This window comes from Podarcis melisellensis (assembly GCF_964234715.1).
Source record: "Podarcis melisellensis genome assembly, chromosome: 4".
Classification (NCBI taxonomy): domain Eukaryota; kingdom Metazoa; phylum Chordata; class Lepidosauria; order Squamata; family Lacertidae; genus Podarcis; species Podarcis melisellensis.
In genome coordinates, this window is record NC_138531.1 from 64366433 (window position 1) to 64642106 (window position 275674).

At 42.5% G+C, this 275674-nt stretch overlaps 8 protein-coding genes and 1 long non-coding RNA gene across 17 annotated transcripts in view; 3 read left to right on the forward strand and 6 right to left on the reverse strand.

The window, feature by feature from the left end:
* Window positions 1-75759: 75759 nt before the first annotated feature.
* LOC309368089 (uncharacterized protein) lies at window positions 75760-89116 on the reverse strand. The gene is made up of 6 exons (XM_081907905.1): window positions 88995-89116; window positions 87570-87845; window positions 83457-83711; window positions 80741-80878; window positions 79031-79150; window positions 75760-78283 (listed from the first exon to the last, which is right to left on the reverse strand). The coding sequence occupies exons 1-6, from the start codon at window positions 89053-89055 to the stop codon at window positions 78099-78101; spliced, it is 1035 nt and encodes a 344-aa protein (XP_081764031.1). The 5' UTR covers window positions 89056-89116; the 3' UTR covers window positions 75760-78098.
* A 4132-nt stretch (window positions 89117-93248) lies between these two features.
* On the reverse strand, window positions 93249-104262 carry LOC309368101 (uncharacterized protein). Of its 2 annotated transcripts, none has more exons than XM_081907926.1 (4): window positions 103202-104262; window positions 101111-101200; window positions 96245-96394; window positions 93249-94264 (listed from the first exon to the last, which is right to left on the reverse strand). In XM_081907926.1, the coding sequence occupies exons 1-4, from the start codon at window positions 103233-103235 to the stop codon at window positions 94218-94220; spliced, it is 321 nt and encodes a 106-aa protein (XP_081764052.1). In that variant the 5' UTR covers window positions 103236-104262; the 3' UTR covers window positions 93249-94217. The 2 variants fall into 2 exon arrangements, with proteins under 2 accessions (XP_081764052.1, XP_081764051.1); XM_081907925.1 differs by having other exon boundaries at window positions 93249-94449; window positions 103202-104261.
* Window positions 103377-109052, reverse strand: LOC309368770 (uncharacterized protein; the record flags this gene model as incomplete). The annotated part of the gene is made up of 4 exons (XM_081909079.1): window positions 107894-109052; window positions 106926-107000; window positions 105418-105726; window positions 103377-103435 (listed from the first exon to the last, which is right to left on the reverse strand). The coding sequence occupies exons 1-4, from the start codon at window positions 107976-107978 to the stop codon at window positions 103377-103379; spliced, it is 528 nt and encodes a 175-aa protein (XP_081765205.1). The 5' UTR covers window positions 107979-109052.
* A 6354-nt stretch (window positions 109053-115406) lies between these two features.
* Window positions 115407-152119, reverse strand: ILDR2 (immunoglobulin like domain containing receptor 2). Of its 5 annotated transcripts, XM_081907877.1 has the most exons (11): window positions 151597-152119; window positions 146394-146449; window positions 144096-144428; window positions 143100-143219; window positions 129902-129958; window positions 127757-127903; window positions 125779-125958; window positions 122497-122610; window positions 119776-119986; window positions 118120-118860; window positions 115407-116498 (listed from the first exon to the last, which is right to left on the reverse strand). In XM_081907877.1, exons 2-10 carry the CDS (start codon window positions 146425-146427, stop codon window positions 118134-118136), a joined length of 1923 nt encoding a protein of 640 aa, XP_081764003.1. In that variant the 5' UTR covers window positions 146428-146449; window positions 151597-152119; the 3' UTR covers window positions 115407-116498; window positions 118120-118133. The 5 variants fall into 5 exon arrangements, with proteins under 5 accessions (XP_081764003.1, XP_081764001.1, XP_081764002.1 ...); XM_081907875.1 differs by lacking the exon at window positions 146394-146449 and having other exon boundaries at window positions 151597-152116; XM_081907876.1 differs by lacking the exon at window positions 146394-146449 and having other exon boundaries at window positions 118173-118860; window positions 151597-152113.
* Window positions 152120-159642: 7523 nt separating this feature from the next.
* On the forward strand, window positions 159643-172809 carry MAEL (maelstrom spermatogenic transposon silencer). The gene is made up of 12 exons (XM_081907892.1): window positions 159643-159902; window positions 161072-161155; window positions 162508-162613; window positions 165136-165291; window positions 166007-166048; window positions 166990-167117; window positions 167696-167750; window positions 167837-167978; window positions 168843-168905; window positions 169849-169981; window positions 170310-170391; window positions 171939-172809. Exons 1-12 carry the CDS (start codon window positions 159771-159773, stop codon window positions 172040-172042), a joined length of 1227 nt encoding a protein of 408 aa, XP_081764018.1. The 5' UTR covers window positions 159643-159770; the 3' UTR covers window positions 172043-172809.
* Window positions 172810-178645: 5836 nt separating this feature from the next.
* GPA33 (glycoprotein A33) lies at window positions 178646-199858 on the reverse strand. Its single transcript, XM_081907938.1, has 7 exons — window positions 199574-199858; window positions 188793-188947; window positions 187520-187733; window positions 186094-186258; window positions 181990-182100; window positions 180656-180779; window positions 178646-179179 (listed from the first exon to the last, which is right to left on the reverse strand). Exons 1-7 carry the CDS (start codon window positions 199614-199616, stop codon window positions 179038-179040), a joined length of 954 nt encoding a protein of 317 aa, XP_081764064.1. The 5' UTR covers window positions 199617-199858; the 3' UTR covers window positions 178646-179037.
* Window positions 199859-202120: 2262 nt separating this feature from the next.
* On the forward strand, window positions 202121-218047 carry STYXL2 (serine/threonine/tyrosine interacting like 2). The gene is made up of 6 exons (XM_081907862.1): window positions 202121-202299; window positions 203796-203920; window positions 207965-208059; window positions 210230-210461; window positions 213303-213520; window positions 214321-218047. Exons 2-6 carry the CDS (start codon window positions 203814-203816, stop codon window positions 217197-217199), a joined length of 3531 nt encoding a protein of 1176 aa, XP_081763988.1. The 5' UTR covers window positions 202121-202299; window positions 203796-203813; the 3' UTR covers window positions 217200-218047.
* Window positions 218048-220880: 2833 nt separating this feature from the next.
* Window positions 220881-225942, reverse strand: LOC309368117. Its single transcript, XR_014167554.1, has 2 exons — window positions 222533-225942; window positions 220881-221028 (listed from the first exon to the last, which is right to left on the reverse strand). It is a non-coding gene; the product is annotated as an uncharacterized lncRNA (long non-coding RNA).
* A 26019-nt stretch (window positions 225943-251961) lies between these two features.
* Window positions 251962-275674, forward strand: part of POU2F1 (POU class 2 homeobox 1) — an 87311-nt gene continuing 63598 nt past the window's right edge. For 3 of the 4 annotated variants that reach the window (XM_081907865.1, XM_081907866.1, XM_081907871.1), the window contains exon 1: window positions 251962-252114. In XM_081907865.1, coding sequence (XP_081763991.1) covers window positions 252057-252114 — 58 coding nt within the window. In that variant the 5' untranslated portion in view covers window positions 251962-252056. The remainder of the gene's footprint in view (window positions 252115-275674) is intronic. The other variant, XM_081907870.1, reaches the window with a different exon arrangement.

The window sequence follows — 275674 nt, forward strand, 5'->3', positions numbered from 1 at the left end:
CCGGCCCGGCCCCCACCCCCTTAAAGGGGAGGAGGAGGAGGAGGTGAAGCGGCTGCGCTCCCCGCCCGCCGGCAGCGGCTGCTAGTCCTCCGACGGCGCTGCCGAGGGATTCCCCGCGCCGCCTCAGCCCGGCCGAGGGAAGCCATCCACTAGTTCCATTGCATTGAACAACCAAGCAAGCTCCGCACCTCGCTCGGCACGCCCCGCACCCGGCGCGCGCTCTCCGTCGGTGCGCGGCGCTCGCCGCCAAATCCCGCCCCTTCCACTCTCCGTCTCGGCGCTGGGATCCCGAAAGGGGGAACAAAGTGCCGGCAACTAGAAAGCGAAGCCCTTCAAACCAGGCGGGAAGAAGAAAGAAGGCGGGGAGGGAGGGAGGAAGTTGGCCGCTCAGGCGGGTAAAGCGAGCAAAGAGGCTCAAAGGGGAAAATCGAGTAGCCCGAAATAGTCCCACACGTTGGAAGTGAGAAAGGCGAAGGGGCCTGTCAGCGTCGTGCGGAGGGTTTTATGGCTCGCAGCGCAATCCTAAAGTATATTTACTCCGGAGTCGGACTGGCCGGGTTTTGCTCCCAAGGAAGCGTGGGTTAGGTTTGCAGCCTTTGGCTTCGTACGCACGCTCGTTTGCAAAGTAAATTCAGTTGAAATGTAGGGGGAAAGGAAGTCCGATGGGAGATCGGGGACGTCTTTGGGCGCACGAGTCCCGTCCCCCTGCTTCTCCGCTTCAGGGGCCGTGTTTGGGCAATATGGGATTATGGGACACGCTGGGGATTACTGGTCAGAAAGGCAGACTCCACGGGAAGCGCTTCCCACTTGAGAAAGGGAGGTTTCTCGGCGCCACCTGCTTCCCAGTCGCAGCAAGAACGGCGAAAGGCCCTCCGCACCTTTTGCTCTAACGGCTTTAAATCCCTTCCCCTGGCGATGGGGGACGGAAAACAATAAAACTGATTTCTTCACAGCAAGACACACACCTATCAGAGAAAGGGGGGGGGTGGGCTTGATCACATAGGTGTTGGCATCCGACAGTCTCGAGAGACAATGGAGTGCGCCTCCAGGGGTGAAGTCAAACCGCTGCGTTAGTAGCACCAAAGTGGCCTCCCGGGATGCAAGGAACCTCTTCGATTTTTAAAGGCAATCCTTTCCTCAGATCACAAACATGCCTCGCAATATTTCAGTGGTGTTTTATGTTATCTCTTATAGTATCCTTCTGGGCTGGCTTCCTGGGTTATGATCTGGAAAGATGGGACTGGTCGTCTTATTAGGTGGTGCTGGGTTACTGCTATTCTGTCCCATGGTCACCAGCCACCAGGAATGCTGAGAAGTTCTGTCTTGTCCCCATTTCTGTTTAATTCCTACATTGGAATTCAATGTCAGCCATTCTTTGCTGGTTAAGTGTGGATAGTGTAATTATACAATGAAGTCAGTAGGTGGCACTAGATTTTGATACAGTGGTACCTCGGGTTACATATGCTTCAGGTTACATACTCCGCTAACCCAGAAATATTACCTCAGGTTAAGAACTTTGCTTCAGGATGAGAACAGAAATCGTGCTCCGGCGGCGCGGCAGCAGCAGGAGGCCCCATTAGCTAAAGTGGTGCTTCAGGTTAAGAACAGTTTCAGGTTAAGAACGGACCTCCAGAACGAATTAAGTACTTAACCCAAGGTACCACTGTACAGCGTATGGGTGGAATCAGGAGGATCCCAATGCTGTTCTTTGTTTGGACAGAGACAATAAAGTTATTGTCTAGTTTCTTTACTAGTGTGGCCTCTAAGCCTTCCATGACATTCTCTATGTCTTTTTTAAAAATGAAACCGAAGTGTTAATCTACAAGTGTTATCAATGTAATGGACAAAATGTCACTCCATTTAAGGAAAGTCAATTCTATTACCACCACATCTTCAGAGGCCTTCCAAAACACCTCCAGTATCATGAACATTAACAACCACTGGGAATGATAATCCACAATAAGGTACTTTTTACATCTAAAAGCTAGAGTCATTGCTCTTTCTATTTGAATGAGAAGGTAGGCTATGAACCCTCAAGAGGAATTTATGAAAACAGACCCAGAGCCAATATATGTTAAGAGTATGTCCTCTATTGTGTGATACTGTGCTTTCCTTTGTTGTAAAATATATTGGTATAATAACTGCCTTTTGCAATGCTCTTCAGCTGTTTAGATATTGATCTCCTCTTACCACACAATAAATGAGAGTTGTAGGTTTTGGCCTACAGCCTCAAACATTCTTGAATTCTAGGCGAGGCTATTTGCTTTTCAGATCAGGCAACTGATGCTGTTGATTTAATTACTGTGGGTGGTTGTTTGCTGTTTGAGTTTCATTTTTAATCCACAGGTTTGATGAAGGAAAGGTATGCTGGTTTAACACCACCTGGGGTCATCTGGAAAATAATTGTTACTGCTTCCTTGTTTCCCTGAACTGCTGTAAAAATACAAACCACAGCCCAAAAAGAATTCAATTTCAATATATTTCTGTTTTCCGGGGCATTTGTATGGCAAAACCTGCATGCTACTGCCTACATGTGAGCTGAGCTAGCCTTTGGAAGATAAAAATGGAGGCACATACATTCAAAAGATCGGTCTCAATGCATATAATTAAGGAGGTTAGATCTCTCTATGTGTGTAGCAAGCATTGGTGGTCCACTTCTAACTTAATTTCATTTTTGCCATCCTGGTGCCCTCCAGATGTTTTGAACTACAGCTCCAGCCAGCATGGCCATTGAAGGCTTCTCTACCTGGTTATTTCGAGGCTAAGAATTTATTGTGGGGGCAGGGTGTTCTAAACTTTTAAAATTACAGTTCCCTGAACCTGACACAACTATCACAGGAAGGGAGTCTGAGGAACTGAGACAAATAGTGGTGAAAAGAGGTGCAGTTCTAGACCGCAATGACAAAATAGGGTAAAGATAAAGGTAAAGGGACCCCTGACCATTAGGTCCAGTTGTGACCAACTCTGGGGTTGCTCATCTCGCTTTATTGGCCAAGGGAGCCGGCGTACAGCTTCCGGGTCATGTGGCCAGCATGACTAAGCCGCTTCTGGCCAACCAGAGCAGGACACGGAAACGCCATTTACCTTCCCACCAGAGCGGTACATGCTTTTGAACTGCTAGGTTGGCAGGAGCAGGGACCGAGCAATGGGAGCTCACCCCGTCGCAGGGATTCAAACCACCAACCTTCTGATCTGCAAGTCCTAGGTTTAACCCACAGCGCCATCCGCATCCCAAAATAGAAACAGACAAATCACCAGGTCCAGATAGCATCCACCTCAGAGTTCTTAAAGAATTCAAATGTCAAACTGCTGGTTTTCTAACAATAAAAAAAACTTGTCCCTAAAACTAGCCTCCATACCTGTGGATAGAAAAGTGGCCAATGTAAGTCTGATTTTTAAAAAGGTATCCGGCGATGGGATCCTGAAAATTGCAGGCAGCTTAGGAAAACAAATGGGCTGGCTGAGACTGATGGGAGCTATTTTCCAAAACTTAAGGACAGTACCAGGTTGGTGAGGACTGCTGCTTTATGTGGTTACTTCATGGGTGAGAGTTTGGGTGTGTAATTCTAATACAGTGAAACCTTGGTTCTTGAACGCCTTGGTACTAGAACATTTCAGCTCCCAAATGCCAAAAACCCAGAAGTAAGTGTTCCGGTTTTTTAATCTTTTCCAGAAGCCGAATGTCCAATGTGGCTGTCGGCTATTGTTTCCAGGGCACCTGCACCAAACAGAAGCCGTGCCTTGGTTTTTGAACATTTCGGAAGTCAAACAGACTTCTGGAACGGATTACATTCGAGAACCAAGGTATGTCTTAAATGTACTGGTATCTTGATATATGGTGGGAAAGCATATGGAATTTACATCCAGATAGGAATGTGCCAATCCCCTTTGAGAAATTGTGTTGCTCCTATTTAAATTGTTTTCCTGGTTTCACTTGGATGTTCTGCCTGCGGTGGAATCTCTGAATTCACTTCCAATGTGACTTCATGGAAATACAATTACAACCTAGGACATTGGAAATCACTATCTCTCACACACAGCAATCCCAGAAGTGTCATTTGAGGGGGGGGGGCGTCAAGTCAAGACAGTCCAATATTTAATTTTAATTCAAAAGGAATCCCAGCTGTCCTGAAAATACAAAGTTTGTGAACATATCAAGAACTTGCTCTTTATTCTCAGTCTCAACTTTCTATGCTAGGGTGGCCAACAAGGAGCCCTACAGATATTGCTGGACAACAACTCCCATCAGCCATGACCATTGGCCTTGCCAATTGGGGTTGATGGGAATTGGAGTCCAAAAGCATCTGGAGAGCATATTAGCTATTCCTGCTCTCTACACATTAGTGCTCAGCTCAGCAGCTCCCTCCAACACAAAGGTTGGCTCTCATTGCACAGCAAGCAACGTTGTGTCACTGGCTGCTGAATCCTAAGCAAGAGGGATGTACCTCCCTTTGTTAATTAGCCATAACTTCAACAGCAGTCTATATTTTGCCTGATCATCCCTGAGTAATGTTAGAGTTTTGTCACACCACTCTTCTGGATGGTAGTAGTTCTTGCTCAGCCCTCCCACTCCTGCCCAAGCAAATGCTGTTTCTTTCATCAAAACTCTGTGCCCTTCTCTGCAAACTGGCTAACACATACTCCTTCCGCAGAACAGCTATTCTTCTCTACCTGCAGCAGAACACCAAGAAACATCCTAGAACAGATAATTCGGTATGTCTATGAACACTTGGAAAAGGATACTATGATTACTAAGACCCAACATGTATTTATCAAAAACAAGTCACGCCAGACAAACCTCTCTCTTTTATATATATATATAGAGAGAGAGAGTTACAAGCTTGGTGGATCAGGGGAATGCTATGGGCATAGTGTATCTTGATTTCATAAGGCTTTTGAGAAAGTCCCCCATGATATTCTTGTGAGGAAGCTGGTAAAATGTAGGTTGGACAAGGTAACTGTTAGGTGGATTTGTAGCCACCCAATATGATCAAAAAGTCAGAAAATCAAGCCTTATGAGGAATACTTGAAGGAGCTAGGTATGTTTCACCTGGAAAAGAGGAGTTCAAATATTTGAATGGTTGTCACATGGAAGATGGAGCAAACTTTTTTTTCTGCTCTGGAGGGTAGGATAGCTTCAATAGCTTCAAGTTACAAGAAATAGCTTCAAGTTACAAGAAAGGAGATTCCGACTAAACCTCAGGAAGAACTTTCTGACAGTAAGAGCTGTTCAACAGTCATTGGAGGTTTTTAAGTTGGATGGCCATCTGTCATGCATGCTTTAGTTGAGATTCCTGCATTGCAGAGGGTTGGACTAGATGACCCTTGGGGTCCCTTCCAACTCTACAATTCTATGATTCTATAGTAGTAGCAGAAATTATTTGCCGCTTTCCACAAATAAGCCTCAAATCCATAAAACACACAAATCTTTTCATCATCAGAAAAAGGTGCCCCAAAAGGTAATCTGAACTACTATTAGATATATTCAGAGTTCATAGATATGTAGCTGTAAAACAGAGGTACCTTATAGCTACAACACAATGGCACTGCACTCAGTTTACACAAAAGTCAATTACTTTTCCAGATACTAAACAGTGAAAAATCAAGCCTATTGTGTTTTTCCCCTCTCTCTTTATTTGAAAGATGCTGAAATCAGAGGCTGTTTCACAGATCATGCAGATATAGCTAGTGAAGAGACGGGATTTCTTTTGCAGTTTTGCTCCTTTTTGCATGCTTCAAGTCCTCCATTTGCATGTTGCTTATTCTTGCCTTATTTTTGATGGACTGATACACCGATTGATTTAGGCCATTTTCCCCACAATTTCCATTTTGTAGCAATTTAAGCTTTCATCTGAGGTGTCAGATTTAAGTCAAAGACTTCCTAAAAAAACCATAAAGCAGTCAAGTACCTTTTCCCATTAAAAAAAAACCACCATATTTATTTATGAGGTTCACAGTAAATGTGTGATCAATGGTTTGTTTCAATGGGGAGTATCCAATTTGACTTTCATGTATGATCGTTAGATACTGTTTTATTGTTTTGTTGCTGCTGCAGCAGATTTATTTAGTTACATTTCCACGAGCACCTCTGTTAATTGCTGGCCCAAAGAAATCTCCCGTTTTCTGCAGCAGGATAATGAGTTACTTCAGGCATAACTCAGGAGAGTGTCCAGAATAAAGAATTAGCTGAAAGGATATGTGTGTGCACTCGCAGTTTATGACCCTGAAATTTAGATATAAACGGGGTCCCCAAAGCACTTCCCAGAGAAACCATGAGACCCACACGCCTAAGTTTTCTTTGGATGCAGGCCTGGCCACAGCTGTCAGCCAGGTTGGGCACTGACTGAGGGCTCCAGGGGCTTGGAGTGGCTCAATTCTGGTCCAGCCTGGTGGCTTCATCATTCACCTTCCTCTGGATGCTTTTCAGTAGTGGGCAGCAGTGCCACTTTGGAACAGCAGCCAAGCTCAACTCCTATCTGCGGTGGCCTCCCAACATTCTAAGGTGACCCAAATGTGATGCCCTGTCCCTTTAGATCTATGACATGTATCCAGGTAGTGAAGGAGCACTGATGAATCAGACCAAAGACCTATCTAGTCCAGCATTCTTCTTTTACAGAGCAGATGCCTACCAGAACCCTGGAAGCAGGAAATGAGCACAATAGCCCTCACCCCGCACACGTTCCCCACAGCTGCCCTTGAGCCTGGTTCAGAAGCTCCATCTGGTGCAAAATGCAGTGGGCCAGACTGCTGATGGGGGCATCTGGCAATATGTGACACAATTGTTTAAGCAGATGCCACTGGCTGCCCATCCACTACTGAGCAAAGTTCAAGGTCTTTGTATTTATTTGCGAAACCCTGAACTACTTAGGTCCAGGGTACCTTAAGGACAGCTTGAACCTTATATCCCAAGTCAGTCCCTGAGATCTTCTGCAGGAGCATCACTGGTCATTCTCCAAGCTTGCAAGGCTCGCCTGGTAGCAACAAGAAACAGATCCTTTCATGTCATCAGCCCAATATTGTGGGACACCCTTGCCAACAAAGATTCACCGGGCGCCTTCTGTTTCAATTTTTAAGCTCCTGCTGGAAACTTTTCTATTCCATCAGGACTATGCAGGCAATTTAGAATGTACGTTTCCACAATAGCTGATGCCTGTTTTTAACGTTTTATATGGATTTAATTGTAGGGCTTTATGTACTGTCCTTGTAAACCACTTTGATATTCTTTATGAATAGCTGTATATATTCTTTATGAATAGCTGTATATAATAATCACATTCAATACTCGACCACTGTGCATACTTTTAAAAACCTCTGTCATGTCCTTGTTTTTCATATTGTCCTAAATTAAAAAGCTCCAGATATTATAAGAGAGTTCATTGCTCCAGCTCCACCATTGTTTTGGTTGCCTTCTTCTGGATGTTATTCAGCTCTACGGTGTTTATTTTGGCCACAATCAGAACTTCACACAATCTTCCAATTGTGTGCGCATCATATATTTGTATAAGAGCATTGTGAAATTGAGAGTTTTAATTTCAGTCCTGCTCCTAATGAACCCTGTCATAGCATTCACCTTGATCCTAAGATCTCTTTCCTTGTCATTCACTGTCAATTCAGACCCTATTAGCATTTATGTGCAATTATTATAGCAAGGTTCCTGAACGTGTCCAACTGGCTGAACTACCTAAGGAGGAATGAGCCATATTTAAATCACAGCCAGACAATTTCTTGTGTTACTATTACCTCCATGGAAATTAATCGAGTACTTGCAGCATCTTCCCAGCTTGTGTGCTTGCAAAAGGAAGAACACTTTTATCACACTTCATATATTTTTATATATTTACTTCCTTACTATATTTATTTATATAAGGCCACCCAATATCACTGCTCTTCAGGCACATTACAAACAGAAAATGCTAAAATGCAGTTAAAATAAGTATGGCATAAAATTGCAACCTAAAAATGTGCAGCAGAAAGAAAAATAAAACCAGATAACTGAAAAACTAGGCAGCACATAAATACTGGCTGAAAATGGTAAATCATGGCTTAAACAAAAGCTGAGAGAATAAAAAAGGCTTTCTTGGTGTGGGAATGGTGATAAGGAACACAGCAGATAAGCTGCTCTGGGGAGGACATTTCATAAACAGTGTCACTGGTTAAAAGGCCATTTCGCAAAAAATCAGCCATCTCCCTTCACTTGGTGGGGCACCCAAATCAAGGCATCTGAACATGGTACTTCAAGAATCCTGGTACCAAGCTGTTTAGAACTTTAACAGTTAAAATCTTGACTTGAAATTATAAATGGATTGGAGACCGGTGCAGTAGGTAAAGCAAAGGAATGAAATTATTAAGTCATCCAGTCAGCAGTCTTAATGCTCAGTTTTGTATTACCTATGTTTCTAGCCTATTCTCAAAGGCAGCCCTGCATACTTGCCTGGACTACTGGCTTGTGGCACTGCCCTTGAAGACTGCCTAGAAACTGCACTTAGTGCATAATGTGGCTGCTAGGTTGGTGAATGGGGCAGCCCAAAGCAAGCATCTGTTGCCATTCCTGAAAATGCTACACTGGCTGCCAGCCAAGTACTGGGCCCAATTCAAGGTGCAGGTAAAGGTAAAGGGACCCCTGACCATTAGGTCCAGTTGTGACCAACTTTGGGGTTGTGGTGCTCATCTCGCTTTGTTGGCTGAGGGAGCTGGCGTACACCTTCTGGGTCTTGTGGCCAGCATGACTAAGCCGCTTCTGGCAAACCAGAGCAGCACATGGAAACGCTGTTTACCTTCCCGCCGGAGCGGTACCTATTTATCTACTTGCACTTTGACATGCTTTCGAACTGCTAAATTGGCAGGAGCAGGGACTGAGCAACGGGAGCTCACCCTGTCGCGGGGATTTGAACCGCTGACCTTCAGATCAGCAAGTTCTAGGCTCTGTGGTTTAACCCACAGCACCACCCGCGTCCCAAGGTGCTAGTACTAGTATACGAAGTTCTAAATGACTTGGGGCCCAGCTACATAAAAAGCTTCCCCAATACTGACCATCTCATGCACTAAATCAACAGAGGAAGCCCTCCATGGTGAAGTGTGTCTGCCTCCCTCATTATTAACATTCAAGAGGAATTTAAAAACATTCCTGTTCACACAGATATCTGATGGTTGAATGATACTGACCCTGGCAACCTTGAAGTTATTGGCTATAGGTGTGCGTGATTGGTTTTTTTTGTTTTTTTTTAAATGTTCTTCAATTTATTTTATTTTATTTTATTTTTTGCTATTTTGTTGTTTGCAATCCCTCCCAGAGGAGGAGCAGAAAAGAATTTTTTAATAATAATAATAATAACAATAACCACATTGCCATAATTTCTTACGTGCAGATTGATTTCCATGTAGGGAATTGTTATTATTAAGAAGCTGCTGCCATGCATCACAAGAACTGCGCTCCTAAGTTGCAAAGTGCCCAGAGCAGCACAGAGGGTAAGTCTGGATGATTATTATGCTGCCATCACAAAACTTCTCCTTTATACTCCGGCAGCCCTGGGGACCTGGGGGAAAGGAGTGGGCAAAGTTTATTAGAATCTGTGAACAGCCCACTGACTTTGCAAAGCCAGCCTAAAGCTCCTTTGAAGCATAAATCAAGAGAAAAGACGGCCTCTTAAGAGGATGGATGTTGAACTTGGAATAACGAAATATTTATTTAAAGATTCAGCCTCACTGCAGAAAATAAAAGAGGACATAAACACTGAACACTCTATACGCACTGTCTCTAGCAAAGCAGATACTTTCAGCTAGGTTGTCACTCCTTTAATTTATGTCCAAGTAGTTACATTCTCACACTAAAAAGTCATGGGTATTTTTTTTGTGTCCCTGAAAGCAAGACAGATGCTAACGCCAATATGGATCTGCCACACTGACTGGGCCAACTTTTCCGCTTTTCCGCTTGAAATGGCTTTAAAGTATAGATCAGATTTACTTCTAGACTCCTGCTGCTGTTTTGCATTTTATAACTGATGTTTGCTCAGACATTTTCCCAGGTTAATGACCCCAGCTTTGCAAAATGTAAGCCCTCCTGTAGACAGCCACCCTAGCATGAGTTGGAAAGCTGCAAGGAATTGATTTTTCATGCCTGTGGCCTTCATTCCCCAAAACTGGATAAGCTCCTATAAGGAGAAAAAAGAAATGAGGTTCACTTTTATATTGCAGATATCATCAGAGTATCTGGGAGAAGCAGGGCCAGCCCTACCATTAAGCAGAGTGAGAAAGCTGCCTCAGGCAACAGACGCTGCAGGGTGGGAAGTAATGCCAAGGTGTCAGAAGACAGAGCTGTGGGTGCCATGTGACTTGCTCTGTGCCCCTAACCTAGCCTACTGCCTTCAGCTGTGGTCAATAACTCTGCCCCATTTCCATTGCTGAAGGACAATTCCACAACCCATCCTGCCAGCTTCTGCACATGAAATTGGTGGTGGGATAGAGAAAAATCTTGCCCTTCACCTCAGTCAACAAAATGCCTTGGACATCCCCAAGGAGAGGATTTCCACAAACATGCCAGAGACGAAAGATTTGCATTTGAAAGACCAATGCCAGGCATTGGTCCACAGCCTGTGAGATCTCAAACAAGTTTATAAAAGTGTATGCACCGTAGTTTCATATATCTTACAAAAACAAGATATTTTAAACTGAGGTGACTTACAGATTTGTCATATTAATGTGTGAAGCTCCCCTCAGAGACAAAGGCCAGGTAAGCTGCCAAGTAAAACAATTTGCAAGCTCCCTCTCTCCAGGGGCGGCCCATCCTGTTTAGCTGTCTGTATGGAAAGATTTTTCTGGGGCTCAATCCTGCTCAAATGTCCTCATTCCTTCTGAGAGTCATGATATGCAGTGAGATGATCTTGGGCCGTGAGTTTCACATTATTCTTCCAGAATGCCACCTCCAGTGGGTTTATCATTCTTATCAACTCTGGTTGTTTTGCCCAATGTTTGGGGTGGGGTCATATCACTAGGCTCCCTAATGGCCTCTTGCTCTGGGAAGTCTCTGTGGCAAACACAGGCCCTTTGTTGTCATCAAACAAAGAAGAGTCCACTCAACAGGGTCTTGCTTGGTTCCGATAGCTACCCACTTTCTTCATGCTGGAGCTGTCCATACAATCATTCCTGATAAGGAAGCTACAAAAGTGTAGAGAGAGCTCTTGATCTAGGGAGCTGGACAACTGCAGTGTGCCTTGTCAACACTTATCTAGCACCCACGTTCATGTATGCAAGCCCAGATCTTGCACCTGTATATTCTGCACCCAAGTCTGATTTTCTCTCTCTCTCAGACTGCTTCAGTTCTGAGGCTGATCCTAAATATGCCTACCTGGAACAACCAATGTTGAGTTCATTGTGAATTACTTCCTAGAAAGCTAGTGTTATGAGGTGGGTCTTTTGGGGGGGTGGAAGTAGGCTGTATGAAAGATCCTTCTAACACCTGGATCCCGCAAACGTTCAAATATTAAGCCAAGCTACTTCCCGATTTTGAGACGATCGCCTGGGTGACAGGTCATTATGGAGAACAAAGGAAGATGGTCTGTGTGAGAGCATACCTCTGTGTCAGGTGGGGCTCCTCCCTCAACAGATATAGCGGAGTTTATAGAGTAGAGTTTGCAGTGATGTGAGTTAGAAGCAATGCAGCAATCTGGAGAGAGAGAGCAACACTTGAGGGCAGCGTTTGATTTCCCTGGTTAGGTGGCTAGGACCTCTGGAATTTCATACCGCTTGGAGACTGAGGTGGCATGCAACCATACATATGGCAGCTCTAATTCCATGTGTGTGTTTTTTTTTCTCTTTGCATTCCCCAGTTGTGATTTAGCAAGCATTACCTGATACAGAAACGCACTGCTATGCCTTTTTAAATGGGAAACGTAGGAAGCTGCCTTGGTTCCCCTAGCTCAGTATTGTGTCTCCATTTACCAACAATATTTCTCCAGGGGTCTTTCCCAACCATGCTGGAGATTAGACCTAGGACTTTTGCATGTAAATCAGAACCTCTACTGCTGAGCTATAACCCATCTTCGAGTATGTCATTGTTTTTATACTGCCAGTTCTGTGAAGAATTTAGTGATTCGTTTAGGTAAGAGGCCAGTAGGACAGAAAGAGGCACAGTAAAGACCATGCAAGGAACTAACAGCTTGCCGTCATCATAGCTAAGCTTGTCATCATTATAGACATGGAGCATTCAAACATATCTCTACTGAACTGTCCAAGATAAGGCTATCTTGGCATTTGATGAAAAGAGTGAAGGAATCCTGTGGTTTTTCTTGCCGAGAATTTGCTTGGCCTGTTAATGTGAATGAAAAATGCATTCCGATGGACTCCAGTAAATGATGTGTGGTATATTACTGAGACACTTTCCCAGAGGTATCCAGGTCATGGAATAAAAATACATTTATAGGAAACTACCCATTGAAAATGGCCAGTTACATTGTTTACTTTAGCCGGAGACTGAAGCTCCTATCATTCACAGCTGTAATTTACTAAACCAGATTTATGCCCACAGTGAGGATGTATATGTATGTGTGTATATACACATAACTGCATTTGGTAATGTAGGGTGCATTTTGTTGTGTATGTCATAAGCCACACTGTAAAGACTTTATCTTTAAAAGTAGGTTATAAATCTATTATATAAGTGCACAAGGAGGGAAGAAAAACCCTCACAAATTCAGGACAATGAATAAGGAACTAAAGAGTTATTAAGGATTAGAATATCATGGTGCCAAGTTTCTGAAATGCAGTCTAGAACTGGAATATGTGCACTAGCCACTAACTGGATTTTTTCTGTGCTCTCCCACAAAATTTCTGTGTGTGTACACACACACACACACACACACACACACACACGAGTGCTAATAGCAGTTGTTTAATAAAAAGAGCTATCCTATCAGATAGGATATCATTTCACAACAAGCAGCTTTGCCTTTGGAGCAAGAATATTGGGCTAACTTGAATTAAACAAGAATTCATAGATACCACCACAGTCTGAGCTGACCAAAGAAGCACCTTTATCAGGCTCAGGGAACAAATGGAATGCCTTTTAACCAAGCTACTCTGGTTTGCCAGAAGCAGCTTAGTCATGCTGGCCATATGATCCGGAAGCTGTACGCCGGCTCCCTCGGCCAATAAAGCGAGATGAGCGCTGCAAGCCCAGAGTCGTCCATGACTAGACCTAATGGTCAGGGGTCCCTTTACTTTAATCCAAACGAAGCATAATTTTTAAATTTCAGGACATGTAAGAAGAGCTAGTAATTCACAATGAAGGTGAAGGAACTAGGTGCTTAAATTATATTATATTATATTATATTATATTATATTATATTATATTATATTTATATTATATATGTAATTGAATTTAAGTCCAGTGGTTAATGAACATAACAACCAGCCATTGTGCACGTTCCCCAGGCCTCCTGGATAATGTGCACATAATCTGTCCATGAAGGGGAAGTTTGCACATTTTCCCAACCAGCCATCAAGAACGTGCATATATTGAGAGAATTATGTACATTCTCAGGTCATTGTGCATAATCTCCAACAGACCTTGGGATATTTGCATATCTCATTTGAATTTTATATGTCCTCCAGCCGTCGTACAGAATCTCTTATCACGTCTTGGGAAATGCCCTTTTCTTACCTGTATTTTGTACATCCTTCTGGTAATAGTCACATTCTCAGGCCATTATTCCATCTCCAATAAACATGCCTTCCTCCCTCAGCATCTCTAGTTCAGATTTGTGCAATCTTTACACATACAGAGAGAGCTGGGCTGCTTCTGTCCCACAGTGTGATATTCCAGGGGCCACAACATACCTCACCACTTATCAGCAGGAGAAAGGGGGGAAACTTCTTTCTGCAGTCCTGCTTCCTTTTCAGAACTCTTAGCTGTTCCCCAGTCAGCTGAGCAGCACAAGGGGAAATGCACCTTCTCCATGGCCTGTTTGGTATTGACAGGAAATGTGCACACTTCTCTCTTCATGGATAAATGATGTGCACATTCTCCATGAGGCCTGGGGAATGTGCACAATGATTGATTGTTCTACACACTGACTGCTCAATTTCTCCTTAACGTATAAACACACACGCTTAATAATTTATTTTTAAAAATTTATGTATCTACCACCCACTCACAGAAAACATCAAGACGGTGTAGAACTCTATATGCCAAAACCATAAAACATAAGCTACGTAAGAACAATACAAAGTGATCATAAAAATGAGTGCCTCATCTTGAAAAAGATGGGAACAACTTGAATAGGCCTGTCAGGATAACATATAATCAAAAGACAACTGAAAGTTAGCAGCAAGGGTGCCTGCCAACCTCTGCTGAAATATATTTATATTTATAAATATGAAACAACTCAAGGACCTGCTTGCACTGTGGGGAGAAGGAGGAGAAGTTACCACGTAATATGAAAAGTGTGTCAGCAGGAGTTCCCCATAGAACCACCGTATGATCCAATCAGGGAGAGTGTCAAGCTGTCACTTGTTTCCCGCACTGAGGGACCAGCTCCAAGCTGTCTCACCATGCAATTTTATGGGGTGATTGTGACATTGATACGCAATTATCCGAAAAGAGGGGCACTGTTTGAAAGCACCCTAATAGAGCTTATTGCACCCCCCTCCCCGACGGTTCCCCTAAGTACAGTGACAGAATCTCAACCAAGAAGTTTATCCTGTACATTGTCATTCTCCTTCTCTCTTTTTGGGATGACAAGTTAGATAGTTATCCGCCTGGCAGGAAAATGGGTCACATTGTCTCCATGTATACATTGCCAATGGGTGTGTAATAACAAGCCACCGCAGGGTGCCTTGCTGATCAACTGATTGGCCTGTAACCTTTGCATATCTCTGTGCTTGGTGCATCTTTCCAGGACCTTTTTCTGATTGTCCTGATGAATTTTCAGGAAGACCATTCATGTGACAATTTTTCACCTAAAGCACCACTGATACATAGGCCCAGATTTGCTTCAGCTGGGGGATTCTGCTAGCCTATCTGATTCTACCAGGTGCCTTTGTAAATCATTAATTCTTGGCAATTATCACATTAACAACAGGTAATGACCTTCAAGTAAGCCAGCTGGCAGATCTTAAAGTGCGCTTGATGACCAGTCTCAGTTTCAAAGAGTTCAGAAGATCAGTTTTCTCCCCCAGCTGTAGGGGTGAAATGGTGACTGCAACAAAAGGGCTCTCTCTCTCTCTCTCTCTCTCTCTCTCTCTCTCTCTCTCTCTGTGTGTGTGTGTGTGTTTTGCTCTACCCTGTACACATACATTCACATATACAAGCACATCTGGGGACCACATATATATAGAAGTGCTAGCTAAAAAAGAAAAACAGCAGAAGCAATACAGGAAGAGGCAGCATCTAAGTGTGCCTTCATGTTGTTTTAATGGTTTTCAGAAAGGCATGTGTTGTATATAGGTTATCTTTAAAGTCCTTGATTTCAAGAAGGGTAAGAATTAATTGCATGTTAATAAACAAGCCCATATTTTGACAGACTTAGAAATTAGTAAATGCAGAGGTGTAGGAACCGTTCTTTGGATTATTAAAATGGTTTAAGTTGGTTTAGATACTAGCTATAGACAGGTTGTCATCCCTTTGTTTCAAGAAACAATGAAGTGTGCCTCCAGGGCAGGGAGTAAAACCATTATGTTAGTAGAACCAAAGTGACCTCCCCTGGGCAGTGTGTATAGAAGTGCTGGGCTGCGTGCGCAGATGACAAGATCCCCATCTTCGCCTCTATGATGTGGTCCAAAGGAAGCTTGGCTGCAGGAGTTGCGAGGAGGAGGAGGAGGAGGAGAAGAAGAAGAAGAAGAAGAGGAAGAGTTTGGATTTGATATCCCGCTTTATCACTACCCGAAGGAGTCTCAAAGCGGCTAACAATCTCCTTTCCCTTCCTCTCCCACAACAAACACTCTGTGAGGTGAGTGGGGCTGAGAGACTTCAGAGAAGTGTGACTGGCCCAAGGTCACCCAGCAGCTGCATGTGGAGGAGTGGGGATGTGAACCCGGTTCCCCAGATTACGAGTCTATCGCTCTTAACCACTACACCACACTGGCTCTCTGGCATACAAGGTGCCATCCAACCATCTTAGGGACTCCACTTCATATTTGTGGAGGCTTTACTCCACTCAGGTGGTGCTGTGATCTAAACCACAGAGCCTAGGGCTTGCCAGTCAGAAAGTCGTGGTTCGAATCCCCGTGACTGGGTGAGCTCCCGTTGCTCGGTCCCAGCTCTTGCCAACCTAGCAGTTCAAAAACATGTCAAAGTGCAAGTAGATAAATAGGTACCGCTCCAGCGGGAAGGTAAACGCGTTTCCGTGCACTGCTCTGGTTCGCCAGAAGCAGCTTAGTCATGCTGGCCACATGACCCGGAAGCTGTATGCCGGCTCCCTCGGCCAGTAAAGCGAGATGAGTGCCGCAACCCCAGAGTCGTCCACGACTGAACCTAATGGTCAGGGGTCCCTTTACCTTTACCTTTACAGTGGTGCCTCGCAAGACGAAATTAATTCGTTCCGCAAGTCTCTTCGTCTTGCGAGTTTTTCGTCTTGCGATGCACGGTTTTCCATAGGAATGCATTGAAAATCAATTAATGCGTTCCTATGGAAACCGCCTTCCCCCGAACTCTTCTGGCAGGCGGCATTTTAAAATCGCCCGGGACAGCGGAGGACTTCTCCGCTGTCCGGGGCGATTTAAAAGCCCCTGGGAAGGCAGGCAGGGGGGACAAAGACTTTTGCCCCCCGCCTGCCTTCAGAAGAGGTCCAGGACAGGCTTCGCAGACCTCTCCGCAAGCAGCGGGAGCGCTCCTTGCGGAGAGTTGCCAGCGCGCCCAGGCTTCGCGGCCCCGCCGCCCGGCTTCGGGACATCGTTCCGAAGCCGGGCGGCGGGGGGGAGGCTTTCCCGCCCCGAAGCTGGGCGGCGGGGGGAGGCTTTCCCGCCCCGCCGCCCAGCTTCGGGACATCGTTCCGATGCCGGGCGGCGGGGGGAGGCTTTCCCGCCCGCCGCCCGGCATCGGGACGATGCCCCGAAGCCGGGCGGCGGGGGGAGGCGTTCCCGCCCCGCCGCCCGGCTTCGGGACATCGTTCCGATGCCGGGCGGCGGGGGGAGGCTTTCCCGCCCCGCCGCCCGGCATCGGGGCATCCTTCCGAAGCCCGGCGGCGGGAGGAGGTGTCCCCGCCCCGCCGCCAGGCTTCGGAGGAGGTCCGAGGACAGCGGGGAAGACGCACTGCGCTTCCCCACTGTCCCGGAGATTTCCCTATGGGCTGTCGTCTTGCGAAGCAAGCCCATAGGGAAATTCATCTTGCGACGCGCCTCCAAAACGGAAAACCCTTTCGTCTAGCGGGTTTTCCGTCTTGCGAGGCATTCGTCTTGCGAGGTACCACTGTACTCCTTAGCCTTTTCTTCTGAAGATATCCTGCAAGGCAGTAGAGGTTCAGGATCTGAGCTTTCCTTCTCCTAGATGGACCACATGACCTTAGAGTGGTGCTGTGCAATGCCGGCTCAATGACCAATAAGACCAGTATCATCAATGACATAATCATGGGTGGAGGAATTGACCTGGCATGTGTAACAGAGACGTAGTTGGACACAATAGCTGGGCCTGTTCTTGCCACTGCTTGTTCACTGCTTCTCTTACACACCACAGCCTAGTTTTGCAGTGATTTTTAAAGAAGTCCTAGTTTTCACTAGGTGTCCTATTAGGGAGACCCAACCTTCTGAATGTATGTTCTGGAAGCTGGGCAATAGGGGCAGTGCAGGATTCCTATTGAGGTACCGACCTCCCTGCCCTCCCTACCGACCAAGCATTCCCTGCCCAAGCTGCTTCAGGTCATGTCAGATGAACCACTTGAAAATTGCTGAAAATTGCACTGAGTGGTTTTTCTGCTTATAGCAACTGCAATGCTCTGTGCTAGATGTTGTGTACTTTTTAATTGTGTTCTTATTGCTTTTTTATTTCTTATATATTGTATTTTATTCCAATTTGAATTCCATGGAATTCAAATTGTAACACAATAAAATACAATGTAAGGAATAAATGAAGCAATAAAAACACAGTTAAAAATCAGTATGAATGTTTAATGCGATGGATGTTCTGCTTCCTCTCTCCAGCCACATATCTACAGAAATGCCACAGAGTTCCTGAATGAAGTGCACACACCACAGCTTGGGTACCCCTGATTTAAATTATGTCATAATGGGGCATATGGGCTGTCTCATTAACAAAAGGGCCCTCTAGGAAAGGAAGTATCTAGCTTACCTAGGGAGAGGAATCTGTAAAGTAAGATTGGACTCGTGGTGAAGACATGAATGGGAATTTTCATGACATGAAAGTGAAATGGGAAGGTAACAATAGCTGTGGAAAAGCTGTGGTAAGTGACATGCAGTGTGATCATTTTCCTAACTTAAATTTAGAAGGGGAAAAAGGTCTAATGGTACACTATGGGGCATGTGCTATTCCACATATTTGATAATGCATTAAATTTTATTGAAACAAATGCATGTAAACACAGTATATCTGCAAAGCAAAACTACTGAAAAAGGAGATTCAACAGACGTGAAGAAAAATTACTCTCATTAATGTGCACGTCACAGATGTGAAACTTTTCTAACTACGTTCTAGTGCCTGCATGTAACACTAAAGCATAGATTAGTACTACATATGAACCAATGTAATGAAGTGAGGAATCCTAGCAGAGTTTCCTCAGATGTGGGGGGGGGGCAAGGAAATAACAATGATTAATTGCCCATCATTTCTTCTGAGACCATGGGATATTTTGCACTGGTCTACCTTAGAGCTGTCCACAACTAGGATTGGGTTTGGTTTTTTTTACTTCTGTCAGATGGGTTTGGAAAGGTCATTCTGCCGTAAACAGAATACGGCTATTCTGTGGACAAGGAATGGTGCTCTCATTCAATAAAATGTTTGAAGGGGTTAAATGTGTCATCATCCTAGAGAGAATTTTTGGCATAATGGTCTTTTACAGAGCCAGAAAGGAAGATCAGGAATTCATACAGAGGCATTTGCATCTGAGATGGAGTAATATAAACCCTCAGGATATTGGCCGGTCTTTCTCTGCTCTAGAGGATACTGTCCCTTCCTTTATTGGAAAGCTCTTGCTACAAGGTTATCGCAGCTCCCTCTCTGGAAGTAGAGGGGTCTCCGCTTTCATTTCATAGGGAGAAGGCTGGAACGCGTTCTGCTTCATGAGGCAGCTTTCCATTGGAAGATTTGCTCTAAGGCATGTTCATGAAATGATCCACTGGATGCTGCAAAGCTGAAAACAAAGAGGAGGACGCATCTGCAATTACACATATAAATGTGTAAGTAACGAAATAGAGATTATCTCCGTTTCCATGGCAATCATTCTCTCAAAACAGCTGGATTGGCAGTTAAGAGGAATAGCTCCGAAAACTTAGGAAATAAAGGTCTTGTAATTGCATGAACTGATAAATAAGAAAAAGACATAGAGTTGCAGAGTTGAAAGAGATCTCAGGAGGTCATCCAGTCCAGCCCTCTGCTCAGTGCAAAAATCTGCAAATCAAGATGCAACCATCCCTGGCAGGCAGCCATCCAGCCTCTGATTCAACACCTCCAGCAAAGAAAAGCCCAACCCCTCCCAAGGCAAATCTGTTCCAGTGTCAAATAACCCTTATTGTCAGGAAGCTTCTCCTAATGTTCCAGCAAAATCTGCTTCCCTGTCGTTTCCACCCATTGGTTCTAGTCCTGCTCTCTGTGGCAAGAGAGGACAGGTCTGCTCCATCATCTACAGATATTTGAAGGCAGCTGTGAGGTCTCTGCATTGTCTTCTCTTCTTTTCCTGCCCACGCCTCAGGCCCATATGCAGATTGCTCCATGTCATATTCAGATTCTGTGCCCCTGTCCTGTCACAAGCTAGGCCATGTGGCTTGACATTGACATTCATACACCCAGAAAGACAAGCCTAAAGTCCTCTACAAGCTCCTGGGCAGGTTGAATGTATTCCTCTGATTTCCTTCAAGATATTACAACAGGCTTCCTCAACCTTGACCCTCCAGATGTTTTGAGACTACAGTTCCCATCATCCCTGACCACTGGTCCTGCTAGCTAGGGATCATGGGAGTTGTAGGCCAAAAACATCTGGAGGGCCGAGGCTGAGGAAGCCTGTGTTACAGTGTGCTCAAATAACTTTTTTTTTAAAAAAGCAAAACATCCAGAAACACATGGTCTAGTCTATATAAGCTGATTTTACCTAGTGTGCCCCTGAAAAGAAACCAGCAGCGTGTTTCTGTGACTCTGCTAACATTATTTCCTAACAAGTAGAGAACGATTCTACAGTAACAGAAAATAATCCCCCCAAAAGGAAGTCTGCCTGTTGTGAAAGCAGCCCATGCTGCCTTATGTGATATTGAACTCCGCCATTCCTTACCCTGTTTGTTTGTTTGTTTGTTTGGTGATTGTGGTTCCCGTGATCAAGAAGAGAAGAGTTTGGATTTGATATCCTGCTTTATCACTACCCAAAAGAGTCCCAAAGCAGCTAACATTCTCTTTTCCCTTCCTTCCCCACAACAAATACTCTGTGGGGTGAGTAGGGCTGAGAGATACAACAAATGCAATATGTTTATATGGCAAACAATAAAACTGAGAAACTGCAGTATAATACAATGCAATGCAATGCAATATAAAACAAACTATAGTACAATTGAATATAAAACAATAAAAAACCCGAAACAGAAATATAGCAGCACATTTTGGAAGCTTCTTAAGAGGCAGGGATCCCTGATGTGTGCCCCTTTCACAGTGCAGTGCAGAGCAAAACAGGGAGAGAGGAGTCTGTGAGATGAGACACGTACTCTAAAAGCAGCACCATCTACATCATCCATCCTTATATTTGTACTTCTAGATTAGATATTGCCCCACAAAAGTTTGAATTCCGCTTACACTTTTGAAAACATTACCCATCTGTTTCATGATTCAGAGAAGTGGTTTGGTGAAATGTCTTTGGCACAGAAACATCTCTAAGATGAATTTTTTACCAGTTCTGATGCTTGCAAAGTGATGTCGTTTTGTCTTCCATCTCCCTTAGCTTTTCTCCCTCTATGTCATATCCTACAGATGCCTCATTAGTGTGTCTGGACAGGTTAAGATTTTAAAAAGAAAAAAGGAGTGCCTGTCAGATGGAAAACACAGTGCATGGCCAAGGAGAAAAATGGATTCTGCCTCCCACTCGGCTCTCAATAAGCGCAACTAAAGGGCACAGCAACCATAAACTTATTGCATAGAGATGCAATGCTTGGATGTCCCTCATTGTGTATAGGGATGAGCCAATTTGCCTGTTTTGGTTCCCTCTGTTTCTTATTTCACTTAAATTCAATTCTTCCCATTTCCACATTAGTTTCTCATCATTGCATTTTAGTGCAAATTTCTCCTAATATACACAATTTTGTTGGATTCCAATTCTTGACCACTGACCATGCTGGCTGGGACTAATGGGATCTGGGAGTCCCATAATATCTGGAGGGCCACAAGTTCCACATCTGGGCTCTCCTGCCGCCGGACTTATAATCAAGCCTAAGCACATGTTGACTACTGAAACTTGTGTTGACCCCTGCTTCCTTTCGCCATCCTTTTTAACTGTGTGGAATTTTAGATTGCAAGCTTCTCAGGGCAGGGACTTGCTCTCTTCTACTCTGAAAAGCACAATGCAATTGATGACACATTGATGAAAGAAACACCCTCGGATCCACATATAGTCAAGTCTGAGAAATAGTAAATTCAACTCAGAGGGAAAGGACACTGACATAAAATGCAGTGAGTAAGAAGGGAGGGACTCAAACATTCACTCACACCTACCTGACCTCTCAGAGTCTTAAAAATGAGTTCCCTTCAGTGGAAAACATATCATGTGCTCAGACTACAACAAGGCACAGTTTTAAGTTTATTGGGGACAGATAACTGATGCAGGAAACTCCCAGAAAATGGCTTGCCCTCCTTCCCAGATTAAAAGGAAAGTGATCATGGAGAGAAACATGTCCATGAAGGACAAGACACTTGTTAGGGTTCCTTCTAAACATGACCAACTCTCACTAGAGGTAAAATGATTCCAAATTATGGCATTGCAGGCAGCAGGTTAAAACTGTCCTCTTTTACTCAGAAGAATGAAAACAGGTCCCATTAAATTTTTATATATACTCTCTTTTTTATTTTTAAAAAGAGGCGAGGCATTTCATCCCACACTGTCATCAGACATCCAAATTCTGTGCTAGATGAACATCCTTTAAAATAGGGGTAGCCAACTCCCAAGAGACTGCGATCTACTCACAGAGTTAAAGACTGGCAGTGATCTGGGGGTTCAGTTGTTGAGCTTTTTTGGGAAGGAAAGCCCTCTTTTGGGGGTTCAGGTGGAGCTTTTTTTTAGGGGAGCCAAAGTAGTTGGGCTTGTTTGGGGGGAGCCACTGATCTGCTGGTGATCTACCACAGACGTCCAGTGATCTACCAGTAGATCATGATCTACCTGTTGGACATGCCTGCTTTAAAACATGTCTGGGGCACTTCAGGGTGAAAACATATGCTTTTGGTGGGTGCTGAGTTTAACAGAGCTAGGAATCATCATGGAGAATTTGTAAGAGGACATTAATTAAGTGTTGTTCAAATACTAAGATAAGCATCTAAGCATTCTTGTTACACATTGTTTGTTTAGGTCTATAGAGATTTCAGCACACACATATATCCATATCCATACCCTCACTTACAACACATACTTTACTATTCAACTCCATGACTAATAACCATGCACATCAATTGGTTTATACTGTATGTGAAGCCATCAGGATTTATCGAATGCTTGCAGCGTGCTTAAACGAACTGTGTCCAGGACAGTCAAATTTTCCATTGAGTCATACACTCAAGAGATTCCCAACAAAGAAGAAAACATTGGTCTGGTCTGGATCATTAAGGAGAGCAGCACAGAGATGGCCGTACATTTTGCCTTGTCAAACAGTTATATAATAAAATTCCATTCCTAAGCATAGGACTCATATTACAGCTTTATGTGCCCCTGCCATCCCAATTCATACTCAAACTGCTTGAGGAGCCATTTGCAAGTGGCCTATACATGTACCTCTTCAGGGAAGGCTGTGGTTTGGAACTTGCTTTGTTGTTTTGGATAGTGGGTCTTCTCATTTTGGTGTTTTGGACTGATTTTACACTTTGGTGAACATTTGAATCAAAACTTTGCTTTGGTTCATTTTCCAAAAGTTTAGATGACTTCTCCATTGATTAGAATGAAGAACAACAACAATTGCCTTTAACTTCTTCACTTTTTGGCAAGATTGAAGGGAAAATCCACAGCCTTAGTAGACTGACTAATATTCAAAAACTTGATGCAGGGAAGAGTTTTTTGTTTGTAAGATACCTTGAAAGTTTGAGCTATAACTTCTTCTTCTTCTTCTTCTTCTTCTTCTTCTTCTTCTTCTTCTTCTTCTTCTTCATTTGAGAGGCAGAATGTGTATAGGCTCTGATAGTACCATTTCCTGCAAAAGTGGAAGGCACTGATCATACTTGCAAAGTCTACACACACAGGCTCATGCACTGAGGAGACATCAAATATGTGGACATGGGGGAAGGAGACAGTTGCCAGCATAAACAACCAACTTCCTCTCCACACATCCATTCATACAAGTTTGAATGCCACTCTGTTCAGGCTTCTATGCACAAGCAAATTCAGAAACGCCAATGGATGCCACAACATGTACACAAGAAGAGCCTGCTGGATCACATCAGTGCCTCATCTGGTCCAGAATTCTGTCCTGCCCAACCAGATGCCCACAATCAAGATCCAATGACAACACCACGCTCCCTTCCTGCAGTTCCCAGCAACTAGTGTTCAACTAGCCTCTGGTTGTGGAGGCAAAGCCTTTGATAGCCTTTACCTCCATGGATTGGTTGAATCAGTTGGTTAGAGCATGGACAGGGCCTGGCTGGATGGGAGGCACCAGCCGGGGAACCCCCAAAGGAAACCCCAGAGGAGGACGGCTCAGAGCTAGGGGATTGGTGGAGGGACACAGAGGAGAGGTCAGGGGGAGAAGAGTGGGAGGTGGTGTTGGATGCTGGGGGGGGGCAACAGGATTTGGTGAAAAGGGGGAGCCTGTGACTGGAAGCAGTTCCGACTCAGTGGCTGAAGCGGAGCAGGAGGGGCAAGAGGCTGTAGAAGAATGCAGGGAGCCTGCCTCTCCTCTTGTGGCAAGCTCCTCTTCCCCCACCCCTTGTCTCCAGGGACATGCAGAGTAATGAGTAGAGCAGAGATTAGAGATTTCCCATCACAGTTTGAGACTGCTTGGGAAACTTCTGGCAGAGGAGGATCCTTAGAGGGGGTAGAAGGTGAAGTCCTGACACCTGCTCTGTAGGGGCAAGACTTACTAGGAAGTGTTGCTAAGTCATATGCCATTTATTTGAATAAAAAGGTATCTTCTCAGTCAAACACCGCTACTCGCTCATTGACCTGCATCTGACTCCAGCCCTGACACCTTGCAAATCTAGGTTTCATTTGACACACTTTCACTAGCGAATAGTGCATTACTTCTAGGTGCTGGCTCTCACAGCTGCCTGAAAGCCTTTGCCATCTTTACACCTTAATCCAGATATGTGGAAGCTCATTCTTCTTTTTACTGATTACTGAGAGGAAAGCCCTCTGCATGTGCTCAAGGGAAAACTTTCAGGATTGCCTCACATGACCCAGGGCTGAGCCCTGACACTAAAAACAGATTCTGGCTCAGGGTAAGAAAAAGAAAAAATCACACCTAGGTACATGAAACTCAGTTAAATACATCCCTCCCTCTTGGTGGCTGATGGTGCAATCTTACTGGCTGGGACTCAGCAATAATATAAAATGAACGTATCAGCTTTGAGTTGTTGTTGTTTACTTCCTCTCTGTGTCTTTGTGTAAAGGCTACAGCACTCTTTGCTTTCATTCTGCAAGTCAAATTTGTCTCCAAAATGCTGCTGTTTTCCCAACCAGACACTGTGCTTTTGCAATCTCTCTCTCCAGTTATCCTAAGGGGCTTCTCTCAAAAACCTCAGTCAAGACAGCTCATCTCAGTGCCCAGGAGCTTTACATAAGCAATGCCCATTAGCGTTAATGGAAGATGCTTGCATAAATCTCTCAGGCGAAGAAGGGAGAATAGACCCTTGGGTAAATACACATGCATCAGCGCCGGAGTTCTTATCAGCTAAATGGAGGAAGATGCATTTGCACCTGCTAGTGTTCTGCTCCTTGGGCCTCCCCAAAGAAGCTTCTTGCACATGGCAATTCAAGAAGCAGCAAAATCCATTGTAGTGCATCTAGTTAAGTCAATTCTACAACTGTAGAATCCAGGGCAGCATTTCAGCACTGGAGACATGAGGCAGTTGTTGCTGGCACATCTCAAGCAGGAGCTGGAAGTCTCCCTATTCCCTATTCCCCACTGTGATCTTTGCATTCCAGAACAGTAAATTAGTAGAATTACTTTTGCTATGCAAGGTGGATTTGGGTGACTGGCGTCTCATTCCCACTCAGCCACCCCTCACCCCACAAGTTCTCTTGGGTGTGTACCAGATATTTGCCTGACTAGAACTAGTCAGAGGAGGCAATAGTCAGTTTTGCTGTGCAGTTGTTTCCTTTACATGCAGTATCACAACACAATTCACCTGTCAATTAAACTTTGCTAGTGAGGATCATATGTTAGGACCACAGTCTCCATCGTCTTCCTTTCCATATTGATCAATGATGGAAATGAGTTGCCAATTTGTCTATTGTTCTTCTTGTTTATTTGCTATTGTTGTTATGTCTCTCACAATGTTATATTAGCATTAAACACAATGATAAATTTTGGTGCATTTGTTTTCTGGAACACCATTTTTAATGGAACTCTTGATACATGTTTTTGTTGGTCTTTTGCCAAAATTCAAAAGGCATTAAAATGAACTTTAAAAGAAAATTTTAAAGAATTCCTGCACAGTATAATGTTAGGTTAAAGAAATAAAGAGCCAACTACATCTATGGGGTCCTCTTTTTTTGCTGAACATATAAAACATCCCAGCACAGTCTATTACAATGGATGAATCATGGCTTAATAACCAGAGGAGTTCCCCCCACCTTTTGCAGACCACCTATTTAAATATTTAACTAGCAGATCAAGCAATTTCTTACAAGGCTTAATTTAGCAGACATGTCAACACATAACACACCAGGTCTATTTCATCCAATTCACATGGACATCTAACTTAAAAAGAAATCCTGTTCCAAAATTGCAGCAATGTTAATCTTATTAAAGTACAAGCAAGTAATGTTTCCCACGTTTTAAAATTTAGCACAGTTGTTAGCTAATATACCAGTGCAATGGGGTTCTTGAATCATCACAGAAAGACAGTAGCAGGGGGCAAATTTACAGCTAACAGAACCGACCCTTTTCCTGCCTGTTCCTGTCCACATTTGTCATCACGAATGGACAATGACAAGAGCAACTAGAGCTGTCTGTGCCAGAAGCTCAGTGCTTCTGGATGCACAACAGGCACAAATTCATCAGGTGATGCTTCTTCCTAGCAGGGATATGTGGTAAGAGCAAAGGCTGCACCCGTTGAACAGCTGCCTGTGAAGCTGCCACCTCTGGCAGGAAACAAGCAGTATAGTGATGCAATCATTGCTCTTTATCCTTGTTTGTGATCCGGACTTAAATTGCCCTTTCCTCCATCTGTATAAAAGAAAACAACAGACAATGAGGCTGATCTTTACATAAGGAAGTGATAGGGCACTATGGCACTGAATACCATTTGCTGGGGAAAGCAGGAGCTTGTCAGCTTTCCAGGAACATCTGGTTGGCCACTGTGGGAAACAGGTGCTGGACTACGTGGACTTGAGATTAGACACAACAAGGCCCCTCTTATATTCTTGCAACTCCTTGACTGCATTTTCCCCTCCTATGCCCCTGTGAGATAAGGCAGATGGTGCAGAGACATTTCAAAAGTGAGGGCCAGAGGCACACCCTTCTCTTCCACTCAGAAAGGAAGAGATGGCAGCTGTTGCAAAGAAAGCTGAGCCACTTGACATAGATTTTGCTCCCGCGTCTACAAAGAGAATGCGTCAAGCGGTGGAATGAACCGAATCCACCGGGGCCTGGTGACGTTTGCACAGATTCTGAAGGAAACAGTCTATGCAAATCTCAGAGCTGCTAACAAAGGAGCTTCATTAGTGCAAGGTATTCTGCTTTTGTGCAATGGGAAGTCCCTCCTTCCCCTCCACACACTCCCCAAATCTGATCTGGAGGGGGGACCCCCCAGAACAGGTTTAGGGGCACACACAGGGTATGTGGGGAGTAGAACTGTAGAGTTTGAAGGAACTCCAAGGATCATCTAGTTGAACCCCCTGCAATGCAGGAATCTCAACACGTGGTTCCCCCATCCAGTTTGAAACCATACTCTGGGAGAAGGAGGGGAAGTTCAGTTGCAAAGCTGGAAGTTCTTGAGCAATGGAACTACTTCACCAGGTACTGCCCCTAATGTTGATAGTGCAGGAATAGTGTGGAAAAGGACGATAAAATGACAGAAGGGCCAGACTCCAATACAGGCCTGACTCCAGATTTTGAGGGTCTCATAGGTGGTGACCCCTCACCTTTGTAATTCATGAGTGAAGGTCCCTGGCACTTGCCGAAGCATAGTGTCTGATGGCCCTAAAGAGTGCAATTTCTAAGAATGAGCAAAAAGTTGGAGAATCATGAAATGGATCCGACTATGTAATATACTGTAAGAGGGTGTACTTGGCATCATATACCTAAGCTTTTCTCATCTCTATAAAGGCTCGGGAAATGTGGGCTAGAATGAAGGTGGAGGCACATTTAACTGAGACACAAACTGACATCAGATTCAAAACGAGTATCTAAAGGAATCAGTCCAAAGTCCCACATTGTTCAGCACCTTCCTTAATGGCTTTGAAATAGGTTTCGTAAACTTGTTGAAACTGTTGGCTGTTTTGTAAACTTATTGAAGAGACTGGCAAAGATAGAAGAGGGTAGGCTACAGTTCAAAATGAGCTCCATAAACTAGAGAACGAATAATTATGACAAAATAGAACTTGACAAAGACAAATGTAAAGGATTATAAATGCTCCTTTATACGATGCAAAATACCCAGCTAGGCAATAGTACTGCCAAAAATGATTTAAGTGTTACAACGGATCACTAAACATGAAACAAAGCTATGACACTCTGCTTTTTCAGTACCTGTGTTTGGGTAGAATTCTCAGTCAAACGTTAATCACTGCAACATGGAGATGTTCCCTATGAAGTGTGTGAAGAACTAGGTCTAAAAAGAATTCTCCGTTGTAAATTTTTGTGTTGAATATTCTCTAGATATATATGTGGATCGTTAACATCTGGCAAAGAACCTCTCTGTTTGCTGCAAAAAATGGCATGTTGCAAACACCTGCAACTAGGGGGTGTGCACAACCTCTAGGGCTTGCACAAACCAAAGTAGGATCCTTTTGACATGTCCTGAACCAAAATGCAACCCTGAAAGGGCAACTCAGATGTTTAAAAAAACTGTGCAGAGAAGTGGGGAAAACAATACTCCCCCCTTATTTCCCCATAATGGTGAATGGGGAATACATGGAGCTTTGTTTTGCTGAATCGGTCTTCAGATTTAGACCTGAACTTAATCAGGCGGCATCCAAAGTACTGTTTTTCAAAGTGCCAGGCTGTTTTTCAAAGTGCCAAGTTGGTGTCTGAACTGAACCAAATCTGGTGGTCTGTGCAGCCCCCTAGGGTGAATCCTGGCCAGTAACGTCATCTTTCTTTATTCTTTCAGCTCCTGCCACCACAATAAAAGCCTTGCATGTTAATTGGGGAGGTGGGGTTGAGAGACAAGGAACAGAGCAGTCTGCTTAGGAACGAACTTTTCAGGATTATTGTGAATGAAGCAACACTAAGTGTTATGTACTGAGTTGAATAGGACCAATCAGACTGCTGCAGTTTGGATCCTATTCAACTCAGTACATAACACTAAGATAAGTGAGAATCAAGCCCTCCCAACCTTTACAGTTTGAAGCCAGGAGCTAACATCGCTGCATGCTGAATTCACAGCTCAACAAAGTATGACGTGAAGAACTGCTTCGCTTCAACCAGGACCAAGTTAGTTTGCTACCGTCAGCGATGGGTAAAGAAACCTTTTCCCAAGCATGGACATTTCCCAGGCTCTGGCAGCAGCTCCAAAATTCATTTCACCCTTTAATTCGATTTCATGGAGCCGAGTAAAGAGAGGTGGGGCGGAGGGAGAGGACCAAGGGGATAAGGGAAAGGGCATCTTACAATTCTTCCTTTGAATGCAGTGATGCTCTTGATCAGTGAGGGGTGGGATAAGTGGTTTCCATGGCAATATATTCCCAAATACACACACACACACATATTTGGCAGGGAAGGAATTCAGTGCCCTGTATTGAGTGTCAAATTTCAGCAAGAGCACAAGTCACTTCCATTTCATCATCTTCCTAAAAAATAAAAACCTCTGGCTTTAACTAGGTCACATTTTCTTACCAGAGCAGAAGCTGCTGCAGCCTTGCTCGGAATGGCTTAACCACCCGAGAAGAATTTCACTAAGAGGCGCCTTATATGTCAGAATTGGTGATAAAACCCCCTTCCCTCTGCTCCAGAGGGGGGGGGGAGCCCTGTGTGCAGGGTGGGGGCAAAGCCTTTGGAATGGTGCCGTTCAATAGCGGCATTAGAACAGCAGTTTAAAACAATGACGCAGTCCCCCAAGGCAGGCCACAGCTGTACACACACTGAGCACATTTGGGGAGAAATGGGGAATGGGGACAGAGAGAGAGAGAGAGAGAGAGAGAGAGAGAGAGAGAGAGAGAGAGAGAGAGAGAGATTTGCAGAAAGCCTTTATTCCTCTTCTCATTTCCCAGGAAAGGCTTTGTAACATATGCTATTAATTCAGTGTGAGTGGGTATGCAGAATGTATACGAAGTAAAATTTTAGTTTCATCCCATTGATTTTAATGCCAAAGCGTCCTGGGCAATGTTTCTGAAATGTATTTCACTTAGGATTGATATCTTTGCCCATTTTTGTAACTATGTTGATTTAAGTATCTGACTGTTTCATTAAAAAAAATAAATTGCAGTGCAATCCCATCTTTGATTTACAATGGCTAGGATGAAGGTGGACTGTTACTAAATCCCTTATAGAGGCTCAAACCCTAAGCTTCCAGTACCATTTGCCTCCAGACACATGTGGAAAAGGAAATGGGGTTGACCCACTGGTCTCACCTTCAACCTTCACACATGCAATGGAGAACCTGCAAGTCACCCTGTATGAACACAATAACTGCATGTGGCTGGAACTGTCAAAAGTGCCTGGAAAGCAGGCACAATCAGGATTTCGTATTATGTAGCCACAGATCCATAGTATCAAGTCAAAGTTGGTTGGCCATTACCAGTCACTGCCTTTTATGTGCGGGTTGGGCGGTTGCTTTATCTATGACAGAGGTGGCCCTCCAAAAGGCTGCTCCCATCAGTCCCCAGCTAGTGTTCAAACAACATCTGGAGGATGGTAGGTTAGCCACCCCTGGTCTATGGCATCTGCTTGTATCTATGAATATGGCCAGGGGAATACCTGGTCTATGTTCCTATTGAGAAGCTTGAAGAAAGTGGCACTGCTGGTTCCAAAGCTGTATGTGCATAGGGCAGCTCAAGCCAGTTGGCTGCCTCGGGAGCAACGGACAAAACGTAACCTCTCCTCTCATTTCTTGCACAGAGTAAACCAAATCTTACTTCAGCACTGGCAATGGGTCAGTGTCTTGCACTGCAGGCTAACTTGGGGGGTGGGGGTTCAGGGCAAACCACATAGCTCAGTCATCTCACTGCTGTTCCCCACCATCTGCCACCAGAGGCAGCCATCTCACGCTGCCAAATGATTAAGTTGGTCTTGTCCAGGAGCGCAGGAAGGATTCTAGAAACAGGCAAATGCTTTTCCATTTGCACAGCCTGGTCAGTCTGCATCCGTTCAGTCTATGCTGGTTGATCCTTCTCAGATTAGTAGCCCCCATCATTTCCAGGAAGGGCTGGGAATGTCCCTTGCTTGAAATCCTGGACAGCCCCTGCCAGTCAGTGAAAACAATACTGAGCTAGAGAGATAGTTGTGGATACCCAACAATCAGAGTCAATAAGAGATGCTATGGGGAGCCTCGCATGGTCCAAATCTGAGCATTCATTGCAGAGTGAAGTGGGAATGGCTTTGCTGTGCATCCAAATGTTCAGTCGTCTCTTGAATTTAGCAGAGCTCTTTTGGCCTCCACTATCTTATGGCAATGAGCTTCACACATTAATAATGCATAGGGGCCAGTTTTAAATATATTGCCTTTTAAAGACATTAAGGTCCTCTTGTGCCTCTATTATTAGAATGGGAAACAGGGTGTAGATAATTTACTTTCATTCATTATTTTTAATGCGTCTGCCATGGCCCTTATTCTTTGGCTCTGTAAATTAGGCATCCAGTATTTTCATTCCATCTTCATCTTGGGGGCTTTCCATGCTGATAGCACATGGCTTTTTCTCTGTCTCTGGGCACCTTCAAATTCAGCTGTTTCTGTGAGATAGGCTGAACCTGGCGCCCTTCAAATGTACCGCAGCTCCCAACCTTCAGACATGCTGACTGGCGCTCTTGGGAGTTGTCATCCAAACATCTGGAGGCTGCTCATTTAGGGGAAGGCTAGATGAACAATCATAGTTCTACTATTCCTGGTGAAGAATCCTCAAGGATGTATACAAAGCAATTATAATACCAGATTGTTACTTTATAGTAGGACTGAACATTTCAGTTTGTAGATTCAATGTACAGCACCCCAGTGGGGCTTTGCAGAGAGGTGAGGTTGCTGTCTTGACCACAGGCCTGTTGCTCACACTGGCCACAGTGGAAAGAGGAGCAGGAGTATCTGGACTGATCCATGCTGATGACCCTGCCACCTCTAGCAGCGAGGCTGGCTTGAGATCCTGCAGATTCCTGGCCAGTTCAGCCCTGCCACCTCCTCAAAATGCCCAGTTGAGGCCTCTCTGATGGCTGCCACCAGCCTCCAGGCCTAACATTTCCCTTCCTGGTCTTAGATAAAGCATGATGAAAGCAGAGGCCAATGGTCGAACCAATGGTGCAATCAAGCCTGTACATGTCTACTCGGATGCATGTCCCATTGGATTCAAGGAATTGTCCACACTTCCATTTGCCCCATACCTAGATAGCACAAATCTGAGTGGTTTTCAACTTCATCTGCAGTGTCTAGGTGTGGGTCCAAGTGATTTTTCACTTGCCCTATTCCTTTCCCAGGAAAAACTTGTTCTTTGGGGCTAAACTGGAGCAAGAGTTAATCCATAATAAACCTGAATTGCTGTTTGCTCTGATTGAGCACTAAAGAGCAGTTTTCCCCAGGGAAAAGCAGTGAGACAAGATAAAGTTACTCCCAGGTAAATGAGTTAAGGATTTGCAACCTAAAGCACATGTGTGGCTAAACCTTTTTAGCTGTTTTAGATGGTGAAAGAAGGAAAAGCTCAGTGTACATTTGCAAAGAGAACCAGATGCAGACAGATCAAAATAGACTTTCCTAGAGCAGAAAAAAGGCATTCATTTCAGTGAAGTCTATTTATCTGCCAAATTGTAATGTATTTCCAGCTGGTTTGGCTATGGCTAGGCTAAAAAGAAAATTCAGGATTATTATATGTTTTTTAAAAAAAAGGCAAAACATATTTATTTCAGTTTCCCTTGGCTCTTTTGGGAAAATGGCTGATTTATATTTGCTCAAGCTTCCAAGCAAATTTCACATCTAAAAAGAAACTGGGCCAGGGAAGCTGCTTCAAGTTCCAAACAGCTGGAAATGAGATGGTGGTGACAGTGAGGGAAGAGGCTAAAGTGGAAATCTTAATCCACTTCAAAAGTGAGCTTTCTCTAATATAATACAGAAGCCCCTCACATTTACATGTACCTCATATTTACCGGATGGTGGCAGAGCCATTCATGGGATTACTGCAAGCTCAGAGTTGTTACTTCTAGTTGCCCACACCATTATTTCACTTCTCCGATCATATGGCAATCTGCATCTTCCCATGTAGTCCAGCATTCTGTCCTCACATTGGCCAGCCTATGAGAAGCCTGTGATTCCTAGCAGATGGCATTCATGGGCATACTGCCTCTGACATCAGGTGTAGAACATTGTGTGTCCCAGTGGCCTCAGAGTGCAGCAGCCATCTCAAATCAAAAACTATTGGAATCTCCAGCTAAGGTGTTGGACCAGGTTCAGGGCCCCGAGCCTCCTGCTGGAGACTGAGAAACCACTGAATCTGAACTGACAGACAGGAGCCCGCAGGGTGCGAAGCAGAACTGGTGAAGGTGTGCTACCTGGGTAGAGCCCCGAGGGCCAGGTAAAGAAACAGGGGCTGCACATTGGTCCCCTGGCCCTGAGATTTCCTATTTCTGATCTAGCAGAAGTAGAGCTACCAGTGAACTGTCCAAGACAATATTCCCCTCCCCTTCCACTTGCAGAAGATGACTAGACTGGCAGTTGAATTGGATGGGACAGTAGTCTGCACAGCTGAAGGTGGCAAACTAAATTAGGGGTCACTGAGCACGATACATGGTTCACTCAGCTCCATCTTCTAACACCTTTGTGCCATTTCCCTCCCTGCAGCATCTGCTGCCTGAGGCAACTGCCTCACCCTTCCTAATGGTAGGGCCAGCTCAGAGCGATATATTACAGGAGATCGGTGCCACGTGGCTGCTGCCAAAAGCCACAGCCATGCATCTCTTCCTCCTTTCTTCTTTGGTAATTCAAAACATTTTTCAGTATATTTGCATTTTCTAGTGCCTTTATCTTACTTCTTTACAGATATTAACCCCTTCCTTCCCAGTCCTTCCAATAACTGTTTTCCCCCCCATTTGTTTTCTCTGTACTGTCTTCCACAAAACCAATTAAAGGCAGGTATTCTGACCAGTTTGCAAATCTCCCTCCCTCTTCTTTGAAAATGGGGGCTTATTGCCCCAGTTCTGCACATCTGAAATGATTTGGGGTGGGGGTGGAGGGGCGTAAATCCCCTTTACTACCACATAAAACTTGCCAAGCTAACAAATGAAACTTTGTGAAAGAAGCTGCAGAGCTGTCCAGATGTCCAGAATACCAGTGACCTGATAGGAGATAATGATGTAAAGGAAACATCTCATGGTGCATTCATACCTCAAAAGGAAAAGTGGGCAGTGGAGATATATCAGTAGAGATAGAAGGAAACAAAACAACATTGCTAATTAGGGAAGAAACACTGGCCATTTCTGAACTTGACTGTAATGGCAAATGATAGATCTGTCACTTGACAGAAGGGATTCATTCAAATTGATTGAACAGAACTTTATAGTCTAAATTGTTGTTGCATATCATTAGAAGCAATTAAGGTGTTCACACTGTGCATCACTTACAGGGCATATTCCTGAATTATCTGTGAGCAGATTGTGTGTCTATGGATGTGGTTCGCAGTTGCTTAACACAGCAACAAAAGAAATTTTAACATGTGGCTTATTTGCAAAACTTATTTGCATTTGATGGAGTATGCGATGCTAGCCTGTGATAGCTTACACCAGAATAAATTAACCTTCAAGACGCTAGAATTCTGCTTTTCTTTTTGTTGCTCGAGAGCTCTCCTGTAAATAGCTATCAGCACCACATGAACTGTCACCTCAGGTAGATAATATTGTTTGGCTTCTCTGATTGGAACACATTAATTCTATATTTCCTTCCTTCTTTCCTTCCTTCCTTCCTTCCTCTCTCTCTCTCTCTCTCTCTCTCTCTCTCTCTCTCTCTCTCTCACACACACACACACACACACACCACACACACACACAGAGAGAGAGAGAGAGAGAGAGAGAGAGAGAGAGAGAGAGAGAGAGAGAGAGAAGGAATCTATTATTTTATTGCCAGCAAATACTCAATTGCTATGGAAATCCAATTTATGTGTTGGTGTATTTTAGAAAGGCTGGGAGTGTGTTTTTATATTGAATACCCCAATGGGTCTTAGATATTCCAGAGAGGATTTAGATAACCCTAAGTGGCTTAAAGTCTGCAACATCCAGTTTTAATTCCTAGGAAATATCTGGTGGAACTGCCCAATTATAAAGTCCTTTGTGAGAAAACTGATAGATATAACAATTTATCTATCAGAACTCATGATGTGACCCCCATGACTGTTCTGTTGGGTTATCTGGATATTAGACTTGAGGAGGGGAAAGAGTCTGTATGAAATCTAATAAATACAGCACAGATATCTGTAGCACAAAAATGGAGAAACAGTTCCCCATCTACGATAAAGGAATATTTGGCAAAGCAAATAGGCTCCTGAAATTACTAAAAAGTGGTGTGGAAGACAAAAGTCATAAGATTTTATAATAATTGGTTTCTGTTTATTGAATATATGAAGAATAGATTTGGCATAGTTATTGACAAACATGGAAACTTCTCTATGTGGTGAATAATAAATATGCAAAAATATATATTTGTGTGGTATATTTCCAACTATGACAGAGCTTATCTTGTAAGTATTATCAATATATTATTTATAAAGTTGTATGTAAATATTAAAGTGAATGTACATAGTTTTAACTTATTTGTGTTTAAATCTTAATACTTAAAAAAAGACTATCTGCTGAGGATCCAGTTCATGGGACACTGTGAGGTCTTTGCTCCCTGAGGTTAGATGGCTCCCATTCCACATACAGAAGCCAACTGGGCTCACAGCTAAATTTCACTTTGACACCAGTCATGGGCCAGTCTTCCACTGTACCCCAGCCAGTTTTGGATGGTCATATTGTGCAGAATACAAAGTTCTGTCCTTCAACAGACGAGAATGGCCGGAGGGCTTAGAAGAAAAATCACAGGGCTACTTTTGTTGCTTGGGTGGTCATCTCACTTTGCCCAATAGCATTTATTTTATTTACAGTGGTGCCCCGCAAGACGAATGCCTCGCAAAACGAAAAACGCGCAAGACGAAAGGGTTTTTCGGTTTTTGCGTCGCTTCGCAAGACGAATTTCCCTATGGGCTTGCTTCGCAAGACGAAAACGTCTTGCGAGTTTGTTCACTTTTTTCCTAAAGCCACTTGAAGAGGCGCAGTTGCGACGGACTGTGCTTCGCAAGACGAAAAACACTGCAAGACGAAAAGACTCGCGGAACGAATTATTTTCGTCTTGCGAGGCACCACTGTATTTATTTACTTATTTATTTATAATATTTCCTACCTGCCCATTGCCATAAGGTCCCAGAGCATGTTTCAACAATGTAATAATGCAATATTTAAATCAGTTAAAACTGCTCTATCACTGAGTTGCACACTTAAGAATGACTTTATTCTGTCACTGGGGGTAGATGGTAGTACAGAGAAGGCACTTCTAGATGAGAACTATCTTGAAACACCCCAAGTTTCAAACTCTGATGATGGACAATACAAATATAATTGTTTTTCCTCTGGTTGCCTTTATATCAAAGCTCTTGCCAGCTGTAGATGCATTTAAATTGGGCAGGAAAAATAAGGTTTGTGGTGGATATTGTGCTACCAGAAATACTTATTTACAATATGTATACACCATCCAATAACAAAAAGTTTTCTGGACAGTTTACAGTAAAAGTGAAAACTACAAATTATACCAGGACCTTCTCCAGCCTGGTGTTCCCTCCAGATGCTGTTGCACTAAAACTCTCATTATCCCTGTTAATTTGAAAGGCATCAGATTGGGGGAAGCTGAACTATACAAATTATCTCAACAAAAAAACAGCAAGAATAAATTCAACATACAATGCGAGACAGAGAATTACAACAGTGCAAAATATCTAAAAATCACTAAATGATTTTTTATAAAACTGAGAGACCTAGGAAAACAATAATAAAAACAGAAAGTTTCCACCTGGCATTCTGCTCTAACAATAACAAGAAAAAGCAATGTTGCATCATATTTTGACATTTAAATGAAGATTATACTTCAAGGTTAGAAAGAAAAGCACCCAGCATCCAAATACTCAGAAAATTTTATTGCCTTTTCTACATTTGAACATTTATCTTACAATTGTCACTCTTATTTGGATATCTATTTGGACATATGGCCTGCTTATACTAAGATATGTGTTTACATCAGGATTAATGTACTGTGGTCTAAACCACTGAGCCTAGGGCTTGCTGATTGGAAGGTCGGCAGTTTGAATCCCCACGATGGGGTGAGCTCCCATTGCTCGGCCCCAGCTCCTGCCCACCTAGCAGTTCGAAAGCACGTCAAAGTGCAAGTAGATAAATAGGTACCGCTCCAACGGGAAGGTAAACAGCATATCCGTGCACTGCTCAGGTTTCTTCAGAAGCAACTTAGTCATGCTGGCCACATGAGCCGGAAAAACTGACTGCGGACAAACACTGGCTCCCTCGGCCAGTAAAGCGAGATGAGCGCCGCAACCCCAGAGTCGTTCGTGACTGGACTTAACTGTCAAGGGTCCTTTACCTATTGATAAGGTGAGCCGACGTAGTTTATTTCTCTTATATCTTATTTTTAATATAAATATAAATATTGTGTGCTTTTAAAAAACTTAAATTCAGAAATTGACTTTTTATTTAAAAAAAAGGTTGCCACACTTAACAAAATACAACCCAGAGCTCTGTTATTATTCCTCCTCCTTACTTTTCTGCACCCACTGCAAGTGCATGAATGTTTGCTCAAAAAAGGAAGTTGAAATGAATTACAGGATTGTGGTCCCAGGATAATTGACTGTAAAAAAAAAAATGGGAGGGGAGAAAATTAAAGAAGCTCATTGACTTACACATCAACAGATGGAGAAACAAGAGGCTTTGAGAAACAGCTTCAGGAAAGCAAAATTAAACATAACAGATATGGCTTTCATTAACAAGAGCAGCAGTAAAAACTAATTTTCCATGGATGCAAATGGTTCCTCTGCTTGCTCTGTAGCACGCCATTTGGGGAACTTGGGTATTAGGTTGGGAGGGGGTTCACCCCGGTTCAGTCTTTTATTGCCACAGCTCTCCGAGTCTGTCAATATTTGTAAAAGAGCATGTGCATATCTCAGGAGACAGATAGGTGTGTATTGGATTTCCATGGTGAGAATGAGAAGAACAGACAGAAGCTGTAATGTAAGGAGCCTGAGGAGACTAGCAGGGCCAAGTAAACAGCCTTGTTTCATTAGACGAGAACACGTAAGCACGCGTCAGGATGTTGCCTTGCTTCACTGACAGACAATCCCCTTGACGTGAGCCAGCCACTTTCAGCCAAGAATAGTAACCATTACACAACTCTCCTGTGGGACAGCCTGCAGAGGCCGGGATGTGGCTGTTACTACGGTACAGAATGTAGCACATTGAAAATGCTCTCGGGGGGAGATAGAGAGATAGAGAGAAAGAAAGAAAGAAAGAAAGAAAGAAAGAAAGAAAGAAAGAAAGAAAGAAAGAAAGAAAGAAAGAAAGAAAGAAAGAAAGAAAGAAAGAAAGAAAGGAAAGAGAATTATACCCACTTCCTTGAGGAAATAAGAAGCTCCAGTAACTGTCAGATTTCCAGTATCTTATTCTTTATTTACATTAAGACCCCTGAATATAGGATGGTATATACATCCAATTATTATTAATAATAATAATAATAATAATAATAATAATAATAATAACAACACACAGGGCTTCACCTTTCCTACCTTCTGCCACCAGTTTCAGAGTGAGTTTAATACTTGTCTAGTTATGTCTTGCTCTCTGTTCGTACACTGCCACAATATTTTTGAATGATGGGCAGGCTGCAAAATGATCATTGCATATTCACAATTTTTTTTGGCATCTTCTCAAGAGGCACAACCCTGCTTAAAAAGTCAGTTGTTAATGCAATATTAGATTCATCTTTTGAACGTATCGATGAATTTAGATGATCCATAGCTCTAGTGCTAATAGCTATTCACAATAGCACCATTATGCAGAACACAGAAAATCCCCGGCAAAGGTTTTAAGGACATGTAAACACCATACATATCTATTTTAAGGAAAGGGAATGAAGCATAATAAAAGCATTATTTCACAGATGATTCATTTTTATTCATTTCTCCAGTCACTTCACTTGCACTTCAACCACAGTAGAATATTCAAATTGTAGCTTCTTTCTTGTTTTATTGTTTTCTAACCAAACCTCCAGAAAGGGTAGAACACTCTCTTTGCATACAGAAATTCCCTGATTCCATCTCCAGCTAAGACTTGGAAAGGTTCATCTGAACCCCGGAGAGCCACTACCAACCAGTATAGACAATGTTGACTTAGATGATCTAAGGTTCTTAGATGGATGACGGGTTCTGCAATTGCTGGGCAGGCTGGGTTCAGGACCCTGGAGGGCCGCACCTGGCCCACGGGCCTTGGTTGGAGGACCCCTGGTCTAATGGATCGACTCAGTAGGACAAAGCTTCCTAAACAATAAAATAGAGCTCCTGCTAGTTTTCAGATTTATTATTCAGTTTACTTTTGTCACTGTTCTGATAGGGCTATGTATTATACGCATCACACGAATGCACAGTAAAGTGTAAAGGCACAGGTCAATTCTGTGACCAGGGTAGCTGTCTACCAGCTCCATCTGGTACGCAGGCTGAGACCCTACCTGCCTGCAGACTGTCTTGCCAGAGTGGTGCATGCTCTAGTTATCTCTTGCTTGGACTACTGCAATGCGCTCTACGTGGGGCTACCTTTGAAGGTGACCTGGAAACTACAACTAATCCAGAATGCGACAGCTAGGCAGGTGACTGAAAGTGGCCGCCAAGATCGTATAACACCGGTCCTGAAAGACCTACATTGGCTCCCAGCATGTTTCCAAGCACAATTCCAAGTGTTGGTGATGACCTTTAAAGCCCTAAACAACCTTGGCCCAGAATATCTGAAGGAGTGTCTACACCTCTATTGTTCACCCCAGACACTGAGGTCCAGCTCCGAGGGCCTGTGGAACACCCTCCCATCAAATGTCAAGAAACAAACAACTAACTGACATTTAGAAGACATCTGAAGGCAACCCTGTTTTGGGAAGTTTTTAATGTTTGATGTTTTATCGTGTTTTAATATTCTGTTGGGAGCACTATGGTTTCATAAACTAGTGGTATTTCATGTATTTTACACACAGCATAGCCTGCACTGAGGAGGAGGTCAGGAGAAAGCTGGCTGGAAATAGCTCAGTAATACAGAATGCAAGAACCCCAGCTTGCTTTCCTAAGAACATATCAACAAAAGGAGAATCTGATCAAAGGTCCATTTAGTCCAGCATTCTGTTCTCACAGTGGCCACAAGCTTCCAACTTCTGATACCCAGTAACTTTTCTTCATAGGCATACTGCCTTCAGCAGTGGAAGCAGATTACTAGTCAGGCATAACCTTTTCCTCCATGAATCTGTCTAATTTGTCTCTTCCCTCTCACCCCCACCTAAACAAACAAACACAACATATATTTATTCAAATCTAGCCAGGATCTTTAACTTAAACCTGTGGTTTAAGATCCCAGTTTGCTCCAAAGCTGATAACTATGGCTTTCCAGTTTAGACGTAATGAGAATTTATGGTTAAAGATGAGCATCTGGACACATTTTAGAGCATACAGTTAGGCATGGCAGGTCAGACCATCTTCATTCTAGACCACAAAAGAAGAGTGTTGACGTGTGGAGAATGTGGTAGGATGGAAGCTTTGAAGATGTGCTTTAAAAAGCCCAACTTGAGTGGAAAGTCAAGTTCCAAGCTCCTGTCTTACTCTTGCTTGGCTGCAAAGAGGTGGGGGATACAGAAGCAAGCTGTTGGAAAAAGAAACCATAAAATGAGAAGAAGAGAACAAGGTTATGGGAATATGCCTTGTAGGTTTTCCCAGGCTGCCTTGCCTCTTCCTTATCTCTCTTTCCATGCAAACATGTGTGTGCATATCATCTTCACTCTCACATTAATAATATCCTGGAACTGATTAACTGCATTCTTTAATGCTTCTTTCCACAGAAGGATCATCAGGAAAAGTGTATTTAGATACAGGGCGTGCATTTGCCCAAAATAGAATTAATCCCGAGCATTTGGATTAATACATCCCTAATACTGTGAAAGGTATCAAGGGGGAATTCTTTTATTTATTTATGCAAATATAGTTTTGTTTGGCTTGGCCTACCCCAGGTCTCAAAGAGATCTCTCCCTCCATATAACAGACCTTCTTCTCTATGTCAGCCCAGACGACCCTAAACTCCTGAACTCCTTGCATATTTACTGACATTTTGATTTTTAATCCACTCAATCCCAGCATTATGTCCACTCCCTTTTCTTTTGCAGTAAACAATCTCGGTTCTAAGCCCACTGATGCCAGTAGTGGCTGCCATAGGAGGGCCGAGCCGCAGAGCTGCTTAGGTTTTTGTTGCAATTCTGGCTTGCTTCAGTAAGGAATGGATAATGTGCATTACAGACTCACCACCACCCCTGCCACACCCAGCCCCATCCAGTTAAGCTGCCATGATGGATAAGCTACTCTGCCCCACTACACCAGCCACTACTGTCCTATGCCCCACCCAGCTCTAGAATTTCCTCTCAACTCAGTGTTTATCCCTAAGGGCCAAGTCTAATGATTAGGCTGTAGATCTTTACAGGTGTGCCTGGGAGTCAGTGGTGCCATCAAGGGAACGGACATTCAAGGTCACACTTAGCAGGACAACCTCCAAATGCAGCAGGGTTGACTTGCCACATTTCAAAGGAAGGGAAGCAGTCGCCTTGACAGTCTGAAGAGTAGGACCCCTGCAAGGCCAGCAAGTCAAAAATAGCTGCTCCGCTGATGGAAATCAGTCCTACGGAACTCAAGGCGGCTTACCTCTGCATAGGCATGTACAGGATTGCCCTGCAGATTAGTTATCCATTACTTAAGCAACCCAGAATTACAGCAAAGCCCTAATCAGACTTGAACAGAGCAAGAAATTAAGCAGCTTTGGCCCAGGGAGCCAAGAGAATGACAGAATTGCAACCTCGTAAACATTCTCTGCAGCATGCCCAACACTGCTATTATTACAGGTCTTGAGCAGATCCAGTTATTTTTGGGGGGGAGGGGGGCAGACAAAAAAGCTACTTTATTCCATATGTTCCTTCCCACGTGCTCTGGTCACCATCTGAGGCACTGATCCAGATTCCTTTCACCCTATGAAACATGGGGAAAGGGGGGTGGACAGTAACTACCAGCTATAAATTCCTCCCTCTATATTTAAAGAAATATAGGCCTTCTGCCGAAGAGGGCATCCCACATTAATTCAGTCTCCCAAGGACCAGAAGGGTAAATTAGGGATCAGATCAGGTCCATGATCTGACTCGGTGGGCCTTACTAACATCTATTACCCCAAGCTGTGCTGCACAATTCTAAGCATCATAAGTTTCTCTCCTTTTCATAGGAGTTCTTCCCAGTTAGTATGTACAGGACTGAAACTTTGATGCGGCTAATAGTCGCGCACATATTTTTCAAGGGAAAGAAATGTCTGCTTCACTCCAATAAGCACCCTATGTGATGCTATTATCACACTTGGCACAAACCCTAGAATCAGTGCCAAAATCATGCAAACAGAAGGCAAGATGTTTCACTGAACATTTCAATTGCCTCCCAAGGATTCTGACCCTCTTTATGGAGCAGTGCAAGAAGTGAGCTTTCATAGTGTTATGAGTTTTGGGTGTTAAGCTGTGTGCCAGACTCCCCTATCCCTGGATCCAGTGAGTGTTAGAATTTAATCAAGGCATCTAATTCTTGGAATAGCCAGGCTAGCCTCCTGGTGAGGCGATAGCCTGGGTGATGAGCCATTAAGGGGGATTAAGGGGATCAGTGTGAGATGGCAAATGGGTGTCTCCACCTCAACAGACAAAGCCAGAGTTTGGAGTTTTGCAGTGATGTGACCTACAATCAAAGCAGCAACAAGGAGAGAGAGCCACAAATCCAAAGCTGTGGCTAAGGGAGAAGCAAGACCCTCTTTTAACATCTTTGTCTTCCAGGAGCACTTCTGATCCAAGTCTATCAGTGGCATTGACATCTTTTCACATCAGACAATGGAAAGCAAATGATGGACTCTGGCCCACATTCACCCACACTGCATTAACCTCTCCTCTTCCATTGCTAAACATCTGGCTTTGTTCTGGCTCACACAAAATGAAGCCACAGACTCCCAAGGAGAGAACCCTGGAAGGCAAAGGCCTTTACAGAGGAGAAGGTAAGGGCTACATCTGTTTTCCACGAATGCAATATTTTATTTATGCACTCAGCTCTTTGGTTAAGTGAGCCTGAGGGGCTGAGAATCTGCATCCATGGAAGCTTTTAGCTATTGTCTTCTCGGATGTGGCTGGAAGTCTTGGAATGGAATGAATTGGAGCAGGACCCCTTGACAAGGCAACAGCAAATTGCCAAATGCAAGAAGATAAGAAAGCCTGTTAAAAGGTCAATCTGTAGTGATTGCTAATAGCTCGGGGTGACTCACAAGCCACAGGAGTGGTCTATTTCTGATATTCCATTATGCCCAGTGTGGCTTGCTGGAAGCTCTGTGGTGTGAAAAGGCAAAATAGAGCAAGTAAATCATTTCTTATTGATTGGCAACCCAGAGGCAATCCACTGGCCATCTTGAGAATTCTTCCAAGGAAACCACCCAGAGAATAGAAAGAGAACTCGCTTGTTTTGGAAAGGCTTGCTGGTCTTCTGGGTGTAATTTAAGAACAAAAATTGAGAATCTGTGACCTTTGGGCTCTTCTAGAAATCTAACTTGTATGTTTTATTATTTACCAAAATGGAAACAAATCTCTGCAAGTTAGAGTAGATATGCCAGTTTGTCTCTAGGCCCAATTCAAGATGTTTACATTAGTGTTTAAAGCCCTAAATGACTTACTCTTTGACCACTCCTGTTGCTTTTACAAACATTATGATCTTGATGCCTTTACCTTGCTAGGGATGTTGCCCTCTGTCTCTCTTTAGCCACTGATAGATCCTCACTCAAGATCCATTCCTGCTACTATGCAGGTGGTCCTGTTACTACCCAAAACCTGGCCTCTTCACACAGCTGCTATTATGCAGACCAGTGGCTTGCCACACATATCTATGCTACTGTGTGGAAAACCTCCACAGAGGAAACTGGTGGCAACATAGGAACCTTCCATACTAAGGATGCATACACACTATAACTTTAAAGCAAATTTGAAGCAGATTATTTCCCTCAAAGTATTCTGGGAGCCGTAGCTTTGCCCCCTCACAACTGCAATTCCCGGCAATCCCTAAACGAACAGTGCCCAGAATTCTTTGAAGGTAAGGATGTGCTTCAAATGTGCTGTAGGGTTGCCATAGCTTTTTTTATTTTATTTTTTATAATAATTTTTATTAGTTTTCTTAACATACAAAAGACAATACAGAACAAAACACATATATCAAAAACATACAACAGAATTTGACTTCCCCATACCTCCCTTTCACCGCATCCTTATTTTACCATTTTCTTTTTTAACAACCCTTCAGTCAATTTTTTAATCAAGTCTCTTTTAGATTTACTTAAGATTAACATTTACAGCTGTAATTCTTTGTTTCTTTCCCCTTAGCATCTTATCAGTCCACGATTTTACAATAATTTTTAAGATATATTTTAAATTTTCTCCAATCCTCCTCCACTGTCTCTTTCCTCTGGTCACGGATTCTGCCGGTCATCTCTGCCAGTCCCATATATTCAGTCACCTTCGTCTGCCATTCTTCCAGAGTAGGTTGCCATAGCTTTTTTTAAAAGCTATTTTTTTTACTAAATTCACACACACACACATTCAACACTTCTAACATGGGTTGCCATACGACCGGCTTTTTCCGGTCATTTTTACCGATTTTCGGAAATTCCATCCGAACACTATTTCTGACGCTTCCTGGATATGTCTGGCAAATTTAACATATGGAAGCCCTATAGTGCTGTGAAGGTATGATGTGATCTGCTACATGTCCCCCATCAACTGCTTTTGCCCAATATGTGCTTCAGATGGGATAAGGCATGTGACCAAGGGAATCCTTGGGCTGAAAAAGATTCAGAGACACCTTGGCCTAGAGACAGTCTTGCAGCGATATCACAAGATAGGTAGGTGCTGTTGGGCTATAACTGCCATCATAGCTAATAACTGGCCATGCCAACTGAGACTGATGGAAACTGGAATCCAACCGCATGTGTTGGGTCCTATTCTGGCCTTGAGCAGGAGTTCATGGAGCAAAGCAGGCTGGTTGTTGCAACACCAAGGAGAGCTCCCAGAGAGCAAGGTTACACCCACTCCATACATTTAATGCACATGGCTTCCCCAAAAGAATCCTAGGAACAGTAGTTGAGGGTGCTGATAATCATAGCTCTGTGTGGGGTAAACAAAAGTACCCAGGATTCTTTGTGGAAGGCCATGTACTTTAAATGTATGGTGCGGTTACGACCCAAGTTGCTACAACAAAGAGTGGATGTAAATTGAGGGCTTTTGTCCCCAGTTCACCTGTTCTATGCTCCATCTCCCTTTGTCAGGGCACAAAGTACTCTAAAAGGCCCAGTCCTCTGGCCTGAAGATGGGAGATCTTACTGATGTGCTCCCTGCATCATTGAAAAGGCAAGGTAGTGTAAGAGTCCATCAGTTCCTTGGGTCTAGGGGAGGACCCTTGAATACTGCTGGACTCTGGGTGTCACAACACAGAAGGCCCCAGGTTCCTTACCCCTAGCATACAGCAACCCAAGAAGGAGAGGATCAAATACACATAAGTTGTTGCTTATCTTTATCCCATACTGGACAAAAGTGAACATTAAAAAAAAAATCTTACAAAATTAGAAGTGTCATTTGGACTGCAAAATGCATTTGATCAGCTTAAATTCAGTCTCGCTAAATTTTGATGGGTATTTTTCTAAAACACATCACTTCACTGATGTCCTCTCCAGAGATGTCTTTATCCTCGGCTAGCTCTTGTTAAGACGCATCATTCTAGACATCATGGAGAAGCCCCAGGAGAGCCATTGAGTAAAAGCAAAATCACAAGAAACAACCCACAGCTGAAGCATTGAGATTTAACAGCATCGCTCAACAGCTTAGTACTTGGTTGCAGCGCTCTTGGCTGACAGCAAAATTAGGTTGGTGCCAACAGCCTAAGAGCTTTATATTCCATATTCACAACAAAAACTATGATCATTTTTCCTTTAGTGATGGCCTTTCTTTCCCTTGCCAGTCCGGGCTCTTCCCCTTGCAGGAAAATCCTCTCTTAGTTTGGCCATGTAGAAAATCCTCTATATGAGAATTCCAAAATTGGTGGGGATGAATGCTTTCCTCTTAAGTTACTCTCCTGGCAAGACTAGTGTCAAGGATCAGCAAGGTCAGGCACTCACCAAGGTGAGACTGGCAGAGAACCCACCACTGTCATGAGACCCTGAGCGAGTATCCCATTTCCTAGTGGAGGAAGTACCTGCTGGCAGAAGGTAAATCAGACAGGGCCATGTGCTGCACATGCTTCAGGTGCAACTCCCACTGCAGAGGCAAGCTATCATTTCCCAGGGGGAGGGGCACCTGGAGGCTGCAGAACGCAATCCTCTTGGGATCTGCTCTCTCTAAGGTAAAGGTAAAGGTAAAGGGACCCCTGACCGTTAGGTCCAGTTGTGGCAGACTTTGGGGTTGCGGCACTCATCTCGCTTTATTGGCCGAGGGAGCTGGCGTACAGCTTCCGGGTCATGTGGCCAGCATGACTAAGCCGCTTCTGGCAAACCAGAGCAGCGCACGGAAACACCGTTTACCTTCCCGCTGGAGCGGTACCTATTTATCTACTTGTACTTTGACATGCTTTCAAACTGCTAGGTTGGCAGGGGCTGCTCCCTCCACCAGAGTGCAAAAAGGAGAAGAGAGGGCTGGTGTTGGGGTAAAGTTAGCCATTCTGTCCCCACCCTTAGCCCCAACTGTGAAGCTGAGCATTAAATTTAAACTTGCAATAACTTGTCCAGAACTGGAGACCTAGTAACCAATGGTGGAAATGAAAATCAGTGACAAGACCCAAATACATTACTTTGGATTTTCAGTGTTGGCTGGGCTGACTCATCGAATTGGAAGAGGCCCCCGAGGATAATCTAGTCCAACCGCCTGCAATGCAGGAATATGCAGCTGTCCCATATGGGAATTGAACCTCCAACCTTGGTGTTATCAGTACCACGCTCTAACCAATTGAGCTATGCTACATTCTTATTTATAGTAATTCACATAAATAGGAAGCTATGTGGAAACAAGAGTGGCTTTGGGCATTTGGGGTGGTGCTACGGATTAGCCACCTTTTAAAATCTGCAAGATAATTGCTTTGAGAAAGTCCCACCCAGAGTCTCAGATTCAAGTCTGACATCAGCCCTTTTTAATATGTTGTGGTACCAAATGAATGAGGGGGCAGCAGGAATATGCAGCCCAGTTCCCTAGATGACACCATGCACCCTGGCCACAGACCCCAGGCAATGCATGATGCAGCTTAGTCTGAATCGGGCTGCCTCCTATGCTCTAGGGTTTGCAATTTGGGGGTGGGAAGTTTGATTAGCCAAGGTTTCTATTCCCAAGGCCTTGAAGTAGCTACTTTCACACCCAGCCAATCACACATCAGCTGGGAGATACTGCTGGTGTGTGCAGTGAGGTCAAGTGAGTGGGCCTAACCCTGTGACTTCCCACTGGCCCCTTCATGCATTTCGTAATGAACACCCTAGTAGGGTTTTAATGGCAAACCATGCTTTTAATGTTACACAATTGGGTCTTGGGCTTGCATGCTCCTTCTTCCCTCTCCTCCCTCCCTGACATCCTGTTTGTGGCAAAAGTAGAATTTGTGATTATTTCCAAACTGTGTTTTGCACCACGAGTTGCTGGCCCTTGGGCCACATGTACCCCACCCACCCCAGTGGTTGCTCCAGCCTCTCTGACCTTTTCCTCAAGCTGAAAAAGGTTAGCCACCTGTTTTACACACATCACAGCCTGCCTACAAATCAATACAGTCATACCTCATGTTACATTTGCTTCATGTTACATCTTTTCAGGTTGCGTCCCACGGTGACCCAGAAGTACAGGAAAGGGTTACTTCCGGGTTTTGCCACTCGCGCATGTGCAAAAGCGCTAAATCGTGCTTCTGCGCATGTGCACAAGTGCCAAATCACATCACACACCTGTGCAGATACGGTGCTTCAGGTTGCAGGCTTTTCATGTTGCGAATGGGCCTCCGGAATGGATCCCGTTCGCAACCAGAGGTACCACTGTACTGGAAGCCTTCATCAAACTAGGGTTTTCAATTTGGGACTGTGGTCACCTATGGTTTGTGCCAAGCATAATTTGCCTGGTTCAGATGTAACAGCAAGCAAAGGTTTGCTTCTGAAAGGAAGAGTGGGAGAAATCAGGCCTTGGTCGGGAAAGAGGGAAGACTAGGAGTGAGCGTGTGAGCTCAAGGTCATTCATGAGCTCATATAAGAAAGCAAGAACTAATATCAGCAGCCATCACCAGGGCATAGCTACCACCTTCCAAGCCAGGGGTCAGCAACCTTTTTCAGCCATGGGCCTGTCCACTGTCTCTTAGACCATGTGGTGGGCCAGACTATATTTTGGAAAAAAAATATATGGACGAATTCCTATGCCCCACAAATAACCCAGAGAGATGCATTTTAAATGTACATTTAAGGACACATTCTACTCCTGTAAAAACATGCTGATTCCCGACCTATCTGCGGGCCAGATTGAGAAAGTGATTGGTCCGCATCCGGCCCCCAGGCCTTAGGTTGCCTACCCCTGCTACAAGCTATGGGAAAAACAATGGTTAGGGCTGTCTATCTGCCTGGGTTCTGGATTCCAATGAACAGAAGGATCTTTTAAAAAACAGGAAACCAAGTAATTAAAGCAGTCCTTTTCCAAAGGCAGTTGCCTCTTTAATGCCCGAGGGCAAAACATGTGCAACTTATCAAAACAGGTTTATTTACCAACATACATCAAGATAATCATAGCATAAAATAAATAACCACTTCTAGCTATCTCGACTCATTGTTTGACAATGGTGTAGAAGGTCAAACAAGCCTTGAAAGCTTGCAGTTACATTACAATGATCCTTTGTGCAAGATATCTTAAAAGCTCTAAGATGAATCTCAGCTGCCCAGACTTAACCCATTGGGTGGGTAACCTACAACTTGCATAAGGTAAAGTGAAGACAAAGGATGGTATACAACTAGGTTTTCCTCAGAGTAGATACATTGAAATTAGAGGATACAAGTTAGTTAAGGTCATTAATTTCAGTGGGTCTACTCTGAGTAAAAGGCCCAAGGGGCCTTGTTTAAGGAGAAAAAGCCCAAAGTGTTGTGCAAACAAATATGCCCTACTTCAGTGGCATGGAGAAATCAGGATCCTGAATCTCGTTAATGGCACCAGGCCTACAAAGTGTACACATCTTTTAATTGAAAATCCAGCAGGGCATAGAAAAAGGTTTGCGCTACAACTTTTCTCCACAGGACTCCCTGGTGCAATTTAATAGGCCAGCCACTAACTGTGGAGGAATTGGATGAAACAGAAGAAATAAAGACAATAGGTATTGCATGAACATTGATTACAAGCGACAGAGTGAAGATCCAAGGACTCCCTGCTTTCAAAACAGTTTTGTAGTCAGGTCAAGCAAGCCAGAAATGTGATTAACATCATACAGGCCAAAGTTCAACATTTGCATCTCCCCCTGTATGGAGAACTGGAGCAAACAATAATCGGGGTTTCTGTGGACTGCCATTTCTTCCAATTCGGTAGTAAAATACAGGTTTCCATGGGGAAAGTGGTGGGGCAAAACAACACCACCCCTCAGATACAGAGCTGTTCCTAGAAAGCACAGCACAAAAGGAAGTGTGACTGAGCCCCAAGTTCAATGAGACTAACAGAGACCACATCTGCACTATTTAAAGCAGTACCATGCCATTTTAAACAATTAAGGCATCTCCCAAAGAATTATGGGAACTGCAACTTGTTGAGGGTGCTGAGAGTTGTTAGGGACTCCTAATCTGCCCCCCGTCCCCCAGAGGTACAATTCTGAGAGCTGCTTAACTGTCATAGTCTCATTGCTGAGCCACAACGTACAGAGCTCAGTGGAGTGGGGACCAGCCAACCAGACAGGTCTTTGAGGTGTACTTGCCTGGAGGCAGGGTCAGCATCCAAAGTTGGGTCCAGTCCTGGGGTGAGGCAAACAGCAATCCTCAAGGTCAGATGGTCCAGGGATTTAGGAATCCAATGATCTTGGGGTCAAGATGAGCAGGAAGCAGCAAGGTCATGCCAGGAACTACAAGCATCGCTACAAGCATCTGGCTGCTGCTGGAAGCTCTGCCTAAGAAGGCTGAAGCCAGCTGGTTCTCATCAGTGCCTTCTCCTTTGTCTCCTTGAAGGCTGATCAGCTGCTGGTGGAGTCACTCTGCCTTCTCCCCCTTCAGGCAAAGCTGACTCCTGGCCCATGACATTAACAATCAATCCCTCTTCTTAGGGAACTCAGGAATTTGTTGTTCTGTGAGGGGAAACAAACTATGGTTCCCATGTTTCTTTGTGGGAAGCCACCATAATTGCTTAAAGTGGTATACTACTGCTTTAAATGTTTTGGGTGGTATTCAACTAAGTTTTACCTAGACTGGACCTATTGAAATTAGCGGGCCTAACTTAGTCATGTTCATTCATTTCAGTGTGTTTGCTCTGATTAAAAACCTAGTTGAATGGCAGATGGGGTCATAATTTGGATCCAACCATATATGCTTACTGCAGGAAACTCTGCTGTGACACTTCTCCACACACATTTACAGCCTGTATTTTGGTGGTGTGCAAAAATATTTAATCTTTTAAGGATTGCACTTCTGCTAGAAGGGGGACCCCAGTATTTCAGAAGGACTCCAACCTCCTGAGTGCTGAGTGGAACAGGCAGTTTCAGTGTCCTCCTTTTATATTTATCTTTTGAACAGCCAAGTTCTGCATTTTGTGATACTATGGTGATGACATATAAGGTTTTGGTATGAAGGGCTGGATCTAGACAGAAGCGTTTCAGGTAAATGTTGTAAACTTTGTATGAGAAATCTGGTTGGCAAAAATGGAACTTAACAGCACCATCTGGTGTCACAGTGTTATAATGCATCTAGGAAAAGGTACCCCTGACCATTAGGTCCAGTTGCAGACAACTTTGGGGTTGTGCGCTCATCTCGCTCTATAGGCCGAGGGAGCCAGCATTTGTCCGCAGTTTTCCCGGATCATGTGGCCAGCTTGACTAAGCTGCTTCTGGCGAACCAGAGCAACACACAGAAATGCCGCTTACCTTCCCGCCGGAGTGGTCCCTATTTATCTACTTGCACTTTGACGTGCTTTCGAACTGCTAGGTTGGCAGGAGCAGGGACTGAGCAACGGGAGCTCACCCCATTGCGGCGATTCGAACCGCCTACCTTCCAATCGGCAAGCCCTAGGCTCTGTGGCTTAGACCACAGCACCACCCGTGTCCCATAATGCATATACAATGCATCTAAAGCGCTTTTTCTTTGCCAGTGTAGCTGAGTCCAAGGCCTGCAGAATTTTACTGGGGGGGGGGGGAGAAAACTAAGGCTAGCAAAGTAGACTGGGGTGTATGGGAGGAAATTAATTCATTCAGCTTGGTAAAACAAAGATGCTCTTCTGCTATGAACATTCTACAAGTACAGAATCTGGTGCAGAATGGATTTTTTTAAAAAAAAAACTATCTGCTATACTGTATTTCTTTTTTTTTTAATAAATATTTATTAAGGTTTTTACAGAAAAGAAAAGAAAACATCCAATAACAATAAACAATATTACTTTGTTTAACAAAATTTCATATCCTCTTTGAACTTCCTCACGCCTCCCACTCCCATTTGCATCATTAATAAATTTCGTCCAGCAAATTATCATCTTATTTCCAAATTTTAAAACCGCTTATTTAATTACAATAAAATTGTTCTCCTGCAAATTTGTTTTTCTTAATCTCTCTTGTCATCAGTTCCTAATCTATTTTAGTGATGGCCAATTGTTTATAACTAAGCATCTTTTTTAACATTCCAATAATTCATAATATTTTTGTAAATAAATCTTAAATTTCTTCCAATCTTCTTCCATCCTTTCTTCTCCCAGGTCTCGGATTCTGCCAGTCATCTCCGCCAGTTGCATATAGTCCATCAGTTGCATCTGCCATTCTTCCAGTGTGGGTAGATCTTGAGTTTTCCAATTCTTAGCGAGTAGTATCCTTGCTGCTGTTGTCGCATACATAAAGAATGTTCTATCTTTCTTTAGCACCTTCTGGTCGACAATGCCCAGAAGAAAGGCCTCTGGTTTCTTGGTGAAGGTATACTTAAATACCTTTTTCAACTCATTATATATCATTTCCCAGAAGGCCTTCACCTTAGGGCAAGTCCACCAGAGGTGGTAGAATGTTCCTTCATTTTCCTTACATTTCCAGCATTTGTTATCTGACGAATGGTATATTTTAGCAATCTTAACTGGGGTCATGTACCATCTGTATATCATTTTCATTACATTTTCTTTCAAAGCATTACATGCAGTAAAGTTCAGCCCAGTGGTCCACAATCTTTCCCAATCCTCAAACATAATATTATGCCCAATATCCTGTGCCCATTTTATCATAGCCGACTTAACCATTTCGTCTTGTGTATTCCATTTCAACAGCAAGTTATACATTCTTGAAAGTACCTTAGTCTTAGGTTCTAACAGTTCTGTTTCCAACTTCGATTTCTCCACCTGGAATCCTAACTTTTTGTCACTTTTAAAAGTTTCCTTAATCTGAGCGTAGTGTAACCAGTCTCGCACTTTGTCCTTCATTTTCTCCATACTCTGCAGCTTCCAATTATCTCCGTCTTTTTCTAACAGTTCCCAATATTTTGGCCAGTAGGCTTCCATATTGGTTCCTTTTCGGGCCTTAGCTTCCAAAGGTGAAAGCCACCTTGGTGTTTTATTTTCCAGTAAGTCTTTATATTTAGTCCAGACATTAAACACTGCTTTTCTGACAATATGGTTCTTAAAGGCCTTATTGATCTTAACTTTATCATACCACAAATATGCATGCCAACCAAAAGCATTGTTGTAACCTTCGAGATCTAGCACATCAGTGTCCTCAAGAAGTAGCCAATCCTTTAGCCAGCAGAAAGCTGCGGCTTCATAATACAACCTTAAGTCTGGCAGGGCAAAGCCCCCTCTTTCCTTTGCGTCTGTTAATATCTTAAACTTGATTCTGGGCTTTTTGCCCTGCCAGACAAATTTGGAAATATCTCTCTGCCACCTCCGGAAACACTCTGTTTTGTCCACAATTTGCAATGTTTGAAACAAAAACAACATCTTTGGCAGCACATTCATCTTAATTGCAGCAATTCGGCCTAACAAAGAAAGCTTCAGCTTTGCCCAACTTTCCAAGTCTCTCTTAATTTCCGACCAACATTTTTCATAATTATCTTTAAATAGACTCAGATTTTTGGCTGTTATGTTAACCCCTAGGTATTTTACCCTTTTCACTAGCGATAATTCTGTTTCTCTCTGAAACCGTTCTGACTCTGTATCTGTCATGTTTTTCCCTAGCACCTTCGTTTTTTGTTTATTTAACTTAAATCCTGCCACCTGACCAAAATCATGTATCAGTTGTAATACTCTTTTCGTACTAGATTCTGGCTCCTGCAATGTCAATACTAGGTCATCTGCAAAAGCTTTTAGTTTATATTGTTTCGCTCCGACCTGGATCCCCTGCACCAGCCGGTCCCCTCTAATCAAATTCAAGAGCACCTCCAGAACTGAGATAAATAACAGAGGGGAAATCGGGCAGCCTTGTCGTGTTCCTTTTTCAATTTTAAATTCTTCTGTTACCACATTGTTAACTATCAATTTAGCTTTTTGTTCTGAATATATTGCATCAATCCCATTTTCAAAACCCCGCCCCACTCCCATTTCTTTTAGATTTCCCTTCATAAATTTCCAAGAGATGTTGTCAAAGGCCTTCTCCGCGTCTATAAATATCAGTACTGCTTTGGTGTTTATATCTGTTTGCAAAAGTTCCAAAATGTCAATAATGTTCCTTGTGTTTGCAAACATGTGTCTACCTGGGAGAAAGCCGGCCTGGTCTTTAAGGATTACTTCATTTAAAACTCTTTTAAGTCTGCCTGCTAAAACATCAGCAAATATTTTATAATCCACATTTAGAAGGGAGATGGGGCGGTAGTTCTTAAGTTGTGTTTTTTCAGTTTCTGATTTTGGTATCAACGTGATAAAAGCTTCCTTCCACGATTCCGGCGCCTTCTTTCCCTCCAGAATTTCATTGCTGACCCCCATCAAAGGTTGAATCAAATAGTCACTCATTGTCTTATAATACTTGGAGGTCAGACCATCTGGTCCTGGAGATTTGCCCAGCTTCATGTTCTGAATGGCAAGTTCAATTTCCTGTCGTGTTATTTGACTGTTCAGGAGTGATCTATTTTCTTGTGTGAATTTTTTAAGACTGTTTTTCTTCAAAAATTGTTCAATCTCAACCTCATTTTGCGGCCCTTGAGTATATAATTTCTTAAAATATTTCTGGAAAGATTTCCTGATTTCCACAGGGTTCTGAATATTTCTTCCTTCAATTTCTAAATTTGTTACTGTATTCAACTTTTGTCTCTTCTTCAACTGCCAGGCCAGCAGTTTCCCACATTTATTTGCCGATTCAAACGTTTTTTGTTTCATTGACTTAATCTTCCATTCTATTTCCTGATTTATCAGTTTAGAATATTGCGCCTGATGGAGTTTAATTTCTCTCAGAATCGGCTGCGACTTCGGATTTCCTCTTAGCTTCTTTTCTAATTCTTTTATTTTTTCCAAAATCTTGTCTTTCTTTTCATTTTGTTTCCTTTTCTTGATAGCATTCTGTTGTATTAAGAACCCTCTCATCACAGCTTTGCTTGCGTCCCAAATTGTTCTTTTTTCCACCGTTGTGTTCAGATTTATTTCAAAATAGTCTTTCAAAACTTTTTGGGCCTTTTTAACAATCTCCTGATCTCTGAATAAATTGTCATTCATCTTCCATCGAAAGGAGCCGGTTGGTAATAATGTCAAATCCATTTTCAAAGCGTTATGGTCGGAGCAGGTCTTTGGGCAGATTTCCACTTTTCTGACCTTAGGTGCCAGACATCTAGTAATCCATATTTGGTCGATTCTTGTCCAAGTCAGATGGGCTTCAGAGAAGAATGTTCCTTCCTTTTCCAAGGGGTTTCTCGTTCTCCAAATGTCAATCCAGTCCATGTTGTCTGTCATTTCAAAAAAGGTCTTTGGTAGTCTGCCATCTTTGGTAACTTTTTGGCTTTGCGACTTATCCATGTTAGTTGATACAATCCCGTTCATATCTCCCATCATGATGATGTTGTCAAAGTCCAGATAATCCAGCATGCTCTCATGCAACTTCTTATAAAATTCCGATTTCCCTTCATTTGGTGCATAAACTCCTAATAGTAAAATTTTTTCTCCTTGATGCTGTATTTCAACTGCCAAAATTCTGCCTTGTTCATCTTTAAATAATAATTTAGGTGAAAGGCTCTCCTTTGCATATATCACCACCCCTCTCTTCTTCACTCTGTCTGAAGATATAAATTCCTGGCCAAGTCTTTTATTTACCAAAATTTTTCTGTGGAGCCTGGTCACATGTGTTTCTTGCAAGCAAATAATGTCCAATTGTTCCTTTTTTAATATGTGGAAAATTTTCTTCCTTTTCTCGGGAATGTTGCAGCCATTTATGTTCCAGCTCAGAAGTTGCAGAGACATCCTGTAAGAATCTGGTTATTTTTCCGGGGGTGGAACTTTGTCAACCAAGGGTGCCGGTTCCTTTGGTGCTCCAGGCTCTGGCAATGATCCAAGTCCTTTGTGAAGGTCTTCTCCGTACTGGTTCAGAAATTTATCTCTGTCTTCCAATGTTCTGATTTTGATCTTCCTTCCTCTAAAAGTAAATGATAGTCCTTGAGGGAAGTCCCACCTAAAGATGATTGAGTTGCTCCTCAGTAGTTTTGCTAGTTCCGAGTATTCAGATCTCAAGTCCAACAGCTGTCTAGGAATATCCTTATAAATTTCAATTCTTTTACCTAGAATGTCCAGTGGGTTTTTGTAATGTAAACCCAGAATCTTATCCCTTTCCTCCTTTGATCTCAGTGTTATCAAGCAGTCTCTGGGTTTGTCTTTTCTTATCAATCTTCCCAGCCTGAAAGCTGATATAATTTTAAAGTCTTTTTCCTCAAGTTTCCACTGCACAGAGATTATTTTGGTCAGGAACTCAGCCAGTTTGTCTTCTTCTACTTCAGATACAAATCTTATCCTTAAATTGGTCTCCCTATTCTTCAATTCAATCATCGAAAGATAGGTCTGGTGTTCACCCACTTGTTTGTTGAGTGGTCTTACTTCTTTTTCCAACTGTCCAAGTCTTTGGTTCGTGTCTTCGACCAATTTCCTGTTTTCCCCTGAAGCCTCCTCCAATTTTGCAATCGATTGAGTGTTCTGTGCCACCTGCCCAGTTATTCTATTTAGGCATTCTGTGTTCTGGTCTATTTTCGCAGTTTGCTCATCGGCCTTTTTGTCCAAAGATTCCACTCTCTTGTCCAAAGATTCCAATTTTTCATAGATTTTTTCTAAAATAGAAGAAGCTGATCCTGAGGCCATATCCTCCAGTTGTAAATCCTCTGTCTCTCCTCCCCCTGCCTGTGGCAAGGAGGCAGCTTCTTCTTCAGAGTGTAAAATAGGCACAGACGATCTACGTTGCTGTAAAGTTGAGGCTAAAGTTGTTTGTCTCGTTCTTGGTCTTTGTTCTTTTTCCTTAGTCTCCTTAATCTCCTTTTTCTTTGCGCCACTCATTCCAAACTTATCTAATAGTCAAGGTCAAACTGACTGTTCCCATGAGAAAGAGACAGCCCAGGTGCAGCACTCAGCCAGCAGGCCAAGAAATAGAAAGTAAAATAAAGTCACTGCCGTTCAGTCCAAAAACCTCTAGGGGGAGCCTAAAATGTCTTCTCAGGAAGGATTACTCAAGAATGAAAGTTAAAGTCCAAAAACCTTCCAATATTAAGTTTTTAGCAGAGTTGGTAATATATAATCACAATGTCTCAAAACAGTGCTTGCTGGTACTTCAATTGATGTTATAAAGTAACAAAGTTCATACCTCTCAGATTTTCCCAGTTATTGTATCAAACTGCTTGGGTCTGCAAACTGATTGTTACTGTTGTCAGGCAGTTCCAGCCCTGGTTTCTCTCTTTAAAATTGTAACTTTTAGCAGAAAGAGATTTCAAAGTCCATGCTAACATGTAAGTCCAGTGCTTAAGCTCCTTTTCTGTCTTTAAATACAGCTCAGTAAATGCCCAGATCCAATAATAGAAAACAAGGTTACTCACAGCCTCCACTCCTCCAGCTCTTTGCGTTCAAGTTCAATGGCGGCGGAAGACGGACTTCCTTTTTCTTTTTCGTCCTCCGCTTTCAGCCAAATTCAACTATTTTAGTCTCGAATTGGTCTCCAATCGATTAAAAGTCTCTTTTACTCACGGGTTGCTTAGTTTGAAAGCCAAATCCAGGAAGAAAGGTCGGCGCTCACCGGCAACGGCTTCGCGGCTTCTCTCCGCCGATCGCGGAACGACCCTCAGCGCCGCTGCCTCCTTCACGGTCCGGAGCCCCTTACGGGGTTCCTTCCACGTTTCGGGGGCAGCTTCTGGCGCCCGCCGGGTCCCGAGGCTGCAGGCTTCTGCCGCCTGCAGTTTTCCGGTGTGGGTCTCCGCTTCGCCGTAGCGGACGACCCGATCTCGAGCGGAGTTCCCTTCCCGGTTAGGAAAGGGCAGCCATTACCCTTCGCGCCGCCTCCGGAAGTCTGCTATACTGTATTTCTTAATTAAAAATGCAAGTTGTAGAGTTTCTCCCTTTTCAAGCAGCAACTATAAAAGGCTCCAGCGACTGGACTCTCCGCCCCTTCAAGGCCTTCATTTATGTTCATCCTTTAGAAATACATTCCCCCACAGCCCCCTGCCAACCTTTATCTGTCTTCTGACAACATGCTTTTGACTTGCAGTCTCTTGGAGACTTTTTTTATGCTGACAGGTCTACACAATTGTTTAAAATTTTCTTGAGTTGTCAGTCTTTTTAATGATTGCTCTTTACTGCTTTTAATGTCCGTGCTCTTTGTTTTATATTGCTGTGCATCACCCTGATATTTTGTGAGAGCGTGATATGGAAATACTGATACAAATAAAGAAAATCAATAAATAAACATGTCAGTCCTTGGAAAAATCTGTTTTCAAGTCTACAGATGCTCAAATGACAGATCCCCCCACCCGCTGTGCAAGGAGTGGAAATGTAGATATTGTCTCTAAAGACCAGGCTCGATTTATGTTCCTAGCTACGTGACTCACTATCACTCAACAACTTCCACAAACCACTATCTGAGGTACCAATTATTGCACCTAAGTCCAATAGCACTTTTTAATGTTATGTGATAATGAGATGTGAAGCTACCAGTGTAAATTGAACCAGGTCTTTAGAGGCAATGGCCTTGTCCACATTTCACTCTGATTTAGCTGTTAATCCACTTTTCTGCCATTCGGATTAGACTGGAGTAGCCCACACCTGCACGTATTTCAGTTTGTATATGAGAAGGTGCAGCTTCGGTCTTTCCTGGTCGTACCAGCAGCCATTTTGTGTTTGCCTCTGTCTTCTGATTTGTTGATTCTGTACCAACAGAGCATGCATGCAGATACCTGCACACTCACCTTATTTTTTATTTTTTTTAAAAAAATCCGTCCCCATGAAGTATGCAACAGCACACACTCAGGCAATTGTTAAATTTGCTTGTGCATTTTCTGGTTTTGTGCAAATCTGAGGGATCAATTGTCGGGGGAAGCTGAACCCTCTGTTCAGGAGCACACCAGAATGACTGCCCCCCCACATTAAATGGGGGGCGCCCTTTGCGTGGCCGCACGCAGCCCCCTGGACCCTATGCGGCACTATTAACACAGTCTCCGCCTATCTCAGCCAGTTGCCCAATCCCGCCTGGGGAGGCGTTGCCAAGGTGATCAGGCCAGGTAGGGGGAGGGACCACCCTGCCACACAATAGGGGGGGGTTCTTACCTGGTAATCGTCAGTTGGCTCCAGAGCTTCTCCCACCCTACTCACCCTCAGTTAAGACTTATTTTGCAGGTTAACCTTTTCTCCACAGGTACGCAGGCGCTGCTATGTCAAGGTCACTGTTGAAGGGCTGGAAAGGAATTCTCCTGCATTGGCAGGTTTGCCTTTCCCGTAGCAAAACGTCACAACTTTGGCGGTATCAGGCCTTGGGCGGAATCCTTTAGTCTGTCTTCCCTAAATTGGGGGTGGGCATGTAGCGGTGACTCACGCCCCCCCTTCTCTTTGTGGTGGCGATACCAGGGTTCCCCAATAAAGGGGTTGTTTTGAGGGGAAGCTTTGGCCGTACGCAGAGAGGTTGTCATTGCTCTCCACTGCGACGCCGGTGTAACGGGGGTGGGCTCTCTCTGCTTGAACATATGTTCTCCAGAGCCAGCCCATCCCCCCCACACACTCTGGATAACCCTGATGTTCCCCAGATCCCTGGGGGGGGGACTGGGAGGGATAAACACCCAATGCCTGAGCCAAGGTCTACCCACATCTGAAACATAATAAAGTTGTGGCCAATTTTAATCCCATAGCACATTGTCTTGAGTCGTTATTCCACACGGGGGCCACCCAGGGTTTGGGGGGACTCCGCCTGTCCACACAAAGAGTTAACAAGCACACCTGGAAAAGAAATGAAAGCATTGAGGATGTAGCAGGCATGGAAAGGGGAGTAGCAGAAAATGACAATTGAGCCACCTACCCCGAAGCACTGAAACAAATAATTCATGAGTCTGAATGAGGTGGTTTGGAACATAATTTCCCCCAACTTATCAGGTTCCCCCCATTTCAGGTCAGCCCGTATACAGGCATCACAACATGGATGCATGTGCTACTCAAGTGCAACCATATATATATGTCATGCCGGGAAATAATTAAATAATTCAATTCAAACATTTAGGCTGCTTGGCTTCCCTGTGGAACTGCTGACGTGGAGAGTAGTGCAGCAGCAGCCACTCTCCTGTGCACCCTCCAGCCAGCCTCAGAGCTTCAACTCTGGTTGAAGAGAGAGTTGTGTGGAGAGTCTGACAGAGATAGATAGATAGAGAGAGAGAGAGAGAGAGAGAGAGAGAGATGGAGAGCAGGGGGAAATAGGCATATAGAGGCTTTTGGAGGGTGCTCCCTGCTTTATGTGATTTCCCTTATGCAAGAGGGAGCCCAGAATGCAACCCCTATGTAAGTGAGGGGATGCCTGTATACAGGGGAAAGGCATTGAGACTGGCATTGTTGGAGAGTAGCATACATGGACTACCCAAATAAATGGGAATGCAAACTGCTGCAAACACACACTGAACTCTGGTGTGGACAAGCCCAATATCTACAGATGGTCCCTTGAAAATACAAAATAAATTCAGTGTCAGATCCTTCACCATGACGGTAGGCTCATTAATTCAAGACTACCTCCCAAAATGATTCTACTGGGGGCAGCTCCACCACATATGTAGGAATACCTTTCCAGACACAATCTCCCCAACAAAGATTTCGACCCCATGCTGTCACTCAGGCCAATCTAGCTTGTCTGTAAAAGCACTTTTATGCTGAAGTTTCATAGAGCTCTCCCTAATATTGGCTGAGATGGAGTGGAAGACTATATAATTTTATACACACACACACACACACACACACACACACACACATCACTCCCATGTTTCAGATTAGTTCTCCTAATTCCTGCACCCATTGGGATATATGTCCCAAGAAACTGGCAGTACTGAACTCTAATAATGTATATCTTAAATACTCACAACATTTTCCAGCTTTGAATACCAATGACTCAGAAAGTCACCAGGTGTTGGTTGCTGCTTATGCGTAAGAAAGCAGGCCTGATGAAGTTGCAACCAGCCCAAGATTATCTCTCCAAACACCTGACACAGATTCACTTAAAATAAAGGTTTCTTAGTCTTAATATCAAAGTCTCATTACAATAAAGGCTTTTCGGTTTCCAGATCAAATGTATTTGCCCTTGTCCTGACTAGGAAAAGTACAGAAATGGGAACAACAGGGACAAACCAGGCAATAGTTTCCATTGTCATTGTTTTCACATTTTTAATGTACATGCCAAAAATAAAAATAAGGGTTTCCTTCTGGCTTCTCCTTTCGAGAGCCTGAAACAAGAGTGCCATGACTTCTAAGTGTGTGAGACAAGGTTCTTGTGCTCACCCATGCCTTACCACAGTCCTTCAGCAAAAGTGGGAGATGTTGCCTTACTTTAAAAGCATCCAAATACCGCTGGAGGTTAGATATTCCCCAACTACCTTGTCTCAATTTATTGTATAAAATGTACACACTCAGTGAGTTTCCAAACAGGGGCAACCCATACTGTAAATGGGTTGTTTGCATATCACAAGTGAGTCGTTCACAACAGTGAGTTTCTGGGTGTTTTTTAATGTATTCAATTTCCCCCAGAAAGGGTAAATCTGGATTAAGGTGGCTGGGGGATATGGGCTGGCATTTTGGTGCCAACAACATCATGTGGGCACCATGACAAAAATTATGCATGGGGAATATCCATTCCACAATAAACACCCTTCAGGAAGCGCCTTGGATCTAGGCATTCATTGTGGAAACTAAAACTGTTGAAGATGGTTTGCCAGGATTTGATGGTCCTTTTCTCTCTCAGGAATACATTTTTTAAATGAATATTGCAGTAGGTTTGTAACAACACATTGAGTCAGCGCGAGGGAGGAAGACGGTCTAATGAATTCAGCACATCACAGCCGCCAGTTTTCACGGCGCCTCATGAAGTAGCTGAGCTCTGGTCTGGTCAGGAGCTAGAAAATTCTTAAGAGTCCTGCACAAACCAGGAAGCAGAAAGCCCTGAAAAATAGCTCATGATGTCATTGGATGCCAATCCCTGCCTAGTTCTGAAATTACACAGGAGGTGAGAAAAGGATATTAGAGTTACAACACCAATAATATATTTTGTCACAAATGTCTGCTTCCTCCTTCTTACGGAGAAGTTGCAACTGGCTTTTCTCCCCAGTTTCCTTCTAAGCCACTCCTTGTGAACTGGAGGGTGGGTGGGTGTGGAGATCCACACAGTTCCCTGGTTTTCTTTTTTGACTTTCTGTGTTGTGTGCATAGCGTTTCCCTTAATATCTATTTGCAATATTCAACCAGAGCAAGCCTAGATAGGCTTCACCAAACCACCCTTGCTTGAAACCCTGCCATCTTGCAACCTGTCTGCACCCAAACCATTGAAAGCAAAGGTTTGTGTGCAGAGTTGCCAACTCTGTCAGGCAACATCAACTTAGTGGCAGTTAGTGGAAACAGGCACCATGAAACCCGGGGAAAGAACTAATAAGAATCAGCAGCTCCGGCCCTGTTAATCCATCTTCCATCACTCACCCAACTTTATTACTCCTGTGAAGATCAATGATGCATCATTATTACACTTGCATCCTTCCCTTCCTCTAGATCAGGATGGCATATATAGTGTCCCTACAAACACCTGCTGCCACCACCTACATTTTATCCCCACAACCACCCTGTGAGGAAGATTAGGTTGAAAGATGTCTGAAGTGAGCTTCTTGGCAAAGTGGGTGTTTTAACTCTAGTCTTCCAGATCCTAGTGTAACACTCTAACCACCAAACCACACTTACTCTCACATAATGATTAAATTAATAGATATATTGCTAGACTTTGACCAGGAGACCTGAATTTGACTCCTCACTCATCCATGAAGCTCAGTAACTAATCCTAGACCAGTCACTCCCTTTCCCTCCCTCCCTCCCTCCCTTTCTCTCTCTCTCTCTCTCTCTCTCTCTCTCTCTCTCTCTCTCTCTCTCTCTCTCTCTCAGAATTGTAAAGTTGGAAGGGACACCAACAGTCATTTAGTTAAATCCCCTGCAATGTAGGAAATGCAACTAAAGTATCCCCAACAGATAGCTATCCAACCTCTGCTTTAAAAACTCCAGTGAAAGAGAGCCCACCACCTCTCTTTCTTGTCTATGCCACTTTACAGAATTGTTGTGAAGATTTTTTTTTAAAAAAATCAGCCCCCGTGTTTGACTCCAAACCTTGAAACTTTAGTGGATGGGCAGGACAGCTCCAAGATCCCCCAGCAAGCTTTATGGCTAAGTCAGGGTTCAAATTGGACTGACCCAAGTCCTCCCCGACACTGGTGGTGGTGGTTTATTAACTTAGGATAGTATTCAGTTAAGTTTTACTTTGAGTAGCCCCACTGAAATCAGTGGCCATAACTAGGCAAGGCCTATTAATTTCAATGGGTCTACTCTGGTTAAAATCTATAAACTTTGTTCTCTGGGCAGCTCCTAAGAAAGTAAAGAATAAAATTGCAAGGTTCCTCATAAGCAAGGATGTAAGTGCAAGTGTTCTTTTAAAGATAAGGAAGAAGCAGTGGAGCAGGTGATGTGTGGATTTCACAAGATGCAGGCTTTGAGCTGGCAATATCCCACACATTCCAGGTTTTGCCCTACCCTTTTCCTACCTTGCCCTGCCCTGCCCTGCCCTGCCTTTTTACCGGAACTTCCTCCCGTTCCCATCGGTGACTCCCAGCCCGTGAAAATGCTGTCCACCTTCTATTTGCATCCTACCTTGCTGTGTACATCAGGGTCAAAGAGACTGCGATTACATCATGTTTAATCCTTCAGGCTACATGAATCAAAAGAGCTATTGATACTTAATGCAGATCCAACATAATCAGGCAAGCCTCGACAAGTCTGCTGACATACACAGCATTAGCAAAGAAGACAACTCATGCACCTTCAGCAAAAACCAAGGATCTTGGAAAGAAGCCTGGCCGGCACGCGGGGGGGTGGGGCGTGGAGGGAGGTAGAGCAGGAACAAAGAAGGGGGAAAAAATACTTAGGGCATGCATGCCTGTTCAGGCACACAGCTCCCCACCCCAAGACATGCTTACAGGTGTATTGCAGGAAGCAGCCTCTCCAGTTTAATGGTACCACGCTACTGACAAATCTATGGCATGGAGGAGATTAGATCTGCCACCTCTTTTATCCAGCATAGAGACCGTAGTTCTAACAGCTGTGTGTCAGGCACAAAATCAACAGGCAAAGCTTTTGGTGCTGTGGAAAAAGCTGCACATGTCCATTTTCCATCTGGGAGGAAAGAGGCTTGGTCAGAAAGATGGAGGCACACCTAGCTGGATGCACCACACATGCCTCAAAAACAAATGGTGCACAAGCTTCCAAATCTGAGGGGACCAGATACAGTCATACCTCTTGTTACGTTTGCTTCAGGTTGTGTGTTTTCAGGTTGCATCCCGCGGCGACCCGGAAGTACTAGAGAGGGTTACTTCCGGGTTTCACCGCTCGCGCATGTGCAGACGGGCAAAATGACATCACGCGCATGCGCAGAAACGGCGAATCACAACCCACGCATGTGCAGACACGGGTTGTGTTCTGCTCATGTTGTGAACGGGGCTCAGGAACGGATCCCGTTCGCAACCAGAGGTACCACTGTACTATAGATGATAAGTTGCTCTGTACCAGGTTAGACCTTTGTGCATCTGAGCCAGTGCTGTCTAATACTAGGGGCTCTCCAGGGTCACAGGAAGAGGCTTTGCATCCCTCAACTACCTTATTCTTTTACAGCTAGGCACACAAGGATCGCACCTGCAAAGGATTTGTTCTGCCATGGAGCTACAGTTCCTCTCCAAATGAAGGAGGAGAGTCTGTGCGCTGTTTTTCCACCCCCACTTTCTACAGCAGTTTCTGTGTCTGAAGGATCGCCTCTTCCCATGCATGCCTACCTGGACCTGCCATCATCCCTCAAGGCCCTGCTCTCTGTGGCCCCATGAGTTGAGTTCAGGTAGGTGGCCACAAGCGAAAAGGCCTTCTCAGCAGTGGCCCCTTGCTTGTCAAATGAGCTCCCCAGAGAGGCCCACCTGGCACCTACTTTAATGTCACTTCAGCACCAGCAAGAGTGCGGTGCTTTTAAAATCTCATCTCTCTTCCTCTGTTTTTATCCCTGGAATGTTTTTAGGAAGAGTTGTATGCTTCTTGCATGATTCTCATTCTCTCTCTCTCATTTTACTGATTGTTTCGTTTTGCTTTTCAAGATCTGTGTTTCATTTTTGTTTGTGCTTTTCTAAGTATAAATTCATTGATATTGTATTATTACACTTTGTAGCCAAGATCGTTATACATCAAAGAAGCTTGCTTGTCAAGAAAAAAAGAAAATAAGTGAAGCAGAAAGGGAGGAAAAGAAAAATGACACGTGAAAGAGAAAGGGGGCAACGTAGTAAAAAACCTCTAAAGTACGGTAAAGGAAAACTATCATTTACATTGTCATTCAATAAATGTAAACAAAGCCCACATCTCAAAAAATCTGTTTTCTTGGTTTTTATGTATTGTGTTTCTCTCCTGCATATGTTTTATCATTAAGACAGTTTGTCAGGTTTTCCTTAAACAATCAGTTATAGTAGGAAGTCTTTATATTTTCCATTTTCATGAAATACACTGATTTGCTGTCGCTAGCAGTGTAGTAATGAGCTGCAAATCAGTATTAATGACTTCAGAATGAACTTTGGTGACACACATGCACATGAATACACACAACAAAGATACTTTAAAATCTTATACTGTATTAGCAGAGAACTTTATAGCACTTCATTTGTAACTCGGCAAGCAACTACAAATTATAATTGTGTCAATTTGCTCATAACCAACCATACCCTCCAACATTCCTCAGATAAAAATAGGGACATTTCTCCCTCCCTCCTCAACTGACCCTCCCCGACCCCCATTTTTTGTCCCCATCCCCCTCACTGAACATTTCCTATCAGAAGAAGGGTGAGTACCACTGGAACACAGTAAACACACCCTCCTGAGTAAACCCCTTAATCCTCATTTTATTTTATTTTATTCTTTGGTAGAATTACGAAAAGAAAAACACACACCAATCAATAAATGGATTTGATTTTATTTTAAAATTTTATTTATGCTTTATACATTTCATTAATTTTACAGTCATTTTAACATTTCAAAACTTGACTTCCTTCCTCCTCTTTCTGTGGTTCCTTAAATTTATTTTTAATATCTTCTGCATATCCAAATTAACTTAATTTGCTCATTTATTCCTCAACTTTAAATATAGACTCTTATGAAACAGCAGGTTATTACAATAATCCTGCCAATGTTCTTATCTGTTTACAATTGATCTGTAAATATTCAATAAACCATTTCCATTCTTTTATTAAAAATTTTGTTATCTTGATTGGCGAAACTTACCGGAAGAACAAGAAATCAAGATACCAATAAATAAATTTTAGAAAGGGGCAAGATCAGGCGCACAAAGTGTTTGGATTTTTTTCCTTTAAAAAGGAGATTCTCTGCTTTGCTTCCCCTTTCTTCCTGCCCGGGGTGGCCCTGCCCTCTGCCTGCCCCTCAGAGTCGGTTTAATGTTCATTTTAATGAACATAGAACTATCCAAATGGAGTTCCATCAGTAAAATAACCAAACCAACTATCCAGGGTTCTCATTTTCTACAATCTAGATGTTGTAATAAGCAGTGCTTTTTTTCTTGGGGGCGTGACGCAGGGGTACGCATACCCCTAAACATTTTGTGAATCTCAGTTTGGCCTCATTGAGGGGCAGTATTTCAATACGTGTAGGAAAATGATAGTACCCCTACACTTTTTAAAAAAGAAAAAAAAGCACTGGTAATAAGAATGAAAGTTCTATACAGTGGTACCTCGGGTTAAGTACTTAATTCGTTCTGGAGGTCCGTTCTTAACCTGAAACTGTTCTTAACCTGAAGCACCACTTTAGCTAATGGGGCCTTCTGCTGCTGCCGGAGCATGATTTCTGTTCTTGTCCTGAAGCAAAGTTCTGAACCTGAGGTACTATTTCTGGGTTAGCGGAGTCTGTAACCTGAAGCGTATGTAACCTGAAGCGTCTGTAACCCGAGGTACCACTGTACAGTGGATGGGAAAGACATCTAAAGCCCTGTTGGTTGAAACAACTGTTGTTCCTGTGCTCCCCCTACTGTTCACTTCTAGGTGTACACCCACATTTTTTGAATATTCCATTGCAGGGAGAGAGAGAAATGTTATTGGGTGGCTTATTTGTCAGCAAACAAAGCTCCTTTACACTGGGTGCTCTGCTGGCTTTATTTTCCTTCCTGCTCTCATAACATGAGAACAGCATAAGCCAGTAGTTGACAAGGGAGTTTCCTGCTGCAGAAGAACAGCCTCACAAGGGAGGCGAGACTGTTTGCCCTCTTTTTTTGAAAGAATAAAAGGGAGATATGAATTACAATCCTCAAAATGGGGAGCATGCATTCTTCAAAGAAGAAGAAGAGAATCAGCCTCAAGATATTGCTACAGAAGAAGGGGAGGTCTGGCTTGTATTCAATTTCCTTCCTTTTTTGCCCCATGAATGGAACAGAACAGAAGCCACCCTCGCCGTAAAGGAATCCATGCTAACTGGCCAAGATACAGCGAATATGCTTTAAGAAAGCTACTCCATGCATGCTCAGAGGCATGTTTTCTTTTCTTCATTATTACTTCACAGATTTCAGGACTCAACCCCAATAGTAAAAACAGAGTCAGGTGGCTACAAATGTACACAGAGGAGACCTTCCATTTTTATTTTGAAGATGTGTGTTATTGTCTTTTGATATTGTAATTTGCTATCTGTTTCATGTGCCCCAGGACTGATTGTAAATTTCTGACTCCTCAGGATTTCCCCACAGCTTTATTATATTCTTAGTTTCCATAAAAACATGCCAGGTAGCCACAGACAATGTTGATGGTGTGAAAATGCATTTACTATTATGGGTTGGATCCAGACCTAGCCATACTTGGAACACATCCATGGAAATCAATGGGGAATGGATTACTCATGATCCAACCCTGTATATATCTTCCGTCTAAATGCGGCCTTTCTATTAAGGTAGCCAAGGAAGTTTACAATTTTAAAATACCAAAATGAGAAAGAAGAAGAAAGCATAAAAGCAGCAAATCTCAAACAAAGTTTTCACAGGCTGTTTGATAGTCCCTTTAGGAGCTGATTATATGGATCCCTTGATCTGGATTTTTCTCTTTGGCCTTCCTTCTAGCCGCATGTTTTAAATAGGCTCTTGGGAAGGTGTGAGGAGAAACTCCCTTTAAAGTTATTTCAAGCAATTGTTGATCTCCTCAGAAGCTCCTTGATGTAGACTTCTTCCTTTCTTTACTAGTGCAAATTGTAGAAGGGCATACCTTAAAAATCTGCATTATCACAATGACAGATGAGCCATCATTTTTGTGAAGAGCTAGCTGTGTGCCATAGAGTGTGTACATCTTTGGGTACCATTTTGATTTTCTGCCTCTGTCTTGGGCTGACCCTGTTGATGGCTGCCACCTGCTGTTTAGCATCGCTTACACATGCTCAAGCACTCCCAAATCCACCACCGGGCAATATCTTTATTAGGACAAATCAAAACACCACAGTTCTCCAAAACTAGATGTTATACACAAAGGGGGTGGACAGTGGCTGTTAAGCAAATTGGGCTGGGTGTTATATTCATGGGGATCTGCAGCTAGACTTCATGCCATGATGGGAGACTGCAGACTGACTGGATTAGTCTTGGCTAGGTGGTGCTTGCGGGTATCAGGTTACATCCAGGATTCTGGGACGAAGCAGCGCGGCTGGTTCCTGCCTGGCTACATTCCAGATCTGTTTCACGCCGTAAGCAAAACACACAGCTTCCTGGTTAGGCAGAAAGCAGGATTAAGACAAAACGCGCCAGTCTTTATGTTAACAAAGGTGGAGATTAATTTTGGGTGGTGTGCGATAGAAGGGAACGTAAGCCTCAAAAATGCAGACTTCCGCTTCATATTCGAAGAAATCGAATGACAATTTGATTCTACAACACAGCCCTTAATTTCTTTCTTTTTTTTCATTTGAAAGTATGTCCCACGCTGCTCAGTTGGGCTTAAACACTCTTGTCTGTGTGTTTTATATCGCCTCACTCCAAAGCATTTTCTCACATTATGTACCCTAGTTGTAAGAAAACGGCATATTTCCACACTTAAGACCATGAATGGACTGTTATAGGTTGGGGAAACCCTGCTCCCAAACCCTAGAAATTAATAAAGGTAGGATTTTGATTATTTGGGATATGAAGGGGGAAATACCAGCTGCAGAGGAACTCCTAGGCCAGCTTACATGAAGCAAGCTGGCATTAAGAAAATACAGGGCCATTGAGGGCCATTCAAAATGCAAGAGAACTGTCCTTCCCCACTGCCCTGAGGTGTGAAGAGAGAAGTTTGGAAGGTTGCCAGGATAACTTGGTGTGATGTGACAGAAGGAGTTTGGGGCCTTTAACATGAGGCCTGGAGTAGCTGATAAAAGGGGCAGAATGCAGCATCGCTGAAGGCAGGCTGGAACTCCAGTGCTTCACTGCTGGGGAAGAAGAGCCAGAGGTTTCTATGCACACACATTTCTCCATCAAGGCAAGCAAGATGCAATATCAGGACACATTCCAGCCAGGCAAAAAGCACTTGAGGACAGTGTCCTGAGCAGGGCTGGTGAGAAGCGTGGCCTAGAGAGGTGCATGATGAGAAAACATATTATCCACTAGCTGGCGCCATTACCATTTCCTTGTAACCACAGATAAAACATTGTTGTGTATAGTGGTTTCAAGGTCAGTTAATCTAAGGTCTTGTCCGCACCATTTCAAGGTTCACCAGGGACTCAGCTGTACAGCTGCAAATAAAACGTTTTAAGTTAGTTTGTAAAGTGCAATATACAAATGTGACACTAGATGGTGATGGTGAGCTATTGCAAATTCCATTTCTTTTTCAAAACGTTTTCAGTATGTGTGTAGATACCACCCAGGTAGTAAAAGGCAAAAGGCAAAATATTTATATGAACTGAAGAGAAAACAGAGCTTTCTTTTTCTTTTTGAAAAGCAAGGATGTTTGATGCCTAATGGTTTTGGTTACAAATAATAAAGGGGGTGGGAAGAAAAATAAAACCAAACAAACATTTCACTTTGTAAATTGCTTGCTCCTTCCTCTTTTTGCAGGAAACACGTGATGTTTGTACTGACCAAGCGACATACTGGTTTATCTGGAGCTGAAATCTGCTTTTCTACTAACCAATAATAACAAAAATAGTTTTTTTTTCTAAATAAATTACATCCCCCTTTGCTGTGTAATGTGCATTTGCCATATCAAGGATTTGGGGTTCTCCCATTTCCCCCTGCATCTTATCTCCTCCTCTGTGCTACTTCTCTACATTGCAGAGCACCAACAAGCCCAAAGCCTCATCTTTTCTTCCTGCTTCTTCAATTTGAAAAAGCTTTCCTTATTTCTTTTCCTCCTGTTCCTCAGCTCCTGTTGTTACTTGTTGCAAGGCATTTGAAGCAGCAGTGTGTGATGCAGTCTAGTAGTAATGAAAAAGCAATATGACAAGTCCCATGAAATACAAACAAACCCCCCCACACACACACACTCCTTCTCAGCTCATGAATTTCCCTTCTTTCTGCTGCAAGCAGTACATGTTGGAAGATTTGGTGTGGTAGTTGTAGTGTGGTTGCTTATACCAAGTCACTGGCAAGATATTAAAAATAGACAATGTTACACAACATGCGGAACAAAAGTAAACACGTGTGTGGTCCTTGGACAACAATATGTGGGAATATTGACCAAACTGGATAGCTATGGCTGTGGTGCACAAAACAGATTTGGAAAATGTGAATTTTCAGCTGTGGTGCAGATGAGTCCTAAATTTGCAATCCTGCATGGAACCGACACCAGGCTGATAGATGCAAACCAATAGCATTCCTTCTGACCCCTGTGGGCCAAACCACATGGTGTGAATATTTCATCAAAAACCTCCACAAAAAGACCCCTCTTTAATATTGACGTGCACAAGATTCAGCTGAAGCCTGAGCCATGAATAGAATTCGGTCAGTTGGGAGGGGGGATCCTGGTGTGCCCTAAGCTAGGTTGAGGCAGCCACTGATTGCCTTGGGTCAGGTGGCCCAGAAAAATTTGGTGTTGTCAGGGTGAGGGGCATCAGACAGGAGAGGCAGACCCTGAGCAGGAAGAAGGAGAGGTCAGGCAGGGGAAAGGCAAAACTATGAGAAGACCTAGGAGAGTAGGGACATACCTGACTGGTTGTGACTTTCACTTAGAACAGTTGTGGTTGAAGGCGAAGGGCAGTGCCCCAAGGAGAAGTCATAGATTTATGAGCAGGAGGGATGCAATATCTGAAAAGCAACAGAAAATAAAGAGCCTGGAATGTCACTCCATGTTGAAGATTGTCACACCAAGAAGACAGACCAGGGTACCAGCTGAGTGGGTGTGTGGCCTCTGATCACATACGCACATAAGTATGTACATAATTCAATTGTATGCCAGCTTTCCACAGTTCAAACTATGCTCCAGGCAGCTTACAACATGAAAAAATACATGACTGCAATGCAACAAAAATAGTCATAAACAATAAATTAAACAAGTCCTACATAAATCAAATCTAAATAAAGATACAAAAAACAAGAGTAGCAATAACCTCCCACCCCACAATAATAATGAAAAATCCAGACAACACCCCAGCCCAAGAGTCTGTTCAACAGTCTCAGCTTGTGTAGCTGGAGTCATTCAGGGCTCCCACCCTCCCAGGCTAGGTGGAAAAAGGCCTGCAAGGCAGGCAGGGAGCAGGTCTGCCAGGACTCAAAGCCTAGATGATACGGGCCAAGGCTTACTCTAGTGTCTGCATAGGATTAGTCCATCAGTTGAAAGCAGCAATCTCCAAGAGGCAGAAGGGAGCTCTTCAAGTGATTGACTAGAAATCAATGTCCCTAGGAAATTCAGATCACTTCTGCTGCTGATTCAAGGAGAGTGGTATGATTAGCACACCGTCAACGTAGATATGAACCACAATCATCATCAGACGGGTCACCAAAATCACCAGGACCTTATGTGAAGTTCCTGGGTGTGGCCAAGACTGGTATTGGTGTGGTCTACAACTGAACCTCAGGGAGGGGTGATGACATTGTTAGAAAACGTCTTACTTGGTACCATTTTCACCAACAATTAAGCAACAGGGCCACGTACTCTTCTTTAAAGAGTGCAGCTTTCATTCCTTTATTACATGAATGCCAGTCAGTGCAAGAATGAGTTAAAGGGTTTGCTAAACTGAAATTAACAGTGAATATAATACATCCTGTTTAGTCTAAGCCAATCTCTAAGCAGATTTGTTGTTTGCTTTCATGTTGCCCTCCTGCCCGTGTTTTACTTATTTTGTTTGTGAGATTGGCCATGTCTGTTAGAAAATGCTCAAAGGCATACATCAACCGGAAGCAGGAAAGCAATAAAATAGGAACATTCTGGCTTATGAATGCCCACACACCGGTTTGCATATTGTTTGGGGAAATGTGAAATGTCTTTGCCTTAAAATGCAAACTGAATAGAATTTCTCCCCCCACTGAGTGTTTGCTTGCCCTGCAATCGACAACCACATGATGCCAACCACACTGGACCCTAAACAAAAACTCAGCTCAGACATGATTCAAGTTTCCAGAGAAGACTGAGTACAGAGTGCTTCAGGGGAAGCAGCAGCCACCACTTCATAGTTCCCTTCCATCCTTTCAAAAACAGTGGGCTGGTGGCATTGGTGGTGCCCCTGGGAGCAGCAAGGAGGAGCTTGGCAGAAGGGGAAGCAACTTCCCTCTGAAATGCAGGACAAGCCAGAATCCCTTGGCTCTGGTGATGGGAAGGCAGACAGGTCAACACAGACAAGCACCCCACAATACTCTGTAGAGCTGAGATAGTGAAGAGCCTGCAGCCTGCATCTTTATATTCAAGGCAGTGAGTTACAACAAGGGAACCCTCCTCCTACTCCCCCAGTGTTTTCATTCGTAATCTGGAGTAAGCATGGTAGACGCTCTCTTTTGAAATGAGTCATTTCCTTTGATGCAGCCCTTTAGTTAGCCACCTGCAGGAAACCTCATCTGCAATAACTGGTTTTGAAAAGGTAGCTGTGGATTGTGCCTGTCGCTCATTCATCTCCATGCAGCAGATGGATCTTAAACTGCTGGTACGGATGAGACTTCGAGAAGGAACATCAACAGACTTGCCCACAGACAGACATATCTGGTGGTGGAAGGTTTTGCAAGTGGCTGCCATTCAAAGAATGTCTGTTTGTCAAACAACACACTCCACACATATGCGGCAATCACTCAGGAGACCTTCATCCCAGGGAAAAAGAGAGAGACCTCACTAAAATGAAAAGTGGCGGAGGGCCTCTGCAGCTTTGGAAAAGAGGCTGGGAGTTGGGGGAGAGTAGTAAGAGAGATGTGCTTGGGAATTGTGAATTGTGTGTGTGTGTGTGTGTGTGTGTGTGTGTGTGTAAAACTGTAGACCAGGGCTGGCTCTGCCATTGGGCAGTGAGGAAGCTGTCTCAGGCAGCTAATTCTGGGTGTCCTGAAAGGGCAGCAAATTGTTACCTTTGCTGTTATGTACTGAAGTTCTCACCCTGGGCCAGCAGGGGGATACTGTAGATAGTTTTCACTCAGGTCCACATATGCAAATAAGGGATTGAAAGTGACATTCAGTGATTGGATAGTTACATAAAATGGTTACTGTTGCGTTCTAGTGGAGCTCTATATAAGCAGGCTGGCTGAACCCTTCAGTTCAGTTCTGTTCTGGGTTGTGAATAAACAAGAGCTGTTTGACGAATCACTGTGTCGTCTGATATGTCCACCCACAACTTAACATTTTCATTTTTAAAAAAACAATCTTTTTATCCCCAGGGGGAAATGCTTGTTGGAGCTTCTTCCTCAGAAACCAGAATACCTTGGTGTGCCTTGGGTATTATTGTATCTGAACTGCCGGTCTACTCTGGGGCACCAGCGATCATCATGTATTACCCAGATGAACATACAAAACTGGGCCTAACCTAATAATGTTTGGAACTAGTTCGGAGCAGACAGTTGTTTTATGGATCCAGAGTTGCTGTAAACTCTGTGGACAGAAGCCAAAGAAGAAAGCCAGTATGAGGACTAGAATGAGATCAGTGCCTAAAAAGGACAGGGCTTAAAATGAGAACCAATAAATAAATTTTGTGGAAACTTCTCTTTCTCTCAGTTTGCCACAGTGTTTTGCTGCCACCTAGTAGCAGATTTGTAAAAATGCAGTTCATAAAATAACTTGTTATTTTGATTGCTGTCGGCTGAGCGGAATTATTAACGGTTGACTCTTTTATGTGCACTTATGAAATGCACATACAGGCTGAAGTAATACAGTGCTTAGAACTTCTGACAGCCTGTCCATCAGTAACAGTTGTTGTTTGCCCCCAAACCTTTTATTTTATCCTTAAGGAATGAGCAGGGCTTCGTGGCAAGCTGGAAATCCAATTTCCTGGGCCAGGGCAGCAAAACAGAACAGGAAGTTGGGAGGTGCTGGTTTAGTGCAATGCTTAGAGTGGTGGACTAAGAATTCACACTCACAGGGTTCACTTAGGCCAGCCACATCTCATAGCTTCACCTCCAGGGAGAGTTGCCACAAGGATAAAATGGAGGACCAAGTACCTTCTACATTGTATTGAGCTCCTTTGAATAAATCTATTTAATAACCATATAATAAGAAACAGGAGCTTTGGGTAAGTAGAGCTGAGGAAAGTGAGATGGGAATGACTTGGCATGGTTGGTGCCACATCTACACGGATAAGCTTTCCAGATGGTAGTTTTGCTATGGTAAGGAACAAAACAATGGTACAGTACAAATAACTTTACTTTTCCACATTATGTTTATAAAACAATATTTTTATTAGTTAGGGTACAGCATTATTTTAAAAAACACCATAGCATGAATGCAGATAAAAACATTACAGAAGAATGAATCTCCCAGCTTTATATTGCTGTAATAGAGAGAGAAAGAATAAAGCAAAATGGCGAGCTGTAGCTGTCAGCTGAATTTCTGAAGCTATTTTATGGCTGTCTACACGTCTTCTCTAATGCTGTAAACATGCAGCTTCCTACACATGAAGCAAAGTGGGATTCTAGAAGATCCTGTACGTTAGACTAGTACGAAGCTCAAGAGGCCTGTCAAGTAACGTGTGCCTAGTCCTAGGACAGTCACCACCACAGTCACATCATGGATGGCAGATAAAGACATTAGGGGGATGGACAAGCAGGGTGCAAGTGGTACAAAACATCAGCAGATAAGGGGGCTACTCTGATGTGCTGCAACCGAGCAATCTTCTCAGAAGGGGTAGAGGAGGGGGCCTGTACATCTGGGCCCCTGGCTTGGGAATCAATGGTAAAGACACAGTAAACCATTTGGCTGGCACACGAGAAATACTAGCCTAGTCCCAGCCTTTTACTTTAAGTCTTAGAATCTCCCAGAGCATCTTTCTTTCAACCTTGGCCTCTAATGCAATATCACCTTCACAAGTGGGTTGGGTTTTTTTTTTTAAGCCCAATAGTTAACTTAAAGCAATTTCACTTTATTCTAGATACTGTTGAACTCTGTACCCTAGCATGCTCTGCAGGAAGAAAGCCCATACGCCTTTCTCCTAGGAATCACAAGGCCAAACATCATATCAATGACATCCATGCTCATATGACATTCAGACACCATGGTGAGTTTTTTAAAAGCTTTTAATTTTATTTTAAGGAAAGCGTTGTCCCCAGAATCTAACTGCAAATTCTAAAGACTTTTTATGCACAAGGCTTAAAGCAGGGCATGCGTCAGTCAGGCTTGTGAATGTAAAGTCTATGATGCCTATTTGTGTCATATGTGCATCTTTTCTGCATTATCAAACATAGCTATAAATGGCAGGAGAGGCTGGAACACAAGCAAAGTTTCAACTTTGATAACAGCCTAAAACAATGTGACTTATTGCTTAGTAAACATACCTGGGACACGTGCTGCACATCTAATTTACAAGGCCTATATAAGCCACAAAGATAGGATAAGAAGCCTGGAAATCATGTGTTAGATCTGAGTTCTAAAATAGAATAATTCAAAACATTTGTGTAAAAATGGTCTCATCAGATAGCAGTAGCTGGATGTTCATGGCTCCTGGCAGTGGCAGTATTGGTAAGAGGGTTTTTTCCAGTAAATGAGACATGACTCTGAAATTAATTCTAACGCAACTCAGTTCTGTAGCCATAGAGTGGGTTTAGTCATCAGCATTTAATATTTATAAAAGGGTCCACACTGAACAAGGAGCTGTACGTCAAAACAAATGCATAACAAGTCCCAGCCAGGAGTTCACGATCTAATAATAGCTAGTGATGCTTAGAAGCAGAGACTGGCTCGTTTAGTTAAGGACTGACTTCTTTTCAAAGGCAATGGAATGTCACCCAAAGCCAGTACTACTGACACACACATGCTGCAATATTATACAAACTTACCTAGTCATAAACCTTGCTTCTGAGTACACATGAATGGAACTGTAGTGCCATTTTCTTTAGTCTTCACCAATCTCTGAAACATTCTCAGGGCCATCCTATACATGTCTACTCAGAAGTAAGTCCCCAAGGCCATTTACTTCAAGGAGTGCTGCTACCTCAGGGTATGTTCATATAGGGAGCAAATAATGTCCCCCTTAGAAGTTTCTAGAACTTAATCCTAAAGCCTACCTGCAGAGTATATGCCCAATTAAAGACAGCAGAGTGGCTTGCAGTGTTTCAGGCAGCGGCAGCAAAGCCTTTCTATCTAACTAAGGGCCCAAAATAGCAACACCACAAGAAAAGAGCACCTGGAGAATCCCTCAAATTCTCCAGCCTTTCATCTGAAATAAGATGCAAGCACATCCACACAAAGGCAAGATGCAGGCAAGGAAAGAAATGGAACACCTGCTGCAAATTACAAAGAAGATATATGTGAACTGCTTGGAACACTCAAGAAAGCACAATGCGTATACAGAGAATTATCAAATTGCTTAGGCCAGTAGTCAATTTATGTTTAAAACTCCATCACAAATATAAAAACAAAATGCTGTTTCTGTGCTTCCTATTAGTCACAAACTGTGCACTGGAGCAGCTTCTTCAACCTTGTGCTCCTAGCTGTTGTTGGGACTGCAGCTCCTACCATTCATGACCATGGCTGGAGGTTATGGAAGCTGTAGTCCAACAACATCTGGATATCCAAGGTTGGAGCTGGAACATGTGCTGGGAAGCATTTTTGCATCATTCCTTTCAAAGGGGCATACAGCAGTGGGCACAGAGATCCCTACTTTCTGCTAAAAGGTAGCTGGATGGAACAAAAAATATTTAGAAATGGAAGCTCGGAGTGTCAGAACTTGCTCCAGAAGGGGATGAGGTTGGGCATCTCTTTGGGCCTGTAAAGTGACAAAGGGTCCACTGTCCAAACAGTGCCACTGACCTCACTTTCCACGTTCTCTGTTTTCGTGCCTCACCTCTTCCAGGTAAAGGAATTCTGTAGATACCCTCCTTGAGGGTCCCTGAAATCCATGAGCCAACATCAGTTCATATAAACACCCAGCGCAATGAATAGGACTGTTTTTGACCACAAGAATCTGCGAAAGCTACTGTGATATAATTCCAAACATCCCAGTACAGAACTCAACACTTTTTCTGGAACTTTTAGGGAATTTCTGGCCCCATTCCAGTATAAAATGTGTACTTTGGGACTCCTGTATGGTATTTTGCCTGTGCCTTGATAGAACCAAAAATATTGGGGTTTTGAGAAGCCTGAAAATTGTCATAGAAACAGGAAAAATTAATCAGATTGTTAGAAGGTTAAAGGTCTTGCACGTAGATCTGTCATATTTAATTTGAAATCTAATTGCTACATGGAGCAAGGATTCCACATTGGCCCATGAGGACTATTTTTAGGTGGGTTTGTAGATTTGGCTAACTGTAGGCAGGTGTTTTTTTAAAGGACACTATTATTATGGATATAACATCATGGAATGAAGAAACACCAATTCCCAAGACTGTAGGAAGGGTTAAAGGGAACACATCTGATCAAGCATCAATAGGATCAGGGAAGCAATCATCCACCGTTTCCAGGGCTTCAGTGTCAACCATGACTTCTCGAAATGCTGTTTCAACATCTTCCTCTGTTTTAGTCTCCAGTGCCAGCTTAGGTTGAAGTGTAGGATTTGGATCTGTCTTGTGCTCTGGTTTAAAACTCTCACAGGTCTCAGGACCTTTAAAGGAAGTACAAGTTAGAATGTGCTATAAAAATGAATTAACATAGTCTCGGACCTCAATCTTTACTATAATCTTCAACAAAGTCTTCATCTCAGCTTTCCTTTTGCTGTTATCTTTTTAAATTTTTGATTTATAGATTTATATCCCATCATCTAAACAGAAACCTCACAAGGCAGTACATGACGTGTATCAGTCAAACAACTAAATCATCATCATCAAATAAGAATGTAAGAAGAGTTCACTGGATCAGACCAAAGGCCCATCTTGTCTAGCATCCTGTTCTCACAGTGGCCAACCAGATGCCTGAGGAAAACCCACAAGCAAGATCCAAGCACCAAAGTACTTGTCCCACATCATTTAAAACGTAAACAATAACACTAAAGCAATACAACCAAGTGAATGGTTGACAAATATATTGAAACAGCCATCAGTCTCAGTAAAACCTTATAACTACAACACAATCACAATAAAACATCTCACAAAACTTCGTCCAATTGAAATCATTATGGAAGAGCCCCAGTGTACAAGCGATTATTGTGGAGGAACTCTGTATGATTCCATTTGGCCATGTGGGGGCTACTCTACATGTTACTCTACTGTTTTGTGGAATGGCCACCACACAAAAATTGTTGCATGTGGCTTTTAGAGGGTCACCATTTCTGCATCCCTGAACTACACAAATACATTTATTCCCACACAGCTTTGCTCTTTAATAACAACAACAATGATATAACTGTACCTACCAGGATTGGGGGTGCTGGCAACAAGGGCATCTGTGGTTTCACAGGGGTCTCCATTAGGAGGACTCTTTGGTTCTTCACTGGAAATGGCAGACAGGGTTATCCCCTCATCCTTTTCATCTTCTGTTGGAAAGCATAATGAGAGACTGAAAGGGGGCAAATCAATTAATCAATTAATATGGGTGAGGTGGAGTTTCGGCTTTGTGGGTATTCCTTCACCAGTGCTAATTGCTGTCTACTAAACTGTACCTGGTCTCTCCATAAAAAACCCAAAGCACCCCTAAAAAAATTTCCCTGTACAATTGCCATGCTTCATAGAGCAAAATAGCAGGTGCCCTATTTTACATCAGAGGTGGCTAACCTGTGGCCCTCTACTGGATGACATCTCATCCAAGAGAACATTGGCCAGCCAGGCCGAGGCTTTGGGGAGCTGAAGTTCAGCAACATCTGGAGGGTCACAGGATCCCTGCTTTCACCTGTGCATTTGTTTAGGATTGAGGAATTGTTCACATGTAACTAAACTGTTGATTATTTTTATGAGGATGAGCCAGTAAAGGGCACTAAGAGAATAAGAATTATAGGCAAAGAGGAGGAGAAAACTGCAAAAATGCATACAGTGAATAGTGGGTATAAGCAGTTTAATTCCAACTTGTATTAACTCTAGGTAAAGAAGGGCAAGGTCTCCAGATGGTCTCCTGATGCCCCTTTGGAATAAGATCAGTAGGTCTGGATTTTTTCCCATGGGGATTCTCCTAAACTTCAAGGACAAATTGTGGAACAGGGGCCTCTTGTTCTGGTGATGCCAGAACCGAGTTCTTGCCAGAGGCCTAATCATGCAAGGAGACCTACAAAATGTGACACCTTGATGTCAACATCACCAGCATCATGATTTGTGGTGCCTGTAGGCAAAACCTATCATGTCGAAGCCTCTGTATCCCTTCTGTTCCCATGGCATATTATGAGACCTTTCTAGTTGCATCAACCTACATTAAGAGGAGTGTAAGGAGTTAGGGTGAAGGATTTTGAAGAAATATCAGGTAGGCTTGCTAAGAAATTTGGAAAATAGATCCCATGGTGCAGGGTCCCTTCTAACAGTTCTATGATGTTATGTGCCGAAGGAGCTGCATACCTAAAAGATAGGTTAGGATCATATGAATAAAATCAGCTAAATGATCCTTGGTCCCTAAAACAAGAATGATGTAACCTTATGAGAAATATACCTTTGCAGAAATGCAGTCAAGTGTAAAACCTAAGAGGCAGGCTGGGATATGGGCAAAGGAGCAATGGAAAGTAAATATGAGCTTTATTCTGGCTGGTTGCAAAATCCGCCTAACTTCAGAATTGTCACTTTTGTTACAGAGTGTAAGCAACTGCAGTTATAGGAGGAGCTTAGATTCATCTACAACAGGCATCCCCAAACTCGGCTATCCAGCTGTTTTGGGACTACAATACCCATCATCCATGACCACTGATCCTGTTAGCTTGGGATGATGGGAGTTGTAGTCCCAAAACAGCTGGAGGGCTGAGTCTGGGGATGCCTAATCTACAATAACCTATTTTTTTAAAGACTGTAACTGTGGTTACAGGCCCATGCATTGCTTACTTGGGGAGTAAATGCCACTGGACTTAGTAGATTTCACTTCTACGTAAACATGCAATAGGATTGTACTGCAAAATACAATGCAAAAAAGAAGAGGGGAAACTGCTACTCACCCGCAGGCACTGGAGTGAAATGATGCTTGCTTTTCATGCAGCAGCATGTGATCAGTGAGGCAATAATGGCCAGAAGGAGAGCACCCCCTCCACACGCTACCATAATATACAGGAAGTGTGGGTGCTGCAGCAGATCTCCTGATTGAAAGAAACAACGTTGTTCTTAAGCAGTAAAGAAACAGGAGCAATCTAAAGACAGGACTCAGGGTCACCACAATGTTAAAGGTGTCTTTGCCTATAATATGCAAGGTGTGTGATTTTTTTAATGCAAATAATGTTGGTGGGGAGAAGACCACTGTTAGTTAGTAGAATCCTACCAGGCATGGAGAAGTTATGTAAGGATGCTTCTAGACTGCTACTATTTGGGGGTGGCAAATTTAGGTTGCAGTCACACCCATATCATACATTTAAAGCACATCTAAAGTGTATGACTTCCCCACAAAGAAGCCTGTAAATAGTATTTTGTTAAGGGTGCTTTAAATCACTGGTCTTCGGCTGATGGGGAATGAGCTACCCTTTGATCCTTCACCCCTCATTTTACTTGAAATAAAATTTACTTACAAAAGAACATGATTCACTCTGCCTCCTACTTCACTTAGATCAAACTTTAAAAACCCCACTTAAGGCTAGAAACATTCCATTGATACATAATACAGTAATCCACTTTATAGCCTTGTATGCTTTGCTTCCATTTTATATTTTAGCTCCTAGGAATTGAAGTGGCTTTTAGTCACTAATATTTACATTTTTATTATTAAAAAATATTTTTATCCCCACTACCACTGCTTTTGGAAGCCAAAAGGTTCCTGGGCTCATTCTGAATTACAGAGTGCCAATGGGATTTTCCAGACCTGGTCCACTCAGTGTGGATTGCCTGCTGTACCCCACCTATCTAGTTGTAACAGGGCCAGCCCTTCCATGAGGCAACACAATTTAAGTATCAACAAAGGGCAACAACTTATTAGTTATTTAATTTGTTGTCATTGTAGTTTTTACAGAGGGATTCTGGGGTTTTCTGTCTCAGGTGACAGGATAACTTGGATGGATGGCCTTGGGGATTATGTACCTTGACTTGGCAGGAATTCCTGGCACCATTTCCTGGTCAGCTGCAGACAGGAAAATGTGTTGTGCTGACCCAAATAGGTAGGAATGATCCTCCTTTGTTATGTAAATTCAAGAAAATTCAAGAAATTCTTCATAAATTCTTCATAAATTTTCTCCATAAATTCAAGAAAAAGGAGGGTCCAGAACAAAAGACCCAGCGCTCAAACCTCCTCAGCCATGGAGCATAGGGGATATCATCATGAGATGCATAGAAACTTATTCAGACAGACATGCAGTGCCCATTTTAAACCTTCATCGCATGAGGAGGCCACTGTTTGCTGATTCTTGCGGCTGCTGCTACATCTCTCTAGGTCCGTAAAGGTTGGAGAGTGCAGAAATAGTTCCCTGTGACTGAGGGGATTGAACTGCACAGTTACTGCACCATAAATATCACAGCCACGCATGACTGCTTGCAGTTAGCAGTATGTGAGCAACCCATTGACTGCAATCCATTCAAAACATTCAGGGGGCAATAGATATCCAATAAATTGCATTCTTTGTTTGCTTGTTTTTAACTGCCTGGTCCAGGACATAGACATTAAAAAGCAAAATACATTGCCAAAATGATGAATGATTTACCCTAACCATGAATGTCAGGAAAAGGAGATTTTATTGTGAGCTACTAATATTTCTGGTTATTTTGCAATGAATGTCAGGTAAAGGAGATTTTATTGTGAGCTACTAATATTTCTGGTTATTTTGCAATGAATATCTAGGCAAGAATCACAAGGTGGGGCCAAAATGGAAGCTGAGCCTTGGAGCATTCAGCTAATTATGCTGAGGACTGCTGTGTCAGTTGTGGTGCTGGTAACAGAAAGATTATTACATCAGTTTCAGATGTGTCTCAGTGACTTTTTAATGCTGACAGGCCTATGCTGTCTAAAATGTTCCTTCAGCAGCCAGTCATTTTAATGATTGCTTTGCATTGCTTTTATTTTACTTTTATTTTGTCATACACTGCCCTGATGTTTGTGAGATGGAAACGTCTGTGTGTGTGTGTGTATTTTTGACATACATATTCAAATATGTTGTAAGATGTATTCAGACATGTTTTTCCCACTTTAACATTTTCATTGAGTTTTCCAATATACAGAGGAACAAGAAAAAAATAAAAAGTCCCCCCCCCCAAAAAAAAATCATCACAGAAGAAAAAATGAGAATGCTGTATGGAACAAAGTAAATAACAAACCATCATTTTTCAAAGGGCCTTTCACCAAAAGTCTTTAAAATAAGCATGAAAAGGGGAAGAAATACCCTCCCTTGTGTGTCTGTTAATTATATATTAAGGTCCAGAAATTAAATTTACAAAATCCCAATATCTGCATATGTCCATGTTCTTTCAATTTTGTGTATAATATAAAGTCATTCCACATGGCAAAGTAATGGTCACTAGTGATTTGGCCTCCCATTAGCCCCTGTCAGCATGGCCAAAGGTCAGGGATTATGGAAGGAGTTGTCCAACAATGTCTAGAGAGCACCCAGTAGGCAGGGGGCTGCTCCATGAATGAAGGAAAATGATTTTGTGTTGGTGAGTCAGAGAGACAGATTTGCTGATATATAAATTCAAATAACACTTTGAACACCCATAAAAAGAAGGTAAAATATAACTTACGATCGTTACCACCATTACATGACAGCTCAATGGAGGAGCTGCTGCAAGAGTTTCTTCTATGGCAAGCGAGCTTTCCCTGTACCCCTTTCCCCAAAATAATGCTCTTGCCACCATCTTTCTCACAAGCATCAACATCATTTATTCTTCTCCCATTCCGAGTCCAGTAAACTCCATCATTGAATTGACCATCTGCTTCACAGGACAAATTTGCTCTTCCATCAGGTAGACAATTGATATAAACAGCTGGAGGCTTCTCTAGGTAGTGGATAGAGAACAACAAAACAGAGAGAAAAATGTTACCATGACAGGACAGTTGGAACCATCATCTGAAACTTTCGTTTTTTTCATTTAATCCCCTATTACCTCCTTCAACTATATATAACATTCAATGGATCCTAATGGATTTTTCCTGCTGTTTGCTTCCGGAGAAATTGAAAGCTCCTCATGGTCCTTGTAAACAGACCTGCTCCTCTACTAAAATTTACCATCTTCTAAATTGGGATTCCAGGAATCTTCAAAAGCAAATCACATGGACTGCAGGTTCCTATTCACTTTGTTTTTAGGGGTACCAGCCCAAGGGCAGGTAATTAAGGTGCGATCCTGTATTGAAAATATAGCACAGAGGACGAGCACACTTATGTTACTTCAATCTGTTGCCATGCCCATGTCAATCAAACTGCCTTGCCAAACCCTCAACTTCAATATGTGTTCACCATCAACTTCATCATGTCAGAAGCCACTAATGGTTGTGTGAAGTTGGTTCATATTAGCTCCAGTCCAAAGAATGTGAGTCCTCTTGTGACTTGTTGAATTCAAGCATACTGGAAAAAGATGGGGTGGTTTTGTTGTTGTTGTTGTTGTTTTCCAGATCAAAACAAATATATGGAAAATCTGGGTCACAATATAGAAGCTTGGCAAAGGAATATTTCTGGCAAAAACATTCCCATACAAAATGTGATTCTTGCAATTCAAGCATGCATTTGAAGTAATGAAGGAATTGATGTTTCCTTCTCCCTCTTTGGCAAGTTGTATCTTTGCTATTTAAATCCCACTTACGTGTGTATCCAAAGCACCGTTGCCTTTGCTACAGCATTTGCAGTTCTGCCTGTTTGCCTTTGGGTGGCACTTAAGAGTAATGTACTTAAACACTTGAATCATAAATGCATACCTTTCTTATGGCACTTTCTTCTGTTTTAACAAACTGATCTGAGCGCGTGCAGAGCCGTCGTGTGCTTTTATTACACTAACCCGAATAAATTAGCTCCCTCCTTTAACCTGTTGTATACCAACCCACATCTTTGAACGAAAACCTACACTCCCATTGATCAAACCCTGTTTAAAAGGGATATGGTAATTGTGATATTTTCCCAGTGCAGTGCTTTAAGGTTACGAAATTAGAAGGCATCCTTCTATGATAACAGCTTTAATATTTTTATTCTTGAAATATATGGTACTACCTTGACTATAGCCTCAAATTTGAATTATGGATGGAAACGTTTTCACAGATCATTTTAGGTATCCCAACTGACAAATCAATTGCCCAACAGCCCAGCCCTACTGAGTTCAGGGAAGGGGGTGGTCTTAGTCCCAGGTAAGGATATCTAAGATTGCAGCATTAATGTTGGAAAGAGCCTTTGCATCACTGTAGCTCTTTGTCCGTAAAGGGTTTACTTGTTTTCTGCTCGTTGTGCAGCTGTTAAAAGCCAAGGATCCTCTGTCCATACAGTATGGAGAACATACCCTCCAACATTCCTCAGATGAAAATAGGGACATTTCTCATTTGCCCTCCTCGACCTCCCATTTTTGGACCCCCCCCCCAGCAGAGATTTCCTATCAGAAGAAGGGCAAAAGGGAGCCCATGGAGGGGACAAGCACCAGCTCCTCCTCCTCACGCTTGATGAATGCAACACTGACAGGGGAAATATGGACATTCTGGGAACAAATCAGAAGTTGGGATGTCTTTCTGAACTCCAGGGCTATCCCTGGAAAATCTAGACACTTGGAGGGTATGCGAGAACCTCAGAGTACAGTGGTACCTCTAGTTATGAACTTAATTCATTCTGGAAGTCCGTTCTTAACCTGAAACTGTTCTTAACCAGAGGCGTGCTTTCGCTAATGTGGCCTCTTGCTGCCGCTGCGCTGCCAGCATACAATTTCCGTTCTCATCCTGGGGCAAAGTTCTCAACTTGAGGTAACTCTTCCAGGTTAGCAGCGTCTGTCAGGTGGTGGTAGTTATGTATGACAGCTGAGTGTGAGAGGTCTATTGGCCTCTAGAATAGTCTCCAACTGCCCCCAAAATGCCAGGACTGTCATGAAAACCCTTAAGCCATCACAGCTTCTCACTTTGTCACGTCGAGTCCCGAATTCCCCTCTTTATTGAGCTACACTAACTGGAAATGGCTTCACGTTGGCGGAAGCAAGAGGAAGAGAGAGTTGCCAACTGAGTCACTTTCTCCTCCTCCTCCTCCTCCTCTGCTGCCATGTCCTTTGCCACTGGGAGTTGGAGAAAATGGAGTAGAGTAAGAGGGAAGAGTCTTGTGCCAGGTCCAGGTGAGGGAGCCAGGTAGGTCGGCTGGCTAGCTGGTTGAGGAGCAGTAGCAGGAAGAGGAGGAAGGAGGGAGGCAATGGAGATGACAACGGCAATGTCACTGCCATCCCTGCCCTGGGAGGTTGTGACTCTCAGCCTGGCAGGCCCCCAGTCACCCATCCAGCCAGCCAGCCAGAATAAAAACAAGGAGAAAGTGTCAAGCCTGAAGAGAAGGTGGAGGCTGAAGGAGACCCTGGGCAGGAGTGGGCCCTGGGGGGCGGGTGTGCAGCTGGCGGTGTACAGGCAGCCCTGTGCAAGGCTGGAGCTTCAGGAGTGGGGGCAAGGAGATTATTGGGGTGAGGTGGGTCCTGGAGCTAGGTGGGTTTCAAGTGAGGTTGTCTGTCTCATGGAAAACTTTACTAAGAAATCTTAACCTGCACAAAACAAAAACATCCTCCCCCTCCCCAGCAGTGATATTGAAGTATAGTGGTACCTCAGGTTACATACGCTTCAGGTTACATACGCTTCAGGTTACAGACTCTGCTAACCCAGAAATAGTCCCTCGGGTTAAGAACTTTGCTTCAGGATGAGAACAGAAATCATGCTCCAGCGACGTGGCGGCAGCAGGAGGCCACATTAACTAAAGTGGTGCTTCAGGTTAAGAACAGTTTCAGGTTAAGAACAGACCTCCAGAATGAATTAAGTACTTAACCCGAGGTACCACTGTAAAATAGAATGCCTCATTTTATCTGAGGCATGCTGGAGGGTACGCTTTAGTCATTAGGCTGTGACTCTCCAAGTATTGCTGGACAACAGCTGCCATCATATATGTTTTTGGCCCTCTAACATAAGCTGGAGGGTCACAGATTCCCCATCTGTGTTTTAGGGTAAAGGGTTTAGAGAGTTTAAGCTTTAATTAAAGTGCACTTATTTGTGGATCACAAACTAAGGCTGCATGCTTCCTTGGAAATAACTCCCATTGAACACCGTCACCTATTTTCTGAGTGAGTATGCTTAGGATCACATAGTGCGTTTGAAGCTGAACCAGCAATTAATCAACCTCTTAGATTTTGCCATTGTCGATTCCAAAATGAGGATGCTGACCACAAGGAATGGATAGAATGATGTCAATTTCAGTTTCTCTCAGCTACTCGTTTTTCCCATCTTAAATTTAGTGCTCTATATTTCCACATCAGTTTGCCAAAGCTTTCCGAAAAGTCCTCATGAAAATCGATTGGCATGTTGATACAAATTTCTCTTTGGGGTAAGGAATTTCTGCAAGCAATTTCCCCTGATATGCCCAGTTTTGCAAAGCAATTTCTCTGAACACAGAATAGTTTTGTATGTTGATTTCACTAAGATATGAATATATTCTAGTATATGCACTTTTGTGCATATACTACCTGGCTGGAGAACGGCTAAGCTGCAAAATAAAAATAAGTGCAGGTTTTGAAGGATGTCTGTGTTTCGATTCATGCATTGTTTCAGAAAGTGCGGATTCGGTATAAAACGCAAACAGGTATTGGATGCAAATGAAATCAGTTCCCATGAGAACTGATTCCAATTTATCCCCCATCCCTACTTACCACACACTTTGAGCAAGAAAACTTCGCTGTCGTTTCCAAAAGCAAATGTATATTTCCCCTCATCGTTTTCTGATAAATCCGTCATCTCTACAATCCCGTTCCTCAGGCACAGCCTTTTGTCACAGTCATTGCAACAGTCCATCGTAAAATTCTCCGGCTTAGAACAGTTCGTTTCTTTCATTACTAGGATGCCACTTCGATTTTTAATTTCCAAAGGAAAGGAAACATTGCCACCAGCGTCGCCAAAAAGCTGTTTGAGGTCCATACAAGTCACACCTGCAACAGTAATAAAAGATTTAAGTAGATTTTTTTTTTAAAGCAGTTTATAAAAACTATTAAATAAATAAATACATATTGGAAACCACAGTAAGTCTAATCAAAGAGGTAAGACTGTGGTCACAGAAAAAGATGAGCAACCTCTCAGTCGAAGAAAACATATGAGAACTGTATTTTTCGGGTTTTTCCCCTTTTGAGCTCATAGCTTCATGTTATCTGAGTGAAAAGTGGGATGGAATCAACTCAATATTGGTTACTAAGACTGAAAGCCTTAATTCATGAAATAGTGCAATTCATAATTTTATATGAGTGCTGATCCTTTTGAAGGATACTTGATGAGCCACTGCTGTAAATAAATGACCTAAATGTAGCTTTTAATTCAGGTATCATTTAATATATTTTTACAAGAAAGTATGTGGTTTGTCGGTTAAATAAGTGTTGTTTTTCATGTAGCTTAAACTGTCGCCCATAGTGTGTATGTATTTGAATTCATTACTCATTGGCCTCAAAAAACGTTAAATGACTTCATATGGTCCACAGATTTATACTGAGTACACCATAGAATGTTTAGAAATGGAAATAATCACCATCTACTTAGTAGTTTAAGGGGGAAAAGAATCTAAGCAGTGTTTGCAAAACTGGATGAATTCAGGCTAGTTACTTTCCCTCACTGCAATTCACTGTCTCCAAAATTATGCACAGATATTGAAAAGGACTTGGAGTATTGTTTTCAAAAGGATTTTAAACTGGAAACCTATGTACATCAGACTTGATTTTGAGATGTTTTCATCAAGTATTCTAAATTATTTGTTCAAGGTCACGCCGAGAGACAATAAAAGAATCCCAGAATCATTGTGTTGACCACCACCCCACACGAAAAACCTCGCAACCTCTTATTTCTCTTGCATTTACAAATGCAGTACATCAGGCGACATGGTTGCAATTAGTTTATGAGAAAATCTGTCTTACTTTGGAGTGACTGTCCATTTTCATGCTTTGGCGGTTATGACACCAGCATTTCCCTGAGTCCCGTAGACTAGCCTCCCTTTAAAGGAGAGGGGTGGCGGGGGTGAAATCTGAACGAAGAGGATCATTTCTGCTCACCTAGGCAAAGCAATGCCAATTTGATAAAAGAAAATTCCCACTTACCATCAGAAATGGTCAGAATCACCAGCACGCATGGCAAGGGAAAAGAAAAGCGGAAATCCATTTTAAGCACCTTCTTGCATCGTGTGCTGAGAAGAGGATCTGGCTTTGCTGTTAAACTAACGCACTAGTCAGGAAATGATGTCAGAAGCAGGAATTTAAAAAAAGAGAAGAAGAAGAGCATATACTGGAGGGGTGCAAGACTAATGTACAGTCAAAACAAAGCAGAAGGCTGTTTGGTTGACTGACCTCATGCTTTAGCCACATCACCTTGATGATCTATTTCTATGGCCCTGTATGCAGGAACTGGGGTGTGTAAGAATAAGATTCAGAAGGAGGGGTGAAATAGTGCTCTAAGCAAGCCCATCAGAGCCAACAGGACAGAGCTAGCAAGAATCCCAAGCAAATCCTGATATTGTACCACTTTTTCCTATTCATTGAAGCCTTTGCTGACTGATATAAACACGGGAGTGCAAAATGCAAGGCAACATAAACGATCTAATCCCACTAACAGTAATAATACTGAGTTGTATTCAACTACTGTATGTCATACGCAGAGGATGCCCACTGAAATCAACTAACTTTTACCCAGAGTAGACCCATTGAAATGAATGGCCCTAAAGAAGTTAGGACCATTCATTTCAATGGCTCCACTCTGGGCTGGCGAGGTGAATCCTGCCCAACAGAACAAGCTAGATTCAACCCACTGAAGTGGATTCAGACCAAAAGCTGCAGCACATATCGGTAGTGTTTGTGTATGTAATTACTCTATATGCTTTGAGCATCAATGATAGCTCAAAGAATTCTGTACCTTTGTGGATGGAACCAGCAGGACAAGCCCCAAAAGCATGAGGTCTTTTTTCTGATGACAAATATTCAACCATGAATGAACTGTGCTGTATATGAAATTAATCCAAAACTTTGGCCAATTTAGAAAAGATACAAATATGGCGCTGTATGTTAACTCAATTTGATACAGCAGCAGTATAGTACAGTGGTACCTCGGGTTCATTCGTTCCGGAGGTCTGTTCTTAACCTGAAACTGTTCTTAACCAGAAACACCACTTTAGCTAATGGGGCCTCCAGCTGCCGCTGCACCACCGGAGCACGATTTCTGTTCTTATCCTGAAGCAAATTTCTTAACCCGAGGTACTATTTCTGGGTTAGTGGAGTCTGTAACCTGAAGCACCTGCAACCTGAAGCGTATGTAACCCGAGATACCACTGTAGTTGTAGCATACATGTCGCTGTGGAAGATTATCCTGTTGCAAATACCTCTGATAATACTTTGCAGATACTCACATATGCCTCAGTTGAGAGGGTCACAGTAATGGCCCCATACGTGTGTGCAATGCATGTGTTATTCCCCACCAGAAAAGTGCACTCTCACAAGAATGGCCAGGCCCAGCTTCACAGTCGGCATTCTAGAGAATTCTCCCCACCCCCACCCGCCAAAAGCTACCAAACTCTGTCTCTACAGGGTTGGCTGAAGGTCAGGATAACTATTCTGTCTCTACCACACGCACATACAGTGGGACGGGGGGAGGGGAACCTTGCTGTGATCTAAGATGCGACAAAAATAGCCTTCTGTGAGAAAGGCAGTGATCTGAAACTTCAGACATCTGCAGGCCAGTGGAGAGAGAGAGAAAAGACATCTGCAATTAAGAAGTCACCCATGGGTGCACTTGCCCTTTATATATATTTTTAGACCAGAACCGTGCAACTGCAACCTATACGTAGACCCCACCATCCTGCCCTAAGTGAATGCACTTGATTGGGGAAAGGATCTATATTGCATCCAATAATAATTCTGGAAAGCAACAGAGGAATGAGGAAGAAACCAGCTCTCACCATTTTGGGAGCATCAATTTTAGGCTACTATTTTTTCCTGGTCATTTCAATGTGTTCAATATACATTTTATTCATGTTGCAAGTCAGATGCTAAGTTGGCACTTTCTCTCTCTGAACTTTCACTTTCTCTGTCCTGGTTCTAGACTTGCCTGGTCTTCTTCCTTAATTTCCTCCCATGGCCCGAACATATCAGTCTACATATGAATTTCCGCCTTCCTGGGATTGTCTCATCCTGGCATTCTTTACAGCCTGACTCCTGCCCGGCATCCCTTTGCAGAGGAATCAGGGGAAGAACCTTGAGAAGGGGATGCCGAGTGAGGGGTGGAGCAAGGGCGAGTCTCCAGCCAGGATTTGAGGGATACCCATTGCCCTCTGGTGAGCTTCCGTAGCAGTGGTAGCAGGCAGCACCAATGCTCCAAAAAGCATTGGGTGGGAGCTCCCAGAGCGGTGCAGTGTTTTCCCACGATGCTGCCAGCGTGATGCTACACTAGCTTTGCAGAAAACTGTCATTGTAACTAAGTGCTGACACTTGGAGCACTGGAGCCAGAAGAAAAATGAAGCGGGTTCCAGGGCAGGTGAAGGCAATGGGTCCTGCCATGGTGTTGGGCCCCCAACACTCGCCCAAGGATTCCAGGGACCAGCGTGGACCCTGCATGCAGTGCCTTAGTTATCCTGAATCTGGTGTCCTCCACATATTGTTGGACTACAATTCCCACCAGTCCCAGCCACCACATGCTGGAGGACACCAAGCTGCTGTTGTGCAACACAATTCACTTACCCCTCTCGTGCAAAATCTTTCTCCTGTCTCACGTTCACCATCATCAGCTTGATCACCCAATCAAGTCTATTGCCTCCTCCACCTCCAAGTCTATCACACACTCCCTTTGGTCTTCCTCAGCCTTGCATGAAATGGTCAAGGTGAGACCACTGAGGTAGAGAAACATGAAGGAAGCAGTGTGTGGCCAATTCATCCTTAGTCCCTGCTTGACTACCATTCTAAGATATGTATCCTGGGCTTACTCTTAGTAAAACCCAGGTCTACCACCCTCCACCCCCAAAAATACTTCTGAGGCAGCACAATGCATCCATCTGTCAAGTTTTGAGCTCTTTGCTCCACACTTTTTTGAGTTCTTGTTTGTTCTTTCATTCACTTGTCGCATTTATATCCCACGTTTTTCTCCAAGGGGCTCAAGGTGGCGAAGATGGTTCTCCTCTCCATTTTATCCCCGTGACAACCCTGTGAGGCAGCTTAGACTGAGAGGCAGCAACTCTCCCAAGGTCACACAGTGAGCTTCATGGCTGAGTGGGGATGTGAACCCTGGTCTCCTAGGGCCTAGTCCAACCCTCTATCCACTACACCACACTGCCTCTCACAACTGTTGGAGCTCAATACTCAGTTGCTGCAAAAGAAATCGCCACTTTAAGAAGCTCTTTCATAGAGAGACGCTTTATAAAAAGGAGTGGGAACTGCCAGATGCAATTCTGTTTAACACTCTGAATAGGCCTCAGCAACTGAGCTTTGCATCTCCTTGTTAACTTTCCTTCTGGGAATCCTGTGTTGTTTCTCACTCTGCTGCTCAAAGGTGGGGTCTTGGCTGGCAGATTGCTCGAAAATCTGCATGACTCTGTCTACCTGGCCAGCCAGATAACAGAAGTCGCTTTTGGGTGGATTCCAGCAAGGGAAGTGAAACAACCATGCTATCACTTTCTTTGAGATTGAAAGTGAGACGCTACGGATGATAAGATTTCCCCAGTTGCATTTCATTATTGTGGGCTGACTCTGTCTAACACTCTGCTCTATGGTCTCATTTTGTATGGAAAATTTCTAATTAATTTTGAAAATTGCATGTGCGTAATTTGTCCTCGTTCATTCATATTAGTTTCTCTCTATCCACATGATCCATGCCCATAAGCTGTTGTGCACATTGAAACTTTTTTTTAGTTTGTGACTGAACGTGAGTGCACATCATTTGAAAAGCTGGGCTCAGATGAGAGGGAATGTGCATTGCCACGTGCATCAGAAAGGAATACTCTGTATTGACCTTCTTGAAAGAAGGTTATGATTAAAATGAAAAAGGTGGTGAATCACCCAAGGCAGAGAGAGACATTGCTTAAACACAAATAAGATTTATTGAGAAAAGAAAAACAGAAATTCGGACTTATAGGAAAATCAAAGAAACATAAATTATCTGTTTCCTAATGACTTATGCTACAATCCTAACCATTTCTACTCTGACACAAGCTCTATCGAGTTTAATGAGTCTTATTCCCAAGTAACTGGGCTTAGCTAGCATTAACCATGAATTACGATGAACTACTTAAAAAGTGTAAAAGTTCACACAAAGTACTGAGTAACAAATCAGGGGTTGAAAGCTAAGAAGCGCAATCTTTTGGCATCACCATCCAGAAAGGCAAGAAGGCTCAAACTAGATTTCCAAGGGCAACATTTACAGTTTCAAGATGGCGGTTATTTTGGTTCACGTAGCTTTTGAACTGATGCAGATCTGACAGGCAAGTTAGCAGCTTTTACGTTCAATGTGACTATTTATATGGTCAAAGGCGGCCTAAGACCACAGTCTGCAACCACAGTTCTATATCTTGGTCATTAATGAATGATTCTGAAACACTTTATACTTACAGGTTTAGTATCTGGCAAGGGGATGTGTGTTTAGTCGTGGTTTAGGCAGGAAGCAGAGTAAAAGCCAGTCGTATACAGATCTGTTTTCAATTTGGGCTGAAACGTTTGCTGTGAACAAGTCAGCAGGGTTTGCTTTTTTTTAGAAAATCAACTTTTGCTTTTCAATGCATACACTTTTAGTAACTAAATTACAATAAAACATGTTCATATGCCATTATATATATGGAAGATATATCCACCCCAGTCCCGTTGCAAAAGCATAGCTTGAGCTTCTATAGTCTTGGATTAGAAACCTGAAGAATGACAAGTCTAGAAACTCATACCAACAGCAATTTTAATAATGCATCCGCAATATACATAGACAAGGATAATTAATGATCAGGGACAATGCAAGAGGGAAAGTTGGATGATACACAATACAAATTAAACATTGCTTATTTTAATCAGAACAATACAGTACAGTTAGGTCTTAACAAATTACTACATATTATTGTATCTATACATAAAACTCACCCCATTTGCTAGCAATGTAATGACAATTTGCTGAAAGAGCAGTTTCTCATCATGATGAAGAGGTAAAATGGCCTTTTATTGTTTCATATTTGCGAGATTAAAATTAGTAATTAGGTTTATTTTTTTACATAAGTGCACTTTGAAAGCTTCTGCCTAGCTACTAAATGAACTGCATCTTCTGACAAATGAGATAGCATGTTAAATAGAACTGGGTCTCAGATGACTTCAGAATTCCATTGTCTCTTTTCCCATCATACATGTGGGCTGGGTCACTGGAAGAAATGCATATTTGTTCTCTTAATTCGATTGCATCATCAAACCTCTCACAGAACACAGTCCACAAGATCTGGAAGAACACAGCCGCCATCCCAGCAAACAGAGCTGTCACTCCTCAGTAGACTAGCACTACAACTCCTGACATTCATACACAGTGCTGGTGGTAAAGTGTTTTCTTTCTCTGAACAGAAAAATAATATGCATACAGTCATACCTCGGGTTAAAGTTGCTTCAGGTTGAGCGCTTTTGGGTTGCACTCTGCAGAGACCCAGAAGTAACGGAATGCGTTACTTCCAGGTTTCCCCGCTCGCGCATGCACAGATGCTCAAAATGACATCACGTGCATGTGCAGAAGCGGCGAATCACAACCCACGCACGCGCAGATGCACAGACACGGGTTGCGTTCTCTTCAGAATGCAAATGGGGCTCCAGAATGGATCCCATTCACATCCAGAGGTACCACGGTACATCTATAAGAGATTTCTCACCCTGTGGTCTCCAAACTTTCCCAGCTTTCCTGCATTGCAGGGGGTTGGACTAGATGACCCTGAGTCCCTTCCAACTCTATGATTCTATGAGTTCTCCCTCTGTCTAAAACTGGGGTGAAGAAGAAGAAGAAGAAGAAGAAGAAGAAGAAGAAGAAGAAGAAGAAGAAGAAGAAGAATAGTAGTAGTAGTAGTAGTAGTTTGGATTTGATATCCAGCTTTATCACTACCCTAAGGAGTCTCAAAGCAGCTAACAATCTCCTTTCTTTCCCTTCCTCCCCCACAACAAACACTCTGTGAGGTGAGTGAGGCTGAGAGACTTCAGAGATGTGTGACTGGCCCAAGGTCACCCAGCAGCTGCATGTGGAGGAGCGGGGAATCAAACCCAGTTCACCAGATTACGAGTCTACCGCTCTTAACCACTACACCACACTGGCGCTGGATCTCCAGATGATATTGGAGTACAATTCCCATAATTTCTGATGGCCATGCTGATGAGATTTGATGCCCAACAACATCAGGAAGCCCCACATGCACCAACCCTGGTCTAAAAGAAAGAGTTGGTTTTCTCTATACAAGACAGAGCCAGAGCCAGCCCACAGCTGCGGTGGGGTTGTGCTTCTGCCTCAGGTGGCAGAAGTATAAGAGGCGGCACCCCATCTGCCCCACCACTTCCACCACCACCAAATTTCAATATGAGAGAGACATTCCAGCGTGCAGTGCTGCCGCTTGCTGGGTGAGAGGGGGGCATTCCTGTGATGGTGGACGTGATGGGGCAGGAATGGTGCAGGGGCGTGGCAGGGCCAACAGAGTGGGGACAGGAGACAACACATTCCCATTTCACCTCACGTGGTGAAATGGGATGCGCTGCCCCTGAGACTTCCCTATTTTAACACAGCTCCAGGTGACATCTGTGCAGTGATCATGCTGCAAATGCTGGACATTTCTGCTGCTTTCACTGTATAGAGTCCAGCTTTCTGTCCTCATAGTGTCCAACCAGATGCCTATGAAAGGCCCAGGAAAGTGCTGTTGTGCTCAAGTAATTCTTTCAGGCTCCCCACAGGGATCAGGTTGCACACTATGGGAACAAAACTTCCAAAAATTACTTTTGTAAGTGTCCCCAAATTTCATGGAGGCTCGATCGCAGTTAAGATCACTTTCAGCATATTTATATTTCAGACTTAAGCTGGTTTGTCTGCTAGTCATTCTCCTTCCCCAGAAACCTGATGTTCTATGAAGATGGCCAGAATAATCAGAGAATCCTCAGCACAGTTCCCAGAAGGCTGTGGGGGTGTTAAACTAATATAAAACCTAATATGTTGGCAAGATAGGTATGTCCTTAGACATTTAGACAAGCAGTACAACCTCATCTGCCTATTGCCTTATAATTAGAAAATTCCTCAGGATGCTCAAGAGATGCTCACAGCTAAACTATTTTAGATAAAAATGTGTCCTTCCTGTCTGCAGTGTGGTTCGGTTTTGGTAACTTACCTTGAAAAGTAGAGATATTTAAAAGCATGGGGTTTTCTGTGTTGGGAGCTGCTGCTGTTGCAGTCTCTTTTTCATTCCCAATTGAAAACCCTTGACCTTCTTCTGTGGTTTCTATAGCCTGTGGTTTCTGTAACTCTGGACTTGCAGTTGCTGAGCAAGAAAGCAAAAAGCAGAAAGTACAACAACCATGGATATTAAATGCTGGGTTAGCACAACATTAACATATAATCATGTTGTAACACAGGAACAAACAAAATTTACTAAGTATAGGGGGAACAGGTTTTAGCATGATTTCACAAAGTTTCTGTATACTATGGGGCTTACTCCCAGGTAAGTAGCCTTTTCTGAATACCATAAACAGAGGATCCAAAATCTGCCTTGGGTCCTTACTGGAGGGGGGGGGGGAACGGATAAGAAACAACAAGAAGATGCTTGGAAAATGTAACTTGTGGGACTTCCTGATAAATACAAAACCATAGTAGCCATTTTTTGTGAGCATGTAGCTCAATGTAAGCCAGGTCCATGAGAGGGCCAAACTAGATAGGATCTGGGAGAAATGTGTGAAGCATTTCCTAACTGAAAAACTTGAATTGCAGGGATGGGGTGCCCCAAATTTTGTCAAACCAGCTGCAGTGGAAGGGAGTGATCAGTAGTCCCCCATCACAATCTGCTAAAACCCACCCTCTAGAATCTGCTTTTTCCCCTGTGGGGAAATTTTGAGCCAGTTTTGACTGAGAAAACTACTCAGGATAGTAAAGTGTCTTCTCCCTCCTGCTACTGCTCCAATTACATTTGGAGGCAACAAGGGTGCATTAAAGGAAATTGTTGGGAGATACTTGCTGTTCCTCCGGCTCACCTCTAGTTGGACCCTCAGTGTATGTGCTGCACTAGAATAAACCCTTCTGACCACCAACAGTTGCACTGAATTCTCTAGAGACAGCAGACATGATATTTGAAGTTCCTTCTCTGCGTGTGTGCATTCCCCACCACCACTCTGCCCCAATACCAGCACTATGCATCACTGCATACAACTGTGGTTAAAAACAGTATCATCAACCTCCATGAAAACTTTCTATTGCAAGCTAGCATCTCACACGGGGTCTTATTTCAGCTGGTTTTAAACATTTCTGAGGATGAACAAATCCTTACATCAACTACCCTTGCAGCAATCTTTCTTCATTAATTCTATGTTTTGATTTCTAGCAGCTAACAATGAATACTGTTCAAACTCCTTTACCGAAATTGCTTAGGGCAAATGTCCCAAACAGTTGGAGCACCAGTTGGGAGGGTGTGGAGTGCTGGACTTGGACTAGGGAGAGGTGGGATCAAGTTATTGCCCAGTCTAGGTGGCCCATGAATGCTGCCTGAGCTCCTTGGAAGAAAGGTGGGCTAATGTTTAATTTGAATAATAATAAGGAACAACAACAATTTAAAAAAATAGCAAGAAGAAAGAGCAGTTGTCATATCAGACCCATTAAAATACCAGTTTGCCCATGTCTTAAGATCTTCTGGAGAGATGCTGTTCCAAGTACTCTCTTTAATTGAGGTATGCTACTCTTTAAAAGGAAAAGAGGGCTTTTTTCCACAGTGCCTCTCCAACTTTTGAGTGCCTTCTCAAGGGAGACATGACTGGATCTGACATGACAAGCTTTCCTATTTGCTCTCCTATTTGCTCACACATGTTAGTTTGGGGGAGGGAGGGATGGAATGGTTTATTTCTGTTTTTAGCTTTTGAGATATTTGTTTTGTTTCATTTATGTTTTGTTAAGCTGATTTGCTGATTTTAAGGTGTGTTTATATATTGTCCAAATTAATTATATTCCTATTTTTGGACCTGGCTCTAGAATCTTCTGTTGAAAGACGGTTGAGAAATATTTAAAATCCCCCTTTGGATCTTGAAGTATGGGTCCCCCCAACAAAATTCAAAATTTGGCTTTGTAATTCGGAATTTATGTGATGTGATTTAATTTGATGTGATTGGCCAGTTAATAAAAATTATTTTTTTTAAAAAAGAGAAATATTTAAAATTAAATAAAAAACTTAAAAATGAGTCATTGTGAGTCATGATTCACTTATATCTATTGAATTCAGTGGTCTACTCTGAGTCCGCGGCAATCCAATAACAAATAAATAAATAAATAAATAGCGGCTGCAATGTTTCAGTTTTTAATTCATTAGACTAATGGATTTTTAAAGTATTTTAATCTACTAAAAGAGTGAATCAGGAAGCTTATTTATTTATTTAAATTGGTTCTTTAATGTGAGTTACTTATTAAAACTGTGGGTGGCAAGCAAGAATGCCTCTTCGAAAATGACACTTGCAATGGCATATTGGGGGGGACCTAGCCTGTGGGCCTAATTAGACCTACCATGACTCCTCATTAGACTTGCAAGGCAGTTTTTGCCCAGTCAAGCTCACCAGCTCTACGCCCAATTTATATGACATCACATATGGGGCAGTTCAGGGCATGGCTGGACTGAAAGAGGGGTTGCAACTGACTGGCCCATCTCCAGAGATGGAGGTGGCTGCCCATGGGAGTGAAGGAAGAATGGAGGGAGGGAAGCACCAACTTGCAGAAAATATGGGGGTGCCCCCTAAATTATGCTCCACAGAGTTGGAGCATATGGGACCAGCGGTGCAATTTTATACATGTCTACTCAGAAGCAAGCCCCACTGAATTCAATAAGACTTTCCCCCAGCAAGGCGTGTGTAGGGTTGCCACCTAAAGCACATATGGTTAATCAAGTTGCAGTAATTATAGTAATAAACAGCAGTTCAGATAGATGACAGTCCTGCCCAATGAGAAGACATGGCCCATTCACTCGCTGAATTAGCTTTGTTTCTCAGAGTAGACCATGACATTGCCTTCTCTTCATGATATTGTTATAGGTGGGGGGAATTCCACTCACCCAAAAAAACCCCTAGAAATTAATAAATGGTAGGAGTCTGATGATTTGGAGTCTTGAAGGGAAGATTGGAGGCCTGTGGAAAAGTACAGGCTAAGGTTCCTTCCTGTCAAGTGGGATAGAGACATTAACATGAGAAAAGGTGTTGTTGACCCATCTAGGAAGGATCTTGGGCCTGGGCAGATAGGCAGAGGTTGCCATGGTGATGGGGTATGTATCTGAGGTGGCACACAAAGAGAGTCTTTAGAGAAAGGTGTGCTGGGAAGAAGAAGGGAAGAGAGCAAAGGGGGAGATCCATCTTGGGCAAGCTGGTTGAAGGCTGACTGGGAGAGATGCCTTGCACTCCAGTGCTGCATTGCTGTGGGGAACAAGTAAGAGCTGGACTCTCTCCATGCAGACTGAAGGTGTAAATATGCAAATAAAACAGATTTCTTAAAGCAGGCTCTACATCTTCAATTCTCCAGAGGAGCTCAAACCATTGGTGAATGCCTGAAACCCCCTGGAATCTTGCTACTGCTTGGCAGTAAGAATATGTACAATTAATACCTTGTGGGAATGGAGTTTAATTTATAAGGAAGGAAAACAGGCAGAACCATCACTTCTTTGAGGTGAGTAGTCTCCAAAACAACCAAAAATCCTTGCTTCCAGAAGCTGATCGGCAGTGCTTCAGAATGTCCTACTTACTAAATGGCACTGTTCACATGAGTATTCTGCTCACTGAACTGTTAAATGCACTTGGTGGCAGCAGAACATAGTGTATGAATCACCCCATAATGAATAACCAACTACACTTGGCAAAGATGCACCGACACGACCTAAATGCAAGCACAGAAGCTCTGATAGCTTTCTGGTTTTTTATTTGTCTTTTAACTGGCACGTAAAACCATAAGAACTGCAGAAGAGTCTAGCTAGCACCAATGAAACAGATTTATGTTATTGTCTATGTATTCTCTTCCATTTATATCCCATCTTTCTTCCATCCTGAATCTAAACATACTTGTTGTTGCAGGAAGTCCCCAGTCCAGGAACTGACCAGAACTGAATTTCATATATTAATTTAGGCCTGCTTCACAAATCATGCTAACCCAAACTATCATAGAATCATAGAGTTGGAAGAGACCACAAGGGCCATCGAGTCCAACCCCCTGCCAAGCAGGAAACTATGTGTGAGTGTGGAGGCTCCCAGAGAGGAGATCACAGCCACTTTGCTTCTCATCAGTTGTTTGGCTGCTGCACCAAACTGGGAGAGGTAAACCATGAGCCTAGGTTTGTACAACACATCAGCCCATACCATGGAGTTGGAAAATAATTTCCCCTCAGGCACAACTGGCCCAAGACATCTCCCTCCCCCAACCCCAGCAACTGCACTATAACTCTATAACTAGTCTATAACTGGTTTTAACTAGTCTGAGAGGCATCCTTGTGTACTTGGAAGGTCATAACTGTTGGATTACACATGGCTTTGTTGGTGGCCTTAAGCAGAAACTTAGGTTGCAGTGCAGTGACAGACTGTGGGAATTGGAGGACCCATGGCCTTCTTCTGTAACATATGGCTTGGCTCATTTCTCTCTGTTGTCTAGAGCTAAGGATTCCTAATAGAATTTGCTTCCTTCTGCTTTCTGCTTATGTGGTCTAAATTATATAGATCAAACTTGAATCTCACCTATTGGTCTTTGGGTCCCTTTCTTCTTATAGTTCTTTGAACCAACCCCTGAGGTATCTCCAAACCAATTTGTTCCAGACCCGCACACCTTGATTTGCAATAGAAACCTATCACACCAGAACCACCTTTGTTTGTTGTCCTCATACAATTACCAGGGAGAAAGGTCACACTTTTACAACCTCTTCCTGTCCTGCCCTCAACTGCAACATACAGAGGTCTCTTCACAGGTCTGGATCCCATGGAAGCCTAAACACATAGAGATTAGTGTACACAGGTTTGGCAGCTGTAATACTCACATTGGTCTTGCTTTCTCCTATAAACTACTGCATAGTCAGCCACATTCTTTCTCCAACTTGCACGGCATTGTCTTCTTGTTTTCCAGAGATCTTAAACCATATAAAATAAAAAGTGTGGAAATGGTTTTCAGTGAGAACTGAAAGCACACATTACTAGTGCCGTAGTCACTCCTAATATCCCCATCATCTCCTAATTTTATTGCAGGGGTGCAGACACAATCCCATTTCTTCCTTTGCCTTTTCTTTCTCTAGAGCAAATGACAGATGGATCTCCTCCCTCCTGCCCATTACAGCCTTTGTGAAAAATGGCACAGATTTTAAGGAAAGCTTAGAATAAAGTCTTTCCCCAGAGGTAACTGGCTTTACGCATACTGAAGAACCCTCAACCTATTTTCTTTTTAACAAACCAGCTTAGCACCACTTAAAACATGGCCTGAAATATCCGTTGGCAACTTCCTCTTATCAGGGACACTATGAAAGCTAAGAGGGCAGGAGGCACATGCGAGAAACAGTGTGGGCATCATCACGTGCTCATAGCCTTTCAAGGCTGGTAGAAGGAAAGGCAATGGATCCAATTATTTGTGTTTTCCCTCTTCAGAGGTTGAGTCTTGGTGGCTAGAGATGGGGGAGTTCAGTTCACATTTAAAGGCAAATCTATTAAATTCACAGAAGCAGAATTCACAGGTCCTTCCATCCAAAAAAAGAGTAATGAGACAGGGCAGGTGGGCTTGATGATAGTATCTTCACCTCTTAAAAGATATCTACAGTAACTTGTTTTTTAATCAATGCATGCATATACTTGCTTTCAATTAAGTTCACAGTCCTACCTAGTACACTGTGATTCAAGTTAGTTAGTCAGCAAACAATTCAACAAAGCCAGCAATTCCAAAGGGGATCTTCAGTTGAAAATGTCTTACTTTAGACTCAAGGATGTGGCTCTCCCTGGCATGTGCCAGAGGGCGGCAGAAGTCTGCATCCTGGTTTTAACTAGTCACAGTGCAGGGGACTAGAAGTGACACACTGCCCTGACACACTCACTGCAGCCTGATAAAAGACGGCAGGTCGGTGTGGGAGAGTGTGATAGCTGCAGTAGCAGCAAAACACACACACAAAGGGCAGGGGGGGGGGACATGGAGAAATAATTATTGACAAGTCCACAACAAAGAAGGACATCTAGGAAGCAAGGAGGGAGAGAACCTCTCTCCCAGCGAAGCTGCATGAAAATAATATTAATTGTGAGTGAGAGATGGGGGAAACAGAGAGGAGAAATCTGCAGCTACAGAGACAAAGCAGAGGCAGTGTGAGAGAGATGTGAGAGAACAGCTGTGAAAGAAAAAGAGAGAGCTGAGGTTACAAACTTCAGTAGAGAGGCAAGAAAAGCTGAGAGAAGTTGTATGGGCTGCTGCAATCTGAAACACCTGTATGAAACCTGGAGCACGGAACCATTCCAGGTCTTTGAGGCCTCCCGTGTGTTGGGGGGGGGCACAGGGGCTCTTACATGGAACAGGAACTCTGACACACAATGTGTTGTTATGTCCGAACCAAGAACTGCATTCACTTCAACAAACTACAATTTAAGCTGAGCCAAGGTCAGAAACCACTGTTTCAATAAACTATAGTTTGACCCTACCCATAGTTTGGCCCAATTCAGATGTAACCAATTATGGTCAGCTTAGCTGAGGAAGCAGATGAAGATCTCTTTCTCTGACGCATGTTGGAGAAGAACAGAGGACAAGAGGATGCTTGAGTCCACGTCTTGAGTAGGCTCACTCCTATTATGCTAAAGCATAGTTTAGCATTATGTCCAAACAGGTGTTATATGCTGACCTCCATCTTGTGGTGTGTGTGTCAGAGAGAGAGAGAGAGAGAGAGAGAGAGAGAGAGAGAGAGAGAGAGAGAGAGAGATCCCAGTATGCTTGGCGTGCTTGTAAAAAAAAGAAAAAGATCAGGCTGCACATGGATTTTCACCACCATGAGATGCAAAAGGTTTTATTGACAAAGTAAAAGAAGGAGTTGCATTAGACAACCATCTGTACCTTTTGAGTGAGTTTCCCCCATTATGGTAAGCAAGGTAAGGCAATGAAAGATTACCTGTCTTCCTCTTCCATTTTCCAACATGATACATACATGAGCCCAATATAACGAGAAACGCTGCAACAAGAGCTCCTTTTAAGATGAACAAGATTAAATGAGGCAAAAGTATTGTCTTCTGTGGATTAGGTTCTAAAATTAGAATGAAATTGTGAAAAGAATTACCTATTTTAACTCACTTCTGACAGGTAGTTTTACAAAGAGCTCTGTTTGTACTTTTAATGACATGCCGCACTGTGTAAAACATTAATATTACCCTGTCAATTTATTTAATCATTTCAATTAACTACCTTGCGCTTAACTTTTTCATCAATTAACCATGTATAATAAATGTTACATGAACTCAACAGAGCCTATAACTTGACGGGGGCGAAGGCAGCACACAAAACTATGTATTGTCATACATTGCTTGAAAATCAGCTTCAGTCTTATACAAGCTTTCCTAGGAATAAGCCTCACTGAACTGAATGGGGCTTACTTCTGAGTAAGCATGCATAAGATTCTAGACATATCCCACCAACTCTACCAATTCTAAAATCTTTTCATAAGGAGCAATCTTAGTTAAAACCAAGTGAATCTGTTATCAAACTGAGAAATACTCTTATGTCTTTAAGTCAAGCCACTAGCCCATCCAGTACAGTACCATGTGCTCTGATTCATAGCAGCTTTTAAGACCTCAAAACAATGCCTGCTGCTTGAAAGCCTTTTATCAAGGGTCCTTCTGCATGCAGACGTATGTACTCTACCATGGCACTATGCTTTCTTCCAGCAATACAGACAGCTTTGTTAAGTATAATTGTTTAATGTGCATTGAATGGAGGGGGGATCTATAATGTGCCTATATAGCATGGCTAGAAATTTCCACTGAAGCTGAAGAAGAGCCTAACAAGTGAATCATGAAGTGGGGATGTATCTCTGTGCCTGGATCACAAGATGTTTAGCTCACAGTCATATGAAAAGGATTGTATTGCAGGTCTATGCATATGCTAATCTGTAGGCATCCATCTTGGGTGCGGTGCTTTCTTTGTTCCAAGCTACTGAAAAGAATGGATGTGTGAATCTCTGTCTCCAGCAAACAACCTGAGACTAATGGAGGCAGCAATGGAGGAGAAACAGAGCTTTGATTTCTAGCTGAGAATACAACATATTTGTAATCTAAGTTACTATGACTTCTGCTGGGAGCGGTGTAAAAAATATGCATCTAACTGAAAGTAACTTTTATTGTTTTAAGTTGTTTGGAATTAAGTTCTGTAAGTAAAGCTTCTGAGCCATATTTTGGCCTGGAGAATATTTATTTCAATAGAAGCGTCAGTTTTTATTCATCCAGAAGACTGGATATGTGCAATATTAATAGTCTCAATAGGGTTTCCTGCTGAAACATAACTTGGTTTTCATTCATCAGGTTCTCCCTTATTACATGAAGCAACACCTAGCACCTGTAATTCCAGGTGCTTTTTGATACATTGTGTAAGGAGGGGGAAATAATCTCTGCTAAACTATGAATATCATTTTCAATTTTAGATGCAAATCAACATTTCTAACAGTTTCTTAGCAGTGAATGAACCCAATTTCTGTTGTTCCATTTTAAGGGACAGTCTACCACACTGTGGGCACATATGTCACAAAAAGTTAAGTGCCCGTAGGTTCTGTTGATTAGAACAGAGCAAGTCAGTCCAATTGGCTTAGCATGGCCTAAAGGTACATAATGTTGTCAATGGCATGAATAAAAAAATAGTAATATCCTTCTATTCAGTAAAATTACCAACCTTCTTTTATTTGGAGGTAAGTGTTACTGTACTTTACTAATGTATTTGCAGCAGGCTCTTGTCAAACAGAATGTATGAAAGATATACAGTTACAACAAAATTACAGTACGTATAACTTCCAGTGGTTGGGTTGGCTATTGCACAGATGAACCTTGTAAATACTTGCTACTCATCTTAGAGCATGGGAATGCCCATCTAATACTGAAAGCAAAGTAGTAAAGGCAACTCTCAGGGAGCTATTCAATTTGAAAATTATACTACAACGCCTTTTAGCTGCATAATGTAACTTCTCTGCCCTCTCCCCTCCCCATGTGCCCTAAATCCGCTCCTAAATGTGTTCCTCTAATTCTCCAGCTGTTCTGGCTATTATACAGCTGAATGCTGCAAATGCATGGCACTTATTTTATAGGAATAACACACAGTCCCTTAGAGGGCCTATCTGATACTTACGTGTAAGCCGCAGTTCCTTTCCGTTACTGTATTGAATGCGTCCATCTTCAGTATATGCTGTCACTGTATAATGCCCAATATCGTCCAACTGAGTGGGACACAAGCTCAAGGTGCCATTGTTATAGATAAAACATCTTTTGCTATGGATTGTACAGTTTCCTTCATTCTGACCATTGATCATCATCCCAATCAAGGCTTTGCCTTTCTTCCAAATCACATTGTGAATGTGGATTGCTGGGTTCCTGTTCTCCAGATCAAGGAGAATACAATCACCAAGCGTTCCATTGATGAGGCTATCCACTTTGGATCCTAAGCATGTCAATAAGATGCAATGGGAAGACATTTAATTCATTAACACCCAAATTGAACAAAGCATACCAATTCATAAAACTGTGATTTCATGAAATCAAAATGTTCAGATTTCAAGAGGACATCTAAAATTTTCAGACACAAAACACAGCACAAAAGCAAATTCAAATCTCCATTCTACGTGGTAGAATTCATTTCCCAGCTGTAATCAACATAATTTCACACTTTTTCAGAAGTGAAATATGACAGCTTTTAATATAGAACATCCATTTTTAGCATTCTTATCTGAAATAATAAATCCCAGGAACATTTATACCCAATATATCTTTGTTTCTTTCTTTGTTTAAAATATTTTATCTGACTCTTCAATTATTCCAGGGTGGTTTACAAATTGCTCTTAAAACAGTAAAGCACCAATAATTAATATCTATCCCTTCATTGTAAGTAGTTGCAGCACCACCAGGTTTTATCCAATTGGAATCAAAGAAACCAGGAGTGGATTGTTCAAAATGGTGGGTGTAGAATGCCCTCTTGAATCCAGTAATGGTGTCACTGGCTGCTTCTTCCAAACAGTCACTGCATGTTGAAATAGTCAACCCAGACTCAAGTTTTTCCAAGCTTATGGATGTGCCAGTATGGTGGGACCACCCCCATAAAATGTTGAAATCCCATTAGTATGCAGTGCTGCAGCTGTCATGGTTGGACACAACTACCTATCTACATGCTCATCTGATCATGCCATAAATAAGTTTGACCATGATTCCCCCCTGTCAGTAAAACATGTATAGAAAAAGGGGCATGAGCTCTGGCAAATCCTCTTTACCACCTGGTTAGTCACATGACTGTGTGTGCACAGTGGGAGATAGCCAACCACTGTTCCTGCAGTACACTAAATTATTATTTTACATCCAAGCAGAGTTCTATGATAAAAGAGGTTTGCGAAATTTCAAAATGTTGGAAATGGACAAGAGCTGTCTCAGCTAAAGAGACAGGTAAAAATACTTGAAGTAAATAAATAATAGGCCATTAAGTTCAACTCCTTGCCACTGGTCATGATTCTCCACACACTAGCATCCTGGCCCCTGAGCTGACAACAAGCAGAGAACAGACTCAAAATGGACAAAGAGATAAATATCTAAAATGTTGTTAAACAAGCTATATGCTCTCTGTAACATGTTCCCTTTTCCAGGCAGTCTCACCAGAGTATTGACTTTTGCGTGGAAAATCAGCAGATTCATCCAAAGCCTTATTTGCTCGCATGCCATCACCAAAAACTGGACCAGAAATATAAAAATAATAACATTAAGAAAAGCTGCATATCAAATGGTTCTTTCCACCATATGAATAGATAACCAAAAACAATACTACAATCATAAGGCAGAAATGTATTAGTTTTAGAACATGAATCTGGAGGGCAAAGTTCCTGTTTCCTAGTTGCCTCCTCATTTTGGAGTTGACACAAGGCTTTGGACATGGGCATCTCATGGACCAGTATGAAAGCAAGAATGCTGGATTGGATGAGAGTTTGGTCTGATCCAGCAAGGCTCTTCTCATAGTTTTATGTAACTATTAGAGACCTTACAACCAGCTCCAGATTTTCTTCCATCCCATCACAATGACGGATGTGTGGAATTTAATCATAAATTTTGACAAAAATATGTATCCTTTCTTTCTATACCTGTGATTTTTTAAAAAGGCATGTTGTTTTTTAAACATATCTGCAATCTCATTGGCTTCAGTTTCTTTCTGTGATCAAAGCACCATTTTCAAAATTACTTTACCTTCTTGTTTTGTCCATTATCTTATTATATCAAAGAGATTTGGGGGAGGGGGTTGACCAATCTAGCCAAATACATTTGACTCCTGTTTTACCGAAGGACTAAATAAGCAATTTCTAACATCAATAGTGATACTGTGCATTAAACTTTTTGAAAATTTAAGTATGATTCACCCTTTAAAAATGTATCCCATTCATGCACCACTTACAGTTATGCTTGTTGGATTTACACTGCATTTGATGCAATTACAGCAGACTAAATCTTAGTACTCTGATATACAACAGTCACTGTCTAATCCTACACATAAGCATGACATACCAAGTCACTGACTTCCATGAAATATTTACTTGGTTGTAGTTCATTCACATCTAAGCCAAAAAGAAACTTACCTTGAAGAACAAGTATATAAACCACTGATGGGACAGGAAAAATAGAAAATGCTTGAGAGTTCATTTTGGTAGGATGCTGTAGCATATATTCTCAGAAACACAATATTCTCAGAAACATCCCTGCAGTAACAGATCTTCCATAGCATTGCCTAGAAAAGATAAAGGGCTGTTCTATCTTGATTTTAAACTCTTCCTCCTAGGTTCAGTGTAACTTGTCAAAACAGAGAAGCATGGGAAAGTTAGTTCTTCAAAACAGAAGCAAGGTGGTTTCAACCACTGTAAGAAATACTCATGCAAATTGTTGGTAAATGTGTTACTCACATGCCTGAATGTACAGAAATAGTACCTTGTAAGGCAAATGCATGCAGAGCAAAAAATAGAGATCAAAGATAAGAGCTGCTAAGAGCAGAGAGATGTGGACAAGCAGTCCATGATTCAGAGTGGGGAACCTGAGGCAAGTGTTGAGTTGGGGTATAATATTTAATGAGACTTTAGTAATTAAAGTTACAGCCACAGCAGAGCTTTTTTACAGCAAATCCCATACATGCCTATATAGAAGTAAGTCCCACTGAGTTCAATGGGGGTTATTTCTAGGTAAGTAGACATAGCATTGATTATATAGATTCAAACTCCAGTGCATTGTACCCCAAACTTGTTGACCAAACTGGAATGGTGATGTGTGAAACAGCAACCATATTGAGATAGCTAGAAAATAATGCAATGTACCCAAGAGTAGACTCAAATATTAGTTTTCTAATACAGTCACTGACTCCGAGCAGACCATTTATTTAATATATACTGAACTCTTCCTTCCACATAACCAAATTCCAGGAAATGTACAGCTATTAAAACATATTCTATTATAAAGCCCTATATGGCTTAGGTCCAAGCTATCTGAAATACCATATTCCCTCATATGAAGCTGCCTGGGTTTTGAGATCTTCAGGGCAGGTCCTTCTCTTGGCCCCATCACCCTCATAGGCACACTTGGCGGGAATGAACAAAAGGGCCTTCTCGGTGGCTGCTCCCAGACTCTGGAGAGTCTTCCTGCCTGGAGAATACAGACTGGCTTCCTCCTTGTTGTGCTTCCGCCATCAGGCTTTTGGGAATTGACTGCTCTAATAAAGGGGCTGCTGCTGTGCTGTTTCTATTGCAATTGTTTGTAGTATTTTAAACAAAATTTGATTATTTTAATGTTTAATTGTTTTTAATGACTGCCCCCCCCCAATGTTTCTACGTTTTTACAGATTTCTTGTTTTTATGTATAAGCTGCCTTGAGTCCTGTCAGGGGGGAAAGACGGGGTATGTGTAACTAACTAACTAACTAACTAAATAAATAAATATTAAATAAATAAGCAGCAGTAATAGTAGTAGTACAGTGATACCTCGGGTTACAGACGCTTCAGGTTACAGACTCTGCCAACCCAGAAATAGTACCTTGGGTTAAGAACTTTGCTTCAGGATGAGAACAGAAATCGTGCTCCGGCAGTATGGCAGCAGCAGGAGGCCCCATTAGCTAAAGTGGTGCTTCAGGTTAAGAACAGTTTAACGTTAAGAAGAGACCTCCAGAACGAATTAAGTACTTAACCCGAAGTACCACTGTATTAGTAAACAATTACAGTAAGAGGACCATTCAACAAGAAGAACAGGTTAGACAACCCTAATTATGAACAAATTCCTTGATATTCGAATCTTTAAAATACAGACTTCCATACTTCCAGCAATAAACTAACCAGTTGCAATCCTGTACCCACGAGAATAAGCCCCACTGAACTCAATGGAACTTATTTCTGAGTAGACATGCAGTGGGTTGCACTGTAAATCTAATACTGTGCAAGCACCAGGGCAAACAAGAAAACCTATGAGAAGAGAATAGCTTAAAATTAACCTAGGGATCTGTGAATGACGGTAAGATATGTTTACATGGTTGCCATCTAGAGGCCAGAAGGCAAAAGTGTGGCTTTTTTTGAAGAAAAAGTTGGCACTGAGCATGCTCAAGGCCTGTGTTCTTGGGAGCGGTTCCAAGATTAATGCCAGTGTAAAAACTGTATAAAATAAACCAATAAATAAAAGCAGCTCTAGTTCATCTTATCGCTGTAGCTTGCATTCACTGTTCTGCCCTGCTGTCCATTTTGGCATACTGCTGTGGCTGCCTTCAGGGAAGCCTTTAGCGCTCCCTGGCTTCCTCTTGGAATTGCCCCACTTCTGCCCAAACTATCGCTGTAGCATTTGCTGACGCAATTGATTCCTGCCCTGTTTTCATATTATTATGAATGCAGCGCTTGCATCTTACTGGCGGTGCTTGGAACGAAATCTAATTTAGCTAAAGCTTAATTCTGAGCGTCCCCTGGGGAACCAACAGTAACTGTGTGTGTCTGTTACAAATGGAACTTTCCCCCTTACTTCGTTACTCGTTGCAAAGAAGTACAGGACAGGCTGCCATATTTTTCTCAGCATGTAGGGCACCGTGAGGTAGATTCAGGGGTATATCAGTCTCGGTAGTGAAGTAAACACTGAACATCTTAAATACACTGGACTAAAGTTGAGCCACTAAACACCAGGGACTGAGCTCTTGTGCCTCACCACTAGGATGGGGAATCCACATCCTAATCTCATCTGTCCTACAGAACTGTTAAAAAAATACTGCGTTCACACTGTGCACACACGTAGCTATGTGTATTTGGGGTGGGCAGTTTCTCTTTACTTTGGGAGGGGAGCAATGCAGGGCTGGGCTTTTTTTCTTGGCAGCAACAGCTCCCTGTCTTTTTGTGGCTGTATGGTTCAAAATACTCAGGATTAAATATGTCTTGATTCTTTATTGGCCAGGAGGTGTTGGTGCAAATAAAATAACTCTTCAGGAGGGAGCCTCTGAATGCAGAAATGATTGTGCTACTTGCCATGATTGAAAATATTTCACCAGCTCCAAATCTGGACAGTACCTACACAAACCAACTGAACTCTGTGTTGCACCTGTGTGACATCTCTTCAGAGACAGGATCCAGCCTGTCCACTTGCTTGGGGAAAGGACTTTGTTAAGTTGTGCGTGAACATATCAGACGACACAGCGATTCTTCAAACAGCTCTTGTTTATTCACAGGCCAGAACAGAACGGAACTGAAGGGTTCAGCCAGCCTGCTTATATGGAGCTCCACTACAGCGCAACAGTAACCACTTTCTGTAACTATCCAATCACTGAACGTCACTTTCAATCCCCTATTTGCATATGTGGACCTGAGTGAAAACTATCTACAGTATCCCCCTGCTGGCCCAGGGTGAGAACCTCAGTACATAACACCCTTGAGAAAACTCAAGCAGGAGCAGTGTCCCAGGAGACATCCAGAGTCGAGAGTCTGTATGTTCTGAATGTGACAAGAGCTTTAAGCTGGAGCATCTGACTTGGTCCTGCACCGGAGGATGCACTCTGGAGAAAAGCTCTTTAAGGGAACTGAGAGCTCACATCTCACTCGGCCCGAGAATTCACACTGGACAGAAACCATATATGTGTCATGAGTGTGGGCATAGCTTCAATCAGAGATCCAATCTTACCAAACATTGGAGAATACATGCATGTGCAACATGTGGAAAAATAATCAGTGCCAGCTCCACATGTAGCAAAGGATGCACACAGGAGAGAAACCATAAAAGTGTCCAGAATGTGGGAAGAGCTTCAGCCAAGCATCTCATGTCACTCATCACCAATGGATCCACAGTGGGGAAAAGGCCCTAAATGTGTGTGGAGTGTGGTGAAAGCTTTGAGCAGGGCTCAGATCTCATAAACCATAGAAGAACCAACACTGGTGAGAAACCCTATAGCTGCAACCAGCTATACCCTGTGGGTATTCCAGCCTCATTAAATGCCAGAGAATTCATACAGGAGAACATTTGTATATGTGTAATGATGTAGGAAATGTTTCTGGTTCCAGCCCAAGCTTCTGCGACATCAGAAACACTATGCTTGACATAATTAAATCTGAATGACAAATGCCCTTTGGTGGTGGGCAAGGGGTGCTCAGGCAGTATACAAAAACTAGAACTGAAACATAATCCAGACAAGGTGGAGTTGATCATGCTGGGTAGCCTAAATACCTATAAAGGGATGGAAATGCCTGTGTTGAATGACTCCTCCACCACCAATAGATCGAGTTTGTAGCTTGTGAACATTCCTGGATCTAGGCCTCATGGGTGAGCAAGTCAAGGCAGTTTTATCAGCTTTGACTGATTTACCATCTGTACCCTTTTCTGGGACAGAGGGTCCTGCATACTGTTGGGGGCATGCCCTGCTAATTTACCAACTAGAGTAACATGATGTCCTCTATATGTGACTGCCTTTGAAAGCTGTGCGATTAGTTCAGAATGCGGCAGCCAGATCAATCTCTGCTGTTAAAACTGCATGTAGCACTCCAGTTCTGCAATATGCTGAGATATGACTGAACATAGCACATCTGTGATCTGAAACCTTTCTTGCAGAAGAAAACAGGTGGACTAACACTGGGAAGAAACAGCAGGTCAGGCAGACTCACCATACTGATCAGCTGTAACAAAAAGCTGGGTTTGTTTCTTCATGCTAATGTGCTAAGTTCTAAAGCTGTGGCATGGAATAGAAAAATGAAGGTGAAGCTCATCACCAGGGTTGCTCTTAATATTGTAAATAACAGTACGGGGGCGGGGGATTGCATTATAACTACTTAGCAAAACTCTTTGAAGTACAGTGGTACCTCGGGTTAAGTACTTAATTCGTTCCAGAGGTCCGTTCTTAACCTGAAACACTTCTTAATCTGAAGCACCACTTTACCTAATGGGGCCTCCTGCTGCCGCCGGAGCACGATTTCTGTTCTCATCCTGAAGCAAAGGTAATATTTCTGGGTTAGCGGAGTCTGTAACCTGAAGCGTATATAACCTGAAGTGTATGTAACCCGAGGTACCACTGTAAAGCTGTTATGTACTGAGCTGAATCCTAGAACAATAGGATCCAGAATGCAGCAGTCTGATTGGTCCGCAGGATCCACCCAATCCAGCTCCAGGTAAAAGTGAATCAGTGATCTGATGGCCTGCAGGAGCAGCCAATCAGGCTTCTGGAGGAGGTAAATCTGCAACCTGATTGGCCTACAGGAGCAGCCCGGAATTAGCCAATCACACAGGGCCCATTGTGTAAATAATGTATAAATACCTGTAGCTAGATGTTTTGGGGAAAAGATTCATTCATTGCTACTATGAGCTGAATAAAGAGCATGAAATTCACACTAGACTCCAAGTATATTTCACTGGCGACGAAGGTAGGATTCCGCTGAGCTGACTGCCACACACAGCACTGCAGCACCACCGCCTGCCACACCGCTGCCTGGCACCGTGTATCCAGGCTTCAGCTCTGGGACCCAAGGAACTCAGAATGGCAACTGACAGCAGCTTCTTGCCCTTCAACCCAGTACCAGGAGACTGGGAAGGTACGCCACCCATTTCAACTTCCTCCTAGAAGCTAAAGAGGTCACCAATGACGCCAAGAAGAGGGCAACATTCCTCAGCGTCTGCGAAGAGGAGGCATTCGAAATTGCCTGGGCTCTCCTTGCACCGGAAGACGTCGCTACTGTTTCTTACAAAACAATAATGGAATGGCTGAAGGGGCACTTCTCGCCGCAGCCCTCGGTGGTAGCTTGCCGAAATGCCTTCTACGCAAAGCGGCAAGCCCCTGGGGAAACCATAACCGGGTTTCCATTTGATAAGAGAATTATGGCTTCGAGACAGAAGGCCTTTTCATTCATGTCTTCTCCTGCAATGTGTAGAGATGGACTGGCATCGCACCCACTGACTTGCACCTTACCGTGAGTTCAGGATCAGTGAGAAAGGCTGCAGATTTCATTCAATGTGTGTTCTTAATTTAGGTCTCTCAATCGATTTCTAAAGGTTCTGTGATAAAGGCTTTCAAGCACCAAGAGAAACAGGGAAGGAGGGCGGGAGGTGGGTAAGACCTCTATCCACATCACAAACATTGGATATCAATGCCCCTTATTTTTCACCTGGGAATTCTTTCTAATACCACCATAGTAGTAATTTAGCTCAACCCTAGGACAAAATGCTTCTGCACTGCATTGTCCGGTACTGGCTTTTAAGCCACTCTAGACGCATGTAGCAATTTCCCCAGCACTTACACCAATCTTCAGAGCCATGGTTAGCGTTTCTAAGCAACAAATGTCAGGAAAGGGTAACTTATTTTACAGCTGCCCCTCTAAAAAGCAATGAAAAATGCTGGCGTGATCCAAACTATATATTTACTTATAGGAATGCCGTATTGATTTCAATGCAATTTACTCTTAAGTAAGTAGACTTAGGATTGCAACCTGAATACTCTGTCCATCACGCTAGAAGCAATGTTAAGATGCCTCATGTCCACAAGATGGTGTTGTTATCTCAAGAATGTATTCCAACTGTGTGTGATCGTTAAGGCTACACAGGAAGCAAAAAGCTTCTCGTGGTCACTGGATAAAATATAGCCAACATACCTAAGGCATTTGTTGCAGTATTGGATAAATACTACCCCCCCCCCCAATGAAACGTCTTTCTGGTGAACATTGTAAGCATAGTGTTGCAATTAACGTGAAATATGGTCGCCTGCAACATGGCAGGATCTGCCATACCCCACATATTCTATCAGTTTATGACAAAACTAAATCAATCTGTGGCACAAAAAAGAGGACAAGAGCTCAGTCAGGAATAGAAGTGGCAGCACACAACTGTGTTGTGAGCAGGCTCTTCAGGAGCCTGCACAAATAGCCCAGCTATTTTTGTAACATTAGGTTTTGGCAGGATTGAGAAGCTGCTGGAACAGAAACAACAAATGTATTTTATATATTTGTTTTAGATATTCTGCCTTCCTTCCACAAGCACTTTCAAAACAGCATACATAGGTTTTAAATGGTAATATCTTATTAAAGCACTGAACAGACCCAGACGTATTTAGCTTCAGCAAGGTTCCTGTATTGTGTGCTTTCAGCCTATGCCCTAAGGCTAGAATGATAGCACCAGAAACATAAAATGCAACCAAAGGAACCTCCCAAATACTCCCAGACTATATTGTTGACTAACCTGCCTTTCCTGCCTCTTATTGTAGTCGCTTAAGCTAAGGTTGTAGTCCACTAAAAAGGGGTCGCAGGTGGGGATATTTGTTTGCAGGAAGCAGACCAAGTGTTCTCAGACAGTGGCAGCCTGCCAACAGTTCCTAATTTTTAAGTATTCCTTTTCATGCTGCTGCTGGCCTGAGCAATGCCACTTGGGACTGGCCAGCTTCAAGGAAGTATGAAATACCCAGTTCAGTTTTGGCTTCACTGCTTCCTCAGAAGTGCTAGAGCCCAGGCAATGGTTACAGCAGTCAGACATCACACTCAATTTTGACTACTTAGCCCAAACATAAAACAAGTTCTTGAGGATCATGTGCCACTTCTGAACTAGATCTGCCTTCCCAGCATTGTGGCAGATTCTTGGGCTATTGATGCTTTAGAAGAACAAAATGTGAACAATGAAGTAACTTTCAAAGCTGGTGTTTCACCCAACCTATTTATTGTTCAAATTTTCTGTTGCCTTATTGAATGGCCGCAGCCAATTACCAGAAAAGGAGCAATATTGGTCCTTGTAGAAGTATAAAAGCAATGGCTATTTTCCCCTCTTTTGCACCCTGATTTTCTCATTCTAGGTCTGTTGTTGTCTACTAGTTGGCTTTATTAAGAAAAAAAATCTTCGTCAGCAGAACCCAAACTTGAGCTCTGCTTACGAAAGGACCAATCAGCAGAACTAGCTGAAGCCTTTTATGGCTATAGTTCAACTGTAAGGCAATGCTGATACATCATATCAGACAACAGTGAAATAACATGGCACATTCTCATTACAGCAAAATCTACTAAGTTTCACTTTCAAAACAAAACATTAATCTCACTGGTGGCTCCCATTCCTGAATGAGAAGGACATTTAAAAAATTTTTTTACAGGAACTCCAATATGTTCCTCAATATTACCCTGTCCTCCTTAGTGCAGTGCCCCAGTTCTCAGTTTGGGATCATTTCCAGATGGGTGTAGAATTGATTTTGCAGTATTTCTTGAAAATGCCTTTTCAAGAAGTCTCAGCATAGGAAGAAAGAGGAAATGGTGAGAGCTCCTTGAACCTGTGGCAAATTTCCCTGTCAAATCTAGGATGTAGAGCAGTACAAGTGAGAAGTCAGTCATATCGGGGAAGGAATATATATCATACAAGAAAGCAGCTCCCATAATACTGTGGGTTCAAATATGACTGAGGATAAAAATATGGAGACACCATCTTTGCTGGGAGATCAGAAGATGAGCTTGGCAAAAGAAATCTTCTCCATGTTTCATTTCCTTGTCAACTGAGCTTCCCCTTTCCAAGGGGTTGACTGGATGAGAGCAACTGGTTGGAACTAGCTTCTGCAGAAGATCTCTATTCACATGATGAAACAGACAAGAGTCTGAATATTGTCAGGTGAGAACACACATCTTGGAAGCCTGTGTGACTCAGCAGTATCACTGTTTCTGTTTTCCAAGTCCATTAACACAACTCTTCTACAACAGCATCACACCACGAGGGACATCCTTGTTGGGAACTCATTCTGAGGGGGAAAAGAGAGGCAAACACTGTGAAACACTAAATCACATCTCTCATAACATGAAGAGAAAAATGTATCCTCAGCAGGGAACAAAAACTGGGTGCTTGGCTTCTGCTTTCAGAAGCTTTAAGTAGCCTCTTACAGTGGGGTTTCCCTATATGCTAACTAGCTTCATGGTGGCATTTATCAAATCTTTCTATCTTTAACCACCTGCCCACCAATCTCACAACCTCAGTATGAAGGGGCCAATTCGTACCTTCTGAAAGCCTGCTGGAAGACCCCTTGTTTTCATTCCTGGTTCAAACCATGTCCAGGGTAATTGTTCATTTAAGTGCTTCATCATGAGCTCAGGGTGCAGTTTCTCAAGGCTCCACACAACCTTTTTGTGGCATTGTCTATATTCAAAATTAACTGCTCATCCAGATTTCCTTTTGTGCTGTACTTTCCATGCACAGGTCTACACTTTAAAGCTCTGTGTCTGAGTGGTGTGGGGTTTTGGGGGGGGGGCGGTGTCCCAGTGCTTTCCCTGGGAAAATCCACATTTACCACTGAATTGACACAAACGGCAATCTGCAAAAAAACCTGATTGCCATTTGCTTCAATTCAGTTGTTCTGGGGAAAGCACTGGGTCAAAAGAAAAACCACTCGACCTGGACCTGGACAGCCAGGACCTGTACCCAGAAACGTGGCACAAAAGGAAGTCTGGATGAATCTAGATAAAAACCAGAAATCTCACCACAAGTACAAGGGTCACAGCGGCTCCTTGTAAGCTGCCAGATGGCACTTGGACCTTCCTTTCTTCGTCACCCAAGCCAACATAATTGCACTAACTGATCTTCCTCAGATCAGTAATTCTCTAGTTATACATGTGTTCTCTCAGTACTTCTTTATGGCCAGAGCTGCCATGAATGTGCTTCCTTTAACTGAGTGATCAGTGGGCAATTTTCTGACCGGTCAATCACAAACTGCACCAGGCAGCCTTCTAAATTAATTTGGCACATCAGTGGATTATCAGCTAGTGCAAATACACTTTTAACTACTCAACAAGTTGTAAGCAACAAGTTATTAAGAAGGAAATATATAGGTTTTCAACTTTCCCATCCAACAACACCAGCAGACAGATAGTTAACTGTTCCAACTGCTCAAAAAATAAGGTGAACAGATGCCACTTCCAAATGTTGTCTAGACTCTGAACTTTGGAAACTTTTAAAAGAATTGCCTTTCTACTCAGGTCACTAGGGTCAAATCAAACAACTATTGCTTTCACCCATCATCAGTGACGCAGAATTCATTTACGATTTACTAAAATTAGATTATTTTGCTTCCTTTCTTATTTATCAACCCCTAACCTGCCACCTTCTGCTCAAGATATTCCTCTTTGTACTCCTCAGTTCTCTGAATCAAGGCAGATTTTTTTATAATGCATTTTGTACTCAGATTCCAAGGCCTAAGACTGAAACATGAAAGTGGCCACGATTTTCAGGCTCCCCCTGCAACAGCTGTGCAAGCAGGGCTGAGATCTTTCTCCAGTTGCAACTTGAGTAACAGAACCAGAGTACAAAAACATTGACTACGAAGCGGCCCTAAGTTGTTGCCCCATCAGCCCAGAACCTAGCCACCCTGCCTGGTGATTCTTGCTCAGCCCATTTGGATCAGGAGTGTCAGACATGGCCTCACTGTTTTCTTGGGTTCTTTCTTCCTTTTCTTATCTGAGTTATTCAGGCTTGGTTGTTCTCTGCTTCTGTATGAAGGGCCTCGGCTCAACTCCCGTTCGCTGTATGGCGGCAGAGTGTCTTCCCCTTCCTCTTGCTGTGGAGGTTGTTGTTGTTGCTGCTGTTGCTGCTGCTGCCCTGGTTTGTAAGTGGATGGTGGCGACCAAGCATAGTATGTCCCTCCTCTCTGGCTGGATTGCGAGCTAAACTTTGAAGGTGTCCCGCCATGATCACCACCTTCATCATAGCTTCGCGATTTCCTCTCAAGGGCACTGGTAAGGTAGGAGTGGTCGTACTTCTGACTCCCTCCCGGTGTCCGACACACTAGCCTAGGCAAGTGTTTCTCTTCGTGGGCACGTCTCCTGGGTGGGCTATACGTCCAGCCCCGATCCGAATCTGTCAATGGCTCACGATTTCCTGCCCTGTGCTTGCCATAATACTCATTGGATGAGTTTTCTGGGTGTTGCACTGCACCTCCACGTACTCCTCTGGATCCTGTCCTCTCAAAGCGCCGGGGCTCCTGAGGGCCTTCTGTCCGACAGACGTGCTGACTGTAGGACTCGGCGAAGGCTGCAAGTTCATCCATGGAGACAGCCGGCACTCCCATGGAGAAACTCTTCCTTGAGAGCATTTCTGACTTGCATCTCTGCTGGCTGAAAGAGACGGGAAATGGTTCATCTTTTCTGTTTCAAATCAGTAAGCCAGTCTTGTAACTAGACTTGCCTGCTCACCTAGGGTGAACAAGCAATAAACCCCAAGCAAAGCACCTGAATGACATATGCCAGCAGCCTAATATCCTTCTGCCTAGCAAAGGATACACACACACATGTATATATATAGAATTGCTATCCCACCCTTTCTCCCAAAGAACAAACAATGGAGTAGTAAAAAGAATACAATTAAAATAAAGTGAAACATATTTAAAACATTTAAGAACAATGAAGAATATTTTAAAGCATGTAAAAACAGTCATATAACCTCACAACAACTAATAATTCCAAGGTTGTTGCAAATAGGATCTTTCACCCTTCAGGTGTTTGGCTGAACAGGCTTTTTCAAAAATTCCTCTTCAATGTTTATAATGAGGGAGTGGGGAAAGAGAGAGAAACCTCACCAGATTCTCTGGGGTTTTTTTAATTCATTCTGGGAGAAAGCTGGGATAGAAAGAAAATAAATAAAGGAAATTCCACAAATGAGAAACCACTACTAAGAAGGCGCTGCTGTGGGTCAGCACCAACGAGGCAACATCCAGCAGCAACAGCATCAACCAGGGCTCCCCGCTGATTGAAGGACATTTTCAATCACCTGTTATATTAATCTCTTCTCTGGACGTAAGCACACCTGGGTCCTTCAACCTTTATTCCCAGGAATTTTTCTCAAAGCCCCTCACCATATTTGTCACTTTTGACTCTTACCCTCTTCATTGTCATTCAAGCACCTCCCCCTGCCCCTCCTAAAAAATTTGGACCGCAATAATTAGAAAGGAAAAGGAGGGAAATCAGGAAAGCAAAAGGCATTCTCCCTTCCTCCCTTCCTTTTTTCCCCCTTCTCCCAAGAGCTGCACTCACCTGAGCCTCAGGCTGCCCCTCTCTGCCCTGTAATCAGAGCATGTCTGTGGCCTAGATGTGCCACCTCCACTGATGACTCCTGCCCAGTATTCTGCATCACCATCCATGTCTCCTGAAGGGGGAAGCGGCTTCCTGCGCACCTGGCGGTAAGATTGGCGGAAGTTGGCATCTTCCTCATGCAAGGAGCTGAGCTCTGAGATGGTGTTATTGTCTGGGATGAAAGAAGGCACAGAAATGCTGGAAACCATGGAGATGATAAAAATAACTCAGAAGACATTGGGGAAAATAGCAATCTAACACTCATGGATTGTTGGAGAGCCTTCACATACCGGAACAGAATTAATTCCTCAAGAAACACTAGATGTTGTATAGAATATCTAAATATTGTATAACAGATCCATCCTTTCTGGATGGATGATTACCTGTAGAATTTTTTCTTTTATGTAAGTAAACATTGTGTGAATGGGTGAGAGAGAACTATAAAAATGGTGAGGGGGCTATTGGGTTGTTGGTTTTATTTTTATTATGTATTTGTGTGGTTTTATATTTTGATTTTATTCTGTGAACTGCCCTGAGACCCCCAGGCATAGGCCTGTATATAAATTCAATAAATAATAATAATAATAATAATAATAATAATAATAATAATAATAATAATGGTGGAGTAAGACTTGTCCCTGTTAAACGAACCTTATCAGAAATGTGGATTTAGTTATCAAAAGCAATGCTAAAACTGTTTTTCCTTTACCCTTTTTTAATTAAAAAATATAAACCAATAAAAAAAAATCAAAGCAGTGCACATACAATAATTATCAATGCTACACAGATAAAATCTGCAATTTTAAAAAATGAGGATACATGACTAAATTATATTTCATTTCTGGGTAGGTTTGCTGAAATAAAGGCACTAAAAAGCTGTAATCTAAAACAGTATAGTTTTACTGTTTACTGAGGGCATCTGCCTAATAGGCGGGCAGTTCCAAAGCATAAGTGCTGCCACAGAACAAGACAGACTACAGAACAAACATTAAATGGCACTTGTAAAAGCACCAATTCAGGAAAACATGAGAAAAAAGTGGATCCAAAGAAGGCAAAAAGGGAAAGAGAAAGGGAAAGGACCCCTGGATGGTTAAGTCCAGTCAAAGGCGACTATGGGGTTATGGAGCAAATCTCACTTTTCAGGCCAAGGGAGCCAGTGTTTGTGTACAGACCAGCATGACTAAACTGCTACTGGCACATGGAGGACCATGACACGAGCAATGCCATTTACCTTCCCGCCGCAGCAATACCTATTTATCTACTCGCACTGGCGTGCTTTCGAACTGCTAGATTGGCAGAAGCTGGTATAGAGCAATGGGAGCTCACCCCGTCACACGGATTCGAACTGCCGACCTTCCAATCAGCAAGCCCAAGAGGCTCAGTGGCTTAGACCACAGCGCCACCTGCTCCCTTACAGATCCAAAGAACCACAAGGCTACCTCTATGTGTCAGTGAGAGATATAGTACTGTCTCTCACCATCAACAGTCTTTCATGTAAGAAAGTAAGAAGGTCTTGGAAAAGCATTTCTAACTTGGCGTGAGGGTCTGCTGCTCAAAAGGAAAAACGTACAGGGAATCAACAGGACATGTTCCAGCCCCTGAGGGCAGGCAAGCAGGGTTTTTTTTATTCTTAAAGCAAAACCAATGTAAACATTGTATTGCTCATAAAGATTTCCATATGCATTTTTTCACAGGTACTCCTCCATAGCAATAAAACATAGGAGAAGCACCCTACTGTGTGTCAGAATTATATGCATTCTGTCTCACTCTTTCTGGAGTGGGAGATAGACCGGCTCTGTGTGATTCACCAAACTTAGCTTTTTAAAATGACACGCTCTTTCCCTCCCATCACCCCCATTGCCTAACCCACTGCACATAGTGACATCTGGATCCTAGGCATCCCAATCTGGAGGAAACCTTTTTATAGTATTTCTTGTGGGTGGAAATGGCAGCATGTTCAGTGATGACTGCTTGAGTACACCATGTAATTTTTTAGTTTTTTTCCCTCAAAGCTGTGATTAAAGTCATTCCTTGAGTCTGTCAAGTGATTGAGGCAGCTTGTGTATCTCTGACAGCCAGGACCAAGTGGCACTAATGGGCTGAATCTATTGAATGTGTATGCTAAAAATAGAGGGCAGCATTTTTATCGGTTGGTTTTTTTTTAAAAAAAACTGTATTAGATGTATCTGAATGGACTTGATGAGTCAGTGACTTAGACCACCTCAGTGTGTAGCAATTTATTTCCTGCCGTCTTTTGCTAGAAATGATGGATGTGTACAGACATACATAATGTGGGGGTGAGCCCTATGTGGAAATGCACTCACTGTGTTTTTCTCTCCCGGACTGAACTCAGAAGAAACCATTTCTGTGTCTTTACAGCAGAAGGCAATTGTTCACCCTGCTAGTTGGTGGAAACTGATGGCATTACTAACTCACATTCCACCCCTTTCCTGAAGCACTTTTTTCCAATATTTTAAAAACTGTTTCCAACTTTTAAAAAAATGGCAGGGAGGGAGATGAATGTGCATGTGGTGCAATTAAGAAAGGTGGATGCCCTGTTGAAGAAACATGTTACTTTGCATCCTGTTAGTACCCCAGTCTTCTGCATTAACATTCCATTCTATTTTGAATGAAACATTGTTGGGTTTTACTAGAAATAGCTGAACAAGTTCCATCTCTTACATCTCTCTCGCATCCTCCTCGATGGGTCAAACTGAGCCAATTCTTTCTCGACATAGTACAGCACCTTCATAGAATCTCTCTCTTTGTCAGCCTGGATTCGGTAGCCTTTCCGCACTATTGGAGAAGTAGTAAATAACTGGTCAGTATGAATTCTTTCCAAAAAATAACTTTCAAGTCCTCCTAAACTAAGAATCAAATCAGGATGCCCAACTAGTTCCTGATTGCAGGGGAGAACAGAATCTTATGTGTTCGTTAACTCAAAAGCCATAGGGAAATTCACGAACAATTACACACTTCCAAACCCTGAAGATTTTAGTGGAAAAGTCAACACATTCTTCTCTGGCACTGAAATAAGTGGACCTTTAAAATATGGAACTATAAAGTGTGGGATCATGCCTAATTTGAATAACAGCAGTGAATGCCAGTTTCCTCAAACATTGTGTTTATTGCCTCTTCCCAACAAGACTGTCTATGAAGAAGAGTTTGGATTTGATATCCCGCCTTTCACTCCCTTTAAGGAGTCTCAAAGCAGCTAACATTCTCCTTTCCCTTCCTCCCCCACAACAAACACTCTGTGAGGTGAGTGAGGCTGAGAGACTTCAGAGAAGTGTGACTAGTCCAAGGTCACCCAGCAGCTGCATGTGGAGGAGCGGAGACGCGAACCCGGTTCCCCAGATTACGAGACTACCACTCTTAACCACTACACCACACTGGCTCTCTGACATGGTGCTTCTTCCAATATGAATGTCTCTTTATAATTACGATAAAACTTTATTCATCTTATCCATTTATGAAAGTGACTTTTTAACTGCTAGTGACCTTGATGGAAAGTAGAGTGGCATTATACAGTCATCATCTCTTGTAGACCCAGAGGTTATTTTGGCCTTTGGATATCTATTTGGGTAGCTTGCATAATTTCTGTAATTGACAGGGAAATTAGTCATCCTCCCCCCCCCCCCATTGCAGCTGTGTAGTAGGAAAAATTTATACCCTATTTTGTGGAATGTAGATATTAATATCAGAGTGAGTTTAGATCTGTTGACTGATCCCAAACAATTAAGGAAGACACTCCTAAAATAAAAAATGAGCTTAATGGGACTTACTCCCAAGTAAGTGCAACATATTTGCAACCTTAAAGAAATGTCTAGTGTGGTCAGTAAAGTTCTTGTGAGTCATTCAGTCAGGATCTGATTCCATTAGCTATTCCATATAAATCAGAGATGATTATAGTAACCCATGCAACAATATTTATAACAATTGCCCATGCCTGGCACCTGAGAAGTGAGAGGGCGGGAAGGATTTAAGGTAAAGATAAAGGTACCCCTGCCCGTACGGGCCAGTCGTGTCTGTCTGACTCTAGGGTTGTGCACCCATCTCACTTAAGAGGCCGGGGGCCAGCGCTGTCCGGAGACACTTCCGGGTCACGTGACTAGCGTGACGAAGCTGCTCTGGCGAGCCAGCACCAGCGCAGCACACGGAAACGCCGTTTACCTTCCCGCTATAAAGCGGTACCTATTTATCTACTTGCACTTAGGGGTGCTTTCGAACTGCTAGGTGGGCAGAAGCTGGGACCGAAAGACGGGAGCTCACCCCGCCACAGGGATTCAAACCACTGACCATGCGATCGGCAAGCCCTAGGCGCTGAGGTTTTACCCACAGCACCACCCGTGTCCCGGGGAAGGATTTAGCCATGCTTTATAATGTATGCAACCAATTTAAAGTACCGTATTTTTTTGCCCTGTAGGACGTACTTTTTCCCCTCCAAAAATGAAGGGGAAATCTGTGTGCGTCCTATGGGGCGAATGCAGGCTTTCGCTGAAGCTTGGAGAGCGAGAGGGGTCGGTGCGCACCGACCCCTCTTGCTCTCCAGGCTTCAGGAAGCTATCAGCAAGCCTGGGGAGCCCGCAGGAGTTCCCGCAGGGCTCCCTAGGCTGCAGATAGCAGCCTGCTGCCCGGAGCGTGGGGGGCGCTGAAGCCGCGGCTGGGGGGGGGGAATAACTTTTCCCCCCTTTATTTCACCCAAAAAAACCTAGGTGCATCCTATGGGCCAGTACGTCCTATAGGGCGAAAAATACGGTAGTTTCAGAGAAGCAGACCCAACACCATGTCCGATACCAATGAAATGAAAAATGCAGTGGGTTGTTGGTTTGTTTTTCAAAGTATGTGTCGATTGAGCATCCTAGTTCATTACAGCCATTTCTGTGCAGTGACATTTAAAGCACACACACAACATGTTGGGTTGTTTATGATACTTTTCAGTTCAATATAATTCTGCTTTTGGTCAAATACTGATTTATCACTCCTGAATCTGCTCCAGATCTTTTTGTTAATAATGAAAGGAGGTTTTAACAATTCCCCTTAACTCATCCATTCTTATTTTCAGTGGAGGAGAGCAGAAATGCACAGATTATTTAAACCCTTTTTTCCAATGACTTTTCCAATGATCCCTCAAAAGGTCAGTACACTAGTAAAAGGACACAGGAGCTATATTGCCAGCATTTGGTCATCAATTGCTTTTTCAGGAATGTCATCTTAGTGCAGTGCTGCTATTACCAATTAGATTCTTCCTTCCGAAATGCCACATGCCGTTTCAAGAGCTAGTAGTACAAGCATTTGATCCTAAAGTATTGCACAGGACTGTTGATAAAGAACACCTGCCATTTTCTTTGGCTGCCTATCACTGATAAGCAAAAAGGCATGTAGCGCTATCCTAAGCACGTTCCACTACGTTCAGCAGAACTTGCTGCTGACCTATGTCCATAGGATTGCACAAAGTTTTTCTCTGTCTCTTAATCACAGATCAGTACTGATTCAAGGCATGTGTGAAATAACCAAAAGCACATGGAAATATGCACTGGGCATGCTGCCACCCCACTGAACACTTGAAATGGGGCGTGGGTTTCTTCTAAAAAGTTCTAGACAAAATATGTGGTGGGAAAATATATATAATACCATAAATTTTTGCCCATGAGTGGTAGACATGAAGCAGAGGTGCAAAAAGGATTTGTGTTTTTACTTTGCATGATTATGCAAACTCGCACATTTCTTAATTTTGATATACAACTGTCTATCAAAAAACATACAACGAAGTTTGTACCTTATTTTTCAGGAAAAGTCACCCTTTCCTAATCTCGAAACTTTCCTAGTTAGAATGAGGATATCCCTTGGTTTTGTTAATTTAATTCCATGTGAATACACTTGTATACATTTTCCTCCCATTCTGCTTCATTTGAGGGCCCTGCTGATATATTCTGACAAAGACCCAGAAAGCATCCAGATTACCACTTTGTCCTCCTGCGCTGGATTCACTTGCTGCCAAGGGAGGAAGGTGTGACTTCTCCATCAGGACAGCATGAGATGGGACTCCAGCCGCAGAGTGGACAGAGGGAATATAATAAGGCCCAGGGATTGATGTAACAGTTGAAGGGTATCCAGCCTTCGCAGCCTTTCCTGCTTCATACACTGGAAAAAAAGGTAATAATTAAAAATGAAGCATTCACCCTGTAGTGCTTCCCATTTAACAGTTTGTAACTGCTTTTGATTTTAGCAACAGAAATTGCAACAGCCAATTGATTCTTCCAAGATCTTTTAAATGAGATGATACTGAACCCATTTTAAACAAACAAGCTCAGCAAGTGTCATCAGAAATGTTTTCATGTTTCAGAGATACTACGGTCTATATATCTTCAGCAGCAAAATCAGGTTCAGGTCATAACAACACTTTCTATCAAGTATATTTCTGCAAAATAATCAGAGGATTTGTTTATTTAAAAAGGGGGTTAATTAAAAATAATTAAACCACCGAGTAAACAAATGCAGAACCTAAATGAAATTTGAGGGAAATTACCCAGAAGCCTAATTAGCAAAGAGCATTCACCATGTAAATAGATTCTGTTTAATTTATCTTATAGCGTCATAGCAGTTCACCTTTAATACTACTGGAAGCCTCAGGCTTGTATTAAAAGCCTGCAACTAGTTGGCCAAAGATTCCAACTTATATCAGAATGGGATTTGGCTTCTCACAGCAGACACAGCTGTGCACTGAGCATTCATGTGACTGATATTTCTTTCCACACAGTCACCCTGATCCAGCAAGATCTGTGTGTGGAAGAAAGCTTCTGTGCATGCCACCAGATGGATTTAAGATGCACACCTGGCTGCTCATTTACATCTGCATTGCTATGGACATCCAGTCACCATTCAGCTGACTGGTCCATCTTTAGATTTATTTAACATATGTTCATTTGGCTTCTGCTGTTGACTGAAGTCACTCACAAACATCAAGGAGACATCAAAATTCATCAGTAATTATGCAGTCACTTTTTTATTTAAAAAAACCCACCTTTTCAAAGTTAACAGTAAAAACAATGGGTTGATTCCATTGCTGGCTTTTGAAAATCCCCCTATCTACTGTATCTCTCCACATTATTTCCCTTCTGTTCAGAGGGTTCACCAACCCTCATGAGGTGTTTCCCAGAAGGAAAAAGCAGCTGCAGTAGAAGATAAGACCAAAATTGAGTGCCCCAGTTTGCACAGGTGTATTTGCTTACTACTGATGGAAAGCCACCATTGGATGCAGGAGACCCAAGGAAGCTGCCTTATACCATGTTGGACCATTGGTCCATCTAGTTCAGTATTGTCTACACTAAATGACAGCAACTCTATAGGATTTAAGAAAGGGTTCTTTCCCAGTCCTGCCTGGGCGTGCCAGAGTTTGAAACTGGGACATTTGGCATGCAAAACAGATGCTCTACTATAGAGCCCAACCCTATACAGATACATACTCCTCTCATCCAAACCACTGAAAGCCTGAACAACCAGATGGGCCTTCATGGATTTTTCAAAAGGCTAGCAGGAAGGAATACTGATAATCCTCTTTTCAAGGGGCTGTTCAAAGGGTGTTTTAAAGCCTCATAAGAACTAGCTGCTCAACGCCACCCAGAACCCACAAGTGGAACATAGCTGCGGCTGGATTAGAGCCAATCTATTTTGCAGTCACCCCATGGATGATTGACATCCATATGAAACTCTGCTCTGTGAAAGGTCAACCAATACACGTTTGGCTTCTCAGTTCCCAAGGCAATTCGTCAGCCTGATTTTAATGAGCAGCAATACTTTAGGGCTGACAGCTGGATCCTTCAGTTCTGTGAGAAGCACAGGAGGAGAAATATCATTTTAGCAATGAATACGGCAAGGAAGATAGTGTATCTACATGAAAATTGCTTCACAATTTCGTCCACATTGTGAACAAGTCACTCACGTGCCCGTGGACAGCAGCAGGTATCTGGGCAGCAGGGGCAGCGGACGTAGCAACAGCAGCTATGAGGACAGCACTGGCACCAGCAGATCCCAACCAGGAGGAAGAAGAGGAAGACGCCCAGGATCACCAAGCCCACAAACACCCACTCTAGAAAGAGAGAGATGCAAATGTGTCAAAATGTTAGGACTATTTAGATTAATTCACTGTGTGTGTGTGTGTGTGTGTGTTTACAAAAACCTCGGAATGAGTGTCTTTGGGGAATACTAAAGGACATGTAAATCAATTGAATTTGATAAATGAAAACATCTATTAATGCTTAGAAGGAAAGGCCACCTTCAATATTTTTCACTCCATACAGGCAACCCCCTATTTATGCACGTTCAATAAGTATGCAACCACGCACACACGCATCATACAGAACCTGGAAATGACCCGAAAACGTCACGAAAACATCACCAAAAGTGCAGAATGGGGCAGGGGCCCAGCCCCCTCAGAAAAAACTGCCTCGGCCCCTAGGAGTCAGCACCTATGCTATGATCTATAGATTGCTTCCATTATACCTAATATTTACCTGGAGACCCAAAGAAAGCTATAATTATCCAAAGATTGTACTGCCCCAAGAAAAGAAAAGTGCTTTTGCCCATCTCTCATAGCAAAAGCCAAAAAAGCAATGGGTAGGCACAGACAGCAATCTACTAAGTGGTAAATGGCAGGATTTTAAGAAAATAGCAGTTCCTCCATATAGTGCTGTACAGTTGTATTGTGTTCAGTTGTATGTGCAAGTTAGGATTTTCCCAGTAGTAGCAGTCTCCAGCTACACCAACATAGGGATAAACACAACAGCTTTATATAAACAATACTGGAGTATCCATTGCAGCAGTAGATTGAGTAATACCCAAAATCTATCTTGCCTGTAGGGTTTTTAAAATACCAACCCTCAAAAACTACCAAACCGCCTATCCATGTATGTCTGGGTAGCTTTAGCTGTGGGACGCTGCTGTACAAAAAACTTAATTACTTACCAAAGCTGCTTCTAGACTGTCACTAATTTGCGGGTAGAATGCAATATAGCAGCTAATACAGAATGTGGCAGCTAGACTGGTGACTGGGAGTGGCCGCCGAGACCACATAACACCTGTCTTGAAAGACCTACACTGGTTCCCAGTACGTTTCCAAGCACAATTCAAAGTGTTGGTGCTGACCTTTAAAGCCCTAAACGGCCTCGGTCCAGTAAACCTGAAGGAGCGTCTTCATCTCCATCGTTCTACCCGGACACTGAGGTCCAGCACCGAGGGCCTTCTGGTGGTTCCCACACTGCGAGAAGCAAGGCTACAGGGAACAAGGCAGAGGGCCTTCTCGGTAGTGGCACCTGCCCTGTGGAACGCCCTCCCACCAGATGTCAAAGAGAAAAACAACTACCCAGACTTTTAGAAGACATCTGAAGGCAGCCCTGTTTAGGGAAGCTTTTAATGTTTAATAGACTATTGTATTTTAACCTTGGGTTAAGTACTTAATTCGCTCCGGAGGTCCGTACTTAACCTGAAACTGTTCTTAACCAGAAGCACCACTTTAGCTAATGGGGCCTCCCGCTGCTGCTGCGCCGCCGGAGCATGATTTCTGTTCTCATCCTGAAGCAAAGTTCTTAACCTGAGCCCTATTTCTGGGTTAGCGGAGCCTGTAACCTGAAGCGTATGTAACCCGAGGTACCACTGTATTCTGTTGAAAGCTGCCCAGAGTGGCTGGGGAAACCCAGCCAGATGGGCAGGGTATAAATAATAAATTATTATTATTATTAATTATTATTGATGCAACATCATACAAACAAATCAGAAAGAATACTCAATAAACAGCAGGCATCATAGAATCTCCCTGCAAACTTTGTAAAAACAAATCTGGATGAATGCTTGATGGACAGGTTGGTATGGAAGTGACCCAAGTGAATGGTCACCGTTGTCTTGGCATGCTCCGTGCCACTTGCTAAAGCCCCAGTTGTTCTCCCCAATTGCTAGTTGCAAGCAGTTGCAAGCAGTTATGGAAAAGACGGGGAATCAAGGGCACATGCACAACCAGATGAATGCACAAGATGCTGTGGTTGAATGGGAAGATAAAGTAGAAGAATGGATAAAGTGTTAGATGACGGAGTACCTGGCATAATCTCCACAGCAAAACTGGGCAGGAGATCAGCAAGCAGCCCTGTCCTGCCTAGAAAAGACAGAGGAGGGGAAAGAAGGAGAGAGGTTAGTGTGCAGGAAAATCACTCCCTTGCCTCAGCTTGAAGCCTGCTCTTATGTTATGATGAGGTCTCTATGCTAGGGATGGGGGAGACATTTGATTCAGTTTCACATTTAGAAGTGAATTCAAACTTCCAAAACAATACAGTACAAGAACAAACCCACAGCCATCCTGCAAAATTCGCATTATTCTAAATTTTGCAATGGACTTTGCCTACCAAGTAACGTGTAAAAAAAGATGTACCTGCTGGAGTAAAGTGTGCATAAAAATGCATACAATAGTGAAAATAGCATACAGAATTTATTCTGTTAGAGAAAAGTACTACCAAAAAGGGTTTATTAGGTGAGATTAAGTACAAAAATACTATTAAGAGAAATTCACGCTAAAATGCTGGTGGATTTTCATGAGGACTTCCTTTTTTAAAAAAGAAATGTGATATGTAAATGTGGATAACTGAATTTAAGATTAGAAAAATGAGGAACTACCGTATTTTTCGTCCCATAGGACACTCCGTCCCATAGGACGCACCTAGTTTTTTTGGGGGGGGGGATTTCCTTTCTTTCCCCCCCCCCAAATCAGGTCGGGGAAACCAAACCAGGTCGGGGAACAGAGGGATGGCAGCGCTGCGCCTCCCCGCTGTCCCCCAAGCTTGTGGGGCTGTCCGATGCCTGCCCAGCGCGCGGAGCGCTCTGCTTCAGGGCGCACTGCGCGCCGGGCAGCAGGCTGCTATCTGCGGGCTCCCCAGGCTTGCTGATAGCTTCCTGAATCCTGGAGAACGAGAGGAGTCGGTGCGTACCGACCCTTCTCGCTCTCCAAGCTTCAGCGAAAGCCTATATTCGCCCCATAGGACACACACAGATTTCCCCTTCATTTTTGGAGGGGGAAAAGTGCATCCTACAGGGCGAAAAATACGGTAGTATGATTCATGTGTGGTTTCTCCCCTTTCTTATTTCTCAGTGAACTGTACAGGAATGGATGCAGTTCCCATTCTCCACATCTTTAAACTGATACTGATTTAAAATAGGTAAAGGGCAGATATAGGAAATAGCTGCAGGAAGCACTGCTTCAAAGGAGAAATAGTAACTATACATATTACATTGTTTAGCTTCATACATACATATGTCTCTTAATGAAACAAGACCAAAAAAATCATTTTGGCCTAGACTTTCAGTATATATGGCCTATTCCTTTTGAGACTTTATTATAGGTAGCAGTCATAAATTCTGCATTGAGCCTGCATAGATTGCTTCCAGTTGACATGGAAACAACCTGGTTCAGCGGTGCTTTACAGAAAGGAAAGGCTTGACATTGTAAAACATACTCCACAATTGTGTTAGTAGCAACTTGGGTCATTCCAACCTTGACTGCCTCTGGTACTTTTAGAGATGTCTGGTAAAAACCCAGAGATGCAGGGACTTGGGGATAAGGTCTCTTAAAGAAAACTGATATTCCTAAAATTAGCATTGTAATCTGGATTTTTTGTTGCCATTAAAGCACTGATAAAATCTCAGTTAAAATGGAGAATGCAAAGAGCTGAATGATTTGCACCATCAATCCTGGCTCTTGTGAATACAAAACATTGGCCCAATTTCAAGGAAAATGTAATTTTATCAGCATGGTAAGTAGTATCCTGTACAGAGTTTAACATATTCACCTTCTACATTTATGCATCTATATTTTGTTACAGCTCTTGATTAAATGGATGCAATCGAACATTTTCATATCCAATTTAAGAGCCAGCTCATTAGCATGATTAGATATCATCCTAAGACCTGCAGGTTTCTTAATTGGTCAAAATGTTAATCACCACAAGGAGCCATCCCAGGGTCAAAATAATCCACAAAATTACTGTGGATGACCTACAGTAGGATGTTCAGACAGAAATGTGTATGAATTAAGTCTCTTGGCACTCAGAAGCTCCACAAGCGCACCATGAAACGGCAAGAAAAGGAGAGTCATCTTGAATACAGTGTTATGTTGCAACTTGTTCTTAGTAGACATATACTGCAATCCTAATGCATCTTCATTTAGCAGTGCTATTGGATTCAATGGGACTTAATCCCATGTGACTGGATTACAGTCCAAATAAACTGCATGGACCATAAGATCAGTCCATTTTGCTTTACTGTATTTATTTAGAATCCATTCATGAGAAAGGGCAATATTTTACTTTCAGGAAGATAGTCACTGGCTACAGGATTCTAGATACAAACTTGTCTCCACATCAGTCAGCCAGTTCTGCATTAAGCAAAATTTAGACTAAGATCACCAACTGGAATTCAATTCTTTCCTACTTCTAGTTTTCCCCATTGAATAAAAAAGAGGGCTATACTTATTAAGACTATAGTATATGTTTCTGGTCCCCTAACCATGAGGCTATTGTCAAAGCAACAATAAAAGCACTCTAAAGTCTAGTAATGCTTTGCCACCTGTTGCATTTCATCAAAGCTGCTGTTATATCACCACTGTAACATCATCAATCATAAGTGGCTCTTGGAGCCATAGTGGAACGCAAAACTGATTCTGCAGATAATGTGCTCACATTTCCTTATAACAATAATTGTTTCTATCACCAATAGTTTTCTTGCAACTATCTTTGGGCTGAACTATATGTTACACACATAACAAAAGGCCAGAAACTCATTTTCCTGGGGGAAAGCAGTTTGCACTGGAGAAGCAACGTAACAGGGAAGGGATCTTTAACTCTTACTATTCAGAGTGCTTCTTCCTACCAAATCCTGCTCTTTTCTACTGCTATCCCTACAAGGTCCCAAATCCATGGTTTAAGACACCTGGTGAGGATACGAGCACTGTTATGCTGGAAAAGGACCTTCACAGTGTAGCATTTTCTTGATCTAACTGTGCCCCTCCAAAGTTCCTATTATCCTTGTTGTGGGTAAACATATGAAAAGTACCAATCAGGAAAATGGCATGGGCAAAATGCTTCTAAACAACATGGCAGTCCTGATTCAATTCTCCCCTTCCCTTTAAAGAGAAACTAAACATTGGGAGATCCCATCACAAATCTCCCACATTTCCTCTAGTTCGACCCTGAATGTAACACTGTACCTATTCCTTCATACACATTTAAAACAGCAACTGCACTAAACACTAGTCTCAGTTGCATGTATGTTTATGACTTTCAGTCACAAAAAGCAAATATGTAGGGAGAGAAAACTTCTAAACAAGTCTTTTCTGGTGCCCTCCAAATTTATTTATTTTATTATTATTTTTTGCTAACCCCATTGTCCCTGACCATTGACCATTTTGGCTGGGGCTGATAGTTGTGGGCCAAAACTATCAGAGGCTACCAGGTAAGAGAAGCCTGCTGATACCTGGAGTGTGGGGTCATGTTTTCTAGTTAGGGAATTGTGTGAATGCCTAAAGATCTGGAGAACTGAACATTCCAAGCACTCTCAAACTGTGATCTGGCCTCCAAAACAAAACAGATGTGGTAGCCAACCCCTGTATTCCAGCACATCCTGTCAAAACAGTCAGATCAGCCTCGATTGCCAGGGACCGTGCTGCACCCTCCACACTCCCACAGAACGGTTTACAGCCAGATTCCAGAATACAGCATACACTTCAGACAAAGCACACACACCCGCCCAAAGACTGTGTGTGTTTTGTTCTCGTCTCACAGATTTCTTCTCGCCCTTCCCTCCTGCCCACCACCCTGTCTAATGTGAAGAATTCAATCTCTAAAGGAATTCACTAAGCTCTCTCCTTGGGGGCTAGTTCAAAGCACGGGGGTGAGGTGGAGGCAGGGCAGAGGCCGTGCCTAGATCTGAACCTGATGACTTGAATATTCCAACAGAAATTAAACAGCACTAAATAACTGTGCCATCGCCCACCTTTCAGCATTTTGATTCCCCCCTCCTTTTACACAAGCTGCATTAATTCAAAGATAACCGCTCTTCCCAATGCTGCGTAATTCCACCCCCCTTCACAGAACCTCCCCCTGATCCTAGTTTTTAATACCGGCTGTTAAGTAGGCTGCTGAAAAACACTACAGCTGACCCAGCCGCTCTTGTTCATACCAGTGGTAACCACAGCAACGGTAGGGGGGAGGTAACACATGGGCCTGTCATGAATGCTCGCTAATTGAAGGCCAACTTTCCTCCCACAGGGATGAGCAACAAGTGAACCAAAAATATATAACGAACGAGGACAAAAGAACACACTGGGTGAGGAAGGAAGAGGTCTGAATACCTCTTGGAAATTTTCAGGCAGAAAATTGAGACATTTTGCACATTTAGAAATTTGATAATCCAGGCGCAAGGCAGATGTGAAACAAAAGGTTGTTTTTATGGGACTATATCGGGGGGGTAGAAATTTGAAGGGTACAGTCAACAAATACACAAGGGCTGCCAGGATGCAGCTCTAATATTCTTAAAGGTTTTGGTTTTAGCAATCTGCTTGAGGAAACACACAAGTCTATTCCACTGCCAACATTCAGTTTCTATTTGCTTCCCAGCCACAGTGATGCAGAATGAGAGCATGAGCATTCAGGCTTCCAGCCAAGGGGCAACCAACATTTTTGGGTATGTCCAGGGGTCTCTCTCTTTTCTTCCCCTGCCCCCAAACTGTGTGAGAGCAGAAACTGACATTGGTGCAATTAAAAGAAGCTTGGGGTGGTTGTACCTTACTCCAAAAGAGGCAGTCAAACCCTCCCCTCATGACCATCTTCTTTAAGAGATAACTTCCTCAGGTTAAATGTACAAAGGTAAGCAAGGACATTTATTCACCTCTTCTCGTAATTGTACACTGGGAATAGATCTGAATCTGGCACTTAGTGGAGGTGCCAAACTCAATTCAAAATCAAAAGCAGGAGAGTACGGAGAAGGAACAAGCTGGCAGAGGAAAATAGCACATTAAGCGATCCAGATAACAGACCATCCATCTTGGCTTCCTGTTTATTATTGCTATTTCTTGCTGGAAAGGAAACTGCAGACATTTGATAAATCAATTGCAACAGTAGCATAGATTTCAGTGTATTTCACCTCCCCATAAACATATTTTTATCGGTGTGGGCTCAAAGCCCTCCTGTTTTCATGTGTCAGTAACTCAGAGCAACTATCCTCCTGCTAGGCTGACTAGATGGCCCAGTTTATTAGGATTTTCCCAGATGGTTATTTCCAAATGGCAAATTTGTCCTTGTTTCAATAATAAAAAGAAAATCTAGGACATGCTGTCATTGTCTCTATTCCCGCTGCACTGCTGATTATACCTTTTGTATAAGTACATCCAGCAGCTGCCTCTCTGCCGTTTCCCTAAATGCACCTGCTGCCTCTTAAACCATCAACGGAAGTTTGAGCCAGAGACATAATCAAGTTGCAAGGAGTGGGCAGCAAAGTCTACAGAGAAGGAGCAGGCACTGCTTTGGCATAGCATGTACAAAGCAGAGAAAAGAGCAGATACGGGGAAGTGAGTTACAGTGTTAAAGCAAAGGAAAGATATACTGCTCCAAATGGCAGGGGAATAAATCAGAAGGGCAAACTCAAATATGGGGAAGGATGAAGAGAAGTTGTAAAATTTTGACAAAGGAAAAATAAATAAATGAGACAAGAGGTAAGTAGGTAATGGAAAAAAGGAAACATCCTATGAGACAAGACACACAAAAAAGGTTGAAAAAACACCATGGTCGGTCAATGTGAGGGGGTGAAAACATGCAAATGTAAACACAGTAAAATAGCAAGTGCAGCTAAGCACAGAATAGGAATTTATGATAACATTGTTTTTGGACATATTGGATTACAGCAGTCTGGTTCTGCAGCTCTCTAATGGGAAAAAGGAACTATTGTTCTTCTAGCGGTGGCAACATGTGGCTATTTGGCAAAACCGTAGCACTCGTTGGGCCTCGACATTTAGACATGATCCCATAACAGCATAAAAACGATGTAGAGAGGAAACGCGTCTCTTGTAAATCAGAGGGGCATCCAGGAAGGCACTGAGAGATTTACTGGGAGAGTGTGACCATGTAATGAATTCCTCTTTCCTCCCTCTGCTAGAAATAAACTTCTTCTTTTCTGCCCATCCCTCTCTTTCTTGTTTTGTCAATCAAGGAAAGAACAGCAGCAGCTATTTGCAGAGATCAAAGTTTTAACAGGCAACAGAGACCGCCAAGCAGCCTGTTACCATAGAAACCTTAGTAACGGAGGCCTTTGAATTGTGCCGGTATCCTTTGTTAGCAGCATGTGGCCGAGACTGGCGAGTGAGAAGGAATGATGGGGAAATCTTTGGACAACAAGCACCACTTCTAAATAGCATTAAAGGAGGGGAGTAGGACTGGGCAGAGGACAGTGGCGTAGCGTGGGGGGTGCAGGGGGGCCAGCCGCACCGGGCGCAACATCTGGGGGTTAGGGTTAGGGGGCGCAAATCCACGGGTTAGGGGGCACAAATCCACGGGTTAGGGGGTGCAAATTACTTGCCTTGCCCCGGGTGCTGACAACCCACGCTACGCCACTGGCAAAGGAGACTCAAAGGCTGCTAACAGTGCCATGTGGGCTTGAGGCAGAAAGACTGGGGGGGGGCGAGGAGTTACAGCACACTGAAGATGCAGACGGGAACTACCACTCAATCAGAAACAGGCATTCACAAATCATGACAAAAAAATTAATAAGGAGTTACTTTGTTCTACCCTTTTCATATTACTACTATGTGTGCTATCCTGTTAAGTTTTACTCAGAGCAGGCATTGAAATTAATCAACATGGCAAAGTTAGGTCCATTAATTTTAATACCACCCAATGAATACCACCCACTGTTTGCTTACTGATTTGTTTATAGATGTCAGGAGTCAAGCCTGCAGCAGGATGGTGGGACCTTGGCCCCTCATATAAAGCAAAGATTTAGGCTGTGTGTCACACCATGCTCTTGCCAAAGAGCCAGAGTCCTGAGAAACACATGAGCAGTCTCCCAATGGGGCAATAAGGGGTCAGGGATTAGGTATCTGACTGGAAAAGAAGCAGAGGAAGGAGTGCCTAACCCTTTCCCCTCAGGCCATTTTTCTCTATATACTACATTTGCACTTTCTGTCATCATGCTGCTGAACAAATAAACAACGAAGAAGAGAGCAGGCAGACAGGTGGCCCAGGCAGGCCTTTCCATGCACTTCCTGCCAGACTGGGGTAGGAAGAAGAGGGAGGGCAGACAGACACCACAGGGAGGCAGGGTGAGCAAACAGACCAGTGTGGTCTGGCAGGCAGGTGGCCCAGGAAGTTCTTCCCAGACTCCTCCTGTTGTTGCTGCCATCACCACTGGTGTGGGGAGGGGAGGGGAATGAAGGGAAGAAAGTTGCTCTCCACTTTGTCCTGCTGCCATCACCACCTTGTCAACTTTCTCTCCTTCACCCCCCCCCCACAGTGGCAACAGTGACAGAAGCAAAGAAGGGATGGGGTTAGGGAGTGGCAAGGGGTTGAGAGGGTTTTTGGTGGCAAGCTGTGTGGGAGGGGGTTTGGGACCAATTGCGAGGCAGGTGCTGGCAGTTGGTATGTTTGCGAGCAACACAAGCAGCCTCACAAGTCCCTAGTGCAAGTGAAAGAAGGGGCAGGGAGAAGCCATGCCATGAGAAGAAACCTTCTTTGCATACATCCTTCCTGCTTGGACAGCTCCTTTATCAGTGAGTGTGTGGTGACACCACTTTTGAATGGCAGACAAACTCAGCTCCCATCCACAGTGGCTGCTCTCCATCTTAACTTCCCCCAAGTGCAATGCCTGTCCCTTGCCTACTGAGATTGGACAGCCAAGTTCAGCTTCCATTCAAGAGTAGTACTGCTCTCTGCTCTCTGCTCTTTGGCCACCAAAGGAACCAGCAGCAGGCAGCAGGGTTAGGCCAATGAAGGACCCTACTGAGCCCCTGGGGCACTCAGCCAATGTCTGAGCTGGCTGGCTGTTGGTGCTACGCCTGCTATTCATCACTAATCTCCCAGTCAGGATCAACATGAAGCAATAATATGGGCAGGACCTGCAAACAAGGCACTTTTAATTATAGGCAGGGGAGCCCCAAAAGCTTCAATAGAACTTTGCCTGTTCACACTAGAACAGCTGGTGCTGCAATTACATGTTGTTGCAAAAAGGGAAAGAAGCCCACCGCCACAAATCAAGTCTGAAAGGAATACGGGAGGGTAGACAACAAAGAAAATATTTGACTGCATTTATTTAGCAACATCATCTGGAATTCTCTATAAAAAGTAAATGGGTAGAGGATGGCAGTTCCACAGAAAAGAGTCTGTGCAGAAGCGACCTCAGACGCTATTCATTGCAGCTGCTTGAAACGCAGTTTCTTCACCCAGTCTTACTTCCTCTGTCTGATCATACTCAGACCACCACTATTGGATTTGGCAACCACAGGATCAGATAATAGACCTATAACTCTGAGGGAGCAGGCAACAAGAGTGTCTGCTGTGAACCCTTCTTCCCCAAACTACCACTTCCTCCACACAAGTCTTCACTTCTGCTTTGGTGACAGGGGATGTGATAAGACATCTACTCTCCAGAGAGTGCCAGTTGCTAATCTGCAGTTTAGCCTTTCAGTGGACTATGTTGTGGGATAACAGCATCCCACAACATATCAAAGATACCAACACCTGTTTTAATCACAAGTACAGTGGTACCTCAGGTTAAGAACTTAATTAGTTCTTGAGGTCCGTTCTTAACCTGAAACTGTTCTTAACCTGAGGTACCACTTTAACAAATGGGGCTCGCTCCTGCTGCCGCTGCGCCGCCGCCGTGCGATTTCTGTTCTCATCCTGAAGCAAAGTTCTTAACCCAAGGTAATATTTCTGGGCTAGTGGAGTCTGTAACCTGAAGCGTATGTAATCTGAAGCATCTGTAACCCAAGGTACCACTGTAGTTGCTGATATATGATTGGCAGCTTTTCAGCAAAACAATATAAAATCAGTGGTTCGTTTAACTATCATATCTTTATCATATTTTAAGTAGAAATTCACTTGAAGGATTCCTCTAACTTTCGCATCCATATCACCTTGTCTAATGCATTTTTGCTGAGGCAGAAGAGATCACTAAAACTGACCTAAAGTAGCATGTCATCCAGCAGGGCCCTCACCTCGCGTGGAGTCAGACTTTCCTCTCCACAGAGGCTTTTCACCCACTCTGCTTGCAGCTATTTTATTCTATCCTATAGGGTTGTCACGTGGAAGATGAAGCAAGTTTGTTTTTTCCTGCTCTGGAGGCTAGGACCCAAACCAATGGATTCAAAGTTACAAGAAAGGAGATTCTGGATAAATATCAGGAAGAACTTTCTGACAGTACAAGCTCTTCAACAGTGGAGCAGGCTTCCATGAGAGGCAGTGGGCTCTCTTTCCTTGGAGGTTTTTAAGCAGAGGTTGGATGGCCATCTGTCATGTATGATTTAGTTGAAAATACTGCATTGCAGGGGGCTGGACTAGATGACCCTCGGTGTCCTTTCCAACAATGTGATTGTAAACGTATCCCACCAACACATACACAGACAGGAGGCATGAACTGATAAAGTAAGAAGGTGTATTTCCATAGCTGGTGATGACAAAACGATCCTTTCTGAAATCTGATGGTAGGGAATCTTCCCATTTCTTGTCCTAAGGGGGGGGGGAGAGAGAGATAATCTGGCCACCTCCAAACTGTCAGTATTTTGCAGGAAGGATTTAAATAACATGCCAGAAATTTAGGTTTCTGCAATTAAAATGGATTAAAGCATCCTGTCACAACATATCTACTTTATAAAACAAAAAACAAGACTTCTGGGATAGGAAAGTGACAGGGAAATGTACTTAATTGTGTCAGATATTTGATTAATTAACAAGAAGACGTACAGTATAACCACCACACGCAAGCAGTGTGATGCCAGTGAGCAACCTTTTGATAAAGTCGTGGTTTTCTACAAATGCACTTATGAAAAATCTTGTGAAACTGCATGCTCACTTTTATATATCTAAATCAGAATATATGTGTTTCCTGCCTCAATCAGAAAGATTCAGAGGTTGCTCTGTCTGTATGATTAGTTATTTTCTACTTCTACAGTTTTAAGAAATATTGCACAGAATGAGCAAATAAAACTTTTGAAATAAATTTGTCAACAAGCTAGTGAAGTAGGAATGTTTTAAGTTATCTCAGTTATGTAGGATGACCCATAAACATCTATTTGCTCTTAAATAACCCATATTTCATGATTTTCAAGAGCTTTACTCTTGCCGCATAAAAAGCTACCCTTCTCACATAAGTCCTGGGGATAAGGCAGCCCCCAAGGTGTTGCATAATTTATAGGCAGCCCCTAATCCCTTTCCTGTTCTAGTTTTGCATCCCCCTCTAAGGGAATAAGCCTCCCATCTGAATATCAGCAAACAGAAAAACAAAAGTCTCTCACTCTGACTCTCCAAGAACTAAGATATTTTATCTCAGCATTTTCTACAGTTCATTAGTAGTGGGATGGGGTTTAAATGTCCCAAGAAGCTACAGAACCTCGAACAAATTGTCGTTCCTAAGTGTTTTGTTTTCTCCTTTGAATGATGAGAAGAATGCTAAGCATTGGCAATGAAATACGACTGGGTGTGCAAAAAATAAATAAATGCATTTTTATAATGTATTATGCACACACACAAGAATATAAGTAGTATATGTTTCTGGTCTTGGATCAGACCAAGTTGGAGCCAATCATCTGCTTCTGAGAAGCCTAAAGCAGGGCATAGAGACCCCTGATGCTGCCCTCCCCTATAACAACTGGTGTTTAGTCTGCTTCTGAAGTGGAAGTACCAATACACAATCCTATGCATGTTTACTTAGAAATAAGCCCAACTGAATTTAGTAGTACTTGGCCCCGGGACTGCAGTCTTAGCCATTATGACTAACATCCTTTGATATCCCTATTCACTCCTACTACACTGATATGTATGTAATCCCATCTAAACCCAAGGCCATTACCACACTTTATATACATTGTGTGTGACATGCGCTACATCTTCTGCCAACTGATTTCATTGAGCAACCTCAGGTTTTAGGATTGTGAGAGCAGAAGCAGAGGGGAACCTCCTATCAACTAACATGACCAATTTGGGATTTCTGGAGGGCACCTGTGCAAATGGGTACAAAGAGCATACATGCTAAATGAACATGCTTAAGGAGGGAGTCAGTATTGGCGCGGCAGGTTTTGTCTCATTGGGGGTGCCAGAAACAGGAAACTTTCAATAAATAGGAAAACCCTCAGAGGCCTAGCCAGCTTCTTATTTTGGAGTATGGGATCCTTCTCTCTCCCTCCCTCCCTCCCTCCCTCCCTCCCTCTCTCTCTCTCTCTCTCTCTCTCTCTTTCTCTCTCCCTCTCTCTCCCTCTCTCTCTCTCTCTCTCTCAACAGAGTCCAAGACTTTGTTCATCACAGGGTATCACTAAGTGACACAAACGTAATCTCTCTTCATCATCATAATCTCCCAGATAACCCCTCAAGTCCCTCAACTAGTTTCCCCTCTTTCCTGAACTCCAGTGTGGCTCAGCACTGGGCTGAACCTGACCTTTCTTCCTTCTTTCTGAATATAGCAGGGCCTCTTTGAACCTTGCCTTTGCCTTCTCTGAGACATGCTCCTACTCTTCCTCTTTTGCTGCTCTCCTTTTCCCCTGCCGGCCACCCAGTGGGACAAACGGAAGCGCATCAGATGTCCAAGCACCACAGCACTTCAGGTCCACCCATGTTTACATCCGGTTATTTATGACCTCCCACATGATGGTTTAAAATAGAGCTGAGCCAAAATTATCTGCAGACGTATTAACAGTAGTCTGTGAAGTGGATCTAATGGAGACTGTGGAATCCAAAAGTTACCCTTCTGCTCATGAAACAGAAGGACTCCTTGCAGCAGAAGGTGACCTTTGGGTCCTACAAGTGACTTGTGGCTGATAGAACCAACATATGACATCCACAGTGAATCTGCTGAAAACATCTGGGAACTGATCAGGCACCACTGAAGCTGGATTTGCACAGTTCATGTGGATTTGCTGTAGAAATTTGCCCCAAAGTTCCCTTCTGCTGCTTCCAGGGCTGCCATTTTGCATTGTAGTTTGAAGAAAAGGGCAATAGGATACCTGGCAAACCATTTACACCAATCCCACCATTTCAGGGGGGTGTTATTGTTTTTTAATATTTTTTTTGAACAATTGTTATTTCTCTGCCCAATTTTTCTAAGAATTTTAGACAGCTGTTTAAATTTTGAAAACAATGCAAAAGCTGTGTTTTTAACTTGTAGGCTATATTAATGAAATTCATTGTGCGTGTTGGCACTGCAACGTTTAGTGTAAAAGTATTTTAAATTATGCACTTATGATTTTTGTTTTAATGTGAGCCATCTGGAGTTTCAAAGAAAACAGGATCCGATCATTTAAGTAAACACTGATCTTGGAATACTGCTTCAGTGGAACTTTATCATTTAAATTTAGGGGGAAAGAATCTGGCACTCTCCATCCTTTGTTACATTTTGCCTTACAACAGTGCGTAGTGATTGCAAAACAATACTGGCTTGTATCTCTTTAGATCAGCTTCACTCTGACACAAAGCAACAACGCAAGGAACAGAAAGAACAGAGAAGGACACCCAGGAAATGTTGCAAATCTTTTCACGTATAGACTAATGTCATGCATTTAAAAACAATTCCCAGAGTGGTTTACCAATACAGTGGGACCTCGGGTTAAGCAATTAATTCGTTCGGGAGGTCCATTCTTAACCTGAAACTGTTCTTAACCTGAAGCACCACTTTAGCTAATGGGGCCTCCTGCTGCCGCCGCGCCGCCGGAGCACCATTTCTGTTCTCATCCTGAAGCAAAGTTCTTAACCCAAGGTACTATTTCTGGGTTAGCGGAGTCTGTAACCTGAAGCGTATGTAACCCGAGGTACCACTGTAACTCTCTCTTCCCAGAGAACTCTGGCAATTGTAGCTCTACAAAGGGCATAGGGGATATCTCCTAACAACTCTCAGCACCCTTAACAAACTACACTTCCCAGGACTCTTTGGTAGGAACCAGATGGTGTAACAGTGCTTTAAATGTATGGCGTGGATGTGACCTTAGATAAGTACATAGAAATTAGTAGAGAAGTAGGCTGTGTTGAATGGAAAAGTAAGCTGAGGACATAGCTCACCCAGAACAAGCAGCTCCACTGACTCTTCCGTCTTGCCCTCCACATCATCAGGTGTGATAATGAGGCAGTAATACAACCCACTGTCTCCCCACATCAGTTTTCCAATGTGGAGGTCTGCATCTGAAAAACAATGTAAGAGAAATAGTAGAGTCAGAAACACAGAGAAAAGGTGAAGGACTAAAAACAAGACTTTCACTAAGAGTTGTTACTGGCAGGAGTGCATTTTTCTTCCTTAGAGAAATAAGCACACTCCAATGAGCCACAGTGCACTCCAGAGAGTCAGCAAACTCTGCTGGACAGTGATTTGGATCCAGGAGACCAAATTCCTATTTACTGAGGAACACACCAGATTGTCTTTTCCACAATGAAAGTGGGACACATGTAAACCTATCTCACAATGCCATTTGTTCCCATGCCCTTCAACACGGAAGCAAGGTATAGGCCCATTCACATCACAGGCTCCTGCTCCAATCCACATATACAACACAAACATCTGTAGGGAAGGGGCCTTCACATATAGTTGAACATGCAATGGCTTCTTTGGAATCTAGGATCTGGGTGGTTAGGGTTCCAGATCACAAGAAAGCCTTCATGCAGTGCAAAGTGATTGTGAATAATTTTTATTTCTATAGGAAGGGACATACACCTCAACAACACACACAAAGAAAAAGGTATTCTATTTTACCAAGGTTTTTACAACTTAATTTTTGCTTAGTGTTTTACACTGCCACTAGATGTTTTTACATCTAAGATCTCTCTGCCTTGTTAGTTTTTATGTTTTATTGACATTCGTACTTTAACTGTTTCGCAGGTTTTTTAAATGTAAACTGCCCTGGGAATATGACAAGAGTTGAATATACATGCCTATAATATATAGTGTTAAATAAGCACACTGATCCTCATAAGAGAGATCCAAAACACTGGTGTAATTTTCTACCATTCATAATAGCCAAAGAAGCTTTCCCATAATTAATAAACTGCTAGGCAGGCAGTTACCATGGAGAATGGTGACATCTCTTCCCTTGTAGAATTCTCCAACTGTGACCGACGGGCCTTGCTTGGAAGCCACAATGCGGACCGTTCTTCTGCTGTCCACGCAGTCCAAGTATGGATCCCATTCCAGGTTCCTCTTGCTCACAGCCTGTAAGCCTGCAGAGACCACTCCCAGAGCTTCTCCCATGCGGTCTTGGCAATATGATTTGAACTTCCACTGCACCACAGCTGGTTGTGTGGAGGAAGTTGAAAAGTGGCATCGAAGCACGACAGACTGAAAGAGCATGGCCACCTTTTTCTTTTCCGGCACCATGACCTGAAGCCCTTCAGTCACAGCTACAAGACAAAAAGTATGAACGTTACTGATTTGTGAGGTATCAACCATCTGTTCAGTGGTTCTGATCAAGACAGAATGTTATACGGGAGATTGCCATCTGCTTTTGGTGCTAAGAAGAAAATGTGCTGGAGAAATACTGGCAGCAAGGCAATAGTGCTATTTAATGCATCAAAACAATACAGTGGTACCTCAGGTTAAGAACTTAATTCGTTCTGGAGCTCTGTTCTTAACCTGAGACTGTTCTTAACCTGAAGCACCACTTTAGCTAATGGGGCCTCCCGCTGCTGCCGTGCTGCCACTGCACGATTTCTGTTCTCATCCTGAAGCAAAGTTCTTAACCCGAGGTAATATTTCTGGGTTAGCGGAGTCTGTAACCTGAAGTGTATGTCACCTGAAGCGTATGTAACCCGAGGTACCACTGTACTGAACTGGTTCAGACATCAAGGGAAACTGCAGTTTGTCATGACAGGAACAAGCTGCAACCAAACTTGGCCTCACGTGCTCTCCAGTTCACCTCTGCTGCAGCCACAGGAACATCAAAAGCTTTCACTAGGGATGGTTGAAAATGTCACTTTGAATTTCTGGTTATCATCTTTCCAATCTTACCTAAGTTTAGTTCTCCATGTGAGTTTGCATTCTTTTTTAAGCCCACATGAAAATTCACCAGCATTTTAGTGCAAACTTATCCTAAGGGACAAATTTTTGCACCACAATTTTCCCTAAAACAGTGCATTTTTATATGTGTGCACTTTTTTACACCCCCTTCCCTAGTATATGTATTTTGGACACTTTTGTTGGCTGAAGAACTGCCTTTGCAGTTCGGACTTTGATTTTGCTAAACTTCCAAGGTTGATGTAAATAGCTATGCTGGAAAAACTTACAGATTTATTATGGGGAAAGGTATTACAAGCTTCCAAGGAACTAAAAAGCCTGGTCCATACACTATTTCCAAAGTAGTTAACATGTTTATTCTCACTTAAATAAATGGGATAAAATGCTGAAGCCTTTGAATAATAATGAAAATTGTGTGGAATCCGGTCATAAATGAAGTTAATAAATAAATAAAAAGTCTAAACCTAACTCTACAGGCTTGGGGAAATTTCACACCCTAGATTGTGTTCAATCTTAATCCTACTGAGTGGACCCACTTAAACTGATGAACACAACTAGTTTAGCTCCATTAATTGCAAGGGGTCTCCCCTGAGTAGAACTTTTTGGGATACTACCCTTTATATTTAATCCCAGCATAACTAGCTGCTGAAAATCATAGCATATTTATATGCTTATATTTATATTCTGCCTCTTAATTTCAGAGATCCCCAAAGATAAAGAATTTTTTTTTTAAAAAAAAAGAAATCTCTATACAATCACAAAACCCAGTTAATGTTTTAAAAGTGGCAGCAGTGTCAAACCACACTGAAAACTGAAACAGGTTGTGGGGGCGGGTGCTGTCGAAACTGCTACTAATAGCCTGTGAACTAACCAAAAATCATCCAGGTGAAAGGATGAGAGGAAGGGAGAAAGGAACAAGTTGTTCAGCCATTAGCAATCAGTGGAAATAAACATTTCTGATAATCTAACAATACATTTTCTCCAAGTGATAGAACAGCTGCATTCTATGCTGGGACAGTAGACCCCAAAGATAATGTATGGGAATTAATTACACGAATGGAACTCCATCAACAGCTTCCGCATTATCCCTCTTTATTATAGTGCAAATTTTCACAATGCAAAAAGTGCTGGTTGAAAGACAATGTGTTGCTCTTACATACATCTAAGGGAACAGCTGGACAATGCAAGCAATATCACTTGAGCCACCTCCACATTAATCTGCACCATTGGCAAAGCTATGGCTTTAAAAGCATCTAAGGCACCACTAATGCATACATGACTTTTCACAAATGAGCCCTCTGTTCCTGAAATATTTACAAGTCTAAATAAGGCAACGCAAAGAACAAGCTCACAGTTCAGAAGAAGAAAGGTGAGATTCCTCCTCATGGTGAGAAGGGATGAGGAATTGCTTGCAGAGATTGTAGGAGTAGATTTGAAATAAAGAAAGAAAAACCAATTATAATATTAGTATGAACAGAGTGTGTTCAGGAACTGACAAAATACAGGAGGGAAGTTAATACAAAAAGTAGAACTGGGGAACTGATGTGAGCAAAGAAAACAAGAGCTCTCAAGTGAAGATTCAGTGGGCCTACAAAGTTTTTAAATGTCATGTTCATGTTAGTCTCTTTAAAGGCTAACCTTTCATTTACTGATGACTACTACCTGCATTCACTGAATTCCTGAGGTGAACAAACATATAATGGAAGCCTCAGAACACCAGACTCTTAACATGATAATTGTAACAATCAGAGGAGAACCTGACTGCATGCATCCACTCTAAACCGATGAAGATAAGAGGAATTAAATTTAGGAAAAAATAAGTTGTTGGCTTTGGCAACAGCAGTTTCTGTGCAATGGAGATAACAGAAATCAGTGCACAGGATAGGGGCAAGAGTAAAATGCACATTAGTCATAGCTTTTTGAGCCCTTATTTTGCCCATAGAAGCGTTGCCCTTTTTTTAATGAGGCTGTACAAGTTTATATTGAAAACTTCCAACTCCTAGAGATGCCGAAATCAGAAAACTAAAAAGCAAAGCCTGCACCTGATACCAATGACATGAAGCACCATACCATATTTGTATGTTATGTTAGGGTGTCTTTTTTCACTGGGGAGCAATTACTTTAGACTAGCGGTGTTCAACTGGCGTGCCTTGAATGATGGTTAGGGATACCGCGGGCAACACTGGTCTCCTTCCCTCTTTTCTCACCCCCCCCCATGCCCTCTTGTGTCTTTGCCACTCAAAGGTTTGTGTGGCTGTTTGTTGCAGCGGCCCTGACTACAAGCTCCCCAGACCAATGGTGTCTTTGGGGCTGGCCAGGGGGTGCTAGTTTCCAGGAGCTGAAGCAGCCTCGGAATAAGCAAGCGAGTCGGCGTGAGGAGACATCTCTCTTTGGGGCAGGAGGGTGGCTGCCCGGAGGACTCCTAAGGAAAGAGAAGGGGAGAGGAGGCTGAGGGAACACTCCACATGGGGCGGTGTTTGAAAAGGGGTGAGGGGCTGCCGGCTCTGCAGGCAAGGGGCAACATAACTGGGCTTCTCAGGCTTGGAGCATGTTTCCTCACAGGGGAGCCACAGGAAGAATGTAGTTGGTCAATGGAGCCTTTCAAAAAGGTTGAAAACTTCTGCTTTAGACTGATGAGCTATCTGTAAGCTAGAACAGGCCTACCACTCTAGACAAGGATAATTGTTTTGAATGGGCTATGGATCCAAGATGGTGTACTGGGAAAGATGGTGTACTGGCTTGCAGACATTCTCACCCTGATGAAATAACTCCGTAAAGAAACGCACTCTGGTGCTGCAATCATCAGGAGGAGTCCACACACAATTTGTGAAATGACTCTTAAGTTTCTCTGTTGGTTGCCTCAACTTTCTCTGCCTCCCCCTCCCCACAATTTGCCTTCTCCGATTTCATATCATGTCCCTCTATTGCCCTCTTCAGCTCCACTGTACTAGTTGTAGGTTTTGACAACTTTCAAGTAGAGTAGCCATATAAAATATCATTTACACAAATTGCAATGCAATAAAATAATAACATTGCTCCCTATCACATTTTATAAATTTATTTATATTTTAATCTTTCATCTATGTTTTGGGTCAAATGCACACCTTACAGTGCTGAAAAATTCATAAACTATCTGCCAACCTTCTACAATCCTATGTTCCAGGTATTCCTCAATCATGATAAAGTGTGAATTGCCCTGCTGCATAGCAGGGACCCACTTCCTGAGCCTAGTGAAAAATATTATGTTTTATTCTTACAGCTTTTGAGAATAATTCTACTCCTTTTGGAATGACTGAGAAAATATTTTAGATAAAATAAAACTGTCAATTGTAAAATAAAACTGTCAACTGTTCTTTTGGTGCTATGTGCACATTGTGGGGTATTACACACCCCAATAACCTCTTTGCAACGATATCATTTTACTGAAAAAGGAAAGCTCTTAGGGGTGGTGTAAAAAAAATTATGTGCCAACAGTGTCATGCTTAACACCATTCCCTCAGTTTTTTTTCTTTTTATGGCTGTCCCGGCACACATCTGACCCCAAAGCTGACTTGATGCAGTAAGTGTTTCTTATCACCAAGGGTTTAACAAGACTCATTCAATTACTAACTGTGTGAACAACATCACGTCTAGTTTGGTTCCAACACTGAAATGAAAGAGAATGCTAGAGACCACATGCAAGAAAAGTCTCCCTCCCAGAAACATAGAAAGCTGCCTTAAACCGAATCGGACCCTCTGGTTCATCTAGCTCAATGTTGTCTACATTGAATGTCAGCATCTCTCCAGCGTTTCAGGAAGGAAGCCTTTCCCAGCCCTACCTGGAGATGCCAGGGATTGAACCTGCGACCTTCTGCGTGCAAGGCAAGCACACTACCACTAAGCTATAGCCCTCTCCCTAAACGACCTCTCTGCAGAAGCAGCAAGGTAGGCAACGTTATGTTGTATGCCTGAATCAGAGAACCAGAGAATTGTAGAGCTGGAAGGGACCACAAGAGTCATCTAGTCCAACCTCCTGCAATGCAGGAATCTTTTGCCCAATGTGGGGCTTGAACCCACAACCCAGAGATTAAGAGTTTCATGCTTTACCAACTGAGCTATCCCAGTCTGGTTTTGTTTATCCACAGAAAAGCCATAAACCCACCTCCCTCCCGCCTTTCTTAATAGGGTGCAAGAAAGAACCATTCTTAGAATGGGTTGCTGGCTGTTGTGCATACAAAAGTGAGTAGGAACAGTCAAATCCCTCAAGCCTGCTTCCTGTGCTTCTTCCCATAACCCATTTGTGCAAATTCAATACTGCAAAGAGGCAATTCCTAGAATCTTCTGTAGCTTAGCACCAAGGCAACATCCTCCTCAGTACCTTGTAAAAGTGAACTGATGACACTCATAGAAATACTCATTTGACACATATTCCTGGGATTTCCCTCCCCTCTCCCCATTCACACATTAGCAGAGGATTACCTGAGGGCATCTTCATACAGGGCACCATTTCTGCATGGATGAAGGAAAGCAACTGTGTATGTTTGCATACACCGTCATGTGTGAAAATTATGCAAGTATCTATTTTACTGTAGGTAACCATAAATATGGAAGTCTCTGCACACTGCCTTGAATACAATAATTTTCCACAGAAAACAACCTGGAGAAAGAGATATGCGAGAAGCAAAGCTAGCTGCTGCCAAAATAACCCTACAGGAAACAGCAGCAATGAATTATTTTTTTCTGAGGAAGTTCTCCTGACCAAAGTAAGCAACTACTTTTCCATGAAGAAAGAGGAAATGACACTCTTTTCCCCTGAGCAAGCAGAACTGCTAATCCAACCAATACAATCTGTGTTTTCCAATGGCAAAACATCATCTTAGCCTTTTAACTTAGGCTAGACCTCAGCACGCACATACACAATCTCTGGGGCTGGCCTGTTCTCCCAAAATTTTAATAGACATGATGGGCATTAACAGTCAGCAAAACTGGGCATTTCCTTGTGACCAAAGAGAGGCTTAAGAACCCACATGAGTGCCACCACCATAACCTGCTGGTCAACACACAGACAACCCATAACATCACCCATAACTTCTGCCTGATTTTTGCAGGAAGCAAAAACAGCATCCTGACTCCAGCCAGCCTAGTTCATGCATATGCTGTGCTATGCTGTGCTGTGCTGTGCAATACCAGGGATAGGATCCATGGTGACTAGTAAGCTACTCAGTGCTTGCTTTAGTGTCCCAATTCTTGGTATACCTTGGTGCAGGCTATCCTTGTGGTCTGAAAACTCAAGCAAGGCCTCTTTGGCTCCAGCTGGCATGCTGACATTGCAGCAATCCAGAAATGGGATGGCTGAGTTAATGAGCTGCAGTGGCTCAGGAAAAGCAAGGTGTGGAAGTGAGCCCAGAATGGTTAGTAAACCAGCAAACTTCAGGCCCCAAATGATGGAGATGAAGGATTTGGGCTCTGTTTTCAGTACAGCAGGCAGATATGCTAGAAAGGAAGAAACAGAAAACTCTTCTACATAGGGCACGTTTAGGATTCAGACCAGGGTGGGTAGCAAGCTTGTGGGGCGGATGGTATTAGCAAGCTCAAGGGGGTTATAGCCACATACGGTAGCTCCCTAGACTAGAAACCTCAGTTGAACAAATTCTCTGCAAGCAACTCTGCTGGGGGAAATGGTGGCCTGGGACCCTCCAGGACCTAAGGAACTGGGGGTGGGGGGAGCTAGAAAAATGAGCATCATAAGCTGAGGGTTATTTGGATGTTTTTTCTACACACACACCCAGCTACAGAAGTGGTCCTGGGGGCATGTTTGGCACATGTAGCCAGAGAAGTGATTTCTATCGCTTGATGGGATAGCTGCCCATTTAACCCTATCAATCTATGGAAAAAGAGAAGAACACCCCCTCCAAAAAAATAATAATGCATGTGTATGAGTGAAATTGGGACATTAATCAGTTAGTGATTCAGAACCGAAGAGAGTACAGTACTATGATAATGACTCTGCCTTAATTATCAATCTGTCTGTGCAGGACATCTGCAAGCAGAGAGCTTTGCCTGGGAGCCACAAAAACCTGCAGCGTACCTTGCCAATTCCGATGCCCCAATACATTTCCAAAAGATGCTTTCCCCCACATTCAACTAACTCCAAAGAAATCCAGGGGTGGCACCCTGGGGGGAAAGACAGCCTCGCTAAAAACCCACACCCAGACTGAGCTCGCCTGCTTCTGAATCAGATCAGGACGAAAGAGATTTGGGAGGGAAAGTGGGGGCGGGGGGGGGGGAAAGTAAAGATCATTTTTCCCCTTTAGAAAGAGATACGCTGCGGGGGTGTGGAGCAGTTTAGTGCCTGCAACACAGATAACGGGCACCTCAGTCAAACATGCTGTTTACTATTTGTTCGACATTTCTAAACCCCCCCCCTCCCTTCCGTGCTTCCCACTTGCTGAACAAGCTTGAAACCTGCTGCAACACGACACACAGAGAGCGGGGGGGGGGAGGGAGGGGGGGAGAGAAGGCAGGCAACTCCTTTGCGAATCCAAAAAAGTTATTGATCCCCATGAAATCCCTTACCTGTTAGCCACAGCAAAGCAGTCCAGCCTAGTAAGACTCCATCCATCTTCGTGGTCTGTCCCTCCAGAAAGGAAAAGGAAAGGAAGGGGAGAGAGGGGGAGAAACTGGAGCCAGGAAAGTAAAAAATGAGGCTCCCCGCTACGAAGCGGCTGGCACCTCAAGTGTTCTTTCCCGTTATCTGCGGGTCTTCCGCCACATAACTCAGCGTGTGAATAGACAGAGAGTTCTGAATGGGAGATACCACTCTGCTAGGGGGAGGGGGACTGCACTGCCCTCCTTCGGGAATTCTGCTCCCTGCGACGTAATTTATGCATCTCAGGCAAGACGGTGGCGGGGGAAACACCGTTAGTCATCTGTAGTCCTCAAACCAAGCTCGGATTGACAATGGGCTGAAAACTTCCAAGCTTTTAAGTCTTCTCCTCCCCCGCTCCCCACAACCAGAATTCCGAGGCTGCAGGAGTTTCTAAATCACATGGCTGCCCATTGAAGCTGTCCAGGAACTGGAGAGAGTTCATCACACTGGGCAGCCTTCGTGTTTAAGGACTAAGTGGAGTAAGTGAAAGACTAGTGAGAACAAGCAGCCGGATCTAAGAATGTGTACCAACGAAGCTGAGGGGAAAGAAGGGGCATGTGGTCCCAAACCTGAAAAGTGAAAAGGGATCTTCCTAGGCATGCAGAGAAAACACATATAAATGCTCAGCACCGGGTGCATTAATCCTTCGCTGGTGCAGATATATACTGTATATCCATCCACAAGATCAGGGACAAGATAGCCAAACACTATTAGTTAAAACTCCTCTTCCAATAAATAGTTTCTTATGTATAGTTTTTTACGGTTTTCACGTTATAGCTAGCAATAAGAACAGTGCAGGCTTTTATCCCCCTGTTCTATCTTATCTCTTATTCTTCTACCCCCCTTATCTCATTTCACTGAAGCTAATGGCAAAATCTCTTTGTGTTATTGCAAAATTTAGCAGGAGTGGTTTTGGTATGCATTCAAATAACTATTTATATATCAACGATTTTATATTTACACAGTTCTAAAGAAGATAGTGCACAGATATAAAATATATGTGATTTGAACTTTCTGGACTATTCCAGCAGTGATCAAGGCACATGAAATACTTGCACAGAACACCTCTCCCATTCTAAATGGCATTGCACTTACCAACTACAAAATAGGAATGGCAATAGTTACCTCAGCCTAAAAATCTGAGTTAACCTGAATTTTTTCAGGGCACAAACAGGTACTACCACTAACAATTAAATTATCAGGCTTGGATCCAGCCTTAGAACAATAGAATTGCAGAGTTGGAAGAGACCACAAGGATCATCTAGTCCAACCCCTGCAGAGCAGGGATCTTTCACCCAATGTGAGGCTTGAACCCAAAACCCTGAGATTAAGAGTCTCATGCTCTACCAACTGCTATTTGATCATACTTAAGTTGCTAACTTAATTCCTTTGATTTCAATGGGTTTACTTGATGCATGATTAAGTCTGGATTCAACCCACAGAAAATTTCTGGCTCACTGAATAACAATTAAATGATAGATTGGGGGGTTGCTAAATCATGTGTTACTTAAAGTTGCTGTTGCCATGCACTTTACTAAAGGGCTTCAACCATATATTTTTGCCTTCCTTGCTCTTCCCCAAAACACCGCCCTTTTCTGCCTTCATTCCCCTCTGCTGGCAGAACAGAGATACACCCACAAAGCTTCTGCGACTAAAACATATTTCTATAACAATGTATTTAAAAGAAAAGTGTCAAAGAAGTGGTCCATTGATGGTCTACATCCAACTTGTTTTGGATCTAAGGCATGTGGGATAAAATCCCATCTTAGTAATGGATTGTTTATGTGGCCTGCCTTGAGTTCAGCCTCCATTCCTTCCCTATAAAAGGTGTGCAACTGTGACCTACCTTGTGGATTTGCTCTGAGGATGCACAAGGTATAAACTATGAAAGATTTTCCATGAATTGTTAATCGTAATATCTGCAAATGCTCAACATGAAAGTGCTGTATTAAACTTTCATCTTTTGTAGCATCTGTCAAGTAAGCGGTGGAATGAGACAGCTGTCATTGCAGAAGAAAAAGAGTAACAGAAATCAGTCAGCTAGTTAAGCAGTTGGTTTCAAACCTAGGGAGGGAATAATGGTACTGATGCTGCTTAGTAGATAACTGTGTTAAATGAATCCTTTGTTATATATTTATACAGCACTTAATATAATCAAGCAGTTTACAGATGAAAAATGCAAAAAATAAATACATCAAAGTAGCACACAATTAAAAAAATAATTAGAATTTCATAGTAAAATACCAATAAGCAAAAACTGATCAATATGTGATCAAAAAAATCTGCAGTCAGGGAAAGCTTCTCTAAACAGAAAGGTTTTCAGTTGCCTCTTGAAATCACAGTTAATATATCCCCAATTTCCCAAGTGTGTATTTCAGATGTTAGGTGCCACAACATAGAAGACCCTCTTTCGTGATGACACAGACACCCCACTGATTTCAGTACAGCCAGCAGGACCTCCTTTGAAGATTGTAAGGATCTGCTGGCACAAAGGCACAAATCATTAGGCTGTGGCTTACGTTTTCAAATCAGATGGAAGCTGGTTTGAGGAAAAGTCCATCAATCAACAGGATTTCTCAAGAAGCTACAGGATACATGGATTGTGTACTTGGTTTCAGACAGTGGGTGTTGCACTGGAGCCAGAATAAACAGTACTGTGATGTGTATGCAGCCTAAAGCTAAACTCTGCTGTTCTCCAAACACATCAGCCTTGCCCTTTCTTTGCCATTCCTCCCAGATCCATTTTATGCCTTTAACTACAAATTCCACTATGCAGTTCACCTACCACAATACCACATGTATGCAACCCCTTCACTTTCTCAGCAGAGGCATGAATCATGGCACCACAGTAACACATTTCATGATAAGAATGGAGTTAGACTGATTTGTACCAGCTGAGGACTGATTCCTTATTTTATGCATAAAATATTATCTGTGAAGTTCTGTATAGAACAGAGTCAAGTCTTCACAACACAAAGATACGGAATTAGATATTCCTTTTTTCTGCTTATTTCAACTATTTGTTAAACAGCAAAATCTAACTCGTAGCTCCTTGTTGGAATAAATCTGCAGATGTTTTCCCAAATTATAAACACAAGTATTTGGTTAATGTTTTCTGTATTTATTTTTTCCCTCCAGTACTGGCAAGCACACTTGGCAAAGACCACCTTTCTTGAAAATAAAGTTTGACTCATCGCTCAGGAAAGATATTCTCAATTCAAGGAAGTGGTATTGTTCTGTGTGCAATGCTGATTTATTCTCACTTTGAAATACCCCTGTGTTCTGAGTTTTTTATTAGTTAGGCTCTGTGTGCTAAGCACAACAAACAATTTAATTCTCCTAGTAGCTCAAACCACAGAACAGACTAGACCTTTGTCCTCCTTCTCCTCCTTTCTGACATTCAGGCTGATTGCTCAGCTTAAAAATTAATTTGAAAACCAGAGTTCCATTAGCCTCCCTATGGAGGTATGAACCTGTCATTTTTGTGGGGAACAGAACAAGCACCTTCCTGACACACCATTTCCCCCAGTCCTGTTGTTTTGGTTCCTGACTTAGGTCAGGAAGTGGAGTGCTAACCTGTCTCATAGCTCTACTTCCCAGCCAACAGCTGTCATCACCTGTTTATTTGTATGTCTGTTTATCTGTATACTTGTGTGCCTTCCCATTGTTTGAAAAAGCATTTGAATGGGCCAATGGAAGAGCAATACCACATTGCATACTTTTTGCTTCTGTGTGGCCCCATTCTATGGACCTTCAGTGATACTGCAGAACAGAGATTATTTTCTGTTGATCTGAGACGACTCTGTCCCAAGACGAGGGTGAAATCTACCAGACAAACACTCTTGTGTTTGTACTGTCTCAGTTACACTCCAGGCAGTTCAAACAATATTTTTCTTAAATTAGGGAGGGTTTAAGTGTTTTTCCCCTCTTTACAGTGATATATTTCTTCTTCTTTTTAATTTTCAGTAGGGAAAAAACATATTGTTGTAAAACCTCTATCTCAGTTACTGGCCAATTATTTAGTAGTGCACGTATAATCCACTATTGGGCCAAGAAGAACAGTTTTGCATTATTCAGCACAAGCCTGCATTGTATAATGGAGTTTAATTTTGAATCTCTCTGATCCCATCCCAGTCACCAATTGCAGTTCTTAACTGACTTTAAAGATTTATATTTGGCTGATACAGGAAAGAGCATGATTGTCCTGGTGTGTAACACATTCCAATTAAACACTTATACTTTTTAGTAAACAAACTTCTTTTAGTCCAAGAAAATATATAAATCAACTGTTGGAAATACCTTAGTCTAGCCTTTGCCAACCCGGTGCCTTTTAGATGTTTTGGACTACAACTCCCATCAGGCCCAGCTAGTACCGTTGAGGTGGCCAAAGCTAATGGAAATTGTAGTCCAAAACATCTAAAAGGCACCAAGCTGGTGAAGGTTGTCTTAGAATGAGTTGAGAAAGAATACCACACTAAATTCAATACCAAAACAAAACTGGGACTTCTGTGAACAAATGGTTTTGAACTGGTGATGCCCTTTTTTAAATAGTGTCCTAGCAATCTGCAAGAGCAAGAGTAATACAATGCTATCAAAGTGATGCTGCAGACCATAAAAGCTGCTCTTCTGCCCAGTTATTCTTCCTTTCCCCCTAATTTACCAGCTTTAATCTCTATCTCTAATTTCTTCTCACTATAGTCATGTTTCTCTCTCCCCCCCCCCCCTCAACATGCTGCTGACTCCTGACATCTTTACATGGACACCCTCTATCTGCATAATCAGGCTTCCATATAAGCTGTCTCCGTATGTTGCACTTTCCTTTTCTAAAGTTCCCACATGGAAGGAAGCTAAAAAGAGGGATGCAAGGCATCTAAGAATGCCATTCTAAACGTGGGGGAATGATGGCACAGAGTGGCCCAGCATCAACACTTCACCTGCATGTCTGCAAGTATTAGGAGCATAGGGGCACAAGCAAGTTGTCCTTGGCTACGCTCTGTCAGGTATAAGAAAATGGCAGCTTGAGCTGCAAGAAAATGGTAGGGTATACATCCCCTTACTTAAAATCTTCCCCTTGAATCTTTATTTGATTCACTATTTGTCTTCGTCTGCACATCCCTACAGCTCACACTCTGGATTTACCTTGTAGCAATTTCCATAGAAACTGTGATTTCTATAGCTTTTTGAGACATGAGGCAGCATTCAACAAATAGTTGCTGCTAAATTGCTTCATTATATTTGCTAAAGGCCAGCATGTCACAAAAAGCACCATTTAATACTGCAGTGACTTCATATTGTTCAGTCAGTTTCTTTAAGACTGCCATACACTATAAAAGCTTTCCTCTGCTAGCACTCCACATTGGAATCTCTCTTTCATCACTAGCACATTCACAACAAATTGCTGCTGAAGCACTTACGGTACTTACTTTGCCTCATGACAAATATTTTTGTTCTTGGCTGAATCTAGTCAATTTATAGTCTGCAGCCTTTCCTTTCCATAAGGCTCAGGAAAGTGGGTACAATCTGTCTGCATGTGTTCAGGTGTGCCTGCATGTCTTTTTCCTTCAGGGTTCTTAACGTGCTGCTGAGGTAATGAGTCGTAGAGGTGCTTCTGAAAAAGGACAGCTTAATACTGACTACCATCTACTGGTGCAATCCAGGGCTCAGTGGTAGCCATTCTGAGAGCATGGATAGCATCCTTCTCCTGGCAGAGATGCACAGCCTGATAATATTTTCAGAATAGCTGTCACTGTTATGGAGGGTACAGCAAGCTTTCAAATTTAGATTATCTATTTTAACACCACAATATACAGGATAGGGTTGTAAGTGTTCAATCTCTGCTCCTATCTATCTTCATAATATCTGGTTTTGTTATACTTGTATTGATAAGGCACCATCAATGTGCACTGCACTTTACAGACCTATTAACAGTAGGTCCTGCCTCCAGAATATTGCAGTCTAAATATAAGCAATATAGGGTATGATGGGAAACAGCAGAGAAAGAGAAGAGAGGGAGGGATGTGTTGGAATAATAAGGTATAAACTTGAGCAAATGCAGCCCACTATGCATTCTTGGACTTCATTTAATTGAGGGGTGAGTCCTACTGTGCCCAATTCAAATGGGAAACTGCAGAGATATGCATTGGGGACACTATGTATGACAATTACATTGGCAAATGACGAAGAATTAAGAAAACTCATCTGTAACATACCTAGCATAGGTTTTGCATGATGGCCAAAAATATCCTTAGTAAGTGACTCATACCCGGTCTTGCCTCTGTTGTATTTTGTTCTACATAACAGCTTTGTATGACGCCATTACATTGCACCTAACAATTATGGCTTCAGCTTGCACTTTTCTGATGCGCTGAGGCAACTAGCAATGCTAATGCACAACAAGAGATTCTGCAGCATTGGTACAGCGTGAGCCCAACTTGTTAACATTCACAGTAAAAAAACTGCTGGAAATTCTGACTACGGTGTTCACTATGCAAAGACCATCTGTACTGTGTGGGTACTGGGCAGTGGCGTAGCGTGGGGGGTGCAGGGGGGGGTCGGCCGCACCTGGCGCAACATCTGGGGGTTAGGGTTAGGGGGCGCAAATCCACGGGTTAGGGGGCGCAAATTACTTGCCTTGCCCCGGGTGCTGACAACCCACGCTACGCCACTGGTACTGGGTTACAGATTAAAAATAAAAACAAGAAAGTCAGACTAACAGATGTATTGCTGCATAAATTTGCATTGACTAGACTTCCTCCTCACCAGAGACATGAAAGGTTACTTTCAGATATATAGAGAGAAATAGATATAGACATAGATATAGATATAGATACACACACACACAGCTAAAGAACGGAGGGGACGAGTGTAACTAATGGGGCCAAACAGTCCTGAAATTCAGGAGTCTGGAGCATTTATGTGCAGAGCCAAAACAACAAAATGACCAATGCACAGCAAGAGACCCAGGTAATACTACACTATTTTTTTTTTTTCTGTCTGCAGTTTGCTAAGTGAATATCTAGAGTCCCAATTAAAACCAAACTGAATATACTCAAGTTGGAGTTTCTGTTACTGTTGAAGTGTGGTTTAAACAAAAGATAACATTGAAGCTCCATTGGCAACCCCGACAGCTTTTTCCTTTCTTAAAGAGTAGCCATGGGATCCCCAGTTTAGATCAGGGATTCAAATATTCCCTCCCTGAAGCTATAGGAAAGTCTTCCCCACACTATGGCTGATTGCAGCTTGAGGAGGGGGGCAATAAACATTATTTGCATGGGGGCAAAGAACTAAACTCCCGTTCTGGTATCTAAATGTTCTTGTATCACAATATAACAGAGTTTTATCCAGCATAGAGATGAATTGATAGGAAAAGCTTGTCCAGTTAAAAGTACAAGGAGCCCTCTCACAAAACAGGGTTGCGATCTTGAAATATAGTTTGCAGGTTCAAACCCAATGAGCCAAGATGACTTTGAAATAAGAAAGGGTGGGAGGTCACCCTCCAATACCAATAATTCATTCCAGGGACTGTGACTGCATCAGCCCAAATGCGTACCTCTCTCTTTTTTTGTGCTTAATCTTTATTTGGATGGGGGTGTAGCCTGACTTTTCATTTGACCTTCCCCCCACCTTTGCCAGTTTCATAATATGTCTTGCCAGGGCAAACTTAGCAAGCCAAGAAGGTGAACTTGAAGAATTCGATGACTCGCTTGGAGAAATTCACAAGAGACGAACCTCTGAGGAGCAAACAAGCTGCGAGGCACCGTGGTGGGTGTAGGCCTCAGATCAAGACTTGCTTATTAGAAAACCATTTCACCCCACAGCCCTATGAAAACACTCTACAACTTCTATGCGAATTAATCTCAAAGACGTGAAAAAAGAAGAAAGCGCTTGGCTCTGCCTCGGGTCACTTTATTATTTTTTTTATCCTTCTCATTCCCCTCAGCGAATCCCGGCTTCCCCTCGCCTCCAGCCGCGCGCACGTGGAGGCTCCGTCGTCGGGGCCCAAAGGGCGGCGCGGCGTTCGGCCTCTCCTTTATAAGAGGGGAGAAGGGGAAGGAGGCGGACGTGCTGCTCCTCTCTGCTTCGGCCGTTTGCCCCGAGCGTGATGCCTAACCGCAAAGGCGCGCGCAACGCTTATTATTTCTTCGTGCTGGAGAAGCTGCCGGAGCTGAAGCGGCGGGGCCTGGCCGTGACGGGCGTGCGGGATGCCATCCCGTTCTGTTCCGACGACTGGGCGGTGAGCGGGCCGAGGCGAGGCGGGCCTCCTCTCTCTCGCCCTTCTTGGTCGGCGCGGGGAGCCATGTTAGACCCTCCATGGAGTTGGATAACCTGGTTTTGATTCTCTAGGAGGGAGGGGGACAAGTTGTCGATAGTGGTTAGGTATAAGCTGTTTGGGGAATTTAAACCCCCCATACACACCCCAGCTGAAGAATGAATGCTGTAAAATACTTGAAAAAACAAATGTGAGGTCAACATTTTCATTAATTAGACCCTTTTTACCTCACTTTTCCTATCAAAGACTTTAAAAAAAAAAAGTTTGATGCGGACTTTAGTGGGGCCTTTAACTGCTATTGTAGTGATGGGGAGTGACTGACTACCCTACCACTTAGGTTTGGTTTCAGCCCTCCTTTTTTTTTAAAAAAAAAAAAAGTCTGTTTGTAAAGAAATGGTGGACTCTTGTAAGGTGCATTCCCCAAATGGGTTTTTCCCCACTGCCAGTCATATGCATAAAGAGGCATCTGCCAAGGTTTGAAAAAGTTGTCATGCCATGCTATTCGCATTAATCCAAAAGGTGAAAGATTGGAGAAACTAGAAAGATGACTAAAGTCAGAGTATAGAAATATACAGACTGCAGGTTGCAAATACACAGGTTGCAGAATTCCCAAATGCTCCCTTAAAAGTTGAGTTACTTAACTTAGCTTTGAATTCTTGGTATGCGAACAGGGTTTACAGCCTTTAGGTACAACAGTCTTGTTTCAGGTTATGCTGCAAGCACCCAAGTACAACTAAGTTGTACTCAGCTTAGACCGTTTGGAATCAATGGATTGACATTTCTTAACTCTGTTGTCCAAGTCTGCTCTGAGTATGGCTAATATCATTTACTGGTGAGTGAACCACATTGAATTCTGTAGGCTAGGGCTTTCCTCTAGACAAGCTTGCAAAGTTCTTAGTGGTGGGAAAGTTGCTGAGCACAATCCACCCAAAGTTAATCACTTTTTAAAGTTAGGCTGACTTCTATGAGAGTTAAGATTGTTCTTAACTTTCCCAGTGGAATTACTGAGGCTTAAAAGCCTTAACTGACTGCATTGTGTTCAGTATCTTGGTGTTGTAGTGATGGGGAAAATTGCTTTAATTATGGTAGAGAAATAATGGCAAGCCCTTATATTACACTGGTTTTACTTCAAGATGCTGACTGAGGAGCAAAAAGAAAAGTATGCAGAAATGGCTCGTCAACGGAAAGCTAAGAAATCGGAAGTAGCAACAAAAGAGGTGAATGAATGAATATGGAATAGGGAAAATCAGTTTTATATTTTCAGAGGCAAGTTAGTAATGATATAATTATAGTATAAATTGGAAGAAAATCCCATTTATAGTCTATGGGAACAAAAGAAAAGTAACTTTGATGTGTTTGAAAGAAGGTTCTGAGTGAGCTGGTCAGTCACAGGTGTTGTATAGTTGTGATTATAATGAGCCCTTCCAAACAAGCCAGGTAGGTTTTTATGTTGCAGCTGTTCCTGAAATAAGAGGATTGAATCCTTTGACAAAGTTCACATCCACACTACACATTTGAGACACATGAGTTCCACCAAGGAATCCTGAAAATTGTAGCTCTGTGAGGAGTGAAGTACAGTTCCCAGGATTCTTCGGTGGAAATAAATGTGTGGTGTGGATGTGACCTAATAAGCAACTGTAACAATAGAATGCAGGGATCAACGTTTATAATTTACCGTAAAAATGTGAGCCTTAAAACTGGTGATTGTGTTGTATGTTACTTTTTCTTGTAAAAATAGATGGGAAGTCTGAATTGTAAGCTTTCTAGTCTTGAAAATTGTGAGTTAATATTTGAATTAGATATATCACAGTGTAACTGAGTTTCAACTATAGATAATCCACAAGAAGATTGTTTTTAGCATAGGATGGCATCCAGTGATGCCCATTTGTTTGCACAACTGAAATCTGCTTGTGAAATAGGACTTCCACTTGTTCTTCTTCCCAGTCCCCACAAAACCTGTTCTGGAAAGGTCCAAAATCCAGAGCAGATTTGCACTACACTAACTCCCACCCATAGGTTACAATGGAAGGTCTATAGGTGAGGTCAGTGCTTTTTTTCTTTAAAAAATGTTTAGGGGTACTCTCATTTTGACTCAAGAAAATCACCATTTTATAGTTCAGATCAGGGGAAATAAATACAGTAAATGGACAGAAGTACAAAGATTCACAAAATGTTTAAGGGTCTGCGTCCCCTCAGAAAAAAAGTATTGGGTGAGGTTTCATCCCATCCTACTTGAGAATATATAAGGTTGCTGCCATTTTTGTGAGGGGCGAACTTCATTAGTATTCCATTGTGGTAATTTAGACCCCTGGTGCTATAGGAGTTGGTGTGGCTGCACATCACCTATGTGAAAGTGGGAGTTCATACAGATGTCACCTCAGTGTCAGCTCAGTAATGAGGTGACTGCATGGGGAGGGGGGTATTTTATGTGATCTGGCTCATAGTTTGCAGGTTCTGCTGGGCCAGGAGGGGGAAAGATTAGTCTTAGCAGCTTCAATTGGATACTACTGTAGTTGCTTTCCCTTCATTCATATATGATTAACTGATGTATTGTCTACACTTTTCATAGCCGCCCAGCCAAGTCCCACCCTCTCTTCCTACATTTCCTTCCACACAAACTGAGAAGAGAGTTTCAGCTGCAAACCTCATCAGTCCACCTGGGAAGAGTGATAAAGGTAAATGATAGTTATATTAGTTCACCTGATCTGCCCAACCTCAATGTGTTCATTCTGACTGGAGACTGTGCTAGCAGGTCTGCTTTTTCTTGCTCCCAGGAAATTGAGTGGTAATTCTGGTGGCAAGATATAAGTTAACTACTTATCTCAAGAACCGCCTGTTTCCATATGAACCTACTTGGATCCTGAGATCAACTTCTAAGGTCCTTCTTTGTCTGTCCTCTCCACAAGTCCGGAGGGTGGCAACACAAGAGCAAGCCTTTTCTGCAGTGGCTCCCTGTTGTATGTTCCTCTTAAGCCAGGCCTTTGGCTAATCTATATCCAATACCCTTTTAAATGTGGTGGGTTTTTTTTGGGGGGGGATTATTGGTTTGTCGTTCTTATTTTTATTATGTATTTTGTGTTTTTTATATTGTAATTTTATGTTGTGAATTGCTCAGATCTATGAATAAAGGGTGGTATGCAGATTCAGTTTTTACCTTTATTATTATTATTATTATTATTATTATTATTATTATTATTATTATCAGGAGTGTGGAAGTGGGGAAATTGGTCACCAACTCAGAGGAGGCAAGAATGAATTATAATTATTATTTAAATGCCGCCCATTTGACTGAGTTACCCCAGCCACTCTGGGTGGCTTCCAACAAATTATAAAACCACAGTCAAACATACATTAAAAACTTCCCTGAACAAGGCTGCCTTCAGATGTCTTCTAAAAGTCTGGTAGTTGTTTATTTCCTTGACATCTGATGGGAGGGCGTTCCACAGAGTGGTGCAGCTAGAGAGAAGGCCCTCTGCCTGGTTCCCTGTAACCTCACTTCTCGCAATGAGGGAACTGCCAGAAGGCCCTTGGAGCTGGATGTCAGTGTCCAGGCTGAACGATGGGGGTGGAGACATACCTTCAGGTGTACAGGGCCAAACCTGAGTGCAGGACAGAGTTCAGATAAGGAGGAGGTGAAAGTACTGAACCTGGTGGAATAGAGGCAGCGGGTGATAGAGCATTGGGAGTGGGGACTCCAAATAAGAAACTAAAGCTGCTACAGGATTTGATGTTGAAACAAGAAGTTGTTGAAGCCCAATGTAATCCTTAAGAGTTGTTTACATGCTTTGATCAAAAAGTTCATTGGAACATTCAGGAGCAGCATTTTATGTCCATGACATTTTGGTCCTTCTGAAGCTTATGATACATGAAGTATCTAGTGGAGCTCTTAACATGGGCAGGTAGTTCTAGTTCTCCCAGATATTCCAACTGCTTATGCATTGTTTTTGAGTGACACTCAACTGCAGCATATTTATGACAATGACTCATCATTTTACAATCAATGTTGCAGTTACTGGCACATAGTGTTGCTTTTAAATCATCCGTTCTTCCCTCTTCAGATGTATAAAACATCCAAAGTCTCCTGGTGACTTCTCTAGTAATGCCTGCATGGCTGTCTGCAAGGCACTTTTTTTTGTAGTGATTTGTAAGCCACTTTGGAGAATTTATTTGACTGCAGAGCAGGATAAAACGTCATTCAATAACTAAGGGAGTAGCTGAAAGTTTGCTAAGCAGGTTTAGAAGGATTCACTGCCTGTGACTAGCCACCAGTTCATATGTAAAGATGGTGTGATTTTGTGTTTTTTTTTGTACTTTTGCAAACTCAGGCTTTCCTCAAGCCTGTAATACTTCCCCTAGTGCATGGGTGGTGTAATGTGGGATGCGTAGGGATCCATACAGAATAAATTTAACAGAATGAGTTTTCTAGTATTACATAGGATTCACTGACACATTTAAAGCATTAGATCTAAGATGACACTTTCCAGTTCTCTTGGTTTCAGCAGTGGCTTTGTGAGTTCTGAGGTTGCATCTCAAAATCCCAGACAAGTTTCTGGGGTGTTTTTAGGCTCAACTTGGGGGACAATGTAGTCTCTGGTCTACCAGAAAACTATCTTTTGAGATGGCCTCCATTGTTACTCAACACCAAAAACATATGTAATTAAACAGATAACTTCTACTACTTTGTGGGGAGTGGACCACTATTGACCACTTTTTCAATGTAGATACTGTCTTATCTGAGGTTTCTTAACCACTTTTGTATTATAAAGAATGATATTAGCCTTGGTTTTATGAGCTGAGATTGCTGCATCGTTATAAGCAAACTGTTGTGGCTGTAGCAGGTTGGGGATGGAACACCACATGACAATTCAAAACTTGGCTACATTACTTCTTTAAATCCCATTTCCCCTCTCAAGGACACTAGTTTGCTACAAGTTGCTGGGAATTATAACTCTGTGAGAGATAAACTACAGTGCCCAGAATTCTTTGAGAGGGGAAATGTGCTTCAAAGTTATAATGTGCATGCAGTCTTAGTCTGGTTGAGGGCTGCCTGGAAATTGGAGTTGCAGGACTTAGTTTCATGATTTTTTTTCAGTGCTATAGATGTACATTTTACTCCAACTATTTTACTTTTTTGTTACAGTAATAATAATAAACAAATACGCTCCACTAATATTCTTAATACAAAATCTTGTTTCAGTTGTACTTGAAACCACATTCTTCTACCTGAATATCTTCAGCCATGGAGTTCTACCCTCTCATTGCAAACAACGTTTCCTTCCTTGCGAAATTGGATGTGTGAAGTATTCACTAAAAGATGGCATAATTGCAGAGTTTCATCATTTTTTAGATCCTGGTGAGCTTTTGGAATCAGAAGAGATGAAATTTGTCTTTCATCTGTGCAGGGGTGGGGGAGGGAGAAGATATGCAGGATTCTGTTTGTCCAGGACAGTTTACAGTGGTACCTCGCAAGACGAATGCCTCGCAAGACGGAAAACACGCAAGACGAAAGAGTTTTCCGTTTGAGTCGTTCTGCAAGAAGAATTTCCCTATGGGCTTGCTTCGCAAGATGAAACGTCTTGTGAGTTCTTGCAAGTTTGTTTCCTTTTTCTTAAAGCCGCTAATAGCCGTGCTTCGCAAGACGAAAAAACCGCAAGACGAAGAGACCGCAAGACAAAGAGATTCGCGGAACGGATTAATTTCGTCCTGCGAGGCACCACTGTATTTGTATGCATTCTTGCACTATGAAAAAATAAAAATGGCTTCATATAGTGGACAAAAACCACATTGACAGCATTACTTAATGAAGAAAGGAAACTTAACTGGAAACATTCCTTGTGTCAGCAGAAGACATGAACTACCCAGATCAATATGTTCGAATGTTGTGCATTTTTAATCTCTGTGTTACAAAAGATACATTATAAAGAAATAAAATTGTACTTCTAGACGAGTATTTGGACACTGATTTACTATTCTGTAGGAAAGCAGAAAATGGTGTATTATAACGATGAAATCCTACAGACAGCTTGGTATTGCATAATAAAGCCTGAGTTCTTTTTGGTCTTTTGCAGGAGAGGTGCCAAGGGGATTTCGCTTTCATTGCCAGACAGCAAGTAGGTATTGGGCAAGAGATGTGGAACCTATGAATTGGCAGCATTTCTTTATGACCCACATATAGTCTTCCAATTATTTTTTAATTATTTTAAAGAACGGTTCTTATTCCAGATATCCTATGGCATTTTATTTGTATCTTGTTTATTATTATGTATACAAAATATTTTTATATCACCCTCATAAAATATCAGAGCAATATACAACAGTATAAAAACACAAACTATTAAAAGGACAAAGCAATTTAAAGAACAGTTTTAAACAGCTGTATGGGCCTGTTTCCATAACAAAGCTTAGTACGTCTTCCCAAGTAACATGTTGAAGTTATGCTCTTAACCAGACTCATACTCATGCATTCATTTAGGTTTCAGTCATTCACTTGTGTTTCCAGATAATAATGGTTAGACATTGTATACACCACCTTGCCCAAATCTTTGGGGATGGAAGATGAAATTAAAGTATCTGGACTGCAGTGTTAGTGGTGTTTGCTGTCTGGTTTGTCCTAATCTCTGGTTCAGTGATATTTTACACAGAGTAGTTCAATTCTTGAATATTAGGCAGTATATTACCTGCCTTGAGACTGCTGGTGAATGGCAGGCTATAAACGCATGCAAATAAATAGGATCCTTGGGTAATAATTTACCTTTCTTGACAGCTAGTGAAGTTCAACCATTGACAGGCCTTGACTGACCTGCACTTGGTTCAACTAGACATCTTGGGTCTAACAATCTTCCTTTACATTGGTGATAAACCCTGTCTCACAGGGTTGTTGCAGTGATAAAATACTTGAATAAAACAGACAAGTTCTTGAATGATATATTTAGGTGTTTTTAGTGAAACTGATATATTAATCCTGCGAACTGTAAAGTTAAAAGTACAAATGCGTGTGAAATGAGGTGTTTCTTCTGAAAAGCCCTGATAAGGCACTTTGATTTTCTCTTAGGTGATGCTACACATAGGATTCCCTTATCTGGCTTTGAGCTTGTAACTGCAAATCATTCCGTTGTGTTACGTGAGCTATACTCATTTATTCAGCCACGGTGGGGCGCCTGGCCACCTGTGTATTGTAAGGTATAATGTAACATTTTTAGACTTTAATGGCTCTCTGCTTTTCAGAAGAAGTCAGAACAAAAATCTCTACCCACATGCTTCAGTTAGCCTTTTCCCTAGTTAGCTGTGGTGTGTGTGTTTGTGTGTGTAAAAATATAGGTGACCTCACCTTAAGTAAGGTTGGAGTACACAGATGTTTTAACTGTTAAGCTGTCCATTGACAATCTCTATAGCATAAGGGATTCACATAAAGATTTCCAGTTTTGCGGCCTTCCCTTAAGGGTATTTCATTGGTACAAAGTGGTGTCTACATTCAACCTAAAAGAGCATATAGTTGTATTCCTGAATTGTTGCTTCTCCAAGGCAGACCAAATACCTATGGACAGTTCTTTTGGCTTTGGTCAGATTATGTATCAAACAGCTGTAGACAGGAAAACTTCCTGTTTCGGTATTGGAGCAGATACCCTTATCAAGAATAACAGTTTTATTGCATATCAGGAAACCTTAGCCATAGAGGTCTTATAATAAGAATATATAGTATAGGTTTATTAATTCTGTTTATTTGATTGTATAATGTATACTTAAAACTTATTTTACAGTCTTCTGACCAGTTTAGGGTCAACTGGTGCCTGCAGCATATGGCTAGAGAAGTGGGTAAGAAAATTTTCCTTTACAACAGGAAATAAGTTAATATTTAGATACAGTCTCTGCTGCTCCTAAAACTTACTTTTTTATAATAGGCACAGTTAATAATCTGGAGAGTCTCTGTGTGGAAGACCTTGTTGTGGAGCTGTATTATCAGAAGCTTCAAAAGGAGCCTTCTAAGGCATGGGTGTGTAACTCCCTGGATGCCTCCATGTGGGATTACTCCAGCAATACTAGGTATAATATATAGCTCTAAAAATCATAATAACTGCTGTACCTACCTGAACCACAGTGACTTGACTACTATGAGATGAGAGTCTGTTATGACCAGGAAAAAATGTGATTGACAGATTCTCCATAGTTGTACCTTACACAAAACTATGGCTTAGTGTCTGGGGCAACCCAGTCAGATGGGTGGGGTACAAATAAATTATGGTGCTATAAGCGTGCATGTTGAATGCTAATCTAAAGCCTTGCACTCATTTCAGAAATGAGTTTGAGACATTAAACTAAGGTTTAGACTCATTGAAATTGATGAACATGCTTGTGTTTGGTTCATTAATTTCAATAGGTCTGCTCTTGAGTAAAATTTGGTTGAAAACCACCCATGGAGTTATTTTGAAGTATTTAGTAGTTTTTAAAGTCTAAACAGCCAGATTTTTCTACAATGAAGGTGGGTATCATTGAATGAGTTATTCCTCCTATTTGCTTCTATAGGCCAAGCAGGATTATGCGAGTTTCAACTGGCACCCTGTGTGGGATAGTGCCTCTACACATTCTATTCTGCCTGGCTTTGAGGAACCAGGCTCAGAGTTCTATCAAATGTTTCACTTTGCCTATTTCTATTCTCTCTCGCCATGTAAGAAAAAGCTATTGAACATTCTTCACTACTCTCTTCCACAAACCCCCTCGATTGTCCTCTTAAAGCACTTTATATTGTGATAGTGGGTTGGGAAAATTAATGTTTCTGTCTTGAAGAAGTTTCTAATGCCAAACAGTTTCAGGTTAAGTATGGACCTCTGGAACGAATTAAGTACTTAACCCGAGGTACCACTGTATTTGAAACTCGACATTCATGATGAAAGTATTATTTCTACTTAGGTGCAAGTGGCATGAAGAAAACGATGTAGTGTACTGTGCTCTTGCTACTTGCAAGAAAATTGCGTGAGTATGAAAATACAGTGAATATGTTAGAATGTTTTTGCATCTTAAAACTATTTTGGACATTAGTTTCATATACAATGTCTGGGGTCATCTTGTCTCTTTTTCAAATAAAATCTGTTGGTTCTTTTGGATATTCTTTAGTAGGCATTTTGTCGGCTGCATTTGAATGAAGGAGCAACTGATGTGATTTTGTGGCACTTCTGCTATTATAGGAAGAAAGGAATTTTAAAGATCCAAATAAATTAAAATCTATTTCTTTCTGATTAAGTTTTCCAAGTCTCACTTACTAGACAGGTCAGTTGGGAAAAACTTCAGGTTTGCATTGTCACCAAAAAGGTCTCTGAATTTTGAGTAGATTTCATGAGGAATACTTTTTTTACCTTGCATTTGCAAACTTCGTTGTGGTTTATTTATTTTGGAGGGGGATGTGCCACACATATGCAGAGACCAGTTTTAACACACATACAAACAGACACCTGGTTCATCCAAACTGGTTGCCCGAGGCCTTAACTAGAAGGGGCTTGACAAGCAGCAACTTGTCTCTCAGACAACTCAAAAGATCTTCCCCTTTCTGCTGTCTCTGATAGGCTGATACCTGCAGTTTAATAACCTGGGCCTCACATGCAAGTAGTTCTTTGGGAGGTTATAATATCTGCTCATGGCAGAGGGGTTCTTCAGGTCCCAGTTTCTGTAGGCTCCTGCTGCTATTCTGTTGGAAGAAGTTGCTAAAAGGAATGGCTTTTTATTGCCTCCTGACTGATTTTCCTTCTTTAGCTCACCCAAGTTGGTTGCGCCCCCGCAGTTCAACCACTGCCTCCTATTATGTTCCTGTATCCATGGTCTTGGTGCAGTATATTGCCAGTAGTATGTACTTTTAAAATTTCTGTTCAGCTTGTGGAAATGATAACACATCTTCATGTTGGTGTTTTCCTGTCCAATATAGATACTGTATCAGCAATTCCCTAGCCAATATGTATTGTGTCCAGCTGACTGCATCTCACTTACCTTTGTGTGAGAAGGACTCCCAAAACACAGCAAATCCTAAAATGGTGGTTCTGGATGCTGGACGTTTCCAGGTCAGCCTTGTTCATTTAACATATTTGTTCTTCTATATCTTATCAGTAACATTTCTGGAGTGTACTTGGAAATGTAGGATGAAATCATGATAGATGCTCAAAAATAATGATATAATTATATTTTACAAACACTTTTATTTGACCAATATATCTGTTTAATTATGTGCAGAATATTAATATATCCATCCATAGGCACATTAGGCAGATATTCCTTATGCACTATATCCATCTTTTCTTTGTATACAAGGAGGTCCTGAAAACCTGGTGAATGAGTCAGTGAAAGAATATCTCTGAATGTGTGGGTGATCTTGTCTTTTTTGCATTACAGAAAATGAGGGCTGCTGAGCGCACTGGAAATGAAAGGTACTTCCGATCTCTTAATGAGGAACTAGGTGCTGCCTCTTGTATTGGTGAGTGATTATCTATGTTGGAAAATTAAACATAATGAAAATTAGTTGCTGTTAGAATCATTACTAGTGTTTCACACCTGCATTTCTGTTAGAGGAAATGTTCCTGTATACTGATAAGTCCAACACATTCTTTCCTGATACTTTTCTGGAGTTTTGAGTGTTCCTGCTCACTGTAGTCTACCACTAAAATATCTGCATAAAGGAAATGTAATGAAGCTTGTATGTTTAAACAGTCACAGAATTTCTCTGCAGTGATACTGGCTAAAATTTTAAGAAGGCATTCTCCTTGAGTGAGTTGCTCCTCCACTCACGTTATAACTTACTTTTATCATTTATATACTGTCCTTTGTAGACCTCATGGCAGGTTCTGCATTGATTTTATTTAGTTGAATATTAAAATCAGTTAAACCATCAAGTTATTTACCTTCCTTGATAACAAGCATATTATGCATAAAGGGCCTGACAAAAGTTGGCATCTAAAACTGTAGGTTTGGCACCAAATGAATTTCCAAGGGAAGTGAATTTCAAAACTGGGGTCTTAAAACTGAGAAGTCTTGCTGTCAAGACACACTAGGAGATGTCAAGTTGCAGACTTGAGGAGGAAGATAGTCTTTCAGGTAACTTGGTCCTAGGCCTTAAAATGCTTAGTTTGTGGAGACTAAGACCTTGAATTTGACTCAGAAGCTAATTCCAATGCTTAAAGACTGGTGTTACATGGTGCCAAGACCTTGTTGATCACCACAGCAGTTGCAACTTAAAACTTTCTTCCTTCAAACTCATCAGTAGAGAAGCAAGGCTCTTTCTACCCCCATATTCACCACCACCCGAATTTTACCTGTTTAATTCTATAGTCTGTGCCATCTGAATACTTGCTGAATGCCATAGTGTACATTAAGTGCTCAACTTGTGGCAGCAAACTTCCTCCATTACGACCAACCACCATGTCATCCTGTGGTCACAACTGCTGTCTTTTCTTCCTAAAGCAAGGAGCATAAAGTAGACAACTTCTCCCATTGCCAGAGGCCTGTGAGATGAGCATTCCAAAACAGGTCCACAAGCTAAGCAGTTGCACTCAATATCGGCACCCATTTCTGTTACAGATCTCTCTGCGGTGCTGCAGCTTCAAGACGTGGTTGCTTGTACTAGGGCAATCTCCTTTAGCCACATGAAAACACCCACCTTGGCTTAACCCACCTTGGTATCAATATTGGCTTTAGTACCGAAGATGGAGATTACTAGGTGTGGATCACTGTGCCGAGGCTATTTTGATAAAATAAAATGTGGCACTTGCTATTTTATCAGTTCTCCATGATTATAAAGGCCTCAATTGAAAGCAAGAAACTGTAGGCTTTGCACGGAAGGTAGAGCAAAACCTTGTGATTCCACTTCCCTTACCAGTTTTATAGAAGCCATTTAAACTGTTGTGACTCTCCTGTGAGCTTATTTTTTGAAATTTATGATAGAAAATATCTAGGTGTTGAGTGTAAATTAAGATTTAATTATCATGGCTTCTGTGTTATATATTGACACATGCATTGTTTGCTTAGGTCAGCATCCTTCAGGAGTGAAAACAACAGGTGAAACAACTACTAGGCGTGGAAGAGGAATTGCCCGGTTTCTGGAGAGCGTCTCAAAGCAGTCCAGCAGTTAGACATTTGCAGTACAGTGCCTCCCTTTCAGAACAGCTCTGCATATAATGATTCCCACCATCTTTGGGAATATAAATACTTTATATTTCCTTGGTCTGTCATGTGTTAAATGTTATCTTTGTTTAATGAAAAAAGCCATTCTAATCCCATTGCAGGGGGTAAAATTTAAGTTTTTAAGATAACAAATGTTATTGTGAGTTTGTGAAATATTATTATTTTTTTATGTAGGAATATTTAGTAGAAACTTGAAATAATGAAGTCAGTAGGATAAGAAATTAGATAATGAAACCAGAAGGGCAACTTTGTGAAATGATGTCTGGCTTTTTAAGTTCTGTTTTGCCTTTTCTTTAGGGCAAAGCCTATTTAACGCCTACTGGTACCTTACTGAAGTAAACTTTTGCTAAGGAACCAGTTGCAATTATGTTTTTTTAATAAGCTATTCTGGGATTTGGTATGGTACCAACTGTATATTGTTTTTGTCAGAGGGGCAAGGTTTTGGTATAAAGCCCTTAAATTAGCCAACAATAGAAGCAACATACATTTTTTGGTAAAACTTGCAATCAGGTAATATCTCCCTCACAAAAGAAAAAAAAACCTATGAAGTTCTATAAAGGTACTACAATGATGTACTTTAAAAGTTGTTTTAAAACCATCTTTTTCCTTTCTTTCGTGTTATACATACATTCAGTCATTTAGTACAGAAAGCTTCTAAATCTTAACCATGATAGACCGGCTTGTGTGTTTAATTAAACACTTCTTTCCAATTTGATTTGGCATGTTCTGTCTGTATTTTGTGGTTCCAAATGTAGTATGGTATTGTCAAGTGCAGAAAAGGAAAACTCAAATGCTAAGCTAAAGTTATTTAAACTGAGATGAAAACAAATTTTAGATTGAGTTGCTTGAAGGACAGTCATGCACTGAAGAAACATGCAACCAGCATATAGATCTGTAAAAGTAACTTGGGGAAAATTAGATGTAGGAAATGCATCCTTGCTTCCTTGCTGTGAGAAGGAATATGCTATTGGTCCAGTGGGAGTGGACATCAAATCCTCTCCCTCTGACCCCCATCCCAATTGCAGATACTGTAATTTCTGATGTCAGATTTGTGCCCTTTCGTTTGCATAGAAACCAGTCTGCTGTGTGTAAAAGGCAGTAGGACATTGTTGTTCAACAACATCTGAAGGGCTGAACCTTCCCCACCCTTTCTGTAGACAACCATTGCTGGATACTACTTTGGCCTTGTTCAGCTGCTGCTGGCTTTTTCTACTTCTCATGGATATTGTAGTTAGAGGACTGCCTGTTATAAATTCTTTCATTCTCACTGTCAAAGTCCGAACAGATGCAATTGCTTCTGTAACTTGTTAAGGTCACAGTTCTTGCAACCCATTCCATTCCTTGCTGCAGTGAGGCTTCCAACACATTAAAGTGTTTTGGACTAAAGTGGGTGCTGCAGTGCACTCATGGGTACAGAAATTGGCCTTATATTCTACTACTTTTATCTCCGCAGCACTTGAAGACAGAGTCTCAGGTATTTATTCATGCGATATCTAGTCACCAGATATATATTTGCAGTACAGTTTCTCCCCTATGTTATCCTTCAGCCACCATGCTTGCTTTGTACTTTTGCTACAAAATGGGATATACAAAGAACAAGTTTGTTGAGACCCTTTTCTATGAGAGAGAGAGAGAGAGAGAGAGAGAGAGAGAGAGAGAGAGAGAGAGAGAGAGACGGTAGACACCTGTAGCTTCCTAATTCACAGAAGAGAATAGGAAACTATATATGTTGAGTCAAACCAGTAGGAAGTAAAGGGACCCGGCTGCAGCAGGCGAAGGCTGATTCAGCTGGTCTCGAGGTATCATGCCACCTCCATTCTGTCACTAGTTGGCCTATACTAACAGCTGTGTAAATAGGGAACGAGGAAGATAATCAGAAACTCCCCTAGCAATCTCTTGAGCAGAAGGCATCATTGTCAGATGAATCTCTGAGGCACCTCACCTCAAAGGGATGTTCCACACAAGAGCTTACACTCCTACATGTATAGATGCCTCAAGCATATAGCAGCTCTTTGCTCCAAGGGTTTGTTGTACCAAATGGCAGCCCCTACCACACTTCTTGTAGCGGTGTTGATGCTGCTGCCACTACCTGGAAACAACTGGCTTGGGTTAGCTGGGAGGAAGGAAAAGTTAGCTGCCACTGTTTTCTTGGGGCTTTCTAGTATCAGTAGTGGGTGGGGATGATATATGAAGCAGGCCTCTGTATAGTCTCAATATTTAGCCCCATCACAACTTGTATGAAGTGCTGAGTTTGGGTATCTTCTCAAGTACTGTATCTGATAAGGAACTTGGGGGCAAATGCTTAGTGTGCCACTGTGCCCATTCTTGCAGCTGTCTGATCTGGCCACAGTGGCACATGCCTTAGTTACACCCCATTTAGATCACAGTAATGTCCCCTAAAAGGGGCTACCTTTGAAAAGTGCTCAGAAACTTCAACTGGCTCAAAGAGCTTCAGCCAGGGTGTTGACTGGCGCTCATAGAGAGCACACTACTCCCTTGTTACAACAGCAGCACTGGCTACCAGTCTGTTTTTGGGCACAATTCAAAGTGCTGGTTTTGACCTATAAAGCCCTGTATGGCTTAGGTCTAGGCTATCTAAAGGAAACTAGGAGGGGGTTTTCGCAGTGGCTGCTGCCTAGAGAAGCTAGACTGGCTCCCTCCAGGCAAAGACTATTATTCCAGGAGGTCTTTGAGAACTGAGCGTTTTTAAAGTGGTCTTGATAGTGTGCTGTACTGTGGGGAGTGTGACCTGCAATTTAATAGGTTTTTTATATTTAAAAAAATTCCATATATAGCTTAATTTTTTTAAAAAAAACCTTTAAATGTTAAGCTGTGTGTATTTTATATCTGTATTTGGTTTACTTTTTATGACCTGCTTTGAGTCCCAGTTCTAGGGGAAAGGTGCAGAATGAATGAATGAATGCACACTCATTGATTTCAGGATGAAAACTTGATGGAGCTGTAGTTTGTATCTTTTTAGGAAACTTTGTCTGGAAACCTCTCCCTAATGCCCCGTGTGTGATGAGGTAAATGAGTCCTTTATCTGTTTTTATACATTCCAGGATTGAGTTGTGGCACAAATTAAGTCCTTGGGCATAAGGCCTAAGGCCTAAAACGACTCAACTGGGCTGTGAACTAGTCTACGTTGCGTAATTATCAGCAGCCAAATGTATAAATAAGCTGGGTCCATGTGCACCTGAAAGCAATTACAGGCAGCATCTTTGCAAACGAGGGAATTTTATTCCTAGCTGATAGCTGAGTGTGACAAACAGAACTAACTAGCTTGTCATCTGAAGGAAGAGTCTTCTGTACAGCATGACAGCTGGAAACTTATTGAAAGGAGATCTGAGGAGGAAACTTTGGAAAGTGCTCATTTAGACTTTTGATTCAGTGGCTATTGCTTGCTTGCCTGCCTGCAAGGTATTGTCTGCGATATCCATGAAGCCCTGATATCCTGATAATACCCAAGCAGCTAATGAGAGTCGCTTTATAAACTTATTTAAAGGAGTACAAAGAATGCTATTATTAACTTAACCTTGCATTATCTCTGTTCCCTCGCTTTTCCCAAGCTCTGACTTAAACCCTCGCAAGCTATTGTAATTGCCACTTTCAGGCAATTCCACACCCCCAGGACAGCAGGTGAAGCCAGGATGTGAGTTTCTTCCAGATCTCCTTTTAGTGGAGCAGCATGTAGTACCAATTCTCCTGGTTTGTTGTTTTTGTGCATTTGTATGACCATCAAAGTTGTCTGCCCCAGAAAGTTCAAATGAAACAAGCACAATGTCTTTGGACTGCAATAGAAACCTATTACAGGCCAGAAACACGCACACATCCTATCTAGGGGTTGTCCATTTGTGAGGTGAATTCTGCAGATAATTGTTTGGATTCTTGTTTAATTTGTTTAGAATTCTTGCTTAGTTTATATCCTAACAGGAAACACTTCTGCTCTTCTGTTCTGAGAACTTGGGAGGGTCTCCAGAAGCAGGAAAGTGTGTGTGTCCTGTTTAGAGAGAGCTTCCTTAGTGTAAAAATTAACCTCCCATATCTCATCGGACACTGCCAGAATAACTAAGCTTCCTGGATTTTGTTGGCTAAAGTTGTGCATGAAATTGCGGGTGTACAGGTACTAGATACCAACACTATGCAATGATGAAAAGGGGCAGAAAGTGTTAATTTTTTTAAAAAGTGATTGTGATGAAATATATGACAGAGCTGCCTTAAATTTGGATCCTGCAAGTCTGGCAGCTTTCCAACTTGAATTCTCCATTGGCATGTCTGCAGCACTGGAAATTACTATATACTGGGTAGGGATATTGACAATGGTCATGCGATGAACTGTAAACCATAACTGTCCCTGGGTTCAATGTTACAAGTGAAGGTGCATTCCAGTTCCAAACCCGTGTAGTGGCAGCTCCTAAATAAATAATCAGGAATGGTCACTGGTCAGGTGTGAAATACACAGTGGAGGAAAGGTCCCTCTCCTAATGGGTACAACAAGGAAACCTCCAGCCGGATTGTGACCCTAAAAGAAACAACAAGTTCATAAAGGGCAGGACTTTAAGGTGGGAGGGGAAGTTCATTGCCATGAATTTAGAGGCCTTTCCTTCTCTCCATCTGATGCTACAGGATTGTGTCATCAGATTCTCTTTTCAGTAAGACCCACTTGCACATGTGTTACTGCTTCAGGAAAATAAAGCAATGGCATTTTTATGTTTTAAATGTTGATTTGGCAGATTTCCTTTGTCCAGGCTTTCATTCCTTTTACTGCCTCATGTCATATAAAGGATTATAAAGTTAGTAAAGGCAGCATCCCCACCCCGCCCCCCATGGTATGATTCTGTAAGTCTGTTTTCTGAACTAGCACTTGGAAAAGAGTGGAGCTAAAATGGAGCAGACAACAAAGCTTGTAATCTTTCTTAGCGAGTCCTGCAGGTCCTAAGCATCCTTTGTTGAAATGAAATTAATGTTTCAGTGCCCCGTTGTGAGGTCTGCTCTTAATTTGTATTTGGCAATTAGGAAAAAGAGCATAAATTTACTAACATATTTGAATAACAAAGATAGCAGCTTTTTGCAGAATTGAGGTATTTAGGCAAGGGCAAGAATAGTAAAGGACTACAGGGAACGCATTGCAAAGCAAGCTGTATGTTGAGAACAGAGTTCTGTGGTAGATGCCAAAATCTATCCACCCACCCAGCCTTTCCAATCCTGACTCATTGCGTCTATTTCAAACTAGGTTAGTTGTTGATCAGATACTGCAATGATACACATCTAACCTCTATATAGCTTCAACTGTTCCTTGCCTAGACCCCACCTCTGTGAGGCCTACAGTTTAGTCACAGTGCACTCTGTTGTCTGCACTATGATGGTGGGACTGGGAGCTTTCCCTGTGCTGTACCTGGTGTGTACTAAAAGAAGAAGACTTCTTGCTTTGGGAATTAAGTACTCAAAGCACCAGAAGTACTGGCATGTTTTTAAAGATTTGCTGAATTTCCCCTCCTTGGCATCCAAAAACAACACACTTATCAGCAAAAAAATAGGGTGACTATATTTTGAATATGTAATTTTCAGGATTTTAAAAACTGCTAGAGGATGCACTAGTAAACTAGATTATACATTATCCAGTATGGCTGCAATTATATAGGCATGTTAACATAATGTAGACTGAGGGACAAGTACTGGACTAGAAAGGGGTGGAGAGAAAGCAGCTTCATTCAATGTAATTACTGTTTCTATTTGAGTTCAGCTGTGATAGCCAATGCTTAGAGCAGTGGTGAAGTGTCACTTTATTATTATTTTTTAAAAAATGCAAGTTCAAAAACAGCAAATTTCAAAGAAAATGCATCATTAATAACCCATGTATTGAAGATTTTCCAAGCACCTGAAAATTAATTCTCCCCCAGGTGATTTTTTTATTTTAAAAAAACTTGTTAGCAGTATAATTGCAGCAGCAGTGACAATGCTAGTAGCAAGCAATTTATATATTTTTAAAAATACATTCCAAAAGCAGGGATTGTCTGATCCTTTCCTAACATGTTAGATGACTGCTTTTGTTAGCCATTAAGAGTGCAGAGCCATTTTAAAATAAAATAATAGAGATGGGGCATGCCTATGCATTGTCCAAGAAATGTGCATGACAGTCGTATCAAACTCCATAGAGCAGAAACAATAATGCACTGATGGGAATTAGCAGCTTCTGGTTTGAATATTGAGGAAACTACAGTGGTACCTCAGGTTAAGTACTTAATTAGTTCCGGAGGTCCGTACTTAACCTGAAACTATTCTTAACCTGAGGTACCACTTTAGCTAATGGGGCCTCCTGCTGCCACCGCACTGCCGGAGCACGATTTCTGTTCTCATCCTGAAGCAAAGTTCTTAACCTGAAGACCTATTTCTGGGTTAGCGGAGTCTGTAACCTGAAGTGTATGTAACCTGAGGTACCACTGTATAATATTCCAATAATAGCAACACAGTTATTATGGGTGTTATGTAGATGCTGCACAACAAATAAGTAACAGCTGGTGTCTTAAACTGCTCATCTAAAGGCTCTGGGCTTCTTGAATTGCAGTGGCCTACTTAGTGAAAAGTGAAATAAAAGATATCCCTGTTTTCCTATATACTGGAAAGTGTCAGTTCACAATAATTCAAATCGCACCACATGAAAACTTGAATGGAGTGTATATTGTCAATTTGGCAATATATCGGTTGTCCTGGAGTCCCCCTTCCTTTTCCATTTTAAGGCAACTCTGATGGGCAAATGGGAAAGGAGCTTATGAGTAGATAGGCACCAAATGCATATAAGGAAACAAGTCAGATTTTGCCTCCACGAACTTGCTGCCTATACTGTCTTGGAAAGCCACATGAGTTAAGGTGAAAGAGAAATATTTAACAACAGTTTTTTTTTCTCTCCCTCAAATGGAAATGCTCATCTCTGGGCCACAGCTTCTTAAACCTCCGGAGACACTCTGGAAATGGGTGGCCGTACTGGGTGGTGCCTGTCTTCCTCTTCTTCCTCCTCGTCCTGAATCTCCTCTTCAGCAGGTCCCCGTATTTTTACCTCAGGTGGATGATCGCCATTTTCTGTCTCCCTAATAATTTGGTGCAGAAGAAGATGAATTTTCAGTTATCTGCATTTTAACTGATGACTCAGTATTATAGGAAAGAGATAGGGAGTGCAAGCCTGTTGGTTCTCCTTGACCTCTCAGTGGCTTTTGACACTGTCGATCATGGCATCCTCCTGGAGGGGCCCAAGGAAGTGGGAGTTGCAGGGACCTCCAGAATTGCTACTAGAAAGTAATACTAGGAAATTACTACCCGGCCCCATGGCTTTTGAGGTTTCATGAGTCTCCCTGTGGAGATCTGTGTGCTACCACCATCATGTTATGCTTTGCCCATGTATGTAAAAACAGTAATTCATGAACAAACCTGAAAGTGAGGAGTGAATTGGTTCTTGTTAACCACTTAATTTCAGAGACAGTCGTTTAATAATTTAGTTTGGCAAAGAGGTGTCTCTGACCTACTGGGTAAATTTCCATTTGCTTAAGCTTTCCAGAGCCCCCTCAAATATGTTGTTTGTTATGCATACTAAAAAGAGGACTAGCATGATGTAAATGCTAGACACTTTAACATTAAGTCGTGCTACAAATCTGTTTCTGAAGTCAATCTCAAAATATCCTTGTGTGGTTTCCGAGTCAGCTTTATTTTATTTACTCTCACGATTGCCTAATCTCACAGGAATAACCTCCATTTGGAGAATTCATATGGTATAAATCTCCATTTGCAACAATTTCACAGCATAATTTCAAAATTGGTAATATAAAGTTGGGGCTTGCTGTTATGAAGCAGGAATTCACGAAGAAATGGTAAAGCCACGTGCATTTAAACCTAATTGTTTATGTAGCTACCCTCAATGTTATAGTTGGTGGATCAAAAGAAAGTGTGTTTAAAACACCTCCCTGGTAGCAGGTAGGAATGGACATCTTGAGCTGATCCATTTTTCTTGCACACAAGTAGATCAGCAATTCCACTCCCATCAAGTATGTATGAATTTTTAAAGGGAAAATCACACCCTCCAAAAAAATCTGCAGATTGAAACTGCTTTGGAACTATTTACCAAGGGGTCCAAAGCCTTTCCTCATTCTTTTGTTTAAACCAGAGCTTTTCAAGCTGTGCATCACAACATATTAATGAGTCGGCTGCAGCGTGTAGGTGTGTCACACAAATGCTCCCCACACTCCTCCTGGGCCTGAAAGGGGTTAGTTCAACCTCCGGTTTGTTAGTAAAATGAATTACTGTGTCACAAAATGATGCATGTTCAGAAAGTGCGTCACCAACTTTAAAAGTTTGGAAAGCTCTGGTTTAAACCATTTCTACCTGCTGCTAGCAGCTAGAAAGCTCAGCAGTTGCTGTGCTTGTTGGGGAAGTGTTGAGTACAAAGCTATTGGAAGTAGCAGTAACAGGGACATTGTAGGGGGGTAGAGAGAGACGACTGCCTCAGAGGTGCATGCAGTATGTAATTTTTCCATATTTTATTCCACCCCCACCTTCTAATGAAAGGCACTCACGTCATCTCATAGTCTTTGTCCTTCCCATTTTTGCAGCAACAACAGTAAGCCACAATGGCAATAATAATGACAACAGCAACAAGCCCACCAACGACTCCACCAAGTAGGGCAAAATTCATGGATGCTGTAGAAGAAAATACTAGCATTAGTCACCTCATAGTTGAGAAACAAAATCTCTTCCTTTGGGGAACAGCTCTTACTACTGTTCTCCCTCTAGCCTGAGGGTGGCTCTGGCTAAATATAATATGACAAATGAGCAACTTGTGAATGACAAGCCAGGAAGGGGGCTCATCTAGGTTGAATTAGATGGTTTCTGTAGAACAGGATTAGGGAAACTCTGGCCCTCTAGCTGCTGTTGGGGTCAAATGAATAACAGAGTTATGTGAAAATGGTCACTCAAAACTCCACACACCCCAAGGAAAATTACCAAACAGTTTCTCAGTGGTTCACTGGCAGTAGGGTAGTTTACTACTTAATTGGGGAGGGGGGGTGTTTCAGCACGTTGGAAATGGCAGCTGCCACCAAGAACAACAATAATGGGGGAGAATAGTCCGGGGGGAATGCAAAGGGGGGGCTTTTCTAGGGGGTGAGTGAAAATTTTAAATAAATTTTCTCAGAAAAATGACTGCTCTACTTAAAAGCAGAATAAAAAGGAAGTAGCTTGCATTTTGTCTAATAAACATGCTGATAAAATGGCACTGATAGAGAAAGCCGGTCTTTTAAAAAAATCATTTCTAATTCACTGAAATTAATTTTATCTCAAATTCTATTGTATTAGTATTTGAATAATTTAAAATAGGTGGGAAGATGCAAGTTAAAAGGTCGCTTTAAAAGAAACATGGCTAAAATGTCATTTGGCCAGAAAAGTGATAAATAGTAAAGGAGGTGTGTGAAGTATAGAGGAATGACAGTAGACTTGTTTGATCAATATGCTATTACACACATCAAAACCAGGCCTTTTAGTGAAAATAGATAGCTGAGTTTTGGTGATCTACCAATGTGGTGCTGTTTCGGTTTGTTTTCAAAAAAGAGGAAGAGCCTAGAGGAAATAGGGGGGTGATTTGATGGTCCTATGTAGACACTCCCTAAAAAGTGAGCAAACGAAGCATGGCTATTAGGCAACAAATACCTAGGGTGGAAACATAATCGGAGCCATACGTCATCACAAAGTCTTGGGCTTATTCTCAACTGCAGCCACATCTAAGCTTTGCAACTAAGCAAAGTGAGACTAGTTCTTAAAATGGGACGTGGGGTTGTTTAGGGACTTCAATGCTTTGCCGATCAGACTACAATAGCCATGCTTTCTCCCCCCCCCTTGCATGTTGCAATCTTACGTGGTGTGACATTAACAGTGATGTTGCATGAACTCTCTCCGATAGAGTTTTTGGCAAGGCAGATGTAGTAGCCAGTGTTGTCTATAGAGATGTTCTTCAGCATAAGCACTCCTGATGCAAAAGAGAAGATGCAAAGGGTCATCATTATTTAGCAGGTGCAAATAGAATCAGTGTCTTCAGCCATATTGCGGTTTTAAATCCACTTTATGTGAGGAGTCTTATGGACCCTGGATGATGGTTTCATAGTGACCAGAGCATTGCCCTGGAGCCTCAGGATTGATTGCAGAGAAGAGGCAGGCAAGCCACACATGTGGTTTTGCTTACTGCATTGTCACCATGTGTTCCCAAATGCAGTCCCTTATTCTGTTTTGGCGGACCAGTCAGTATAGGCGGCCATTGCTCCAATTTTATTCTTGCTACAATCCATGAGATGGGTTAAAATTAAAGAGATTGACTAGCTTACTACTGAAGAGGGATTAGAATCCAGTTTAGTGCACAATGCTGGCTTTCTGATAATGCTTGTGACTGAGTTAGCAGTTCCACATTTCACACCACATAGAAACTAGGCGGGTCGTCGGAACAACACGAAACCCCGTTTGTTCCGTGTTTTCACTGTAGCACAGTTTTCAGTGTTTTATGTACTTTTCCCATGCAACTTGCATTAATCCTAACATGGATACAGATACATGCAAGAATATGCCAGACCTATCCTCTGCCCTCCATTACGGGCTCCAATTGCAGAAATAACTGGACCCTGCTCTTTAAGTTGCACTTTTCTGATCTTACTTTGTAGATTTCTTGACTGGCAATTTAATATATAAAAATATGGGCCAGAGTTAAATCAGTTAAATGAGAAAAAAACAATAAACTAGCTAATACTGATTATGTCAGTATTTACAGTGCCTGACTAGGATCCTATTTTCTGGTTTAGTGGTGCCACCTATGGGCAAAACTGGTGAACAACAAGCACGTTTTGCACACATTTTCTTTGCAAATCTTGAGCTATTTTAAGGGCTTAGACAATCACAACGAAGCATGTTTTTTGGGGGTGCAATCTGCATCCACAAAGGCTAGCTGAAGAACTATTGAGAAAAATATGTAGGCTACCTAAAGCAGAGTACAAAATGAAATCAACAAAGCTTTTTAAAAAACCAAAGGCAGCTAAATTATATATATATAATTTATATATATCTCCAGCAGGTGCCTAAAATATCAACAGACTGTGAATTCCGGAGCAGTGGTTTCAGCACACTACCATCACCTCCCCATAAATGTACAACAAACATTACATGGTACACATAAAAGTGTAAGCAGTTGAATAGGCCCACATGGGCAAGGTGACCCCTCAGCCAAGCTGGTTGTTGGCTGTTATGGGCTTTATGTACTAATTGGGAAATTTTGAACTTGACCAAGTTACAAACCTGTAGACTGTGCAGATCTTTGAGGACAAGTATAATATGTGGACAAGATCTCACTTCTGGTCCCCAATCATAGAGCCGCACCCTGCACCAACAGCAGTTTCTCAATCAGGACCAAGGGAAGCCTTATGTAGTGTGTTGCAGTAATCCAGTCTTGAAGTTACCAATATCTGGACTACTGTGGCCAGCCCAGCCCCAGTCATGGAACAGGCAGCTGTCGTATTTTAATTTAATTAAAATGGTTCAATTGTTTTGCAGGTTTTAGCTTTATTTACAATTTTATTTGCACACCATTTAGCTCTTTGATTAAGTGGTTCAAAAATCATCTAAATTAAATAAATAAGTACCAGCTAAAGATGGTAAAATATACCTCTTGCTACCAAGACCACTAAATCTCCAGGGACAAACCTGGATCCAGGAAAATACTTAGGCTTGCTCCTTCAAAAGAAATGCAGCCCTCTTCAGAGCAGGCAGTTGGGCAGTTTCTCATGCACCAGAACCATAGATCCATAGGGCCTCTGTCCTGTCAGAAATTAGGCTCAATTTATTTCCCCTCATCTAGCTCATCACTGCATCCAGGTAGCAGCTCAGCTCCTGTATGGCCTCTCCTGATTCGGATGTTATGGAGAAATAGAGCTGAATGCCATCAGCTTACTGACAGCATCCTGTCCTAAATTCCTTCACGACCAGTCCTAATGGCTTCATATAGATCAGAAATAGCATTGGGAATAAAACAGCACCCTCCAGTGTCCTATGGCTTAACTGCCAGGGGCTGAAAAACAATCTGCCAATGCTATTATTCGCTCTATAAATAGGGCTAGAATACTGTCATACTGTGCCCCTGATATCCAAGGTCAAAGGTATCAAAAGCCACACATAAATTGCAAAGGAAGCAAGGTCATACTCCCCTTGTCCCATTCTTCATAATGGTCATCCATCAGGCTGACCAAGGCTGATTCAGTCCCAGGTCTGAACTCGGACTAGAGTTCGATAATCTACACCATTCAAGAATGACTGTAAGTGCCCCATCATAACCCTCTCAGCCACATTTCCTAAAAAGTGGGCATTAGCAACTGGTCAGTAGTTAGTCCAAAGCAACAGATGGAGACAAGGCTTCATTATGAGTGGCTGCAGGAACCATCCCCTCAAGCAATGAAGCATTAACCATGTTCCCGACCCAACAAGTCTTCTACATTTAATAAATCAAGAACTTCATAACTTATAAACTAGCACTATATGCGTTGGCAGCTAAGAAGATCAGGAGAAAAGAACTAGATAAAATAGCGGTCAACTGCAAAGGTGATTCAGACATTTAAGCTGGCGCATTCTACCTGAGAAGCCCCTGCTATTATATCATATGCAACAAATAATTTCTAGGAGATGTGATTGTTGTTCTTTGTATTCACAGTGCCTGGTGTTTTTATGGTTATTGTTGCCTTTCTTTTTGTTTCCTTTGTGAATGATATCATGGCCTTTGGCTAGTGCAATAAAGTTTATGAAGATGATGAATAAACCAAGAGGGGCAGAGATCAAGGGGGGACAGAGAGTAGCAAGTATCTTGCTGACATCATTAGGCTGCATAAACATCAAGTGATCTCACAGCATCTCATAGGGTAGTGGCATTGGATACTTCAGCTAGCGCTACATCGGCCCTGGAATCAGCATCCCAACAGAGCTGGTTAGGTTTGTGCAATGCTGTTCAACATCAAATGCAAACAAATGTATGTGATTTCACGTTAAGGAAACAGTAAGATACGCAGAGTGCAGTGCTGCCCTCTCTTTCTACAGTGATATAATCTGTTCCAAGACAGATGGGTGTGCAGCAACCTCCCACGTACCCAGCCTGACACATGTGGGCTTAAAAAATCTGGATCTCTTAATTGCTATACAAGAAACCTGGTTGTGTCAGTGCCACAAGGGAGAGCTTGGAACAGGTGCATCAGAGAACTGGAGAGGCCAGAGCATGATAGAGTCCTCCTTAGCACCACTTGGCAGAAGGAGGAGAGAGAAGCAACTAGATTGCCCATTAATTACAAGCCCCACTGTGGCTAATGGCCTCATGGTGAACAATTGTGTATGTTCACCCTACATTAACTAATGTATGTTTTCGAAGTAATGATTTTAATCATTGTGAGAGAAGAACCAGGCAGTGAGCATGATTCTGGATTCATTGCAATCGAGCTAGCACTAATTTTCAAGGTCTGTTGGTAGAATTAGGGGCCTGCCTCTTGCTGAAATGAAAGTCACAAGAGTGACTCCCAATTTATGTGGGGGTTACGTTCCAAGGCACCACGCTTTTAACTGAAATTGTGTATATTTGAAGCACCATTGAAAAAGCCTGCAATTACCCCATTTCGCCCCCACCATGTTCCACTCCTTTTTGTGAAGTTTTTGAGTCAATTCTGGGTTCACACATATCAGGTGTGCCTAAAACGGTTGCTGCCGTTGAATGAAATCAGGCATGAAGAAAATGGCAGAGATAACCAGTGAGAGAAGGAAAACATTAGAATGGACAAGGGAAGATCGCATCTACACTGTGCTTTCTAGATAACACTTTAAGGACTAAATTAAAATGATGGTTTTTAAATCCTCTTTATACATTAATAATCTTCAAAATATTTGCATGCATTTAAAAACTGAATACAGAAAACCAATTTTCACAAAGTGCCAACATCTCACTGCTTACCTGGCGTTACTGTTCCTACTAGTGCTCTTTGTTTGTTTTCTGGATTGTAGCTTTGCCAGGAATATTCGGGTTTGGGGAATCCTTCGATAGAATTGCAGGTCAAGTTAATGTTTTGTCCGAATTCTGTGGTCCCTATAATTTTGCAGTCTGGCTTGGATGGAGCCACTAGATAGGAGAAAAGAATAACTTGAGCAAATTCTGCAACATAAGAATGGAAGCTGTTGTGTTGAGGAGAGCCTAAAACATGTTCTGTCTTCAGATCCCATCACCAGCAGTAATGCATGCTGACCTTCACAAACAACACTGACCCGTTACAGTTTTATTCCAAAATCTGCACATCTTCACGATTTTCTTTAGGCACATAAACTGACTGGGTGGGGGCAATAGCTTAGCAGAGGTGCACATGCGCTGCAGAAGGTATCAAGTTCATACCTCAACTACTCCAATTTAAGGATCAATAGCAAGTCATGGGAAATATTAAAATTATTATTTAGTGAATTTATACAGTGCCCTTCATCCAATGATCATGGGTCAGTTTGCAACAAGATGAAATTAGATATTTTAATTCCTGGAGAACTGCTGTCAGAACACGTGGGTAGTGTTATCTGCTATAAAACAACTTCCAACCTTCCTCACTTCGTCATATTCCCATTGAGTGAAAACTTGGTTAAAATATATGGTTGTCTTCACCATTCTTTCCATTAGTACTGTGGAACCTTGATTTTTGAACGTAGTCCGTTCTGGAAGACTGTTCAACTTCCGAAACATTTGAAACGCAACACAGAAGCCTCAATAGAATAGGGAAACTCAAATGGAAGCCGTGTGGCATGTTCGGCTTCCAAAAAATCAACCGAAGCAGTTACTTTCAACTTCCGAGACGATCAAAAACCGAGGTTCCACTGTAATGAATATCTACAGTGTTATTTTTATAGAAAAAGAGGTGCCAGAACTCACCATTAATGCCTCCCTTTTCCCCTTACAATACAATAGCAATGGTGCTCGCCTGAGAGGTGGGGGGGAAAGCTGTGAGTACCATGTCTCTAAGACTATCTATGGCAGGTATCTTCAACCTTTTCAGACCCAGGATCCATTTTTAACCTGAACATGCATTTGGGGACGCATTTCTTAATTTTTTTATCATATATTTGCATGGTGGCAGTGCTCCTATCATGACTCACCTTGGATTAGGCTACAGTCCACTAGTGGGTCGTGATCTACCAGCTGAAGACCAATGATCTATGGCACAAACACTACATGATATCATCATCTAGAATAAATGTGCATGGCTGCCTTATGTTGCAGTGGAGCACAGTTTTAGCGATCCAATTACGCCCTGATCATTGCAAGCAGCACTTCCTGCTTGCTGTGCGCTGCTACTGAACTAAGGTGTGAGACTGGTATGTATACAAAGGGCAGAATGCCTTACCAAGGACCAAAAGTTCCATTGTTGAATGTGTCAAGGGAGGATCATCGCGAAGACGGACTGAGCATTCATAGGTACCATTGTCATTCAAGGTCACCTGACTGAGGATGATGCCAATGTCATGATTATTTGTATTGCTAGAGAAGTTCACCCGATCTTTATAAGCATCACTAATCCATGTTCCACCATCATCAAGGTACCGGTTAATAAATTCTGCCTAACAATAAGAGAAGAGTATCAGTTTAAAAGACTTAATTACTGTGGCTCAAATCTTTTGTTTGTCACTATAGTATTTTTAACCACGAAATGAACAAACAAAACACAAGGAGACCCAACCTATCCCTATCTCCTGAATTGTCTCATTGCTGAGGCAATTCAGTAGTAAAAAATAATAATCAAAAAATGTATTATAGTAGGGGAAGAAATCACTTTTAAGTGTGTACATTAGTCAAGAGCTGCATACAAATATATGTTCATGATGATGAATTTTCATGAACAAAGCAAACACAAATTGCTGGAAAAATTTGGAGAACTGAATTTAAGACTGGAAAAAATGAGAAAGTGAGCAAACTGAAATTGACAGGTCCTTCCATCCCTACCTCTCAACCCTCAAGAAATACATTTTATGTACATGGTTGTCAGCAGCAGGGAAGATATGATCAGAAACTTATCTTCCATGAGCTTAAAGTTGTTTTAGGGGCCATGACAATCTGCTGCATTGCCTCCAAACAATCAGTCAAACCAAATCCTTTCCTTTGGAGCCTTAAACATTAGTAGGCAATGCTCCCAGTGCACAATATTCTTATTCAGTGAGACTTGCCTCCATGTAGTCATGCACAGACCTGGGGTACTGGAAATTTAGTTGGGAGTTAACTCCGCTGAACACAGGCAGACTTGCTTTTGAACCATCTGAAGAAGTACTGCTCATCCTGCTCACATTGAATTGAACTGGATAGGCCCTAGGGGATATGCGCCCCCATCTGGAGCCACCAGTTGCTATGCATGATTGGCGGCCTCTGGCAAGTGCTGGATCAAAGCCAAAGTGACAGCCTGATGTTATGTGTCACAAGACTAAAGATCTGGAATTAAAACAAAATTCAGGCTACCATCTGGCCCCATCCTCTTGCAGCCAAGACCAAAGGAACCCTTGAAAGGCTGCTCACTGACAGAGGTCAAAGCGGCTCCTCTGGTGTCTTGGCGCACCTGTTTCTTAACAGAGTGCCATTTTCTCCCAGACACTCATGCGTATCATATGCCTTGCACCATGGCTGCCCACCTCTTCTGGCATTTTCATCCAAGCAACAACGTCCCCCTTCGCTGGAGTAACAACAGAGCTTTCGTAGGTACACGGTAGGGTGATATTATCTCCTTTCTTCACTTTCACTTGCTTCTGAGGTGTGTTTACGGAGAGGGCATGAGAAGCTGCCACAACTAAAAAGAGAAAGAGAGGTCAGAAGGTCCACTGTTATCTTTGTCACTTTGACTAGAAAGCCAGTATGCATAAGTTAGGACGCCCTACTAAGATATTGCACACATCTGCATTCCACATCTGTATCTGCCTTCTGTAAGAAACACGCTTTCTCGCCTGCTCTAGGACAGGGTTGGAGAAACACTTTCCAACCCAAAGGCTGCATCCCCTTAGGACATATGTAGGCAGGGCAATCAATGTGACCTTTGTATGGTAGGTTACCTTCCAGCTGCACAAAACCCAGAGCTTTCTACATCCGCCCACATTCCTCCCTCCAGGCAAGCAAGAAGCATGAGTTCTTTCCAGTATTAATAGACCACAGATGATCACAAAGTGGTTTGCAGAACAATCAGTAAAAAAATTAATAAAATAATAGTAGTCTGTGCATAGTGGCGCTGTGGGTTAAACCACAAAGCCTAGGATTTGCCGGTCGGAAGGTCAGCGGTTCAAATCCCCGCAACGTGATGAGCTCCCATTGCTCTGTCCCAGCTCCTGCCAACCTAGCAGTTCGAAAGCACGTCAAAGTGCAAGTAGATAAATAGGTACCGCTCCAACGGGAAGGTAAATGGCATTTCCATGCGCTGCTCTGGTTCGCCAGAAGCAGCTTAGTCATGCTGGCCACATGACCCGGAAGCTGTATGCCGGCTCCCTCGGCCAATAAAGCGAGATGAGCGCCACAATCCTAGAGTCAGTCACGACTGGATCTAATGGTCAGGGGTTCCTTTACCTTTAGTCTGTGCATATCATATCAGTTTATACAGTAAAACACAAGGGGTGAGAAAGGATCTGGCAGAGCATCTGTGACTTCTCAGATATCTTATTTGTCCCTCCCCCCCCCACTGGCTTCCATGAGGCTGAGTTCTATGACTCATTCAGGGATGTACAGGGGGACAAGGTCCTTTGAACATAAAGTTTTTATTGTGACCACACCCAGCTGACACATGGGTGTGTCACTTTTTTTGCCTACAACTAGTACGATAAGGGATGGCAGGTGGGGGGTTCCATCTACTGTCCCCCATAATTCAGTTTGCACACATAAAACTTATTGACAGTAAGAGCAGCTTGACAACAGCTTGACCACCACCTACCTCTGAATTTTCTGCAACGAGCAAGTGATTAAGCTAGATGGCCCATAAGGCTCCCTACAACTCTATGATTCCATCTATTTGCATATTATCTTATATCTTACATCCCTGAGGCACCTGTCCAACTTCCTGGACAGTCCTCCTATCTGTGGAAAAAGCTAGCTTGCTGTTGGTGGCCAGGGCTCTCAGATCCTCTCTCAGCTCAGGGAGCAAACAAGTGTGCCCACAAGGCTTTTTTTCCCTGGCAGTGTACATTATTATGTTCTGAGGTAACTCAGTTGTGCTGGAGAAACCGGTTCCTCCAGGGGTGTGTTCATAATCAGGTCATAAGACCAGCATTCAGAGAGAGAAAAGAGAAAGGCAGAGAGGAAGAAGTGAGAGAGCCCAACCCTTTTAGAGAAACTGCAGAGGAATGTCTCACTCAGAAAATCCCGCCCCCCCGCACACTGAAATTTAAGTTGAGGGGAGTGTTTCTATAAAAATTCATATATGCCGAAAACCTATTGGAAAGCTGTATTTGTTCTGTAACCAAGGTAACCTGGGAACCCCATGAACCTCTCCCACCTAATGGGGGATTTAGCTGAGCTTAAAGAGAAGGGGCTCAGGGACTAAGGAATGACTCCCAGTGTTTTTATTTAAAGCACATTTAAAAGACACCCCTCCCCCCCAAAAAAAAAATCCTGGGGAAATGTAGTTTACCCCTCACAGAACTACAATTCCCAATACCCTTAAATTACAGTTCCCAGAATTCTTTGGTTTAACTGTCTATGGCACTGGAATTTTCTCAAGCCTAGAGACCAGAAATTAAAACAAAACTAAGGCTACAATCCTACGTAGCCACAGGAAGCCAGTCCCATCAAACACACTTAGACTAATTCCTTTGTGTGCAAACACACATACATTGTCGGCCTAAGCCATTTTGCCACATGAAATAAGTCAAGCAGCCGCTGGCAACAGGGACTGAAGCACGGTGGAAGCAGCTGGCAAGGAGGCACACTCAGAGTGAACTTGGACAGCCGGCAGGAGAGAGCCCACCCCAGTTCCTCTCCAAATCTGCTGCCAGAGTCAAGTGTCTAATGATAGGGCTGGCCCTGCTACCATAGGATCCAAATCCCAATACAACACTGAGGATATATAAATCATGGTGGGAGAGCCATAAGCATTATATGGAATCTGGGGAGTACCAGGTAGCAGGTTTAAGGTTTAAGGTAGCAGGTGATGAGAAAGGCCCCTGCTTGAGACCCTGGGGAACTGCTAACGGCCCGTCACAATTCTATCTGGGCTAGATGGGCAAATAGTCTGTCCTGCTTTACAGCCACATCCCGTGTTTTTCTTGTGCTGTGAATAAGGATGTAGGAGAAATCAGATTCATTTCTCATTTAAAGGCAAGCTTATCTAATTCACACTTTCTGAACGCAAACCAAACACAGCATCTTTTTTTTAAAAAAGGATATTACAGTAAATGACAACACATTTGTAATACAGTTATTATTTGAGATTCTGTGAATTTTGCAATGCCAACCAAGTAATGGGTAGAAACTGCATACACATACACACAAAATGCATACGCGTGCACACGCACACACATATGTATGTATATGTATACAGAGAGAGAGAACGAGAGAGAAATGCATATATTAGTGAAAATATAAAAATGAATTCTATTAGAAGAAATTGCTTTGCAACGAAATGTATATATTAGGCAAAATTGCATAAAAATGTGTGTAATAGGAGAAATTTAAACTAAATATAGATGGATTTTCTTGAGGACTTAAAAAAAAACTTCAAACTGATGTGGAAATGTGGAGCACTGATTGTAAAAATGAAAAACAGAGAGAAATCAAAATTGACCTATTGCTAGGCATGAAGGCCTCACCCTCTGGTGCCCCATTCCCCCACCCCAAGCATTCTGCTTGACTTGGGGTAGCTTATTTTCAGGGAAAGGGAAAAGCTTTTCCTGGCAGAGCCATGGAGGGCTAGCTTTAGACATCCATGGTTGCATTGGCAAAATATTAAATTGTTGTTGTGCTCTCTATCCTCAACTCATCTGTAACTGAGAGCTTTCTGAACTGCCTTCCCCCACTAAGCTCAGAACGTGAGTATTTAGGGCTCCAGCATGTCACTTGCATTCCTACCTGGCAACTCTGACACCCTCTCCAAAGGGCTATTTATTTAGCAGTGGGAATCTTTTTGACACTTTATTTGTTCGCCATTCTTTTTAGGCCACCCTTGATTAATTACATAGGAATCGCAGGGCAGTTTCCAGCATACATATAAAACAACAAAGTATATCAACCACAGGATTTTGGTTATCCTATCGAGATGGAAAAATGGGGAAAACTATGGAAAACAGATTTAAAATTCACCATGTGCTATCTTATAAAAGAAAACTTTATGAAAATGATCCACAGATGGTACCTGACCCCAAGCAAATTAGCCAAAATAAATAAAAATAACAGTAATAAGTGCTGGAGATGTAAACAAAATGAAGGAACCTTATTCCACATGTGGTGGACATGTCCCCAAATGTAAAAGATTTGGGACATGATTTATGAAGAACTAAAGAATATGCTAAAACATACATTTTTAAAGAAAGATGAAGCTTTCGTATTAGGCATTTTAACAATGAGCATCCCAAATGAATATAAAAGAGTGTTTCTTTACGCGACAACAGCGGCTAGAATATCAATAGCAAAATACTGGAAAAGTGAGTTAATACCAACAAAAGACGAGTGGCAATTGAAGTTGTGTGAGTACCTCGAACTAGCCAAAATGCCAGAACTAATAAGATACCACTGAGGCGACAAGGTAAAAAAGGAATGGGTTTGCTTCAAAAACTACAATACTTGACTAAATATGGTTCCAAAAATAATACTTGGTTGTGCTTATATTAATTTCACAGACATAATGGGAAAAATTTGATTTAAATGAAGGGATACAGATTATTGGTAACTAATAAGAAGTGTTGAAGCCGAAAAGGGATAGAGGGAAGTCAATTAACTTATCAGGGATTCAAACAAGTTTAATGGAACAGAAAGAAAGTGATTGTAAAGAAAGATAGAAAAGAAGAAATATTAATGTAATTTCTTTCTGGGAGCCTTTTGTATAGAATATTCAAATTATGGTTTGTATCCTTTGAGCAATTGTGTGCATCTTTTTAATTCTTTTTTCTCTTATTTGTTTCTTTTATTTTTTCTCTTTTCTCTTTTCTTTTTGTGTATTCAGGTGTAACTTTTAATTTATTCTTTTCTCTGAAACTTTCATAAATGCAATAAAAATTATTTAAAAAAACAACAACATAGTATATCAGATAATACAACACAATGGAATATTTAAACCATTGCCAGCAAAAAGAGGGGCAATTCAGAATATACCAGGAGTTGGAGGCACCCAGTGAGATTTATCCAGTGCTATTTTTCTAGAAAAAGAGGTGCTGAAACTCACCATGAACGCCTCCCTTATTCTCTTATAATGGCAATGATGCCCACCTGAGAGGTGCCTAGAACTCAGTTCCGTCAAATTCTGGCTGAAAAAAGCCCTGAATTTATCCAAAAACCTAAGAGAACAAGTGTGTTTTAATCATCCATTGGAACTACACTAAATTTGTGTCCATTGAGCTTCTAGCGGGAGGTTATTCTAGTCAGGGTACCACTACAGAGAAGGCCCTTACACATCACTTCGGAAGACAGGCGAACTAATAATCAGTGTACTGGATGAAGCAAAGATCACCAGTGTTGAAGCAATGATTCTTCAACATCAACTTCATTGGACTGGTCATGTTGTGCGGATGCCTTATTATCGTCTTCCAAAGCAACTACTCTATTCCAAACTTAAAAATGGAAAGCGTAATGCTGGCGGTCAACAAAAGAGGTTTAAAGACTGCCTCAAGGCAAATCTAAAAAAATGTAGAATAAACACCGACAACTGGGAAACACTGGTCTGCGAGCGCTACAGTTGGAGAACAGCCTTTACCAAAGGTGTCATGGACTTAGAAGACACTCAGACTCAGGACGCAAGGGAGGAACGTGCTAAGAGAAAGGCACGGTTGGCAAATCCACACCGTGATCAGCTCCCGCCCGGGAACCAATATCCCCACTGTGGAAGGACATGTGGGTCCAGAATTGGCCTCCACAGTCACTTACGGACTCATTGTTAAAACTGTGTTTATGGAAGACAATCTTACTCAGCTACGAGTGATAGAAGAAGAAGAAGAAGAAGAAGAAGAAGAAGAAGAAGAAGAAGAAGAAGAAGAAGGCCACACTGGAAGGAACAACAAGGAAGCAAAAGCCTACAAAAGCAGAGTCTTGCAGTAATAAGTCCAAGCAGTCATCACAAGGGCACTCAACAGTTTGTGGAGTGGCAACAGTGAAGTTGGCAGCCTTTAATGAAGTCATGCATTTGACATAGTTGATGAGGTAATTGCCAGAAGCAACTTTTGCTGAGGTACTTTGGAAAGCCTGGGCTGCCCTGTGCTTTGTGAAATGCTTTCCTAATCAGATTTCTATACCTAGTTTGCTTGGCAACAGGCAGGCAATGGGTTAATTTCCTAGGTGCCTTTTCTTTTATCTGTTCTGTTGCGCTGACATTCCCTGACTGGCTTGTAATCCAGTTTCAACATGGGAAGATCCTCGAGAACAAAGCATAATCGCTGCATTTTTCGCTGGGCTTTGACAACTCCCTGTTTTGTTCCATCCTGGCATGCTTCCTTCTGCATCCATTGTATTTCTTTCTTTTTTCTTCCTGTGATGTTCATCACAACACTAACCATCAATGCTTTTTTTAAAAACACCCTCAGTTGAACAAGCAAGTTAAAATAGGCTAAAAATATGAAATAAATTGGTTTTGGAAACTGATCAAATCTTTTTAAGACCAGCAAATGCAGAGACAGGACTTTAACAAAATTTCACAAATATGGGGGGGGGGAGCGGGGGGGTGCCCTATACAATTAAAAGCTTAAAATATTAAGCTTATTTTATATTTTCCCATGGATGGGTCTAGGGCAGGCATAGGCAAACTCTGGCCCTCCAAATGTTTTGAGACCACCATTCCCATCATCCCTGACCACTCGTCCTGTTAGCTAGGGACGATGGGAATTGTAGTTCCAAAACATCTGGAGGGCCGGAGTTTGCCTGTGCCTGATCTAGGGATACCCAGGAAGCAGAGGACTGAAAAAAGGCTTGTTTGCTAGCATGATGAGCTATCAAGGCATTATGGACAAATAAAAGTAACGGCACTCCAATATAATTCTTTTAAAAAGAAAAACAGTTTTTGGGAGGGGAGAGCAGGAAAGATGGGGTGCTTAACCCTTTCCCTGCCTGCTTTATCTCTACTACAAATCCTCCCCACGTAGACTTCCTTATCCTGGCAGATGGGTGGGATACAATAAATAACAATTATTATAACTATTATGTCTAGAACAGGGCTTCAGGTTAATTTTTTTTTTCTATTGAGGGTCACATTCCCTTGGGGATGTTCTTTTGGTCGCTACATGCTGGTGGCAGGTAGGAAGAGCCAAAAGGCAGGTGGTGAGAGCCAAAAATGAGTGGAGTTTACTGCAGGATTGTATGGATCGTTTGCTCCCAGTGAGAAGCGGTCCAGAAAGCAAGAGTAGCCTCACCTGCACCATCCAGAGAGCCCTGTGAAATGTGTGGTGTGCTTGCTATAGTTTCCTGTATATGTCACCCACTCTCCTTGCCCTTCCAATTTCTCTGTTCAAAATTCTCTCCTCCCAAAGCTGTTTTTCTTTTAGAAGAAGGGCTTCACAACTCTGTTATATACCTTTGCACAAAATGCAAGTTTTGGGCAACGATTGGGCAAGTAGAAGCATGCTCATATCCGTTTGAGGATCAGCAGGATGATACGAGAGAAAGAAAGTGCTAGAATTGTGTCCCAGTCATAAACAGATGTCTTTCGTGAGAACTTCAAACAGAAACTTTGTACTAATTTAAATATTTTTTTCCTGCAATTCTAGAAGGAAATCCATCATCAAGAGAGAGTCAATAGACAGCCAGAAACCATGTGCCAGGAATCCAGGGAGTCATGTCCATTCAGGGATGTTCTTTCTGCTCCCACTCTCCATCAGCTTTCTATCTGGCCCTTGGGATTCTCCCCAGACCATACCCCCCTTCCCAGCCACATCCCCTTTCATCAGACCACAGCCTTTCTTTGAGTTCTTTTGTCTGGCTGAAACTGGGACAATTGATTCTTGTTTGCCTGGATAAACAAGAGCAGGGGTGTGGGAATGGGCATAGAAACTAGCCTACTGTACAAAGGTAACTTTCACATTTGCTGCCATTCCCACTTTGGCCTTCCTCTGCCCACCACTGGCCTGTGGCTCTGGGAAGACTGCCCAGAAGGAACTGGGATATTTTGGCTGAAAACAGGTCCCCACCCCTGGCATGGGACTTACAATGGAGGACCCTACGAAAGGCAGGGCCCTTGATCACACAGAGAATAGCCTGTATCATACACAGAAAGCTATTGCACGGGTGTCTGTAGAGGCAGAGGCAGCAGGTACGGACAGTTTCTGGGTGGATGGGGCCACGTTGCTGCTGTGTAAGCATATGAACTTTGCTCTGTTTGCTTACGACATTTTTATGCTGCCCTTCCTGCAAGGAGATCAGAGCAGCATACATGAATTCCTGCCCTCCACTTTGTCGCCTCAACAATACTATAAGGCAGGTTACGATGAGAAGGGTTGGCTCGCCAAAGGTCACTTGGCACGCTTCAGGGAATTTATGCCAGCTTGCCCCTGTGTCAAATATCCAAACTGCTGCAGTAAGCTGCCTATTTGACTCTTTCAAATCATGAGTTCAACAATTTTAGTATCAGAGTTCAATGAGTAGTTTTCAAAAGTTGCAAAGAATACAGGAGAAATACTTTAGCCAGTTGTTAAAACTCGAACAGAAAGAAAATGTTTAAAAAGTGAAAATGTGATTCAGCTTGGGGGAACAATGGTGTTTTATCACTTGATTATCACAAGTTTCTCACATTTAGGTTATGGTGTTTGCTCCAATTATCACATAACTAAAGGGTTTGTGATCTACTTCTGTCTTACATTCTAGGTAAATCCACTTTTGTGTCTTAAGAAGGTGCCCAACAGGCACAAATCCCACAGTTAACATGGAGTTCATTTATTATGAAAGGTGTACCTGTTGAATTCTAAATGATCACAGTTTCTCTGTAACTTATTTTGTACTGTATGTCTTCATCCACAGATGGTGAGGCAAGCATTTCAAGCAAGAGTGCTCAAATATGCAAGTGCTCTGTTTGAATCAATGTGAGCAAAATCAACACAAGCACATAACCTACCTTAGTTCTGCCCCCTTCCCTCCCCACCCATCTGAACCAATCCACAAATCAAAAAAACAAAAATCCTACTTTGGGAGGAGATGGTGGCAGGACCTCACTCCCACCCCAGTGACATGAGAAATATATTTTTCTACCAGGGGCAGTATAATCATAACCCAGGATCTTTGGGAGGAAAATATGCCCCATACATTGCTGCTAGCTAATCCATTCCCTCTACCACAATCATCTCCCCTTTCCCTAAGATAAGGGTTTTTCTGCCTTAGGGAAGAGGAATGGGGTATGTTCTCAGCAGTAGGACTTCCAAGGATCTCTGGAAGGAAATGATGCATTACTAGATGTTCACACTGGGAACCTGGAACTTGACTCCAAGAGGACAAGAGATAGCACATCAACAATTAATACATGGGACATCTTTTCCTATTAGAAATCCTGGGACTTGCAGTCCTAGGTCCCAAATGAGAAAAGGTGCTCTGCAAATCATTGGTGCTCAATGCCTCCAACAGTATCTCCACTATCTTCACCTTTCCTAACACAGGTTGTCTTGCCTTGGGGAAGCAAGAGGTTATGAGAAGGGTGGGTCCTTGATGGAAAAGGTGGCAAATGATCCCACAGATGTGCTGAGATTCCTTGCCCCCTCTCACTGTGGACCTTTAGCTGCATTGATGGGAGTGCCACTTAATCCTCAGGGTAAAGGCTTGCCCCCTGGATAATTAAGATTAGCAGAGGGGAAGTTCTTGTAGTGTTCCAGTCAAGCACTGGAAAAAGCTGAACACTTCTAGGGTGAGCCAGTTGGTTGCTCATCCCTAGTGAGGCAGGCCAGAATTCACCCCACAGTTAAATGCACTTTAGGTCTCCTTGCCACACTTCCTGTCATCTGAGTTTTGTCACCCACTATGTCAGAACAAGTCTTTATGGGTTTCCCATATTTTTGTGCCCAGGAATGGGGTACATGTTTTTGCATGGGGGGGGGGGATAAAAGAAGTGACAATCTAGCTCAGAAAATACTGTAGTGTGTGCTGTGTCTCCTCACTGTACAAACATCAGTAGCAGATTGCACAGAAAAGTGCTGCTCAGGTCATAGCCCAAGTCCCGCCAAGGTATCTAATCCTGAATGAAATGAGAGTATGCAACACTGTCCCATCCATCACTTATTCTTTTCTCTCTCTTTTTAACACTGATCACTTTTGTGACAAATAGCTACACAAAGAGGTGTGAGCTTGCATCCTGTATTACTGTGGATTCTTTTTAATCTATTCTACTGGGGAGCAGGGAAGGGAGAAACAATGCATAGTGTAGAGAGTAGATTATGACTCAGGAACCCAAGCCCCCCGCCCCCTCAAATCCCATCTCCATCATAAATCCGTTAGTTATCCACCTGTGGCAAGCTAGGAAAGGACCATAACTCAGTAGTGCAGCAAATGTACAACAAGGTTCAACTTTGGCATCTCTGAATAAAGGATCTCATGTACGGATTCTGAAGTCTTAGGGATCCACTATGAATTAGAGCAATACAGTACTGAACTAGGTGGACCAATGTCCTCACTCTGTATAAGGAAGCTTCATATGCTTAGGATTTCTCCACTTAACCTAAGTGGAGAGACTTCATTCATTTAAGAAAACCATTTCAGAATGTTCCTTTCCTCATGTCAATGCACTGCAAACAACTTAGGATAATTAAAATCTTGGCAGAGCAGTGTGCCAGGGTAGCCTTCCTGCTTCTGTGTTTCTGTTTTAATCTAATCCTAGATGAACAGTCTGGCACTGCTGTTGCATTCTGGTAGCCCACAACATTAAGGGAATAATTTAAATGAAACATTAAAAAGTCAACATTTATAAATTGGTGTGGTCCTAGGTCCTGCGCTGCTTAACCCTGGAAATATCACAAAGGTACCCATAACACTGCTTCTTCATCCACATTCTACGCAGCTGTTGCAAAATACATAGAGGTGCCAATGGGGGGAAAAATAACATTTTCTCAACAGCAACAAAGAATTGTATGAGTACAGGGTCAGTGCAGTATCCCAGTAACAGAAAGACTTTATGGGAGACACCTAGATCCTGCAAAACAGATTGGTATCTACTATAAATTTGTTGGACTGCAAGGCCTGAGATTTGTACGATGAAATATCCATGGGCACCTTCTCCCCGTCCATCGCACTAGCATACCACTGGTAGGCAAAAAGTACTACTCACCTGCACTGAGTATAAACCATGTTACTTCCTTGTTCGCCATCATGGTGTGCTTTTTCCCTCACCCAAGCAAATATCCAGGTAATGAAAGATAAATCTGAAGTTTGAGGGAAGGACAACCTGCCTTCCTGCTGTAGCCTGGACTGTCTCCCCTCTTCTGTGCTGTATGTGCTGTTTCTGCTTCCTTCCCCTTTCACCCTTGCTCACCTTCCCGCCCCTTCAAACTAGGAGGGCAGGCTGTGTTCTTATCTTTTCCCTTTCAAGCTGAAGGAAACTACCCTGCCTGTTTAATTGACCCTATCCCCACCTAAGCAAACAACCTATCATTCCTGATCCCTTCTGACAGACGAGTACACAAAGGAAGCAATAACGTATCACAAACGCCCAGGTGAAAGTGCTCGTACAAGTACCATGAGAAAAATATTATGGTAAGAAGACCACGCTGCTGCTGCTGCTGCTGCAGGCACTACAATTTTTATGGTGACTATTCAAGAGTGCTGCTTGCTCCAGCCATTAAAGACATCAAGACTAGGTGTTATCTGTGGCAGCCTAGCCTAATTTCTATTCATTCTGCTAACCTGAGAGATGTGCTACAATATTTTGTTTATTCAGCACTGTTTCATGTTGTGTGCTGTTAAAACACTTTCCACTTTCTCCACCCACTGTGCTGCAATTTACTGTCTAGGGTACATTTATAGCTATAGCTCAGAAAATCACTATTATGTTTCTGGAATCCTGGCTTTTCTTAATTTTCCTCAGGCACCACCTGTAGTTGCCTGAAACAGGGGCCAAAGGGTTGTGTTACCTCTCACAAACCCTTGAGAGATCACTGTATTGTTGCTATCATATATTTCTGCTTCACTCACATACAAGATTACCAGAAATGGGTCCCTTTCACAATACATAGAAAGTTGAACTTTGGCGCAAGTTTGGAACACATTCTGTGTACACACAAGACATCACAACTATTAGAAAATTCCAGGTATGGAGTATTTTTGTGTCCATTGTTTGAAACCGAGGGCACTTCCAAACTGTCTTTAATTTTATGTAGGATTATATCCATACAGAAAATTCAGGTTACAAAAGTAAAGCAGGTTTGGAGTTCCTGCACTCATTTTACCATTACATTTTTGACTTCTTCGTCTTTTAGGTGCCAATTTAATAATAATTTATACATTTTAGACAGATTTTTTTTTTATCTGAGAGGAGTTCTTTATCTAGTTCAGAAATTATCTTGTCAAACCCATTTTCCATTTTATCTTGTTTAAAAATTCAGTTGAGTTGATGATATTGCAGCCAACTTACACCAATATGTTTTAATATGTCATAATCCTTCAGTCATAGTTGGTTATCTATTCTTCTAAGACTGTACTTTTGAGATAAGGAAAGTGACATGTTCCAGTACCAACCCAGTAGGGTAGCCTAGTAAATCAGGAGTTCCCATCCTATTTCTGTCTCTCTCTGTTGCCCCCCACCCAGTAATGTGCCACCTAGGGCAAGGGGTGTGGGATTCTCACACCCTGACTCAGTATAAGGCATATTCCTATGTTCTGAGTTACCTCATGGGAATGAAAGAATATTAATCTCCTGAAGTCCCCTAAGAGGACCTTTTATTCAACCATTTGTCTTGTTCTGTGGTAATCCTAGATGGCTCAGAAGAAATGTGATGTGGGGTGTGTGGGATAAATGGGTAGGAAAAGCTTAGCAGAAATGACTATGCCTTGCTGTTGTAACTGCCTGCATTGCAAAGAAAGAGGAAACTTGTGGTAATAAGTCAGGTTAAGAAATCACTGAGAGTAGCCGAAAGATAATGCCTCATAAGGTACTAGGAAGGTTTCTGGGTGACTCGGAATCACGAGGAAAAATGGAGAACAGTTAGAAAACAATTGAGCATGCTGAAAAAGGCTATGAATTTTGGTCAAACCACCCCTGGTGGAGCTACAGCTAATCAGCATGATCATGGGATGTATGTAATGGAGGGGGTGCATATCAAGGGGGAAATAAGAAATAGGCAGACTGGGACTGTAAACTGCAGTCTCCTAACCAACAGGAGAATGTAGGAGGGAAATTTGGACTGACTATAGGGTATAAAGTACCTTTAATGTACTTTATGGGGGCCTCCTTCTTTACAGCACGAGCTGGGGAGTTGCACATGCAGGGCTGTCTCGATAATAAACAATATTTGGTTTTGCCTGATCTCGGTGTCAGACTCCTTCTTATCATGCAGCAATTGATTCCCTCTGGGGAAGATCCCTGGGGCAAATTTGTCCAAAAGGGAGAGGTGGGTGGGGAAACGGGATGACAAGGACTAAAATTCTGAGGCAGGGAGGAAGCTTCCTTTCTGACCTCTGAACGGACACGGCTCAGGCATCCAATAAAAACAAATAGCATGATTGCCCTTCATATATCTGGCCTATTCTGCAGCCAAGTGAGGTCCCTTGATGGGTGGGGATAGAGTTAAAAAGCCCAAGCAGGGACTGCACTTCTCTCTCGGCAACCTGACAGCCAGTGCCTGGAAGTGCTATTATTAGAAGGCTGATAAAATTTGAGGCTGACAGTTGTCCTGCCCCTTTGGGAAGAAATCACAGCGAGGGAAGGAGGGCAGCGGCCCTTGTCCTGACTGTGATCCCGGCGGCCTAATTCCCTGCTCTTTTTTTGACTGGGTGCTTCACTTTACTGCTAACAAGGAACATTAAACTGTCAGGAGACGTACCCTCCCAGCAGAACCGGTAAGTTGCTGTGGGGCTTTCATAGCTTCTTGCTTCGTTTGGTCTTGCTGGGTCATTGTGTGGTGTCAACAACTGCCACCGCCACCCTGCCTGCGGAGGCCTAGCTGCATTCCTGACATCTGAGACAAGCTGCAAGGGGGGCGAGAAAGGGGACTGTGTAAGGGAAGAGGCATCTTCCCTCGCGGCCTGAAATGGAGCAGGTATTTTTGTTGCACATTGATCACACATCTCCCCTGTATGGAGAAGCCTCAGGAAACAAGGGCTGCCTCTCTAGACTCCATCCTAACAACCCAAGAGCAGGATCCCAGGGGTGCCATTTCAGATTGCTGTGGGGTGGGGGACAAAGTGCGGTGGTAAGGCTTATAGGTCCACTCAGAAAATTGAATTGCAAAATAATAATAAAAAACCTCTAGCCCTACTTTATTCTGAGCTGCAATCTTAGTTGGGGGAGAGTCCCACTAAACACAACTGGAGTTATTTCTGAGTAGACATAGGGCTGCACTGTTAAGAGCATTTGTTGTGATTACTTTTTATACTTCATAATAGCTATTACCTATGTGAACATTCACGCTTTTAAAAACAGCAACAGGATTTTGCTTTTAGAAGGCATTTAAAGGCATATGCCTATTCTACTAACCAGGGACCATTGGTTTAGGGCTGGATGTGATGTCCCTCAATTACCCCTACGTGTGTGTATTGGACCTGTGTGAATCTTTGGATCCACACGGCCCTGGATTGCTCTCCCTGAGAAGCAGCCAGCTCAGTTTTGCTAAGTGGAGTGAAGGCAGGCAGACTGCTGGGGACTGTGAGCCCAGGGGTATTAACACAGACCCTCCAAATGTCCCTATTTTCCAGGGACGTCCCTGATTTCGAGAAGCCATCCCAGATTCTGATTTGGTCCTGGAATACCTCACATTTCCTTAAGATGTCTCTATTTTCATCAGAGAAATGTTGGAGGGTATGGAGTTATCCGACCCCCGAGCTGTCCAAAGGCAATCCTGTATAGGGAAGTTTTCTTTCATGTTTGCTGTTTTGTTATGTTTTTATATATGTTGGAAGTTGCCCAAAGTGGCTGGGGCAACCCCATAAGATGTGTGGGGTATATGTAGAAAAATTATCATTCTGGAATGAGACGTCCCCATTTTCGTCAGAGAAATGTTGGAGGGTATGTTAACAGTTTCTCTAACTTCCATTAATATAGTGCTTCCGAAGTCTCTTGCCTCTTTTCCAGTGGGTGGTATTGCTTTATGGCAAACATCTCTTTGGAAGAGAGGCCTGGGGTTTAAAGTCGTGTGGAATCAAATGTTTGCTCTCAATTGCTTGGGGTGGTTCGTCGTGGAATGGAAACTCTCAAACCTCATGTCCTCAGTCATACACAAACCCCCTTTCTGAACCACACCAATCTTCTTTTTGTAGCTTGGCAGATGGGTTTGCTCGATGTGCCTCTGCCTTTTAGTATGTTCTGATCCACCTAATCCCACCCTCCCCAATTCTAGCGTGTTCCCACAGGAACTATGGCAAGTGGTATGGATTCAGATGGTGAGCAGGTGGTGCCCGATGGAGAAGGCCCTGATGTGAAAGCCGTGCAGGCCCACTATCTTCGCAGTCCCTCTCCTAGCCGGTGAGTCTTTTGCCAAGTAGACCTCTATATCCCTCTGATCACATGGAACAAACTCCAGCCATTTTCTAGCCTTCCCCCTTCCTTTTTTAAAATTACCTTACGCTAACCCTGTGCATTATCCAAACCCTGAGCAAGGCAGAATTTAAAGAGTTCTTTCTTATTTCTTTTAGAAGCCAGGGTGGAGAGCTCATGCATTATTTAGCTAATCTAATTGGGTCAACTGAGGTTTTCCACAAATTCAAGTGTTATTGGGGGAAAGCATTATCAAAGTTAAGTGAGGCAGCACAGAGGAAACAGAGCCCACCCAAGCTGCCATCATTTGCATCAGTCTTTTCACAGTTCTTTGATTTGTTCGGATTCAAGTGTTTCACTTGATTGTACAAATTTGGAATCTTATGTGAAGCAGGATTTCTGGGTCTTGCATAGAGGCATGCCCAGTAATCCCAGTTAGAAAGCAATAGTCAGCCCCTATCTATTTTTGAGGTTTTCTTTATCAAGCATGTTTTAGTCTGCAAGAGAGAGCCTTTTTCAATGCCCCAAGCCTGTGTGATCTTGCCTTTTTCTCATTCAAAGGCATCGTTCAGTAGATCTCGACCCAGTGTGTGGCAACTGTTGGTGCGGGGGGGGGGGGGAGAGTGAATTCCTTGCTAGGGATCATTCATTAAGAAAGGAATTAAAAATACAGCTGTTGATACCATAATGCTGTTTTGCAAAGCTACGGCATGTCTGCACTTGAAATACTGTGTGCCGTTCTGGTCGCCTCACCTCAAAAAGGATATTGTAGAGCCATCAAAGGTTCAGAAAAGAGCAACCAAAGTCGAGGGAATTTGAGTGAGTCCTCTAGGTGGAAAGGTTGCAGCATTTGGAATTTTTTAATCTCTGAGAAAGGAAGCAAGGAGGCCGTGAGCAAAAGCATGGTCCAGTCTATATGAGCCTATTAATGAACATTTGTACACTTAAAAACATAGTCGCAAGTAACCCTCACCCTATGCATTCACTGAACATGTAAAAGGGGCTCCTGTTTTCTGGCGTGTTCTTAGTTCCATTCCTTAGGGATATTAAAGGATAAATCAGGCTCTGTAGGCTGATTCACTTTTTCTTTTATCTGTTTCTGTTCCCATGGCTGATGATGAGACTGAGTGCTGCTAGCCAAACCATCTGTCTTTCCTGCAGCTTAGATACACTTGGCCAAGTTCGGTTTTTTCTTTGCATATGGCTCATTTGCATGTACATTGTTAATATGCCCTAAACTTACTTGCAATTGCTTAAAAAAAAAAATTCCATAGTGTTTTGAATATGTACGTGAGGGCAGTCGCTTTGACTCTAGATGTTATTGGGGTGATCTGTGCTTTCTCTTTACCATGCTGCTAGATTATTCTTTGGGGTGGAGCAAAAGGGGGAAAGACCACCCACTCTCTTAGAGACACACAAATCTATTTTGTGATTAAACAACTTAACAGTTAAATTCTATTCATATCTACTCAGATTGTTGTTTTCAATGGAATTTACTCTCAGCCAGTTCAATATGCCTAAATCAGGGATGGGGAAAGTTTGGTCTTCCAGCTGTTGCTGGATTACAACTTCCATCATTCCTGACCATTGATTATGATGACTGACGCTGATGGGAGGAGAGTCCCATAACATCTGAAGGGCTATATATTCCCTAAATTATTGTGCCTGATTTTCAACGTTTTCAACAGGTGTTTTATTTTTCCTCCTGTAAAATACTGGAGGAATTCATGGTTTAAGCAACTCAAAATGCTTTTAACTAACTTTTTTTTTTTGTCAGCAGAGAGAGGCTTTTTATACCAGCCTGTTGCTCTTCACTATAGATCTAGCAGTCCTCAATAGAGATGGAAGGGCTCTCTGTTTGTTTCTTCACTTGCTCCAATACAACAGAGCTTCCAAACTCAAAACTCCTGTTCTTAGAGTTGCCGCATTTTCCCTGCCACTGGCTGTGTACACCATACCTTTAAAGCTCATTTCAGCCACATTCTTTCCTTCCAAAAATTCTGGGCACTAGTTTGTTAAGGGTTTCTGGGAATTGTTACTCTGTGAGGGGTGGACTACAGTGCCCAGAATGTGCTTTGATGTGCTTTAAAGATACACAGCCATTAAAGGTTTCATGCTTTCTACAAATGGCATGTCAATTAGGAATTTGCCAGAGATAGTTTTCATATCCTTAGCTTGTAGAACAACCTTTTCCAACCTGGTGCCCTTCAGATGTTTTGGTCTACAACTCCCATCAGTGCCTACCGGCTTGATCATTGCAGAACGACCGCTTGGTGGCTTCCTTCACACATCCATGAGCAGAAAGCTAATTGGATTCTCTGCATCAACACCTCAAACAGGTGGCTTTGAAAGTAGTACTATCAGTGGAGCAAAACATTGTCTCTGCTTCACTTTCAGCATACTCAAGAAGGCAAGGGATCTCTTAAAAGTATGAGTGCTACTTGTATGTTTGCTTGTAATGCTGGCAGAACACCACCTTGCAGTCCCTTAATTACAGATCCTCGTTTAAGTTGAGGAGGCGTAACTCAAACTGACATCCTCTGGTGCTATAAAGGAAAAAGCATCTTTGTGCTGCAGGGTGTATTGCAGAGGATGGTGTGTCTAGATTCTAAGGGTGAAATTCAACATTGCACTATGTTGATTGTTCTGCCAGGGCAAGCTTTACAGCTTGCCAGATGGAACAATCAGATGCTGTTCTGGGGGTTCCCTTGACCATTCCTAGCCAATTTTGGGGGACACAGAAGAAGACGGGGGGAACCCTGTTGTACAAACTGAAGTCCTAATGCTGGCTTCTGCTGCTGGGATGCATGAGTTGAATTCTGCCCTAAGTAATCGATTTCTAGGCAAAATGGCAGCCTTAACTTTAAAAGGGCTGGGGGGGGGGGCAAAAACTTTGTTTACCTTTGACAGAGGCAATGAAAGGGCAATGCTCACACTTGCTACATAAACACCAGAGCTCCATTCCTGCTCTTTCCTCAGCCAGTCCCTCCAGCTTAATATGCATTAGCTAAAGCCCCAGCTCTCTAGTGCTTTGTACACTTGACCCCTAGACATCACAGGCTTCTCCCGGCCTTCTCCACTGCCACTGCCTTGGGAAGCTGGCTGCCCATATAACGTTTCATGGTCGGTTGCTATGGAGACCAATTTTGATTAATGCAGCTGTCAGGCAACCCTCTGTTTACAACAGTCAGAGACATCTGGACTATCATCCACCCTCTAGTGGATGAAAAGGAAACATCTTCCTCTTCTGTAAAAAGAGACACAGGACTCCGTAACTTTACCACAGTGGTAACTAGAGTGTCACTAAAGGGCAGGGGGATTCATGGCCTAATGCTTGGTCATTGCTCCTTGCTCTGTGCTCCCCTTTATCTGCAAGGGAGAGATGTGGACTGATAAACCCCAGAGTCAAAGGGAGACAGCAGTGCATCATTTGCCTCTGAGCTGCCTTTGAGCTGATACCGGGTTCAACAAGTTCCTCGTCCCCACCTGCATTACTGTACATCAAAGAATATTACAAGCATTATATTACAAAATCTGTGTATCACTACAGTATCTACTATGAGAGCATTCTTGCTCTTCATTTTGGAATAGAGAATGGGAGACAGTAGATTAGTTTATACAAACATTTTTTTGTTTTTGCTGGGAAATGCTTTTCCCCCACCGATTACTCCAGTTTACAAATGTGCCTCCATATGGTAAAATCAACATACAACAAAGGGAAATGTAGCGTTTTCTGTAGATGAATTTTATGTTATAGTATCTTAATTCTGCACTTTTGGGAAGAGGAACACATTGATGAGAATGAATAATAAAAGAAGCATTATGGGGAAATTTAAACTTGTTTTGCCATTTTTTAAATTGCTTGTGTGTATGCAAACATGGGCCATCTCCCAGCGTCACCTGCTTCCTGTTCTGCTGTACAGTCTCCCCTCACCCTCAGGCTGCTCTGTTTTGAAATAGTTGTAGAAGCTGTCAAAGGTGAGTCAAACAACTTGTAGAAGCTTGCCTCACATCGTTGTCATTTATTAACAGATATTCGGTGTTATCGGATACAGACACTGAGAGCATCTTCATGGAGCCCATCCATCTGTCATCTGCTGTGGCTGCTAAACAGATTATCAACGAAGGTAGGAGGCAGAAAGAAAAGGCAATGAAGACAATGGGTTTATGAGTAAGGGGAGGCTGCTGAGTAAGTGCCCTCACTTTTGAATAGAGGAATAGACTAGATGATTTCTGGTCCCTCCCTCTCAACTCAATTATCTTATAATATCTGGAGACCATTTATAGAACCTCTGCTGATTAAGGTTACTTCCATAATCACAGTGTATTTTTTAATTGCTGTCCTTGTGCACTCACTTTTTACAGAAATTCCAAATGACATCATCTTTATCATCATCATCATCATAACCACGCCTTCTTCTCTGACAGGGACTCAATCACAGATATCAATACTGATCACTATTCCATTCCTGTGTTTTCCTGTATTGTTCTCATATCTTTATTAATATATTTTGGGAAGCGTTGTTTAATTTAAAACATTTGCCATTCCAGTCTATCTAGTGTGTGAACTGGCAAAGTGTCACTGAAGCTTCGCTGGGCTACTGTACCTTGAATTAGAAGGTTTCTTCACCTTTGCCTCTAAATGCTTCCTATTTAGCAGGACGATTGCCCCTTAATTAGTCATCTCCCATTCAGCTGGGGAGAGAGGGCTTTAATTACTGGTTCCCTCTAATACAAAAAGAATAATGAATAGAGATCAATAATTAAACCTTCCTACCATGGGTTATAGGAGCCAGCGAGTTAAGAGGCAATGCATTAGTAATGCTACTGCCAAACTGAACAAGAAGCAATCAGAGGCAAAACACGCAAGGATAAACCTTCCGAGTACAGTTGCTGAGGACCTTTGCTGAACAGCACTTCCTTCCAAGTTAAATATTGTAGGAGAACCCTGGCCATGGGGTTGGGTATTGTTGGATATTTAATGCTATACTAAGTAGCACATGGACTTACCATTTAAATTCTGTTTGGTGAATTCTACTCAATGTTATAATCAAGTGTCTTAACAATGCTAAATGGCCTTGTATGAAAGCTACTCTAGTATCATACAGCCCCTCTTGATATGTCTCTCTTTTACATTTTGCTAAACAAGACTGTAGGGGTTTTTCTTTTGAAGTCAGTGGTGGTGCATCACAGCATACTCTGCAACTATAGATGAAGTGTTTGCCCTAAAAGCTAGCCAGGCTACTTTCTGCCTTCCATTCATTATTGGAATGAGATTCTACTTAACTCTATATTGAAATACTACAATACAGTAGAATGCTATGATACAGTATTTTATTTGTTCTATAACATTTGTATACCCATGTGACTGAGTTCTCTGGGCAGTTTATGGACTATTAAAAATACAAACTAAAGTTCAACATTTGCACGGCACTAAAACCAGTGATGAATATATAAATAAACACCAATGTGGCAGCTAAAACAATGTGAAACCAGCAAAGGGTTTGGCGAACTTGGCGAACTTGGCAAAAAGTTCTAAAAGCACAAAACAGGTGTCTCCATTATAATTAAAAGGTCCAGGAGAACAAAATATATATCCAACTGGTACCTAAAACACCATAGCATGGCATCAGGTGAGCCTCTTGTGGAAAGGCATTCAATACAGGAGGCAAAGTCACTGAAAATCCCTTTCCTTGTCTCACTTCATTAGGTGGGGAAATCTGGAGAAAGGTCTCAAATGAATATCACAAGGCTTAGGCTTACCAAGATCCCATCAATATGATTTCAATATCCAATAGTCCATCAAGATTATAGCTTGAGCATTGATGTGCACATAGCTCAGATCAAGGGCCCAGGTACTTTGAGAAGATCCATACCATGCCTTTAAAGCACATTCAATGCACATTTAAAGCACATGGCTTTCCACCAGAGAATCCTAAGAACTGTAGTTTCAGCCTCACAGAGCTACAATTCCCAGCACCCCAACCAAATGACAGTTCCCAGGATTCTTTGGGAGGAGCCACATATTTTAAATGTGCACTGAATGTGCTTTAAATGAGTGGTGTGAATCTGCCCTTTGTTGAACACTCGTTGAGAAGCATGTCAAAGGGAAAGGGGACCCCTGACTGTTAGGTCCAGTTGCAGACGACTCTGGGGTTGCGGCACTCATCTCGCTTTACTGGCCAAGGGAGCCGGCGTACAGCTTCCGGATCATGTGGCCAACATGACTAAGCCGCTTTACCGTTGTCAAAGGTAAACAGGTGCAATTTTGAAAATGTAAGTGTTGTTTCATTCCAGAGCTGAAGACAAAGGAGGTGAAAGCAGATTCTGGGTGTCCAGGGATGCTCGAATCTGCAGAGCAGCTACTGGTGGAAGACTTGTACAATCGGGTTAAGGAAAAGATAGATGATACCAGCTTGTTCAACACACCATGTGTCATGGATTTGCAGAGGGCACTTGTGAAAGACCGGCTTGAGTCTCCAAAGGATGCCGTTGATGAAGTCTGGCCAAATGTCTTCATAGCAGAAAAGTGAGTAGGAAGACTGTTTCTCTTTGATTATCATTCCTAGAGTTGGACTTCTCACACTTTATTGGAGAAGAAGATCAATAATCCTAGGTGAAAAATTAAAATCTTTCAAATGTCCCATCCCAAGATAAACTTATGTAAAGAATACCACTATAAAGGCAGAAACTGTTACAGACATACCTCATCTTGCGTCTGCTTCAGGTTGCGTGTTTTTGTCTTGTGTCCTGCAGCAACCCGGAAGTACCAGAATGGGTTACTTCTGGGTTTTGCCACATGCGCAGAAGCGCTAAATAGCGTCATGTTTGTGTGCCGACGCAGCGCTTCAGCTTACGTCAATTCCGTGTTATGAATGGGCCTCCAGAATGGATTCCAACCGTAATGTGAGGTTCCACTGTATAGGATGAATATTATATCCTGATCTCCTCCCTGCATTCCTGTGAATGACACAATGCATTCTTGATTTGAATGCAGTCAAGGAGATTGTACATACACCAGTGGTGGGAGATCAAAAACCCCTAAACCAAACTAATGAGGGAAGTCAGTTTCTTAGTCAACTAGTTGATGCTGCTTCTATTGCATTGGGGAATTGGCATCTCACATAATTGCTGGAATCTGAAAGTTTAAGTTGGACAAGTGAAGATTCCTTTCCCTCCATCAGGCCAGAATTGTACTTTGCAGCCAAGGTGCAGCTGCCACTGAAACAGGCAATCTGATGTCTCTTCCTTCTATCACCTTCATAACATTTAGTTATGCAGAACTTGTAACATGGCATTATGACTTTTCATTTCCTTTTTCCACCTAATTGGCTGCCATTTGCAGGGGTGGAAAAAATTATAACGTGATGGCATCACACCATGCATTTTGCATTATTAAACGATGCCAGAGGAAAATGCACAGCCATTACTTTCAGAGGTCGAAAGGTGCTGACCATATTATGTAGTTCCAGCCTCCACTTGCCATGCCCTGATTCTCTCTGATTCATGGTATGAATAAAGCCTGCTTTAAGAAGAAGACCAGCCAATGTACAAATAGCAGCTGCTGTCAACACTATTTTAAACAAAAGAGCATGAATTATAAATAAGGTCTTCTAATTTCTGAGCCATTTTTGTTCATAAAAAAAAGCTTTTCCCCCAATGGTTGCTTGTCACAGTTTCCAAATGTCAAATCACAGTGATTATGACACAATTTGATATATGAGTCTTTTAACATTTGCAGCCATCATATTTCCTTAACCCAGTTATTTCAAAATCCCAGTACATATTGGAACGAAGGCCTTATGAGATATCTTGATGGTGTTGCACTGGGAGAATCATTTATGTGCCTTGCAGATGATTTGCTCCCTGCATTTGCCACAGTGCCCAGGGCAACAATAGTAAACATTTTATCAGTGGGGCATTTATGACCCCAGTGATGAAGTGTTGCAACTTTCTAAATACCCTAACTGGTTGGTGGCTCAGCTACCCAGAAGGCAATCTCATTCCAAATGAGCGTGGCCACTCATTACAGTCAGCAAGGGAGGCTCTCCTGTATGACCAATCAATGGGGGCATAACTTGGTGAAACATTGGTGATGGCTGCTATAGTGATCCCACCTAAATTATGTAACTTCCTTCCTCAAGAGGTCTGTTTATTTCCCTTTCTCTTGACTATCCATTGCCTGGTTATGACATTATTATTCAGGCAGGTATTTGATCTGCCATGCTAATGAACTTTTAGCAGACTAGCCCTATTTTAGCTGGTTTTATATCCTGCTCCTGGCTCTTTGTTTTATTATTATATCGCTGATGTTTCCTTAATTGATTTTGTAAGTGTTCTTTAAATGTGTTGTTAGCCACCCAGAATAATGTGGATACACTAGAAAGGTGAGGTATAAATCTGCCTAATATAAAACACCGTTATGAGACTTCCAGAGATTTGTCATGTTGGCCTGGTACACATGTCACTGTTAGCCAAATTATAACTGGCACTGCACAATCATGCTGGCTCCCAAAGGAGAGCTCATGCCAACTCCACATGGCATGGCAGCTAAGTCAAGGTTTTGCTTAGCATACCATCCAAACTTGGGATCGTGGTTAAACTCGCTACTCTTCTACTACGATCTATGGCCAAGAACAAACCTTGGGATCATGGTTAAAGATGAGAGCATTTAACCATGATTGTGGAACTGGAGAACAAACAGTGATTAACTACTGTGCTGCACTAACTTAAACGGACCAGGAAAGAACTAAGTTAGTGCAGTTTTCTTCCTGGCAGCCAGCATGTTTACCAGGGCTGTCTTAAGTATATGTGGCACCAGGGTGCAAAGAACCGCCTGGCGCCCCCCCCCCCGGTTGGCCAGTCCCAGGCTCGCAAGAGGGCAGAGCTGGCCAGCCGCCACAGCATCTTGCTGGCTCGATCGCCCCTGAACTCATGGCGCAGAGCCACCCGCAGCAGAAGAGCCCACTGTGGCACTCCAACTGACGGGCGGGCTCTTCGCTGGACTCAACTCTCAGGCCCCAGACTCTCATCCTGGTGCCCCTGAGAGCCTGGTGCCCTGCACCCCTAGCGCCTATGGATAAGACAGCCCTGATGTTTGCACTGAGCAATGGTTTGTCTTAGCATTGCATGAAAATGTGGCCATTGTAACCTTTTGTGTTCAACCAGATAGTAAACACATGTTGTGAACATGCTCGCACTTACAATACTATTTTAATCACCTGTGGGGTAGATCATTCATATTGCCAGTCTGCACAAACTTGCAGAGTTCCTCATCAACTCAACCCATTTTTCTATTGCTGGCCTTAGGCTAGTTTTCAAATACTCAAGAAAGTAGACAGAATCTAACCTCTCTTCCTTTGTCTTGAAGGAGTGTTGCAGTGAATAAAGGTCGCCTAAAGAGACTAGGAATTACTCATGTGCTTAATGCTGCTCATGGCACTGGTGTGTATACAGGACCAGACTTCTACAACGGCATGAACATCCAGTATTTAGGCATTGAGGTGGATGATTTCCCAGATATGGACATCTCTAAACATTTCCGTGAGGCTGCAGAGTTCCTTGATGAAGCTCTACTAACCTACAGAGGTATGTAGGTCAAACTGCATAACTTCTCATTTTCAGCTTCTGTTGGTTCATTATCATTTGAGAAGTAGGTATTAGGGCCCCTCATACACACTAATGAAGTTCCTTCTACTCTTCAGACTGTGTTTTTAATGTTTCTACCATGGCAATGTTAACCATTTAGGAAGATGGAAATAAATAAGTACATTGGGTTGAAGCCAACTAAGTCATCTCAGAGTGGACTCATTGAAAGCAACAGACATGACTAACTTAAGTCCATTTTAAAGTTTCTCCTCTGAGTATGGGTATCACCTTTATAATTTATATACATATAATAATGGAAAACATGTTTAATATGGTGAGGGGCAAATTCTTCCCGAGTTTTGGAGCATTGTTGCACCAAGCTTCACACCAGTGGTTTATCAACATTAGTGAATATAAATTGGGGGAAGATGCAGGAGTGGCCTGTGTGGTAAGCCAGGCTGAGCTCAATAAGAATTTCTTTGGATTAGAAGGGATTGTAGCATATATTCCCCCATTTGCTGCTATGCTTAAAATGTTTTGAGATTTCTGTGATGAAATATATAAATTATTTATTTAACTTAATTTACCATGTTCCCAGTTTAGGTATTAATGATGAATTAAATCAAGACTACTGATGGCAGAACCCACCCACCCCCACCAACTATTTATTTGATCCAGAAACTGTTTCAGAAATAGACTATTACATACTTCCCAAATCCAGTGTCCTCCAGATGCTGTTGAACGACAGTTCCCAGTATTCCTCTGGCAGTAGTTAACCACCTATATAATTTTACTTCTAGGGAAAGTCTTGGTCAGCAGTGAAATGGGAATCAGCCGCTCCGCAGTGCTGGTAGCTGCTTATCTGATGATCTTTCATCATATGACAATCTTAGAAGCCTTGATGACTATACGCAAGAAACGCGCCATATACCCCAATGATGGCTTCCTGAAACAGCTCCGGGAGCTCAATGAAAAGCTATTGGAGGAACGAGAAGAGGAAGGTGAAGAAGATTCTGATGATGACACAACCAGTAGCCAGAGTTCTGTTGTCAGAGCTGGAAGCTCTTCCTTGATGTCTGGGAGAGATGATTCTGGGAGTATCATGGGAGCCAAAGTCCACTCTATCATGGTGGAAGAAGAAGACACAACAAGCCTCCTGGGAAGTGTAATGAGTACCTCCTCTATGGGAAAATCGAGCTTTGTTTCTAAGCAGCCTACTCTTATCAGTGAAGAAGAGGAGGAACAACTCTATGAAGAATGGAGGAAGAAGCAAGGCTTGCCTGCAAAGGAACTTTCAAACAAGGATGGAGAAAGCAAACCCTCAGACCTTACGTTTCAGGTACAGGAGGAATCTGAGGCGGATATGAGTCGGATGATCCAAGAGTGGCAGTCCAAAAATGAAAAGTACCAAATGGAAAGCTACTTGTTTCCCAAGGAGGAGGATGGAGGTTCTAGAATGGGAGAAAGGCCATGTTCTGTAAATGATGTAAGTGAAACAGAAAGTGTGAGTAGCCAAGAGATCAGAATCTTGAAACAACGGCTAGAAGCAAGTGGCATTAACAGAATGAGGAGAGGGCGTACAGATTCCATGTCTACAGAAAGCAGCTGGGATATGTGGAATGAGAGGATGATGGAGATAGAGAAGGAAGCTTCTCGGAAATATCATTCCAAAACTAAATGTGGTCATGAGAACCCAAGGCCTGAAAATGGAACAAATGGGAGGGATGTGGATGAGGAAAGTATACTATCTGATACTAGCTCATTTTATAATTTCTGTCAAAAGAACAAAGACAAGCTGACTGCCTTAGAAAGGTGGAAAATCAAGAGAATTCAGTTTGGATTTCACAAAAGAGACTCAGAGGCCTCTGAGAAATCAAAGGATGAAGATGGCAGCCAACAAAATAAAGAGGCTATGGAAGAGGAGAAGAATTTGTCAGATATCAACCTGACAGCTTACCAAGCCTGGAAGGCTAAACATCAGAAGAAGGTAGGCAATGAGAATAAGGATGATATTGTGGAGCTTGCTAAAGGTGAAGATTCTGCTTCTTCCAGAAGAAAGCAGAGGCGAATGGAGTTACTTGAACACTCAAAGAAAGTTCTGGAAGAAAGTCAGTCTCTCTGCAGCTGGGAGGCAGAGAGTACAATGAGTGGAAGTATCCCTTTGTCGGCCTTTTTGCCATCAACAGCTTCCGTAAATGGTGCACAGGATTCTGCCTCAGTATTGAGCATGCAGACCAATCGCTCATCTTTCTCTCAGGCTAGAGGCGGTAGTGGGGCAATGTCAAACCATTCAGTAGCTACAGGTGTTCCCAACCTTCCTGTTGGCCCAGAAGACACTATATCTATAGCCAGTATTCAGAACTGGATTGCCAATGTTGTTAGTGAAACTATTGCTCAGAAACAAAATGAGATCCTAATGTTGTCCCGCCCATCATCAGTATTAGCTTCAAGTGTTAAATCAGTTGATGATGACAAGGCATCTCTGCTTAGTGCACAAAGTGGCTCATCACTACCTAGTTCACTATTTCACCAGCAGGGCAACCAATATGCTGACACTCAGTCCATGCTGTCTTGTAACACCTCAATGAGTGGAAGGACAGGAGGATCCAGCTCAAGCAGGAAAGTGACACAAACAAGCAAGCCTCTTTACAGCCTCTTTGCCGATGAGGTTGACTTGAAGAAACTTAACAGAAAGGAAAGGGAGATGCAAACAGAGATGAGAGAGAAAATGTCAGATTACCAGACCGAGAAGGTTATCAGTGACAATAAACGTAGCACTTTATTTAAGAAGAAAAAGATCAAGGAAGAGGATGAAGGTGAGAAGGCAGAAAATTATGCAGAAAATGTAATTGGTGGCCTTAGGTACCCTTTAGAAGCTCATAACGACAGGAGTGACACAGCATCTTCTTTCTCAGGCCAGTTTGCCAGAGCAGGTGCTATAAGGTCGGAGGTAGAAAAGAATGTAAGTAAGTGGCTCAGTGGCTTGAAAACAGAAGAAAAGTCCTCATACCAGGACTTCTCTGATGCTAGTGGAGAAAAATACAGGAGATCATCATTCAGAGAGGTGGACACTGAGGCTTCTAGCTATAATTTTTGCAGATCTCAAAGAGAAGAAATTGATCGCTCTTCAACCTTTCAGTGCAAAGATGACTTGCAGAGAACCTCCTCGCGATTTTCCTCTGCCTCTGCACAAGAAGATAAGGCAGCTCGCACATTTACACGGTCCAAATTCAGTGAGACAAGTTCCAGAGAAGAAAGTCCAGAGCCATATTTTTTCAGGAGGACACCAGAACCATCCTGCAGCTCAGAATCCCCTGAACCACCCACCAGGAATCGGATCAGGTCACATCGCTTGGAAGAGCGCGAAGAGGAGTCCAGTTCAGACATGTCTGAGTTTGGAGCCAAGAGAAAGTTCACCCAGAGTTTTTCAAAGTTTGAGGAGAATGCAGAGAAAGAAGAAAAGGTAGAAGAAAGAAAAGAGTGTTATGCATCAAGGCAGTTATTCAGACACAGGCAAAGCATGCGCAAGGAGGAGGAGGAAGAAATGGATGATGATGCCATAATTGCTGCCTGGAGGAATCGGCAAGAAGAAACTACGGCGAAGCTCCGTCGAAGAAGAGAGGAGCGGAGTGATCGAGAACAAAGTCATGCCAGCTCCATGTCTCCCCCTCCCATTTGAAAGAAAACTTCCACAGTCCCTACGAGAAACCAAGACTAAAATGCCCCTCAGTTTCATCAACCTCCATTGCATTTCCTATCACCCTTCCCAGAACAGAGCACTGCATTAATCCTACAGGTATTCTCTTATCTTTAATTCTCAACCTGAGATGAAGATACTAATGACAGTGGCTCTTCCCAAGAAAAAGGGATTGTGTCAATAGTCAATTATTGGTGTGCAGAAATGCATCAAGTTGTTTCTGGGACGATTTCTTCAACAAAACAGTAAACATAATTAACAATAATAATCAAAAGAAACAACAGAGGCTCAGCTAATTTGCTTCAGATATTCATTTGATTCTATTTACTGCAATCATTGAAGAGTCACTCTGGGGTCCGTCCGTCCCCCCCTTTCCACTTCATCATGATTAGAATTGGAACAAAATCAGCAGCCTTTGCCACTAGTTTGAAAACGTAGCTTCTCTTACAGCATATATGCCCTGTTCCCTTGTGGATAGTACAATTGAACTTATATTATTTCTTTCCTTCTAAATCCCAAACCACAGAGCCTTTTCTTTCTCTTGTGTGTATCAATAGAAGGGAAACTACTGAGAGAATAAATGTAATGTTTGTTCCCATGACAACTTGTAACTGAGCAAAATATCAATCATTGGTCACATGGGGAGATCTTGTTTAAAGGTTTTAATTTTGTTTGCTATAAAGGAGACTACACTAGATAGAACAAATTACCTTTAGAACAAAACATCAGGCCCAGCCTTAGAAAACATATGCTACAGTGGTGATTATCCCTTTTAAATGTAAATCCAGGATATATATTGGTGTGTGCACATTAAAGGAAAGAGAGTCACATCTGTTTGTTTGCTATGGATCATGGAATCATAGAATTGTAGTGTTGAAAGGGACCCCAAGGGTCATGTAGTCCAATCCCCTGCAATGCAGGAATCTCAGCTAAAGCGTCCATGACAGTTGGTCATTCAACCTCTGTTTAAAAAACTCCAAGGAAGAAGAGTCCACAACCTCAGGAAGGAGACCATTCCACTGTCAAACAGCTTTTACTGTCAGAAGGTTTCTCCTGGTGTTTAGTCAGAATCTCCTCTCTTGTAACTTGAAGCCATTGGTTTGGGCCCCACCTTCTGTATCAGAAGAAAAAAAGCTTGCTCCGTCTTCCATGTGACAGGCCTTGAGATATTTGGCTACCATATCCTCTCAGTCTCCTCTTTTCCAGGCTAAACATACCCAACTCCCTCAACCATTCCTCATAAAGCTTGGTTTCCAGATCCTTGGTCATCTTGGTCGCCCTTCTCCTTGCCATAAATTCACCCCACCCAGCCTATTCTTTGTCCAGAATGTCCTTCTACTTCATCTTGCTCCTCAAGGCCTTCCCCCTACCCTGCATAAATCAGGAGCAGCCAGACCTGACACCATCTTCAGCTTCTTCTCTACATCCATAAGAATGAGCTAGTAATAAAGTAATAAAGTGGCAGAGGCCTGAGGTGATAGAATTGACTGCATCATTTCAAATGTTGGGAGGGGAAGAGAACAATGCACTGCAATCAGAAAACTGATGTGCTATGGGGTGGTATTTGGAGGAAGCTTAGTACATGGGAAAGCAATTTAAGAAAAATAGCATACCCCATCAGCAACCTAAAGTAGGGTAGTCCAGGGCAGATTCAGATTTGATGGGGCTTTTGGCAACGTGGCCTCCCCAGGCCCCTGACTGTTGGCTTACCTGGCCACAGCAGGTGACTGTGGGCCTCTATTTAACATTATCCACTATGCCCCTCACATAGCATTGTTCTGGGACATCATGGGAAATGGGAAGTGCTGGTTTGTCAATCAGGCAGGCTGGGCCAGCCCAGGAGGAATCCCTGCCACAGTGCTAGGGCACCAGCTTTTGGCATCAGGCCTGGTGCCATCCAAAATTACCTCGGGATTCTGTTACCTCAGGATTCTGCTGCATGTGTAGACTAGACCTGAAATCCCAAGCCCAAAACGCCTTTGCTTTCCCCAGATAAAAATGGCACTCCATCCCACCACCTATTTCTATCTAACCAGTGTTTTGAGTTGGTTTCAGGTAATTATGACTGTCCATCATTTTTAAAATAAGAGGCTTGTTTTTAGACAAAAGGGTGTTTGATTCTTTTTAAATCGGCAAAGTTGATTCAGCCGCATCTGCCTTTTTCGCGTGCTCTCACCTCCCTCTGCTCTCTTTGGAAACAAGGTTTAAGTCCATCTACTTTCATATTTTCAAACAAAACTCATGAAAGGGCCATAAATACCATGACTCGTTAAAATGAAAGCTGTTTTCTCTTCCTCCCATGAGACTCCTTCCTGCGAGAATGGTAGAGAGAGTTCAATTCTTTGAAGAATTCTTCTTCTGTTCAACTAGCTGCAACTGAAAGCTCTCTTCTGGGCTTTGTTCCTTGCATCATCTTGACCAGGCTTTGCCATAGCTCTTCTTTTTCTCTCTGTTGCTTCTGCAAGTGTGAAGGAGGATCAGCGCTGGATAAGGAAAATGGCTTCGTTTGCACATTCTCAGAAAGCTTTTACAGAGGGGTGGGGGAGAGAGTGCCATATATGAAAGGCTTCCTCCCCTCTAATATAGAAAGTTGAAATTGCTATATCTTCTTTAGCATGCCAGAGGCACAAAATGAAGGTTAACAAACTCTGGGACAACCAACTAAAAGGTGTAATCAAGAGATGACATTTATTCCTGTCCATAATTGGATATTGGCTCTGATAAGCTCCCCTCTCTCCTGGGTCATCCCAGGGATAAATCTTTGCAGGACCAAGGCCAGGTATTAGGGAGTGGGGCTTGCATTTTAAACTTACCTAATTCACAGTTTCCAAAACAATACATGAATTGATCCTTTGGAATCGGCAACTCTCCAAACTTTCCAGTGCAACCAATTGGCCCCAACCAATGTGCACAAAAAAGGGAGAGGTGTACATAAAATGGTGAAAATAACATACAAAATGCATTATTTTGGGGAAAGGTTTGTGCAAAATGTGTATACTTTTCAAAATTGCATACAAAAATGTGTTTATTGGGAGAAATGTACACCAAAATGCCGACAAATTTCATAAAGATTTTTTAACAAAAATTTTGCAAACTGGTGCAGAGATGTGGCAAACTCAACATAAGATTAGAGAGATGAGAAAATGACAGATTTGTTCATCCCTACCAGAGACAGGTGGGATCATGCCCAAATCTACATAACTGCAAATATTATTGCACAGGTCTGGGTTTGATAGTGTCACAGTTGCTGGTGGTGAAGTCTTAAATGAATTAATTTTACCTTGGTAAAAATCAAATAAAACATGGGGTAGGGATGGAACTTTCCTGCTCTGGAGGACCTATGTGAATGGGCAGTAGGGGGCAGTACTTACTTTGCAGCACCCTAAAAAAAGGAGCTAGAGTTCTGGGCAGCAAAAAAAAACCCTTTTACCCACAAAAACAAGTCTTTTTGCATCAAAATAACAGACTGTCAACAAGCCTGAAGAATCTTCAAGTGACTTTATGGGAAAGCCACTCATTCATTGAACAAATCCAAGAAGAGTAATTTTTCACCACCATTATATCAGCCCAATGATTGGTCTTTAAGGAATTAACTGATTGTAGCCCATGCTTCCTGTTTGCCTTATAAAAACCTCATTATCCAGTAACGGGGGATCTTTCCCCCCCCCCCGAAGCAATAACCACTTGAAACCCAGATGAAGGTTAAAAGGCCTCACCTTTTTTGCCAGGATGAGACCTTAGTTCTCGCAACAAGCAGATGAGACCCTGGGGGAGAGGTTGCATCAGGTACAATCTGCTCCCATGCCAGTCACTTGAAACAAAAGAGGCAGGCAAGGGTGGAATAGGCAGCAGAGCCTCTGAAGTTGATCTTGAGTTAGGGATGGGGAACTTGTGGCCCTTCAGAGGTTAGACCCCATCTTTTATTAGCTTAGACAACATAGCCAATGGTAAGGAGTTGGGGTCTAATAACATCTGAAGGGTCACAGGTTTCTCCATCCCTCACTCAAGATCAGCTTCAGAAGCTCTGTTCTGCCCTTGTTTGTCATCCAACAGGTACAATGAGACAGGGTCTTTTAGGTACTGATGCTGACATACTGGAAAATTATCCTTAGGGAGATCTGCCAGGCATCTCTCTCCTTGTTAAGTATCTGTTAGGATGCTTTCCTTTACAGATTTACTGGGGAGTAAGACATCGTAAACACATCCGGCTTTGCTTCTAAGCAGACAGCCTTAGGACTGCTGAACTCTTTTTAACTGCAGCTTTCTACTGTTCTTCATGTCAGCTGTTTTAATATGTGCCTTTTAATATTGCTTTATTTGATGCATTTTTTGTTAATTTTGAATGCAGCTTTGATTGTTTTAAAAAACAATAGAAGGGGTGGAAAAACTTAGAAGGGGAGTAAAATAACCAATCGTAAGTACAAGGCTTTTTATTTCTTCTGCTGAAGTCTGACTTAAATACTCATTTTTGCTATTCTGACTGTGTATTTGTTGTATATTGTCCTTTTTAATTGTAGTCCTGCTAATATTTTGTTTCTATTTGTCTGCACTAAAACGACATTCCTCATGATGCAGGAATGCCCTTTCATTACAGTTTAGAAAACAAGTAGCATGTAAAAACATCAACAAATTAATCAGATCAACGAATAACTAATATTTATTTATTGTATGCTATAAAACAGAGCATAGTTTAAACTGGCTTAATTGTGATTTTGGTGGAGAAATGCTGCAAAGGATTACAGAGAAAACAGCTTGTTTTCACAGCGCTGTATGCCTTTCTCCAGCTGTTTAACATATTTTCAAAGCATTTGAGAAACAGCTTGAAGAGAGTCTGATAACACTAGCCACAGAAAGTAACCAAGTTCAAGGTTTTTAGTGCAGCTGCTAACAACAAAAATAGGGCTTCCCAGAAATGTTTCATGCAGCATCAATTTTGTTTGGGCAAAATTTCAGTGTCAAAATGCATGACAAGGGGTCATGCCAACACTTTGGGAAATGGAAGAGTTTTTCCACTTGGCTTTTTGTTTGTTTTTTAAATTTCACAAAGCTTTCTAAATAGTACCCAGTGATCACAACACATATCCCTATTGGTTTCAATGGGACTACAGAATATAAGGGATTTTATCCCTCTATTTGTCAGAGCCAGGACTTGAACTTCTTTGTCTGCAACCGCAGACTGTGACTCAACCTTGACTTTATCCCACACTGGAGTATTATCATTGACACCATCAAAATTATTTATTTATTTAATATACCTCTATCCCTGGAGACACTTGCACCTCCACAGACAACAGAATTATCCCCAAGCTGCATACCTGATCCTTCAGGAGGTGTGCGGCCCTGTCCAATACATGTTGCAAACCTCTATGTAGTTCAGCTGTTTCCAGCTAACAGTACTTTCATCTTGTCTTAAGTTTCAGTTTCTGTTGGTTTGCCCTCATCCATCTTAAAATGGCCTCTGGGTGCCTGTTAAAAGTTTCCGTAGCCTAATTGGGATTAGTAGGTAGAAACAATGAATTGAGCTCGGTGTGCACCTGTGTGCTGGTGAGACCTTGGCTTGTGGACGACATCTCCCAATACATTATTACATAATAAATCTATGCCCTGCATTATTTCCATGTGGCAGGAGGATGAGGAAAGATGCAGTATTCTTGGGGTCTCAGCCTGTGACAAGCAGCTGTCACTTGTGCATGTGAGAAACATTATAGCAAGACAAGCAACCGCCATCAGATACAGATACTTTGTTCCATTATACTGCGCAGTCAATTTCATTCTTCTTTCCCAGTCAGCGCACTGACTGAGGGATTTAGTTAAACTGCAATATCTCCATGCACCATAAGGGTATTTCTAAAATCTATTTTGACATAGCTATTGTAGTTAATTTCCAAATCGCTGGCTTTTCTCCTCTAATGATCCTTTCTGGCCAGAGTTCCCAAATGTGATTTGAAATCCCATCTCTGCGTGTCTAGGGAAAGATTGATTGTAAAACATTTATATCCCAGTTCTATAAATCTCCAACACTGTGGAAAATACAAGCCTTGACGTGTGTTGCAGCGGCTAGGGCAGTACACTCTGCCCTCTCCACCTTAGTGAATAAGCCCAGTTTGCAGAATAAAGTGCAAATTAGCTGGAGCCCAAAATTTTCTCCACTAGGTGGCTAGGCATCTCACAGAGTCATATGGAATCACCATATATGGAAGAAAGGGTGGGGATTCAGTGAAGAAGATAAATAACCCTTGGAGGCAGGGGGGCAGCTGCCCCCCATTAAGTAAATAAATAAAAATTCTTTCCCCCCCCCCAATAAATCCTAGCTACTCCCATGCTTGGAGGATTTCTTAATCCAGGCAGCCGATGGATATAGAAGGTCTACCTCAAAGATCAGAAGGGCCTAAGTGGAATTCAGTTTTCTAAGATTTGTGATCTCCTTTTCCTGCTAGCTCAGTTGGTAGCGCATGAGACTCTTAATCTCAATGTCATGCGTTGGAGTTCCATGTTGGGCAAAAGGATTCCTGCATTTCAGGGGGTTGGACTAGATGACCCTTGTGGTCCCCTCCAACTCTACAATTCTAGAGGAGAGGAGAGAGAAATTTATCAGTCAAAATGATTCTGTACCAGTAACTGTCTCCCAGCATTGTCTTGAATGAATGAATTTTATTCTTTCGGTCACAGACCAGTTCCAGCCCACATACAATATCAAGGAATTCATAAAACAAGACAGGGATACATTTGAATTTGCAATTAGGTGTAACGGGGACAATACAGATATAGCAACAGTTAAAAATATATAAATTAAAACTTAGTCATTGTTTTACAGCTCAGCTTGTGATGTGTTGTTGTTTAGTGACCTGTTTAGAGCAGCTGTCATTGTAATACTATAGGCAGGGCCAGTTCCACTTCTGGGGTGGGGGGGCTCAGCATATTGCCTTCAGAAGGCCCCTTCCTACATCAATGGGACTTCCCATGAGTCCTGGCTAGGTTCCTAGGCAGTGGCACAGCCAGCAGCAGTTCTATGAGCTTAGAGCTCCCATTTATTTATTTTGTTATTACTAAACTGGGGTAATGTCAAAAACTGTCATGCCACCATGGGGCTCATTAGAGGAAAGGGAAAGGGGGCTGCAGGAGCTGAGGCAGGTGCTGGGTCCCTGGCAGCTCCCCAAGAATATCAGGTGCTAAATCTGACCTGGCATATTGCTGCCCATATGATTCTATAATTGCTCTCAGCTTTAATATCCTACACTGCCTTTATTATGAACTCCTGAGAATGGATAAATCCAGTCAGCAGAAGGAAGCTGATGGGATTCTTTAGAGACTAGCAAGACATAACTGGAATTTTGTTTTATAAGAGTTGGTATCTCCTTTTCAGCTCTTTCTCATACCCCTCAACTGTCCCGATTTAACCAGGGCATCCTGTTTTGGGGGGCTGTGCGCTCACATAAAATCACAGCTCCGAAACACTGTGTTTTGGGGCACTGTGCTTTTGTACGGGTCACGTGACTCATGCAGGAGCGTGGCCCCAAAAGATGCACATCCTAGTTTTTCTCTGGGACATGTTGGAGGGTATGCTCTCTGTTATAAGAATGTTTAGGTCATATATATATAATAAATGTTCATATATGTACCAAGCAAACACATATATAAATATATAAAGCACATGTCTGAAACCCATGGGAAAAGTCCTAAAACCATTTTGACTCTTTCAGTCACCTCAAATATTTCTTTGCAAGGTCGAAGGAAATGCAGAAACCTCCCCATTGTCTCTGTCCTCACAAATCCTGCCTTAAGGACACATTTAAGGTGTGAATAGAGTGAGCCTGTGACCTGGCTCAGTAATTAAGTATTATCATTACAAAAAAAAATGGCCAGACACCCCAGGTAATCCAGTCAAGTGACCATTAATAGGTAACCTGGCAGACAGGGTAAAAACGCACTCAGATTTCTGTGGTAGACCACCTTTTCTGTGATGTAGGTATGATGTATCTGGGGGGTGGTCTTGGACTCCAGGGTGGGCAATTTAAAATGTCTATATAAAGGCAGGCACACCTTTGTTCTGGGTCCTCCTCCTCTCTCCTGCGTGTGGGGAAGCACCCTGTTGCAACAGGCTTACTAGCTGCTTTGCTTCTCAATATTCTCTGGTTGGTCTCTGTTATTTTTTCCTACTGATAGAGAACCTACAAAGGACTCTAAATGGGCTCTTGGGTACCCCATAACGGAAAAGGAGCAGTTTTTTTACTTATATCACTCTCTATCAAGAAAGGCTAACTACAACAAAAGTAGCACCAAGTAGATGCATCTTGGGGAGAACCAATTTGTTTCTTCTGCTTGTTATATGAGCTGTAATGTGTTAGAAACATGTGCTGCAATAATATATTATTTAAACTCTGACAATATTAACTTACGTGCTACAGCTAGAGAGCAGGTTGCACAGTCTGATTGTCAACAATAATAAACATTTGTCGGTATGCTTTAATTAGCCATACATTTAGTCATAAAACCTATCACATTTGTTTACATATGTTTTATTACCTGTTTTTGCACCACGAGGAATCAAACTGTCAAACAGATGAACCTTGCTCTGTTTGAGGTTGTTTTGGTAGTGTGATATTTGTGGAATCACAACAGTAAATGAGGAAGAACCACACATCACCTCCAAATCATTGGGCCCCAAACTGGAACAGATGCACCTGGTGGCTGAGGAAGACAACTGGTTTGTTCCTTTTCTTCTGTTCTGTGACAATTTCAAAAAAAAAAAAATACCTACCTGTTACTGGAATGGAATTTTGTAAGTATTATGATATAGATTGTTGTTGTTTAGTCATTTAGTTGTGTCCAACTCTTCACGACCCCATGGACCAGAGCACGCCAGGCCCTCCTGTCTTCCACTGCCTCCCACAGTTTGGTCAAACTCATGCTGATAGCTTCGAGAACACTATCCAACCATCTCGTCCTCTGTTGTCCCCTTCTCCTTGTGCCCTCCATCTTTCCCAGCATCAGGGTCTTTTCCAGGGAGTCTTCTCTTCTCATGAGGTAGCCAAAGTATTGGAGCCTCAGCTTCAGGATCTGTCCTTCCAGTGAGCACTCAGGTATATGGATACAGAACACTAAATTAGATTGATAGAGCAATGCTATATGTATATCTAATCAGAAGCAAGGCCCACTGAGCTCACTCCCAGGTAAGTATATAGGATTGCATTCTGTCAGCTATTCCCTGTTGTGATTGATGAGGACTTGATTTGGACTTTGAGATAGGATTTTTAAAAAGACAGGCTACTGTGGCAAACATTGTCATTTATAACTATATTAGGTAGTGTACAGCTAGGATCATAAGAAAAAAACAGAAAATTGCTATACTGATTTTAAATAGAGGGAGTCTTCCCCATATTGACATAGAAAAGATGTTTGCTGGCATTTCAGATGACAATTCTGGGGCAAGTCTATTGATTCTGAACTAAGTATTCTATTGGGCAGGTATAGTTTTTGCTTTTCCCAATCACCATGTATACTCTTACTACACCTTTTTTACTATCCCTGAAGGAGTGCAAAAGGCACTAGTGGAACGTGTGGTAAAATCTAATGAGGAAACTGCCACTTACCTTCACACATCCTTCAGACTGAATGGCTTTTCATGTCATTCTTCAATTCCCAGTAGTGAGGTGGATTTTGAAACCTGGAAGCTGCTAATACAACAGCTACTGGTGGACTGAGAATTGCCATCAGTAAAAGGGCAAAAGAAAATTAATAGAAAGTCTTTCCCTTCCAGCTTTGAGTGTAGCCTTCAGTGAAGGGAAATGTGACGGCAGTAGAATGTTTGTCAGCACATAACTTTCTTTCCAGTGCTCATGAACAATGTGCCCAATTTCTACAGACATTCCAAAAGTCTGTGGAAAACCCCTTAGAGAATCTGAGGAGATTAAACAGTTGCCGGAGAAAAGTGTTAGAAAACGTACTTGTGGATGCCAGCAAATTCTGATGTGCAGCTGATAAAGCAATTTATTCATGGAGGTTTAGGTGATTGTGAAGCTCCATCTAAGACCTGCTCAGACAGTCATTCTGCTTCTAGGGTGTCATATTCACACAGCTGCTCTATAAGCTTCTACAATATGAGGAAGAAAATGGAGCCATTGTGGGGGGGGGCACACAAAGCAAACCAAGCAGCTCATGTCAAACTGCAGAGTGGTGATAGCTAACGTTTTTCAGCTGGAGGTGGCTACATCACCTGGGCTGTGCACATAGTGTACACCAGTGCCTGAGGATCACACAGATCCACTTTTTCAAGTGTGATTTTTAGCATGTTTGTCCATCACATTAGTGGTGGTGCTTGAGGGGATGTATTTGCACTGTGGTGTTTCCACCTCCTACCCTGAAATTAGTACATCCCCAATCTCCCATAGTGGGTATACATGCAGGTATTTGTTTATGAGTGCATGTGGCCATTTATTATGTTTTAGATACAAGTTTTCTACTGTACCAAACTTGCACCCAGGAAAACAGCACCACACCCACAAACCCGGCCACACAATGTGCTTCAGTACATACACAGTTGGGTGACATGTGATTTTCTGTTGGATTTGTTTTCCTGGTTTCATCATCCACAAATCAAGTAAATCCATATTTTTGGGGGGTGTCTTCCCCTAGTATGAGGAAATTATGTGCACAACATGAAAAAATGCACCCATGGAATGCATCATAAGCACTCTAAATTGCTTTGTGTACACAGCCCTGTTACAACCCTTCCATGTGGCTGTGGTCTAAGAGTATGGAAGCAGGAAGCTGTGGGCAATTTGTTGAAGAAAATCAACACAAATGGAAAATAACATGGCTCAAATTGATGTTACTGCAATATAAATGGATATCTCTTCTAAGAAGGGGAAGCATCTGCCTAGGCAAAATGATTCTCAAGGCATCCTCAGCTGCTAAAGATCTGCTTATCTTAATGCATGGTTCTTCTATGGCTCAGTCGGTAAAGCATGAGACTTAATCTCAGGGTCGTGGGTTTGAACCCCACTTTGGGCGAAATATTCCTGACTTGCAGGGACTAGATAACCCTTGTGGTCTCTTCCAACTCTACAATTCTATGTGGAAAAACAGCCTAAAGTGAGGTAAATTAGTTGTGCAATACAAATCTGGTAAAAAAGAAGTTAGTTTCCAAAAACTCTGAAAACTGACACTGAGAGGTGATACTGAAGAATTTATTTTGGAATAACTCGGGTGTTAACTAGCAAGTGAGCCATCTTGGGTCTGGATCTTCATAGATAGAGCTGCATGCAACTGTTACTAGATATTATTATTATTATTATTATTATTATTATTATTATTATTATTTTCATTTCTGTGCTGCTTTATATTTTTAATGGGGGGAGGAAATTTAAGGTGGTTTACAACACATCGAACCATAAAATAAAACAATCCAGAATTTAATGCTACTGAAGAAAGTCAAATATAAAGTATACATTCAAAGAAACGTAATTAACAGGAAGCTAAAATATTATCTTGCAGATTTCAAGATAAAGCATTACTAAAAGAAGTCAAATATAAAACGTACATTTAAAACAGCATAATTGGCAAGAATAAAATATTATCAAAAGCTTAGAACATGGCTGCTGCTGCTGCTGCTGCTGCTGCTGCTAATGGTGTTTCATGGCAGGTGGCAGCTGTGGAAACTCAGGCTCAGTCCCTGGGTCTGCACTAGGAGACAGCCAAAATACAGGAACCCAGGTAACCTGCATAACAGACATTTTACAGGAAACATATAAAACACACAAAAGAAAATCCAACTGAAAAAGTACTGCAGATGATAGGGGGAGATGGTCAAGAAGTTCCTTGTTTGGGATATATCATTATTACTTTTAGAGCTCCTCGGGAAGGATGTGGAACCTACAAGAGGCAAACAGGTTTTGCCCTGGTGTGTTCATTAAGACCAGCATCTGAACCTGTTATTGTGCAGGATAGCTGTGAACAAACTGCAGGCATGCATTTCCTGAAGAGATTGCAGACTGGTGCTTGAGGCTGGTATTTCTCAAATTGTGGATTGGGGTCACGGAGGGGAACCACAGCCACTCTCTGGTATTACAGCAGCATTGTGGTTGGGCAGAAGCTTAACAGCAGCTGCCCCCATCTACAATGAGTAAATAAGATGGTGAGGAAGTGGGAGTTGGTTGAGCAACAAGCCGGTCACATGCAAAGCTGGAAGGGGAGAAGGGACAGCAGGAGAACGAATGGGAGTCAATGCCAAATACAGTATGTAGGAAGGTAGAGAAAGTACAGGGAGGCCAGGGGGATAGATGATCTGAAGGAGAGGGAAAGAGGAAGCCCCCAGGGCTGCTGCCCTCTGACCCTTCAGCTTCATGCTCACAGGCCTCCTTCATCCCTGCCTGGGGAAGAGCCAGGAAGCCTCCCCTCTCTGGGAGGAAAGAGCCGCTGGAGGAGGCACTGAAGCACATTAGAAAGAGATAAAATATTCATTTTTCAAGTAATGATAATAAACTGGGAATAGGGAAGCAGGGAATAGGAGAGGGAAGCTGTTGTGGGAGGGAAGACGGTTGAAAGAAACTTGCAGTTTTGGGTGGGAATAGGATACAAATTCATTGCACAATGAGAAAAGGAGAAAATGACAGGAGATTAGTGGAAGTACTTTGAGAGGCATGAAGAAAGGAAGAAAAATGTATAAAATGCAGAGCCTTCTCCACTAAGAGCCTGTGCATGGGGAGATTTGGCTTAAAACTGGGAGGCTGAATCATGATACCTGCAGAGTCAGTGTCTGTATTTAGTTTGAGTGCTGAACTATGGAACTCCCTGTCACTATGACAAAGAATTCAGCAATTTCCATATTAAATATTAACAGAAGATAATGTCAGTAATTGCCTGCTGATAATGGCAAACTCCCACGCTGTCTGCTGTCATTTTGTGCTTGGCTCTGCCTCCATAACACCATTTTGTGACTGGTGAGTTTCAGTACTTCTTAGCCTTCTCAGGTGGGCCTTGTGAACAGAAAGATTTGGAACCTCTGCTTTAAATTGATGCACACTGGCACAGAAAAGGTTGCAAACACACACGCACACTTATGAAATAATTGTAAGATGAAAAGATGCAAGCAAACATTACTTCCAGATGAGGTAGAAGATGTTTCTGGAACTGTCAGGTTGTTGCCAGGATAGAAGATACAGAGATCCAATGGGGTCGTGGGTAAAACTCAAATTACCAAGACAGTTACTACATTTTGCAACAGAATCACTGAGCAGCTGCAGCCTGTGAGTTCTCAATACTGCATTGCCTAAAAGGTGTGAGATTGCAAAAGGGGAGGTTATAGAGAGGTGGTGGACAGGAATCTTTTCAGGAAGAACGCTTTTCCTTTACCCTGAACAGAAGACATTTTGCTCAGGCTTCCTTGATCTAAGTAATTCAATATCCTTTATTTGAAGTGTGGACAATAACAAATGGAAGTGGAGAAGGAAAATGGACCTAAAACAGTGTTTACCACCCTCAATAGGAAATCAGCAATTCTATATAATGCCACAAGGACTGACAAATGCTCTGGCAATCATCCAAAAGATGGTGGAAAGTGTTGTGAAAAACATTACTCTCAACAAAGTCACATAATTCTTGAATGACAATAATATTTTCAGACCATTTAGGACAACGCACTTCAGTCTTTAAAGCTGTCAGTTGAGTTTAGACTCCCAGTTCCTAAATGCAAGCTGTTCCAAACAACTTGTTATTTTACAGGAGAGTCTATGATCTGAACCTGACAAATGACCAGCTTTGAAGGATTAGCCAAGAACCATGAAATCCAAGAACATTCCTGGGATTTTCAAGACATTGTAGAACAGAAGCATGGAAGGAGTTGTCAAGAACTAAGAGAACAATAGGCTAATGAATGTCAGAAAGCATTTGCAGCCATGAAAAAGTGCTGACAACTGCACCTGTCAGGGCCTGCTGATTGGAAGCTTCCATATATATTACATACAGATGCCAATTTGACAGCACTGTATCAAGAAGAAAGAGGGAAATGCAGTGTGATTGCATATGCTGGTCAAGGATTTTTATGTTATTTATTTATTCATTTGACTTCTAAACCAACCTTCATCAAAAAATGGATTCCAGGGTGGTTTGCAAACCTTATACTGTATATGGTAGATATACATATTTACCATCAAATATAAGGCAGGCAAATTGCACGGCTTATTTGCTGACCTCGTGATTTTGACATTTAGTATGAAAGCATACTAAAGTAACAAGAATATGTTTCAGAAGTGTTATCAAGAAGTAATCCTGAAACGGTGGCCTTAAGACAGCTACTATCCAATACATGCATGGCTGTGTGCCAGAAACATTCAGCTCATGTTTTGGCACAGCCTCATGGTGAATGGACCGAGTGATATTGGGTATTAGATATGGAGATGCCTTTGAAGACAGTTCCAGCATGACATCTGATGGTGAAACTAGTGCTAAGATTACTGATGGGTACCAGGAAGCTTGGGCATATTACACTGGGTCTCATTCACTGCACCAGTTTCTTTCCAGGCTCAATTCCAGGTGCAGATTTTAACCTATAGAATCTTACATTACTTGGGACCCCAGAACCTGAATCAACACCTCTTCCCATATGAGCCTATGTAGGTACTAAGGTCACCTATAGAGTTCCTCCACTAAATGCCCCCTCCTGCGAAGTATACAGGGCCTGTTTGTGAAATGCTCTCCCTTAAAAGGCTCACCCGGTACCCACTTTAACATATTTCTGTTGCCAGGCTAAACCTTTTATTTTCTTCCAGACCTTTTAAGAAGCTTGTCCTTTTTTTATTAGCTAGTGCTTTAATATCATCAGTTTTGGAATGCTGTCTCCACACCTCCCTTATTGTCCTTTTCACACCTGACAATGACCTTCTTTTCCCCACACTTTTGGAATGCAATTTTAATTCCCCTGCCTCGTTTTTATGTGTTGCTCTTTATGACCTTGGACTTTTAGTTCCTTATGTTATCTGTATTTAAATTTTAATGGTTTTATTTAAAATTAAATTGGTTAATGGCTTTATTATTTTTTTTGCAAACTGCCCTGGGAATATGATTGATGGGCAGTATCAAAATACTTATAAATAAATAAAACCCTCCCTTCAAAAGCAAATTGCAAACTAACACAAGCTCCACTAGGTGGCTAAGCAAGCCATATATAGTTGGAATTACTGTGGAAGGAAGAAATGGCAGGAATTCAATGACAAGGCATTTGCCCTCTTCCTTTCTAGAATTACTGAATCCAGTCAGTCCTATAGTGTAGTAGCAGATAGGAGCAGGCTGAAGTTGCAGGACCTTGGATAGCTCCATGTAGACAACTTGCTCTACTGATGTCTGGAGCTTAAGTAAATCCTTTTCTTCCTCTTGGGCCAGACTACCCCGCCCAGTCTCCACCCCCTTCCTGAACATTGGAGAGTCTTAAAGGGCTAGGCCTTTGGCAGTCTGTTGCCTCTCTGTCAGTTGTGTGTTGCCAGTATGAGCTTGCACAGGAAATAAGGAGCCCCTTGTTGGGGGGGGCAGGACTTTGTTGGGGGGGAGGGCAGAACCAAAGTGATTGGTCAGTTAAGAATTCCTATTGTTTTACTTGATCTAAGGGGGGCAGTTGCTTCTCTCTGCCCCCCTTGGCTACACCCCTGGTCCCTGGTGTAAAGGTGGCTGATTTCTCAGGTGAGTCTGGCTCAGCAGGTGATGCCTCCAGTGGTCCCAGTCTGAAGGTCTATGACTTGAGGCTCAGTGTCAAGGCCTGGGTCTTCAGTACCTCTGTGGCTTGCGCCACAGGCCTTCCTAATTCAGTTGGTTCCCCGCCCCCCTGTCCTGGCTGCTGCTCAGGGTTATGGTTATGGCACAATCACATTTAGCAGGAAGTCATGTTTTGTTTGTTGCTATGTTATGTATGTTTGTGTTTTCGTATTGTAAACTGCCTTGTGGCCCTTGGATGAAGGGTGATATAGAAATTTAATAAATGAATAAAAGAAAATATCATACTGAAGATTGTGGCCACTTCCAGGCCAATTAATTGCACCATTGCCCTGATTTCACAAGGAGGTTAGGCGATTTTGGCTGTTTATTGAGCATTTGTTATGACATTTTATGGTGCTGCATCATGCAATTATTATCCCACACTTTCCGGTGCATTTTTCCATCCTTTTCTTTATTGGAAAAGATCAAACTGGTGATCAAAGGGAGCAAGTTTGTTGTGCAGGAGCACCAAATCAACTTTAATTGCGGAACCAGTGTGAGATTGAATCCCACCCCAAAACAGTGATAGTCTGGAAGTACTGTACCTTATATATTCAGAGACAACATTGTGTTCAGTGTGACTGTGACCAAGGACTAAGGGGGAGCAATTGCTAAGGAGCCCTGAACTGACAAAAAGCAATTGACATCAGTGCCTATTGTGGTCCTAAACACAGAAGAGCACTCCAGGTGATGGGAGCATCAGAACACTGCTTTTGCTCCTCAGGCCATCCCTACAAAAAGTACCTGCTCACACTGCAGCATGAAGACACATCCTGCCTAGAGATTGCCCTGAATTTGGAATGACATATAATACACTTGTAAAATTCAGTCATGTTTTGGTTGTAAGCCTGAGAACAGAGACCATCTTCCTTTCAGAGTCCAGCCTGACCATGACTCCAGGTCAACCTCATCTGAGGAAGCCTAGTGGGACTTATAGAAACCTCCTGGGCAACTGGGAACACTTAAGAACTTGCAGTTGCAGGGGAGAAATCCAATGTTACCCAGCCCCAAGGACACTTTGTCTGCCTCCCTCAACTCTGTACATGGACTCATGCCTCAGCCCCCAGATTCTCCCCCTTTATTCCAAGGCTCTTAGGAGCTGAGGTGGCGTTGGGTCCAGTAAGAAGTACAGAGCCGGCAGAAGAGTGTTCATCTGGAAGCAGATAGCTTCACTATTAGAGATCTATTTGGGGAGAAGCCAGACAAGAATTTAGGTGTGTATGGGACACAGCAGATAGCCTAGATGGAGATGGAGCTGTCTAGGGAATCAGCAGTGGATATTAGGCCTCTCCTGGGAGCCCTTTTGGCTAAAGGGCAGGGCAAAAATTCCTCAAATAAATACCTGTAGGGCAATGAAGGGTGTGAATAATTCTTTCATAGCAGTAATTTTGCCAGGTGGGCAAAATGCTAACTCAGTTATAGCATCCCACAGATGTGGGATATTCCTAGAATGTTCAAGCTTGATACTGGGCTATGATAAATACTTTGCCAACATACAATTTGTTGTGAATTTTGGGTCAATCACAGCACTAACACTGATATCACATTCTTGGCACATTGTGAAAGCAACATACTCCTTCTGCATGTGGAGTTCAGATCCAATGATAGTTAAAATGACTCAATAGCCACTATAAGTTTCCCCCCCACCCACCCACCTAACAACTATTAACAGGCTTTTGGGGTGTAATAATATTTTCATTTAAGCCTCACACAACATTCAGGAATAACATCCTTGGCAGTTGAATATGAGTGGCAGAATTAGCATAATTTTTTTTATTCCCTTCTCCTTTCCTCTTGCATTTCAAAATTCACTTCTGCTCCCCCAGTCTTTGAAACTGAATGACTTTAAGTTCAGTTAAGCCATGAAAGTAAAAACAACATGTTATCAATGTGCTTCTCATTTCTTATTCTACATTGTCAGACTGGCAGGTTTTGGGTGACTGGTCTATAATTATAATACATCACAATCACTAAATTATACAGGATCAATTCTCATGGGATCCTTTCAATTCAACTTTAGATAGTTGTTCTGCCTGTCAAATGTGAAGGTATATGCACAATTTTTTCACATTTCAGTTCAAAATGCATGCAAACTACTTCCTTGTGAAGTTTTAAGAGACAGCATAGACTAGCTCACATCCATATTTTCCAGTTTTACTGATTCTTAAGCCTTCTTGTACTCAGTACTACTCTTCTAGTTTTTTTCCCTTTCTGCAGACAAGAAGCTTCTGAATCAACACATTCTGCATGCCAGTGCAGCTGTACTGTCTGCTCTACCCAAAGGAATCACCGTATTTTTCCCTCTATAACACGCACCAGACCATAACACGCACGTAGTTTTTAGAGGAGGAAAACAAGAAAAAAAAATTCTAAATGAAATAGTGGATATATGATTTTTGTGGTTCATGCTGTGGCCACAGACATGTGATCTGACAGTGAGTTTGGAGTAGCCCAATGCAAAAATCCTGTGGATCCATGCTTTGTAACCACGGAGGAGGGAAGGAAGGGGAACCATGGATCCTCTGCTCACGACTGCAGCAGATCCCCCCCGCCACCTGCAGGCATTCGCTCCATAACACGCACAGACATTTCCCCTTACTTTCTAGGAGGAAAAAAGTGAGTGTTATGGTGCAAAAAATACAGTAATATGCAAGGTAAAGAGAAACAGAAGCCATTGCTGGACAACAGGCATGTATTGCTATTTGCACATTCTCCATGCCATTAAGATGTAGCAGCCATAGCGTAAAAAATCAGCCTTGAACAATTATGTCCTGCCTGACAAAGATGTCACAAACACAGAGTATATCCCAAGGCCATGTGTTTGGTAGAGGTGTCCCAGAGTGCAGAAGGAGTCAAGTTTTAATTGGGTGTGCATTACTGTTTGCGGTGGGAAAAGGTTTCTGGCATTTTCCTGCATTCTTCTTCTTGTGGTTTTACAGATTACTGAAAAGTATGCCTAAAGCTTAAGAATCACTATCTTATTATCCCCCCCCCAAGAAAAAACTCCTTCCCTGATGCAGCCCCATGATTACTCAAAACAAGATCCAGAGCGGGAAATGGTGTTCAATTAGGTAGGAAGAAAACTGAAGAGAATAAAAGGAGCAGAGCCAGCAAATTGCTTGAGATAACAATCTTTCCTTTCTGTAACTAAGAGGATTAGCTGAACTTTCCATGTGGCACCAAAGTAGACAATAAGCAACAGTGACTTTCCCTCCTGCTGGCATTTGTACACTCAGAAGTCTCATTTTCTTAATGATACACTCTCTCAGCACTTGCTGACTCTGGAAAACTTGGGAATAAACATTATTGGTTACCTTTCCTTCCTTTCCCCCACTCCCACCCCTTTCTTGTAGATTTATGAGTAAAATGGAAAAGAACAGTGAAAACCATAGACCAAGCAGCAGGCATTGTTTGTCCTTTTCAGGAAAATGCTCCATTTTGATATTGAAGAAGAGAGGGGTGGTTCTATTAAGGGTTGTTTGCTGTCCACTGTTTCACTAATCTGCTCAGATTGCACTCCTATGGTTACTTACGGCCAGGCCAGCCTTCAAATGGATGCTTTATCTGCAGCGGAGAAAAAGGGAACACCGTGAAGGGAGCTTTAGCATCAGATTCCAGCTGAAAGTCTATTAGTAATGCACACAGTTATAGTTCCTGACATATCCTTTGGTCATGGAGGACACCAAGTGCACTTCCGGACATTTTTGCTATCTTTGGGTAGGATTTAATCACAAGCAAATTCAGGTTGCACAATGAAAGTGGATTAGTGCTCTTGAACAACAAGCCCTCTTGTCACGTAATCTCCCCACAGACAAATTGGAATGAATGCTCAATGAAAAGCATAGGTGCCAACTCCCTGGGGCTCTGGGTACCCAAGCACCCAGAAAATTCCCCAAGAAGGGGCTGGGCACTGTTAACGGAGAAATCTGAGGGCTCCCTTGGACAAAAAAATAAGGACACCAGCCAGGAATACCAGAGCAAAACAGTAGCCAGTAGGCTTGGTCTTTATTGATGACTGTCACGACAGGACTCCCACCTGCCACCAGGTGAAACAAGATGGAAGCCCCATACAAAAGAGAACCCAAACTTTTATTAGCTGCTAATTCCCATGTCCTTCTAGGACTTGCGGATCAGAAGGTCGGCAGTTCAAATCCCCACAACGGGGTGAGCTCCCATTGCTTGGTCCCTGCTCCTGCCAACCTAGCAGTTTGAAATTCTGCATTTCTGTGCGCTGCTCTGGTTCACCAGAAGTGGCTTAGTCATGCTGGCCACATGACCCGGACGCTGTACGCCGGCTCCCTCGGCCAATAAAGCGAGATGAATGCCGCAAACCCAGAGTCGGTCACGACTGGACTTAATGTTCAGGGGTCCCTTTACCTTTAATCCCCATGTTACACACACCCCAAACTACATCACTAATACATCATGGTTACACCATGAAAAGGGGAGGTCTGGCGGCAGTAATCTGAGCATCCTGGACCCTGCCACATTCCTCCCCTTGCCCTCCAACACACACCCATCAAGTGAAACCAAAGAGATATTTACATTTCCCTGTTTCCCAGCCAAGTTAATCATACCCTTTTGTCTTCATCTGGGTTTGTTATTTATGGAATGGCTACCTGTCTGGCACTCAGGTATCAGGATGCCAGGGATTATCACTTAGGCAGAAGGGCTGCTGAGTTGCTGAGCTCACATGCCTATATGAATTTCTGAAGTTTTCCCAGTGAGCCGGTACATAGATAAAATTATCAGTGAATTGCTACATTTGGTATTGTGCAGCAGATGCCCTTTGAATAGATAGGAAGACACTGTGATGAAGTATTTTGTGGGGACAAAACACAAAAGTGATTGTGCAGATTTGGGTAGTGGGCTGCATGTCCATGATATCTGCTGGAGGGGCCACCCCCCATACATAAATTCCTGCAACAGCACCCACAAATTTTGGTTCCTGGGCCATGCACGCTGAATGGCACCCACAGCCCCTGGCACCCACGGAGCTGGCACTCCTGATGAAAAGCCAGTGTCTAACCTCCCCGCAAACATTGTGCAAACAAATGTTCAGTAAGCAGGTTGTCTGGAAGCCACTCGCTCAGGCTAAATTTAAACAGAACTTTAAACCTGGCTATCAGACCTTTGTTTCAGACAGCAAGGAAAATGTTGCATCTGAGAGACCTAATTTGTTTGACTGAGAAAAAAGAAAGAAATGAAAATGGCAGAAGGCAGAAAGCAGAAAGCAGAAAGAATAAATGTAAGCGTATGCTGGTGGGACTTTAACAAGCTTTCTGCCACGTTTCATAGCCTATCCACAGAAGAACAAACAGATATGAGAACTGCTTTCCTGGATTAGGCCAAAGGCCCACCTAAGTCTGTCATGCAGAGCCGCCCACCTATGAGACAAGTTAAGGCAACCACCTCAGGTAGCAGGTTCCTCAGGACAGTGGATTCCAATGTCAATCCTTCTCTCCCCACCCCCATTCCTAATGTAGATTTTCCCTGACCCCTTCTTCTCTGCCAAGGAGGAGGATGCCATTTTGGGGTTCCATCTCAGGTGCCAAAATGTCAAGAGGCTCCCAGGAAGCTCACAAACATGGCATGAGGAACAGTTGCTTGTTTTTCTAATGATATGGTAATGAGGATTTCTCCTACTGAACAGATTTCTTTGCCCTCCTGTACATTTCCCTAATCCTTCTAAAGAGTCAACAGGGATAGGAGTTTCTACCACAGATGGTTGGAATGAATTTCACAAGCTGCGGAAGCCATTGCATGAAGAAGTACATCCTTGTATTTGGTCCATATTTACTGCGAGCCTGATTCAATGTATCACCCAGAGGTCCAAATATTCTGAAAGAAAGCAATTTCTCTCTCTCCAGTCTCTCTAGATTGCTAATAGAGAGCCAGTGTGGTGTAGTGGTTAAGAGCTGTGGACCCGTAATCTGGTGAACTGGGTTCAATTCCCCGCTCCTCCACATGCAGCTGCTGGGTGGCCTTGGGCCAGTCACGCTTCTTTGAAGTCTCTCAGCCCCACTCACCTCACAGAGTGTTTGTTGTGGGGGAGGAAGGGAAAGGAGAATGTTAGCCACTTTGAGACTCCTTTGGGTAGTGATAAAGCGGGATATCAAATCCAAATCCAAACTCTTCTAATAATTTTGCAAATGTGTCCCCTAATTCTCCTCATATTCTCCCTTCCCCTGCAAATTTAAAAATAAATAAATGGTGTGTTTAAGTGGGTAGGCGGTATAGTAAAAATATGCAGGGCACGAAGAGGAGGCTTACAGCAAGGTTCTCCCTGTCTCTCCTATCCAGCCCATTTTCTTCTCAGTCTCTATGCTGTCTCCTCCATGTTTTATTTATAGTTTTTACTACCATTTCTTGAACATACAAAAAAAAAAATCTTTGAAAATTTGCATGCCGATAACACAGGAAGAGTGCAATCCTACACTTGTCTACTTAGAAGTAAGTTTCAAGGAGTTCCGTGGGACTTACTCATATGCACTGCATAGTTCATTTAGAAAGGTATTCCTGTTGCTGAATTTGCTTGGCTTTCTTGGCCAAAGTGTTTGAGATTTATTCTCCTTTATGCAAAATACACTAGATTGATAGACAGATTGATCAATAGCCCCTTATGATGAAATCCAACGCTTGTTGACTTACAAGCACGTCCAACTGTGTTCAGTGGAGCTAAATGTGTTTACAGTTGCAGCAGTAACCTGTGTGGTTTCCTTTGATATAACAAACGTTTGTGTAGTTGGGCAGAAGGGAGAAAAAGGTCTGTAACACAAGTGTCCCTCCAAAGGTCTGCAGAATAAAGGGCATGACAAAAGTAAGCATTTTGAGACAAAAGGATAAGGTGGTCTTGTAACTCAAAAGCAAGTGATGTCCAGCTCTAGGGTGAGCGATGGCTTTGTGCCCATCTTCTTTTAAAGAGACATGGAATGGGACTGGAATGGAACAGAGTAGGCTTTGAACAATACCCCGAGCCACTCCAAGAGTTGAGGCGAAAGGGTGAAGGATACCGTATCCAATTGAAATTACAGAGGAATTTGAGATAGGAAGAATGTAATTACCCAATTGGAATCTAAACTGTGAAATTAAAAAGAAATATTCAAGGATGAAGGGGCAAAGAGAATCCTTAATCTCCACCCAGGGTAGGCTGTGTGCCAGAGAAGCAAAGAACCTGAACTGGAATAAAAGTGGAGAAAGAGGATAAAGGGAGATTTCAAAGGCACCCCAAATCCAGCTGTGTATTTGTTTCACAATCCACTCCTGTTTCAGGAAAGTGATTTTTGTGTGCTTGTTCAGTTCTAAAAGAGTTTTGTTAACAGGTGAAGATAAAACCAAAGTATTTGTAGTAGCTCAAAACACCAGAGCCCACATGAAATGCAGAGGCCCATGCTGCTTGAATTAATATCGGGTGAGTTTTCTTCTGGCTAATTCTGGTCACTTTGTCGTCAGGCAAATGCTGTTGCTTAAAGCCCTTGCATAGTGAGTCCAGCAGAATTCAGTTCATTTAATAATTGCTCCCCCCCCCCTGCTTCTTCCTTTCTCTATCAGGGCCAGTCTATGTGCATGGGTGTCCACAGAAATGAAGGGGAAGGAATAGGTCTATGATTCGTAACTACAAAACCACATGACAAACTATATCACTTTTAGTTTGACCCTCAGATAATAATTCTGTAGCGCAAACGACATTTGGGCTTCATGAACAAGGTTTGGAGATAGGTTGCAAAGAAATGCACTATACCTTTTATAGTGATCGACTGATATGTGCAGGAAATAATGTGAATTACAAATAGAAAACAAGGTTCAAAATCAGTATTTGGGGTGATTTACATTGTTCTAAATCTATCTATCATAGAGAGAAATATGTTCATCCTATTTTCTGCTATTCTAACAGCAGAATGCTAATTATAATGTATTAGGATGACAAGAACAAAATGTCAGCGTCGTAAGATTCCCTGACAGTTGGGGGAGCTGCCAAGTGGGAGACCAAATGTGAAGACTGTAGGAAGTGTGATAACAGAGAGGAGGGGAGGGGGATGTTGGTAAGAAAGGAAGAAATTGGTAAGAAGTGGCTCTGAACTGAAACGACAGCAAACAAGGCAAGGACTGCTGAGAAAACTTAGTTGCCATGGGATAAGCAGAGGATTGGCAACTGGTTAACGAAAGCAAAGAGTAGCAATCGATGGACAGTTCTCCCAGCTGAGTGATGTAAACAGTAGGGCTGAAACAGTGGGGCTCTGGTAGGGCTCAAACTCACATCTTCCTGCTTCCCAGCCCTAATGGATATTGCTGCTGCCTATGTGTAGCTGTGGTTCTCCTTGGGTTTTCTTGAATCCTGTTTTTCCCTGCTTGGCAAAAGTGTCTTTCCCTCCCTCAGAGGATGTTGCAATCTATTCCGGGGGGGGGGGGGACTGCCCACCTGCCTACACCTGTTGCCTTACAAGTGACAGACTTGGCTGAGCCAAAGGGGCTTTGCAAGACCATGGACTGAACTAGCACTGTGCTGAATTCAATCCAAGCACGCCAGCTGTGCTGATTTATGAACTGGGATGGCCATCTAATTTCATGCTTTTTTTTTTTTTTTACTGTATGTCAGTCAAGTATTGCCCGCGGTATAGAAGAAGAGAATATATATTTGATGCAAGGCTCCCTGGAGCTTTGCACTGTCCAAGAGTATAGATACACTATGATGAGTATCTTTAGAGAAGAAACAATTTATTTCCTGTAAGAGTTTTTCTCTAAAGATATAATAGGCCACTATTCATGCTATCATCTCCACACAGTATTCAGTGTTCTATTATTTTACATTCCTATTCATAGGGGATTAATTTCATATTGTACTTGGGGAGAACTTGTCTTGCACATATTGTTATGGTCTTGTGTTCTGTGTTTTATAGGCCAACATTATCAGAAAGATGCTGCTTTCTGAAGAGCTTTTTTTCTGGTTGGCAATTGTATTTCAAGATATATTTAAAATATGAAAATATGTTTCCATACAGACATGTACAACCAGTATAGTGTAGTGGCTGCAGGAATGCCCTTACAGGTTGGAAGCCCAGGTTAAAATCTTTTCACATATATAAAGATTCCTAAATGGTCCGGCACAAGCTACTGTCAATCAACTTTGCAGGGCTTTTCAGAGGCTAAAATGCTGCTCTCACCTCATTGGAGGAATGGTAGGATGCAAATAACAAGTGGTACCTGAAACAAAATATGCAATGTGGGGTACTCCTGTTCAGATGCTGGGCAGCGAGACATGCTCTTTACCAGGATACTGCATTCCATTCCAGTTCTCTGTATTGTTTTATTTTTCCCCCTCCCAACACATGCTTTCTGCAGCCACCAAAATATGCTCAATCCTCATTGCCCTGTTATGAATTCTCCACTACACCTTTTAAGCCCCACCCCAATAAACTTTATTTATGTATGCAGTCTTGAGATTCCCTAAAACCTGACTGTGTGTGGTTCCTGCTGTGTGGATGGTGCTGTTTTGTCAATTAAATAATCTGCACTTGGAGCCAGTTATTACTGTACAGGCTTTTTCTTCTCTGGCGTAAAACAGTGATAAATGGAATGGAGCGGCTGACCTTACGCTTTTCTGTAGAAACAATGCAGTAACTAATCTCTCCACCTTCACATGGTATCGCATAAACCTCTGCATTCCCCCAAAGCACGTACAAAAATAAACAGGGTTGAAATGCAATAGCTACACAAGGAAGGAAATGGCATGAGTGAATGCCACACATATGTAAATATAGGGATGCCTAAGCAGGTGGAGGCTGAAATCTTGTACCTATTTACCTGTGAGTAAGTTCCACTGAGGACGTGGGTGGCACTGTGGTCTAAACCACAGAGCCTAGAGCTTGCTGATTGGAAGGTTGGCAGTTTGAATCCCCGCAATGGGGTGAGCTCCCGTTGTTTGGTCCCAGCTTCTGCCCACCTAGCAGTTCAAAAGCATGTCAAAGTGCAAGTAGATTAATAGGTACCACTCTGGCAGGAAGGTAAACAGTGTTTCTGTGCACTGCTCTGGTTCGCCAGAAGCAGTTTAGTCATGCTGTACACATGACCCAGAAGCTGTCTGTGGACAAACGCCATCTCCCTTGGCCAGTAAAGCGAGATGAGCGGTGCAACCCCAGAGTTGTTCGCGACTAGACCTAACATCAGGGATACCTTTACCTTTACCTAACTTCCACTGAACTTATTTCTGAGTAGACATATACAGTATACATATAGGAGTGCACTGTGATTTTTTGTCACAGCCTAGTGAATTACCTTGAAACCAGTGATGGTGGGCATATGTGGACTGTTGGTGTTTGCTGCATAGGACTGACATTGGTCCAGAACAAGGTGTCCTGCTACTAGAGACAGGAGGAGTGTTATCAATGTATAATGCCTTCTGCAGTTATAATTTCTAGGAATCTGAGCTAGGCTGTGAACCAGGAAAGTCCTGGGATCAAATCTTGATTTGCCTTCCACTTTAGAGCAGACTCCAATAAGATACCGTACATCCTGAAAGAGGAGTTGAAAGGGAGAATCAGGAGCACAGAGTCTTTAAAGATACGTCCTGCATTAGTATTGCACATGTTCAAGCGAACATGAAGAACGTAACAAGAATAGCCACACTGGATTGTATACAAGGCCCATATACCATAGCATCTTATTTCCCAAAGTGTCCAGCCAGATGCTTCTAGCCATCATGATTGGCAGCCGTACACTTATTCTCCATGAATCTGCCTAATCTATGGTCACCTTGAGGCGGCAAAAAGCCACAAATTAATTAGGCATTGTGTGAAAAAGCTGTTTCTTCTGTCAGAATCTATTGCCTATTAACGTAGTTAGAGATGACCCCTAAATTCTAGTATTGTGAGGGGGGGGGACTTTTTTCTTTGCACTTTCTCTACTCCATATATACTCTTATAAAACTTAGTTGTTTTTGCCCACACTAAAAAAACCTTTGAAGAGAATGCATTCTTCCAATGTCTTGAGCATTTTGATTCATCTTTCCTGAAATTTTCCCAGCGCTATGATACTAGGCAGACAGAACTCTGCATAATATCCCAAATGTGACCACACCATAGATATATGTGTTACGGGATTGGCCTCTTATTATTGAGTCCTTTCCTTTAAATCTCTTAACATCAACTTCCTGATGCACACTAAGTAGGGCAGTGATGGACCCGGGTGTCTCAAATTCCAGTGGCACCCTGTGCAATGCTAAAATCTGCCCGCCCCTCACCTTCTAATGGTGGTGCCTGTGGTAATGCCACAGAAACTCTGCACCCGGTGTGACCACACAAGATGCACTCCCCTAAAACCCCCTCTAAGGTGGGGGATACACAACACTATATATATATATATATATATATATATATATATATATATATATATATATATATATATATATATATAATTAAATTTATATACTGGTCTTCATCTGAGGATCACAGGGAGGTTTATACAGTGGGGCCTTGGTTTAAGAACAGCTTAGTTTACGAATGACTTGGATTAAGAACGATGCAAACCTGGAAGTAGGTGTTTTGGTTTGTGAACTTTGCCTTGGCATAAGAACATGTTTCGCTTCCTGTTGAGTGTGTTCCATTTCTAAATCAAATCCCCTGCTGTTATGGGATAGCACGCCTTGGTTTAAGAATGCTTTGGTTTAAGGATGGACTTCCAGAACAGATTAAATTCGTAAACCACTGTACAGTGATACCTCAGGTTAAGAACTTAATTCATTCTGGAGGTCCAATCTTAACCTGAAACTGTTCTTAACCTGAGGTACCACTTTAGTTAATGGGGCCTCCTGCTGCCGCGTGAATTCTGCTCTCATCATGAAGCAAAGTTCTTAACCCGAGGTACTATTTCTGGGTTAGCGGAGTCTGTAATCTGAAGTGTATGTAACCTGAAGCATCTGTAACCCGAGGTACCACTGTAGTATAAAAACACATAACAAACTAAACAACCCCCCTCCCCAGTATAAAAGAGTATAAAAGACCCCAGTATAGATTGTTTAATTAGCCAAAGGACTGGGTTAAAAGGAATGTTTTGGCCTGATACCTAAATATATGTAATGAAGGCCTCAGGCAAGCCTCCTCACAAGCAGGGAGCCACTGCAGAAAATGCCTGTTCTTGTATTGCCACTCTCCTTCTTGCGTTGCTCTTCTCCTTCCCAAGTTGCCTCTGTCCGCCAAGCGTGTGGACTTATTTACTCTTTAAGCAGCAGAGCCAAGAGCAACTATTGGATTTCTCCATATGATATCATTAAATATGATCCTTCTGGAGGAGAAAACTAAGGGGCAGAGGGCAGAGAGGTTCTTTTGTTTTCCAGACATAGCTAGTATATATATTTTTTAATCCTTGAATATCTTCCATTACACGGGTAACAGTGACAGCTGTACACAGGAGGCAATGTAGACAAGCAATGCTTTACCACTGCTGTGATTTCACATCATCAGTCCCCTCAAACAAAGACACATCGGCTTGAAAACCAAGTCTTCATGCAGGGAAAATGCCACGTTTTACTTTATTTTCAAAGAATTGTCCTGCAAATGCTTCCTTGATTAGATAGGAAGAAATAAGCTGTCCAGGATTACCATTCCTCTCTTGCAGATGTTGTGTGCACGAAAACTGAAAGGGGTCTGTAAATTGAAAACCTGTTATTATCTCTACATTTTAGATGTGCATTGAGGCTAAAATATAGGGATTACAACATGCCTATGACATAGTTCCACATGTATTTATTCTGTCCTCCACTTTAGTAAAAAAAAGATCCCAAGAGTGGCTTACAAAGATCATTAGTAAGCAGTGGCGTAGCGTGGGGGGTGCAGGGGGGGCCGGCCACACGGGGCACAACATCTGGGGGTTAGGGTTAGGGGACACAAATTACTTGCCTTGCCCCGGGTGCTGACAACCCACGCTACGCCACTGTTAGTAAGACAGAACATCCTATTCGGCTTACAATGTTAAAAATATTGTCAAAACAAGGGGAAAGGGGTGGGGGAAGCAAGCTCAGACACCAATTCTTAAAAGTTACAGTTCCTATTTAATGACAAGCTAAAATGGATCAGTCCAGATAGCATGATAATAATTGAAGGATGCTGCAGCTGGTCTCTCAGCAGAGGTGATGGCAGGATAGCCCTGCTTCGCTCCTCTCCTACTCTACAGCCTGGTAAAGGGCATATTCCCGATGCAGCTGTGGCTAGTTAAAGACTATAGGGGCTACCAAATGTAGTCCAGCACTGTTATCCAGATAGCGCAGATCTGTGTGTAGCTGCTGTGGAGAATGGTACTGAGTCTGAGAGGTAGTGCTTTACAACAACTCCCTTTGTTTTTTAAGTCTGAGGCAGAGTCAGGAAACTCAGTTTAGCTTTGCTATCCCTTCTATGGTGTTCACAACGACTACTAAACTACTGGTGGATCCAGATCATAATTGGAGGACTTCCTCTGCATTCCATCCCCTGAGGTGCAGAGAGCAGCCTTAGCTGCTTTTAGTGGTACCAAGAATATTGAATTCCATTTCTAGTAAGATCTGTTTGGCCCTTCGGTAACAGGTAAAATATTGTTTATTTCCAGAGGGCTTTTGAGGTGATTACTGGCTATAACGCTGCTGTTGTGTTGTAACTCTTTAAAGTTTTCCCTTGTTGCATTGGTATCAGGGCCGGATTTATGTATAGGCTAAGTAGGCTGGAGCCTAGGTCCTCTAAATCTAGGGGGCCTCACCAGCCCGCCTGCTCCCCAGCAGGCAGCCTCCCCTCTCCCACAATTGCAAACCCAAGACTTGATGCGAGGGCAGGGCAACTCGGGCTCAGCAACTATAAGACTCGGGGTAAGCCAGTGGGGCCCAATTTGAAGCTCTGTGGCCCAACTTCAAATCTTAGAGATAGAAATACAATCAATCTAGATTACCCTGGTGCGGGGGGCCCCTTAGGAGTGGCCTGCGGGCCCCAATTTGGCCCAATTGCTCCAATTGCCTTAAGGCCAGCCCTGATGAGACTCTGCAGGGGTTGGGCTGACAAGCGCTGCCACTTCCAGGTCCCTGGTATCACAATTCAGAGTATAGACTCAAGGACTTGTTATGGAAATAAAGGGGGGCGGAATAAAGGGGGGCAGTTACTGGAAATCATTTTTGTCACCTCTCAACACCTCTCCTCCCTCAAAACCCCAAGACAATGAGCCTTTCAACTGCTAATGGAGAAAGCTCACAAATTGGTTTCTGTTGGCAAGACTTGTTGCACTGTTGCAAGAAAGTGTCAAAATTGTATCCCCTTGTACTCGACCGTGCTGATGGACCTTTGAAAATCACATAAAATCAATGCCATAACCATTGGGGGTGGGGCTATGGCCAAAGAAAAGAGGAGGCTGACGACGGAACAGGAGAGCCCCTGCCCATATCTGGACACAAGCCGCTTCTTCAGGGTCCGGCCCAAGTGCAAGGGCCCTTTCTTCACGCACGCAAACACACGTCCTTTGACACGATCCCAATTCACGGCAGTCTTGCGCAAAGTCATAGCGGCCTGTGGAGTTGACCCCCAAGAATATTCCAGGCACTCCTTCCGTATCGGGGCTGCCACTTCAGCAGCAGTCCAGCGTTGGGACCCCACCTGCATCAAGACATTGGGGCACTGGCACTTGGCAGCTTACGAAAGCTACATTCGTCCCGGCTCCTCCTCCTTAACACTTGCAATTTAATTTTCTTACAGGTTTGCCCACCACGGAGATCTGGGTTGTGGGGCACAGCATTGTCCATTGGGCGGCGGAGCATGCCTGATCGCACAATGGGGGTCGTAACCTTAACATTCACCCCAAGATACACATTTATTGGATGGGCCACCGGGGCATGCGTTGGCCGGGCTTGATGCCCATGCCGAGTAAGGCCGCAGCGGCACATGGCCCTCCGAGAGTCTTGATTTTGCACCTGGGGGAAAATGATCTAGTTGAACAAAAAGGCATTGCCCTGACCCTTGCTGCAAGGGCAGATATAGAAAGCCTGCATGCCTTGTACCCAGCAATGGACACTGGCTGGTCCAATCTCCTCCCCCACCTGCACTGGAGAGGGGTTTCCAATCCCTCTCGCATCAATTATGCAGTGGAAAAATTCAACAGGGCCATGCACAATACCAGGGCAGATCAGCGGATTCTCTATCCCACATCCCACCATCAGGGCAGATTGGCTGGCATATTCAGGGCGGATGGAGTGCATCTGACACTATTTGGTAATGAACTCTGGCTGCATGACTTGCAACAAGTCCTCAGGGACTGGTTAGACAGCAAGGTTTGATGGCAGATCATGGGTGATTGTTCCTCGGTTGTGGGACTCTTGGTGGCGAGGCCCTTAGGGGCCTCAGTTGGCGGTTTTAGGCCTTGGGAAGGTATCCCTCAGTCTATCATCAAGGCGGGGGGGTGCATTCATGCTCCCTTCCCATGTGGCAGTGCTTGCAGGGCCCGTTAAAGGGCAAACCAGGAGTCCCTGGGCTTAGAGTGGTGGCATGTAGGTCAAACTCCTGGAACGAGGTTAGTGGAAGGGCATGCTGTGTAAGTGTGTGCTTTGCACTCCCCTCTCACTGCACCTCATCAGCCTGCATATTCTCAGCCAGATAGGCTGAGAGGGTTACCTGCCAAGGCCTGTGCCAAGTTTCCCACTTCTGAATCTCAATTAAGTTGTGGTCAATTTGAACCCATACTGTGGTCTCTTGTCTCATTCTTTGGGGGAAAGGGTAGGCACCACAGACAGGGTTTAGCGCATGTGCCGGCAAATAGTTTTATTGTTCTTTAGCTGGCGGGTACTTAAGGTGTTAGGAACTTGATAACTGGGGCAAGCTGATGAACTTGGGCAACCTCACGACTCCCCTCCCTCCTTGTGAGAGGATGATGTATCAGCAATGTATCAATGATGGTTCTGGAAATGTATTCTGGGTAGGGAGGGAAGGTCTTCAAAGAGCTTGTAACCCATGTTCAGGGTTCTTACTCTGTGTGCAGACTTGTTGCGCAACAATAAAAATTGTGGTCTACTGACAGCTGTTTTGCTCCTATATTTGGCTGGAACTTCCTTCTTCTGCTAACCGCAGAGAACTGCAGGGACTTTCACCCTGACAAGCTGGGCTGTTGAGTATCTTCACACCCCAAAATTTTCCATCTCAGAATCTAGAGCCAGCAGGCCCAGAGTCAACGACCAGCTGCACAGCCTTCCCTAGCTCAAGGGTCAGGTCAGTAGTGTTACATGCTGCACTTTAATCAGTGGGAGAGTGCGAGTGGGGGGCTGGCTGGGGCAGATAGACTAGGCAAGCAAGCTCTCCCAAGTCTCTTCCATTCCTTCCCTCCTCCTTGGCTTGAACAGAGCAAGGCAAGCACATGTGACTGGCACTGGCCTCACCCCTCCCAGGCAGAGAAGTCTGTATTTCACACTTCACAGAGCCCTGTTGGTGCCTGCAGCATGCACTGCAGATTGCCCACAGGTAGAGAGAGGCCTTGGGGATCAGAGAAGGCAGCAGTGGGAAGGGAACCTCGGAGGGATCCAGAACTACCTGTAGAAGGTAGGAGGCCAGGTTGCAGGTTGGTAACTGGACCTCATCCTGACTCTGATGTTAATGGGAAGGGAGAGACCAGGCTCCAAGCTAACAATTTTTTGCAGGAAATGGAAGAACTGGAATCTGTGCTTAGGCTGCATTTTTGGACCCGTGTGCTAGGTCATTTTCACAAGGTCAGCAAAGCCTTCCAAAAATCAGATCTGTTATTGAGTTCTTGTGCAGGTTTGTACAGTTCACTTCTGGATTTTTAAAGGAAAATCCAAGATGGTTTTGATGAGCTTGAGAAACAAGCAAAAGCCACCTTGCCAGATGTCAACTACAAAACAAGGAGACAAAGGGGGAATGGCAAAGAAATGACAGAAGTGCACCTGATGCCTTAGATGCGCTTTCTTCAAGAGATACGTTTAGGATAAAATCCTTTATTCCTTTATTAGATGCACTTAAGGCCAATTTAAAAAGAAGTACTGTGTAATGTTGCACAATTGTTTGCCATTTTTGCTAATTTGACAGCATCTAAGCAAGAAATTAAGCAAGGTGTTGAACAGTTGATGGAAGCATACCCAGAAGATATTGACCTGAAACCTATTGATGAACTTTTGCACTTTCACCTGTACGTGACACAAAGCCATAGGCCCACAGCAGAGCATTCTCTGTCTCATACAGACCTTTATCAAATTATATGTAAGTACAAAATTCATATGGCCTTTCCTAATGTGGAAGCAATCTTGCAGCTATTTCTTAGCCTTATGGCCACTAACTGCTCAGGAGAGAGGAGTTTTTCAAGACTCAAAAGAATTAAAAGTGAATTAAGGGCCACAATGTCTCAAGAGATTGTCCGCACTGAGCATTCTGTACATTGAAAGTGACAAACTTAGACAAACAAATTTTGATGAAGTTTTGGATGATTTTGCTATGAGGAAGGCTAGGGAAAAACATTTTAGCCTTCCTGTATTTGATGGTTGTAGTTTACTTTTTAATATGTATTTTAAAACTGACTTTTTAATGACAACATAAAGTAGATTCTAAAAGTGCCACACTGTCAGGTAATCATGGTCATATTATTTACACTTCCCAGGCAATATATTTTGTAAACTCAAGGCGTTTTGTTTTTTAAAGAATAACATTACAACTTCTTTTTCCTAAAAATTAATGCTTATTCCACAAAAGGTTTACAAAGTGCAGTTATTGCAAAAGTTTTTCAGTGTTAATTTTATGCATTTTTAAAAATCACCATAGTATTTAACAATAACATCTTATGTTGCAAAATTTTAAATACCCATCATCATCCTTGGCTTCACTCAATTTTGTTTATAACACTCTTCCATTTTCTTCTAGCCCTGAGGGTGGAGGGGTTGGGCCTCGCAAGTGGAGTAGCCTAGGGCCTCTCTTCATCTATATCCAGCCCCGATTGGTATTTATAGGATACTTGCTGCTTGTTTTAAATTTTTTTTTTATTAAAAACAGCCCTGTGGATCTTTATTTATTATTTATTAAAGGCATTTTCACCCTGCCTTCAGCCAAAAGGCTCTGAAAGTGGCTTACAAATCAATTACCAACACAGTTCCTGACCTCAAGAATATAATCTAAAATACATGACACAAAAGGAAAGTGAGATGGAGGGAGGAGGAAAAAACAAAACTCAAACACCAGTTCTCAAATACATGGTCGTTGTAACAACCAGCTCAACTGGGGTGAAAACTATTCACTGCAAGGAGACAAAGGAAGCCAGTCTCTCAGCAGAATCCATTTTTTTGTTGTTAGAAAAGTGGGGTGTTTCATTCTGTTTTGTTATTTGTATGTGTGGGTTTTTGTTTTCCATTGGTTTTGTAAAATTGTTGCGGTGGGGGGGATTTTATATAATAAAATCATATTTCAAAAATTTCCATTCTGGAAATAATATTTTTTAACATATACGCACTCTTATGTGGAGGTAAACTCTGCTCAATGGACCGGGACTTACTTCTGAGAAAACGTGCATGGAAATAAAACACGCAGAGGACTGGGCTGCACGTGTTGGAATTGCAGAACGGGGCAGGCGCGCAGGACAACGCCAGTCTTCCCCGCCTGCTCCCGGGAGCGGAAGAGGGAGCAAAGTGCGAATAATGATCATAATAAATCCCTTAGCTCAGATTTCCCCGCAGGTGAGCGCTCAGTTCGTCGGATGCGGGCGAGCGCAGACTCTGCTTAACATGCGCGGGGCGCGCTTTTCCTGTGGATAACAAGAAGCCTTTTGGAGATGCCCCCCAAGCGCGCAGCCTGCTAGCTAGCCCCTGTCACCACGAAGGCTGCTGTCACCCGCTCGGGTCCCAAAGCGGCGAAGAGCGGGAAAAGGCGGCAGCGGCAGCACCCGAGTGGCTCCCTCCGCCCCGCACATCTAGCGGGCGCCTCTCAGCGAAGCGAGGGGAGGAGGCGCTCATGCGCACGGGCCGCGTAAAGGCTGCGAGGCCGAGGGAGGGGAGCCGCCGATGCCGCGCGTGCGCAGAGGGCGCCGCGAGTGGGGAGGGGGCCCCTGCCGAGGAGGCAAACGAGCAAGGGAGGGTTTATCGGGCGGCCGATTTTGATTAAAATATTCAAAATGGCGGACGGAGGAGCAGCGAGTCAAGATGAGAGTTCGGCGGCGGCGGTGGCGGCAGGTAATCATTACTGCATTTTACATATTCATATTCATACTCGCACACGCGGGCGCCCCCCCCTCCGCCGCCCGCCTTCCCCGCTTAGCATAATTTATTAGTACTCAGGATTATTATAATTAACGGCACAGGAGGGAGCTGGGGGGTGGCCGCCGTGCGGGGGAAAAGCGAGAGGCGCACGGAGGGACACGCGGGCACCGGGGGACCGGGGGCAACGGGCAGGGTCCCCCACCACCACCACCACCCTCGCCCTGAGGAGCCCTGCTCGGGCAGCTAGGCCGGGCACCGCCGCCGCTACCACGAAGCCGCTTTACATATTCATATAGACTGTATAATAGGGGTAGCGGCGGAAAAGCGAGGCGGGGGGGGGGCTTCGTCATAATGACCGGGGTGTGGAGGGAGGGGGGTGTCGGCGGTTGGGAAGAAGGGACGGAGCGGCGGGCGCGCAGCACCTTCCCCCTCAGCCTCCTCACCGGTCCCCGGGTGCAACCGCACCCCCCGGCCCCTCTGGTGTCGCATTGGACGGGGAGGGAGGGGGGCGGAGGAGGGAGAAGTCGTGCATTTATTCATTTTTATTTTCTTAGCGCCTCGGCTCCCGCCCTGCAACGGCCCCCCCCCTCCGCCCCTTTCCCAAGGCAGCCCTGTTTCCCCCAGAGGCCGAGGCCTGCGCGCCAAACAAGGGGTGTTTGGGGTTACTCTCGGGGTAGGGCTGCCTGGCCTAAGGGGAGGGAGAGGGGCGGCAGTGGGGGCTTGCTCCTTCCGTGTGTGTGTAAGAAAGAGAGTGCGCGTGCAAATTGGAGTGTGTGTCTGTGTGCCCCCTACAGGAAATCTATAAGGGGCGGCTTGTCTCCCCCCCCCCCACCCGGAGGTGTCTGGGGCTGCCCGGGCAAATCTTCGCCTGCCCTTCTGCGAGGTGGAGGGAGCCCTTGAATGGCTTGCACCGGATCATAGCGGCGGGGGTGGGGGGGTGCGGCGGCAGAGGAAGAGGGAGACGACACTTGACAATGCCTTGTCTCCCATCCCCGTATTATTATTATTATTATTATGGGGTGGCCGGGTCAGGGTTCCGGGGTGGCCGGCTGCCCGCGAGCGCACTGTGGCTGCTTTCTAATTCTCCCTCCCTCCTCCTCCTCCCCCAACCCCGTCTCTGGTCTCCTTCTCTCTCATTTGAATAATGTCTAATTCGGGGAGGTTTATATTATTGAAATGGCCGCCCGGCTTTCCCCGCCTCTCATGTTTAGTAATTCAGGCCTTTAATAACAGCCACTCAGAGCCCAATGCCGTGTTTATATTTTACATTCGCCCCATGTGCTTTTGTGGTTCAATATGATTCTTCTTTCTCGCTCTCTGGCTTTTTTACATTTTCTTGGCAACGAGCAGGGCCTTGAGATCAAACCCAGGCTGTATGGAGGGGAGGGAGGAAAGCTAGGCCCGGACTCCTTTGGCAGGCGCTTAGGCCTCACTCTCTGCTGCTTGATTTATTTACTAATAACCAAAATGCCCCCTCTCAGCCCCGACAGCAAAAACAAAACCCTCCTGGGGCATGAGCAGCATCAGATCTGCTCACAGCTCCTCTCTCTCTCTTTCTCCCCCCCCCTTTCATGCCTCAAATATAAGGGGCTTATTTTTAATTTATAGCAACAACAGGACTTTCTAAGCTGCTCCTTATAGAGCAGTGGAGGTGGGGGGCTTTCTTCTCCCTTTGTCCTGATTGACTTTTTCATGTAGAAAAGAACAGTTTCTCACTTACAGTCTGAGGGACAGTGAAAACTGCATCTCCCTGAAATTAGCAATTCAGTTATTTGTAATAAATATAGTATGTATTATCAAACATTGATAGAATAAGTGACAATCTAGACACTACAACCCACATTATAAATTATGTGCAGTAATCTGAGGTGTTATTAGAAATAACTTCCATTTTGATATTTAGGATGTGAATGCTGTGGACAGAATATGTTTGGTATATAATTCTGTTGTCTCCTTTAAAGCTAGTAGATGTGTATTAAAGCTAAAAATGATTATGAGTGGTGAAAAAAGAGTGATTGAAAAAGGATGAATGTTCCTTATACTTCATGAAACTAGGAACACTTTTTTAGTTAAAACAAACATTTCAATTCGGCACAATGCCTAGTAAGTTACAGTAGCTCTCTCCCTAATTATTTTAAAGGTGGTATCTATTAATATAGTGCTAGCACACTTGACAGATTTATGTAGGCCTCATTAGTGACCATTCTCTTCAATCTGTGCAGAAAAATAACCTGACAGCAGGATATTTTACAGTATCTATGTCTGATTAATATTGAACAGTCCTTGAAGCATGACTATGAGCTGCATATACAGGAACAGTTTGAATTTTTGTAAATTTCGTGATGTTTTTATTTTATTTTAAAGTAACTGGTCTGCTGCCTTTTTTCACCCTTACAAAGTTTTCCCTTTCATGGTGTTGGCCAGACAAAAATGTAATATGATTTTATGCCTTAGAAGCATATGTTTCTGCACCTATTTAAAAAGATGTGGTCCAGCTGATGATGTCACTAGCCAGAGGACAAGGTGCAGTTAATTTGATTTATTGACCTGGAGCTAGGTGTAGTGGTGAAGCCTTCTCATAGGGAAACCATTTATCTGAAGACAATTTCCTTTCTAGCTACAATTCAACCACTGCTGTGGCCATAGATATTTTATCCAGAATGATACAAAATATATATCGCATCTTATGAACAAAATTTTATTGCAGCTGACAATTTAATAATTTTTAAAGGATGTTTTGCTAACTGCAAATTCTGGTGTGTAAGGGAAGAGTTGGAGTTTTATAAACCCAGGAGCTTACTAGCCTCTCCATTTTTGGACTAAAATTGATAATTCTGTGTTCCTTTACTTTGTCTTAGTTTTTTTTAATTAACACTAAGTAAGGCCCCCTAACTGGAATGGGCTGTAGATCTAATATTGTCATTTTACTAGGATGTTTTCTGCAGCTGTGGCACAAGTATTATTTCTCATCAGACATTGATTCTGATATCAGGTTAAACTGAAGTTCCATTATGCTGCTTGTATGTAGCTTGTGGGGAGAAAACATTTGGTTTCCCCCTCAACCCAGAGTGGCTCATGTATTATTCTGTTCTCTCTCATGGCCCTTAGGTTGCTTGAATGAAACTGAAATAGTGTTCTTAGCTGTTGTAATCACCTGTGGTTGTAATCACCTGTGGTCTTTAACTCAAGATTTATCAAATGTTTTGTTGGCTCATGCTGCTGCTGCATAGTAACTCTGGCATTAATAGGGCTCCTGGTATGGCTAGTGATATTAATAGCAAAAGGTAAAGGGACCCCTGACTATTAGATCCAGTCGTGACTGACTCTAGGATTGTGGCGCTCATCTCGCTTTATTGGCCGAGGGAACTGGTGTACAGCTTCCGGGTCATGTGGCCAGCATGACTAAGCCGCTTCTGGCGAACCAGAGCAGCACACGGAAACACCATTTACCTTCCCGCCGGAGCAGTGCCTATTTATCTACATGCACTTTGACGTGCTTTCGAACTGCTAGGTTGGCAGGAGCAGGGACCGAGCAACAGGAGCTCACCCCATCGCGGGGATTCGAACTGCCGACCTTCTGATCGGCAAGTCCTAGGCTCTGTGGTTTAACCCACAGCACCACCTTCGTCCCTGATATTAATAGTAGAAAGTGTTAATTGTGCTTGGGCTGACTGGGATAGAATCTGCCTGTGCACCTACTATGCAGTATCCATAGACTAAACACCATTGCCTCAACTTTCTGGTTCTTGTGATATTCTAAAATTTGCTTTTCTATATAACATCTGTTTGGGAGTCTTGTTTTAATTGTTAAGACTTTGAGTTTCTTTGGTCCGCTTGGAGAGAAGTCATATATGTTGGGTAAAAGTCGTAAAACAGTTGTGCAGTTTGCTTGTCATTATTGCAATGCAAAATCATAGGAGAACTCTGACCAATCTTTTAAAAAACTGGGATGTAGTTGGGCCATGCTAGCTTTACCATGGTTCCACATTATATTATGTAATTGTCTGGGTAACAGTCCTTTCTCATTACACTTACATTATGCAGTCAAGCTAGCATGCTATGGTTATTCAAAATAACTATACTTTGCCATGCATAGCTTTGGCTATGGTGTTTTAAGCCAGTATTGATATTTTCTGCAGCAATTTAAAAGGCACCAGAGGGCCCTTTACTTTGTTCTTTGTGCAGTTGAACCTGATTCGGAGCATTTCTTAAAGTAAAACTTGTGAAGAGTTACAGAAGATGGAGTTGTCTGATTCAGCGGTGGCCTCCATTGCATCCTATTTTACTGCTGGGTGACTGTAGCTCATATCATGTAGTGCTTGTCTTTGCACAATGAAGGGGGGTATCTGGCTGTTCTTGGGTTTATTCTGGCTCTTTCATGCCAGGCAATCTTTGAGGCAGTCAGAAACATAGTAGGATAAGCAGAGGATCTCCCTCATCTTTCTCTATGCAACTAGCTCATACCAGAAACATACAGAGAGGTTTACTCCCACAGTCCATGTGCTGTTGAAATTGTAAGTAAGAGTTACTGCTGCTTCGTTTTGTGCATGCTGTTGTACACCAGTGACGCTTGAAGTCAGTGTACTTTCCTCTATTTGAGATTTTCACCCAGTTTAGGAAGCCCTGCCACTCCAGCTTTTTTCAGTATTACTTTGGACTCTTGAGCAAACAATAGCATTGGAGACCTGTGTTGACATTTTGCACTGTTATGGTAACTAAGGTTGTAATCCTAGATCCATTTATGTGGGAATAAGGCAGATTGAATTTAATTCAGAGTAAACATGTTGAAGATTACATTGTAAATCTCTATATTCATATTAGCAAGAGAGTTTTAATTGCTTATACTTTAGGGAATCAGCTGAAAAGTGAACTCTGAGTAGAAGTGAAGTAAGGTGTTGGTGAGGGCTGATAGTTTTTAGGTTCAGTGTGTAGGAATGACAATTTGGGTCCAGTAAAAGATACAGTGGTACCTCGGGTTACATACGCTTCATGTTACACACTCTACTAACCCAGAAATAGTGCTTCAGGATAAGAACAGAAATCGGGCTCCGGCGGCATGGCAGCAGCAGGAGGCCCCATTAGTTAAAGTGGTGCTTCAGGTTAAGAACAGTTTCAGGTTAGGTACAGACCTCCAGAACGAATTAAGTACTTAACCCGAGGTACCACTGTATAGCTGAGGTTGCAGTATTCTGGTCTGTACATCACATTGGAACATGTGATGTACAGTGGTACCTCAGGTTACATACACTTCAGGTTACAGAGTCCGCCAACCCAGAAATAGTACCTCGGGTTAAGAACTTTGCTTCAGGATGAGAACAGAAATCGTGCAGTGGCAGTGCAGCGGCAGCAGGAGGCCCCATTAGCTAAAGTGGTGCTTCAGATTAAGAACAGTTTCAGGTTAAGAACGGACCTCCGGAACAAATTAAGTACTTAACCTGAGGTACCACTGTAGATATATAGGTACCACTCCGGCAGGAAGGTACGACTGTACAAAGTATAAGGCAAAATTAGTGATCTGTGAGTATTGGAGGTAATGGGGTTTATGGCAGACTTTAATTCTATCCTAGTTTGCACTTTAAATATCAGTGAACAAATGTTAGCATTTGACTTCTCCCCCCCCCCCCAAATCACCGTGTTTGATTTAAGTCTTCTGTTTCCCCCTTTTACATGGACTGAAATATTGACAAGTTAGAGTCATCAGCTTCTCTTTACTACAACACTTAATGTAAAGTTTCGTAACTTTTGGTAGCAGCAACAAAAACCATACAATGAATTAACAGTGAAATGTGGATAATATGTTTCTGCTCTTTTTCTAAAAAGAAGTTTGCTATTGGCCCACATCCCCAATGTTACCATTTTCATACAGTGAGCAGTTAAATAGGCCATGGGATCAGGTAAAGGTGGTGTAAACTGCTATACAGTGGTACCTCGGGTTACATACACTTCAGGTTACAGACTCCGCTAACCCAGAAATATTACCTCGGGTTAAGAACTTTGCTTCAGGATGAGGACAGAAATTGTGCTCCGGTGGCGTGGCAGCAGCGGGAGGCCCCATTAGCTAAAGTGGTGCTTTAAGTTAAGAACAGTTTCAGGTTAAGAATGGGCCTCCGGAACGAATTAAGTACTTAACCTGAGGTACCACTGTATTTAAGAAGGAGCAAAAGCAATTTATTAATTGCTTATTCATACAACAACTTATTGGAGCAACTGCTGTACTTGCTGCCGCCTTACAGTAATTTTTCCTAAACAGCTGTGGGATTTTTTTAAAAGGCTGCAACCATAAGGACAGGAAACACATTTCAAAAATGCATCATTGTCCATCAACCCAGCTTCACTGCCTAAGTATTGCAACATGCCCTTGAGAAACTCTTGTCCAGCCCTTACTACCTTGCAAGTTACAGTGGTACCTCTAGTTACGAACTTAATTTGTTCTGGAGGTCCGTTCTTAACCTGAAACTGTTCTTAACTAGAGGCGTGCTTTCGCTAATGGGACCTCTTGCTGCTGCTGTGCTGCCGGCACATGATTTCCGTTCTTATCCTGGGGCAAAGTTCTCAACTCGAGGTAACTGTTCCAGGTTAGCAGAGTTTGTAACCTGAAGCATTTGTAACCTGAGGCGTTTGTATTATGATTATTATTATTGAGCCCCTAAAAGTTACTAGCCTTAAAAAGAATTCTTCCATCCTTTTCTATGATTAAAAATCAGACTAGAGTTTTTGTTTGTTTGTTTGTTTTGCAGCTATACTAGAAACACAACTGGCAGGGAGAAGAGATAAGGAGCAATGTTTACCTGCTACAGCCTGTTTGTTGTTTGTGCTGGGTGCACAGAAAAGGGCTTTGCCTCCTGTGTGTCCATCATAGGAAGCTGGCAGTTGTGTCATGGGTCACTTCATTCCTCTGTGACCAGGACAGAAGCTGAGTGGACTGGCAAAGATAAAACAGAATGCACTGTTTCTCCTTTGCCATGCCGCTCAGCTTCTGTTCTGACTGCTGAAGAAGAGAAAGCATTTCCTCCACAGCCAAGATGAACACTGGGTAGGCTGGCAAAGGAGGGACAGAGTAATTTATCTTCCCTTTGACAACCAGCGTTAGAACTAGATATATAAGTTAGGTGGCAGGGTTACAGCTGCCAAAATGGAATGTCTAGTTGCCATTTTGGGGCTAGATGGCTTGAAAGTTGTATTTTGGTTCCTGAAAGTTGTTCTAATTGTGTAGGTAAAATATCATTGGTAGACTTCTAAAGGATGTGTTGTTAGTGTGTGAAAACTGGGAAGATCCAAGGATCCCTAGGCATGCACCTCCAGTTTTGTTTTCCAGATCCATGGGCTCAGAAGACCCATCACAATCAACCACTTTCCACTCAGCACTTAGAATTCCACATACTCTAGCTCTGCCTATATCAGGCATTATGTTTGGCATCCACAGAGGTGTAATCACCAACATATATAAAGCCACAATAACTCCACTCCTTGTACAGAAAGTGAGAGATGGGTTTATGTGATGAATGAGTAGCTTGGCTAGAGATGAAGTTCATGCTTGATTGTGACAGCCAAGGGCTTCTCAATAGGAATGATGGTCCTTGGAAGGTTGACTTCTTTAACATAGATTTCTTTTATTAACTGACAAGCTTTGCTTACAACAAACTAAACTCTTGCTTTTTACAAACCATAAAGAAAAGGAAGACAGGAGCTCCAGTTTCTTTCATTGTCATAATATTTAATAGGAATTACAGAAAAATATATTCCCTTATCTTAGACCTCTCCCTGTATCACTCCCAAACTACTTCCTCGAAGGAACAATACAAAGTTAAACAATTTTATTATTTATTTGTTAAATTTGTATATGCATCTTCATTTGAAGATCACAAGGCGGCTTACAGCAATAACAAACCAATAGCCCCTCACAAAGTAACACATTTAAAAAGCCATAGAATGTTAATCAGCCAAAGGGCTGGTTATAGAAAAACATTTTTGTCTGGCACCTGAAGATACGTAATGAAGGCGGCAGGCGAGCCTCCCCGGGAAGAGCATTCCACAAAAGGGTAGCCACCGCAGAAAAGGCCCATTGTCATGTTGCCACTCTCCACAGACCTCTTGTGGCACACAAAGAAGGGCCTTAGATTATGATTGCTGGGTCCTTATCAGTTCATATGAGGAGGTCCTTGAGTTATTAACGTCCTGAACCATTTAAGGCTTTATAGGTCAAACCAGCACTTGCAATTTTTAGAGTGGGAAGGTAGAAGGCAAGGAAATTGGGGGGGGGGTGAATGATGGATTCTCCCAGCTCCAGTCTTTGCTGTAGTGTTCAGAGCAAAATAATTCTCCTTGGAATGATGGTAGTATCCAAAGTAGAGTAGCAATGGAATGATAATATGAAGAAAAATAAGATTGCAGTCCCCAGGGTAAATGAAAATGCCTAAAATGAAAATGAAAAAACAGTATAATGTACATTGTTGAAATGACATCAGAATGATGTCCAGAATACAATGACAGCATGATCTAAGCGCAGACGATAAAATAACAAAGTAGAGAGTGGAATGACAGTCTCCTACAGAAGACTGACAGTGTCCAGTATGAAATAGTATGGGATTATCCCATGGGTATTTCATGAAGAGTACAGTGACAACCAGCTCATTGCTCTTCCACCCATCTCACTTGAACTTCACTGTGGGGACAGGTACTTCCCTCTGCAGACTTCTTTTCTATGACAGTTCTAATATTCAATTCTCATGTCTTTCTCCTTTAACTGTTTTTTCAACCCTCTGCCGTTCAACTACCTTTCCCTGTAGCAGGGATGGGGGGGGGGCAGGGGGTTGCTCCACTGAGGAAGATGTCTCCTACAACATCTTTCCCAGTATATATTTTTTAGTTTGTTTATAAGGTTTACATCCCACCCCTCATCACATGTGATCTTGGAGCAAGTCACAAGACACAGTACACAAAGAAAGCCAAATAGAATACACTTTAAAATGCATCAATCCTCCATCTATTAAATATATTAATCTGACTAGTTGGTTAACTAGTGCACTTGCAGAAACTTGGGCACATAAAGGCTATGCCAAACAGCCTGGTGGAAGAGGAGAGTCTTAGTTGGGGCTGAAAAAGACTCAAGGTTGGTGCCAGTCAAAGCCTGGAGACGAGAGTGCTCCATAGCTGGGGTACTGTTGCCTAGTGAGCCTCAGGCCTCCTGATCTTTCCCAACAACAATAAAACAAACAAGGGCTCTGAGATGTATTTTGTTTTTAGTAAATAATAAAACTTAAATAATTTTATTAAATAAATTTTATTATTAAATAATAAAACAGATGACATTGTAACATAAACGGTAAAGGTAAAGAACTCCTGTCAGTTAAGTCCATTCGCAGACAACTCTGGGGTTGCGGCGCTCATCTCAATTTAAAGGCCGAGGGAGCCAGTGTTTGTCCACAGACAGTTTTTCCAGGTCATGTGGCCAGCATGACTAAGCCGCTTCTGGCACAACGGAACACCAAAACCAGAGCAGCGCATGGAAATGCCAATTACCTTCCTGCCGGAGCGGTACCTATTTATCTACTTGTACTTTTTTGGTGTGCTTTTGTACTGCTAGGTTGGCAGGAGCTGGGACTGAGCAACGGGAGCTCACCCCGTCACAGGGATTTGAACCACCGACCTTCTGATCGGCAAGCCCAAGAGGCTCAGTAGTTTAGAGCACAGCGCCACCCGCATCCCTAACATAAGAGGGTACAATTTTAACTATTCTCACGAATGTGTGAGTTATTTTAGGCTCAAAGCAACCTTAAACCTGTACAGTTTTATTTTTTGTAAAAAAATTACTTCAAAATCAATTTATTTTATAACCGCAAAAAATACCCTCCTTATTTTTAAAACATAACAAGTACATGGTTAGCCCATTCTACAAAACAAGTGTGATACATGTGTTAGTTGTGGTTTGCACGCTATGGCTTATTGAATCTACTGGGAATAAAATGACAAAAATTCACTTTGAATGGTCAGTGACCCTATTTTGTGTCAATACCATTTTTATACCTTATTTTGAAAGAGACCACAATTAGCTTTATTTTGATACCAAAATAAGCCCAATTGGTTGAAAAATAAGCGAAACAGGAGGTTTTTTTTTCTAAACTGACATAGAAATTGCATTAGCCCAAATCGCACGAAAATTGAATTTTTTAAAAAAAATTCTCCTGTGCCCAATTTTGGACCAAAAAACTTAAAAAATAAATTTGAGTTTATCTCATAGGTATCTACACATAATTTTTTAAAAAGAAAATCTGAGTCGTGAGAGCACATGGCACCAGGTGATATGGTGTGGAATGACCCTCTGGTACTGCTTATATTTCCATAACTGGGAACATAAATCCCTGTTTCAGAAACTCTTTAAACTGATTTTTTCATGTACTATCATGAAGACTCCAGAATAGTTACCTAGTCAAATTCTCAAGCACCCTAGGAGATAATAGCCAGAGAGATGGCAGCTTGCCCAGGAATTTTGATTTCCCATGTTCAAATGAGATTTCTGATTCACTGCCCTATGCTAGTTCAGTGAATTGAGTAAATGAATATATGGTGCTAGGAATATAAATGTGATTTCTAAAACTAGTCCTTGCTTAGCTATTTGATTGTAGATAATTGAAATAATTGTTCAGTGACTGCTTTGTAGATAATTTTATAGATTGCTTTGTACATTTTTTGTAGTTAATTTTCAAGTTAACTGCATTACAGCAAAAACTGAATATTCTTCCCCACCCCAAATCCCCAAGAATTTTTTTGGGGAAACTGATTTCTTATTTGCCAGTCCACCTAAGAAGATATGTACCTATGGGACCGCCTCTCCCGGTATGCCCCACAGAGGACCTTAAGATCCATATATAGCAACACCCTAGAAGTCCCAGGCACTAAGGAAGTTAGATTAGCCTCAACAAGAGCCAGGGCCTTTTCAACACTGGCTCCGGCCTGGTGGAATGCTCTGTCTCATGAGACCAGGGCCCTGTGGGATCTGATTTCTTTCCGCAGGGCCTGTAAGACAGAGTTGTTCCACCTGGCCTTTGGCTTAGAATCAGTTTGATTCCCTCCCTCCCTTCTTTTTCCTTTCTCCTCCTGTGAAGAGGCTGCACCCTAATGTTTAAATGTTGTATCTTAATCTTTTAAATTGTTTTTTAATCAACTTGTTTTTATTATTGGTTGTTAGCCGCCCTGAGCCCAGTCTTGGCTGGGGAGGGCGGGGTATAAATAAAATATTATTATTATTATTATTATTATTATTATTATTATTATTATTATTATTTGTCTTTTGTGGATGCATATATCTTGCTGGATGAACAAACATAGGTATCAACTGGATGTACATCTAATGTACATTTTATTTAAACAGCATTTAAATGTGAATGCTGTCTCTCTGTAATTTTTTTTTATAGGACCTGTGGCTATTCATCCCCACCAACACCATAGTTCAAGTAGTTGCATATAAATATTCAGACTGAAAATGTGTCAAGATCACAAACATAGGGTGGGGTTCAAGGAAATGTACAGTTAGTCCTATGCAGTATTTTAATATTCTTTTGGAAGCCGCCCAGAGTGGCTGGGGAAACCCAGCCAGATGGGCGGGGTATAAATAAATTATTATTATTATTATTATTATTATTATTATTATTATTATTATTATTTTGTTTCTTAAACACAGCAAACTCAGAATCCTCAAAAACAGTTTGTGATACAGCATTGAGAGAGGAGGAGAGTCTGGTGTTGAATGATGTAAAAAGTAAAGTAAAAAAATTCCACTGGGCAACTTCAAGTTTTTGAGTATGTATGTCTAAAATAGTTCTTTGGATTCTGGCACCCTTCTATGGAAGGTTTTCACTAGACCAAATTAGCTTCTGTGTAATTTGTATAAGGAAAATTACGTGGTTTACATCTACCTAAAGCTCTTGGTATTTTAATATGAAAATAGATCCTCTGGTTTGGTAAATCAAATCATTGACTTTAATTTCTTTAACCTTCAGGTATAATAAATACATTTTACATTGTATAGTAGCATTCCGCTTTTCTACTTTCTATCACTGTCACATATTATGTGTGAGAACTACATAGAAACCAATTTGGCTGTTGGTGCTACAATTGTATGGAACTAATGGTTAATAACAATCTTACAGTAATAATTAATGGAAAATAGTAATACTAATCAACATTATTTTAAAGTAAAAAGTACTACATAATTGGTTTCTTGATCTGTGTGGCAATAGAAAAAGTGTGAATTTTGCTGGAATGGGTCGAATTTTATTGATGCAGATTAGTGGGAATGCAGCCATGTATATATTGCTGTATTCTACTCACCATAGCAAAGGTTTAAGATCAGAGTTTTCCTTCTTTTAGATGGGCTACCTTCCCAGGTGGACAAACCCCATCTGCACCTCACTTCCCTCTATAGCACATGCGGAAACTGCCTTCTTGACTGTTGGATTCACTATGATCTTGTCCATTCAATTCACTGGAGCCTGTCTTCACATGCAGGGGAAGTCCCTAACTCACCAAGGCTTTGAGACCCATTGGTTACGCTCACCTGGTTTAGCTGGCCAGTTGAAGCTATTTTCCGGGCTATGGTTGCTGTCACATGCTTGCAGCTTCCAGGAACCACAGGTGAGAGTTGAGTGGGGATGAAAGGTGGACAAACTATCTCAGAAGGAGCACTATGTGTCTCCCACCAGAGGTACTACACCTCGCCTAACACTCCATACACCCTGATGTTAAACCTCTGCTGCCTTGTAGAGATATCTCCGGCAGAAGAAAAGACTAATGATTAAACCCTACACAAATCTGAAGTGAGGTCCCTAAGATATTTGGATGGTGCCTTGTATGCCTCTTTCGGCAACTCCTGCAGCCAAGCTGGTGCCAAACATATTGCTCTGCTTTCCTTTGGACCATATCAGCGAAGCTGAGAGGGAGGTTTTTTCGTCTGGCAGTCCAGAATTGCCATACACACTGCCCAGGAAATCACTTCGATGCTACTAACACAGCAGTTTGATTTCACTTCTGGAGGCACACTCCATTGTCTCTCAAGACAGACGGATGCTAACAACAATATTCACCATAGTGAAGAACTATGGCATAAGGATTTTAGAGTATGTTGAGGCAAGGGAGAGCAGACTTAGAAGACCTACTTTACAAAAGTAAACTTAATACATACTTCTTTTCACCAGATATGTCTAGTAGAAGTTGTCCTACCTTAGGCTCTAAATCTAGGCAATTTAAATTGTTTTTCTATTCAAAGAAGAGATGCCAACTACTTTCATGAAACTGAACATTAGTTTAGCTAATACTTTTTTTCTTTTTAAAAAAGAAAGTACTTGACCGTTTGAGTCTTAGAGACCATACAACCAACATTCCTATTTATTATGCTTCCTTTAATTGCAATGTGTCAATTTTTCCAAAAAGTGATTTATTTAGTTAATTTTGTATTAAATGGAACACTTTTGACAGAAAACTTTTTAGGGGAATTTCTTGTTAAAATGGTGGAAACAACTTTCAGATTACATGGAACTATGTTGTGGGCTTCACAGGACTCACAATTTACAACAGATAAAAATAGTTTGCGATTGAAAAGAAGAAACATGGCTAGTGCCCAGATCTCAAAGGGTGTTTTCAGCAACTAAATCTCAAATTACTCTCTCCTGTCTCTCATTAGAAACCACTTTTTGAAACAGGGCATTTTCCAAAGTAGATTGTGATATAGTATGGGTTGGATGTTCAAAGAAAAAACAAAGACCCTTAAGATGCTAATTTAAAAATGAGAACATACAATTAAAAGGCTAGTTCTTTAGATCCCCTCTATCACATAGTAGCAAAACCAGATATAAATTTAGAAAGTTCATGGTAAAGAGTCAATGGAGGCCAGGTTCGGTGATCATAGTGTGAGATATCCTGCCCTCTCAGAACAAAGTTTTATTTTTCAGAGTTGTACAGGACTTTGTGGTTTTTTTCCACAGCTGAATTGCCTATAACAAAAGAAGGCAGCAATGTAGAATTTTTTCTAAAAGATCTCATTACACAAATGTTTGAGGAAAAAATGCACAATCAACAGAATTATGTGATGTATCTGTTCCTGCACTGTACAACTTTAGTCTGCAGGTTGGGGAATCAAATGTTTAATAGTTTCCCCTCTTTACAAGAAAGGAAGCTATATGGTTGAGTGAATCTAGTATGTCATAGAGAAGGCTTCTAGATTAGCCATATTCCTGATCCCATGTTGTTGAGCTGTGGTAGTTTTTGGCCCAGTTTTCATGTTACATTGAACCATAGTTCCTATTAAACACACCAGGTTAGTGTTGGGAAATATTCAAATGTTGGATTCTTCCACCTGCAGTACAGATACAGATATATTATTAAAGCTGCTGATTGTCTATAGAAGCCTTAAAGAGAGTGGTGGGCTACATATATCTGTAGTAAGATTAGTAATAGTCATGGTTTTGGACATCTACAGAGCTTTAAAAATACACTTCATTGGAAAGGCGGTTTTGCTTCCTTCACTGCTAAAGAATTGCACTCTTCAATACCGGGAGCTTTATTGAAACACTATAAATGCTTGCCTTTTTTGTATGCTGAATTGTATATAATGAATGTGCATTATGTTATGTGCGTTGAAGCAGTACAGTAGATACACTGAATATTCTGAAAAGGCTTTTACAAGACCTTAAAGTAGCAAATATACATGAAAATGTGTCCTATGGATCAGTAGTTGAATGAAGCGGGTGGGCAGGAAGTGTTAGCCGAGTGCTTGGATCAATGTAGGGAGGAAGATAAACTGTGTCCAAAGGACCTCTAATGGAGCTTTGGGCTAATTTGACAATACTTAGCTTACTAGCTTAGAGCCGTTTCTTGATTAAAATAGGAAGTGTGCCCCCACCCCCACCCTGTTCTCACTATGTGTTGAAATTACCTACAATAAGTTCAGGAAAGTTCACTCTACCTTCACGACTGTTGCAGAATAATGGCTGACAGATGCATAGAATTTCCAGTTTATTCTGAGCTATCAGTGCCAACCCATGTTGGATCGACTTAGCACATGCTAAATAGGTGTGGCACAGTTCTCCATCATGCACACACACTATTTAGGTGTCCTTAGAATACCTACCAGAACCATCTAAGCAAACACAAGGTGAAAGCCTCAAAGTCTCAAGTAGGTGATCTCATTCTAAATTAAAGGATAATTTGATGTTTTGTTTACCTCTCATCTTTTATCCAATGACAGCATTGAAAAGATGAGGTCACCTACTTTCATTCTAAAACATAAGCTGGAAAGCCAGAAGGAGAAATACAATTTTCCTAATTGTAAACACTTAACTTTCCCTGTGCATTTGGGGGTCATAACTAATCCCAAATAGTTATGAAAATATTAAAATGTTTTCTTCTAATGGGTGTACTTCACTTTCCATATAAGGAGGGTCATTAGATCTGTAGTGTTCCAACTTCCTCTGCCTAACCCCCCCCAATACATTTCAGTAAAATGGGTTTGGAATTGGATGCTAAATATTATTTTAAAGAACCAGGTATTTACTTGCCTCTTTAGAGAAGGCATTCCACAAGGTTGATGCCACAACCAAAAAGTCCCTGCTTTCTGTAAATGCCTGTCATACTTAAATCAATGAGGGAATCTGGCACCTCAGGTGTTGGATGAAGCAGCTAATGAACAACAAAGGAAGAAGTTGGCCCTTAAGTTACTTAGAGCCCAAGCACCCTAGGATTTTAAAGGAACAGAACTTGAACATTCAGTTGGTCCTGAAAAGGAATAGGTCAACAGTGGAGATTGAGTATCAGTAGAGTGATGCATCCTGACCAGTGTTACAAACTCAAATATATAAGCTAGGTGCCAAATGGCTCCTTAAACCAAAGTTACAGTCACCAAAACGGAATGTCTAGTTATCTTTTTGGGGCATGACGGCTTATTTTTCAAATGATGGATTGACTGAGATTGAATGTCAGTTGAACATCAGGCTAGTTCAGATTACAACCTTGTGAGGTTAAGAAATTTAAGAATTTAAAGAAGAAAAGTCACTTTATCCTACCTATTTTTCTTAATGGTGACACGGACCATTAATAAGTAAGAATATTATTGACAACTGAGAGCAAGACAGTGGGGTGTGGTAAGTGGAGGCAAGCTACAACAGTTAAGATCACTGCTCCTGCACAGGAAAAGCATTTTGGTTCCTGAAATTTCATTCTGATTGTGCAGATAAAATATAACTGATAGAATTCTACAGGATGTGCTATTAGTGTGTGAAAAGAGTCGAGATCCAATGATCGCCAGGCATGCATCTTCAGATGGTGATGTCATGCGCCATCCTAGCAACCCCAGCATCTTCCCTTTGTCACGAGTGGCCAGTGGTCAGGTGCAAAATGCACCTGGTGCCTAGTTAATTTCGAACACTGATTCTCACAGTCCAGTTCCATCCAGCTGGCTTGGTGGTAGTATTTTGCATCAAATGAAGGTTTTGGACATTTTTAGGGCAGGCAGTCCATATAGTCTTGTATTCATAGTACAGTGGTACCTCTGGATGCGAACGGGATCCGTTCCGGAGCCCTGTTCGCATCCTGAAGCGAATGCAACCCACGTGCGTGGGTTGCGATTCGCCACATGCACGTGATGTCATTTTGAACGTCTGCGCGAGCGGCGAAACCCGGAAGTAACACGTTCTGTTACTCCGGGTCATCACGGAGCGCAGCCCGAAAACACGCAACCCGAAACTACTTCAACCCGAGGTATGACTGTAATACTGAGGGGGAAATTCTGTCAGCACAATGGTTTATCCTTGTGCAATTGAATGTTCTCCCATTTTACTCCTCCCCCCATGCATTCCTAATAGCTAAAAGAGTTTTGCTTGCCCAATTATTATTATGAAAGTTTGAGTCTTCAGGGGAAATACAATTTAATCTAAGGCAAGGTATGCCACCATTCCCACATCACCAACGTTCTAATGGTACTTTGTAACTTGGATTAAGCTTCAACTTGTTCACCTGCAAAAACAGTTCAGTATTGCGGCTGAGATAGTTGAATACTGGATAGACCTGTAGTAGCTGCTTTTCTAGGTGAATAGGACCAGGGGTAATAAATACCTTTGTTATTGATAGAAAGTGATACATCTCCAGTCAGCAACAATTTCTTGTTGAATCTTTATTAGTAATACAGTTATACCTTGGGTTACAGACGCTTTAGGTTGTGTGTTTTTGGGTTGCACACCAGAACGGGTTACTTCCGGGTTTTGGTACTCGTGCATGCACAGAAGCGCCGACTCGCACGTGTGCAGATCTGCGCACAGATCACGTTTGCAACCCGAGTGTCCACTGTATCCATTCTGTTTGTTTAACTGCATGCTCTGTTCTAGTTCCCTTTTAAAGGTTTCAAAATGTTGCTTACATTTTTGATGTAGGTAATATACTTTTGGGTATGGGACAAAATAAAAGGAAAAACATTCAAAGTAGCTATTTGATGTTGGATGTGTTTACTTAATGAGGTTGTACTTCTAAGCATGTTACTATGGTGTATTTCGTGATTTATTCTTCCCCAATGCACTTTAGCATAATTCTGTAACTGCATAAATTATATATTGGGATGCTCAGAAAGACTGGTCCCATGAATGACATCTTTGGTGGCTTAAGTGATACAATTTTTTTGTTTCTGTATTCAATATGTGTAATTAAAAATAAAGAAAAACTTCACCATAGTCCAGCCTTTCTTAACCTTGGGTTCCTAGATGTTGTTGGACTACAACTGCCAGCATTCCTGACCACTCGTCATGCTGACTAGGAATGATGGGAGTTGTAGTCCAACATCATCATTCTAGGAACCCAAGGTTGAGAGAGGCTTCCATAGTCAAATATTTTAACTTACGGTATATTTAGAGTGATATTATTTTTTTGTCCTCCAGGTGGCACTACATTTTTTCTTTATTTCCTAGTGACTGAAGTAAGAATTTTCTGAAGTGAGATTATTTAAATATAGTATTCCTAAAATTCATGTATTGCAAGGCAGTATTTGAAACCAGCTACTTTCCTAGCAATGTTAAAATGTGTAGACATTTTCAGGTTGGTCTAAGAATAAAAATGAACCCATTTATTTGTTTATTGAATTTCTATCCCGCCCTTCCTCCTAAAGGAGCTGTAGGTGGTAAACAGACAATTTAAAAATAAAAGCAAAGCAAAAACATTCTAAAAACAATTACAATAAAAAACACCTAAAAGCAGTTACAGTTTGAAAATGTATGTGAAAAGAACCCAAGAAGAATAAACTTCCTAAGATTGTTTATAATACTGGGTTTCATTTCTGTCTGCTATCTTATCTAATGTGAATCAGAACAATTCATGCAACCTCACTGTAGGATCAAGTGCGTTTTGATCCTATTTTGGCATCATGAAGGGCTAGCAGTGCATGGAGCAGAACTGAGTTTTCAAAGCAAAATTCTCTGTTCTTTTCTCTTTTGTCTTCCAGTTCTTTTTTTTCCAGTCTACCAAGGTCCAGTAGTTCAAACTATGGGAAAAAGAGACCTTTTTATGAACAAATTCTTTCTGACCCCCAATTAGGCTGCTGTACTAGTTTTTCTTCTGAATCTGCCCAAATATCTTCATGCATGGTTTCTGTTGCTGTCTTTGGTTTGTACAACAGATTGCAGTGTTTTCCTTGTATCTTTCTATTGTGGTTCCTCCTTCAAAACTGTTAAAACCAATACTCCTCATCTTGATGAAAATTGCAGTTACTGTATAGTACTGAATATTCCTTTGATAGGCTGGTTACTTTTTAAAATAAAAAATGTTACCTTCATAGTTGTGAGGAATGGCTAATGAAAAATACAGCTGGAATTGAACGTGATGCCTCAAGACCAGTTTACCATAAGGTGATACCATCATAATATATTGTCTGGGGTGGGGGGTAGCAGGCGAATACTGAATTCTTTGCAGTTTAAACATGGTTGGGTTTATCCATGTTTCCCATTACAGCTCTAAAAATCCCTATATACATTGTAGAAAGTTTTAGGGTTTTAGTGAATATATTTCTTATTCCAGATATAGCCAGTGCTATTTTTCTAGAAAAAGAAGTGCCAGAACTCGCTTATGAACACCTCCCTCATTCTCTTAGAATGGCAATGGCACCCACCTGAGAGGTGCCAGAACTGAGTTCTGGCTGGAAAAAATCCCTGGATATAGCAATTATTTCATCTGGTTCGTGTATTTTTGTGTCATTTCAGAAAATATAACCTCAAAAGCCCTTATAAGCAGCAGTATGGGGGAAATCCAAAGCCCTGGAGCATGTTTCTCTTTTTTCTGTAACTGCTGAGAAGTGTGCCATATCTATGGTGCCTATATGTGGGTGGCCTGATTTGCATACTATGCAAATAGGAGGATCTAATTATGCAGGAGAATTTCTACATTAGCATACTTAATCTGTTTAATTTTCAACAGCTGCCTGTTGGAAATTAAGGAAAGTACAAGGTAATGTTTCTTACCTGTTCTTCAGTCTGCGAAGGCCATAGGCAACCTGACCCTAGATTTTTGATTGCTTGAAGCCCTGGGCAGATCACAATTTAAGCATGATGGGCACTTGATAAATTGGCATGGAAGTAGTCGAAAAGGTGCTGTTCTGGTAAGGAAAAAGCTGGTGTAGGTATCAAAGTTGTTGGAGGTCAGAGAATCACTTGAAAAGTTGGGAATTAATTTCTAATGCAAAGTGTAGCAAGCCTGAGACCATCCATTGTTCACCTGACTGTCTGTTCAAACCAGAATTGACTAAGAAATTTCCCAGGTAGAGCTATGGAGGGGTAGGGATAGATTGGTAAGAATGACTTAATGTATTGTAAACCACTTGAGATTCCCCCCCCCTTTAAAATATAAATTGGTATAGAAATGAAAATGATAATAATAGTAGTAGTAATAACAATATAATCCACTGGGGGGAAATGGCGCTTAGTCATTCCATTGTAGCGACTGTAACCTAGGTTTAAGGTGCCATAGAGATCCTCAAATAAATAAATTAAAAATAATGACAACCTAATAAAATAAAGACAACCTAATGAAGTATCTAGGCCTTTCTAATTTGAACTTTTTAATTTTGCATTTAGGATGTGACTTCTGTACAGCTCTAGTGTCCTTGTGAACACACATTGACTTGGATGCAAGTGTGACTTTTATTTTTCGCAGCCTTCTGCACCCTTCCAGAAGTTGTGGGACATTTTAGAATGGTGTGAGAAGTGGGGGGATGGGCTGCAGATGAAGGGCAACACAGTGGGAGGCAACAAACTTTATGAAAACCAATTTCTTTGTTTTCCAAAAGTTATCTCCAGCCATAAAGATAGGAAGCTTCTGTTAACTGTAAAAAAGTTCTTTAACCATTTTCCCCCAGGGTGTGAATGGCAACAAAGCTTTGGCAGTGCCTTTTCTGCATACACTTCAGCTGTTCACCATTACTCCATTGTGTCCTAGGCTAAACGAGATCCAAATGCAATTGATAAGATTTTTTAAAACTGCAGCATGGGGTGGGCATCAGGAACAGTGCCATGGGGCAGATAAGGGGTGTAAACCTTAATTCCTGCCACATTCCCAATGAACCTTCCCATCCTCCCCCAATTGCTGTTGTCAACTTGTTGTTGACATTTTCCTGTAAGCCTCTGAATTGGCTTGCGAGAAAATAACTCAGGGATGTATTGTGGGGATTCCTTGGATCACAAGTTATGCCAGGGCACAGTTGGAAAGTCTTTGGGGAAAGCAGATTTGGGCCTTGGATCTGTTTACTATCCTTGTATGCCACAGTTTTTTTTCTTTCTGTGTTATCCCTGAAGAATGTCAACAAAAAAACTATTAGCTTTTTTTTTTTTACATAGTGTGTAACAGGCATAGGCAAATTCGGCCCTCTAGATGTTTTGGGACTATAACTTCCATCATCTCTAGCTAACAGGACCAGTGATCAGGGATGATGGGAATAGTAGTCTCAAAACATCTGGAGGGCCATGTTTGCCTATTCCTGATGTATATAACATGTTGATATGGTCTAAGGAATGATGGCTTAGCAGATGGGTAGTGGCTGAATGAAGCTAGGTTCAGTTGCCGTTCCTAATTTATCTTTGCACCGCCTCTAGTCAGGAGCAGAATTGTTCTTCTGTTTTTGTTCCTCTGGGTGGCATCTGTCTTCAGGAAAAATGTCCTTACAGCAAAGCATTGATTGCTGAACTGTGGCTGGCTTTTTTCCTCTGACTGCTGTAGTGAATTAACTACAAGAGATGTTCTAATATTGGTAGCTTTCTACTTCTCTGCAACGCTATTCTTCCTGTTGCTTGGTTGTTTGGAATTAGAAACTGATGGTTTTATTTGCATTATGGCACATACTTTGTTCTAGAATCTTTTGAATATAGAACTTTAATTTAGCTATCACAGCTAATAATCATTGATAAATCTATTCCATGAAATTATCTAATCCCCATTTAAAACTCTGTAAATGTGAATTCCATAAGTGTGCATTATATGAAAAATTGTGTTGTTTTGTCTGCTTTCTATCTATTGCCAATCAATTTCAATAGATCAGTGTGCAGGAAGCTAAAGTGATTCTTCTGTTCATTTATATATATATTTCTTTATCCTTTAAAATATTTTTTTATTCTAGTAGAGTGGTGGTTCTCAAAACTTTCCTCAACTGCCCATTTTAGTCAAGGTAGATGACTAGAGGCGGTTTTGGTGGCAGATGTTGAAGCATTCTAGAAGTTCCAACATAACTAGAAGGTTAATTAATTAACCTAATTAATACTTGGCCCCTCTACTGCGTCTGGTAGCACGGCCTCTGTAGCTGTAGAAATATATATATGAAAAGGAGATGTTCAACATGTCAAAGAAATGCTTTCTCCAAAAAGGCAAGTAAATTTTCCTGGTTTTAGGTTTTTTAAAAAAATGCTCCCTTGGGACAAATGCCTTTAGAATTTCCTCTTCTTTTACTCTGAAAAATTCTGTGCCATGGAAGTTGGGCGTGAAAACCAGGCATTCTTTCTCAAAGTAATAAAACGGTTCTTCAGGTCAGAAAGGCCACAGAGTCTATCATGGTGTCCAATAGACTTTGAACATACTCTTCCTTCTGCTTTTCATTTTCTGCTGTATAAGTAGGTTTCTTTGAAGTTTACCCTCCTAGTGCATATTATTTTAGCCAGTGTGTTAAGTCTCTCCAAGCTTTATTCTTCCTTTCGAGCCTTAGAACTGCTTTTGCATTGTGCTGACCTTGATTGACACTGCATTTGTGGAAGCTAATAAGCTAGATTTCAGAAACATTGGCCTGCCCTTCAAGTTGAAGGTCAGCTGCTGTGAAATAAATGCCCACCATATTATAGACTGGAAAGAAATATGAGAGGAGGGCAGTTCTTCCTGTATGTCACTTGGTGAGAGTTCAGAAAAGAAATTCATACTTAATATTTGCTTGCAAAATCTGATTTCTTAATCTATAATTTGAACTTGCGCTAACTAGGGAGCTCTAAGTGGATAGCATGACTCAGTAAAATATGAAATGCTGTGATTGGGGTCCAGGCAACCACAAGTTCTGCAAGCTGAAGGGAGCTTTGGTTTTGTCATCTTTCAGTCAATCCTAATGCCATAATGCAGAGGAAATGTTGATGAAATACACAAGCCAGCTTTTGCTAGGGTGTGCACAGGTGTTGTGTGTGTCAAATCTTACTGGTTGTTATAATAAAAAACAAACCAATACAAAGAATAAAGCCGGGAAGGCAATAAAACAGGTGGAGCAGTTATAGTAAAAACAAACACCACCAGCAGCAGGATAAAATCACTTTCCTATGTGAAACCTTAAGACTCATGACTTAGGTTGATGCATTTATAACATCTATTTTGCCTACCTCTTTTCTGTATAAAGTTCTGGAATTCTCAAACTAGTAAATAAGTCAGTAACTATAATAGAAGAAAAGATTGCATCTTCCTGAAAGCTTAGCAAGTTGTTTTGGAAAATAGCAAATATATATTGTCTTGATCTGTTGGGGGGTGTAACTTTCAAGCTAAGTCAAGTAATGTTCTGCTTGGTAGAATGCTGATATGTATCTGGAAGTTTTTCAGTGAAGGATTAATAGCATGTTTCTGTTCAGCCATATTTCTAATTTCCAGAGGATTGAAATTTTACAGCAAAACCAAAAAAGAGTCTTGTGGCATCTTAAAGACTTACACATTTATTATGGCATAAACCCCCACAATCAAGTCATTTGACTTCACCAGATACATGAAGTATAATCTGAGTTATTATAAGAATTATTTTGGCTCTTCACTGGTCATAAGAGTAAAGAGAAGTAATATGTTAGCCAAATGAGACTACATTCTTGTCAAATACTTTGAGGAGGAACCATAGCTCATTGGTAGAGCACAATGGTAGGTAATGGAAAAGATATATGCCTGAGACCCTGGAGAGCCACTGTTAAGAATAGATTTGCAACATGGCTGGATAGACAAATGGTATAAGGGGTAGACACCAGATGTTTGTATAGTATGACTAATAAGCTTTCAGTGCTTTAAATCTAGT

Bases quoted from the DNA above. Each gene is read 5' to 3' on its own strand.
- LOC309368089 (XM_081907905.1), bottom strand. From the start codon at position 89,055: ATGGATTTCCGCTTTTCTTTTCCCTTGCCATGCGTGCTGGTGATTCTG. The intron at 79,151-80,740 runs GTGAGTAGCAGT...GCTTTCCAACAG, and splicing joins TTTCACTCCAGTGCCTGCGG to AAGATGAAAAGGATGAGGGG. The intron at 78,284-79,030 runs GTAGGTACAGTT...CTTCCTTTAAAG, and splicing joins TGCCAGCACCCCCAATCCTG to GTCCTGAGACCTGTGAGAGT.
- LOC309368101 (XM_081907925.1), bottom strand. From the start codon at position 103,235: ATGTATCATGTTGGAAAATGGAAGAGGAAGACAG. The intron at 101,201-103,201 runs GTAATCTTTCAT...ATATGGTTTAAG, and splicing joins AAAATGGAAGAGGAAGACAG to ATCTCTGGAAAACAAGAAGA. The intron at 96,395-101,110 runs GTGAGTATTACA...TTTCTTGCTCAG, and splicing joins TAGGAGAAAGCAAGACCAAT to CAACTGCAAGTCCAGAGTTA.
- ILDR2 (XM_081907875.1), bottom strand. From the start codon at position 151,642: ATGGATGGAGTCTTACTAGGCTGGACTGCTTTGCTGTGGCTAACAG. The intron at 144,429-151,596 runs GTAAGGGATTTC...TTTGTCTTGTAG, and splicing joins TGCTTTGCTGTGGCTAACAG to CTGTGACTGAAGGGCTTCAG. The intron at 122,611-125,778 runs GTAATCTGGATG...CTTCTCCAATAG, and splicing joins CAGCGCAGGAGGACAAAGTG to TGCGGAAAGGCTACCGAATC.
- MAEL (XM_081907892.1), top strand. From the start codon at position 159,771: ATGCCTAACCGCAAAGGCGCGCGCAACGCTTATTATTTCTTCGTGCTG. The intron at 165,292-166,006 runs GTGAGCTTTTGG...GGTCTTTTGCAG, and splicing joins TCATCATTTTTTAGATCCTG to GAGAGGTGCCAAGGGGATTT. The intron at 167,118-167,695 runs GTATAATGTAAC...CTTATTTTACAG, and splicing joins GGCCACCTGTGTATTGTAAG to TCTTCTGACCAGTTTAGGGT.
- GPA33 (XM_081907938.1), bottom strand. From the start codon at position 199,616: ATGATGGCGAACAAGGAAGTAACATGGTTTATACTCAGTGCAG. The intron at 188,948-199,573 runs GTGAGTAGTACT...TTCTCTTTTTAG, and splicing joins ATGGTTTATACTCAGTGCAG to TTGTGGCAGCTTCTCATGCC. The intron at 187,734-188,792 runs GTGGGCAGCCAT...TCTTATTGTTAG, and splicing joins GGATGAAAATGCCAGAAGAG to GCAGAATTTATTAACCGGTA.
- STYXL2 (XM_081907862.1), top strand. From the start codon at position 203,814: ATGGCAAGTGGTATGGATTCAGATGGTGAGCAGGTGGTGCCCGATGGA. The intron at 203,921-207,964 runs GTGAGTCTTTTG...ATTTATTAACAG, and splicing joins CGCAGTCCCTCTCCTAGCCG to ATATTCGGTGTTATCGGATA. The intron at 208,060-210,229 runs GTAGGAGGCAGA...GTTTCATTCCAG, and splicing joins TAAACAGATTATCAACGAAG to AGCTGAAGACAAAGGAGGTG.